This window comes from Phyllobates terribilis, unplaced genomic scaffold, assembly GCF_046119375.1.
Source record: "Phyllobates terribilis strain yellow unplaced genomic scaffold, ASM4611937v1 Scaffold_7__3_contigs__length_470593459, whole genome shotgun sequence".
NCBI classification, from domain to species: Eukaryota; Metazoa; Chordata; class Amphibia; order Anura; family Dendrobatidae; genus Phyllobates; species Phyllobates terribilis.
This window is the reverse complement of record NW_027362767.1, coordinates 403,109,594-403,397,951: the sequence shown is the minus strand read 5'-3', so window position 1 is coordinate 403,397,951 and position 288,358 is coordinate 403,109,594. Positions and strand designations below refer to the sequence as shown.

Below are 288,358 nucleotides of genomic sequence, written 5' to 3'. Positions count from 1 at the left end.
ACATTTTTGGTTACAATAAAGATTTTCTTGTATGTAATTTCACTTTTGTTTTGTGCAAAATCCATACGTGATGGTTAAAAATATAAATGATTTTTGAAATGGGCATAAGAAAACATAAGAATCAGTCATTGGATTTGAAACAATTTTCATAAACCCAAATTTTGCATACTTGTGATAATAAAGGAGAGAGGGCAGCCCTGGCGGGTGCCATTTGCAATAGGGAATCTTTTGGATAGTACACTATTCACTGAATGAGGTCTCCAAGTAAAGGTGCCAATCTGGTTGCCAGAATCTTGGTAAAAAGTTTCAAATCTACATTAAGTAAAGAAATTGGGCGATAAACAATCTTTGCCTTCTTTATGTATTACCATTATGTTAGTGGTTAACGCATCTTTAGGGAGCGGAGTATCTCTGCATTTTCACTTTGAGTTGGAATTGACATTGAAATAATTATATGGAAGAATTATTTCTATTTGAAACAAAGAGAAAACAGAAAATGTTAATCCACGTGAGACCACTAGGTGGAAGCAGCAGTCAACCATATATATATTTTTAATTATTCACACATAATCCATAATCTTGTTTATTTCCTTCCATAACAATTACACATTTAATCTCCCTTCATAATAATAAGTGAAATCATGTGATCTGCGGCCTGATGAAGTACATGCACTAAAGTGTAGACAGGAAGTCAGAATCTAATGTGCTGTGATCTCCAGGATGACATCGTCACCGGCAGCTCTGACTCCTCCCTCCCTCTTCCTCTATGTCTACTTAAATACAGCTAAAGAGATAGATGAAGACAAGCAAAACTTTGAAAACTCTTAACTGTCCATAGCAACCAATCATTGAACAGCTTTCCTTTTGTATTCTCTGGTAAAATGAAAGCTGCACTGTGATTGGTTGCTATGGGCCGCAAACAGTTTTCCGTTAGTTTCCCAAATCTTATCTATTACTTGTGCTTTATATAGTAAGAGCGGTAATATAGTAAGTAAACTAGCCAGAAGCTGCATCAAACGGGATACATGGAGACAGCTATATATACATCAAATAAGAGACACAGAGACTGCTGTAAATACATCACATAGGAGACACTGAGACTGCTGTATATACATCACGTAGGAAACACAGACCCTGCAGTATATGCATCACATAGGAGACACTGAGATTGCTGTATATACATCACATACGAGACACTGAGACTGCTGTATATGCATCACATCGGAGACACTGAGACTGCTGTATATACATCACATAGGATACATTGAGACTGCTGTATATACATCACATACGAGACACTGAGACTGCTGTATATACAGTACAGACCAAAAGTTTGGACACACCTTCTCATTTAAAGATTTTTCTGTATTTTCATGACTTTGAAAATTGTACATTCACACTGAAGGCATCAAAACTATGAATTAACACATGTGGAATTATATACTTAACAAAAAAGTGTGAAACAACTGAAAATATGTCTTATATTCTAGGTTCTTCAAAGTAGCCACCTTTTGCTTTGATGACTGCTTTGCACACTCTTGGCATTCTCTTGACGAGTTTCAAGAGGTAGTCACCGGAAATGGTCTTCCAACAATCTTGAAGGAGTTCCCAGAGATGCCTAGCACTGGTTGGCCCTTTTGCCTTCACTCTGCGGTCCAGCTCACCCCAAACCATCTCGATTGGGTTCAGGTCTGGTGACTGTGGAGGCCAGGTCATCTGGTGTAGCACCCCATCACTCTCTTTCTTGGTCAAATAGCCCTTACACAGCCTGGAGGTTTGTTTGGGGTCATTGTCCTGTTGAAAAATAAATGATGGTCCAACTAAACGCAAACCGGATGGAATAGCATGCCGCTGCAAGATGCTGTGGTAGCCATGCTGGTTCAGTATGCCTTCAATTTTGAATAAATCCCCAACAGTGTCACGAGCAAAGCACCCCCACACCATCACACCTCCTCCTCCATGCTTCACGGTGGGAACCAGGCATGTAGAGTCCATCCGTTCACCCTTTCTGCGTCGCACAAAGACACGGTGGTTGGAACCAAAGTTCTCAAATTTGGACTCATCAGACCAAAGCACAGATTTCCACTAGTCTAATGTCCATTCCTTGTGTTCTTTAGCCCAAACAAGTCTCTTCTGCTTGTTGCCTGTCCTTAGCAGTGGTTTCCTAGCAGCTATTTTACCATGAAGGCCTGCTGCACAAAGTCTCCTCTTAACAGTTGTTGTAGAGATGTGTCTGCTGCTAGAACTCTGTGTGGCATTGACCTGGTCTCTAATCTGAGCTGCTGTTAACCTGCGATTTCTGAGGCTGGTGACTCGGATAAACTTATCCTCAGAAGCAGAGGTGACTCTTGGTCTTCCTTTCCTAGGGCGGTCCTCATGTGAGCCTGTTTCTTTGTAGCGCTTGATGGTTTTTGCAACTGCACTTGGGGACACTTTCAAAGTTTGCCCAATTTTTCGCACTGACTGACCTTCATTTCTTAAAGTAATGATGGGCACTCGTTTTTCTTTACTTAGAATTTGTATTATGGCAAGAAAAAATCAGCTAACAGTCTATTCAGTAGGACTACCAGCTGTGTATCCACCAGACTTCTGCACAACACAACTGATGGTCCCAACCCCATTTATAAGGCAAGAAATCCCACTTATTAAACCTGCAGAAAGGCTGCAGAAACGCTTAAAAAAACGCATGGTAGAAGGCCTGCCATGTTCCCCAATGATAATCCGCATGTGCTGTGCACATGCTGCGGAAATTTCCGCTGCGGATTATCATTGCGGAAAAAAACGCAGCACTACCAATTATTTTGCGGAAGCGCTGCGTTTTCGCCGCCATTGACTTGCATTAGAACGCGCCAATTCCGCAAGACTGCATCTGTACTTGCGTAATTGGCGCGTTCTAATGTGAGGATGGTACCCAGGTGTAGAGGAGAGGAGAGTCTCATCCACACCCAGGTACCATTAAAAAATCTGTAAAAAAAGAATAAAATAAAAAATAAATGTATATTTACCTTCTGGCGGCCCCCGCTGCGCTCCTGCTTGCTTCCCGGCACTTCGCGATGGAATGAAGGACCTGCGCTGATGTCAGAGTCATGTGACGGGTCACGCGATGCTGACGTCGGCAGGTCTTTCAATCCACCGCTGTCGGCAAGGGAGAACGGAGTGTAAAGCAGGACACCGGGGGCCATCGGAGGGTAAGTATACATTTATTTTTTATTTTTACCACTCTCTCGGGTCACAGTATATAAATCCATGCTGTTTGCATGGATTTATATAGTGTGACCTAGTTGTCACAAACACTTTGCAAGTGATGCTAATCGCTTGGAAAGCGCTTGTCAATCCGCATGCGGAAATGTCAGTGAATAACGCTCCATTTCCGCATGTCCCTGGCAGGAAAACGCATGTACAATCCACATGTACAATCCGCATGTACAATCCGCATGTACAATCCACATGTACAATCCGCATGTACAATCCGCATGCGTTTTTTCTGCCAGGGAGATGCAGAAACGCTCAGGAAAAAATCCTGAGCATTTCTGCATCGTGGGCACATAGCCTTACTTAGCACAATCATGCTGACAGGTGCACTTTAAAATCAGTGAGTATGTGGTGCCCATAATACTGGGGCTGTATTTTACCCTATGGGGTGCATTATACTATGTGCAAGCTATTATACACATATATGTATGTGTGTGTGTGAAGGTTTGTGTGGGGTCCATCATATTGTGTGGAGAGGTATGAGGCCATTATACTGCATGGAGAGTTGTGTGGGGGTCACAGTTGGGGGATCATACTGTGTTGGGGTCAGCATACTTTACCCTGGGAGTTGAGGTGGGGTACAGTAGGGTCATTATACTGCGCATGTGGAGGAATTCACCATGGGGGTATCATACTGAGTTTGGGGGGCACGTTTGTTGGCATCATACTTTATGGGGCAATGAAAGAGGAATCTAGGACTTCAGCAGGAGGAAAATTACTAAAGGCTGGAAAGTTGTGAGATCTGCTCTTCTGTGACCCTCGACAATTATTTATCTTTTTTTTTCAGGTGTTGGGGGGGCAATTAGAACTTCTGCTATGGGGCCCCATGATTTCTATGTACGCCCCTGCCAAGAATTACAGGAAACGTCTGACCTCTGTAATTGCAAACAAAGGTTTCGATACCAAATATTAAGTTCTGTTTTTCTATTGTATCAAATACTTATTTCATGCAATAAAATGCAAATTAATTATGTAACAATGATACAATGTGATTTTCTTTTTAGATTCTGTCTGTCACAGGTGAAGTGTACCTACCATAAAAATTACAGACCTCTCCATTCTTTGTAGGTAGGAAAACTTGCAAAATCGTTAGAGTATCAAATACTTATAATACTTATTTTCCCCACTGTGTATAATATAACAGTGCAATACACTAACACTGGCAGAGGGGGAGGACATATACATCCTCATCTGACGATGATATAGCTGGGACTTGTAGTTCAGATGGGCGGGTGACAGGTTGTGCAGACTGCGGAGCCATATCAGCAGCAGAATACTCCATCCTGGAGGTCCCCACCAGTCTATGAAGCTCCCTGTGTCTGCAGTCACTTAGCACAGCCCCTGTGTCCCTCCTCCAGCTCCATGCAAAAGGGGGGAGGGGCAGCTGCAGAGCTCAATATGGCGGAGCCCACAGTCTGACCTAGTCGTGTGTTTTGTACAGGAAGACAGTGACTTGTGATGGCTTCGATCAGAGGACTCCTGAGGAGAGGTGAGCGCTGTCACCGAGTCACCATACTGCCTTAGCCATTGTAGTCACTCAGACTCTTAAAGGGAGAGAGTTGTGATTGTCTGCAGCGGTGCGAGACTTGTTATTATTGACTTTATTGATATAATATCCTAATTAATGCAAACATATAACCATGTGTGATCACATACGTGTCCGCCCCCGACTCTGGGTGCAGACTTGTGGCTCTGCAGACTTTGTTTCCAACCCCTCCTGCTGCACTGAACTTTACTCCAGATACTTTGTTACTCTGACTCTTGATCCAGAGGCGGCTGACGAGGTAAATGCATGGTCTGTATACGACCCCATTAATTCAGTAGGATTGCAAGTTAAAGAATTGTTGGGTGGTCTCCTATCTGTGGCTCTGCAGGGTACGACTGGGGCTGCACAGCGACTTTGGCTACTAAATCAGTCACGCAGCCAAAAATCGCTCTCCGCTGCTTCTACGTCGCAGGGGGTTGCATTGCAAAGTAGCAAATTGCAAAAAGTAATAAAAAGTTGGACTTTTTGCAACTTGCCTTTTTGTGCACCCCCCATTCCCCTGCATTACGCTACAATATAGAATGGGCATGGATCGTGTTCTGGCTGCGTGACCCATATCGTGGCCAAAATCAATGTATAGCCCCAGCCTTAATCTACAGCATCTGGAATTCCCGGGCATCTGAGGAGTCGTAGATTTGTAGCACCTGGAGAGCTGCCATTGTAGGAGGTCGTAGGTCTACATTTTATTGGCGGGCACAAGAGTTGATCTGAATCGACTTCCCACGACCCCATACATCAGCCATGTCAGTAGACTGGAGCTGTGAGAAACGCCTCTTACCTGGCGGCATCCGCGACTTGTTCTTTGATTAGTCAGTCTGGCGAGACGTCATTGATGCAGCGTTAATGCGCACATGACAGCATGGCAGGCTGGCTAATCAAAAGAGGAGCCATAGCTGTCGTCAGGTAAGAGGCTGTTTTCACAGCTCCCATCCATCGGACACAGATTACTGACGTGGATGGACCGGGTCCTACAAATTGATTCGCACCAACTCTAGAGTGATCATACAAGAGTTGGCGTAAGTAAGGGCTAATCGTTGCCAGTGTGCACAGACATATGTCTGCACGGATCGATGGTTCTTGTGGAAAACAAAATCTCAGAATGCCGTATTCTGTTTAGTTTTATGGACCATAGTTGAGCACGCAGCAGAAGATGCCACCTGTCCGCAATAAGAACCAGCACACGGAGCCAAATCCTAACATTTGTTTGTCGGGTGAAATGATCTTTTGTGCTGCACACAAGATCATCATTCTCGGCAGCGCATCGTCCTGTGCAAATATTTAGTTTGGCGGACATTTAATGATGCAAAATCGGGTAATGTAAACGGACCTTAAGTTTACACTGTCTATTAGACAGTATTAGTAAATGTGGTCATTATGTTTCTAGGTAGACATGTTTGGAGGGTTGCAGACTAGTACTTAAAAAAGAACAAAATCTGACATGTGCTCTGCCTCGTAGTCTGTCAATGGTCCGAGGGTGATCCAATGTTTTTTTGGATCCCATTCGGACTGAAAAAACGGCCATGTGTACGAGCCCTAAGGATCAGCCATCAATGTCTAAGCAGAGATCAACTACTTTGTGGCATGTAGTGATGGCAGAGTGTTTTGGGGTTATAATTAATGATGCAAAGTTGGCACCATATGGGGTTTATATTATATGGCAAGATTTCACTTTTTTTCCACCCCGTTAAGATGTTCGGCTAGCACTGGTATTATGTGTGATGATGAGAGGATGACACTAAATTGATTTATGATTAATGTTCAGACATCTACAGGGCAATCTTACGTTTCCCAAATATGTCGTCCGACGCGGCCCTATCCTCCTACAGCTATGAGACCCTGAAAGTCACCACGCCGGCTGATCACATCTACCATGTAGAGATAAACCGCCCGGAGAAGAGGAATGCAATGAACAAGTCTTTCTGGAGGTGTGAAGGTCTAATATTATCGTTATTTCTGCTTTCTGTAGGGCTGATATATTGTAGACACTAGATATCACGTCTCCCCCTCCACCCCCCATTAATACAATAGACATCTATGGCCTAAGTGCAGGACTTGTCCGGCTGCTGCATCCAGGTAAGCACAGGTGTGCGGTCACTTCTACCCTCCCAATCCTGCCTGGATGGTGGCCGCCTATCGAGTTAGAATCCGATTCGGGGGACCCATTCCTTGTGTGGATTGGTAATAACTGTCTATGATGAGAATATCGCTTTGAGTGGCGACCAGACCCATTTTGGTGCCACCTGTCTTGGGGTAGTTAAAGGATCAGGCAGGTAACAATCCAGTCTTGTTTCCAGGGCTGTGGAGTCGGAGTCGGTGCTCATTTTGGTGGAGTCAGAGTCGCTATAAAATGGACCGACTCCGACTCCTAATATATATAATAAATTGGGTACAGTAGTTCAATGCAGAATGTGCTGAATATTTTTTCATAAGAATTTGGGAAAGTTATGAAATGTCCTATAAATGGCTGGTCTATTCCTGATACAAGGCTACATTCACACACAGCGTTTTTGCTGCGTTTTTTGAGGATACGTTTTTCAGCTGCAAAAGCAGATCAGCTTTTTAAAAAACCGCATGACCTGAAAGGTTTTTGAGCTCATAGATAATGTTTTCAATAGCAAAAGCAGATTAGAAAAATGCCGCACAAACTGACATGCTCATTCTTTGTGAGGATCCTCACAAAACGATGTGTCTGAATGTCCTATCTTGAAACCCATTGACTTTGCTGGGATGACCAGAGTCACTGCATTTTACTGCAAAAAACGGATCCGCAAAAACTCTGTGTGTGAACCATGGCCGTAGCCAGCGAGGGGTAGGGGGGGCAGCTGCCCCCCCCTAGAAGCAGGAGCACGCGCCTATCAAAACTCACTTGTTTGCTGCAGTGCTCCCGTCCTGCACCGGCTCCAGACTGCAGGGGGCAGTCTCCCCTCCTCTGTCCTGTCTTCTGCTGTCTTCTCCAGAGAGAGGAGGGGGAGGGGTGCCTGCCCTGCACAGGATCCGATTCCTGGGTCCTGAGCTGGAGAAAGTGAAAGTACTACTGCTCATCTCCGTCACAGGAAGGTAACTAATGCTAATATTGTAGGTGATTATTATGTGCTCTCTGTACAATGTGTGAACTATATGTGTGATATGTGCAATGTACTATTTGCTGTCTGTAGCGGTCATCTGTCTATCACACTCTATCTATCCCTCCATGTATTCATCTATCTATCTATCCATCCCTCTATCTATCCATCCATCCATCCATTTATCCATATCTGTCTATCCATATCTTATCTGTACCAAAAAGAATGAAGCTCTGACTGAGGTAGCAGTTAGGATGAGTGGCCTACAGGAGGACTGCCAGGCGCAAGAGGACTTGGGTCCTGACAGTGCCACTGCTGCCATATCTTCATCCTCATCAGATGAGGAGTTTGACTTTGACAAGTATTTGGATGACACTGAGCAGGCAAAGCGTTGCCGCAAGGAAAAAGATTTCACTCTGTCTCCTGTAGCAAGCAGATTGACCATATTTCATCAAAATGTTTCACTTGCTCTCAAAGAAATAGAAAAATTCAACCGTTCAGCAAAACTGACTGTGCATGAGGCAATTCCTTTATACCCGGAAATTGTTAGAGATGTTGTCCATGTGGTTACGGCTTTGCCTCCAACCAAAGTTAGTGTAGAGAGGTTGTTCTCTAGCCTTAAATTTATTAGGTCAGATTTGAGGTCATCTATGGAGGAGGATCTGATGGAGGCAATTCTATTTCTTAGAACAAATTCATAGACGGCACAAATGTTATTTAGTATGTCTTTGGTGAAAACTGTTTTTTGCCACTTACATAGTTTATTATATTACATAGTGTTGTGTGTGTATATATATATATTACATATTTACAATTTATTACAGTTTTTTGTGTTCTAAAGTTGTATTCCAATAAATATATATTATGTTCTATCTAAATATCTTGATTATTGTATCATAAAAATGATTAAATGTCTGATATTCACATTGTATTACAATAAATTTTTCACTTAAATATAAGCAGTATATGTAGGAGTCGGAGTTGGAGTCGGTGTAAGGGAAATTGAGGAGTCGGAGTCGCAGGTTTGGGTTACCGACTCCACAGACCTGCTTGTTTCCTCTGATGGTAGATGTTGGATGAAATCTCCTCGACCCCCACAGATATGGGACTGAGTACTCTGTATTTCCCTCCATAGGGAGATGGTCCTTTGCTTTCAGGCTCTCGGAGAAGATTCTAATTGCCGGGCAGTTGTCATTTCTGGCTCAGGGAAAATGTTCACATCAGGTCAGTGCGTCATTACACCCAATATGGGGTGAGCCGTAATTCCTACATTATATAACTTCACGATTGAAGGCTTTCTGACCATAATTTTGTGCCATCTTTGATCTGGCGCCATCCCAGTCACCTGCACCATGCCTGACTGGCTGCCATGCTGGGACTGATGGAGACAGCCGAGCCACCATCAGTGCCAAAAAAGTGAGTGGAACAGTGGTCGCACATGCGCACTAACGTTTCGTTCACACCGGGGACTTTGACACTCTCATTCTCACGATCAGTAGCATCTAAAAGCGATCTCGGATCTTTTATACTTCTGACATCAGAGGACTGACATTATCAGATGTCAGGGGGTAACAAGGATCTGACCTTATCGAAAGAACGAGAGTGTCAAAATCCCCTGTGTGAACGAAACATTAGTGCACATGCGCGTCCACCGCTCCATTCACTTTTCAGTGTTTATTTGCTTGGCTCTCTCCGACAGTCCCAGCATGGCCTCCCGTCAGGGATATTCTGGCAAAAGCAACACAATTTACTGACAGCAGTGGTTAGAAACAGCGCCACGTTTGTGATCTTGCGGCTCAGATTGCAACGTTTTGTAGTTTTCTGACGTCTGTGTTAACACTAGTGTTATTATTTCCATTTTTGTGATCTTTTTGGGAAGCATAAAAATAAAATAAAAAAGTGCCCAATTACAGGATCCATTAATTTGAATGGGCTTTATTTTTACTAAAATGTCTGTTTTTCCTTCATTCCTTCTGCCGTCCATTTCTGACATTGCCATAATGGTACTGACCTGGAGAATCATTTCGCCACCATTTAAAAAAAAAAAAATAAATAAATTGGTGTAATTGCATTTTTTTCTCCACCGTTTCACTGCTCTCTTGATTTTTTTTTTTTTCCTTTCCAGTACATTATATGGCAAAGTCAATGGTGTCATTCAAAACCGCAACTTGTCCTGCAAAAAAAAATACAATTGCTCTTATGTCTATAAAATTGTGACACTTGGAAGACATAGAAGAAAAAATGAGAGCACAAAAAGAAAATTGGTCGGGAAGGGGTTAACTGGTCTGTTTGGGTTTATTTCACTACTAAAAACTGATCTGATCAAAAAGGAACAAAAACAGATGGAACTGGATAGAAAACGGAAACCAAAAGTTTCCTTTTTTAAACAGATGCGTTTGACGGATCCTTTTAAAGACGGAAACTTTGGGTTCAGTTTGATAGTTTGCATCCTTTTCTTCTTCTTTTTCTTCTTTTGTACATGTTCTTTTTTCCCTTACTAGATTAGATACAAATTGATGTCAAATGGACATGTGAACGCAGTGTAATGTCGTTTTGGTCACTTCCCTTGTTAGCAAATGTGATAGGACCAACCAAGTCTCAGCCCCCTTTTTCTCCAAGGTTTCCCTGTTTGCTTCTGTTGTATGTATCCCCTTGGATACCCTCCTTTATTTCGTTTTCTCTTCTGCAGGGATCGATCTCATGGACCTGGCAGGTGACTTCATACAGCCACAGGGAGAAGACGCTGCCAGAATTGCCTGGGGTCTTCGTAAGAAGATTACTGAATATCAGAAATCTTTTTCTGTAATCGAGAAGGTTTGTGTTTCCATCTGGACATTAGACGTCTAGGATACTGGATACCTCTTTATGGGGTGGACTCTTGACAGCAATTTTCTTTTGCGGGCTAGCCCTCGATGAATGGATGAGTTTCCGTCAGGTTAGCGTGCTCCTATTTGGGCACTTATGTTAGTTGTGAATCGTGGTCCTCTGAGTGACCGTTATGAAGAATATAAAAGGTTATGGACTCCTTCTTTGACCTATAAGGTGCTGGAAAGTTGGACTCCACACTTGTTGGTCATATGAATTATGTTTCTTCAACCTCCCCAGACTTCTCAATAACATCTTCATCATTTTTATGATTGTCTCCATCCACCTTGGTCATCCTCACCTAGTTTCATCTTCACCTCTGCCCACCATGTGTCCCCCCCACCCATAAGTTTGGTTTTCCCATAATATCCAAAATGATAATCGAATGTCGGAGATCATTTTCCTTCAAAGTGAAGATGAGGTCTGATTAGTTAAGGATGCACTTGATGGGTTTTTTTCTCACCCATTATCTTCTCAAATGATTTCACCAACAGCTAGAAGACATCAGTACATATCAGTACATTTTTCATCCTATTTCTTTATGATCTAGAGTAGAAAGTTGTAATATTTGTTTTTATAGAGACATTAGGTATCATGATGGAGTATGGATGGATATGGATGTGGTTGGAGGATGGATATGAAGGATGATATGGATGAGAATAGATATGGAGGATGGATGAAGGAGATGGATATGGATGGGAACGGAGGATAGATGAGGGGGATGGGTATGGATGAGGATGGAGGATAGATATGGGTGGACAATGGATATGGAGGATGGATGGGTATTGAGGATGAATATGGATGGAGTATGGATATGCAGGATGAATATGGATGGTGGATGGATATGGTATGGATGGGGATGGATGTAGAATCATAGAATATTAGAGTTGGAAGGGACCTCCAGGGTCGTCGTGTCCAACCCCCTGCTCAATGCAGGACTCATTAAATAATCTCAGACAGATGTCTTTCCAGCCTCTGTTTGAGGACGTCCATTGAAGGGGAACTCGCCACCTCTCGGGGCCGCCTGCTCCACTCATTGATTACCCCCACTGTCAAAAAGTTTTTTCTAATATCTAATCTGTATCTTCTCCCTTTCAGTTTCATTCCATTGCTTTTCGTGTTTCCATGTGCAAATGAGAATAAAGCTGATTCCTCTACAGTGTAACATCCCTTCAGATATTTGTAGACAGCTATTAAGTCTCTTCTCAGTCTTCTCATTTGTAATCTAAACTTCCGTCATCCTCTAACTGTTCCTCATAGGACATGGTTTGCAGACCGGTCACCATCCTAGTAGCTCTTCTCTGAACTTGCTCCAGTTTTTCAATATCTTTTTTAAAATGTGGTGCCCAAAACTGGACACAGTATTCCAGATGAGGTCTGACCAAGAAAGAGTAGAGGGGATTATTACGTCACGTGATCTAGTCTGTATGCTTCTGTTAATGCAATCCAGAATTGTTTGCCTTTCTTACTGCTGCATCACACTGTTGACTCATGTTCAGTATGTGATCTCTTAGTATACCCAAGTCTTTTTAACATATGCTGTTGCTTAGCCCTATTCCTCCCATTTAGTATATGCTTTTTCATTTGTATTGCTCAGATGAAGGACTTTGCATTTTTCCCTGTTAAAAACCATTATGTTAGTTACTGCCCACAGCTCCAGTTTTAGATCTTTTTGAATCTTTTCTCTCTCTCTTCTCTAGTATTAGCCAGGGCTGCAGAGTCAGAGTCGTGGAGTCGGTGTCCATTTTGGTGGAGTCAGAGTCGGTATAAAATGGACCGACTCCTAAAATACATAATAAATTGGGTACAGTAGTTCAATGCAGTTTGTGGGGAATATTTTTTTTCAAAAGAATTTGGGATAGTTATGAAATGACCTATAAATGTCTGTCCTATTCCTGATCTAAGGGTCTAGACTTTTAGCTGAGATTATTCTGTGCTACAGTAAATTTATCACTTAAATATGAGCCGTGTATGAGGGAGTCGGTGTCATGGAAACTGAGGAGTCTGAGTCGGCGGTTTTTGCTTACCTACTCCACAGCCCTGGTATTAGCTATCCCTCCTAGCTTTGTGTCATCATGTAACGTAATCAGTTTAGCCTCAATTCCTCCATCTAAATCGTTGAAAAAAATGTTGCACAACACAGGGCCCAGGACTAAGTGAAACACAGAGGGAAAGGGTGCCCAGACTCTAGGGAAAGGGGGAGTGGAGACCTCCTAGTCTTGTGTTGTCAACCTGTCTCAACTACCGTCCCTATATTGGCTCTTCACCAATCGCCGCACGCATGCCTGGCCCTGACTTTCCCTGGCATATGGCTAAGGCTAGGGAAGGGAGGAGATGAGCACTAGTCGATCTCCACTTAACTCTATAGACAAACAGGGGGGATTGCTTAGCTTTAGACGACTCCAGACAAATGCGAACGCGGCCTCAGGCTCCAGAGAGGACGAGGTACTGCTTTTGCTAAAGCCTCACAAGTAGTAATAGTAATGTATATAGCCAGCGCCTCCCTCTCAGGCACACCAGGTATTTATACACACAGGCCAGGGAGCTAATTAGCCAGAGGGAGGAAGCCGCTGGGTCGTAGAGACAGCCAGCCTCTAAGAAGATGTCTGTAATGCCAAACTTAGAGATCTCCTGCAGCCAACTGCAGGGCAACTGTCTGTCACCTCTGAAACACCCATGACACAGAGTCTTGTGGTACCACACTTGAGACATTCTTCCAACTGGATGTGCAACCCTTTATGAGTGCTCTTTGTGTCCGATCAGTAAGCCAGGTATGAATCCACCTAATCTGCCTTGTCCATTCCATAGTTGGTCATTTTTTCAATAATGATGATATGAGATACTTTGTCAAATGCTTTGCTGAAGTCAAGATATACTATATCTACTGCGTTTCCCTGATCCACCCAGTCAGTGATTCTGTCATAGAAGGAAATTAAGTTAATCTGACATGACTTATTAGTTACAAACCCATGCTGACTCTGGTTAATCACTTCATTCTCATAAAGGTGCTTGCATACATGTTGTTTAATAATTTGTTCAAAGATCTTTTTATGGTATAGAAGTAAGGTTCACAGACCTATAGTTCCCAGGTCCACCACCTTCCCCTTTTTGATGATTGGGACAACATTCAGTCTTCTCCAGTCTTCTACGACTTCTCCTGTTCTCCAAGAATTTTCAAAGATGGAGAGTGATTCAATAATTTCCTCTGCTATCTCCTTCAGTACCCTAGGATGTAATTCATCTGGACCTGGAGACTTGAATTCATTTATGTTAGCTAAGTGTTCCCTCACTATCTCTCTGTTTATAGGTAGTGTGGATTCTTCTATTAATTCAATAGTAGAGTGAAGATCAGTGTGGAGGATGGATGAAGGGCATGGGGGATGTATATGGATGGGGATGGAGGATGGATGAGAATGATGGATATGGAAGAGGCTGGGAATGGGTATAGGGCATAAGGATGGATATGGATGAGGACGGGGGATGATATGGAGGATAAATATGGATGGAGCTTGGATTTATATATGGATGGATATGGATGAGAATGGGGGATGGATATGGATGGAAGATGGATATATAGTAAATATGGATGGGGATGCAGGATGGGGTTGGATATGGATGGGGATAGAGATGCAGATGAGTATGGAGAATGGGTGGTGATGGATATCAATGGGGATGGAGGAAGGATGAGGGGGATGGAAATAGATGATGAAGATGGATATGGATGCAGGATGGAGATGTATAGTGAATGAGAATTGATGATGAAGAAAATGCTCATCCTGTGGATAGTCATGATTTGGGTTTGGCCTCTTTACTGACTATATTTTTACCCGCAGTGCACGAAGCCTGTGATTGCAGCAGTCCACAACGGTTGTATTGGAGGAGGTGAGACAACACCCGGATGACATTGTCTATCGTCAGCAGGTGGTTATACACTCCTGTAATGCTGTGTTTCCTATCAGGTGTGGATCTCGTCACTGCCTGTGATATTCGCTACTGTTCCCAAGACGCCTATTTTCAAGTTAAGGTGAGAGTCGTCTGTAGAGAGGTCCCGGTTCTTTTTGGGGTCCCATATTCACTTTAGAAATAAATGGAGACCCCTCCAGTCCCCTTTTTTTATATGACTATTTCTTCCTGCAGGAGGTGGATGTGGGTTTGGCGGCGGATGTGGGAACCCTCCAGCGCCTGCCGAATATCATTGGGAACAGAAGGTATGTAACAGTCGTTATCATCCAATGCAGCAGGTCATGATCATATGACGCGCCCCCTGGGCCGTGTGTGTAGGGGAATACCCGGAGCCGGGCCTCTGTGAGATGCTGGGGGTTGTAGTCTCCGTGGCTGCGACCTGGTCCGTGCCCAGGGCGGTCAAACCAGAGGGGATAGTCTATTCGTTCTGAATGTCCGACTATGCCACCCGTGGATTGCGGTCAGAGTGAACCGTCGCTGCAGTGCAGACCGCTGAGGCTGGTGTTGTGAGCACAGCAGAGGGAAGTATAACTCCCCACGGGCGGAGTATAGCCTCAGGGCAGCAAGTGGGGATGTTGGGAGTGATGGTGCGCGGGAGTAATGACTCAGAGTCTCTGTAATGCAGTTCAGGATCTTTACTCACAGTTCTTTATCCAAGTTACTTCAACTGGTCATAACGTCCCGCGTCGCACTGTGCTCACCAGGTAAGGGGCTCGGCCAACTCCCAGATAACTTTGGAGCGCTTCACAGGACCCCCTTTGTGTGTCCTTCCTCTGGCCTGTCATACCCCACCAGTGACCTCGCTTCTGTCCGGCTGCCTCGGGCCTTGGCGGGTAAACGTTGGCCTCCGTTTCCCTGACCCTATGTGGTGCCTTCCTAGCGGGTGTAGCGAGGGGCTGCGCCACGTGAAATGTCACAGCCTCCAGTTTCTAGCTGAGGGTAGTTCCCCGCCTCCACTAGTTTCGGGGACCGGTCTCCCCCTTTGGCCTGACCCCTCCATGCAGGTAGATTCGGGCGTGTGGTGGCTACCAGCCGGTCCACACCCCTGGGGTCCCTTCGTTCCTTGTTCCTGGAGCCTTCTCCGCTCCTCTTCCTTTCTCTTCCTCTCCAGGCTTGGGCCTCAGTTACTAGGCCCGCCTCTGGAGCAGAGCTCATGCAGAGCCTCTGCTCCCGGTCACTTCTCCTCAGACTCAACACTGATCTAAGATGGTGCTCACCTTTTATACCTCCCTCTAGGTGCACCCAGGAACTACTTCCTCCCTGCTCCTGCACTACAGGGTTCCCCCTTCCTCGGTGTTCCCTCCCCCCACTCCAGCCAGGGACAGGGACTGTCGTGCTCTGCCAGGAGCATATCGGTCGCCCTGCCCCCCGGAAATGTGGTGTAATGCATGCAGGTGTCGGGGTCCTGATCCACACTCCATCCTTACCTGCGAGTGAGATATCGCACACCTGGATGAGATGCAATACCTCTGTAGCAACCGAGCCCTCGGGGTGCCACACATATTTCCCTTATTCAATGATTTCACATTAGGCCTCATACACCCAGCCACAATACAAAGGCAAAATAATGTAATGGACCCATTGTTTTCCTCTATGTGCCTTTTATTTTATGTGGATTAGTGATTTAAGTGTACGTCCATACTGAACACATAACACGCCTGTGCTTACCACTAGGTGGCGCTGCAGAACTATCTGCATAATAGGCATAATACATTACCGTGTATTACAGAAGGGACAATTGTCTGTTTGAGTTCCATAGTGGTACTAAAAAAGTTATAAAAAAAAAAAATCAGATTTAAAAAAAAAATTAAAAAACACTAGAAAAAAAGAGTGCATATAATTAGTATCATCTTAACCATAAACCATAAAACTTAGCACATTATTTATCCTATGTAGTGAAAATCTTAAATAAAACAAAAAAAAGTCATTGCCAGAATCGCTGTTTTTTGCTTATTTAGTTTCCCCAAAAAAATAATAATAAAAAAAAAGTGACTGTAGAAGTACCGCAAAATGGTCAAGTACTCATAAAACTATATAGATATATATACACTGCTCAAAAAAATAAAGGGAACACTCAAATAACACATCCTAGATCTGAATGAATGAAATATTGAAAACTTTGTTTTGTACAAAGTTGAATGTGCTGACAACAAAATCACACAAAAATCATCAATGGAAATCAAATTTATTAACCAATGGAGGCCTGGATTTGGAGTCCCCCCCAAAATTAAAGCGGAAAAACACACTACAGGCTGATCCAACTTTGATGTAATGTCCTTAAAACAAGTCAAAATGAGTCTCAGTATTGTGTGTGGCCTCCACGTGGCTGTATGACCTCCCTACAACGCCTGGGCATGCTCCTGATGAGGTTGCGGATGATCTCCTGTGGGATCTCCTCCCAGACCTGGACTAAAGCATCCGCCAACTCCTGGACAGTCTGTGGTGCAACGTGACGCTGGTGGATGGAGCGAGACATGGAATTTCTCATGCTGTTGTGCAAATGGAATAGACAATAGATAGAAATTATTGGCAATTATCAAGACACCCTCAATAAAGGAGTGGTTCTGCAGGTGGGGACCACAGACCACATCTCAGTACCAATGCTTTCTGGCTGATGTTTTGGTCACTTTTTTTGAATGTTAGTTGTGCTTTCACACTCGTGGTAGCATGAGACGGACTCTACAACCCACAGAAGTTGCTCAGGTAGTACAGCTCATCCAGGATGGCAAATCAATGCGAGCTGTGGCAAGAAGGTTTGCTGTGTCTGTCAGCGTAGTGTCCAGAGGCTGGAGGCGCTACCAGGAGACAGGCCAGTACACCAGGAGACGTGGAGGGGGCCGTAGGAGGGCAACAACCCAGCAGCAGGACCTCTACCTCCGCCTTTGTGCAAGGAGGAACAGGAGGAGCACTGCCAGAGCCCTGCAAAATGACCTCCAGCAGGCCACAAATGTGCATGTGTCTGCACAAACGGTTAGAAACCGACTCCATGAGGGTGGTATTAGGGCCCGACGTCCACAGATGGGGGTTGTGCTCACAGCCCAACACCATGCAGGACGCTTGGCATTTGCCACAGAACACCAGGATTGGCAAAGTCGCCACTGGCGCCCTGTGCTCTTCACAGATGAAAGCAGGTTCTCACTGAGCACATGTGACAGACGTGACAGAGTCTGGAGACGCCGTGGAGAGCGATCTGCTGCCTGCAACATCCTTCAGCATGACCGGTTTGGCAGTGGGTCAGTAATGGGGTGGGGTGGCATTTCTTTGGAGGGTCGCACAGCCCTCCATGTGTACGCCAGAGGTAGCCTGACTGCCATTAGGTACCGAGATGAGATCCTCAGACCCCTTGTGAGACCATATGCTGGTGCAGTTGGCCCTGGGTTCCTCCTAATGCAGGACAATGCCAGACCTCATGTGGCTGGAGTGTGTCAGCAGTTCCTGTAAGATGAAGGCATTGAAGCTATGGACTGGCCCGCCCGTTCCCCAGACCTGAATCCGATTGAGCACATCTGGGACATCATGTCTCGCTCCATCCACCAACGTCACTTTGCACCACAGACTGTCCAGGAGTTGGCGGATGCTTTAGTCCAGGTCTGGGAGGAGATCCCACAGGAGACCATCCGCAACCTCATCAGGAGCATGCCCAGGCATTGTAGGGAGGTCATACAGGTACGTGGAGGCCACACAATACTGAGCCTCATTTTGACTTGTTTTAAGGACATTACATCAAAGTTGGATCAGCCTGTAGTGTGTTTTTCCACTTTAATTTTGGGGGTGACTCCAAATCCAGGCCTCCATTGGTTAATAAATGTGATTTCCATTGATGATTTTTGTGTGATTTTGTTGTCAGCACATTCAACTTTGTACAGAACAAAGTATTCAATGAGAATATTTCATTCATTCAGATCTAGGATGTGTTATTTGAGTGTTCCCTTTATTTTTTTGAGCAGTGTATATATATGTATATGTAATATGGAATTCATGCCGCTCTAATAATAATAATTATGTGTGTGTGTATATGTGTATGTGTGTGTGTATATATATATATATATATATATATATATATATATATCTATCTTTTATTTATTTCTTCAATAAGGTTTTTTTTTGTACAAAAATCACTTAAGCACGTAAAAAAAAGCTATATAAATTTGTACAATCTGCATGATGAATGGGAGATAATAGAAAAGAAAAAAAAAAGCAACGGCATACAATTAAATGGAGATAGCTGTGCGTGCCGTCCATTCTTCATTTATTGTCCCGCGAGGCGGGAATCACATCAGTCCGATTAAATGGAAATACCCCTTTCATACTGTCCTGAATCTGTAAATACTCTTTAACTTGCAATCCATTCATTATTAGTGGACAGTTCTTATTCATTAAACATTCTGCCAGCACTATAGGAACTGGAACTTCCTTTCCCCCCTGACAATTCCTGTAGAGACACAAAGACCCCACTTCCCACTAACCGCTCCCCGCTTCCTGTAATTTTTCTCAATACCTCTGCTGCTAGAGACGGATTGCACTTGACAATGTGCGGTGGACAGAAAGTTCAGTGAATAGGAAATGTCTAGAGGTCGGCATTTGGGACTATGTGGTTGATGATTGTATTTCCATATGCCTACAGTTATGGAGGAATATCTGAGCAGTGTCTTGTATCTGTGTGCGGGGTCCTGGTATTAATCTACATATATTTGGGGAGCGGAATGATTACCAGATTCTCTTCTTCCTCTACAGCTTGGTGAACGAGCTGGCCTTTACCGCTAGGAAGATGATGTCTGACGAAGCCTTGAGCAGCGGACTAGTCAGGTATGTTTCTCTCATAACGGTCCTCCTCCTCCGGTCTGCTTGTTTCCTCTTCCATTGGGAACAAGGCATGTGACAAAACGGATCACCTCTGCGGCCAGTGATTGACTGCAGTGGTCCCAACAACCACGACAGGATGTACAGAGCCGGTCTCTGAGGGTTGCGTCTAAAATGCTGCTCTGTCCTATTCAAGTGGAATAATGTGTCACCCTGGCCTGGATGCCACAAAATGTATTAAAGCTGTGTCTGAGAGCAAGGGGGAGGTTCTCTAGTCAGGGGAACATTAGCATGCAGTACCTCCTGTCTCAGGCCAGTAGGGGGAGCAGGCTGCCCCTATAAAAGCTGGTGCTGGGGGCAGGGTTAGAGAGAACTTGATGGCCTGTCTCAGCATTGAGACTTGTCCCAGAGCAGAGCAGGTACAGACAGTTGCACTGCACCTAAGAGGAAGTGTGGCAGGAGAAGAGCCACAGGCCAGAGACAAGAGGCGAAGAGAGCCTGTCTTGGCAGATAAAAAGGACTTAATCTTACCAGACTTTGGTGTCTGAGGCTGGGAGGATTCTACATCCTCCAGCAGAGAACCAGTCCGCAAGGGACTGTATATTCCTTGGGCTAAGAAGCCTGGAGGCCCTGCCACAACCGAAGGGACCAGTAAAGCCGTACAAGGCTGGGAGCAGAAAGGAACCCACGTCGCAGGCCATACAGGCGAGAATACACGGAAAGCTCGGAAAACGTGGGCTGTTACCCTATAACGAGGAGATAGCCAGAAGGAGCGCAGAAAGCACGGTAGGCCTACACCCTCACCCTGACCAGGGCCAATTTCCCCGTTGCTCTCAGACATCCAGGTCCCCTCCTAGCTGGGACTGTTTATGGGTCAGTTTACCTGTTTCAGTAAAGACCCTGGACTGCAACTTGTTGTCTGTGTGCTCCTTGCTCCTCCAGCACTATCAGCACCGGGACTCTCACTACCATCACTCCCAACATCCACTACACTGCCCTGGGGCCGCACTCTTCCCGTGGGGAGTCACACCATCCCAGCTGCACACCTCATCAGCCCCAGCGGTCTGCCTTGCAGCGGCGGTACCTAATGACCGCAAATCCACGGGTGGCGTAGTCGGACATTATCAGCAGAACATAGCAGACTACCATTGGCCTGACCACCCTGAGCCACGGAACCGGGTCGCCACTACTACCCCCATCGTCTCCCTATTGCCCGGATCCGAGTGCCCCACGGCCCAGGGGGCGAGTCAGCTTTGGCGTAGTCGGCAGGATTTCGTGCCCGCAACCACCGGGTACTGCGTGCCTGAAAAAGACTTTTGTAACTTACCTGTGGCGAAGTTTCCCGCCGTCCGGAGTCGTTTCCCGCCATCAGGAGCCGATTCCCGCCATCAGACGCCATCTTGGACCGTTTCCCGCCGTCTTCTGCCGTCTTCCCGCCATCCGCAGCTGCTTCCCGCCATCGGACGCCATCTTCAGGACGCCGCGCGGGAAGAAGAGGGGCGTGGACGTCAAAACCGCGTGAGATCCGAAGCTCCGCCCCACGCACCGACGCTGCGCAAGCTCCTGGAAGGGAGAGACAGCGACGCTGACGTCATCAGGACGCGACGCCAGGTCCTCGTCCATAGCAGCAGCAGCGGAGCCGCGGCCTACAGAAGAGGATCGTCGGAAGGTAGGCCACGCTTGACTAGGGGGGAGGAAGATGTCGGACACAGAGGCCCCCACTACCACCAACGCAGCTGCAGCAGCGGTTATGCCCTTTTCCTTACCCTACATCCCGGGAGCGGCCTGGCTGCCCAAGTACTCAGGGGAGCCCCATGCCCTAACTGACTTTAAGGAAAGGCTGTACAGTTTGTTCCAGGTTTACCCCCTGACAGAGGAACAGAAGGTCAGCATACTAGCAGGGCAGTTAACTGGCGCAGCCCAAAGGGAGGTAAAATCATGGCCCACTGAGGAGAAAAGGACTGTGAAGGGTATTCTGGCCCGGCTGCGGGGTACCTTTGACACACGTACCTCCGCTGAGATTAAAATGAGGTTCTATGGATGTAAGCAGCGGGCACAGGACAGCATCAGAGACTATGCCCTAAATCTGCAGGAAGCCTTGAGGGCTATTCAACAAACTGACCCTGGCAGTGTGCAGGAAACTGATAAACTGCTAACAGAACAATTCATAGAAGGTCTGCTGTCTAGTGCCCACAGGGCCCAACTGCGCCTCATGTTCTTTCAGAACCCCGACCTGACCTTTGCCCAATTTAAGGACAGGGCCATAAGGGTGCTCCGTGAATCTGCAACCAGTGGCGCTATAAACCCCCGGCGTCCTGCTATCACCTACCACCAGGAGGCGACGCCCTCCTCTATGGACTCCATGGAGGCTGATGCACAGGCCCTGAACCAAGCCCCGTCGAAAGGCCTGCACCACCACGTCCAGGAGCTGACCAGGAGCGTCGCGGCGTTGACCAGGACCGTCCAGGCGTTACAAGTGGACCCGTCAAGACCCATCAAGCTGGCTTCAAGTCCGGAGGATGTCCCGTGGCGTCGACAGAGGAGGATCCCGTCGTTCCGAGGGAGGCCCACAGACCGCTACGCAGAGGATGGACAACCCATTTGCCGCCGATGCAACCAGCCCGGACACCTTTCCAGGTACTGTAATTTAAACGGGTCCAACCTGGGGCAGAGGGCCAACCCCCAGGCATAAGATCACCAGGCCCTTATAATTGGCGTGATAAGTACGTTGGGGGGCGCCCGGTTTTACCCGTGGTGCTGGACGGTATCCCCATGAGCGCCTTGCTGGATACTGGGTCGCAAGTAACCACTATCCCTTATGTACTTTTTAAGCAGTATTGGACTGATGCTGATATCACACGGTATCCAGACAGTAACTTGAGCATCATCGCCAGTAATGGCTTACCCGTGCCGCAGATGGGGTTCAAGGAGATGACCATTAAAATTGGTAAAGTTGAACTACCGGCACAGGGAGTAATTATTGTGGACATTGACCGACGTGAAAGTCACCCTAAAATAACTGTGGGTACTAACGTAATCGAAAATTGTCTTTCAGAGGTAATTGTAATTCTACAACAGGTGGCGGTGAATGCTAGTTCCAGCCAAAAGAGTCCTCAACAAGGAGATAAAAGCCCTGATGAGACGGCAGCAGGTAGAACTGTCTGGTGGTGAGATCGGTAGCGTAAGACTGAGTGACCCATTCCCCATTTCCATGCCTCCCAAAAGTGAAATGATGATCTGGTGTCGGACTGCAATCGGGTTGAGAGGTAGAGACTACCAAGCCATGGTAGAACCCGTGTACTCAGACAGCAGGCCCACCATTTTGACAGCCCGGGGGGTGGTTGATGTCCATCATGGGAGGGTGCCCGTCCGCATTCTCAACATTGGGGAGAGGGAGGTACACTTACCCAGGTACACTACACTCGCCAAACTGTTTGTTGTCGAACACCAAGCTATCAGGGCCGTGGAACCCTTGCCTCCATCTCCACAGGCAGAGGGTAATGGCTCCCAGAAACAAAAGGAGGACTAGTGCAAGAAACTCCACGTGGGTGCTGACTCCACTCCCCTGCACCAAAAACAAGGAGTCTACCGGGTGGTACAGGAGTACGAGAGAGTCTTTAGTAAGCACCCGCTAGACTTCGGCCGAGTAAAAGGGATAGAACACCACATCCCCACAGGGAGCCACCCACCGATAAAAGAAAGACACCGACCTGTACCCCCTGCACATTATCAGAACGCCAAGGGCATGCTAAGGGAGATGAAAGAAGCTGGGGTTATTAGAGATAGCTGTAGCCCCTGGGCAGCCCCCTTGGTTCTGGTGAAAAAGAAAGACGGCACCATGAGAATGTGCGTGGACTATAGACAAATCAACCGTATCACCCACAAAGACGCATATCCGCTGCCTAGAATAGAAGAGTCTTTAGCCGCACTAAAATCAGCTAACTTCTTTTCTACTTTGGACCTTACTAGCGGGTACTGGCAGGTTCCTGTGGCAGAGGCTGACAAGGAGAAGACCGCCTTCACCACCCCGATGGGACTGAGTGAGTTCAACTGTATGCCCTTCGGGCTCTGCAACGCACCAGGGACCTTCCAGAGGCTGATGGAATGCTGTCTAGGGCACCGAAACTTCGAGACTGTCCTCCTTTACCTGGACGACGTGATCGTCTATTCGAAGACCTACGAGGACCACCTAAAGCACCTGGCCGAGGTGTTCGAAGCCCTGGCAGGCTATGGCCTGAAGGTGAAACCATCGAAGTGTCACCTGCTGAAACCAAAGGTCCAGTACCTAGGGCACGTGGTAAGCGCGGAAGGAGTGGCCCCCGACCCTGACAAGGTCACGGCAATCAAGAGCTGGCCAAGCCCCTCGAACATCAAAGAGGTGAGACAGTTCCTCGGGTTGGTAGGCTACTACCGAAGGTTCATCCCCGGGTTCACTAAGATGGCAGCTCCTATGCAGGACCTCCTGATCGGACAGTCTAAGTCCAGGAGTCAAAAGCCACCCTTCAAGTGGGATAAACCGGAAGAGGAGTCCTTCCGCCAACTAAAGATGGCCCTCACAGGGGACGAGATCCTGGCCTACCCTGATTACGGCCAGCCTTTCATTCTCCACACAGATGCCAGTAATGTGGGACTGGGAGCCGTACTGTCCCAAAACCAACAGGGCAGAGAACGGGTGATCGCATACGCCAGTCGGAAGCTGAGGCCCACCGAGAGGAATCCGGAGAATTACAGCTCCTTCAAGCTAGAATTCTTGGCGGTGGTGTGGGCCGTGACGGAACGCTTCAAGCATTACCTGGCCTCCGCAAAGTTCACCGTGTACACGGACAACAACCCGTTGACACACCTGGACAATGCAAGACTGGGTGCCCTGGAACAGCGGTGGATGGCCCGTCTCTCCAACTATGACTTCGTGATCAAGTACCGGGCAGGCAAAACCAACGCCAACGCGGACGCCCTATCAAGGATGCCTCACTTATCTGAAGGTGACGAAGACCCAGAAGAGCTGGAGGAGGTAGAACTCCCCGCGTTTCACCGGTATGGAGCCGCTCAACACTCTCACCGCGTGAAGGAGGAGGATCTAATAACTGTGATGATGAATCCCCTACCTCACCACAGCTGGGCCGAGACCCAAGATAGTGACCCTGCAGTCCGCCTGGTGAAAGATCTGCTGACCGGGAAGACGCCCGCCTAGATCCAGATGCCCCAGAGGAAGCCAAGCAGCTATGGAAGGAGAAGAGCAAGCTGTTCCTCTACGAAGGCAAGTTGTGCAGAAGGATTGTCAACCACCGGACGCACGAGCTGACCTGGCAAGTCGTGGTTCCAAAGCGGGATGCAGCTATGGTCCTGGGGGCTTACCATGACAGAGCGGGGCACTTCGGTTGGAAGAAACTGGAGTTCCTACTAAGAGGAAGGTTCTTTTGGGTCGGCATGAGAGGAGCAGTAGAAAAGTGGTGCAGAGACTGTGGCCCTTGTCACCTGAGGAGGAAGGACCGCACCAGCCAGAAGATACCCTTGAGGGCCATCGTCACCACGCAGCCTCTTGAGCTGGTAGCTCTGGACCATGTCAAATTGGCTCCCAGCCGGTCAGGATACATCTATGCCCTGACAATCGTGGACCACTATTCCCGTTTTCTAGTGGTGGTCCCGGTAAAGGACTTGACAGCCCAAACAGCGGCCAGAGCCTTCCAGCAATACTTCTGCCGTCCACACGGGTATCCGGAACAGGTCCTGACAGACCAGGGTCCAGCGTTCGAGGCTGAAATCTTCCAGGAGTTCTGCAACCTCTATGGCTGTAAGAAGATTCGTACAACGCCTTACCATCCACAAACCAACGGGATGTGTGAGAAGATGAACAATATAGTCATTGATCTCCTGAAGACGTTGCCCCTGGAGGAACGCAGCCTGTGGCCAGAAAAACTGCCGGACCTGATAGACTTATACAATCATATCCCGGTGAACGCTACCAACTGCACCCCGGCTTACCTGATGCGAGCTAGACCAGGTAAGCTGCCCGTAGACCTGAAGATGGGAGTCCTAATACCTGAGGACACCTCCCCGGATGCGGACTGGGATACGGAAAGGCAACTGCAGTACAAGAAGGTACAGGAGAGTGTGGAGAAGAGCCTGGCCCAGGTGAGAGAGAGGCAAGAAAAACTCTTCAATCAACACGCCCCTGCTGGTCCCCTAGAACCTGGTGAGCAAGTCCTAAAGCGAAAAAGAAGGCTACATAAGTTGGACGACCAGTGGGAAAGGGAACCCTACACCGTACTGCAGTCTGACCACGACAACCCAAAGGTGTGCGTAATCACCAAGGACGGAGGAGAAACCACTAGTGTCGTCTCCAGGGACCACCTCAAAAGATGCCCCGAGCAACTCCGTAGTGCAGAAGAGGATCAGAGTGACCTTGAACCCGCAGAGGACAAGGAAGAAATGATCAGCACCGTTCTCGGAGAGTTCCCTCAGTCCTGGACTCGCATAAATGATGCCATAGTGGTACCCGTCCTGCATTTCCTGCAACCGGCACAGCAACAACCAACACCAGTGCCGGAAGGTGAAGAGGAGCAAGCGGTTCCAGAGGCAGAAGAGCCTGTACCAGCAGCCCAGGAGAGTCAACCCTCTGCTGACAGTGAGCCTGCCATGCCTGCGGTAAGCCAAAGGACCCGCAGACAGCTGCCTGCCCTACCTGTACACCCAGCTGGTAGCTGTACCCCTAACGCTAGTGGGGAAAGCCAGGTTGGTCCACCACCAGACAGTGGGTTAAGGAGGTCAACCAGGAGCACAAAGGGGCAGATACCCGCTCGCTGGAGAATATAGAGTGTACTAAAATTGTAAATAACCCTGTTGCCAAATGTTGAATTGTTTGCCAAGTTACATGCATGTTTGGTAATTCTGTGTTTCAGTTTCTTGCAGCTACCGTAAGGACTCACAGGTTATGGACTTTTTATAAACAGGACCTTGTATGGACTGCGTTCGGAGCCTAACCCAGGAATGAACTAAGACTGTAAAGGACTTAGGGTAGGACAGACCCCCACCTGGTTAAGGCTCCCCGTTGTGTTGGTGATATGGACACCCGGTCACAGGCCACACTGACCTTAAGAACTCAATCTGTGCGTCGCTTGTATATTAATGTTTTCATATTGTCTTTGTTTATTGTTTAGTCCCGGAGTACTAAATTTCACTAGGGGGGAATGTGTCACCCTGGCCTGGATGCCACAAAATGTATTAAAGCTGTGTCTGAGAGCAAGGGGGAGGTTCTCTAGTCAGGGGAACATTAGCATGCAATGCCTCCTGTCTCAGGCCAGTACGGGGAGCAGGCTGCCCCTATAAAGCTGGTACTGGGGGCAGGGTTAGAGAGAACTTGATGGCCTGTCTCAGCATTGAGACTTGTCCCAGAGCAGAGCAGGGACAGACAGTTGCACTGCACCTAAAAGGAAGTGTGGCAGGAGAAGAGCCACAGGCCAGAGACAAGAGGCGAAGAGAGCCTGTCTTGGCAGATAAAAAGGACTTAATCTTACCAGACTTTGGTGTCTGAGGCTGGGAGGATTCTACATCCTCCAGCAGAGAACCAGTCCGCGAGGGACTGTATATTCCTTGGGCTAAGAAGCCTGGAGGCCCTGCCACAACCGAAGGGACCAGTAAAGCCGTACAAGGCTGGGAGCAGAAAGGAACCCACGTCGCAGGCCATACAGGCGAGAATACACGGAAAGCTCGGAAAACGTGGGCTGTTACCCTATAACGAGGAGATAGCCAGAAGGAGCGCAGAAAGCACGGTAGGCCTACACCCTCACCCTGACCAGGGCCAATTTCCCCGTTGCTCTCAGACATCCAGGTCCCCTCCTAGCTGGGACTGTTTATGGGTCAGTTTACCTGTTTCAGTAAAGACCCTGGACTGCAACTTGTTGTCGGTGTGCTCCTTGCTCCTCCAGCACTATCAGCACCGGGACTCTCACTACCATCACTCCCAACATCCACTACACTGCCCTGGGGCCGCACTCTTCCCGTGGGGAGTCACACCATCCCAGCTGCACACCTCATCAGCCCCAGCGGTCTGCCTTGCAGCGGCGGTACCTAATGACCGCAAATCCACGGGTGGCGTAGTCGGACATTATCAGCAGAACATAGCAGACTACCATTGGCCTGACCACCCTGAGCCACGGAACCGGGTCGCCACTACTACCCCCATCGTCTCCCTATTGCCCGGATCCGAGTGCCCCACGGCCCAGGGGGCGAGTCAATAACCCATGATTACGTACCATTTACAGCTGATGCTTGTTTTTGGCCTGGTGTCTTGCATAGTATCTGGTATTTGCCTTCCCAATTTTAATACTTTACCACTTTACTATCGCCGTCTCTTTTATGTCTATATATACTTTACACGACTTCATTTATTATCTGTATTATTGCCCTCCATGTTTGCTGGTCGGTGCTCTTGGTATTTATGGCATGTTTGACGCTGCTTATCAGGGAGGTATAGATAGCTCTCATCTATAGTGCCTACGGTTTATTATTGCATATTAATTGCTGTAATACTTGTTCATTGATGTAGCTATTGATTTTCTAGGGTGAGTATGGGGTGTGCACTTATCATGGCTCCAACCATATCTATTGGTACTGTCCATAATTGGATATTTTAACCCTTTTTTAATATTTTTGTCTTTTTTTTTGGTTCTAAAGCTCATAAAATATTATTTGCGTTGTATTTATAGATCTTCCATCCACTCTTTTTCAAAGGACAGCTCCTCTTCATTAGCATTCTGCCAGCACTATTGCTACTGGAACTTCCCTTAATTCTCAGAATGCAATTGTCCAATGGCTTGCTGGCCCTGAATTGAAAACATCCTTCTATGTTATATTCTATGCATTTTTAAGGATAGGAAAGCAGCAACAGTGAAACAAAAGCCTGCCCCCGCTTCCGGCAGAGGTTTTTTTTGCAGGTTTTTTTTCTCTCTGGTTTACCATAAATATCCTGTGAACAAGAGCCATAGAAGAAGGCAGCCATGTTTTTCTAATCTTATAAGGCCTCCTTTTTTCCCCTCTCCTCCAGCCGGGTGTTCCCCGATAAGGCCTCCCTCCTTAGTGCTGCCTTTGACCTGGCTACTGAAATTGCCAGCAAAAGCCCAGTTGCCGTCCAAGGAACTAAAGTGAACTTACTGTATGCTCGAGATCACTCGGTGGAGGAGAGTCTGAATTACATGGTGAGCTGTCGTCTTATTCTGCCGTTCTTTGGTAATCGTGGTCAGGTAACCATGTTCTCTGTCTGTGTCTCAGGCCACCTGGAACATGAGCATGCTGCAGACCCAGGACATCATGACATCTGCTCAGGCCGCTCTGCAGAAGAAGACCCCAAAAGACGTCACATTTTCTAAGCTGTAGGACTCATCTATGTGCTGGGAGCTTGATGCACCTGACTATAGACCACCAGGACATGGAAGAACCAAAGTGTCAGGCACAGATCAACATAAGCAAGGAGAACCATTGGGGACCTGCAGTAATGTAATTGGGGACATTTTGATTAATAATGGGTGAATTATATGATAGCTGTTTATACAATTATCTAATATAAAACCGTAAGCAAACCTACACATTAAAGCCAATAGTTTTCAAATCTGAATGTAAAGAAAGAAGTGCACTTAAAGGGTATGTCCACTTTTGGAAAAATGTTTGCATTGCTCTGATACATATAAAATAAAGTAGGTTTGCAAACAGTGTTCATTAAAAATGTTGTACTGTTATGTGTATACAGCTTCTATGCAGAACAATTTGCCTCCAACTTTACAGGATACAAGTCTGACTTCACGATCAGTTTACAAAGGGTTTGTTTGCAGTCTGATATTTTGGAGACGTATAGATCTGATTCGAAGCTGTGTAGACAGTGCATGATTTCCAATCAAGACTATTTGCAAGTGTTCTTTTTTTTTTTTATTTTCCAAATGCAATGGAGCACAACCCAGACCTTCTTCCCCCACCCACTCATTGAGAAATCCTGTGAGGTGTAAGAGTGATCCTTTTACGGTAGACAGACTGCGCAAGCAGCTCTGCTTAGCAGGTCCCAGGGAAACCCTGGCTTTCACCCTTTTAACACTTATACAGGGGGATCTGAATTTACTACAGGGTCCCCCGGGTGGCCTCCACAGTGTAGCTGCTGACTGGTGGAGCGAGTTGGGAGAGGAGTGTCAACTAGCCATGTCAAAACCAGAGAGGTAACATAAAAGACAAAATCAGGATTCCGAAACAGTCCGTAGGTTGTTGAGGTCAGAACTAGAAGGAGGGAGTCATAGGCAGAATCATAAGGCAATTGGAGTGTTAGATCAGTCCAGGGTCAGCAGTGGGTATGAAATAAGCGGGGTCAGGTCGCAGGGTAACACTGTAATACAAACCAGGGTCAGTATTAACTTATAACTGGTAACTCCCAGCAACAAGCTGGGCGTTTAAGTAGGGTGTGGTACTGCCCCATTAGCCACAGCAGGGAACCGATTACATCAGCTGCACCCATTCTGCTACAACGCCTCCTCCGTCACCAGCGTCGCCTGCAGAGTTAATATGGTGACCATGGTGACAGAAGCTGGCATCTCTGGGGCAGGATCAGGAAAGGAGGTGACAGTAGCCCCCTTTTTAAGAGAAGCTTCCTGACCCTTTGGTCCAGGCTTATCAGGAAACATACAAGTTAAAACCCAGGATGTCTCCTCTTGACCATAACTTCCCCAATGCACCAGGTACTGTGCAGACCCTCTCACCACACAAGAATCTAGAATTCTTTGCACTTCATATTCTAGGCTGCCTTTGACCATCACAGAAGGAGGAGGATCTCTGATGGGGTTAACAGGTATTCGATATATTTTGATCAGATTTTTTGGGAAACATATTAGGTATTTTAAAGAAAGTTTAAGATGGAAAATTATAGTTTTAAGGACCTCAGTTATTTCATATTTACCAATAAATTCAGGACCTTAGCAGAATATGCCTTGAGTTTGATGGTTTTAGTGGATAACCAAACCTTGTCCTCCAAAGCTTGGCCAACTAGGACACCTCTTCCTAGCAGATGAAGTCTAACTACTCTGCCCTCCTCAAGTTCCCAGACTTCAGACCACAAAGGCTTTAAACTATCCACAGATTTATTGGTCTCTGGAGTGTCTGTCTCTGAGTCTGAAAGGGAACCAACATGAGGATGATATCCAAGATTACAGAAAAAAAAACAGAACTTTTGATTGATTCTTGATGTAACAAATTCAGATAACGTGAAATTTTACACCCAGGTAGACTGATGATCTGAGATATAACACAAGATATTGCTAGAATGTTTGATTAATGTGCTCTGCCTGACCATTAGTCTTTGGGTGGTAGGCCGAAGAAAAAAATACTTAAATATTGATCTTATTACAGAACGCCTGTAATGGGTTTACCGTGACAGAGAGGGGCCAGAAGACCTCAGTGTCTTATTTCACGTACTCTTGCACCGTTTAATATGAAGGAGCAGATTTCTATTAGCAATGCAGGGGTTAATCTGTTCAGCTTGGAGTCTCTGAAGCTTCCCATCTTGGATGATTTCAGCGGTTCAGTATTGACCACTCCCCTCTCCTATAAATACTCGCCTATGGCAAACTGGATTGCCAGTGTTAGTTTTTTGCTGCTTGGTGTGGAGTGGAGGTGTTGGTTGTCGGTAGAGGCATTTGGAGTGTTGATCTGTGACTTGCATGGTGTTTTAGCTGTGTGCAAATCCTCATCCTCTTCTATTTGGTTTTCCTTCCTTTTCTCCCTGGTGTTTTTCTCTGTGAGTGCATATTTGTATGATTGGTATTTTCATTTATCCCTGTACGTCCTTCCTTGTTAGTCTGGTTTGTGTATATTCATACACTATTACTTCCTACTTCCCTGGATAGGGGGGGGGACAGTTATAAGGCTGATTCAGGGGTTCAGCAAGGTACGTGGCCCCAGCGTCTTCACCATCAGAAGTAATCCGAGGAGCAGGGATAGCTAGGTTGCCACTAGCGTTAGGGACATGGAAGGAGCCCCTGGCCCCGGGTAATTCGACTACAGAGTTGTGACAACGCCATCCAGAAATTGGAAATTAACTGAGTACCCTGGTCTGAAACAATTTTTACTGGAATACCATGCAGATGGACATGACAGCTACATAGAAATACATGAAGCTGTCATGTTCTGGTAGGGAGAGCTGCCGGTCAGTCCAAGCATTGCATTTCGATCTCCGTCCGATTTATACGGTTGTTTGACTGCGCCCTTAGAGGGGTCCATGTGGAAACCTTTAGTGGACAAGATATACTTTCTATGCCAGGAAAACAATTTTCAGATGTAGCAAACAAAGAATTGTCTCTGAGTCTTGGGAGTACAGTATGTTCAGATTTGAGACTCCTAATCAGGTGAAGAAACCAAGATGTTATCCAGATGGACAAAATGGCTCAGGCATTGCTTAGCCCAAAAAGTATCTCTTTGACCCTCAGGGGTGTTAAATGCTGTCTTCCACTCATCTCTTATACAGATCAGGTTATATGCTCTCCTGACTGAGATCAAGTTTGGTGACCAGTGGTCTCCCAACAGCTGGTTATAGGGATCGGGGATAAATCGCAGAGGATACTGATTATTTACAGTAATTTTGTTAAGTTTTAAGTAGTCGGTACATGGTCTTGGACCCCCATATTTTGACCAACCAAAAAGAAACTGCTCCCACTGGTGACGTGGAAGGTCTGATGAACCCTTTTGCCGACTGTCTGCTTTATAATCTTTCATGACCTGATGTTCTGGACCCAAAGGATTATATTTTTTTTTTCCCTAGGAAGGAGGAAGTTTAGTACCAGATCAATGAGACAATCACACACCCTATGTGGGGATAGTTTATCAGATTCTGTTACAGAAATAAACCTCAGAAAAAAACAGAACAGACTAACTCAATGTCCAAACATGTGAACGAAACCATAAGACCCCCAGACACTATAAGCCGAGCCTCCAGCTATGGGAGGGTTAAGCTGACAACAGTCTAATGTGCACAGGGGCCTTATATACTAAGCAAAGAGATGACGAAACAAATTTCAGGTGATTCAGAGAAGAAATAAGTAAGGGACATGTTGGCTTTTCTCCAGGAGAACAAAAGGATCAACCATTAAGGCCCCGTCACACTTAGCGACGTTACAGTGATCCCGACAACGATACGACCTGTCAGGGATCGTTGCTGCGTCGCTATGTGGTCGCTGGTGAGCTGTCAAACAGGCAGGCTCACCAACGATCAGGGGAGCAGCGACATCGTGGAAAGAATCTTTCCACGATGTCCTGCTCCTGGTTACCAGCCTGCTGAAGCAGGAGCAGGCTGGTAACCATGGTAAACATCGGGTTACTAGGGGCACACGCTCATCTAGTAACCCGTTGTTTATCATGGTTACCACTCTGCTACAGTGAGCAGGAGGTTACCGCTCACTTTAGCAGGCTTGTAACCATAATAAACAGCGGGTTACTAGGTGCGCGTGTGCCCCTAGTAACGCGCTGTTTATCATGGTTACCAGCCTGATCGCTGCTCCCGCTGGTCACGCGCAGCGATGTGTGCTGACCAGCGGGAGGGCAAAGACCAAAAAATGGTCCAGGACATTCTGCAGCGATCAGCGACCTCACAGCAGGGGCCTGATCGCTGCAAAGTGTCACACATAGCGACATCGCTGGTGAGGTCGCTGTTGCGTCACCAAAACCTTGACTCAGCAGCGATCTCGCTAGCGATCTCACTATGTGAGACGGGGGCTTTAGAAATCCCACCGGCCCGGATCTCCCTCTGACATCAACTGTTGGGAAGCCCCCAAACACATAAGACTGTTGTCAAACCCCACGTTCAGCCGGCTTTACTTTGTGCGTGAGGGCATGATGACACTTCAGCTTGATCTGTGTACACTGTTGCAGGCTCAGCAGAGATCCCATCATTAAAGGGCAGGGTTACGATAAAAAAGTAACACCTCTGTAATAAAACTGAAAAGAGATAACACCGGGTCCACCATTGATAAAAGATGCACAAAGGTGCGGAGATCTCAACCACCGTCCTCCCACTCTCTGCGCAGTGACCTGTGCGTGTGATAGACTAAGCTCATAATACTCTCCCATTCACTCGTGTCATCAGCTATTCTCCTTATGCTATAATGCTTGTAAAACTAGAATTGTAGGGTGCCATTGGGTTTCTAGGGCAGCTGAGTGTCGCCTTCGGACTACTACCTCTGGAAGTTTTACACCTGTCAGATGTCACTGTCAGGCGTGACACATTGTAATACGATAGGAACGGCAGTGTATTATAGTGACCAAATTGTAAAGTTCAATCAAAAAATGTAAAAAACTAAAATTAATTAAAAAAAAAAAAAAATCAATAAAGGTTATTTTTTTTAAGAGTAATAAAAAGTAAAAAACATTTTTTGCTAAAAATAAAAAATCTAAATATTGTTTTATTGCTGCTCCATAACCACATGAATTCTATCATTACCACATTATTTCTCATCTCATTCATTTCAAAGAAGCTGAGTTGCAATATCAGACACAACGCCCTGTGTCTAGGGGAAATAATCTGTTATTCTAAGGTTATGTGCACACATTAAGTATATGCTGCAGACATTTCTGCTGCAAATATTGAAGTGTTGGCAAGAAAAGCGCAGAATAAAATAAGTATGTTTTTCCGCATTTTTTATGCATTTTTGACTTTTTTTTTTTTTTTTTGCATACATTTTTTCCCCATTCATTGGAAGAAAGAATTGACATTCGCAGAATTTGAAACTGCTTCAGATCTGCAAGGAAAAAAAGAAGCAGCGTGTGCATGAGACTTCAGGGGACTGGAGTACATTTGCGTCAAATATTGTGACTTTTTAATGAATTGGGTCATAAACATCTGCAAAAATCACATTGATGTAAAATGAGAAAACAAACTAGACAAAAATAATAATAATAATCTTTATTTATATAGCGCCAACATATTCCATAGCGCTTTACAGTTCAGAGGTTCATATACAACAGTCATAAGTAACATAGCTAAAGATAATACAATAATTAAAGCAAAAATAATGACGACCCTGCTCGTAAGAGCTTACAATCTGCAAATAAAAAGGAACTTAAGAAAAAAGGTGCAAATCGTTTGATGAATTTGGAGCAAATCAAAAAGTCACTAATTGGGAGGCGCTCATGCAAAAAAATGGCAAGAATGCAATGATAAATCAGGACCGTTTTTGATGGGTTTTCCCTAGTGAAAGGTGACATGTTTATGAAACTGACAAACAAGTTTGACGGGAAATCCTAGAAGACAAAGTACTGGGCCGCGCCGTCCGATATGTTATCCCCCTCCATAATAATGACATGCCCATTGGGCTGAGTGGAATGATCATGAAAATAGGGGTTTCGAGTGAGATATTTGCTGGCCAACCTATACGCCATTGTATGGATAGATGCATTTGACCGTAGTCCTCCTGGTGGAGATGGTACTATGTGGTACTGTTATCTTTACTAACTGTCTAATGTATACAGCTCAGTTATCGGCATTTTTTATTGTAGGGGATTTTCCGGCCTCTCCCAATTGATAAGGATGGTTAATGATTTCTAGCCCTGCCCAATATAACACAAAGACTTTGTTATAATTGCTTTGCGGTCAGAGGGAAGGGAAACGTCACCTTTGCCTCGTAGGAATCTTCAACATAAGGATTGAGATTAGGATATGATATGTGCAGGGCCTCTAACTAAAGGGTTGGGGAGGAAAAGTGGTTTTGATAAATCCCACTTTGTTATAATTCCATACATTGTTTGACAGGGAACTGTCACAATACAGAGATCATACATTACAAAATAAAACTCTTAGACCTGATGAGGCTGGTGTACTCACGTTAAAAAAAAAAATGTCTACAGTCCAGCTAGAACTCATTATCAGACAGATGAGCTTTCAAAAAGGATTCTATAACCATTCTGACATATCATTTCCAAGCAAGTACATGAGTCTCATTAGGTCTAAGATAATTTCATAACTTATTGAATTTATTGTGACAGATCCCATTTATGAAAGAATTTAAGGTGGCCATACACATTAGATAGGAGTTGGGGTCTTTAAAGTTGTTTAAAGAGGCCATAAATGTTCAGTTACACTAGGACAGTAACGACCAATCTATTGCTAAGAAGTAACGTTTGTTATAGAGGGCCAAAATATCTTTAGATCTTTCACACTATTGTGGTTCACCTGGTGAGGTGGAGTTGCTAAATTGTAGGCCTGGATGAACATCTCGGATTGGAGGCATTGGTGCAGTGAGATACAATGGAACAGGATAACTGGGCGGTACGTAGAACAGCAGAGCTGGATTAGCCAGTTGGCATAGGCGTCGCGTGGAACGGCAGAGTTGAACATGCTGGACAGCACGTAGAACAGTGTGGAGCAGTGGAGCTGGATGGCATGTTGGAGCAGAAAAGCAGTATAAGTAATCAGGTACCTTTGTACAGCAGAGCTAAGTGTGCGGACAGGCACTCTGGAGCAGCCCAGCCATATATGTAGTCAATCAACTTGGTACAGCATAGCAGAGTGCGCAGACAGCACTTTGGAATGGAAGAGCCAAATAGACAGATACTGAGTGTCCAGGCAGGACCTTGGGACAGCAAAAGAAGTTAAGCTGGAGGTACACTTTAAGAAGACTGTTCTAGAACCCAGCAATAGCAGTGCGGGGTTAGTTTTGAGGGTAGTTAGAACATCGTGGTGGTAGCAGTGTGGGCTTTGTACTTGAATACTCGAGGTGTTGTGCTGGGGGCCTTGAAAAGTGATATCAGAAGTGTGTGTGCTGAGTTACCAGGGTAAAACGAAATGCATTAGGACAGAGGGAGCCGACCGCTGGGGAAGGAGGAAGCAGCCCAAAGCTGGAGCCAGGACAGGAAAGTAACATTACCTCCTTCTTCTAGGGCCTTTGAGAAGATGGTTGAAGTGAATTTTTCTGGGCAAAGTAGGAGAATTAATGAACTTTTTAGGGACCCAACATCTTTCTTCAGGATCGTATATTTTCCAGTCAATCAATTAAAGAAGTTTCCCACAAACTCTCTTGCAGTCAAGAATTTGGTTAATTTCAGAGGCCATGTCAGGATCAGAAGCCGATGCTGGAGCAGACTAGATGGTAGAGTAGAATTTATTAAAAACCAATGGAAGAAGTAAAGAAACATGAAAAGCACTGAGAATCTTCAAGGTGGAGGGAAGTTTCAAATTTAAAGTGAATGGGTATATTTGCTCACTTAGAGTATTTATAATGGGCTGATAAACCTTGAACCAGCTATTGGAAGGTAGTCTTTAACTGAATGTTTCTGATGGGAAGCAAAACTTTATCACCAGGAGAAATGTTAGGAGTAGAGATGAGAGAGCATTAAAATGCTCGGATGCTTGTTACTCGAACCAAGCAATTCCTAATGCTTGGATGCTGGTTTCGAGTAACGAGTATAATGGGAGTCGATGGGAAATCAAAGCATTTTTCTGGCAGACCCTACAGGTCTGGGGGCAATGAGAACATAGAAATGGATGGAAAAAGTGCTGAATGTGTAGGGGATTGGCTCTTTTATTGGACTTTCAATACACACTGACTTTAAGGCATCATGCTCCCCTCTGAGTCTTGTATTTGGACTAGTAGCCTCCCCCTGCTGTGGTTAGTATGTGCTGAGAGAGAGAAGAGCCAGGAAGTATATACCTCATGTGTGTCTGAGGTAACAGGGAGAGACTCCTGCAGAGTTCTGATCACAGAGACTATAAAGAAGACACTGTTACTCTATGGAAAGAGAAGATTACGGACTATAGCAAGTTTTGTTGTTTGGGACTGTGTCAAGTAGAAGTGAAATTTATCCTTTTCCTTAATAACGTTTTCCCTGGAGACTGAGGATTTGAGATAACACACAACAGAGCATGTCAGCCATTTCTGTAAGCGTGAAACAAGGTTTGCCTGCCATCTGCAAGAAAGAGATCCCATATACAAGGAAAGGACTCAACTGAATTCATCCGGCTCTTTCACCCGCCATCTGCGCAACCTTGAGTGACTCATCAGCGTGAACTGTTAGGGTTTAGCGTAGTTTTCTGTAGCTAGGACGCTGTAGCAGCCTGGCCCGACTAGCGGAAAGCCAGATAGGGGATTAGCTCAGAGTAGTTTTTGAAAGTTGTTGTATACTGTTTGTTCTGAGCTTTCTTTGCCATAGCTGGAGCATAGTTTGTGACTCGCTCCAGCTATATCTTCCTATGTTCATGTTGATAATATTGTTATTGTAATATTGTTAGTTTCATCTCCCGACATATAATTCCTTTGTACATAATAAAGCCAGAGTTTTGTTTCAGCCTTCTTGTCTGCTGTCCCCTACTTGAATCTGCCTTGTGGTGTTCTTTGGACACCGCTACAAGTGGCGCTGCGAACAGGGTACGGTCGCAGAGATGGAGATGGCTGACAGCAATGTGGCTAATGTGAGTACCGCAGGTAATGGTGGAACCCCTGCAAGGACCCTCCCTATGAGCACGTTGTTTAGTGTTCTGGCCAAATTTGATGGCCAGAATATATCCCTGACAGACAGGGTTACCAGATTGCAGAGTGCTGCCAAGATTTATAATGTCAGCCCAGGACTACAAGTTGAAATCCCTCTGGCCGCCCTGGAGGATGAGGCGCGTAGAAATGTTTTCTTGCAACCGGAAACCACACGTGGCACCTTATAAGAGATGGTGACGTTTCTACGGTGAAACGGCTAGTGTGGGGCACCTCCAGGCAAAATTCTTCTATCGATTGCAGCGAGAAGAGGTGGGAGTCTCCCAATACGCCACAGCGTTGCAAGAAGTACTTGCAGAGATACAAAAGAGCCCAAAGTAAGGAAGATAGCTGTGCCTCCGGAGTGGTGCGTACTCAGTCCGTCACAACTGTCGGGGGCGGAGGGAATGAAGTGACCCTCTTCAGAGTAGTGCAGGACCTGCAGAGTTCCCTGAATATTATGCAAGAAAAACTGACACGAATGGAAAGGAGGATGGGAGCCAGCTCTGCAGCTGAGATCACATACCCGGCCCTAACAGATCCTTATCAGACCTCCCTCAGGCCCCTGAACCTAGACCTCTACACTAGTCTGTTGAACCCTTACGGTCCCCCATCTACAATGTCTGTGGGTTGGCCGTGTTATCAAGGTCCTCAATATCCTCCACCAGCGGTCCCCCGGCCTGAGCCATTCTTCCCGAGGCCCCAACGTCCTTCACAGCTGGATGTCAAGTGCCCCACCCACACGCGGATGAAGAGAGGGACATCAGGTTGCATAGTGCTGGCGATGTGGAAGTGAAAGATATTTCGCTAGAGAGTGTCGGAGTGATTTGCAGGGATATCCAGCGCCACCGTTAAACTTCCAGTTCCTGCAGTAGTAGGGCGTACTGCAGGAGGGGTAGACGGACAAACCACCCAGCACAATTCTGAACATCTGGTTGCAGGCTGTCCCGTCCTGCGAGCTGAGTTTGAAGGAATCCCAGTGGACGGTTTGGTGGATACCGGATCACAGGTGACGACTATGCCCGAGTCATACTTCAATTGCTACTTCCAGGCGATGGCCAAGCCAGAGCTGGAGACATTAATTCGGGTGACGGCGGCTAATCAGCAACCGATCCAAGTCACAGGGGTCGTGTGGATGAACGTGCGGTTATGTGGACAAGATGTGGGACGGAAAGGTATCCCGTTGGTCCCTGAACCATTCAAAGAAGATCACCTCCAATAAAAACCAAATTTATTAGTTCATTTAAAATATTTCATATCGCCAAATAGATGTGGTTTTAAGTTGCAACCATCACAAGCATGGGAGAACAGTTCAGTAGCCAATGCGTTTTGGAAATGAATCCTTACTAGTCATTGCATATTGTAATGACTAAGGATTAATTTACGAAACGCGTCTGCTACTGAACTGTTCTCCCATGCTTCTGATGTTTGCGACTTAAAACCACATCTATTTGGCGATATGAAATATTTTAAATGAACTAATAAATTTGTTTTTTATTGGAGATCGTCTTGCTGGATTTTCCTCTCCTGTTGATTATTGCTCTACGTGACTCCGTGGATCCGTGCATATGGTCTCAAACAGGGTGAGCTGACTTCTTTTTTCTATTTTCATTCAACGAAGATGTACCGATGATAATGGGTATGTATATTCTGCGGGAGTTAGACCAGATCATGTTCACTAATGGGGGCCTGGCTACTGGAAACAGGCCACCCCACATAAGCCCACTCAGAAAGCGTTTCAACTGCTGATCCGCGTTTGTGGGACTCAGAAGAACGTCCCGATACACCAGTCTGTGGGAATTATCCAAGTGCCAGGAAGGGTGTCCCTCAACCTCCCTCCTGGTCAGGAGACCATTCTCCCACTGCCCGTGGGACCTTTCCGCAACCTTGAAGGTATGGAGGTAGCTATTGAACCAGTGGGCTTAGGTGAAATAGACCAGAATCAGGCCACGTTCGCCTGTCATGCTGATGACTTTGGCTGCACGGACGCCATTACTCATGACATACCGATGGGGGACACTCCTCCGATTCGAGAAAGATATGGACAGATACCCCCTAAGCTGTACCAAGAGGTGAAGTCCCTGCTAAAACAGATGTTTGATTCGGGAATGGTGCAGAGTAGTCAGAGCCCATGGGCAGCACGAGTTGTGTCCCGTTCAAGAAGAAGGACGGGACCCTTCTTTTCTGCATGGACTACAGGCGGTTGAACGCGTGCACTGTGCGAAATCCATACCCCCTGCCCCATATCGAAGAGTCTTTGACGGCCCTGGGGAAAGCGAAGTACTTCTATACTCTGGATTTGGCTAGCGGGTACTGGCAAGTACCGGTGGCAGAAAAGGACAAGGCAAAGACAGCGTTCATACTCCCCATGGGACTGTTTGAATTTAATGGGATGCCGTTCGGATTATCCAGCGAGCCGGGGACGATGCAGCGGTTGATGGAGAAGTGTTTGGGTAACCTAAACTTTGAAGCTACTCTGATATACCTGGATGATATCATCGTTTACTCTGCTACTTTTCAGGAGCATCTGGACAGACTTGGGCAGGTGCTCGGATGATTGCAGACCCATGGCCTGAAGATAAAGCCGAAGAAGTGTCATCTTTTCTAGAAAGAGATTGAGTACCTGGGCCACAAGGTGTCTCGGGATGGAGTCTGGCCTTCCCAAGCTAAAGTTGATGCGATACAACTCCCTACGGGAGTTAAAGGCCTTCCTTGGATTGACCAGGTACTACCGGCGGTTCATCAAAGACTATGCGAAAATAGCGGGCCCGCTGCATGAGCTACTGAGAGGGACTGTTGGAGGATCAAGAAACCAGGGCATGCACTGGGAACAGAAACAGGAGGAGGCCTACCAGACACTGAAAGACGCCCTGGCATCAGCCCCCATCATGGCCTACGCAGATTTCTACCGACCGTTCCTCTTATACACGGATGGCAGTCTTCATGGACTAAGAGCAGTCCTCTCGCAGATTCAAGACGGGCATGAAAGAGTCATCGCCTATGCCAGTAGGTCCTTGAGGGATACGGAGCGGAACCCCCATAACTAGAGCTCCTCCCGACTGGAACTCCTCGCCCTAGTATGGGCCATGATGGAGAAATTCGCAGAGTACTTAACGGGAGCAAAGATCCAACTGCGAACGGATAACAACCCATTGGCCCATCTGGACACTGCCAAGCTGGGGGCCATGGAGCAGCGTTGGGTTTCCCATGTTGCGAAATTTGACTTCTCGATTCACTACTGCTCTGCCACGGAGAATACCAACGCTGATGGATTGTCAAGAATAACCTTCGATACTCTGGGAGAAGACCGTGATGAGCACCTAGAAGAAGAGGAGATCCCAGATTTCTGCAAATCCACACCCATTGCGGTAGCGGCACAGTCAAGGGGGGAGGCTCGACCTCTACTCAAGTCACTGGGAAGGACTAACGAAAAAAGGGGTCGGGTCCAAGATGTGGATGCAGGGTTGCAGCAAGTGAAAAGCTGGATAGTCCAAGGAAAATGGCCTGACAAGAAAGAGCTGCCCTAGATCTCGAAACGAAGTCTGTGATATGCCAGTGGGATAGATTGAAAGTTCGAGAACCCGTTCTATACCGCAAGTGGCAACAGCCTGCTAACTTAGAGGCAAAATGGCAAGTAGTAGTCCCTGGAAGAGTAGCACAAAAAATTGCTAAGGAAGCTCATGAGTTTGGAGCTGACTTCGGCCCAGGAAAAATGGCTGCAGCGTTATGTATATTGCCCCCGGCTGGAGAAGAGGGTTGAAGAAGTGTGCCGACAGTGTGAAATGTGTGACCTCACCAAAGCACAGAACTGAGGGCATCCATACAGACCAAGGAGCAGATCACCTCTATGTAGCAGAAATGGTCCTGTGCTATGAGCGCCGACCACTGGAAGAGGGACTCAGATACACCCTGTATTAGACATAAAGGGGGGCCTCATACACGTTATGTTCAAATTGTCATGCAGTGGTACTCCTAGACTCATAAAGCCTATGCACTAAGTGCATAAAGCCTGCCAAAAATTGCAAGCAGGGTTATCCATACACCCTTGAAGGCACCAACTTTAGCGTCTCAATCAAATATTGTGAACAAAGTGTAGTTGTGGTACTCTTACACTCATAAAAGCTCTGCACACAGTGCACAGCCTGCTGAAAATTACAAGCAGGGTCATCCATACACCCTCGAAGGCACCAACTGTAGTGCCTCATTCAAATATTAAAAAAGTGTAGTTGTGCACTCTTAGGCTATGTGCCCATGATGCAGAAATGCTCAGGATTTTTTCCTGAGCATTTCTCCATCTCCCTGGCAGAAAAAAACGCATGCGGATTGTACATGCGTTTTCCTGCCAGGGACATGCGGAAATGGAGCGTTATTCACTGACATTTCCGCATGCGGATTGACAAGCGCTTTCCAAGCGATTAGCATCACTTGGAAAGTGCTTGTGACAACTAGGTCACAGTATATAAATCCATGCAAACAGCATGGATTTATATACTGTGACCCGAGAGAGTGGTTAAAAATAAATGTATACTTACCTTCCGATGGCCCCCGGTGTCCTGCTTTACACTCCGTTCTCCCTTGCCGGCATTGGTGGATTGAAAGAACTGCTGACGTCAGCGTCGTGTGACCCGTCACATGACTCTGACGTCAGCGCAGGTCCTTCAATCCACTGTGAAGTGCTGGGAGGCCGCCGGAAGGTAAATATACATTTATTTTTTATTTTATTATTTTTTTTACAGATTTTTTAATGGTACCTGGGTGTGGATGAGACTCTCCTCTCCTCTACACCCGGGTACCATCCGCACATTAGAACGCGCCAATTACGCAAGTACAGATGTAGTCTTGCTTAATTGGCGCGTTCTAATGCAAGTCAATGGCGGTGAAAACGCAGTGCTTCCGCAAAATTAATGGACATGCTGCGGATTTTTGAGCGCAGCATAAACGCTGCGGAAAAATCCGCAGCATGGGCATTGAAAGTGCGGAATTGAATAGGGGACCATGGCAGAAGGCTTACCATGCGTTTATCATGCGTTTACGCTGCGGAAATTTCCGCACCAAAAACGCATGAAATACGCATCGTGGGCACACAGCCTTACACTCATAAAGACTCTGGACACAGTGCAAAGCCATAAAACAATATATATGGAGGGTCATCCATACATCCCTGAAGGCACCAAATGGAGTGCCTCTTAAAAAAATTAAGAAAGTGTAGTTGTGGCAATTCTACACTCTTAAAACCAGGAAAAAATTATAAGGAGGGTAATACAGTAATCCATAGACCGTTGACGGCAACAACTGGCGGGCATCATTCAAATATTTTGAAAGTGTAGCTGACATACCCCTACACTCATAAAGGCTTTTCACAAAGTGCAAAGCCAGGAGAAAATGATAAGGAGGGTAATACGGTAATCCTCTTCAGGTGTCTGCTTCTTCTTTTCCTTCCTCGGGAGGCTGGGGGGACTGCCTCCACCTGCTTCCTGGAGCCTGATTCCCAGGTGCCTGGCCTGTAAATGGCTTTGGGTAGTGCCGGAGCCCCTGACATGTAGAAATGGGCGACAGCCCCCTGTGTCACCTGCACCATTGCCTGCTCCCGTATAGGAGGTGGGGAACCCCAAGGACCGTCCGATCTCTCGGGGGTGGTAGCCCTGTCTCGAGCTGCCTCAAGGAGTGTCTCCCAGGTCCGATCATCGCCCCTCCATTTTGAGAAACGTGACATTGGTTCCAGCCATCAGCTCTTGCAGCCTTCGAGGCAAGTGTTCCATTTCTACTGCCCACTGGTTGAACAAGATGCGATGACGGGTCCCAAACTCTTTTATGGACACCCCTCCGCTGCCGGTCGTACGTAACGACCTCCCCCCGGGATGCCAACTCTAAGTACTTGCGGCTAGCGGACCCTCTAGCATGTCTCCAGTCCTGGTCCTGGCTTGCCTCCTTCTCTCTTCCAATCAGCCTAGGCCCCGCAGTCCACTCAACAGCTGCTGGATCTTGGCTCTCCTGTCCGCAGTCTTCCAGAATCCCAGAGGTGAAGGCTGTGGCCTGTGTTCAGGCCTTGGTTCTGGGAAAGTGGCCGGTGCAGGACCACAGGCTTCTGTCATCTCCATGGTCGCATCAGCTTGGTCTGGCTCCGATATTCCTCCAGTAACTCCCTTGGGAGTCTCTTGGGATTCTGCCATCTTTGTCCCCTTCTTGCCCACTAAGCATTTTACACTGTATGGATTATTACTTCAATTCAGAAAAATTTTTGAACACTTTTTTTGGAGTGTTGTATACCACTGAAATGTAACACATAACACTCTATGGATGACTATTGAATCCAGAAAATAATTTGTACACTTTTTTGGAGTGTTATATACCACCAAAATGTAACACAAAGCACTCAATACTTTATGGATGACTAATTGAATCGAGGAACATGTTTGAACACTTTTTTGGAATGTTATATATCACTGAAATGTAACACAAAGCAAGTAATACTCTATGGATTACAAACTGAATCCAGAAAAAATTTTGAACGCTTTTTTGGAGTCTTATATACCACCGGAATGTAACACAAAGCAAGTAATACTAATTGAACCCAGAAAAAATTTTGAGCTTAGGAAGCTGGTAGTCTATCGAGGTACTGAGAGTTTTCATGGGGCCAGATGACCGGCTGGTCCCAATCTGGCTTCTTCGAATGTCTCCATGGGTTCCAGGCGACCGGAGGGTCCCACATGGCAACCCCAAACAACATATCCATGGGGCCAGATGACCTCATTGTCTCAGCATGGTTTCCCCAAATGTATCCATGGGTTTTCTGATGGTCAATGAAGCAGATCTATATTTTTCCAGCCAGGGCCATGTACCCTTAGTCTGGAATCCAGTAGAATCCAAATCTGTGTCTCTCTGGATGGAGCCATGCTACCAAGCTACTCTCCTAAAGAGTGTCTCTGATTCTTTGATCATTCTCCTTGCAGCACGATAGAAATCACTTTTTAGACACTGGTCAAAAAAATAAAGGGAACACTCAAATAACACATCCTAGATCTGAATGAATGAAATATTCTCATTGAATACTTTGTTCTGTACAAAGTTGAATGTGCTGACAACAAAATCACACAAAAATCATCAATGGAAATCAAATTGATTAACCAATGGAGGCCTGGATTTGGAGTCACCCCCAAAAGTAAAGTGGAAAAACACAATACAGGCTGATCCAACTTTGATGTAATGTCCTTAAAACAAGTCAAAATGAGGCTCAGTATTGTGTGTGGCCTCCAGGTGCCGGTATGACCTCCCTACAATGCCTGGGCATGCTCCTGATGAGGTTGCGGATGGTTTCCTGTGGAATCTCCTCCAGGTTGGCACATCAATGCGAGCTGCGGCAAGAAGGTTTGCTGTGTCTGTCAGCGTAGTGTCCAGAGGCTGGAGGCACTACCAGGAGACAGGCCAGCACACCAAGAGACATGGAGGGGGCCGTAGGAGGGCAACAACCCAGCAGCAGGACCGCTACCTCCACCTTGGTGCAAGGAGGAACAGGAGTTGTGATGCGCCCTCCCTGAGCGGTGGGGTACCCGGAGCCGGGCCAATGTAGGGTGGCGGTGTGGGATGTCGTCGTGGCCGTGACCCGTTCCGTGCCCAGGGCTGTCACATGAAAATAATAGGCTTCTTTTAGAATGAGTGGTTTGCTCGACTACGCCACCTGTGGTTTCTGGTGAAGGCCACCAGCGCTGCAACAGTCCACTGAGGCTGGTGTTATGGGAAGCTAAGATGAAACGGTTCCCCACAGGCGGAGCGGGTGTTATGAACTGCTACAAACACTAAGGAAAGATAGGAAAACTGTCCCTACAATAGAACTAAGCTGATTCCCTACGATGCAGCGGGGGACCTGTTCCTTGTGAACAGACCCGCCTAAGTCCTCGGCTAGTCTGAACGCAGACCTATAGATAAGGGAGGGGTCCCTACAAGAACTAAAGACTGGGATATAGTTGGACACCTCTTAGCAGAAATTGTAGCAGAGAAAAGACAAACCAACAAACAGAAGTACTAGTGGTCAAAAGACCAAGCAAACTACAGAGTAAGGTACAAGGCACCTGGCTAGCTTAAGAGTAAAAGTAGCACTGAAGTCCAGCAAGGCCAGGAGGGCAGAGCTGGATTAAATAGGCAAAAAGTCATGTGACCAGCAAAATATAAAAAACTAACAGGAGGGTTCTAACAGTACCCCCTCTTCTATGAGGATCCTCCGGATCCTCCAGGCCCAGGTCTATCCGGAAGCCTCCTGTGAAACGCTCCGACAAGTCTAGGAGCAGAGACATCATCAGCCCTTACCCAGGAGTTATCCTCGGGACCGAAACCTTTCCAAGCGACGAGATACTGCAATCTCCCTCTATGCCATCTAGAATTAAGAATGCAAGAAATTTCATATTCACAGTCTTCCTCCACCGGAGGAACAGAGACAGTGGCGTCCCTATCAGAGACATCAGCTTTTTTCAATAAGGAAACATGAAACACCGGATTAATCTTCCAGGAGGTAGGAACCTCCAACCTAACAGCAGATTGGTTAACTACCTGAAGCACCTTAAACGGACCCACAAACTTTGGGCCCAATTTCTTAGAAGGAATCCTCAACCGCAGATTCCTAGAGGACAACCAAACCATGTCACCAACAGTAAACAAAACATCTTGACGTTTCCTGTCAAAGTACCTTTTGGATTTTTTGTTAGCCTCTTGAAGGTTACAACGTACATCAGTGCAAACTCTCTCCAAATCACCAGAAAAATTCTCCTCCTCCGGCACAGCCGATACCAATTTGGAGAATGACCCAAATGACGGATGTCTCCGAGTACAACAAAAAAAAGGAGAAAACCCAGCAGAAGAGGATGTATGATTGTTAAGAGCAAATTCAGCCAGTGGCAGAAACTCAGACCACTCCTCTTGATTGTCTGCCACAAAACAACGCAAAAACTGTTCAACATCCTGGTTTTTCCTTTCTGTCTGTCCATTAGACTCAGGATGCTAACCAGATGAAAATGACAAATGGACTCCCAACCTGTCACAAAAGGCACGCCAAAAACGAGCCACGAACTGAGGTCCCCTATCGGAAACAAAGTCGGTAGGAACGCCATGGAGCCTGACAATTTCTTTAACAAAAGCCTTAGCGAGTGTCTTGGCGCAGGGCAGTTTGATGAAGGGAACCAAGTGACACATCTTGCTAAAACGGTCCACGACCACCCAGATAACAGTGAAACCCTCAGAGGCAGGAAGGTCAGTAATAAAATCCATAGCAAGATGCGTCCAAAGAGCACTAGGAACCTCCAGAGGGCAAAGCAACCCCGCAGCAGGAGCATGTGAAGACTTAGATCTAGCACACCCAGTACATTGACGCACCCACTTAATGACTTCCTTCTGCCACCCAGGCCACCAAAAACTGCGACCTACAAGTCTCTTAGTCTCCAAAATTCCTGGATGACCTGCCAACCGAGACTCATGACACTCCACAAACAAATCTCTCCTAAAGTTCCTAGGCACAAACAACCTCCCATGGGGAGTGTTAGATGGGGCATCCTCCTGGGCTTTCAGAATCCCATCTTCCAAAATCTTCCAATGCTGCTATCACAACACCTTCCTGTAAAATGCTCTCCTCCTCCTCGGTACCAACCATGGGAGAAAAACTGCGAGATAAAGCATCAGCTTTTACATTCTTGGTACCCGGAATGTAAGTAACAGAAAAATTAAACCGCAAAAAAAAAAGTGCCCACCTAGCTTGACGGGCATTCAAGCGCTTGGCAGCATCAAGATAGATCAGATTCTTATGATCAGTAAAAACCTGAATGGGAAATTTAGCACCTTCCAAGAGATGACGCCAATGTTCAAATGCGAGTTTAATCGCCAGCAATTCCCGATTACTGACATCGTAATTAAGTTCGGTCTCAGAAATTTTTTTTGAAAAAAAAAGCACAGGAATGTACTCCATCCTTGTTTTCCTGAGACAAAACAGCACCGACCCCCACCGATGAAGCATCAACCTCGACCAAAAAAGGCTTGGTCTCATCAGGCTGCATAAGGATGGGGGCAGAACTGAACCTCTCCTTGAGATACACAAAATCTTCAATGGCCTCAGTAGTCCACTGGACCGTATTCGCACCTTTCCTGGTGAGATCGGTCAGCGGCTTAACAATTATAGAAAAATTCTTAATGAATTTTCTGTAATAATTGGTGAAACCCAAAAATCTCTGTATTTTTTTCAAACCAATAGGCCTAGGCCATTCCTGAACTGCCTGAACCTTCACCGGGTCCATCTCAAAGCCCTCGCTGGAGATAATGTAGCCCAAAAAACTAATTCTCTGCACAGCGAACTCACATTTCTCCAGCTTACAAAAAGTGAATTGTTGCTTAACAACTGCAATACCTCACGTACGCTCTGCCAATGAGACTCCAGATCCGACGCAAAAATCAAAATGTCATCCAAATACACCACCACATTCTTACCGATCAACGGTCTTAGGATGTCATTAATAAGGTTCTGAAAAAACGCTGGTGCATTGGTAAGACCGAAAGGCATAACCAGATTCTCAAAATGACCCACTGGAGTGTTAAAAGCAGTTTTCCACTCATCACCCTCCTTCATACGTAACAAATTGTATGCCCCCCGGAGATCAATCTTAGAGAACCACTTGGCCCCCATTAACTGGTTGAACAAGTCAGGAATTAATGGCAGTGGGTAAGGATTGCGTACTGTAATTTTATTAATTTCGCGAAAGTCCAGACATGGACGTTAACCGCCGTCCTTTTTTTTTACAAAAAAGAATCCAACAGCCACAGGTGACTTAGAAGGTCTAATGTGACCGGCGGCCAAGCTTGTCTGTATGTATTCCTCCAAGGCCTTTCTCTCAGGAATAGTAAGATTAAATAAGCGACTCTTGGGAAGAGTTGCTTCAGGGACAAACTCAGTAGTACAATCATAGTCCCTATGAGGAGGCAAAACTTGCGACTCCTCCTCAGAAAAAACCTTCCAGAAATCCTGAATAGGTACAGGTAATTCCCCTCTTTCCACAGCAGCAATGCGACCGTTGCAACATCTATCATAACACGTAGGACTCCAAGACTTAATTTCATTGGTAGACCAGTGCAGTACAGGATTGTGCAATTTTAACCAAGGTAACCCCAAAACCACTGGAGCAGGCAAATTATTTAATACCGCCAAATCCAAATTCTCTTGGTGGATACCATTAATGGTGAGGGGAAATTCAAAAACCTTGTGAGTAATACCTTTCAAGGGAGAGCCATCAACAGCAACCACAGAAATAGGAGATGACAAAAGTTTGGATTCTAATTTAAATTTTTCCAAAAGACCCTCATCAATCACATTGAGTGTAGAACCACAATCCACAAATACCCGAAATTCAATCAACTCCTCCTGGAATGAGGTGCTTCCAGAAAGAAATACTCCTTTTGAGTTTAAACTAGCTGTGCGGGCGTAACTGACCTCTTTTTTTTTTTTCTTTGTTCAAATGAAGCACACAGTTCTTAATAAAGTGGTCAGATTTACCGCAATAAAAACACAATCCTTTAGCAAACCTGCGGTCTTTTTCCTGAGAGTGGGGTGACATCCCCCCAATCTCCATCGGTTCTCCACCCTCCGAACAGACCCTCTGAAAACTAGGAGCTGCCATAGCAGTAGATTTCTCTTCATTACTCCTAGCACGCAGTCTCCTGTCCACACGTATGGCTAATTGCATTGCCTCCTGCAAGGTTCCAGGTTTTGGGAAGGCAATCAGCAGATCCTTAACTCTTTCACCTAGACCATCAAGAAACAAACATTTTAATGCTGAGTCATTCCATTCCACTTCAGCCGACCATCTTCTGAAGTATGTACAATAATTTTCCACATCACCTGATCCCTGCTTCAAACGTCTTAATTCAGTTTCCGCAGATGAGACTCGATCAGGATCATCATACAACAACCCCATAGCAGAAAAAAAATCTTCCACAGATCTAAAACATGAATCATTAGGTTGTAGAGAAAAGGCCCATCCTTGTGGTTCTTTGCGCAAAAGTGACATTATAAACCCAATGCGCTGTGATTCATTCCCAGAGGATCTGGGTCTTAAACGAAAATATAATAAACAAGCGTTTTTAAAGGAAAAAAAATCTTGCCGTTTACCATAAAAAAAATCTGGAAGTCCTACCTTCGGTTCGACAAAATGCGCTCCAGGACAGCTACTCACGTGTTGCTGGAGCTCGGCCACCTCCAAAGACAGTCCCTGTAGGCGTTGAGCCAACTCCTGAACCGACACCATGCTGAAATCAGGATTTCTTTCCTTAGAGTGTTTTATTTTTGGGCTGGACTTACTGCTATGAACTGCTACAAACACTAAGGAAAGATAGGAAAACTGTCCCTACAATAGAACTAAGCTGATTCCCTACGATGCAGCGGGGGACCTGTTCCTTGTGAATAGACCCGCCTAAGTCCTCGGCTAGTCTGAACGCAGACCTATAGATAAGGGAGGGGTCCCTACAAGTACTAAGGACTGGGATATAGTTGGACACCTCCTAGCAGAAATTGTAGCAGAGCAAAGACAAACCAACAAACAGAAGTACTAGTGGTCAAAAGACCAAGCAAACTACAGAGTAAGGTACAAGGCACCTGGCTAGCTTAAGAGTAAAAGTAACACTGAAGTCCAGCAAGGCCAGGAGGACGAAGCTGGATTAAATAGGCAAAAAGTCATGTGACCAGCAAAATAGAAAAAACTAACAGGAGGGTTCTAACAGCGGGCCTCAGGGCAGTGTGAGAAGGGATGGTGGGTGCAGTGCCGCGCAGGAAATAACAGGCTGAGGCGGTGTGTGGAGTCATCCGGGTCTTTACTCACTTTAGATGAACTTTCAGCCGCAAAGCTTCTCTCTGCCACACACGGCGCACTGCGGCCACCGGGAAGGGGGTCCAGCACTTCCCAGATAGATCAGGAGCACCTGTCGAGACTCCTCTGGTGTGTGTGTTCCTCTCCTTGGTAAGTTCTCCCACTAAGTCTTCTCCTGACTGTGTGTGGTTCGAACGTGGTATAAGGCCGGGTCCCACTGGATAAACGCAGTGTGAGAGATACAGGTGACGACTCCGCTCCGTCCGTATCCCCCTGGGATCCACTAAGCCTCCGGGCTTTTCTAACTGAGACGTGAAGTAACAAAGTCAGATATCGGGGGCCGGTCACCCCTCTTGCAGCAGGAATCCCTCTGACTAGGCCAGAATAAAGAATACAGGTGGCGACTCCGCTCCGTCCGTATCCCCCTGGGATCCTTTTGCCTGTGGAGCCTATCTCCTCTGCTCCCCTCCAAGGCCTTCTTAGGTCAGGGCCTTGACCGGGTAGAGACAGTGGTTAACTCTGACCCGCTCCTCGCCTCGAGGCCAGAGTACGAGGACCGCGAACCTTCCGCCAGCTACAGCCTCTTGCTGGACCCCTGACAGAAGACCCTCAATCAAAGACCTTGAACTAAAGATGGCCGTAGATTAAATATGAATCAATAAGTGTTTCCTAAAAGTGTGTCCTCCACCCTCACCCACTACATGGTTCCCCCTATCTTTGGTTCCCCCCATCTCCTCTATCCCGGGCCGGGGCAGCACCCTGGTGCATTTAGGCCCCCTACAGGACAGGAGTGGTGTAGTGTTGAGTGGTAAAGTAGGGTCCAGAGAAATGCTCCATCCTTACCTGGAAGAGGAGATACCACACCTTTATCTGAGGTGCAGTACCCCTGTGGCGACTGAACCCTCAGGGGCACTCCAGAGCCCTGCAAAATGACCTCCAGCAGTCCACAAATGTGCATGTGTCTGCGCAAATAGTTAGAAACCGACTCCATGAGGGTGGTATGAGGGCCTGACGTCCACAGATGGGGGTTGTGCTCACAGCCCAACACCGTGCAGGACGCTTGGCATTTGCCACAGAACACCAGGATTGGCAAAGTCGCCACTGGAGCCCTGTGTGCTTCACAGATGAAAGCAGGTTCACACTGAGCACATGTGACAGACGTGACAGAGTCTGGAGACGCCATGGAGAGCGATCTGCAGGCTGCAACATCCTTCAGTATGATCGTTTTGGCAGTGGATCAGTAATGGTGTGGGGTGGCATTCCTTTGGAGGGCCGCACAGCCCTCCATGTGCTCGCCAGAGGTAGCCTGACTGCCATTAGGTACCGAGATGAGATCCTCAGACCCCTTGTGAGACCATATGCTGGTGCGGTTGGCCCTGGGTTCCTCCAAATGCAGGACAATGCCAGACCTCATGTGGCTGGAGTGTGTCAGCAGTTCCTGCAAGATGAAGGCATTGAAGCTATGGACTGGCCCGCCCGTTCCCCAGACCTGAATCCAATTGAGCACATCTGGGACATCATGTCTCGCTCCATCCACCAACGTCACGTTGCACCACAGACTGTCTAGGAGTTGGCGGATGCTTTAGTCCAGGTCTGGGAGGAGATCCCACATGAGACCATCCGCAACCTCATCAGGAGCATGCCCAGGCGTTGTAGGGAGGTCATACCGGCACGTGGAGGCCACACACAATACTGAGACTCATTTTGACTTGTTTTAAGGACATTACATCAAAGTTGGATCAGCCTGTAGTGTGTTTTTCCACTTTAATTTTGGGGGTGACTCCAAATCCAGGCCTCAATTGGTTAATAAATTTGATTTCCATTGATGATTTTTGTGTGATTTTGTTTTCAGCACATTCAACTTTGTACAGAACAAAGTATTCAATGAGAATATTTCATTCATTCAGATCAAGGATGTGTTATTTGAGTGTTCCCTTTATTTTTTTGAGCAGTGTATTTTTCTGTGGCTCAGGTCATCCGTTACAGGTCAGTGGGAAAGGTGCAGGGCTCTGGTCTCATTGTTTGAGCATTTAATCAATTTACATAGTTGGTATCCCCCTGATCTGTAAATCAACAACTAGCTGGCTTAGTACAATATGTAATTGGCATATTAACAAACACTATTGTTTCCAGTCCAAAAGAAATCAACATTCAGGTTTATACAAATACTAGTATGTCCTTTTTGACCAGCCAAAGAAAAACACATACATTCAAAAGTCAACGCAAACACAATAGTGTATTTCTCTTGGCCTAACAAATCTTGATGTCTAGCTAATTAAGATTGGAAGCTGTGTTGTCACATTGCTCCCCCCATCTTAATTAGCCAGACATGATAGGATCCCAATCATCCTACTCCACTTATTGGGGACAGTCCATCAGCATGTCTTTAAGCACAGATACGAATGTAAAGGTCTCACCTTCATGAGAACAAAACTTTGCATCATCCAGTTTCCTCAGAGCATATTCCATGTCTTCCTTGCGAATAAGCTCCACACGTAATTGACGAGAACCGACTTGTATCCATTGCGTCCACACATGCCGTCCTCTGCATCCTGTGGTTCCTGAATTAAATCCGATGAGTGTCAGTGGCCTGGTATTCAATCCGTTGAAGCTGGCACAGCTCCTGTAGTTGCTGTTTCTTGTTGCTACTGTATATCACCACCAGTCTTCCTCCCAAGGCCGGGCTGGTGGGGTTGGACATGGTAGCATCCGAAACCCGCTGTGTATGCCTTACCTATGGTCTGTTGGGTCTGTCTATATGCCTCCCTGGTTGTGGAGCCCTTTGGGCAATGTGTGCTAACACCAGTGCCCTTGCAGCTCCCCCAGATCTGCTGGGTTGAGTAGTATCCCACTGCTGCCAACAAAATGTGAAGACACGTGGTCTTCCGTGGGCATAATATTACTCAGAAAACACAGGGTGAGGGTAAAACAGTGTGGCAATATTTTATTGAACCACCAAACAGACAATAAACATATAGAACAGTTCCAGCAAATGCCCAAGTTGGTGCAAAATTACACAGTCTCACTCTTCCGCTGGCCCACAAGGGAATAGATCAGCTGCGACTTTGGGACTTCCAGGGCTAACTACTTCAACCAGTGGCCCCTCGCTTTTGATGGGCCCCCACAGAGAGGAGGTAGCGGCAAGCTTAGGAAACTGACAGTCCATTGAGATACAAGGCCAGGAGACCTGAGAGTCCCACCCTGGCTTCTCCGAGTGTTTCTGTGGCACCCCAGAGGGTCTGGTTGGCACAGTGGTAGTAATGCCATGTCTGAGAGCAAGCAGGGGATTCCTGGTCAGGAACACAGTACATGCAACACATCCTGGCTCCAGACCAGAAAAGGGAGGATCCTGCCCTTTATAACTGGGTCTGGAGGCGGGGTTAGGGGAGTCCAGAGTTGCAGTTCAGTGTGAGGAGTCGAGTTGTTGACAGGAAGGAGTAAGGGACTGGAGCTGGAGATAGCTCGTCCTGGCCAGTAGACACAGAGAACCGGACTCCGGAGTCCGAGGCTATGGGGATTGCAAACCCAGCAGCAGATACCGCAGGGCGGGAGATTGCAGGTCTCCTGGCCCCATCAGAAGCCCGGAGGCTCAGCAGCACAAAGGGACCAGTATCGCCACAGAGGAGCGAGGAATCCACAAGGCCCGAGTTGCCAGCCATACGGGTGAGCACAGCACGTTACACTCAGAGACGTGGGCTACAACACAGCTATAAGCAGGATAGCCAAAGAGCATAGTAAGAACGGCAGGCCTACAACTCCACCTGGCCAGGAGGACTCTATGCTTGCTCCCAGACTGACCGGACCCTTATTACTAGTCAGTACTCCCGTTGGGGCCTGTATAATTGCCACCAGTAAAAGCTCTGGGACTTTACCACGTTGACTCTGTGCGATTACTGACTGCCTGCACCATAACCACCATCATCTACACACAATGCCCTGAAGCTACACTCTTCCTGTGGGGAGTTACGCTACCTTAGTTGCTATACCACCAGCTTCAGAGGACTGTTCCGCAGTGGCGGTTCCTATTGACCGCATTCCACAGGTGGCGTAGTCGGACATTAACACTTATACCCAAATACTACCCCTTTGGTTTGACCACCTGGGTCACGGACCGGGTCAGAGCCACTGTGATTACAACCCCCAGCATCTACCGGCCCGGCTCCGGGTACCCCACGACTGTATCGCATACCGTTGTGAAGTTTTCCCACCAATTTCCGCTGTTTTCCCGCCATTGTCCGCCATTTCCGGGTCGCCGCGTGGGAAGAAGAGGGGCGTAACCGCTGGGAGCGCGTGAAGCTCAAGCCCCGCCCCACGCACTGACGCAGTTCCAGGTCCTGGAAGGAGCCACAGCGAGCGCTGACGTCAGGCGTGTGCGACGCCAGGTCCTCAACGGAGACCGTCGCCTGCGGAGCTGCGGCCTACGGAGGAAAAGTGAAAGAAGGTGGGCCACGGTTCACTAGGGGGGAAGCAGACACCCAATATGGAGGGAACTTCAACCGCCGGAGTGATGCCGTTCTCCATGCCATATATACCGGGCGCGGCGTGGTTGCCCCAGTACTCAGGAGAGTCACACACCCTGAGTGACTTTAAAGAAAGACTGAGGAGCTTATTTAAAGTGTACCCCCTGTCCGAGGAGCAGAAAGTGAGCATCCTCATAGGCCAGTTGATTGGTGCAGCCCAGAGAGAAGTGAAGTCCTGGTCAACCAGGGACAAAGGGACTGTGAAAGAGATACTGGCCCGCCTAAAGGACACTTTTGACACCCGCACTACAGCTGAGATAAAAATGAAGTTTTACGGGTGTAAACAACAGGTGCAGGACAGTGTACGGGACTATGCTTTAAACCTGCAGGATGCGCTGAGGGCCATCAAACAGGTAGACCCCGACAGTGTGCATGATGAGAACAGACTGTTAACTGAGCAGTTCATTGAAGGGCTCCTGTCTAGCGCTCACCGGACACAGCTGCGCATAATGGCTCTGCAAAATCCTGATCTGGACTTTGCTCAATTTAAGGACAGGGCCATCCGGGTGCTACGAAAACCAGCACCAAGTGGCGCTATATCCCACAGGCGCCCAGCTATCACCTACCACCAGGAGGTGGCTCCCTTTTCCCCAGAGCCTGTAGGAGCTGATGCATAGACTCTGGGCAATGCCCCGTCTACAGACCTGCACCATCAGGTCCAAGAACTGACTAAAAGTGTAGCTGCGCTAACCAAAACTGTGCAGTCCTTGCAGGTGCCATGGCGCCGACAGAAGAGGATTCCACCATCCAGAGGGAGGAACAGCGACCGCTACGACCAGGACGGACAACCCATCTGCCGCCACTGTAACCAGCCAGGACATTATGCAAGGTACTGTAATTTAAATGAGCAAAACCTGGGGCAGAGGGCCAACCCCCAGGAGTAAGACCACCAGGCCCACACAGCTGGCGAGACAAGTATGTGGGGGGCGACCGGCCCTACCTGTCGTACTTGATGGCATCCCAATGAGCGCTTTGCTGGACACTGGATCCCAGGTGACCACTATCCCCTACATTCTTTACAAACGATACTGGACTGATTCGGACATTACCCGCCGTTCAGATGAACATTTAAGCATCTATGCCAGCAATGGTCAGCCCGTACCTCAAGTGGGGTTTAAAGAAATGACCATAAAGGTTGGCAAAGTGGAATTGCCGGCGCAAGGAATGATAATTGTTGACATTGATCGCCGAGAAAGTCATCCCATGATAACCTTAGGCACTAATGTCATTGAAAATTGTCTTTCAGAAATAATTGTCTTGTTACAGCAGGTTGCGGAGACCGCCAGTTCCAGTCAGCAGTGGGTTCTGCAGAGAGAGATCAGAGCCCCGATGAGAAGACAACAGGTAGAACTGTCTGGTGGTGAAATTGGCATGCCCCCAAGAAGTGAAATGCTGATATGGTGCCGGGCAGCAATCGGTCTCAGGGGTAGAGATTACCAGGCCCTGGTAGAGCCTGTCTACTCTGACAGTAGACCCACCATTTTGATTGCCAGGGGGGTGGTTGATGTTCGCCATGGGAGGGTGCCCGTCCGCATCCTGAATATTGGGGAAAAAGAAGTCCATTTGCCCCGGTATGCTACCCTGGCCAAACTATTCACCGTCAGCCACAATTCTATAAAGACAGTGGAACCCTTGCCTCCATCCAAACAGGCGGAGGATAATGGCTCCAAGGGACAGATGGAGGACTGGTGTCAGAAGCTGCATGTGGGCACTGACTCCACCCCTCAACACCAAAAACATGGAGTATACCGGGTGGTCCAGGAGTATGAAAGGGTCTTCAGCAAACACTCACTCGATTTCGGGCAGGTGAAAAGGGGTTCAACACCATATCCCCACGAGAGACCATCCACCCATTAAAGAGCGGTACCGGCCTGTACCCCCTGCACACTACCAAAATGCCAAAGGGATGTTACGAGAGATGAAGGAGGCTGGGGTGATAAGAGACAGTTGTAGCCCCAGGGCAGCTCCATTAGTTCTTGTAAAGAAAAAGGATGGCACAATGAGAATGTGTGTAGACTACAGGCAAATTAACCGCATTACACATAAAGATGCATACCCATTACCCAGGATTGAGGAGTCACTAGCTGCATTAAGATCTGCTAATTATTTCTCTACTTTGGATCTCACTAGTGGGTATTGGCAGGTTCCTGTAGCAGAGGCGGATAAAGAAAAGACCGCATTCACAACGCCAATGGGCCTCAGCGAGTTTAACTGCATGCCATTCGGACTCTGCAACGCCCCAGGAACCTTCCAGCGGTTGATGGAGTGCTGTCTAGGACATAAGAACTTTGAGACAGTCCTGCTGTACCTGGATGACGTCATAGTATACTCCAAGTCCTATGAAGATCACCTGAAGCACCTGGCAGAGGTGTTTGAAGCCCTAGCTGGTTTTGACCTAAAGGTGAAGCCGTCAAAGTGCCACCTGTTGAAGCCCAAGGTACAGTACCTAGGTCATGTGGTAAGCACTGAAGGTGTAGCACCAGACCCTGACAAGGTCACAGTAATCAAGGACTGGCCAAGACCCTCCACTATTAAGGAAGTGCGGCAGTTCCTCGGATTGGTGGGCTATTACCGAAGATTTATCCAAGGCTTCACCAAGATGGCGGCACCCATGCAGGACCTCCTAGTAGGCCAGTCCAGGAAGGCCAAAAACCCGAAGCCTCCATTCAAATAGGATAAGCTGGAAGATGAATCCTTCAGCAGGCTGAAGATGGCTCTCACAGGAGACGAGATCCTGGCCTACCCTGACTATGGACAACCTTTCATACTCCATACGGACGCGAGCAACGTGGGGCTAGGAGCGGTGCTGTCCCAGATACAGCAAGGCAGAGAAAGAGTAATTGCCTATGCCAGCAGGAAGCTCCGGCCCACAGAAAGGAACCCTGATAACTACAGCTCCTTCAAGCTGGAGTTCCTCACCGTAGTCTGGGCTGTGACAGAGCGCTTCAAGCATTATCTCGCCTCCTCCAAATTCACCGTCTTCACGGACAACAACCCGCTGACACACCTGGACACTGCAAAACTTGGTGCCCTGGAACAAAGATGGATGGCCCGACTGTCTAATTATGAATTCACCATCAAGTACCGGGCTGGGCACAAGAATGCAAACGCAGATGCACTGTCTAGGATGCCTAACTTGCCAGATGGGGGAGAAGACCCGAAGGAGCTGGAAGAGATAGAGATCCCCTCTTTCCACCGCCATGGGATAACTCAGTGCTCCCATTGTGTGAAGAACAGGTGCTCTGCCAACAGGGAGGCCACATTTAATCTATTGCCCCACCATTGATGGGCAGAAACAAAAGACAGTGACCCGGCTGTCCGCCTAGGCATAAAGTTGCTGACACGAGCTGACGTGCACCCTGATCCAGATGCTCCTGAGGAGACCAAGCAGCTGTGGAAAGAAAGAGGCAAGCTGTTCATCTATGAAGCGAAGCTGTGTCGAAGAACCATCAACTCCCGGACACATGAGCTGGTCTGGCAGGTGGTAGTCCCGAGGCGGGATGCGTCAATGGTCTTGGAAGCGTACCACGATGGAGCAGGACACTTCGGATGGAAGAAGCTGGAAGTCCTGCTACGTGAACGGTTCTATTGGGCTGGCATGAGGAAAGCAATCGAGAGGTGGTGTCAAGAATGCGGACCATGCAACTTGAGAAGAAAAGACTGTGACAGCCAGAGGGCTCCCCTGCAGCCCATCATCACCAAACAGCCACTCGAACTGGTAGCCTTGGACCACGTGAAGCTAGCCCCAAGCAGGTCAGGCTATGTCTACGCCCTCACCATCGTAGACCACTACTCCCGGTTCCTGGTAGTAGTGCCAGTAAAGGACCAGACGGCTCAGACAGCAGCCAGGGCTTTCCAGCAGCACTTCTGCCGCCCGCATGGTTACCCAGAACGTGTGCTAACTGACCAAGGTCCAGCCTTCGAAGCGGAGGTGTTCCAGGAATTCTGCAACCTGTACGGCTGCAAGAAAATCAGGACAACGCCTTATCACCCCCAGACCAATGGGTTGTGTGAGAAGATGAACCAGGTGGTGATAGATCTGTTGAAGACGTTGCCCCTGGAAGAACGCAGCCTGTGGCCAGAGAAGTTGCCAGACCTGGTGGACCTATACAACCACATCCCAGTGAATTCCACCAACTGCACACCTGCTTACCTGATGCGAGCCAGACCTGGTAAGCTGCCCATCGACCTGGATATGGGAGTCCTAACACCAGAGACCGTCTCACCAGATGCAGATTGGGATACTGAGTGGCAGCAGCAATACCGCAAGGTACAGGAAAGTGTTGAAAGAAGTTTGTCTCAAGCAAGACAAAGACAAGAGAAGACTTACAATCAACACGCGCCTGCTGTCCCCTTGTCACCTGGAGAGCAAGTCCTAAAGAGGAAAAGGCGACTCCACAAGTTGGATGACCAGTGGGAGGAAGAGCCGTACACCATTCTATCCTCCAGCCATGATAACACCAAGGTGTGCCTCATTAGTAAGGATGGAGGGGAAACATCAACAACAGTTTCCAGAGACCACCTGAAGAAATGTCCCGAGCAGCTGCAACATCCTAAAGAAAACCAAGATAGCCCTCAACCCCCGCAGAGGAAGTGGAAGAAATGGTCAGCACAGTACTCGGAGAATTTCCCCGGTCATGGACACAAGTGAACAATGCAATTGTTGTGCCAGTCCTTACCTTTCTCCAACCAGCCCCTCAGGAAGCTGCAGAAGTCCCAGAAGAGTTGGAAGAACAGTTGGCCCCGGAGGCAGAAGTTTCCCCATCAGCAGACCAGGAGAATCTACCCTCTGCTAGTAGCGAACCTGTCGTACCCACGGTGAGCCAAAGAATCCGTAGGAAGTTGCCCAACCTACCAGTGTCACCTCAAAATACTAGTAATGCAGTTCACACTGAACCCACCACACCAGGGGTAGACACAAGGGACCAGGGTAGAGCACTGACAGATAGTGTATTACGTAGATCTACCAGAGCTACAAAAGGTCAGCCCTCTGCCCGTTGGAGGATTTAAAAATGCAAAATTTAAAGTATAAAGGTATTTAAATGGATACTGTATATAGTTACCCGTAAAGGTATACAAGAGACTTAAAAATTTGAAAAGTTTGATATACAGTCATATGAAAAAGTTTGGGCACCCCTATTAATCTTAAGCTTAATGTTTTATAAAAATTGGTGTTTTTGCAACAGCTATTTCAGTTTGATATATGTAATAACTGTTGGACACAGTAATGTTTATGCCTTGAAATGAGGTTTATTGTACTAACAGAAAATGTGCAATCTGCATTTAAACAAAATTTGACAGGTGCATAAGTATGGGCACCCTTATCATTTTCTTGTTTTAAATACTCCTTCCTACTTTTTACTGACTTACTAAAGCACTTTTTTTGGTTTTGTAACCTCATTGAGCTTTGAACTTCATAGCCAGGTGTATGCAATCATGAGAAAAGCTACTTAAAGTGGCCACTTGCAAGTTGTTCTCCTGTTTGAATCTCCTCTGAAGAGTGGCATCATGGGCTCCTCGAAACAACTGTCAAATGATCTGAAAACAAATATTATTCAACATAGTTGTTCAGGGGAAGGATACAAAAAGCTGTCTCAGAGATTTAACCTGTCAGTTTCCACTGTGAGGAACATAGTAAGGAAATGGAAGAACACAGGGACAGTTCTTGTTAAGGCCAGAAGTGGCAGGCCAAGAAAAACATCAGAAAGGCAGAGAAGAAAAATGGTGAGATCAGTCAAGGACAATCCTCAGACCACCTCCAGAGAGCTGTAGCATCAACTTGCTGCAGATGGTGTCACTGTGCATCGGTCAACTATACAACGCACTTTGCACAAGGAGAAGCTGTATGGGAGAGTGATGCGAAAGAAGCCGTTTCTGCAAGCACGCCACAAACAGAGTCGGCTGAGGTATGCAAAAGCACATTTGGAGAAGCCAATTTCTTTTTGGAAGAAGGTCCTGTGGACTGATGAAACCAAGATTGAGTTATTTGGTCATACAAAAAGGCGTTATGCATGGTGGCAAAAAACACAGCATTCCAAGAAAAACACTTGCTACCCACAGTAAAATTTGGTGGAGGTTCCATCATGCTTTGGGGCTGTGTGGTCAATGCCAGCACCGGGAATCTTGTTAAAGTTGAGGGACGCATGGATTCCACTCAGTATCAGCAGATTCTTGACAATAGTGTGAAAGAATCAGTGACAAAGTTGAAGTTACGCAGGGGATGGATCTTTCAGCAAGACAATGATCCAAAACACCGCTCCAAATCTACTCAGGCATTCATGCAGAGGAACAATTACAATGTTATGGAATGGCCATCCCAGTCCCCAGACCTGAATATCATTGAACATCTGTGGGATCATTTGAAGAGGGCTGTCCATGCTCGGCGACCATCAAACTTAACTGAACTGGAATTGTTTTGTAAAGAGGAATGGTCAAAAATACCTTCATCCAGGATCCAGGAACTCATTAAAAGCTACAGGAAGCGACTAGAGGCTGTTATTTTTGCAAAAGGAGGATCTACTAAATATTAATGTCACTTTTCTGGTGAGGTGCCCATACTTATGCACCTGTCAAATTTTGTTTGAATGCAGATTGCACATTTTCTGTTAGTACAATAAACCTCATTTCAAGGCAGAAACATTACTGTGTCCAACAGTTATTACATATATCAAACTGAAATAGCTGTTGCAAAAACACCAATTTTTATAAAACATTAAGCTTAAGATTAATAGGGGTGCCCAAACTTTTTCATATGACTGTATGTGTGTTTTTCCAGTTACCCGAAAGGGATCCAGAGACTTTTAGGTTATGGACAGTGAATAACCAAGAACTTACCCTGTAAATAGTTGCACTTGTTAAAGTGCCCCCCTTTTGTGACAGACCACAGAACAAAAACCCGTGGAGGTGGCTGAAGACGTGGTCCAACATCAGGATCATCAATGCCCTGCAGCCACCCCAGGGCCTCCGTGGAGGGTTTGAGACAAGTCCCTCAAGAAGTACACCTTGTTTCAGTGGGATGGACACTTGGTTACGGACTATACTGTGACCTATAAAGACTGTAATACTTGTAAATATTCCTAATGTACCTTTATTGCTATTGTTATTGTTACCTGTTGTATTCCTTGTAAAATATGCTCAGTCCCGGAGTACTGAAATTAACTAGGGGGGAATGTGGCACCCCAGAGGGTCTGGTTGCCACAGTGGTAGTAATGCCATGTCTGAGAGCAAACAGGGGTTTGCACAGCACATGCGGATTATCATTGGGGAACATGGCAAGCCTTCTACCAAGCGTTTTTTAAGCATTTCTGCAGCGCAATTGCCGCTGCGGAAACGCTTAAAAAATGCATAGTTGGCACACAGCCTCAGAGAAAATCTGAAGATATTGTTCCAAAGACTGAATGATTCAATCTCTATCTATTATTTTGGAAGTGGTAGGCAGAGAAGAAGTCCAATGAGATTTTGAGGATTTTTGCAAAGCATCCTCCAGAACCTGGAAACAAACTGTACACCATCAGGGGTTATAAGAGCGGGAAGGATTTGGATTTGTAAAATCTCTCTGAAGAAAACTTGAGCCTGCTGTCGAATAGATGGAAATCCAGGTAATGGAACAAAATGTAATATCTTGGAAATCTGATCTATCATGACTCAGATGGTAGTGATTTGAAGTATTTTGCCTCAGGAAGGTCAGTAACAAATGCCATAGAAATTTCAGCTCAGGGTTCTTGTGGAATAGGTAGTGGCTACAGAGGACCAAGAGGCACTTGAGAAATTTTGAATTGGTCACATTGATGACAAAATGCCACAAACTCTTCTACATCAAGGTCACCAATAGAAATGATGAATTAGTTCAGCACTTCATTTATTTACAGGGTGACCCAAGAGGAGTAAAGAATGGGCCTAAAATAAGGCCCTCCGGCGAAGTGCTTAAGAGATGAAGGATACTCTCTTTGGTGGAGTATTAGATGAAGAAGAAATAGAAGTAGGTAAAGGAAGGATGACATATGTTATGGGTTTATTTTTCAGGGGTTGGCCTAGGTCCCTTAATTCCAGTGAAGGGAAATCTTAATGCTTTAACATTCCAAGAAATGTTGGACAATTTTAGCTTCCAACTTTGCTGGAATATTTTGGAGAAGACCCTTTTGTGTTTCTTGTGACTGTGCCCCAGTGCACAAAAGCTGGGAGAGTTTTGCGTGGAAGAACTTAAGTCCTTTTCTTTTCCTCATGACTGTGCCGAATACACAAAGTCCATATAGACCTGGTCGGGGGAGTTTGGTGTGGGAGAACATGACCGGCTGCACAGAGTTCGGACTTCAGCCCCATCCAACACCTTCAGGATGAACCAGAATGGAGATTGTGAGACAGGTCCTCCCATCCAACATCAGTGTCTAATCTTATGAATGTTCTCATGTATGAATCGGAAAAAAATTCCCACAGACACGTCCAAAATCTTGTTCAAAGCCTCCCCAGAAAAACAGAAGGTGTTATAGCTGCAAAGTGGGGAAACAACTCCACATTAAAGCTTAGGGATGTAGAATGGGAGGTCATAAAAGCTCATGTAGGTGTACAACCCCTGGCAAAAATTATGGAATCATCGGGCTCGGAGGATGTTCATTCAGTTGTTTAACGTTGTTGAAAAAAGCAGATCACAGACATGGCACGAAACTAAAGTTATTACAAATGGCAACTGTATGGTTTTAGGAAACACTAAAAGAAATCAAGACAAAAAATGTGGTACTCAGTAAGGGTAATTTTTTTCAGACCAAGCAGAGGGAAAAAAATATGGAATCACTCAATTCTGAGGAAAAAAATATGGAATCATGAAAAACAAACACACAAAAGAACACTCCAATACATCTCTAGTATTTTGTTACCCCACCTCTGGCTTTAATAACAGCTTGCAGTCTCTGAGGCATGGACTTAATGAGTGACAAACAGTACTCTTCATCAATCTGGCTCCAACTTTCTCTGATTGCTGTTGCCAGATCAGCTTTGCAGGTTGGAGCCTTGTCATGGACCATTTTCTTCAACTTCCACCAAAGATTTTCAATTGGATTGAGATCCGGACTATTTGCAGGCCATGGCATTGACCTTATGTGTCTTCTTTCAAGGAATGTTTTCACAGTTTTTGCTCTATGGCAGGATGCATTATCATCTTGAAAAATGATGTCATCATCCCCAAACATCCTTTCAATTGATGGGATAAGAAAACTGTCCAAAATATCAATGTAAACTTGGGCATTTATTGAAGCTGTAATGACAGTCATCTCCCCAGTGCCTTTACCTGACATGCAGCCCCATATCATCAATGACTGTGGAAATTTGCATGTTCTCTTCATGCAGTCATCTTTATAAATCTCATTGGAACGGCACCAAACAAAAGTTCCAGCATCATCACCTTGCCCAATGCAGATTCGCGATTCATCACTGAATATGACTTTCATCCAGTCATCCAAAGTCCACGATTGCTTTTCCTTAGCCCATTGTAACCTTGTTTTTTTCTGTTTAGGTGTTAATGATGGCTTTTGTTTAGCTTTTCTGTATGTAAATCCCATTTCCTGTAGGCGGTTTCTTACAATTCGGTCACAGACATTGACTTCAGTTACCTCCCATTCGTTCCTCATTTGTTTTGTTGTGCATTTCCTGTTTTGGAGACATATTGCTTTAAGTTTCCGGTCTTGACGCTTTGATGTCTTCCTTGGTCTACCAGTATGTTTGCCTTTAACAACCTTCCCATGTTGTTTGTATTTGCTCCAGATTTTAGACACAGCTGACTGTGAACAACCAACATCTTTTGCAACATTGCGTGATGATTTACCTTCTTTTAAGAGTTTGATAATCCTCTCCTTTGTTTCAATTGACATCTCTCTTGTTGGAGCCATGATTCATGTCAGTCCACTTGATGCAACAGCTCTCCAAGGTGTGATCACTCCTTTTTAGATGCAGACTAACGAGCAGATCTAATTTGATGCAGGTGTTAGTTTTGGAAATGAAAATTTACAGGGTGATTCCATAAATTTTTCCTCAGAATTGAGTGATTCCATAATTTTTTCCCCTCTGCTTGGTCTGAAAAAAATTACCCATACTGAGTACCACATTTTTTTTCTTGATTTCTTTTAGTGTTTCTTAAAGCCATAAAGTTGCCATTTGAAATGACTTTAGTTTTACGCCATGTCTGTGATCTGCTTTTTTTCAACAACATTAAACAACTGAATGAACATCCTCCGAGCCCGGTGATTCCATAATTTTTGCCAGGGGTTGTAATATGAAGGTTTGCTAATACTTTTATCCATATAGTGTATATTTTTTTTTTTACATAAAAACAGAACAGACTATTTAAGGTGCTATAGGCACAGTGGATAATTCTGCCGAGCCATCCGAGACTGGTCAGAGCATTTATTGGACATTTCCTAAATATTATTACCGTTCTTGCATCGTTTAATAGCTCCATTGGTAAGACAACTGAATAATGTCATCATACTGATATCACTCATGATTAGGATAACAATTTGCATGGAGATTTCACTGCAAAAAAAACTGGAATATATTTCAGAATATTCAGGTGAATTTACAAAGTCAGGATGTATATAGGGAATCCTCTACATTTATGGCCCTTTATCATACATGCACATGAATGTCCCATATCTGTCGTCTGTGCGGATTCAAAACGGTTTTCCTGCGCTGTTGGTGGACTCACATGGATGAACTTTTTTTTTTACTCATATCTGCCATCTGATAGTAGACAGGGCTTCTTCTATGAAGTATGCGATACAATTCAAGGTTCTTCATATTGCACGTAAGCAAGGAGCAAAGGTTAAATATATGAGACAGTTACCATGCCCATATTACGTGTGTGTATATAAGGAAGCTCCTGTGTGAACAGAGCACTTTACATTTCCCTCAGAGGACAACATCAGACATGGCCTTTGTTTCAGCTGCAGGATACCAGCCGGTTTACAACCCGGTAAGTAACAGCTTGGCCTTTTCTTCACATAATTCCCCATATTTTGGGTTATACATCGCAAAGCTTTCAATTTTATGTTGTGCATAATTTTGGAAAATTTCTTCTAAATGCATTATTTACAAAATTTTTGCAATCTGGTCTGATATCCAACTAAAATAAGAAATCCATGTCCACATTTATTTCTGGAATGACGAAACGCATTCTAGTTACGTGGTTTCTTATCATTTTGTGTATACAGCTCCAATGCAGGCTTGTGTGTCTCCATGGTTACAAACTATAAACCAAAATAAACAGGGTTTATCTGGGCCTTAAGGCAATACAGTCATAGTTGGCCCCGGTTTTTCCTCCTCATCTGCCAAGAGCTACAACTTTTTTTTAATTTCTAGTCTATAAAGTTGTTTTTTTGTGGTACGACCTGTCGTTTTTATCCAACCTTTTAATCCTTTTTTTTTTTTTTTTACAAAGTGACAAAAAAACAGCAATTATGGCATTTAAATTTTTTTTTTAAAACTTTATGATATTTTCTTAATTCGGAAATGTTCTTATTTACTTATGTTCTGGGAAAAGGGGGTGATAAGAATTTCTATATATTTTTTTTACTTTTTTTTTTTTTAATTCTTATTTTTTATTGGACCCCCTGGAGGACTTGAACCTGTGATTGCTTGTACAATATACAAAAATAAATATTAAAATGACCTATCTCTTATGAAGCTTGGTCAGAGGCTGTGCTTCATAGGTGTACAAACATGGCATACATCTCCGCCCCAGGAGGAGATTAAATGTGACCCCATTCAGATCTGCATGAGCGCTGTATACAAAAAATGGTCAATTTTATCAATAAAAATTTTAGCCGATTTATTTTCTTTTTTTCTTTTTAACTTAGATGCACTATAAATTTTGCACTGGTTGCAAAAAGTATACATACCCTTTAATATTTATTTGCATAAGGTTGTTGACTAATGTAATTCTAATTTGTCCATTTTTGTTTAGCGCCTTCCTTACAGGCATCAAATTTATGGCGGTCTGCAGGCTGGTATGTCGGTATATGTTCAGGGCATGATCCCTAATCATAATGTTAACAGGTAATCATCTAAATCTAATTAACCATCAAATATTAAAGCAGCCTTTTTTGGGGGGGACCAAAAATGTGTCAAAATATGACTAAAGTATGTGAAGAAACCCTTTGCGCATACTAACAATCTGAATATATTCATCTAGAATTTACTTGACACTTTAAAGGTTAATTAATAATAAGGCAGTTTTATGAAACTTTCTAAAATGAAAAATGGTCATGGTTGCCCATAGCAACCAATCACAGCTCAGCTTTCATTTCTGAACAGCACTATAGGAAATGAAAGCTTTGCTCTGATTGGTTGCTACGGGTAACAAAAATATTTTTTTTATTTCAGACGGTTTCACAAATCTGTATTTAGTTTTATAGGTGCATTGTGGTGCTGACTCCTAACGTGAAGGAAGAAATGACTTACAGTAAATTGGGCATAAATGAAGATTTTGTCAGCAGTTCACACACATTTGGATATATTTATTGCCATTTCATTACGGTTAAAGGAGTATTCTCAAATTTAGAAGTTATGCTCTTTCCATAGGATAGGGGATAACTTGCCGAATGCTGGGGGGTCTGACCACTGTGGCCCCCACCGAACTTGAGAACTAGGGCCCGTCTGAATGGATCATTGTTCGATAATGCATTCATTCTTATGGGAGTGCCGAAGACCACACATAGCACTTCAGAGTTCCAGTTCTCAGAATTGGTGGAGGTCCCAAAGGTTGGACCCCTAGCAATCGGCAAGTTATCCCCCAATCCCACAAATAGGGGATAACTTCCAAACATGAGAATACCACTTTAAATGAAAATACCCCCCAAGTTACCACCCTTTGGTCTCCACATGGACCGTAAAGAAAGAAAGTAGAAAATGGACTGAAGTTATAAAAATAGTATGAGGGCACCAATGATGGTTGGGAGTGTACTGATGTCAAACAGATACTTAAAGGGGCCTTATTTTTATATTTGTTGTCGGGCTTTTCAATCTGTATGCACACCAGTAAGGCACTAACCCATAATTGACAACTTTTTGGTTTGGCTGACCAAGAAGTTATTCAGTGTGGCCCAAAAATTTTTGTGGGTAGCCACATTCTTTTAAAAAACATACTTGAACACTAGGTCTCCATTTGGATCCCCAGGAAACCTCTTAATGTGAGGCATGTGGGGTGTTAAGTGACTCCAACTCCTCCGTCAACCTTATTCGAGGAACCTCCTGGATGTTCAGGTAGAATATGCCAGTAGTTAAAATTCACCAAGGTCCGTTAGTAAGGATGCACAAGGTTCTGACAGGGATTTTATCGGTATAAGTCTACCTAGGAGCTGTAGACACGGGCAACTGCCAGAGCCTACTTTAATTTAGGGGCACGTTTGGACCTGTGTGTATTGCATGTTTGGAGCAGGACCAGGAGCTGAGCCCTCCATAGAGTGCATGGGCCTGCTGTGTTATACAGCAGTCATTCATACTTAATTGTTATGATAGGTGTTAGACCCAATCTTAGCAGTTTAATCCCTTAGATGCCACTCTCAATTATTACAGCGGCATTTAAGGGGTTGGAAATAAGGTGCCAATGGCATTTTCATGGGAACAAGGGGCAAACCATGTTCATAGGAGATGAGTAATTTTGCAATACACTGCACTACTATAGATAGTTCTGCAGTGTAATGCACCATGGATCAATTGACCACAGTGGATGAATAACATTTTTAAAAATCTAATCTATCTATCTAAATATATATATATATATATATATATATATATATATATATAGTACATACAGTACATATACTGTATATACAGTGCAGACCAAAAGTTTGGACACACCTTCTCATTTAAAGATTTTTCTGTATTTTCATGACTATGAAAATTGTACATTCACACTGAAGGCATCAAGACTATGAATTAACACATGTGGAATTATATACTTAACAAAAAAGTGTGAAACAACTGAAAATATGTCTTATATTCTAGGTTCTTCAAAGTAGCCACCTTTTGCTTTGATGACTGCTTTGCACACTCTTGGCATTCTCTTGATATATATATATATATATATATATATATATATATATATATATATATATATATATACAGCATATATCCATATCTATATATACATATATATATGTATATGTAGATATATCTATCTATACAAGAGAGAGAGATATCTATATATAAATATACAATATGATAAATATACAAATTAATAAATTTTGTACCCTTGCCGCCACGGGTGTAACTTTACGAACTAATATAATATTATAATATTCTTCCCATATTGTTGACATCAAAGCAAAAAAACTAAATAATAGCATTGCTAGGGTTTTTTTGGTCATTTTGCCTTACTCCACAAAAAATTAGATCAAAAAGTTGTATAGATCCCAAAAGTATATTAATAAAATATAAATAAAATATAGTTGTAGCTTTTGAAGGGAGAGGAGGAAAAATTGAAAACGAACAGGGGCGCACTGGTACTCTGTTATCCAAGAGCCAACATAGCCCTGGTTGCAAAACAGCTTGCAAAAGTCTACATGCCCTTTAATTATTTTTATTTTTTCCTGCACTTAATATTTTCCTATTTTTCCAACAAAGTAAAGTGAGATTAACCAAGCCATGTGGCCAGAGGACGGGGCTCGGCAGCTTTAGTGGGTAATACGCTGCCGTTTGTAGCAGAAGAGGTGATATCATCCCCATAGGTGACATGCTGTACTCTTATCATCGTGTCATGTTATATTACAATTATTAATGATGTTAGCGTGTGACCCCTTGTGTGACTTCGCGCAGTAGTAAATGACGTTATACATTTACAGGACATTCACCTGATTACAGTAAATAGTTTCCAATTACAGTAAAAAGTTTCCATAACCGTCAGGCACAGTTTCACTCGGAGAAGGCTCTCATGTGCCATTTTATTGCAGGCATTAGCAAACATGTTTTATCTTTGATAAATACCACTGGCCAAAGGTGAAGACTCCCTAAAGCAGAAGCACAGACCTATGTACCCGCCTCATACACGCGCACACTCACCAGATCACGCAAGTTCTCATTGGGCAGAACAAATGGATGTGGCTTTGAAATTCAATATCGCCGACCCTTCTCTCCCCAACATCATTGGTCGAGTGAGAGGAGCCACATACACACGCCATTAAGGTTTCCCCAACCAGGGTGCTGTAAAAACCTCCTCAGGGGTGCGGTGACACTCAGGTTGAGGCCTCGTACACACATTCAGTATTTGGTCAGTTTTTTACATACACGACAAAACCAGGATTGGAACAATCAGAGGAAAAGTATAATAGAAACACGTCACCACTTCTGTATTTATCACCCACTCCTGATTGTGGCTTACAAATACTGATGTAAAATACTGAACAAATACTGCACGTGTGAACGTGGCCTAGTAATGGCGGTGGGATCGTAGTGTACAGTGCTAAGTGGGAGGCCACTCACGGCTCCTGCACCATCGCTGATTTATTCTCCGCGTTTTAAAAATATTCGGCTTTTTGCTTCGCACTCTCACGTCTTCTCTAAGATGTTGCTGGTGGCGCATGGATGTACAGTGTATTTCTTTTCTATATGTTGAGGGGGCAGACTGTATTTTTTATATTCAGGGTGCACAATTTATATTTTTATATTTAAGGAGCACAGAAAATATTTTTTTTTATATTTGGGGCACAGTGTATATTTGTTATATCCAGGGGGCACAGTGTATATTTGTTATATCCTGGGGGCACAGTGTATATTTGTTATATCCAGGTGCACACTGTATATTTGTTATATCCAGGGGCACAGTGTATATTTGTTATATCCTGGGGGCACAGTGTATATTTGTTATATCCAGGGGCACAGTGTATATTTGTTATATCCAGGGGGCACACTGTATATTTGTTATATCCTGGGGGCACAGTATATATTTGTTATATCCAGGGGCACAGTGTATATTTGTTATATCCAGGGGCACAGTGTATATTTGTTATATCCAGGGGCACAGTGTATATTTGTTATATCCTGGGGGCACAGTGTATATTTGTTATATCCTGGGGGCACAGTGTATATTTGTTATATCCAGGGGCACAGTGTATATTTGTTATATCCAGGGGCACAGTGTATATTTGTTATATCCTGGGGGCACAGTGTATATTTGTTATATCCAGGGGCACACTGTATATTTGTTATATCCTGGGGGCACAGTGTATATTTGTTATATCCTGGGGGCACACTGTATATTTGTTATATCCAGGGGGCACAGTGTATATTTGTTATATCCTGGGGGCACACTGTATATTTGTTATATCCTGGGGGCACAGTGTATATTTGTTATATCCAGGGGCACAGTGTATATTTGTTATATCCAGGGGCACAGTGTATATTTGTTATATCCAGGGGCACAGTGTATATTTGTTATATCCTGGGGGCACAGTGTATATTTGTTATATCCAGGGGCACACTGTATATTTGTTATATCCTGGGGGCACAGTGTATATTTGTTATATCCTGGGGGCACACTGTATATTTGTTATATCCAGGGGGCACAGTGTATATTTGTTATATCCTGGGGGCACACTGTATATTTGTTATATCCTGGGGGCACAGTGTATATTTGTTATATCCTGGGGGCACACTGTATATTTGTTAAATCCAGGGGGCACAGTGTATATTTGTTATATTCAGGGGGCACAGTGTATATTTGTTATATCCTGGGGGCACACTGTATATTTGTTATATCCAGGGGCACAGTGTATATTTGTTATATCCAGGGGCACAGTGTATATTTGTTATATTCAGGGGGCACAGTGTATATTTGTTATATCCTGGGGGCACACTGTATATTTGTTATATCCAGGGGCACAGTGTATATTTGTTATATCCAGGGGCACAGTGTATATTTGTTATATCCTGGGGGCACAGTGTATATTTGTTATATCCTGGGGGCACACTGTATATTTGTTATATCCAGGGGCACAGTGTATATTTGTTATATCCTGGAGGCACAGTGTATATTTGTTATATTCAGGGGGCACAGTGTATATTTGTTATATCCAGGGGGCACAGTGTATATTTGTTATATCCAGGGGCACAGTGTATATTTGTTATATCCAGGGGGCACAGTGTATATTTGTTATATCCAGGGGGCACAGTGTATATTTGTTATATTCAGGGGGCACAGTGTATATTTGTTATATCCAGGGGGCACAGTGTATATTTGTTATATCCTGGGGGCACAGTGTATATTTGTTATATTCAGGGGGCACAGTGTATATTTGTTATATCCAGGGGGCACAGTGTATATTTGTTATATTCAGGGGCACAGTGTATATTTGTTATATCCAGGGGGCACAGTGTATATTTGTTATATCCTGGGGGCACAGTGTATATTTGTTATATTCAGGGGGCACAGTGTATATTTGTTATATCCAGGGGGCACAGTGTATATTTGTTATATCCAGGGGGCACAGTGTATATTTGTTATATCCTGGGGGCACAGTGTATATTTGTTATATCCTGGGGGCACAGAGTATATTTGTTATATCCTGGGGGCACACTGTATATTTGTTATATCCAGGGGGCACAGTGTATATTTGTTATATCCTGGGGGAACAGTGTATATTTGTTATATCCTGGGGGCACACTGTATATTTGTTATATTCAGGGGGCACAGCATATATTTTTTATATTCAGGGGCACAGTGTATATTTGTTATATCCAGGGGGCACAGTGTATATTTGTTATATCCTGGGGGCACAGTGTATATTTGTTATATCCAGGGGGCACAGTGTATATTTGTTATATTCAGGGGGCACAGTGTATATTTGTTATATCCTGGGGGCACAGTGTATATTTGTTATATTCAGGGGGCACAGTGTATATTTGTTATATCCAGGGGGCACAGTGTATATTTGTTATATTCAGGGGGCACAGTGTATATTTGTTATATTCAGGGGGCACAGTGTATATTTGTTATATCCTGGGGGCACAGTGTATATTTGTTATATCCTGGGGGCACACTGTATATTTGTTATATTCAGGGGGCACAGCATATATTTTTTATATTCAGGGGCACAGTGTATATTTGTTATATCCAGGGGGCACAGTGTATATTTGTTATATTCAGGGGGCACAGCATATATTTTTTATATTCAGGGGCACAGTGTATATTTGTTATATCCAGGGGGCACAGTGTATATTTGTTATATCCTGGGGGCACAGTGTATATTTGTTATATCCAGGGGGCACAGTGTATATTTGTTATATTCAGGGGGCACAGTGTATATTTGTTATATCCTGGGGGAACAGTGTATATTTGTTATATCCTGGGGGCACAGTGTATATTTGTTATATTCAGGGGGCACAGCGTATATTTTTTATATTCAGGGGCATAGTGTATATTTGTTATATCCAGGGGGCACAATGTATATTTGTTATATTCAGGGGGCACAGCATATATTTTTTATATTCAGGGGCACAGTGTATATTTGTTATATCCAGGGGGCACAGTGTATATTTGTTATATTCAGGGGGCACAGTGTATATTTGTTATATCCTGGGGGCACAGTGTATATTTGTTATATCCAGGGGGCACAGTGTATATTTGTTATATCCAGGGGGCACAGTGTATATTTGTTATATTCAGGGGGCACAGTGTATATTTGTTATATCCAGGGGGCACAGTGTATATTTGTTATATCCTGGGGGCACAGTGTATATTTGTTATATCCAGGGGGCACAGTGTATATTTGTTATATCCAGGGGGCACAGTGTATATTTGTTATATCCAGGGGGCACAGTGTATATTTGTTATATCCAGGGGGCACAGTGTATATTTGTTATATCCAGGGGGCACAGTGTATATTTGTTATATCCTAGGGGCACACTGTATATTTGTTATATCCAGGGGGCACAGTGTATATTTGTTATATCCAGGGGGCACAGTGTATATTTGTTATATCCTGGGGGCACAGTGTATATTTGTTATATCCTGGGGGCACACTGTATATTTGTTATATCCAGGGGGCACAGTGTATATTTGTTATATCCAGGGGGCACAGTGTATATTTGTTATATCCTGGGGGCACACTGTATATTTGTTATATTCAGGGGGCACAGTGTATATTTGTTATATCCTGGGGGCACACTGTATATTTGTTATATCCAGGGGCACAGTGTATATTTGTTATATCCAGGGGCACAGTGTATATTTGTTATATTCAGGGGGCACAGTGTATATTTGTTATATCCTGGGGGCACACTGTATATTTGTTATATCCAGGGGCACAGTGTATATTTGTTATATCCAGGGGCACAGTGTATATTTGTTATATCCTGGGGGCACAGTGTATATTTGTTATATCCTGGGGGCACACTGTATATTTGTTATATCCAGGGGCACAGTGTATATTTGTTATATCCTGGAGGCACAGTGTATATTTGTTATATTCAGGGGGCACAGTGTATATTTGTTATATCCAGGGGGCACAGCGTATATTTGTTATATCCAGGGGCACAGTGTATATTTGTTATATCCAGGGGGCACAGTGTATATTTGTTATATCCAGGGGGCACAGTGTATATTTGTTATATTCAGGGGGCACAGTGTATATTTGTTATATCCAGGGGGCACAGTGTATATTTGTTATATCCTGGGGGCACAGTGTATATTTGTTATATTCAGGGGGCACAGTGTATATTTGTTATATCCAGGGGGCACAGTGTATATTTGTTATATTCAGGGGCACAGTGTATATTTGTTATATCCAGGGGGCACAGTGTATATTTGTTATATCCTGGGGGCACAGTGTATATTTGTTATATTCAGGGGGCACAGTGTATATTTGTTATATCCAGGGGGCACAGTGTATATTTGTTATATCCAGGGGGCACAGTGTATATTTGTTATATCCTGGGGGCACAGTGTATATTTGTTATATCCTGGGGGCACAGAGTATATTTGTTATATCCTGGGGGCACACTGTATATTTGTTATATCCAGGGGGCACAGTGTATATTTGTTATATCCTGGGGGAACAGTGTATATTTGTTATATCCTGGGGGCACACTGTATATTTGTTATATTCAGGGGGCACAGCATATATTTTTTATATTCAGGGGCACAGTGTATATTTGTTATATCCAGGGGGCACAGTGTATATTTGTTATATCCTGGGGGCACAGTGTATATTTGTTATATCCAGGGGGCACAGTGTATATTTGTTATATTCAGGGGGCACAGTGTATATTTGTTATATCCTGGGGGCACAGTGTATATTTGTTATATTCAGGGGGCACAGTGTATATTTGTTATATCCAGGGGGCACAGTGTATATTTGTTATATTCAGGGGGCACAGTGTATATTTGTTATATTCAGGGGGCACAGTGTATATTTGTTATATCCTGGGGGCACAGTGTATATTTGTTATATCCTGGGGGCACACTGTATATTTGTTATATTCAGGGGGCACAGCATATATTTTTTATATTCAGGGGCACAGTGTATATTTGTTATATCCAGGGGGCACAGTGTATATTTGTTATATTCAGGGGGCACAGCATATATTTTTTATATTCAGGGGCACAGTGTATATTTGTTATATCCAGGGGGCACAGTGTATATTTGTTATATCCTGGGGGCACAGTGTATATTTGTTATATCCAGGGGGCACAGTGTATATTTGTTATATTCAGGGGGCACAGTGTATATTTGTTATATCCTGGGGGAACAGTGTATATTTGTTATATCCTGGGGGCACAGTGTATATTTGTTATATTCAGGGGGCACAGCGTATATTTTTTATATTCAGGGGCACAGTGTATATTTGTTATATCCAGGGGGCACAATGTATATTTGTTATATTCAGGGGGCACAGCATATATTTTTTATATTCAGGGGCACAGTGTATATTTGTTATATCCAGGGGGCACAGTGTATATTTGTTATATTCAGGGGGCACAGTGTATATTTGTTATATCCTGGGGGCACAGTGTATATTTGTTATATCCAGGGGGCACAGTGTATATTTGTTATATCCAGGGGGCACAGTGTATATTTGTTATATTCAGGGGGCACAGTGTATATTTGTTATATCCAGGGGGCACAGTGTATATTTGTTATATCCTGGGGGCACAGTGTATATTTGTTATATCCAGGGGGCACAGTGTATATTTGTTATATCCAGGGGGCACAGTGTATATTTGTTATATCCAGGGGGCACAGTGTATATTTGTTATATCCTAGGGGCACACTGTATATTTGTTATATCCAGGGGGCACAGTGTATATTTGTTATATCCAGGGGGCACAGTGTATATTTGTTATATCCTGGGGGCACAGTGTATATTTGTTATATCCTGGGGGCACACTGTATATTTGTTATATCCAGGGGGCACAGTGTATATTTGTTATATCCAGGGGGCACAGTGTATATTTGTTATATCCTGGGGGCACAGTGTATATTTGTTATATCCTGGGGGCACACTGTATATTTGTTATATCCAGGGGGCACAGTGTATATTTGTTATATCCTGGGGGCACAGTGTATATTTGTTATATCCAGGGGGCACAGTGTATATTTGTTATATCCTGGGGGCACAGTGTATATTTGTTATATCCTGGGGGCACACTGTATATTTGTTATATCCAGGGGGCACAGTGTATATTTGTTATATCCTGGGGGAACAGTGTATATTTGTTATATCCTGGGGGCACACTGTATATTTGTTATATTCAGGGGGCACAGCATATATTTTTTATATTCAGGGGCACAGTGTATATTTGTTATATCCAGGGGGCACAGTGTATATTTGTTATATTCAGGGGGCACAGCATATATTTTTTATATTCAGGGGCACAGTGTATATTTGTTATATCCAGGGGGCACAGTGTATATTTGTTATATCCTGGGGGCACAGTGTATATTTGTTATATCCAGGGGGCACAGTGTATATTTGTTATATTCAGGGAGCACAGTGTATATTTGTTATACCCTGGGGGCACAGTGTATATTTGTTATATCCAGGGGGCACAGTGTATATTTGTTATATCCAGGGGGCACAGTGTATATTTGTTATATTCAGGGGGCACAGTGTATATTTGTTATATCCAGGGGGCACAGTGTATATTTGTTATATTCAGGGGGCACAGTGTATATTTGTTATATCCTGGGGGCACAGTGTATATTTGTTATATCCTGGGGGCACACTGTATATTTGTTATATTCAGGGGGCACAGCATATATTTTTTATATTCAGGGGCACAGTGTATATTTGTTATATCCAGGGGGCACAGTGTATATTTGTTATATCCAGGGGGCACAGTGTATATTTGTTATATCCTGGGGGCACAGTGTATATTTGTTATATCCAGGGGGCACAGTGTATATTTGTTATATTCAGGGAGCACAGTGTATATTTGTTATATCCAGGGGGCACAGTGTATATTTGTTATATCCTGGGGGCACAGTGTATATTTGTTATATCCTGGGGGCACAGTGTATATTTGTTATATTCAGGGGGCACAGTGTATATTTGTTATATCCAGGGGGCACAGTGTATATTTGTTATATTCAGGGGGCACAGTGTATATTTGTTATATCCTGGGGGCACAGTGTATATTTGTTATATCCTGGGGGCACACTGTATATTTGTTATATTCAGGGGGCACAGCATATATTTTTTATATTCAGGGGCACAGTGTATATTTGTTATATCCAGGGGGCACAGTGTATATTTGTTATATTCAGGGGGCACAGCATATATTTTTTATATTCAGGGGCACAGTGTATATTTGTTATATCCAGGGGGCACAGTGTATATTTGTTATATCCAGGGGGCACAGTGTATATTTGTTATATTCAGGGGGCACAGTGTATATTTGTTATATCCTGGGGGCACAGTGTATATTTGTTATATCCAGGGGGCACAGTGTATATTTGTTATATCCTGGGGGCACAGTGTATATTTGTTATATCCAGGGGGCACAATGTATATTTGTTATATCCTGGGGGCACAGTGTATATTTGTTATATTCAGGGGGCACAGTGTATATTTGTTATATCCAGGGGGCACAGTGTATATTTGTTATATTCAGGGGGCACAGTGTATATTTGTTATATCCTGGGGGCACACTGTATATTTGTTACATTCAGGGGGCACAGCATATATTTTTTATATTCAGGGGCACAGTGTATATTTGTTATATCCAGGGGGCACAGTGTATATTTGTTATATTCAGGGGGCACAGCATATATTTTTTATATTCAGGGGCACAGTGTATATTTGTTATATCCAGGGGGCACAGTGTATATTTGTTATATCCTGGGGGCACAGTGTATATTTGTTATATCCAGGGGGCACAGTGTATATTTGTTATATTCAGGGGGCACAGTGTATATTTGTTATATCCTGGGGGCACAGTGTATATTTGTTATATCCTGTGGGCACAGTGTATATTTGTTATATTCAGGGGGCACAGTGTATATTTGTTATATCCAGGGGGCACAGTGTATATTTGTTATATTCAGGGGGCACAGTGCATATTTGTTATATTCAGGGGGCATAGTGTATATTTGTTATATCCTGGGGGCACAGTGTATATTTGTTATATTCAGGGGGCACAGTGTATATTTGTTATATCCTGGGGGCACAGCGTATATTTGTTATATTCAGGGGGCACAGCATATATTTTTTATATTCAGGGGCACAGTGTATATTTGTTATATTCAGGGAGCACAGTGTATATTTGTTATATTCAGGGGGCACAGTGTATATTTGTTATATCCAGGGGGCACAGTGTATATTTGTTATATCCTGGGGGCACAGTGTATATTTGTTATATCCAGGGGGCACAGTGTATATTTGTTATATCCTGGGGGCACAGTGTATATTTGTTATATCCAGGGGGCACAGTGTATATTTGTTATATCCAGGGGGCACAGTGTATATTTGTTATATCCTGGGGGCACAGTGTATATTTGTTATATCCTGGGGGCACAGTGTATATTTGTTATATCCAGGGGGCACAGTGTATATTTGTTATATCCAGGGGGCACAGTGTATATTTGTTATATCCTGGGGGCACAGTGTATATTTGTTATATCCTGGGGGCACAGTGTATATTTGTTATATCCTGGGGGCACAGTGTATATTTGTTATATCCTGGGGGCACAGTGTATATTTGTTATATTCAGGGGGCACAGCATATATTTTTTTATATTCAGGGGCACAGTGTATATTTGTTATATCCAGGGGGCACAGTGTATATTTGTTATATTCAGGGGGCACAGCATATATTTTTTATATTCAGGGGCACAGTGTATATTTGTTATATCCAGGGGGCACAGTGTATATTTGTTATATCCTGGGGGCACAGTGTATATTTGTTATATCCAGGGGGCACAGTGTATATTTGTTATATTCAGGGGGCACAGTGTATATTTGTTATATCCAGGGGGCACAGTGTATATTTGTTATATTCAGGGGGCACAGTGTATATTTGTTATATCCAGGGGGCACAGTGTATATTTGTTATATTCAGGGGGCACAGTGTATATTTGTTATATTCAGGGGGCACAGTGTATATTTGTTATATCCTGGGGGCACAGTGTATATTTGTTATATTCAGGGGGCACAGCATATATTTTTTATATTCAGGGGCACAGTGTATATTTGTTATATTCAGGGGGCACAGTGTATATTTGTTATATTCAGGGGGCACAGTGTATATTTGTTATATCCTGGGGGCACAGTGTATATTTGTTATATTCAGGGGGCACAGTGTATATTTGTTATATCCTGGGGGCACAGTTTATATTTGTTATATTCAGGGGGCACAGTGTATATTTGTTATATCCAGGGGGCACAGTGTATATTTGTTATATTCAGGGGGCACAGTGTATATTTGTTATATCTTGGGGGCACAGTGTATATTTGTTATATCCTGGGGGCACAGTGTATATTTGTTATATTCAGGGGGCACAGCATATAATTTTTATATTCAGGGGCACAGTGTATACTTGTTATATCCAGGGGGCACAGTGTATATTTGTTATATTCAGGGGGCACAGTTTATATTTGTTATATCCTGGGGGCACAGTGTATATTTGTTATATTCAGGGGGCACAGTGTATATTTGTTATATCCAGGGGGCACAGTGTATATTTGTTATATTCAGGGGGCACAGTGTATATTTGTTATATTCAGGGGGCACAGTGTATATTTGTTTTATCCTGGGGGCACAGTGTATATTTGTTATATCCAGGGGGCACAGTGTATATTTGTTATATCCTGGGGGCACAGTGTGTATTTGTTATATCCAGGGGGCACAGTGTATATTTGTTATATCCAGGGGGCACAGTGTATATTTGTTATATCCAGGGGGCACGGTGTATATTTGTTATATCCTGGGGGCACAGTGTATATTTGTTATATCCAGGGGGCACAGTGTATATTTGTTATATGAGGGGGCACAGTGTATATTTTTTTATATTCAGGAGTACAGTATATATTTGTTATATCCTGGGGGCACAGAGTATATTTGTTATATCCAGGGGGCACAGTGTATATTTGTTATATCCAGGGGGCACAGTGTATATTTGTTATATCCTGGGGGCACAGTGTATATTTGTTATATCCAGGGGGCACAGTGTATATTTGTTATATTCAGGGGGCACAGTGTATATTTGTTATATTCAGGGGGCACAGTGTATATTTGTTATATCCTGGGGGCACAGTGTATATTTGTTATATTCAGGGGGCACAGTGTATATTTGTTATATCCTGGGGGCACAGCGTATATTTGTTATATTCAGGGGGCACAGCATATATTTTTTATATTCAGGGGCACAGTGTATATTTGTTATATCCAGGGGGCACAGTGTATATTTGTTATATTCAGGGGGCACAGTGTATATTTGTTATATTCAGGGAGCACAGTGTATATTTGTTATATTCAGGGGGCACAGTGTATATTTGTTATATCCAGGGGGCACAGTGTATATTTGTTGTATCCTGGGGGCACAGTGTATATTTGTTATATCCAGGGGGCACAGTGTATATTTGTTATATCCTGGGGGCACAGTGTATATTTGTTATATCCAGGGGGCACAGTGTATATTTGTTATATCCAGGGGGCACAGTGTATATTTGTTATATCCTGGGGGCACAGTGTATATTTGTTATATCCTGGGGGCACAGTGTATATTTGTTATATCCTGGGGGCACACTGTATATTTGTTATATTCAGGGGGCACAGCATATATTTTTTTATATTCAGGGGCACAGTGTATATTTGTTATATCCAGGGGGCACAGTGTATATTTGTTATATTCAGGGGGCACAGCATATATTTTTTATATTCAGGGGCACAGTGTATATTTGTTATATCCAGGGGGCACAGTGTATATTTGTTATATCCTGGGGGCACAGTGTATATTTGTTATATCCAGGGGGCACAGTGTATATTTGTTATATTCAGGGGGCACAGTGTATATTTGTTATATCCTGGGGGCACAGTGTATATTTGTTATATCCAGGGGGCACAGTGTATATTTGTTATATCCTGGGGGCACAGTGTGTATTTGTTATATCCAGGGGGCACAGTGTATATTTGTTATATCCAGGGGGCACAGTGTATATTTGTTATATCCAGGGGGCACAGTGTATATTTGTTATATCTTGGGGGCACAGTGTATATTTGTTATATCCTGGGGGCACAGTGTATATTTGTTATATTCAGGGGGCACAGCATATAATTTTTATATTCAGGGGCACAGTGTATATTTGTTATATCCAGGGGGCACAGTGTATATTTGTTATATTCAGGGGGCACAGTGTATATTTGTTATATCCTGGGGGCACGGTGTATATTTGTTATATTCAGGGGGCACAGTGTATATTTGTTATATCCAGGGGGCACAGTGTATATTTGTTATATTCAGGGGGCACAGTGTATATTTGTTATATCCTGGGCGCACAGTGTATATTTGTTATATCCAGGGGGCACAGTGTATATTTGTTATATCCTGGGGGCACAGTGTGTATTTGTTATATCCAGGGGGCACAGTGTATATTTGTTATATCCAGGGGGCACAGTGTATATTTGTTATATCCAGGGGGCACGGTGTATATTTGTTATATCCTGGGGGCACAGTGTATATTTGTTATATCCAGGGGGCACAGTGTATATTTGTTATATGAGGGGGCACAGTGTATATTTTTTTATATTCAGGAGTACAGTATATATTTGTTATATCCTGGGGGCACAGAGTATATTTGTTATATCCAGGGGGCACAGTGTATATTTGTTATATCCAGGGGGCACAGTGTATATTTGTTATATCCTGGGGGCACAGTGTATATTTGTTATATCCAGGGGGCACAGTGTATATTTGTTATATCCTGGGGGCACAGTGTATATTTGTTATATCCAGGGGGCACAGAGTATATTTGTTATATCCTGGGGGCACAGTGCATATTTGTTATATTCAGGGGGCACAGTGTATATTTGTTATATGAGGGGGCACAGTATTTATTTTTTATATGAGGGGGCACAGTATATATTTTTTATATTCAGGAGTACAGTATATATTTGTTATATCCTGGGGGCACAGAGTATATTTGTTATATCCTGGGGGCACAGTGTATATTTGTTATATTCAGGAGTACAGTATATATTTGTTATATTCAGGAGTACAGTATATATTTGTTATATTCAGGGTCGCAGCATATATTTGTTATATTCAGGGTCGCAGTATATATTTGTTATATTCAGGGTCGCAGTATATATTTTTTAGATTCAGGAGAACAGTATATATTTGTTACATTCAGGGGGCACAGTGTATATTTGTTATATTCCGCGGTACAGTATATATTTGCTTAGGGGTACAGGATATATTTTTATATTTGGGGCACAATGTATATTTTTTATATTCAAGGGGCACAGTGTATATTTTTTAATATGAGGGGGCACAGTGTATTTTTTAAATTCAGGGGGTGCAGCTGCAGAATATGTTTTTTATATTCAGGGGGCACAGTATGATTTTTTTTTATATTCAAGGGTCACAGTATATATTTTTTACTCAAGGACACAATGTATATTTTTAAATACAGGGGGCACTGTGTATTTTTTTAATTTTTTAAAATTATTTTCAGGGGCAGTATTTCCTTAGGGGGCGCAGTATATATTTTTTATATTCAGAGGGCAGAGTATATATATTTTTATATTATGGGGCAGAGTGTGTATTTTTATATTCAGGGGGCACGGTGCATATTTTATAATTCAGGGGCACAGTATATATTTTTTATATTCAGAGAACCGAGTATACATTATTCAAGGGCACAGTGTATATTTTTGATATGAGGGGGTACAGTGTATTTTTTTAATTCACGGGGTGCATCATATGTTTTTTTATATTTAGGGGGCACGGTGCATATTTATATTTCAGGGGCACAGTATATATTTTTTATATTCAGAGAGAAGAGTATACATTATTCAAGGGCACACTGTATATTTTTGTATTCAGGGGCTCAGTATATATTTCTTACTCAAGGGCACAGTGTCTATTTTTAAATTCAGGGGGCACAGTGTCTATTTTATATTTCAGAGGCACGATGTATATTTTTTATTTTCAGTGGGCAGTGTATTTTTATATTAAAGGGGCACCACAGTATTTATTTTTTAGACTCAGACAGAAGAGTACATTTTTTATAGCCAAGGGGCACAATATATAATTTTTATATCTGGTTGGGGCTCAGTGTAATTTTTATATTCAGGGGGGCACATAATATATTTTTTATATTCAGAGGGCACAGTGTATATTTTATATTTCATGGGGCACAGTGTACTTTTTGTATGTTTATGGGGCACCGTGTATTTTTTGTATTCAGGGGTCACAGTGTGTGTTATTTTATATTCAAGGACACTATATTTTTACATTCAGGGGGTACAATGTATATTTTATATTCAGGAGGCACAGCATATATATTTTTTATATCCTGGGGGCACAGTATATATACTTTTTATATCCTGGGGGCACAGTATATATATATTTTATATTCAGGAGGCACAGCATATATATTTTTTATATCCTGGGGGCACAGTATATATACTTTTTATATTCTGGGGGCACAGTATATATACTTTTTATATTCTGGGGGCACAGTATATATATTTTTTATATCCTGGGGGCACAGCATATATATTTTTTATATCCTGGGGGCACAGTATATATATTTTTTATATCCTGGGGGCACAGTATATATATTTTTTATATCCTGGGGGCACAGTATATATATTTTTTGATATCCTGGGAGCACAGTATATATTTTTTATATCCTGAGGGCGCAGTATATATATTTTTTATATTCTGGGGGCACAGTATATATATTTTTTATATCCTGGGGGCACAGTATATATATTTTTTGATATCCTGGGAGCACAGTATATATTTTTTATATCCTGAGGGCGCAGTATATATATTTTTTATATCCTGAGGGCGCAGTATATATATTTTTTATATCCTGGGGGCACAGTATATATATTTTTTATATTCTGGGGGCACAGTATATATATTTTTTATATCCTTGGGGCACAGTATATATATTTTTTATATCCTGGGGGCACAGTATATATATTTTTTATATTCTGGGGGCACCATATATATATTTTTTATATCCTGGGGGCACAGTATATCTATTTTTTATATCCTGGGGGCACAGCAGATATATTTTTTATATCCTTGGGGCACAGTATATATATTTTTTATATCCTGGGGGCACAGTATATATATTTTTTATATTCTGGGGGCACCATATATATATTTTTTATATCCTGGGGGCACAGTATATCTATTTTTTATATCCTGGGGGCACAGTATATCTATTTTTTATATCCTGGGGGCACAGTATATCTATTTTTTATATCCTGGGGGCACAGTATATATATTTTTATATCCTGGGGGCAAATTATATATATTTTTTATATCCTGGGGGCACAGCATATATATTTTTTATATTCTGAGGACACAGTGTATGTTTTTTGGTCATTTATGGAAAATTATTTGGTAGAGTGACCTAGGTTGGTCACTTTATAGTCATTAACACTTGCAGGGCCCTTTAATTCCACATTGTTCTGCACATTTATTTGCGCGCAGATAAAATAATGCAGAAACTTGCTTGGCAGGTAGTACTGGGAGAAGCAGTAGTAGACAAGTGGATGACATTTTTACGAAGATGAACCTACTCTAAAGGCAGAAACTAATAATTTAGAAATTTTTAGTTTAGAAATATATTGGGATTCAGGTCTGTATACACAACATATACAAGAAGGCTGCAGTGTAAAGCATGAGGGATGGACAGAGAAGAGCCGACATAGCAGTTGTATTTCAGATTATTACATACAAAGCAGCTTGGCTGTTGTCGCTGACAATGTGTCCTATTGGATTATCCACTACTGGAAAAATAAAAAGGGAGCAGAATTTTACTGCCAATCTGTCGCACTGAATGGTTTCTGACCTTTGGACCAGCAGAAAGGGCCTGGGCTAGATACTTGGTATGATCTCGGGATGGTACAGTATATGTGAGTCATTGATTAACTTAAAGGATTTTTTTCAGACTGGAAGATAATATATTGATAGGCTCTTCTCCTGCATTGGTTACTGATCAGCCAGAGACCCTGGGATCGGACCTCATCTGATCACACATCGATGATCACTAGGGTTTCCAGACCTTCATAGAACAGATCTGGATGGATCACCAAGATTTTATTCCAGAAAATCCCTTTAAGCACCTGTTAATTACTGTTCAGACCATAAATGTTCACAACCGTGAAAGATAAAGGAGTTTGGGAGAAGAACAAGGTTCTTCATTGATGAAACTCGTCCTACAATGTGATTAATCTACCATTTCAGCTTATTATTTTGGCCGGCTTAACATTGGATCATGCCCTGAGCCGTACCCTACCCGTAACCCTCCTATGTCCTGTCATTCATGGTACAAATAACCATACTTTAATTATAAACACCATATAATGTGATGCCCAAGTAACAGCGCCATCTCCTGGTCAAAGACAGTTATTAATAATAATACTACCATACAGTGCACATATTACCTACCAACATACAGTGACCAAATATTAAATTCTAATACACTGATATACAATAAAACTGATATAGAGGTGTGATGTCAGACCTATGGTGGTGCCACCTTTACCAAAGAGCAGCTGAGGCTCCATATGTCACCTGTAGAATGAGCCCTTAAAGGGGGTGTCCAGCCACTAAAAAGACAAACAAAGTAAAAAAAAAATTCTCAAAATGGTGTTAAAAAATATAGTAATACCTACCTTAATGATCCCCTGCCACTCCTGATCTGGCACTTCTTGGGTCTGCCACTTTCTGCTCTGTGACCACTGCAGCCAATCACTTGTTGTAGCGGTGACGTGTTAGCCAGTGATAGGCTGCAGCGCTCAGATGTGTGATCAGTTTGGAGACCGGTGGGGAACTCAGGAAGCTCCGGAATGGGGAATCAGTTAGGTGTGTATTACTCCTTTCAATATTTTACATAATTCTGAGTGTTTTCAAAACTTTTTAAGTGGCCAGACAACCTTTCTAAGGAACTTACCAATAAGAATCCGCAATATTGGCGATTTCAGAACACTTTAGACCCCCCTTCCAAGGACAACTCAATTCCTCCCAAAAAGCGCTCACTTAAAGGCAAAGTTCATGTAAAGAAGAGAGATGTGACTTTGGTGTCCTTGGCTTCTCCATAGATTCCATGTGAACTTTTCGTGCGGAGGAGACGTTGCTTTCCACTTTAATCCCCGCTTTGATGGGAAGGACAGAGTGATCTTTAACACTTCACAATCCGGCCAATGGGGAAGCGAAGAAAAAAAGAAAGATGGATTCCCCTTTCACAAAGGGAAGCCCTTCGAATTGGTGTTTATGGTCAATGCTGGAGGCTACCAGGTAAGGAAACAAAGTTAAAGGGTTAATCCCATCTGAGCTTTTCATGGCTGAGACTGAAATAACTCCATCCTGTCTCTAACGCCTGGGAACACTGGAGGGTGGCTGAGCCACGCCTTTCCCAAATTCTCATAGAAATGAATGGGAGTTACAGTAACCAAAGCTCCACCATGTGAGGTCAGAGTGAGGACAGAAGTATTCCCATCTCAGCCATGTAAGGCGAAGCTGAGAACAACCCTTGGATGTAAGGCAATAATAACGTTTTTTTATTGCAACCAAATGTGAAAGCGTAGAATGCCGTCGAATTAAAGGGAATGTGTCATCAAAAATGTATCTATTGTTTAAATCAGATTATATGTAAAATATATATTTTTTAAATCTTCGACAATATTTTTTTTATTTATTTTTTATTTATTCCATTTACTCTCGGGCACATGCACATTAGCAGCAATAGACTGAACCAGGCCTTACTTATTTGTGTAAAAGCATTATCGGATCATGTTCTAATTTGGGCAAAAGTCATTATGAAGGAAGAAGGAGGAGGTGAGCTGTGATATCACCTATTATGATTGGTGGATCCTGTGTTATCTACTGTATATAGAGGTGTTATCAGTCATTGTACAGGAGGATGAGGAGGTGAACTGTGATATCACCTATTATGATTGGTGGATCCTGTGTTATCTACTGTATATAGAAGTGTTATCAGTCATTGTACAGGAGGAGGAGGTGAGCTGTGACATCACCTATTATGATTGGTGGATCCTGTGTTATCTACTGTATATAGAGGTGTTATCAGTCATTGTACAGGAGGGGAAGGAGGTGAGCTGTGACATCACCTATTGTGAATGGTGGATCCTGTGATATCCACTGTATATAGAGGTGTTATCAGTCATTGTACAGGAGGAGGAGGAGGTGAGCTGTGACATCACCTATTGTGAATGGTGGATCCTGTGTTATATACTGTATATAGAGGTGTTATCAGTCATTGTACAGGAGGAGGTGAGCTGTGGCATCACCTAATGTGAATGGTGGATCCTGTGTTATCTACTGTATATAGAGGTGTTATCAGTCATTGTATAGGAGGAGGTGAGCTGTGACATCACCTATTGTGAATGGTGGATCCTGTGGCTCCTCTATATACAGTAGATCAGTGGTCCCCAACCTTTTTTGCACCAGGGACCGGCTTGAAGCAAGATCATTTTTCCATGGCCCAGCAAGGAGGGGGTGGGGTGGGCGGGGCTTTGGTCATATGGGGGCGGGGTAATGGAGGGATTTGGAGTTTAGTGCATACTTATCATATAGTGTAGACCAGGTCCCCGCCAGGAGCTATGCCAGGAGCCCCACATAATGTGCTGTGCCAGGAGCCGCATCACTGAGGCCCCATCACGCCCTGCAGCAAAAATAGTTCACTAAGTACCCTATATTTATTATGCAACTTTGCTTTACATTTATATATAATGATGGTAGGGTATGAGATATATTTTTGTCTTTTGTCTTTAGCAGGACAGGGCAGCTGTCCTGACAGCTGCTGTTCAGCTGCATTTACTTCATCCCAGGGGCGGACACAGACTGTAGTGGGCCCCTGTGCAAGAAATTTTTGGGGGCCCCCCCCCGCCCTTCATAAGGCAACAAAGTTATGTAAACATAACCCCCCCATGTGCATCTCTCACCCCCCCATGTGCAGCTCACCCCCGTGCATCTCTCATCCCCCTCCGTGCATCTCTCATCCCCTCCGTGCATCTCTCATCCCCCTCCGTGCATCTCTCATCCCCCCCGTGCATCTCTCATCCCCCCCGTGCATCTCTCACCCCCCCGTGCATCTCTCATCCCCTCCGTGCATCTCTCATCCCCTCCGTGCATCTCTCACCCCCCCATGTGCATCTCTCACCCCCCCGTGCATCTCTCATCCACCCCCCGTGCATCTCTCATCCCCTCCGTGCATCTCTCATCCCCCCCGTGCATCTCTCACCCCCCCGTGCATCTCTCACCCCCCCGTGCATCTCTCATCCCCCCCGTGCATCTCTCATCCCCCCGTGCATCTCTCACCCCCCTCCGTGCATCTCTCATCCACCCCCCGTGCATCTCTCATCCCCTCCGTGCATCTCTCATCCCCCCCGTGCATCTCTCACCCCCCCGTGCATCTCTCATCCACCCCCCGTGCATCTCTCATCCACCCCCCGTGCATCTCTCATCCCCCCCGTGCATCTCTCACCCCCCCGTGCATCTCTCACCCCCCCGTGCATCTCTCATCTCTCCCCTCCCTCCCATGTGCATCTCTCATCTCTCCTCTGCCCCCATGTGCATCTCTCATCTCTCCCCTCCCCCCATGTGCATCTCTCATCTCTCCCCTCCCCCCATGTGCATCTCTCATCTCTCCCCTCCCCCATGTGCATCTCTCATCTCTCCCCTCCCCCCCATGTGGATCTCTCATCTCTCCCCTCCCCCATGTGCATCTCTCATCTCTCCCCTCCCCCCCATGTGGATCTCTCATCTCTCCCCTCCCCCATGTGCATCTCTCATCTCTCCCCTCCCCCCATGTGCATCTCCCATTCCCCCCACTCCTAGTTAATTGTATTTAAAAAAAAATAAAACTTGTTATACTTACCCCCATGCGATCCCTGCAGAATCCTGGCGCTCGTCCAAATCGCTGACACCAGGTTCTCCTGACTTCCGGCCATGTGACGGCGCCGTCACATGACCGGAAGTCAGGGGAATCATGAAGGTGCTGCCGCAGCAGCGCAGCGCTAAGATGTCCCGGACCCGGCGCTTAGCATGCGGCCGGGGGCCCCATGAGGAGAGAGACGCACAAGAGGGGGGCTCCGAGGGGGCTCCTACCGGCCGGGCCCCATACTGGAGTCAGGGCAGTCATGCCCTGATGGCGGCCCTGCTGGAGGCTGGAGGGGCCCCCTCTCCCCGGACCGGCTGAAAAACCCCAACGGCCCGGTCCTGGTCCGCGGACCGGCGGTTGGGGACCACTGCAGTAGATAACACAGGATCCACCATTCACAATAGGTGATATCACAGCTCACCTCTTCCTCTCACACAATGACTGATAGCACCTCTTATACAGTGGATATCAGTTATTGTACAGAAGGAGGAGGTGAGCTGTGACATCACCTATTGTGAATGATGCATCCTGAGTTTTTTACTGTATACAGCGATGTTACTTGTTTCTGTAATCCTATCTGTGATGACAATGAGACTGCTGAAATGTTACAGAAAGTATAGAATAGGAAGTGTGAGTATAATATTATGCCTAGTCGACAGTGTAAAAGTTTCTAGATTCTGTTTTTTTTCTAATATAAATATTGGTATGAAAAATAAAAAATAAAAATGACCAAAATGTGTAAGAAATACATTTAACATGAAAACCTGATTTTAGCAATAGGTCACTTTTTAACGACAAATTCCGTTTGATCTCGGCTGATCCTTCATTGACGATAATGACTATCCGTTCCCTTTTTGTCCAGGTGAATGTAAATGGTACAGCCTTCTACCATTACAAGCACAGGATCCCTCTGCAGAGAGTGGACAGTATTCAGTTGGAAGGAGACGTGACCATCCAGTCCCTGAGCGTTGTCGGTGGAGGGGTGAGTTCAACTTTGGTTGCAGAGGAAGGATCCGTCACCTCTCCTGCCATATTTTATTCCCTATAACATAACAATGCTGAAACATTTTTTTTCTTAGAACACTACATTGTGATTTCCTCCTGGAAAATAATGAACAAACTGACAACTGGGTGTTACCATCAATAATGCAAACTCTGACAATGTCAACACTGAGCGTGTGGGGACAACCCCCATTAATATGGGGAATGGTCAATATGCCCAGATATTGGTGACTAAGCAGGAAATGGAGGGTGGGGGGCATGTGGGAGTTATGATTGTAGCAATTGGTAGGAGAAATATTGGGATAAGAGAATAAACAAGATGGTCATTTTAGAACCGAGCTTCTATTTTATCACATACATTTTCGTTGTAGGGCCCGATGGTGACTCCTAGCTTCCCCGCAGGGGGGGTAAGTATCATGGGATGGAGACCCTAGATAATCTGTTGTGGCATCGGGCAACTGGATAAGTGGCCAACGTAATGTATCTCCTCTCTTTATCTCTTAAGATGATGCCACAGCCCGGATATCCAGCCATGAACCTGCCGGTGAGTTTTGGTTCACCGGATACTCTATCTGTGCCATACCATACAATACCATATAACTTCCATCATCTTAATATGTTTTTCCTCCTTCTCAGGCAATGGGAGGACCCAGCTATAACCCGGTCAGTATACGTGGCTCTTGGGTAACTCACATTACAATGCTAGTAAAATAGGAATGTGTAATTTTTCCGAAGGTTGGCCCAGTTTAGGCAGGACTGCATTAAACCACACTGCCATCTCTCTGAAACATGAAAGAATTTTCCAAGATTGTTTCCAAAAACTCTGGACAACCTTGGCAAATTTGGGACTATTGGCGAAAATAGACTTTTCTCTCCATTGTTTCTCAAGTACAAACCTAAAATATGCCCCTCAGGACATCTTGTACTGATGGAAAATCCTTTGTTTATCCTTAAAGTAAATCTATCATGTTTCACAATGAAGACTGTATGCATAAAATAGATATTTTAGATCTGATGAGGCTGGTGTATTTACTTTGAATATTTTTAACAGAATGGCTGTATAATCCTTACTGAAAGTTTCAATCATTCTCCACCTACCTAGCCTGATTGGCAGCTCCTCAGTGTCCCTCCTCCCTGGTGCTGTTGAATCTCCTCCCACCTAGCCTGATTGACAACGCCTCAGTGTCCCTCCTCCCTGGAGCTGCTGAATCTCCTCCCAGCTAGCCTGATTGACAGCTTCTCAGTGTCCCTCCCCCCTGGTGCTGCTGAATCTCCTCCCACCTAGCCTGATTGACAGCTCCTCGGTGTCCTCCTTCCTGGTGCTGCTGAATCTCCTCCCAGCTAACCTGATTGACAGCTCCTCAGTGTCCTCCTTCCTGGTGCTGCTAAATCTCCTCCCACCTAGCCTGACTGATAACTCTTCAGTGTCTCTCCTCCCTGCTCCTGAATCTCCTACCTAGCCCGATTGACAGCTCCTCAGTGTCCCTCCACCCTGCTGCTGAATCTCCTCCTACCTAGCCTGACTAACAGCTCCTCAGTGTCTCTCCTACCTGCTACTGAATCTCCTCCTACCTAGCCTGACTGACAGCTCCTCAGTGTCCTTCCTCACTGATGCTGCTGAATCTCCTCCCACCTAGCTCTGATTGACAGAGTCTCATTGTCCCACCTTCCTACCACTGCTGAGATCTCACAGTGCGTAGTACAAGTACCAGCTGTCAGACAGGCTGGGTAGCCGAATACTGAATACACTGGACTCTCTCACTCTATAGCTGGACTCCTAAAATGTTCAATTTAATATCAGCATTCTAAAAGCATTCTAACATGGATTTCAAAACTAAGTACACCAGCCTCATCAGATCTCATAGATCGTCTTAATAATGCATACACTTTGCTTTGTGAAATTTTGTGACAGATTTGCTCTATCCACTTACGGGTGCAGCTTTTTTTGGCCCCAGGACAAGTTGTAATTTTTAGTAGCACCATATTGGGGTCATATAGAATATATTAAATGAGGTGGCTTCTACCTAACCGCTTAGCTGCCACAGTGGCTATTGATTGTAGCATCTAAGGGGTTTATTGTCCTGGATCAGAGTTATCTCTGATCCTAAGTGGCAACTGTCAATCACAGCCCATCCAATGGTGATAGTAAGGGTAGAACTACTGTGATTCCGATCGTGTAGCTCTGTGATTTGCATTGGATGACGCCAAGAGGTATTTGAGCACCAGAACTGAGGAACAATGCCGTAGACTATCATTTGGCCATGCTTTTGTCCGCTTACGTCTTGTGTGTTGCCTCCTTCCAGCCAGTTCCTTACCGTGCAAACATCCCCGGAGGAGTGACACCAAAAAGGACCTTTGTGATTAGAGGATTCATGCCAATGGGAAGCCAAAGGTGAGGGAGTGCGGTACTATTAGGTGCCTTATCACATTTTGCCACCATACTAAGCAATTTTCCTCAGTGCAAATATTAATCTCTTCTATTAACCGTCTATATCATCCCTAGAGACAATTTACTACTCTAGGAGGTAATGAGTGGATTAATAATAACATAATTTTGTGCAGGAGGTGATAGAGTTTCTGCCTCTTACTGCATCTGCTGTAAGAGCGCATACAGCGTTCATATTACTTTGCAAATTTGGCAGGAAAGGAGAAAAAAATGGAGTAAAAGTTTGCAATATACAGTGAATGTTAGCCTTAGCATCACTAAGGGGAGCTAATTAATCTGTCTGCAGTAAGCTCCTAAACTCCCTCTAGTGGTGGCTGGAGGTACCAAAAATGTTCCTCTTTAAGTGGAACCAGTTGTATTTTTAAATGGCACCATTTAGATGTAGATATAATGTATTGAAGAATTTTTTATATTTTTTGGGGGGTGGTGTTATGAAAAAAAACAGCATTTCTACCATTGTTTTTTATTTTGCAATGTTCACCATGCAGTATAAATAACATGGTAACTTTATTCTGCAGGCCCACTCATGGTGATCCCATATATATATATATATATATATATATATATATATATATATATATATATAAAAAATACAGTGGGTACGGAAAGTATTCAGACCCCTTTACATTTTTCACTCTTTGTTTCATTGCAGCCATTTGGTAAATTCTAAAAAGTTTTTTTTTCTCATTAAAGTCCACTCTGCACCGTATCTTGACTGGAGAAAAAACAGAAATGTAGAAATTTTTGAAAATTTATTAAAAAAGAAAAACTGAAATATCACATGGTCATAAGTATTCAGACCTTTGGCTCAGTATTGAGTAGAAGCACCTTTTGAGCTAGTACAGCCATGAGTCTTCTTGGGAATGATGCAACAAGTTTTTCACACCTGGATTTGGAGATCCTCTGCCATTCTTCCTTGCAGATCCTCTCCAGTTCCGTCAGGTTGGATGGTGAATGTTGGTGGACAGCCATTTTTAGGTCTCTCCAGAAATGCTCAATTGGGTTTAGGTCAGGGCTCTGGCTAGGCCAGTCAAGAATGGTCACAGAGTTGTTCTGAAGCCACTCCTTTGTTATTTTAGCTGTGTGCTTAGGGTCATTGTCTTGTTGGAAGGTGAACCTTCGGCCAAGTCTGACGTCCAGAGCACTCTGGAAGGGGTTTTCATCCAGGATATCTCTGTACTTGGCCGCATTTATGTTTCCTTCAATTGCAACCAGTCACCCTGTCCCTGCAGCTGAAAATCACCCCCATAGCATGATGCTGCCACCACCATGTTTCACTGTTGGGATTGTATTGGGCAGGTGATGAGCAGTGCCTGGTTTTCTCCACACACATGCCGCTTAGAATTATCACCAAAAAGTTCTATCTTCGTCTCATCTGACGAGAGAATCTTATTTCTCATAGTCTGGGAGTCCTTCATGTGTTTTTGAGCAAACTCTATGCACTTATATGTCTTGCACTGAGGAGAGGCTTCTGTCAGGCCACTCTGCTATAAAGGCCTGACTGGTGGAGGGCTGCAGTGATAGTTGACTTTGTGGAACTTTCTCCCATCTCCCTACTGCATCTCTGGAGCTCAGCCACAATGATCTTGGGGTTCTTCTTTACCTCTCTCACCAAGGCTCTTCTCCCACGATTGCTCAGTTTGGCTGGACGGCCAGGTCTAGGAAGACTTCTGGTGGTCCCAAGCTTCTCCCATTTAAGGATTATGGAGGCCACTGTGCTCTTAGGAACCTTGAGTAATGCAGAAATTCTTTTGTAACCTTGGCCTGATCTGTGCCTTGCCACAATTCTGTCTCTGAGCTCCTTGGGCAGTTCCTTTGAGCTCATGATTCTCATTTGGTCTGACATGCACTGTGAGCTGTGAGGTCTTATATAGACAGGTGTGTGCCTTTCCAAATCAAGTCCTATCAGTTTAATTAAACACATCTAGACTCCAATAAAGGAGTAGAACCAGGTCATGGAGGATCACAAGGAGATGGACAGCATGTGACTTAAATATGAGTGTCTGAGCAAAGGGTCTGAATACTTATGACCAAGTGATATTTCAGTTTTTCTTTTTTAATGAATTTGAAAAAATTTCTACATTTCTGTTTTTTTTTCAGTCAAGATGGGGTGCAGGGTGTACTTTAATGAGAAAAAAAAACTTTTTTAGAATTTACCAAATGGCTGCAATGAAACAAAGAGTGAAAAATGTAAAGGGGTCTGAATACTTTCCGTACCCACTGTATATATAGCTCAGACCAGATTCCAAAATTTAACCAAATGAAGCTAACGCCAAAGCTCGTATTCTGCTGGAGAACTTCCCAGGGCATGTGTCCAACATATAATCTGGTCTTTTCAGGCACGAACTATGGCCAAATGATCAACCCTTTTAGTATGTTTTTGAAGTGGAGAAATGTCATTGTGCCATAATGCCATTGTATCATAGTGCTATAATGCCATGGTGCCACAGCGCCATAGTCTCATAATGCCTTGGTGACATACCTCCATAATACCATAGTGTCCCAGTATATAAATGCCATGCTGCTATAATGCCATGGTGTCATAGCTCCATAATGCCATGGTGTCATAGCTCCATAATGCCATGATGATATAGTGTCATAGCGCCATAATGCCATGATGTCATAATGTCTTGGTGCCATAGTTCCATAATGCCATGGTGCCATAATGCCATAATGTGATGTCATAATGTCTTGGTGCCATAGTGTCATCGTGCCATATTTGCATAATGCCATCATGCCATAGTGTCATAATGCCATGGTGCCATAGTGCCATGGTGCCATAGTGTCATAATGTGATGTCATAATGTCTTGGTGCCATAGTGTCATCGTGCCATATTTGCATAATGCCATGGTGCCATAGTGTCATAATGCCATGGTGCCATAGTGCCTTAATGCCATGGTGCCATACTTCCATAATTCCATGGTTCCATAGTGTCATAATTCCATGGTTCCATTGTGCCATGGTGCCATAGTTCCATAATGCCATGGTGCCATAGTTCCATAATGCCATGGTGCCATAGTTCCATAATGCTATGGTGCCATAGTGTTATAATTCCATGGTTCCATAGTGCCTTAATGCCATAGTGCCATAGTTCCATAATGCTATGGTGCCATAGTGGTATAATTCCATGGTTCCATAGTGCCTTAATGCCATAGTGCCATAGTTCCATACTGCTATGGTGCCATAGTGTTATAATTCCATGGTTCCATAGTGACTTAATGCCATAGTGCCATGGTGCCATAGTTCCATAATGCCTTGGTGCCATAGTGCCTTGGTGTCATAGTGACATAATATCATGGTGCCATAATGCCATGGTGCAGTAGTGAGGTAGTGCCATGGTGTCATAGTGTCATAATGTCATGACGCCATATCCCATACCTATCGCTGCCTTTTTATGGTCTCATTATCGCTCTCTTTCAGGTTCCATATCAATTTCAAAACAATGAATGGTGACGTCGCTTTTCACTTCAACGTTCGCCTTAATGAACGTGCAGTGGTGCGGAACAGCAAGCTTGGGGGCGCCTGGGGCTCTGAAGAGAGGGGCATTTCAAACAACCCCTTTGTGCCAGGGCAGTATTTTGATGTGAGTATCTGTGGAAGGAGCTTGGGGTGGAAGGGTCACAAATGATAGAGCGGCACTCGGTCCATGGTTTTAGCTGGTTTTACATGGTTGGGGACTGTTTTGGCATCTATCAAGTGCCTCATACAGATTATTATGTTCCTACAGATCTCCATCCGCAACGGCAGTGGCCGATTCAAGGTGTTTGTGAACGGACAACCCTTCTGTGACTACGGTCACCGTTTCCAAGCCCTGCAAATGATTACCAGCCTGGAGGTCGAAGGAGACGTGGTGTTATCACTCGTACAGTTTTAGGGAATCTTCAAATGTGAAAAGGAGAAGGACAGGAGAAGTCTGGTCTCCGTATTAGCTGAAAAAAAGTTTAAGGTCAAAGATTTCCAAACTCCATACTTGTGATTAGTATTAATAAAATACTGTTCATTTACAAATAATTACGTCATATTTTAATTAAAATCTGTTCTGAATGGGTCTAGATATACTCGGTGGAGTGGCCATGGTTGGCTTGACATGCAAAAACAAGCAATTTATAATGGTCGCTGTCGTTTCAAAGCAAAAACCTTTTCATGAATCAATAGTAAAATGAAATCTAAAGAACTTTGGAATATATCAGAAAAATATGCTTCTTTATCCACTTATGAACCATTCCCCCCCCTCCCCACCAATCTCCTGAATTGATTATTCACTCTGAAAAACTACTCCTTTCTCAAAAAAATACAGCGCACTTAGATATCAGATTATAGCTGCCTATTGAAGTATGGAGAGGGAAGGAGGGAGAAAAGTGAAAGAGAAAGGCAGAGAGATGTAATAAGACAGTGCTGATGTTTTTCAGTATTTTTTAATTTACTTTAAGCATTTTATTTCACTTTTGTGAAGGATTCACAGCTACACTCCACAGTACTGCTGTATAATGTCCTCCATGATGTTGCTCCTTTAAATGATGTATGACATAGAGACAGGAAAGCGGGAATCCCTCATCCTGAATTGATTATTCACTTTGAAAAACTACTCCTTGCTCGAAAAAATACAGCTCACTGAGGTATCAGATTACAGCTGCTTATTGAAGTCTATGGAGAGGGAAGGAGGGAGGGAAAAGAGTGAAAGAGAAAAGCAGCAATATATAAAGAGACAGTGCTGATGATTTTTACTATTTTTTTTCTTTAAGTATTTTATCTCACTTTGGTGAAGGATTCACAGCTACACTGCTCAGTACTGCTGTATAATGTCCTCCATGATGTTGATGTTTGAAAGATGTACGACATAGAGACAGGAGAGTGGGAATCCCTCCTCCTGAATTGATTATTCACTTTGAAAAACTACTCCTTGCTCAAGAGAAAATACAGCTCACTGAGGTATCAGATTACAGCTGCTTATTGACGTCTATGGAGAGGGAAAGGAGGGAGAAGAGTGAAAGAGAAAGGCAGCGATATATAAAGAGACAGTGCTGATGCTTTTTAGTATTTTTTTTTCTTTAAGTATTTTATCTCACTTTGGTGAAGGATTCACAGCTACACTGCTCAGTACTGCTGTATAATGTCCTCCATGATGTTGCTCCTTTGAAAGGTGTACAACATAGAGACAGGAGAGCAGGAATCCCTCGTGTCTGTGTGTGTAGTATATGGGAGGCATCACAGCAGCTAGTCTGCACCCACTAGCTCAGAGACAACTGAAAATTATAAATGATAAAAATGATAAAAAAATGAAGGATACAAGTCATATGATGACCACAAATGGTGTTATACTTCATGTACAAAAATGATTTGACAGGTATGCTTCAACTCCTTGGGGACTGTCGCTATACATCTACGGCGGCCATGTGCCATCACTATATGGAGCATGCTCAGGTGCTTAGCCAAGTTACATTTCCAGCTAAGTCATAAAGTGGTAGGTCACAAACCTGCACATTGCGGCTGCAGGGTTGAAATTCGAAAGCTGTAAAATTACTTTACTGAGTTCAGGTGCTTATTAGCAAGAACAGGGCAACGCGACAGAGGGAAATGATAACATTTACGGGGTTTCAGAGACGATACTTGTAAACGGGCAACTATTAGAAGTGCTATACGGATGTATACAGCTCAGTCCGTTGTATGTTTATTGTATGGGATTTTCCAGCCCCTCCTTACTGATAAGCTTGATTAATAATGTCAGCCCAGCCCCATATAACACACATTACTTTGTAATAATTGCTTTGTGGTCAAAGGGAAGGAAAATGTGTCACCTGTGCTCCATAGGAAATCTCAAAGTGAGGATTAACATTAGGTCGATGTGTGACATGTGCAGGAGGGTGGGGAATGAAACGCGTTTCCAGCAAATAACGTAACAATTGTCAAAGAGCAACCGTTGGTGTTTCACCTTACACAACCTTCAAAATGTGTCAGAGCTCCCCCACCACAGGTCTGAACGGAGGCATAGTATCAAGCTTCAGGACCTTAATGCAAAATTAGTAACAGGTCCCCCAACTATCATGTGCCTTTATCAATACCGGTGGGGCGGATGGGTATTAGGGCCTGGGAGCGACTGCTACTTCTGCATAATCTATTCTGGTAGGAGACATTTCTCGCTATATTGAAATGTACCATGGTCCCAAATCAACAGACTATTTAAATGGTGGCTGTCTTTTCATCAAAGTTTCCATAAACCAATAGTACACGCAAGTATAAGAAATTTTGTAATATGCTTTTACTATATTTTTTCTCCACGTATGAGACACTTCTTTTCCTCCCTCCTGCCTCCTGAACACAGCATTTACGCTGGAAAAAAAAAGAAGTTAAAAACCATCTTGGTCAAAACAAGATGGACTTTTGGCTCACTCACTGTGTAATATTATAGCTGCCTATTGAAGTCTATGGAGAGTGGAGGAAGAAGGAGAGAGAGGCACACCCACATACACAAACACAGCATGCTGCTGCTCTTTCCAGTAAGTGTTTATCTCACCTCATTTCTGGATGCTCGGCTACACCGCTCAGTACTGCTCTATAATGTCCTCCATGCTGCTTCTTCTGAACACGTGCTACATAGAGACAGGAGAGCAGGAATCCCTCCTGTCTGTGTGCCCTGTGTGTGGGAGACATCATAGCAGCTAGTCTGCACCCACCAGCTCAGAGATAACTGAAAAGTAGAGATAGAGCCTGCCGAAGGGAAAACTGGAGACAAATGCAAATCATATAATGGCCAGAAATAGTGTTATTCCTCATATACACACACTTTAATATGGTATTTAATAAAAATGTGCAAGAGTATAGCATCTTAGAGCTGCACATGACTAGGGTATTGCAAAGTGTCTACGACATCAATAAATGACAACAGAACGCTGAGTGACGATGGAAAATAAATGGCCCCAGCAGCCTTTATTAAACGTAAGAAATATTTGTTTAAAAATAGGAGATCCTGGATGGCCCCCCAACACTGGGCAGTACCGGACACAACACTTCCCAGTCGCACCACTCCAACTTGGGTTGACAAACATCATGTTACTGCCCGAACATTTTCCTGTTCCCCGGGAACCAGCCACACATAATAATGAGGGGTCACCATACCTCCAATGGGACCCCAGTCCCATTATCCAAGGCCATCCTTGACTTCCTTACCTGCAAAACGAACCGGCGTGACCCCTTGCGCCAGAGAGTCCCGCCAATCCTTAACCACTTTTTCCACACCATCCCTTAGGTCCAAGGACTAAAGATCTAACCCCACCTCATTCAAGTGTCCCCCATCCTTCCTGAGGAAATTAGGATCTGCAACCTCCAGTTCTCTTTGTCTCATAACCAGGCCCCCATTCCTGATCACAAAACTAGACACTGTCCTGTTGGCACGCCCCTTGGTTTTGTTAATCTTGTCCACCGAACGAGCATTACGCCATGTGGATCGGGCTACCATCTCCGACCATACAAGGATGACCTTCGGAAATAATTACTGAATGTGAAGCATATCAAATTTAATATATATAATCAGATCCCTGGATGAACTGGTTCCAAGATCGAGATCATTACCTCCAATGTGCAAAACCAGGACATCTGGGGCCCGGTCCAGTCTGGAATAATAATGTAGCTGGGGGAGGACAACCCCCCCATAGAAGCCCCGAGATCCCAATCCAACGTACTCTCACCTGGTTTCTGCTAAGTCCCAGTAATCTACCCTTAGGCCGTGCGTCCTCTCTTAAAGCCCCCCAGTATACGAACGAATGACCCACAATCCATACCAAGCACGTACCTGTGTCTGCAGGAAGGGGGAAGTAAGAAAGAAATTAAAACATGAAACATAACCAACAACTGAAATACTAAATGATTTCTCACATATGCAGACGAACATAAGATTTATATCTGCTCGACTCCCAACAGCCGATCTGCTTGATCACCGTTTCACTTAAACCCACCTCGCTGCCTCCATGGCCGCCCTGATTCTAAATGAGTGAGATGCAAACTCAGCATAATTCAACCCCAATCTGCCTAATTTTTTCCGAAAAAACTTAAAAAATTTAAATTTAGATAGGTCTTACCATCCTCGTGAATAAAAAAGGGGTCCTGCCCCACCCTAGACCCGTGGGCCATATATAACTCTACACGTTTAACAGGGCATCCCGTGGAGCCATGTATCCTAAATAGAACCACTTGTTGTCCTTTTATTATTATTATTTATTTATAGAGCACCATTGATTCCATGGTGCTGTACATGAGAAGGGGTTACATACAAAATACAGATATCACTTACAGTAAACGACCTAACAATGATAGACTGGTACAGAGGGAAGAGGACCCTGCCCTTGTGGACTTATATTCTACAGGATGGTGGGGAAGGAGACAGTAGGGTGGGGGGTTGCAGCAGCTCCGGTGGTGGTTAAGAGTTAGCGGAGTCATTGCAGGTTGTAGGCTTTCTTGAAGAGATGGGTTTTCAGGTTCCGTCTGAAGGATCCGAATGTGGTGGATAATCGGACGTGTTGAGGCACAGAATTCCAGAGGATGGGGGATATTGGGGAGAAATCTTGGAGGCGATTGGGTAAGGAACGAATAAGTGTGGAGGAGAGAAGGAGGTCTTGGGAGGACTGGAGATTACGTGAGGGAATGTATTGGGAGATTAGTTCAGAGATGTATAGATGAGAAAGTTTATGGATGGCTTTGTAGGTCAATGTTAGTAGTTTGAACTGGATACGCTGGGCAATTGGGAGTCAGTGACGCAATTTGCGAAGGGGGGAAGCAGAGGAGTAGCGAGTAGAGAGATGAACTAGTCGCGCAGCAGAGTTAAGGACGGACTGGAGAGGTGTAAGAGTGTTAGCAGGGAGGCCACAGAGGAGGATGTTGCAGTAGTCAAGGCGAGAGATGATGAGGGCATGCACAAGCAATTTAGTAGATTGAGGGTTGAGGAAAGGATGGATTCTGGAAATATTATTGAGCTGGAGGCATACTCATCCTTTTTTGAATGGCGCAAGGTACATAGTTCCCGAAACACGACACATCTCTGCAGTCCAAACTGTGCGGCTGACCAATTCGCTGATCCTGAAAAAGCCAAAAAAGCATGAGAGGAAGCTGCACCAAACAACAATTCCTCAAACTCATTCAAACAAACATCTTTTAAACTACTAAACTGCTTAACAACTCAATAGAAATTGGGCTCCTTTTATCTTGGACTATAAAACATCTCCTATAACCCTTCAAAGCCCGTTGAACCATAAATGCCTGTGAAACATCGTTAATAACCAACATTAAAAACCAGAAGGACAGACCTGACATTTTTTTCGATACCCCAGAACTAGATACCTATCGTGAGAAACAATCCCCGATAAATTAGAGCAACAGTATTAGCAGATTGCCACTCCTACCATCACTACCCAACCTTTCACAAAAACCCAACCATTCTTTCCAAGCCGCTTCGTCACCCGTCCTGGTGGCTTCTCCTACTGAGTGTAACATTAACTCCCAAGCTATCCGAAGGCCAGGCGCCATAGATGATCCAGGCAGAGGGTGGCACACTGCTCCGCGCCAGGAGCCAGTGAACAATATTAGTCCCAGTGAAAATGAGAAATGGAATCAGCTATACAATTTTTTTACACCTGGCACATGCCTAAATGTCAGGTCAGATTGAGAACCGGGAGGGAAAATGCAGACAAACTGTTAATCACCTGTGCGACTGCCAAATTATCGCAGCAAAACTTAACCCTCTTATTACGAAACAGCTCCCCCCAAACCTCAATCGTTACCACAATGCGAAATAGCTCCAACAATGCCATATTATACACCAGGCCCTTTGCTTTCCATTCCTCTGGCCACAAACCTGCAAACCATCTGCCCTGAAAATAGGCACCAAACCATGGGAACCTGGTGCATCGGTAAAGAATTAAAACTCCGAGATGTCAACCCATTCTTCTATCAAAACCGACCTACCACTGTACTGGACCAAAAAAATCTCAAATCTGCTTTGTGACTAGCAGACCGGATAAAATGAGCCGAAATTACGGACACCTGATGTCGCCCCGGACACCTTCTGCAAAACATCCGGCCCATTGGCATGATGCGACATGGAAAATTAAATTTGCCTGGGAGAGATTAGAGCTGCCTCAACCTCACCTTTTTACTCTTTTAGACAAGCCGAACCTCCACCCTCAAATCTCGCCCCTTATCCATAGGTTATCGGCATTCCATAGACATCGAATCCAGTTCTATACCTAAAGAACACATAACTGTCGATGAACCCTCAGTTTTCTGTGGAGCTAAACGAATCCCAAAATTCTTTCCCACCTGTTCAATTTTATGTAGAAGGAGTGAACATATTGTAGAATCAGATGGACCCCGACACAAGAAATAGTCCAGGTTATGCAGCAAGGACTGTTGGCCCAAGTCCTGTCTAATTACTCATTCCACAAATGTACTAAAGGGCTCAAAATACGAACATGAAATAGAACAATCCAATGGCAAACAGCAATATAACCCAAAAGATGAAAGCAACCCAGATGTACCCGTAACATGTGAAAGGTGGCTTCAATATCTGTCTTGGCCATAAGGAAACATATAACATGGAACATACATCTTCGCCGATCCCATCATTTACTGATAAACCTGCTGGGTACGATAGGTGATGTATCAAGCAAAATTTGTTAGGTTCCTTTTTTGGAACTACCCCTAACAGAGAGACCCGCAGGTGAGGCCATGGCTGTTCCTTAAAGGGACCTGGCATGCGTCCTAGGGCCACCTCCTTGTTCAGTTTGTCCGCCAACCACTGATGGTGGTGGCATGCAGGCTTAAGGTTGTAGCTAAACAATTCTGGGAGGCCTTTTCCCCTAACACACTTGCCAAAATAGCAAACGCTTGTAGCCAAAGATATGAGGTATTAACCGATACCACCTTTTCTCTTCCTCCTCTTTCTTACTCTCATCTGGCTTTAAATTTCGCCAAGGGGAGTAAGGAAAAAATGTCCATATACTCGTCCTTCCAAATTTTTTCCTTAGTCTCCTGCTTTAGCTGAGCTTTACATGAGCCCCCAAAGGGCCATCAAAACAAACATTTACCTCTCCTCAGGCTGCATCGTCTTACCTGATTCTGGGGTCGGCAAACCCCGTGGAGGCAACCGTCCTTGACACGGCCGATCATAACATTGCCATCTTGGGAACTGACATACCCAAAGCTAGCATACTAGAAACTAAGGCCTGGGAGGTTGATGCTTCCCCATCTCTCCCCCCCTAACCACGCACTAACCGGCCTCACTACCAGCTGTGGAGAAACTTGGGATATTACACCCCTAAAACCCGCAAAAAATTGCCCATCATACTCCCCAAAACCTTGAACTCTAACCAAACTCCCTGAGTTAACTAAAGCCGGCAAATGCTCCTCTACACTAAATGCATTAGACAAATTATGGGACGAGCCAGACGAGGACAAACATATAGCAGGGTTCTCACAAGGCTGACTCTGAGCGGAAACCGCAACAGCCGTCTCACAGGAACGTAACCATTGTACTGCATCACTGTGCCAGTCGCTTTCTTCATGTTGTCATCTGCCTCCTCGCATGATAAAGGGGGAATCCACTCTGGAACAGTGCAGGGGCATGGTTGCCGTCTTCCTCTGGTGCCTGCCCGCCGCCTGAGGAGTAATCCGAGGAGCAGTGGCTGATGTCCGTAATGAAGACTGCAGGATGCCCACACCCCAGCATCCATTCTAGCGCTGATCCCGGATCCCCCAGCCCACTCTCCGTCACTTCCTGGTGCTGGGCCATGTCATCACCCGGCACCAGAAGACAGGCCGCGGTTGGCCCTGAAGACGTCGCGTGGTGTGGAGTAGTGGCCAGAAGATCCACCCCTCTCACACGCTCTCTCCCCAGTCTGGATTCCCTGAGCCGACATCCTGCCCCGGCAGCGCTTACTCGGTCCGGCGTGGATGCTGCTGGTGGTGGTGATGGGCTCCTCATCCTCCTGGATCGTCGTGGAACTTTCGGACTGAGGCGTTCTGGCAGGCGCCGGACAGGAGGGTGCACTGGATTGCGGAGTGTGCCCATCACTGAGTTCAGCTGCTCCTGCAGCCACTCGCAGCCATGCCTCTCTGCCGATTCTGTCAAGGTCATCACATCTGGATCCATGGCGTTGGTCCTGCAGCACGGTCCTGGATGTTCCCCGGTCCCGAGTCTCGAATGGCAATCGCACCCCCAGGATCCTCTTCTTCTTATAAGGTACCCCAAATACTCCACCCCTGCATAAACTGATTAACCAATCCTGACCCCATCCTACTCATGGGACCTGACCTCTGATTTACTCCTTCTAACTAACCCTCTGGTGTACAGTTAACACTTACCTAGTGTCAGGGGTGTGTCAGGTGTAATAGACAGTCGCTCATGATTTGGCTGTAGAAGGTCACTGTGCTTGGCATTAATCCTTCTTCCTTTTGGACCCAGCGGCTACCTCCCTCCTTCTGCTAATTGACAGGGAATCGCCGGTGATACTTCTTTCTACCTTTGTGCAAGCTTGGAGCACTAGCAGTCGGCTAGCTTCTTCTCTGGTGCCCTTGGAGGGCAGCTGGCGTTTCTCCTCTGGTGTTTGCTCAAGCTAAGTTTATCCGCTTTGTTTGTCTACCTTGTTGTCTTTAGTTTGACGTAGGGCCTGACCAGTGCTCACCCCTCCCCCTTCCTATGTAGGGCCAAGCTCTAGTGACATCCAGGGCTTAGGGTCCTGTTCGGCGATAGGTGTGGAACCTATATAGGGACAGTAGGGTAGGCAGGGTGATATTAGATCAGCCTAAGAGGTCTCCACTCCCCCTTTCCCTAGTGGTTGGGCTTCGTCCCCCTCTTTCCTTCATGTTGCACTTAGTCTTTGCCACACCTTGCGTGACACCTAGCCTGTCATGTCCGGGCCTACACCAGCTGCGCCTGCTCCAGCCCTATCTGGCTAAAAATATATATATTATCATAGAAACCATAAAACTGGGCTATACCTACTTACTGTAAAAGGAAGTGGCTGTGGAGATCAGCCGATTGCTGAAGTTTCGGCATCTCAAATCCCCGGAAATCCACCGATATCACCAAGATGGAATCAGCGCACCATCACCCACGTGCCCTGCTGCATCCATCGCAATGGAAGCACATTTTTGCACAACGGCCATTTACATGAATGAGCGACCAGATTCTGGTTTGGCTTTTATCCTAAGTCATAAAGCAAGGCTTGTTAATGGGTCGATATTGTTTTTTAGAATTGCTACTTTTAATTGGTGATACTAGAGTTCTAGTCCTCTTAATCTCTGAAGAGACAATTTGAATATTTAATTTCCCAATGGAGCATGCATGGCCAATAAGTCTCTTTACACTGGCATGTCACTCTCCACAAGGAGAAACGTTACCCCATAGACCCCATGTATCACCTTGTCATGCTGAATCTTTTGTAGCAAGAGGACCTTTTTCCAGCAGCTCTAATATAGTGAATGGACCTATTGACAATCATATGCCTAATCTGATATCCCACTGTGCGCATGATTCCTTACTCCTTTCCATCAGTTCATGGTTGCCTCTACAATCCAAAATAAAGTTTTACATTTTGGTTCCGATCCACTTCACTATTCTGCAGCCCTGCTCCCTTTTTATTCATCTTCCCTCCAGTTTGCAAATAATTATTTTGCCTCCCGAGATCAGAACTTTCCATTTTGGTTTCCAAGTCTTCTCCCGTGCTGCACTTTGTTTCTTTAAACCAACTATTATTCTACTAAAGTTTTTGCAAAGTTCTGTATGGTACCGATCAACCTCCCATATACCAATCCTTTTAGCAGACTATGATCAGACTTTTGCTTCCATGGAGTACATCACTATGATTCGACCAAAGGTTTTTTATATCAGCACATTGGGGCAGTGAGTCAGGAACGAATGAATAAGACGGAGACCGTGCCCAGATTCCGGGTGTGTATATAAGGAACCCGCTCCTTGCCCACAGCACTTTTACTAGGTGGACAACATCAGACATGGCATTTGTTTCAGCACTTGGCTACCAGCCGGTTTACAACCCGGTAAGTAACGGCTTGGCCCTTTTTGTATTTTTTAAAGAAAAAAAAAAAATTTAGGTCAAAATTTTCTACATTTTTCCTAAACTGAACAGTTATTTTCATTGTCCATTGGGTATAAATGTAAATATGGATAATTTAGACCAAATCCCTCTGAATACAATATGTAAAGTTGTAGGGGGGAGTCGCAGAATATGGGCAATAAAAAAAAAAGTTCATAAATTGATCCATTAGTATAAATTGCACTTTAGCCTAAATGTTATTTACACTTTTGAAAACTTTTTTTTTTAATTATTGCATCCAGTGCATCATATTTAAAAAAAGAAAAAAAGACTCAACAGTTTTGTGTCCACAGCTCCTATGCAGAGCTATGTGTCTCCATGGTTACAGATTACAAACATAACTTTGAAACTTTTGTGTAGCCTGATCCATCATCCATGTGTTTTCTCTGAAGATAAGCTGGTTCCCATTTTGTGTGGAAGTGGCTTAGACCCCTAACCCTATACAGGCTCAATTAAACCGAGCATGCACGAGTGTGGAGAGGGATAGGAGGAACAGCAGTCGGTTAAACACTCGATCAACCCACAGCTATCTGATGTCCATGGCCACCTAGACTGGAGAAACACTAAAAACAAATAATAAAAAAAAAACACATAGGTCCGCATGGGAGCTGTGAACCCAAAACGTCATTATTTCTAAAACAACTGATGCTGTTTGCAAAAGTATACATACCCTTTAATATGTCGTTTTATTGGTTTTCTCAGCTTCATTCTTTTTTTTTTTTGTGTCCATCTTTGTTTAGTCTATTCCTTTCAGGAACCCAATTTATGGCGGTCTGCGGGCTGGCATGTCGGTTTACATCCAGGGCATGATCCCTCATCACGCTAACAGGTAACCAACCCATCATGGAGGACTCTGATTGACAACTAGAATGATTTAATGGCAGATCCCAAAGCGGGGGCATGTATAAGCCATGCAAAGAGGCACAAAAAATGGCCACCAAAGCCTGGTTATAAGTGTGGTACACCCAAGCAACTCTGGAAAAGTTTGGTTTTTGCAATGGGGTGTGGATCAAAGATTTGACATGTTGGATTTGTGTCTACGAGATCCTTCGTTTTACCAAGGATAAGTGCCATTAGATGTCTGCATGAGAGCTGTATACACAAAACGGCAGACAAAATAAGTTGCTTTAATTTGATTTTTTTTATCCATTGGAGGCATTTTATGGGTCTTTTTTCCTTAATATCGTTATTTTGGCGTAAATCAGCAGGATAGGGCGGTAATATTAATTTATTTGTAGCATCGTTATAATATCGTGTGAATGGGGCAATAAGTTTAGTTATGATGTCAGACTCCATTCTGGGACTTTGCTTAGTAAATCGACTCATACATTTATATGACTTTTGGTTGATTGGAGCAGTCTCAGATCAGTTTGGCTTTAGTTCGAGCTCTCAGGCGCCATTTTATTGCAGGTATTAAAACACAATCGTTATCTCCATGTACTCCCGTAAGCAGAAGTGCACACCCTGTGAGTCAAAGCCTTATCCAAAATGACTGAATTTGGCAAACATTGAGTCCAAAGCCTATGACACTTGGTTCCAAAATTGTCTGTTCCGCTTCGCACCCGTCTGTCACAAAGACTTTTCAGGATGAGATACCTTTATTGGATGTGTCTGCTGAGGGGTATTCCAATTTAAAGGGCTTTTCCACCTCTGGAGACATTTTTTTTTTTACTTAAATGCATGTATTTGGGGCTAAAATGTCTTTTTGCAATTTGGTTTCATTCGAAATATTGCACCGTTTTGCTTTTACAGGCTCTTTGTTTCCCTGCACATTTAATGTTGATGTGGTCTGTGGTCATAAATCAGCTGAAATAAGACAGTTAAAAGAGTTACAAACTCTGTCAGAATGAGCTCACTGACAGTTTCTCAGTTAGCTCATTCTGCAGCCACCAATAGACAGTGCAATACAAAAAATATCAGCTTTCCCCCAATGCAAAACCGCTGACTTCATCAGTGTCATAGACCGTGAATGGTGAGGTACAATAAGTACATACATCACCTCCCTCTAGCTGTGGTCTGGGAGCCATGGGACCTCCATTCTAGCAATTAATGGGGGTCCCAATGGTAAACCCTATCAATGTGATGGCTATCACCTGTCCATCCTGCTTAAATTCTTATATATATATATATATATATATATATATATATATATATATATATATATATATATTTGTTCATTTGCTTCTTAAATGCAAACTTAAGCAACTTTCGAAATAGTCTTTATTAAAAGTTTTCTACCGTTTTGCAGAGTGACTACTTTCTTTTATGCAGTGAATTGATTTGTAAAAATGTTATAAAGCTGTCAGAGCTCCTGCAAATACTTCAGACTGCACTCTCTGCTCTCTCCCCTACTTTCTGTTGGAGTTTTACAGATTACAGTAGGGAGAGGAGGAAGTTTTAAATAGATCTGAAGTAGAGAGGGGGGAAAGTATCTAAAGTCTAATGGATGGCAGAGAAAACTGGTTCTAGATAAGGAACAAATCAAATGAAGAGGAAATGTGTGCAGAATAGAAGCTGTGCTGATATCTGAGCAGTGAAGACAGCTGTAACCAGAATGCACACATCCAGCCTATTTTGCTGAGAGAGTCAATCCAACATTAGAAAAATATCTGAAACTTGGGTCAGGCTGTAAACTGCATATCAAGGGGTATGAAAATGAAGGAATAAAGATTGCAGACTGAAACGTAGTGCAATTTTTCTTCAAAAGGTAACCACTAACATATGTAAAAATAGAAATGGTGTCCATAGCCTTTAAGGAGAAGACTAAGAAACCAGAAGACTTATCAGAAAGAGCTGTAATGTTTTGGTCTGTTAACAGGTTCCATGTGAACTTTTCGTGTGGAGGAGACATCGCTTTCCACTTTAACCCCCGCTTTGATGGGAAGGACAAGGTGGTGTTTAACACTTGTCAGGCTGGGTCATGGGGAAGTGAAGAAAAAAGGAAAGATGGATTCCCCTTTCACAAAGGAAAGCACTTCGAATTAGTGTTTTTTGTTAATCCTGGATGCTACCAGGTAAGGAACTAAATGGATTTCGCCTAGTTCTACTAAGACACAATCTCTGATCCAAAATTTACGTGGATGCCTAGGTTTAGAAACATGGACCATGCTAGTCAATAGACACAATCTGATATTGAAGACTAAAGTGAATTCAGCTGCAATACCACCTACAACCTGAAGACAGGGGTGGCACTGTTTTTTTTTTATTTTTTTTATTTTTTTTAAAATAACCAGTCATGTTTTCTAACACTAGACAACTCCTCCAACAATAATGACCATCTCTTTTCTTTCGATCCAGGTGAATGTGAATGGTTCCCCCTTTTATGAGTACCGTCATAGGATTCCTCTGGAGAGCGTGGACTGTGTTCAGGTGGAAGGAGATGTGACCATCCAATCTGTGAGCATTGTCGGAGGAGGAGGAGGTGGTGGGGTGAGTAACACATTGGTGGTACTGATTGCAAAGGATGGAAAGGAAGGCACAAAAAGAGAAAAAAAAGTAGTGAGGACCAGGTTGAGAAAGACAGAAGAACGTAGAAGGAGAGGAATAGATGAAGCCTTCCATGGACAATAGATAACTGTCGGGAGAATGAGTGTTTGGCCAACCATTCACCCGACAACTATCTCTCCTGACTCCTCTGCCGAGCGCTCCTGTGTTCTCTATGAGATAGCCACTGCCAGACTCTTACAAAAGAATTGACGGCCCGAAATTAGAAATGCCGGTTCTTTATCTCTGTTGACATCATCTGTCCGGGAAGAGTTGGAAAGCCCCCATACACATTGGACTTTCATCTGAGAACCAAAAAAGGTTTGGCATCTTGGATCTTAAAATGCCCAATCCTTTGTTTTTGAAGTACATATGCCACCACCAGTGACTTCTTCTACGCTCCACGTTGAAAATATGTGAGAACTCGGTCAAACTTTACAAAACTTTATGACTGTCAGCCAAGAACGTTCTGCTGACTACTATCTAAAACGTTTAGTCAGCCTTAAGAGGAACATACGGGATCTGAACGTGCCCATACACATTAGATAACTGATGGGGAAAGCACACTGAGTTTGGAGAGATATGACGCACCCAGGGGATGGGGAAGACTCGGCGCCCGGGGCCTTGTTGTTAGTTTTGGGGGATGTCGCGGTAGCCGGCTCCCGGGACCGTACCCTAGGGTCACTCTTAAAAAGGAAGAAACTGGGGGAAAGGTGTATGGGAAAGGGGAAATTGTTCGTGACGCCACCCGTGGTGTCTGGTGAGGATCACCAGCACTGCTACAGTCCTCTGAGGCCGGTGGTCAGGCAGCTTAGTTGGTGCGGCTCCCCACAGGTGGAGCGGGGCCTCAGGGCAGCGTAGGAAAAAGGATGCAGGACAGAGGGGACCCAGCCGGGTCGGAAGAAGAATAGGCACACTCACAACAGTTCACTTCAGTACCTTTACTGGTGGTGTTTCAGGCACGATCCAGGGCACTGTAGGGTGAAGGGTGCATTTCAGGACTCTCCCCAGTGAGCGGGTGTGGGGCCTCCTGTTTCTTGCCTTTTTCTGTTACGTTTAAGACGTGCCTGGAGCTAGGCCTAACTTGGTCTCTGTCTTGCACTGGTTGACCTGGTGGTAGGGCCTTCTGTTGGAGATCACACTCCCAGGTCTCTTGGGCCTCAGTGACTCCTGACCCTGGTATGACAGTCAGCTTTTGGTGCTCCTGGGATATATAGTTCGCCAGGGGTTCCGGTTGTTTCTGCTGGGCCTTAGGGATCCGTGCAGACGCGGACCCGGTGTCCGGTAAATGGTTGTGGGGTGAGCTGGTTAAGCTCCTCTGCCCCCAATGTAGCTTGCTTACTCCACTCACCTTCGGCCACGCTCAGGGCCCTCGCTAGGCTTCACACGGGCAGTAGGCCTCGCTACTTTTCACCGCTCTTATGGCGTTGGCACGCCCTAGGCTCATTAACTCGAGCCCTCTGAGTCCGTACTAACCTGACAACCTCTGGCTGCAGCAGACTGACTTTCTCACAGACTTCACTCTCTGTGGACTCCAGACTAGACTGACTGCCTAGCTCCACCTTCCCTTTGTATACCCCTATCGGGCTCCCTCTTCTGGTGTGAGGTGGAAGGTGGAGGTGTGTGTATGCTATGAGGGCCTCTTGTGGAGGAATCCGTCCATGCACCCCTCTGGGATCTGTGGCACTAATGCACAGCAGGGCGCCACAGATACACTGAGCATGGAGTGATGGACGTCACCAGATCTTCTCAATGGTAGACGTCTGGGAACGAAAGATCAGATCTACGAGAGATCATCTTATGCCTGCACTTCATTTCTTTCTCTTCATCAAAGGAGTCTGGAGGAACAGGTTCAGCCACAAGTTTCACAATTTAAGAAGAGGTTATCCAGTATTGGAAAAAGCCTTTAAGGTGCTCAAAATGCACCATGTAAAATTTAAAAAAAAAACAACAAGGTAGTGACTAATGGAGACATGATGGGGATTTATGGATGACAAGGTGTGAAGTTGTTGGAAGATGTATTGACTACAGTAGTAACTACACAGAATAGATAAAAGGACATTAAATACCTGAAATATTACAATATATCTGATATTTTCTCGTAGGGTCCAATGGTGACTCCTTCCTTCCCATCTGCTGGGGTAAGTGTTTTAGCACAGAGACATGAACGTTACACCTAGGAGAGCGCGGTTGTAATGTATCTCCTCTCTTTATCTCTCCAGATGATGCCACAGCCCGGCTATCCATCCATGACCCTGCCGGTGAGTACGCCCTCACCAGGTACTCTCTACTTTTGGCCATGGCATGAAATAATGGAACTTCTATCTTGCTAATGTTTTTACCTCTTATGTTCTCAGGCAATGGGAGGACCCACCTATAACCCGGTCAGTATTCAGGGGTCTTGGGCACATCACTTTCTTTGAGTATGTCCAGACTTGTCTTTCTGTCCTTGAGTTTAGTGACTCCTATCCCCCCAGCAGCTCATGTGTATAGAGGAGTTATCATCAGAAAATCACCTATTGTTTAAATCAGGTTTTTGTGTTACATGTATTAAAACATTTTTGGTGTTGGTTTTTTTTCACAATATGATCTTTATTAAAAACAGAATTGATAATCTTGCAATTTTCACACTGGCCACTGGGGCTTTTTTAGACTTACACTTCTTGTGTTTTCATGAAGAGTTTTCAGCAGATTTCTTATCCTCAGAGTCAGGATTACACAGCTGATAACACAGGGTCCACCATTCACAAGAGGGGATGCCACAGCTCACCTCCTCCTTCTCAAGTACAATGACTGATAACACAGGGTCCACCATTCACAATAGATGAAACCGTTCACATCCTCCTCCTATACAATAATTGATAAAACAAGATCCTCCATTCACAACAGGTGATGTCACAGCTCACCTCCTCCCCCTCCTGTACAATGACTGATAACACCTCTATATACAGTAGATAACACAGGATCCACCATTCACAATAGGTGATGTCACAGCTCACCTCCTTCTCCTCCTGTACAATGACTGATAGCACAGGATCCACCATTCACAATAGGTGACATCACAGCTCCCCTCCTCTTCCTGTACAATGACTGATAACACCTCTATATACAGTAGATAACACAGGATCCACCATTCACAATAGGTGATATCACAGCTCACCTCCTCCTCCTGTACAATGACTGATAACACCTCTATATACAGTAGATAACACAGGATCCACCATTCACAACAGGTGATGTCACAGCTCACCTCCTCCCCCTCCTGTACAATGACTGATAACACCTCTATATACAGTAGATAACACAGGATCCACGATTCACAATAGGTGATGTCACAGCTCACCTCCTCCCCTTCCCTTCACAGTGACCTTTTGCACAGGCTCATTAGATACTTCAATACAAAAGATAGGGTCAAGATCGGACTGCTGCTGCTAATGTACAGTGTTGTTTCTTGAAACAACAGGAAGTTAGAGTAAAAAAAGCCGCAATGTCCAGTGTAAAAATTGCAAGAGTTATATTTTTATTTTTAATACAGATTGTGACATGTTAAAAAAAAACCTTCCACAAAATCTTAAAGACATTTAACACAAAAAACTTCTTTAAACATTTGGTCATTTTCTGATAATTACCTTTCAGGATTTCTGATGAGAATAAGACGTATGGTAGTGAAATCCATGCTACGTGATCTGTTTCAGGACCTCAGCCTCAGAGTTGCAGAATAAGGCCACGGCCCCACTATCAGTATTCGGTCAGTATTTGTTCAGTATTTTTTCTCAGGAGTGGGAGCCAAAACCAAGTGAGGAACAATCAGAGAAAAGGTAGAATAGAAACAAGTCACCAATTCTGCATTTATCACCCACTCCTGGTTTTGTCTCCCACTCCTGGAAAAAATACTGATCGAATACTGATAGTGGGGCTGTGGCCTTATGCTGTAATCTATTATTTGGTGCTTTTGTTCTCTTCTTTCAGCCAGTTCCTTACCGTGCAAACATCCCCGGAGGAGTGACACCGAAGAGGACCTTTGTGATTAGAGGATTCATGCCAATGGGAAGCCAAAGGTGAGGGAGTGCGGTACTATTAGGTGACTAATCGCTCAGTATTATTTACCTACAAAGTAAACAATAAGGATTTATGGGTTCCAGCAATCGGGGTGATTTTTTGTTATCCGGTGACCATTCTTCAAGGCCTAACTAGACTGCCCACTTGTCAAGGTTGTTTTTTTTTCGGAAACTGCGATGCTATGGTATAAAAAAAAGAAATCCCAAAAAGACATTACTTAAAAGAAAATCAATATTAAAATTACTGATAACACATATTACAAATAAAATAATAAAAAAATACTACAACCCCACCCTAGCACTGCTCACAATGCACAGTGACCCCCCCCCCCCCAAACTAGGGCATGCCGTATATCAAATTAACTGTGGGGAAAAAAAACAACCAAACATTTTTTAGGGGTTTTATTTTATCTCTCAGAAATTGTTACAAGGAGTTTAAAAAATATAAATGAATACAATTTTTTACACAGCATAAGGTCAATATTGCTTAAAGGTAAGCCATCATACATATTTTTAAAAAAATTGCAATGTTTTATTTTTTTTCCTCATTTCACAATCTGTATTAAAAATAAAACATAAATCTTGCAATTCTCACCACAGCCACTGAGGCTTTTTTAAACTCTAACTTCCTGTTGTTTCAGGAAACAATACATGTACATAGTCACAATAAACAAACCTCAACACTACCTTATGTATTGAAGCATATAATAAGTACAGTATGTGCAGAGGTCATTGTGAAGGGAGTGGGGAAGAGGTGAGCTTTGACATCACCTATTGTGAATGGTGGATCCTGTGCTATCTACTGTATATAGGGGTGTTATCAGTCATTGCACAGGAGGAGGAGGAGGTGAGCTGTGACATCACCTATTGTGAATGGTGAATCCTGTGTTATCTACTGTATATAGAGGTGTTATCAGTCATTGTACAGGAGGGGGAGGAGGTGAGCTGTGACATCACCTATTGTGAATGGTGGATCCTGTGTTATCTACTGTATATAGAGGTGTTATCAGTCATTGTACAGGAGGGGGAGGAGGTGAGCTGTGACATCACCTATTGTGAATGGTGGATCCTGTGCTATCTACTGTATATAGGGGTGTTATCAGTCATTGCACAGGAGGAGGAGGAGGTGAGCTGTGACATCACCTATTGTGAATGGTGAATCCTGTGTTATCTACTGTATATAGAGGTGTTATCAGTCATTGTACAGGAGGGGGAGGAGGTGAGCTGTGACATCACCTATTGTGAATGGTGGATCCTGTGTTATCTACTGTATATAGAGGTGTTATCAGTCATTGTACAGGAGGGGGAGGAGGTGAGCTGTGACATCACCTATTGTGAATGGTGGATCCTGTGTTATCTACTGTATATAGAGGTGTTATCAGTCATTGTACAGGAGGAGGAGGAGGTGAGCTGTGACATCAACTATTCTGAATGGTGGATCCTGTGTTATCTAATATATATAGGAGGTGTAATCAGTCATTGTACAAGAGGAGGAAGAGGTAAGAAGTGACACCACCTATAGTGAGTTCTTACCTGCCATTATTATCCTATCTCTGATTAAGGAAACTGTTGATAACTCTCCCTGAAAGGAGAGGAGGTACGAGTCTTAAAGTCCCAGTTGCCAGCGTGAACATTGCAAGATTACTATTTCTTTTATAAAGATTGTGATATGAAAAAAAAACATTGCTATTTAAAAAAAAAAAAAAAAAAAACTACATGTAATATAAAAACCTGATTTAAACAATAGGTCATTTTCTGATGATAGCTTCCCTTTAAAGAAACAATTGGTATTTGGTAAAATATATTTATAGATTAAACCGAATGTGTCACAAAAATAATAATAAAAAAAATAGTTTCAGAGCTGATTAATGGCTAAGCATATGTTTGTCATAATCAGAGTTTTTGTGTAGTATAGAGCTCTAAATCCTGATCAATAAAACCATAACATTGTGGTTTTCTGCAGCCACCACTAGGGGGAGCTTAGGAGCTGGCTGTATACTGACGATAGATTGAAATCAATAATAGCACAGTATACACTATGCTCCTAGGCGCCCCCTAGTAGAGGGTGGAGGTAGTCAGAATGCTGTTTTACATCTAGGAGATATTTAATAATTTGTCTCTTTTTGTTTCAGATTCCACATTAATTTTAAGACATCAAGTGGTGATATCGCTTTACATTTCAATGTTCGTCTTAATGAGTTTACAGTGGTGCGGAACAGTAAACTTGGGGGCTCGTGGGGCAGAGAGGAGCGGGAGATGGCAGACAACCCCTTTGTGCCGGGCCAGTATTTTGATGTGAGTATCTGCAGACCATGAATGGAGCTTGGGATTGAAGATGGAGATGCATATATGGTCCATGGTATATAACCTTGGAGGCTGTTCTTGGATGATTTGCTGAATAATGAAGTGCCTCATACTGATTATTATGTCCCTGCAGATCTCTGTCCGCACCGGTAATGGCCGATACAAGGTGTATGTGAACGGACAGCCCTTCTGTGAATACGTTCATAGATTCGCAGCTCTGCAGATGATTGACACCCTGGAGATCGAAGGAGATGTGGTGTTGTCACTCGTACAGTTTTAAGGAATCTCCAAACGTGGAGAGCGAGACAGAAGACGTCTGCTCTTGTGATTAGTATTAATAAATTGCTGATATTTTCAAAGAATGAAGTCATTGGTTAACTAAACTCCATGGTTCACACACCAAGGGGATTGGCAATGTGGTATGCTGGAATCGCTGGAACATGGTTAAAGACAGAAAACATGGCTCAGGGTTAGACTTTGGGCTAAGGTTAGGGATTGATTTAGTGCAAGGCTTAGGGATAGGGCTAGAGTAAAAAAAAATGTTATGAAACAATTGTAAACAAAAAAAAGATAACATTGTAAAACTTTTTTATTTTTTAATTTTTAGCAAAACTCCCCAAAAAATAGGGATTCAAAGCACAAATTATATTTATATCAGTATTTGTCTCAAATTACAATACATGTGATCAGGAGATAAGGGGTTCAATACTGGACTGGTGGAAAGCAGGAAGGAAGTGCTGATGATGCACGAGTTCGGGGGCACAAAATATTTGCTTAATCATTGGTGCTACCCACTGATCCGTCTTGGTGCTGGTGCTATCCACTGATCCGTCTTGGTGCTGGTGCTACCCACTGATCCGTCTTGGTGCTGGTGCTACCCACTGATCCGTCTTGGTGCTGGTGCTACTCACTGATCCGTCTTGGTGCTGGTGCTATCCACTGATCCGTCTTGGTGCTGGTGCTACTCACTGATCCGTCTTGGTGCTGGTGCTACCCACTGATCCGTCTTGGTGCTGGTGCTACCCACTGATCCGTCTTGGTGCTGGTGCTACTCACTGATCCGTCTTGGTGCTGGTGCTATCCACTGATCTGTCTTGGTGCTGGTGCTACCCACTGATCCGTCTTGGTGCTGGTGCTACTCACTGATCCGTCTTGGTGCTGGTGCTACCCACTGATCCGTCTTGGTGCTGGTGCTACCCACTGATCCGTCTTGGTGCTGGTGCTACCCACTGATCCGTCTTGGTGCTGGTGCTACTCACTGATCCATCTTGGTGCTGGTGCTATCCACTGATCCGTCTTGGTGCTGGTGCTACCCACTGATCCGTCTTGGTGCTGGTGCTACTCACTGATCCGTCTTGGTGCTGGTGCTACCCACTGATCCTTCTTGGTGCTGGTGCTACCCACTGATCCTTCTTGGTGCTGGTGCTAACTACTGATCTGTATTGGTGCTGGTGCTACTCACTGATCCATCTTGACATAAAAAAAGGAGGAGTTTCCATTACTAGCTCCAGAGTATAGATCCTTTAGGCTTCCTGCGTCAGGGTAGAAGTGTTACTCCATTATTAAGAAATCAAAGTAACCACACAAGCTGGTAAGGGCCCTTTTCCAGGTGGAGATCAATTGCCGGTAATGATGATCGATGATGATTTAGTAACTTTATCATTGCACCAAGTAAAATGTTCCTTAACATACTCAAGTCGGACAGATACGGTGAAACGTAGGGAAGGAGAAAATTCGTAATTCTCAGCAGTGTCAGCTGCACAGTGCAGAGCTGCGCTCTTCAGCTGCATTCCATGTCTACATCCAGGACATCGCTATTGCTAATAACAGCTGCCGGGTGTGGGACCTCCGCCAATCTGACACTGATGTCCTATCCTAAGGACACCTCATTAACATTATACACGCAGACAATCCCTTTAAATAAGGAACTGAACTTTATTTTTCTACACTTTATTTATTTCACTCACTTACATAGCACCATTCATTTCCACAGCGCTTTATAGACGTCATCGTCACAGTCTAAATCTAAATTCCCTATGAGTAAGTCTTTTGGAGTCTATGTATTTTTTTTTCCTGCATACAAAGGTGTGAAACTTTGCAAATCCCTTTATTAAGGGATTTGTCTTCATTCCTGTAAAAAAAAAAAAATGCAAGTGGCTTCCATCCCCAACTTTTCCCCAGTCTAATTTCCTGCCTTCAGCTGCATTGAAATGAGAACGTACTCATGTGGAGTACAGATGATGGCAGTGATGGGTCACTCAGCGCCTGTATCCTCTGAGTGTTCAGCTTACCAGAACAATCTCCTGCAGCTAGTTATCCCCAGAATTAGACCCAGGAGCTGAGCTGACCCATCACTGCCATCATCTGTACTCCACATGAGTACGTTCTGATATAAATACAGCTAAAGGCAGGAAAATAAACCGGGGAAAAGTCAGGGGTGGAAGCCACTTGCATTTTATTTTATATAGGAATAAAGACAAATCCCTTAATAAAGTGATTTGCAAGGTTTGTTAACTTTCCATGCTGGACAAAAATATTAAAAATAAATAAAAGTATAGTTACTGTTAAGTAACAGCAGCTCTGAAGCACAAACTGCTGCTTTTACAGGTAAACCAACGTGTTGATGAAGAAGGACATCCACAGATGCATCACGTTTTACATTTTGAAGGAAAAATCAAATTTATTTCAAGTTTATTTTTTATACATAATATCATGAAAGGGAAATCCTGGGAAGAGGTAGAAATAAGATGTCTACTATAAAAGCTCTATACACAGCATAAAGCGCTAATAGGCAGTCACTAGGACATTTAATAAATATACTTTACACACCTGCCATATATACAATACATCCAGACATACTATTCATCACAGTCTTCCTCTCTATTTGCTCAGGTCCTTAATTTTGCGAGCCAGTCCTAATGAGCTAAGGCCTGGACTAAAGTGGGCAGACTTTAAAAGAGTTGTCCATTTTATTTTTTAAATACCTTCCAGACCCTTATCAATCCAGGGATTTAAGTAGTCATCTTTCCTGGTCCCTTATCTTCATGATAAAAGTTGTGGGGACGGGCAGCTGGGACCATATCAGGTTCTAGCTGCCTGTCCCCACAACTTTTATTATAAGTCTTTTTCTTTTGAGTCATCTCCAGGTTCCATGTCCTAAAATGACTCCCTCTAAAAGTTTGACAACTCCTTTTGGTCAACAGCATGGCCTCCAGCTTCCCGGACCTCAACTGTAATCTGGAGGAAAACCTGGCAGCAGCTGATTGTTTTTCCTGCACTGCCTCCACAGGAGAAGTGAAGTATTACAAGGCACCTATTGAAATAAATTGTCTTTTTAATGATGTGTTAGATCCTCCTGATAGAGAGACGCTCTTTGCAGCTGTTGGTGTCCCAATTTAGTCTTCTAGGGACATATTCTTCTGAATTAATGTGATTTTTTTTAAGAAGGTCGCGGACACTTGTATCTACATTACACTAAATACAACAAATCTGAAGGTTCCTCAGAAAGTTCTTCAGGTGTCACCCAAGTCTTGTTTTTACGTCGGTGGAGGTCCGTTCACATACGATAGCATCAGAGACCAGGTGAAACGTTTGGAAGGGCAGGTTTGATGACCCCACGGAAACAGAAGAGAAGTAACAAGGATCAGGAGCAAAACTGAAGCAAAGGCCAGACGCTTAATCCAGAAGCAAAGGGAACATGAAGGCCTGTAGGAGGTTTTGTGCAGGCCCAGGCGGTACAATTCATCCCTGAAAAAGATTTTTGGGGGTTAGCAACTGAATACAAAGCTAACAGCAATCATTAGTGTTGCCACTAGGGGGCACTCATTGCGCACTGATTCCAGGTGTTATGTTGATAACCTATTTCCAGTTTAGGTCATCAATATCAGATATGGTCAGACCCGCACAGATCAGGTCCTTACTTTTGCAAAAATAACCCCTACAAAACACCAGGACTGAGCTGCTATACCACAAATAACCTGTGGACAAGAGTGGCGCTGTTCACTAAATAAAGCAGCCATGTTTTTCAAATCCTGTACAACCCCTGTAAATATGCTACTCATAATCGTTACAGTATGAAACCGGAATCAAAGAGATTCGTACCCGTTCTCCATGAGAATAGACACGTCCGGCTTTGTAGGCTTGAGAGTTCCCTTTGTGTCCTACAACATAAAAAGCATACATGAAAGCAAGATCTGGAAAAAAAAACTAGATTGAGGTTGTGATGTCAGACTTTTTTTTCATTGCAGCTTATTATGTAAGTGACAACTATGACATCACTGAGATAGTTTATGACTTGATGATGTCACTGGCTTCTGCCAACTTTTGATTATCAATGCCCCCTGGTGGAAAGGTAGGGAAGTTTTTCATTCATAAGACTACAAATACATGGAAACAATGCAATACAATGATGTAGAATGGTTAAGAACTACACAATTGTCAACTGCAATAAATATGTAATTCTTTTTACCTGGTGTAAATGCCGCTGTTCTCCTGAATCCGGCGCTGTTTTTCTTTTCTTCCTGTGCCTCTCCGTTCCTGAGATATGACCTCCTCTTCCCTGTATAGTAATCTAGGTGTGGTCATGCTAACAGAAAAGAGTTGATGACCACGCCCCCTTTGCTAACAAGACTCAATTTACATACAGGGAAGAGGAGGTCATATCTCAGGGACAGAGAGGCGCAGGAACAAAAGAAAAACAGCGCCGGATTCAGGAGAACAGCGGCATTTACACCAGGTAAATAAATGACATATTTATGACAAGTGACAGGTCCCCTTTAACTCCTTTCCAACTTGTGCCGTACATGTATGGCACAGGTTGTGTCTCTCCCTTTGGCGCGTGCTTCGGCGATGAGCCCGCACCTTTCTGGGGACATGACAGTTCATCTGATCAGCTGTCATGTGCCCTTAACAGCTGCAGGTGGAATCGTGATCCACTCATGGCTGTTAACATGTTAAATGCCGCTGTCAATCTCTGACAGCTGCTTTTAACATGACCACGGCGCAAGGACGTCACTAGTCCCGACCATCGGCGCCCGTGTCACAAGATCGCAGGTCACCGATGGTTTGGCATGACAACCCGGTGTCTGTAGGAAACCCTGCGGTTGTCATTGCCAGGAGGCTATGAGCGCCGCCTAGTGGTCAGCGCTCATAGCAAGTGAGCATTTCTGCTACATACAGGCAATCAGAAAAGTTTATATCACCCCCCTTTTGCCCCATTCAAAATAAAACAATAAAAAAAAATCAAATACCGGTATACACATATTTGGTATCGCCGCGTTCAGAATCGGCCGATCTATCAATATAAAAAAAGAATTAATCCGATCAATAAACGGCGTAATGAGAAAAAAAAGATCAAAACCCCAGAATTATGTTGTTTTTGGTCGCCACAACATTACAATAAAATGCAATACCGGGTGATAAAAACATCGTATCTACCCTAAAATGGTATCAATAAAAACTTCAGCTCGGTGCGCAATAAATAAGCCCTCACCCGGCCCCAGATCCCGAAAAATGGAGACGCTATGGCTCTCAGAAAATAGCGACATATTTTTTTTTTTTTAACAAACTTTGGATTTTTTTTTTCACCACTTAAATAAAAAAGAACCTATACATGTTTGGTGTCTACAAACTCGTAATGACCTGGAGAATCATAATGGCAGGTCAGTTTTAGCATTTAGTGAACATGGTAATAAAAAAACACCTGTGGAATTACATTTTTTTTTTGCAGTTTTACCACATTTGGAATTTTTTTTTCCCATTTTCCAGTACACAATATGGTAAAACCAATGGTTTCGTTCAAAAGTAGAACTCCTCATGCAAATAACAAGACTTCACATGGCCATATTGATGGAAAAATAAAAAAGTTATGGCTCTGGGAAGAAGGGGAGCAAAAAATGAAAGCGCAAAAATGGAAAATGGCCAGGGGATGAAGGGGTTAAGAACAAATATGTTTAAAAAAAAATAAAATGATGAATTAGCTCCATAGTCTGCCTCTTTTCCCTCTGCCGATATCATAAATTACATATCTCCTGGTTATCATGAAGCATGAAATGGCGACCATCCTGGCTGCCAGAGATGGGTAGAGTAAGAGGTCAGCCGTAAAGAAGGTGGTTATCTTATTGCTCTCCACCTCTCTAGGACTGACGTTACTTTTGGAGCTATTATATTGGCCCTACATGCAATCAGCCATTTTCAAAAATTCGGAGCAAGAAGAACTGAAAAGGTTATGACTCATTGGGTCACCTTATGCACAGGATAGCTGATAAATCTATGATATTTTTGGTTTCCACCACTTAGATCCTCACTGATCATGAATATAGCGGTCGGTCCGGTGTATGAATGGAATGGTAGCGCACATTCTTGACCACTGCTCCATTTATTACTACTCCCATAGAAGTAAATAGCCCTTCAGACCTTATTCAGGATTGGTGGTGGTCCCATTATTCGAACTTCCACCGATAATTGTGACTTGTGGGATAATCCCCTATAATATCTGAAATATTTTCTATTATACAAATATGAGAAGAATACCCATGATTTGTATCTTACAAGATTACGCGTCACTCGCTTCTTCTTTCTCTGACGTCTCCTCTGTCCAGAGCAGTTTGTCTGTAACTGGCCGTCAATCACCTCTGTATGAGAAGTCAATGGGCTCAATGGATCAGGGGGTTTTCTTGAAAATCCAAGGAAAGTAAAGTGATCGTCCATCGTACTTCCAGAGTCTGGCTGATCTCCGGGGAAGGAAACTGAAACCCAAGACAAAAGTGAAATTACTCTTCAAGCGGCTGCAATGTTGTTAATGAAAATTAAGTAAGGTATTTTGCGCATTATAAGACGCACCCCAAATTTTGGGGAGGAAAATAGGAAAAAAATATTTTTTAATGAAATGGTGGTGCGTCTTATAATACGCTTTTATGGTAGCTTACCTGATGGTGTTTGGTAGTGTGGGGGCTCCACCAACATTTTAGGAAAGCCCGGAACCCCCGCACTTTCCATGCTTTTGAATGCGGTGAACTCCAGGAAAATGCGCATGCGCTGCCTTCGGTGGTCATTTTCACGGAGTCCACCGCATTCAAAAGCATGGAAAGTGCGGGGGTTCCGGGCTTTCACAAAATGTCGTCAGAGTCCCCGCACTGCTGAACACCCCCTCCTACCAGTCTGTGACCCACAACATCGCCCCACTCCTGACGCCAAAGCCAGAAGCCTCCAGCAGCAGCGACCCTTGGACTCAGCTCCACCGCAGCCTGTAAGCTACATTTGGATTATAAGATGCACCTCCAATCTTCCCCGTCAAATTTTGGGGGAAAAAGTGCATCTTATAATCTGAAAAATAAGGTATTTCTCCCAGAAATGTATTGCAGTTACGCACATTATGTTATACACGCGTTTATTTCCTTTGTGTATATTGGAACAACACAAAAAAAACAGAGAAATAAAGGCAAATCGGAGATAATTTCACACAAAACCCCCAAAATGGGCCGGACAAAATTGTTGGCACCTTCAACTTAATATTTGGTTGCACACCCTTTGGAATAAATAACTGCAATCAATCGCTTCCTATAACCATCAACAAGCTTCTTACACCTCTCAACTGGAATTTTGGGCCACTCTTCTTCTTACAAACAGCTCCAGGTCTCTCATATTTGAAGGGTGCCATCTAATAACAGCAATTTTAAGATCTCTCCACAGGTGATCAATGGGATTTATATCCAGCCTCCTTGCTGCCACTTCAGAACTCTCCAGCGCTTTGTTTTCATCCATTTCTGGGGGCTTCTTGAAGTATGTTTGGGGTCATTGTCCTGCTGGAAGACCCATGACCTTGGACGCAAACTCAGCTTTCTGACACTGGGCACTACATTGCGACCCAAAATCCTTTGGTAATCTTCAGATTTCATGATGCCTTGCACACAGTGAAGGCACCCAGTGCCAGAGGCAGCAAAACAACCCAAAAACATCTTTGAACCTCCACCATATTTGACTGTAGGTACTGTGTTCTTTTCTTTGTAGGCATCAATCTGTTTTCGGTAAACAGTAGAATGATGTGCTTTACCACAAGTCACTTTGCCAAAAGGATTTGGTCTTACTCAGGTACATTTTGGCAAACTGCAATCTAGCATTTTCTCTGTCAGCAGTGGGTCCTCCTGGGTCTCCAGCCATAGCGTTTCATTTCATTCAAATGTCGGCGGATAGATCGCGCTGACACTGATGCTCCCTGAGCCTGCAGAACAGCTTGAATTTCTTTGGAACTTGATTGAGGCTGCTTATCCACCATTCGGATTATCCTGTGTTGCAACCTTTCATCAAGTTTTCTCTCCCATCCACGTCCAGGGAGATTAGCTACAGTGCCATGAGTTGTAAACTTCTTGATTATGTTGCGCACCAAGGACAAAGGAACATCAAGATCTCTGGAGATGGACTTGTAACCTTGAGATTGTTGATGCTGTTCAGCAATTTTGGTTCTCAAGTCCTCAGACAGTTCTCTTCTCCTCTTTCTGTTCTTCATGTCCTCATTCTCTTTGTCCGGACCATTTTAAGGGTTTTGTGTGAAATTATGTCCAATTTGCCTTTTTTTCTAGTTTTTTTTTTTTTGCTTTGTTCCAATATACACAAAGGAAATAAACATGTGTATAACAAAACATGTGTAATTGCAATAATTTTCTTGGGAGACATACTTCATTTTCTGGAATAATTTCAAGGATGCCAACACTTTCGGCCATGACTGTGTGTATATATCTATAAATACATAAATATATACATATATACACACACACCACACAATATATAGGTCTGTAATTTTGTTTTCAATCATTACATAAATACAGATATAATATAAAGTCACGGCTGTCTGAATGAGGAGAAGCTAGGTGCTTGGTGGATAAGCCCCATGATGTCCGACCACAGATCTTCATGCTTGTAGGACACTCACCAGAACACGGGATCATGTCTTGTCCCGTGCCCGTCTCCAGTGGCAGCAGAGAGCTGTGCCGCGCCTATAGGGATAGAATGGTGCACACTATATTTCAGGATTTGTACAAGGTAAGCAAAGCAAATTTGTAAAGTCATTGAATATTTCATGTAGTTGTGGATATGGCAAGGGGTCCAGTTGTCACTATAACATATACAATCCCCATGGCTATGCAACTGTCCTTCCAAAATGATCATGTCAGATATGCTTTCAGGGTTGAAGTAACTCCTTCGTCAGGTTATGAGATTAATGTGACAGTGGTTATTGATTTGGGAAGTGAGATCCCCTATGCATCAAAGGTGTCCAATCTTGTGAAACCAGAGTTTGAGAAAGGGCAGATCTGGACGTCTCAACATCGCTGGCTCCCAGGTCCTGGAAGCGATAACAAGGTAACAAGGTGTCTTTTGATTGATGCCCTATAGGACTTTAAAGAGATGTCATTGTGGTGAAGTAGAAAAAAGGCAGGAAAGAATGGTATGCAGCTGTTAGTGAAGGAGAAGGCTATTCTCCATACTTTCCACTAGAAAGTAGCATGAAATCTAAGACAATTCCAAAAAATATGAAGCATTCTAGCATCAGCAACAATGTGCAAGAATATTGGGCATCATCCTGTATAATTTAGAAGGGACTCGATACCATCTGGAAAGCTATTAATGTCCTACAACCGACTAGAGATAGAGGAACCATGTGCTGAGCTGTAGATTCTGAAGATCTGGACATCAGGAAAGAACATGTCCAAGTCCCCCTTCCAATTAAGTAGGAAGGCAACAAAATGGCATAAATGACTGATTATGTATGTCTCAATGAATCCATGCCAAGGCATAATGTGTGAAAAGCTGATTTGGGGTGAATGGAAGCTGAGAGATGGGGCAAAGAAGAAAACGAAATTATGGAGTTGGTTTGCTCTCGAAAAACCAAAGGGGCATGGACTTACAATGTAGGCGCTCTCGAAGGAGAGCTGAGAATTGGATGGCTTGGAAGTAACCAGGTCTGAACCACCATTGGAAGACAGAATCCTCAAAGATGGAAATGTTGGTGGGGCGTTTCAAAATAAGGGATAGAACTTAGGCACAAAGGTAAAGGCGACTTGTTGGGAAAATCACAGTTGGGAGTGTTATCAGTATGGCGTTGGGAATAAGCCACTGACAAACACATCCGACATCAGCTTATCTCCCCTACGAACAAAAGGTTTGGATGTTGAACTTCCACATGCCAGACCTTTCTTTTCCCCAACATCATCTACTGAGGGAAATTCATGAGGTCTCGATACACATTAAATGGTCAGCCATTCCACCAAAACTGACTTAAGTCTAACGTGTTCACATTAAGGCCCTTTAAGGTCCTAAGAATATGCCAATAAAGAGAAAAAATGGTACTTACTGATGTATATTCCATCTGTACTTGGCCGTGAATCTGTTCTTGACTCCACTCGAAATGACAAGTGTCCCGGAGTGAAGGATGGTCGTTACTGATATCTTCCAAAGTTTCCTTGGTTTCTTGTCTTCTCATGTTGGAATTTGTAATACCGGAATATGAGCTGAGACTGCTCCGAGATCCCTCACTCTTCTGGGGAAGCTTCCAAGGTGCTGAGATAGGAATGGCACTAAAATTATTAATCTGAATCAAAAATAAAAGGGTTATCAGATTAGACGAGTTCATACAAGTGATTATATACCGGAGGTAGCTGTGTAGAAAGACTCTTGGCCATCATGAGAACTAGATCTTCCAACATCACCTAATGGGTCCCACTCCAGGTCAACAGGCAATGCTGAACTGGTTACAGGAACATTAACTGGACCTAATACGTCTCCATCCTCTATGTCTAGATCTAAAAACACATCTGAAGAGCCCGATGATAAATGTTCAATAGCTCCATCCAAGAAGTCATCCTCAAATACCTTCAAGAGAAAATTAAGAATACTGGTAATTGATACCATCTGCTGCAATGCTCCGTATATCCGCCACATCCCTGTCTACCAACTTACCCATGGACTATGTTCTGACTATGATCTAAGTTTAGCATCTTTCATAATCCGAACCTCCCATTTTTAATCTCGGAAATTTCTCTTGTGCTGCATCATTTTTCTGGAATGCACTACCCCAGACAGTCAGGTTAATTCCCAACGTTCACATTTCAGAGGCATCTAAAAATGCATTTTTGCTCTGTACCTGATCCCTTCATTCAATGCTATCCCTCATACTTCTTGTTTTGACATCTGCACTCCATCCCCACTTATAATGGATGCTGACATACCAGTCTGGTGCTCACAAGTCTCTTCTGCAACCGAGAGAGGCGAATGTAGATCTGTTGACAGTATGATCCTAATTCTGTCATCTCCACCTCTAGGTCCGCAGCGTCCAGAGGATCACTATTATCTATTAGCTGGTCTCCTCGCTCCAGAAGACCTTCCACCCTTTTCATGTTGCTCCAAACATCCTCCTGGAAGGCCTAGAAATTAATTATTGACTCAAGCTGTAATATTTATACTGGAATGTGCCGGATATAAGGCACTGTTGAAATGACAAGTTATTCTAGGATTGATGAATTACCAATAATATAAATATTATTAAAAAAACTGAACATTTTTTTAGGCTAAAACCTGTAAATAATGTGAAATGAATTGTTTTATATAGATTTTTTACAATAGTTGTGGTCTGGCAGAAAATACTTTTTTCATTACATTTGAGGGACGGCCATGGGGCCAACTTTGGTGCCATTTTATGGTATCTGAGTTGCAGGGGTTATATGTAAAGAAGCGCAAATTAATTAGCAGGACTCTGGTCCAGCGGTCAGGTCAGTATTCCGGGAGCCCTGCAAACAGCCTCCTACCTGCCGGCATATCCGCCTCCTCTTTTGATTAGCCGGCCTTGCATGTCATTACTGTTGAGTGACCCACACACGATATCGCCGGCTGGCTAATCAGAAAAGGAGCCGAGAATGCCCATAGGTAGCAGACAGTTTGTAGGACTCCTGTCCAGCGGCCATGGAATACAGACCTGGCCGGTGGACCAGGGTCCTCGCAATCGATTCGCTCATCTCTAGTGATATGAAATTAGCAAAAAAAAAAGAATTCGCTTTTTTTGTTAGCGCTGTTGTGATCCCGCTGCCCAAACTGCTCTATTTGATCCTCTACTGTTCCAAAATATAATCTCGTTTGGCCTCAATTTCCCGATCCCTGGCTTGTTTTAAAACACATTTCCGGGTTCTCTAGGTCACTGCACCCTGGCTCTGCCAGATCTGTTACCGGACACTTGCCATATCTCACTATGGTCCCATCACTTTCCCCAGTAGCACATGTGATTCCACCCGATCTCTGCTACCAACCACTGCCAGTTTGATTACTATCAGGAATCCATGTTCCTTATCGTTTAACCCTTCCTGATATGTTTGTAGCGACTTTCCTACTGTCTTGTCCTACAGCAACCAAAACTCCAACCACTCCAAAAAAGGAGTCACTGCACCAGTTTAGGACACCCAAGTCCTGGGATCAACTGAACACTTCAATCCTAACCAAAGTCATAGGATAGGGGGTGGAGGGTGAATTGTGCCATCCGGGTGATTCTTTCCCTGGGCATTGTAGGGATCAGGTACCATCATTTAAATTTTTATTTCATAAATCAATAGTATAATTGAAAATAACCAACTTTGTAATATATTTTATCATAGAAATCTGCTTCTTTCTCCTCCAGGACTGATCTTTCACCCTCAATTACTGGGTAAAATTTGTATTCAGTGAAGTTATATTTTCCCATTGCTGAGATAGGAAATGACAGTTGGTCCCTATGGAGGAGGGAGGAGCTAGAGGAAGACACAGACATTCTGCTGAAACGACAGTAACAGTTCTCCATAGAACTTTATGAGCACCAACTGTCATTTCCTATTTCAGTAATGGCAAAATCTGTATTCGCTAAGGGCACATTTTACTTGTGAATTGAGAATTTTTAGAATAAAGATGCAAATTAGGATGGAAGTTTTTCTACTTATCATACCATCCATCATTATGATAAGGTGGACACATTGAATATTTTTCTGTAACCTTGTACATATACTGACATCCCCATTGCCTTGCTTTCATTACCTTTAGCTGTTGTATTTTTTCTGTGGAGTTGCCCCCATAGATATACTCTACATTGGATAATTCTAGGTCCATCTCCGTCAAACATAGTTTCATCTCATCCTGGTCAGTTTCAAAGTCTTCCCTCTGCTGGACTCTAGTCTATGGGAGGATTATGGAAAATCAGCGGCTGCATCTTCCTAAATTCTTCTGTTGACTTTATTCCTTGCAAAGATTTTGACATACCTTCAATGTCCTGTGCAATGTTTCCGCCTCCCCCTGCAGACTGTGCCAGAGCGCGTTGACCTCCTGCATCCTACTTCGGAGGACACTGGGAAGCAGCGTCTGCTGTGGGGTCTGCGTGAGTCTCCAGTATTGTCTGTTTAGAGACTCCAGGTCTAATAGTTTTTCCCGTATTTCTGTCAGTATAACCTAGGATGATGGAAATATCGGTTATAAACGGTTTATTGGTTAAACTATAGAAAACCAAATTTGGTGCTCATTACCTCGTACTTCCTCAGTGCCAGCTTGGCTTCTTGGTGAAGTGTCTTGTATGGGTTTTCTGGAGATGTAGCCACCTGGGCAGTCTGCAGCCAATCTTCAAAACGAGAGAGCGAGTCTAGAAAGTGTTCACAAAGTAGTCTGTCCTGATCCATGCTAGGTAGAACATGGGGAGAATAGAACATTAATGAAAGAAACCATTGAGATGGAAAATATTGACATGCCCTTCATTACGGTATCCAGTTTTGCCACCCAGCACAGACATGCCTTGCACCCCCTTTCCATGACTCTGGAGCTAATTCCCCACCTTAGAGAGTGGATAGATTCTCTCTACTCATACCAAATGGGATGAGACCACCCTTTGTTCAATTGCCACATTGCCCATATGATATGGACATCCATGACTATGGTGTCACTCACCGAACTTTATTTTCCAGTGACGCATTGCAAATGTCACATTCTTGAGCTTGGTTCTCATCTTCAGAGAATGGAAGATACTTAGGTGTTGTTCCAGAAGAGAAGGCGTGAAGACACATATGGAGCATTTTGGGATGTTTTTCATGTGAATTGGTAGCCACATCATAGTCTGTAGAGTTGGGACACATAGAGTCTTGAGCAGGAGGAGTGTTAGAAGAAGAAAAATTCAGAACTTTACTATTGGCCAAAGAGTCAACAGAGTTGGGAAGAGAGCAGCCGCAAGTGGAGTCCGGAGGCAAATGAGCGCTATAGTATCCATTAATAGTTAGATGGTCAACGGTTAGATCATCATTGTTGGAAACCACATCAATCTGAGGAACAGTCGGAGACTGAAAGCTCTGGATAGACCATGGATTGAGAAGGTCAAAGTTCATGTCGTCGTGGTCAGTGGAAGTAAATTGTCCATATGAGTGGGTTTCAGCGTTCACTTGAGGAGAAGTAACCCCATTGTTGAGAGTGATGATGTTTGACTGATCTAAATAGTTTTGTGATTGCAAAGGATGTGGGCTTTGTTGTGGACTAGGAAAAGGTGCTCCAGAACTATTAACAGTCGAAAGGTCAACACTAGAAGACAGGAGGTAGTCATTATTGACTGGAGAATTTGGAAGATAAGAATGAAGATAAGATGAAGAAATCTCAGGGTGGACGTCAGTGGCCAATTCACAAGTGCAAATGCAGGTAATATGGGCAGTCGAAATAGAGGGGTCAGAAGAGCAATCATCAGAAAGGGATTTGCTATGTTGTTCCTGAATGGATTTGGCATGTTGGTTGGCCGGCTGGAAGTTGAGTGTTGATGTAGAAGACCAGCCATACTCAGATACTATAGAGTTATCAGATATGGATATAGGTAGGAAGTCAATGGGGTCTTCTGTAGGGAGTATATCATAGTGAGAGGAAGAATACAAAGGAGATATAGAGTGGTTGTTAGTTCTAGATGTAGAGGCTCCATTTATTTGAGGTGTATTGGGACATTGAGGGTGTTCAGATAGGGATTTGCAGCTCTGAGGCAATAAAGAAGAATATGTCACTTGTGACATGGAAGTAGATGAACAATGAGTTAGACAGGAACAGTTTTGAGGTGACGTAGAGGGAAATAAGGCAGGTTGTGACATAGAAGAACAATTCATAGAAGAGAAGCCATTCAAAGGTAACCATGGGTTATACTCAATCTGGGATTCAGAACTGTAGGTCATTGTGGAGTAGTTGTGGTCCAGTACGGAAGAACGGTGATCAGGTGAAATGGAGGAACAAGCAATTTGGGATCTGGAAGAAGAGTTCTCACAAGGTGTCAAGAAGGAAGATTCAGTTTGGGAGGGAATGTTTGGTGGTGAGACAGAGGAGGCAAGTTCTGATGAAGAACAATCCTGAGGAGCCATGGAGGAAGAGTTGGAGGATGCCGGAGAGGAGGCGTTAGATTTTATTATTAATGAGACATTCTCATGAGAAGAAATGGAAGTGTAATTTATTACAGGGAAAGAAGTGAGAACAGATAGATTTGAAGATGAGGGGCAACCAGGGTGTGAGAAAGAGGGACAACTCTTCAAGATAATGTCTTCTTCTCTCATGACTCCATAATGTGGGATCTTCCTGTGTGAACAAAAAAAAAAAAAGAGACCGGTTAAGTATAATAACTCTTTATATAAGCACTGATGACACGTCATGAAAACAGACCAGAGGTTTTTTATTGGTGGGGTCAAGTCCTCACCATTCTGTAAACCAAAGGGGCATCAGAGCTCTCCTTTGAGACTGAAGAAGAAGGTCTAGACTTTCTATCGAACCCATCTTTAGGCTCGGAGGAAAACAGAGCTCTACTCTGCATTTCTGCTCTTCCATTAAGGGTCTCAGCGCCTGGACCCCTATCAATCTAAGCTGCTGATAGTTCTCTATGACATATCCAAGTTTAGTAAATGTGCAGTTACAATATATAGAGCAATCACAATATAATATTTCTAAACTCCATCACATATCCTCATTGTTTATAGTATCTCACAAATAAATAGGTCAGTAAATTGCTAGAAGAAGTTTTCACACCTAAAGGAAATATGTGGAAGGTCTTCGTGTGTATCCTGTGGCATTGTGCATTCTGTCTCTGCCACCGAGGAACCTGATCTTGCACCCGTAGCATTTAGGCGAGTCCTCAGCATCTCCGCATGCAATGACTTCCTATGACATTCTGTAAGTTCTGTGCACATGGTCCGTATTTTTTCTGCGCAGATTTTACTCGCAGAAAAAATACGGACATGACCAATTCTTGTGCGTTTCTGCATGCGTATTTGCCTATACAATACATTGGAAAAACGCATGCAAATACGCGTCAAAAATGCATGTAAAAACTGCATGCGTTTTTCTGCCAAGGAGATGCAGAAATGCTCAGGAAAATTTCTGCTTCATTTCTGCATCGTGGGCACTAAGCCTTAAGCGGCACAGTATGGTTATGCTTTTCTAGTCCCGGCTAAGATAATACGTAACACAACGCTCAGCGAGCAACGGGTGCCATTCACACTTGCAGTATTTACAGAGAGCATGGCATTTTGAGCATTCGTGAAAGAGAACATATACTCCCCTTCTTTTTACCCTTTCTCATCCCTTGGTTGAACTTGGACATTTGTCTATTTTTCAACTATGGAACGTAATTCCCCAAAACGTAATTTTTTGCTTTTAAAAAGTAAAAAAGAAAAATTCTCATTCGATTTTATAATGAGTTAAAAACTGTAAACTAAAAATGGGAAAAACTCTATTTTTCCTCCTGTGTGAGAGTTATTTTGTGATACAACATATATATATATATATATATATATATATATATATATATATATATATATATATATATGTGTCGTATATGTGATACATCCCTGTGTAAGTGAGGAGCTTTGTTAAATGATAAGCGGGTGTCTATTGATGAATTAGTATTAATATATCAATTTTTATTTTTTATTTTTCAATTTTTTTAAACTTTTATTTTATTTTTACACAAATAAAATAAATAAATAAAAAGTTTCTGTCTTCACTTATGGATGACTAACAGCTAAGCCCCCAACTCATAGCTGCACGATCTATCGTACAGCCATTTATCCATTTATCATTCCAACTGTTTTGATACTACAAGTCCCAGCTACAGGCAGAGGCCATCTTGAGAGTTGTAGATTCAAGACAAAAATTTCTTACACCAGTCACTCTAAAATAAGATCCAATATTGTCATCACTGTGGACAGTGTCTACATTCAGCTCCATAATAACTCTGTATGCAGTGTGCTCCTGAGCTCCCTCTAGTGGTGGCTGCAGGCAGATAGAATATAGTCACTTTATTGCAGAAGATATCGAGCTGTGTATCAGAAAATCACACCCCCAGCCCCCCCCCCAAAAAAAAAATCATTAAGAAATTTATTAGGACCAACTTATGTCATAATTAAGGTACAAATGTGATGTCCACACCATGTAATCATCTCTAAGAACCACACACTAGGAAAACAAGGCTTATTTTAGGAAAGAGCAATTATCGTATCAGGATCTTATATTTACAAAACATGATTATAATAATTACTGGGATAATTGGGGGTTATATTGTGACTATAGCACATACAAATGCCATGTATAACCCTGGCGCCCTCTACTGGTAGGGCTTATATTATCATGATACCAGTACCACCACATCATGACAGCAACAAGCAAAAAATCCCAAATAATACGGATGAATAGAGAATACCGTGGAGGTATTGTAGCTCCACTAAATGTTTAGTCCTCCACACCTTCTCCATGTATATGTGCCCATGTTATACGTACCCGAATTGTGTAAGTCAGCCCTGCGTACGGGGGAAACACCCAGGGTGGTGGCTGTCATCCATGCAGGAGGCGAGGGATTTCCACGTGGACACGGCGGTGATGCGTTGTGAGCTTTCAGTTAGACTGTGACCAAAGTCCAGAGTAATGTCTCCCTGACACCGCCCCAAAACAAACAACATTACAACCAAACACCGCACTAATCTGCCCGCACCTCCTGCGCTCGCTGACCTATAAATAGTGGACCCGACAGCACATCACACAGAAGGTTACATCCATGGTGTCCTCACACGATGAAGCAGCCGCCAGTTTGGATGGGGGTCGGCATTAGGGATGGAGAAACCGGGCATTTGCCTAGGGTCCCCATTTTCTAAGGTGTCCTCGGGGTCTGGACTCTCAAGAGTCACCTGAGAGTTAAGAATGTAAACGTTCATTGCCCTGGACCACAAGGGCCTTGACCTCTAGGCCTGTCACTAATTTGTCATTGTATCTTGGTATTGTCTGGATACTAGATGGCAGTATAGTGTGAGTACTATATGGCAGTATTATGCAGGTACTACATACTATATCGCAGTATTGTGTAGACCCTATATGGCAGTGCAATTTGGGTACTATATGGCAGTATTATGTATGTGATATATTACACTATTATCTAGGTATTTCATGGTAAAAATTATGTAGGTTCTATATGGCAGTATTATGTAGGTAGTATATGGCAGTATTATGTAGGTGTTATGTGGCAGTATTATGTAGGTAGTATATGGCAGTATTATATAGGCACTTTATGGCAGTATTATGTAGGTAGTATATGGCAGTATTATGTAGGTATTATATGGCAGTATTATGTAGGTAGTATATGGCAGTATTATGTAGGTACTTTATGGCAGTATTATGTAGGTAGTATATGGTAGTATTATGTAGGTATTATATGGCAGTATTATGTAGGTGCTATATGGCAGTATTATGTAGGTAGTATATGGCAGTATTATGTAGGTAGTATATGGCAGTATTATGCAGGTAGTATACGGCAGTATTATGTAGGTACTATATAATACATTGCAGTATTGTGTAGGCACTATATCGCAGTGCTATTTGGGTACCATATGGCAGCATTATGTATGTAATGTATTACACTATTATCTAGGTATTTCATGGCAAACATTATGTAGGTTCTAGATGGCAGTATTATGTAGGTATTATATGACAGTATTATGTAGGTATTATATGGCAGTATTATGTAGGTAGTATATGGCAGTATTATGTAGGTACTATATGGCAGTATTATGTAGGTACTATATGGCAGTATTATGTAGGTACTATATGGCAATATTATTTGGGTTCTATGTAGCAGTGTTATGTAGGCACTATATGACAGTTATGTAGGTACTATATGGCATAATTATGTACTATATTGCAGTATTATTTATCTGTAGTATGGCAGTATTATGTAGGTACTATATGACAGTGTTGTGTAGGTACTATAAGGCAGGGTTATGTGGGTACCATATGGTAGTGTTATGCAGATATTATATACTACATGGCAGTATTGTGTAGGTACTTTATGGCAAGGCTATTTAGATACTATATGGCTGTATTATATAGGTTCTACATGGCAGTATTATGTATGTAATATACTGCAATATTGTGTAGGTACAATTTGGCAGTATTAGGTAGATAGTATGTACTAGTGTTATATATAGGTACTTTATTGCAGTATAATGTCAGTACTGTATGGCAGAATTACGTAGATTCTATATAACAGTGTTATGTAGGCACTATATGGCATTGTTATGTAGATACTATAAGACATTGATATGTAGGTACTATATAGCAGAATTATTTATGTACTATATTGCAGTAATATTTGGATGCTGTATGGCAGTATTATATAGTATTATATTGCAGTACAAAGTAAGTTCTATATGGAATTGTTATTTAGGCACTATATGGCAGTGTTATGTAGGTACTATACGACAGCATTATGTATGTATTATATTGCAGCTATATGTATTATATAACAGTATTATATACTGTAGGTACTATGTGGTAGTGTTATGTCAAATCCCAAACTGTTCTTTACGTATATAAATAGTAAAAGGATGAAATCGGATAATATTGGACCGATAAAAAGTGATGAAGGCAAAATCATAGAGAAAGATGAGGATAAAGCTAATCTATTAAATCATTTTTTTTAGACAACTTTCACAAAGGAAATAGAACTAACAGGAGAAATGAGAAGTGACAAGCTTAATCCTCCACTAAGTATGACTAATCTAACCCAAGCTGGGGTACAGAAACGACAAATCACCAGGACCTGATGGCATACACCCACGGGTACTAAGGGAACTAAGTCATGTGATAGACAGACCGTTATATCTTATATTTAAGGACTCTGTTGAGACTGGGTCTGTACCACTTGATTGGCGACAGGCGAATGTAGTGCCAATATTCAAAAAGGGAGCGAAAAGTGACGCCGGAAACTATCGGCCGGTGAGTCTGACGTCCGTTGTGGGCAAAATTTTTGAAGGCTTCATTAATGAGGCAATCATGGAGCATCTTGATGCTAATAATCTATTAATCCCGAACCAACATGGATTCATGAGGAATCGCTCCTGCCAAACAAACCTGATTGACTTCTACGAGGAGGTTAGCTCTCGAGTAGATCAGGGGGAACCAGTGGATGTCGTGTATCTCGACTTCTCAAAAGCGTTCGATAGCGTGCCACATAATAGGTTGGTATACAAAATGAGAATGATGGGGCTGGGGGAAAATGTTTGCAAGTGGGTAGCTAACTGGCTAAGGGATAGAAGGCAGAGGGTGGTTATAAATGGAATATTCTCAGATTGGGTAAGCGTCACTAGTGGGGTACCACAGGGGTCTGTACTAGGCCCAATGTTATTTAATATCTTTATTAACGACATAGTCAACGGGATAAATAGTAAAATATCAATATTTGCAGATGACACAAAGTTATGTAAAACAATTAATACAAAAGAGGACAGTGCAGACCTACAGAGGGATTTGGATAAGCTGGGTAGGTGGAGCATTAAATGGCAAATGAGGTTTAACGAGGAGAAATGTAAGGTCATACATATGGGAAGGAAAAATGGAAGTCACCAGTACTCACTGAATGGGAAATCATTGGGGAATTCAGAGATGGAGAAGGACTTGGGCATCTTGATTGATAGCAAACTAAATTGGAGTGCCCAAAGTCAGGCGGCTGCTGTAAGGGCAAACAGGGTAATGGAATGTATCAGAAGAGGTATAGCTGCAAAGGATGAGAACATTGTTCTTCCACTGTACAAAGCACTGGTCAGACCACACTTGGAATACTGTGCTCAGTTATGGGCCCCAATATATAGAAAGGATATAAACGAGCTTGAAAAGGTACAAAGGAGGGCAACAAAATTAATAAAGGGAATGGAGGGACTGCAATACCCAGAGAGGTTGGCAAAACTAGGACTATTCAGCCTGGAAAAGAGAAGGTTGAGGGGGACATAATAAATGTGTACAAATATGTTAGGGGACAGTATAGAGATCTTGCCCGGGATTTGTTCAAAAGGAGGGATATTACGGTAACAAGAGGGCATTTACTAAGACTGGAAGAGAAAAGGTTTCAGCACCAGCATAGGAAGGGGTTCTTTACGGTAAGAGCAGTGAGAATATGGAATTCACTGAGTGAGGAGACGGTAATGTCGGATTCACTACACCAGTTCAAGCGGGGACTGGATGCTTTTCTAGATACCAGGCAGATTTCAGCATATACTTAAAAATAGAATAAAATAGTAGGTTGATACAGGGATTTATTCTGACTGCTGGTTTCAGAGTCGGGAGGGAATTTTTCCTCAGGTGAAGATTGGCTAAATCATTTGGGGTTTTTGCCCTCCTCTGGATCAACTTTAGCAACTACAGAACTTACAGGTCGAACTTGATGGACGCAAGTCTTTATTCGGCTTTACTAACTATGTATATGTAACTATGTATGTATGTAGATACTATACTGCAGTATTATGTCGGTACTATATGGCGGTGTTATGTAGGTACTATATGGCAGAATTATTTATGTACTATATTGCAGTATTATTTGAATGTTGTATGGCAGTATTATGTAGGTACCATATTGCAGTTTTATGTATGTAATATATGCTAGTATTATGTAGGTATTTTATGTCAAAATTATGTAGGTATTATATGGCAATATTATATAGATACTATATAGCAGTATTAAGTAGGTCCTATAAGGCAGTGTTATGCAAGTACTAAATGGCAGTATTATGTAGGTACCATATGACAGTGTTATGTATGTACTATATGGCAATATTATGAAGATACTATATGGCAGTATTATGTAGGTACCATATGTCAGTTTTATGTATGTACTATTTGGTAGTATTATGTAGGTACTATATGGCAGTATTAAGTAGGTCCTATAAGGCAGTGTTATGTAAGTACTATATGGCAATATTATGTAGATACTATATGGCAGTATTATGTAGGTACCATATGGCAGTTTTATGCATGTACTATTTGGTAGTATTATGTAGGTACTATATGGCAGTATTAAGTAGGTCCTATAAGGCAGTATTATGTAGGTACTATATGGCAATATTATGTAGATACTATATGGCAGTATTATGTAGGTACCATATGGCAGTATTAAGTAGGTCCTATAAGGCAGCATTATGTAGGTACTATATGGCAGTATTAAGTAGGTCCTATAAGGCAGTGTTATGTAAGTACTATATGGCAATATTATGTAGATACTATGGCAGAAATGTGAATGTAGGTGTGAATAATTTTGATTACAACGGTATGTATCTAGGAAAATGGGAATAACCCATTAACAGAACAGGCAATGAGAACATATCGCGACTAGCTGTGATCACGTGTGGCCTAAGCTGCGCTCCAGTGCAATTTTGCAATGAGACAGGCGATTATCATGGTACAATCCATTCATTATGTCCTATAATCCTATGATGAGAACGCTAATAACTATTATCATAGGAGCCATTATCTTTACAGCTTCATGTTCAGTGCAACGAGGAAAGCTCAAACTCCATCTATAAATGCCCTCAGCGCTCATCGTGTCATGTCCATGGAGTAATCACATATTCAGATACCCTAACCTTTCAGGGTTTTTCCTCTTCCCGGCGCCCCCCTGCACGGCGACACCACTTAGGAGAGCAGGGCCAGGTGCAGTATCCTGTGCAGTCGGGTGGATGGGATCTGCCGCGGTACAGGGAAGAACTGTGATGGGGACGCAGCAGGGGCCCGTTAGCTCACAGGGTCAATGTCAGTCCTTCCACGGAGCTGGATGAGAGCTCGCAGTTTGGGGGACAATTTGTCGTTTTCATTGATATCATTTTGGGGTATATATGACTTTTTAAGCACTATTCTTACTTTTTGGGGGAGGGGGGTTGTAACAAAAAAACCCTATTCTGGCAATCAGTGTACAGGGGGGAAAGTGATGCTTTATTTCTATTGTATCAGTTGTTACAGATGTAAAAAAATAGAAAAATAATGGACTCTGCTTCTGTTTTTACTTGGATTTTTATTGTATTTTATGAAACACTTTTTCTTCTTACACTTTTATTTAAGTAGGCGCCTTGTACATTGCTCATATAACATTCGGCATGTATTATTGCTTGTCAGTGTAAGGGCTCGTTCACATGTCCGTTTTTCTCATATGAGTGCTATCCGTGGTTTTGACGGATAGCACTCGTACCTATGATATTCTATGGGGTTGTGCACATGTACGATTTTTTTCCTCGGGCCGAACGGTCTGGGGAAAATATCGGAGACAAATCTGATGTTAATCTAAGAGTTGGATCGAAATGAGCAATGCAAGTAAATGGGTCCATGAAAGAATCGGACCGCACTCGGGTGCCATCCGAGTGCAGTCCGATTTTCATGGACTGTCAGAAAGGAGAAGGTGGAAAGCTTTTTTTTTCTCTCTAATGGCACTCGTATCAAACACTGGCCCAACTCTGATCCAACATTGATCCAACATTGATCCAACTCTTATCCAACCCTGATCCAACCCTGATCCAACCCTGATCCAATAATTTGATCTTTGAACAAATTATTAAACAACATGTATGTAAGTACATGGATAAGAATGAAGTGATTAACCAGAGTCAGCATGGGTTTGTAACTAACAAGTCATGTCAGACTAACTTAATTTCCTTCTATGACAGAATCACTGACTGGGTGGATCAGGGAAATGCTGTAGATATAGTATATCTTGACTTCAGCAAAGCATTTGACAAAGTATCTCACACCATCCTTATTGAAAAAATGACCAAGTATGCAATGGACCAGGCAACTGTTAGGTGGATTCATAACTGGCTTAGTGATCGGACTCAAAGGGTGGTTGTAAATGGCTTCACATCCAGCTGGATGAATGTCTCAAGTGGGGTACCACAGGGCTCCGTCCTGGGACCTGTATTGTTCAACATCTTTATCAATGATTTAGATGAAGGAATTGAGGGTAAACTGATTAAATTTGCTGATGACACAAAGCTAGGAGGGATAGCTAATACTAGAGAAGAGAGAGAGAGGATTCAAAAAGACCTAAATAAACTGGAGCAATGGGCAGCAACCAACAGAATGGTTTTTAACAGGGAAAAATGCAAAGTACTACATCTGGGCAATAAAAATGAAAAAAGCATATACAAAATGGGAGGAATAGAGCTAAGCAACAGTACATGTGAAAAAGACTTAGGTATACTAATAGATCATAGACTGAACATGAGTCAACAGTGTGATGCAGCAGCAAAAAAGGCAAATACAATTCTGGGATGTATTAACAGAAGCATACAGTCTAGATCACGTGAAGTCATTATCGGTCTTTACTCCTCTTTGGTCAGACCTCATCTGGAATACTGTGTACAGTTTTGGGCACCACATTTTAAAAAAGACATAGACAAACTGGAGCAAGTTCAGAGAAGAGCGACCAGAATGGTGACTGGTCTGCAAACCATGTCCTATGAGGAACGGTTGCAGGATTTGGGAATGTTTAGCTTGCAAAAAAGAAGACTGAGAGGAGACTTAATAGCTGTCTACAAATATGTCAAGGGCTGTCACATTGTAGAAGGATCATCTTTATTCTCATTTGCACAAGGAAAGACTAGAAGCAATGGGATGAAACTAAATGGGAGGAGACACAGATTAGATATTAGAAAAAACTTTTTGACAGTTAGGGTGATTAATGAGTGGAACAGGCTGCCACGAGAGGTGGTGAGTTCCCCTTCAATGGACGTCTTCAAACAGAGGCTGGACAGACATCTGTCTGAGATGATCTAGTGAATCCTGCTTTGAGCAGGGGGTTGGACCAGATGACCCAGGAGGTCCCTTCCAACTTTACCATTCTATGATTCTATGATTCTATGAACCCTGATCCAACCCTGATCCAACCATGATCCAACCATGATCCAACCCTGATCCAACCCTGATCCAACTCTGATCCAACCCTGATCCAACTCTGATCCAACCCTGACCCAACCCTGATGCAACCATGATCCAACCATGATCCAACCATGATCCAACCATGATCAGAATAATCGATCCATTTTTCTGGAAGCCTTTGTAGATCGCCAGCTGGATTTACAACCCAACAAAATGCTGCCGATGGAGTGAAGAGCGAGTCCCCTCTGGTTAAAGTAGAGGGTCCTGGATGTACCCAGACTGTCCCAATTTTCTGGGTACAAAACTGGCAATTTCAGGGCTGTCCCTAATCGAAAGGGGGTGACGTTTATGTAAGCCCCATCTAATAGTGGGTGGTCCCGCTCAGGATGGGGACGTTCCCTGGCGGGCCAGAGGGGTCTTTCCTATAAGAGGCTGCATGGTAGTACTTAACTGTCCCTATGCTACCAACTACAGATGAACAAATCGAGTAATAGGACCACATCAGTTCCTGTAAACCACCTCCTACCTGCCGGCATCCCGAGCTCCTCTTTTTTATTAGCCGATCTGGCACAAGGCCGAGAATGATTATGTGACGTCGCACTGGACCCACAAATCAGAAGAGGGTCCAGCGCTCCCAGCAGGTTGGAGGAATGACGTGAGGAATACCAGGGTCTCATGACTCAGTTCCGCGGCGCTGGTATAGGAAACCGAGGCTAAGACACCAATTTTATTGGATCTTTGGTTGCTAATAATTGTCCTTTCCTCGGTTCAGCCGCTGCTCCTGAGAACTTTCAGAAGAGGCTCCAGACTAACGTTTGTTATTTCACGGGCTGCTGGGAATCGCAGCTTTGTGCCAACGATGCCAAGTAACAGAGATACAACTGCGCCTCTGGGACTGGCAGGAAAACACTGGATTAAGTTATGTAAGCAATGAACCTGCGTGACTCAAACCGTCTGGAAAACCACAAATAATTACCTGCCATTCCCATTACAAATAATAACGTATAGACAATGAGGGAGGAGGGGAGAGACCCATCCTTGAAATCGTCCCACCACTCCCATACAGATAGCACAATGAGGAGGCAGCTTCTAAACACGGAGTGCAGGAATTACCGGGAAGTATCAATACAAGAGCTTTGGAACACAACAGAAGAATCATGGATGGCAGTGATCTTTGTGATCGAACATGGTTGGAATTCTTGCAACCGTTCTGCGTCATTTGCAACTTTGCAAGGAAAAATTAAAGTTGCACTATGTAACCTGAGCAAGTACCACGATCCTCGGGTGACCAAAAGTGGTCACGGAGCAATAGTGGCTGAGACATGGAGATAATTGTGCTAATGTCCGATGTGAAGCCAGTATAGTAACAGCCGGCTCAGGGGGGAGCTTACCATATAAACAAGCTACTATCTCAAGAGTGAGCTTACTATATAAAACAGAAACTGTCTCAAGAGGGAGCTTACTGTATAAACCAGCAACTGTCTCAAGAGGGAGCTTACTGTATAAACCAGCAACTGTCTCAAGAGGGAGCTTACTGTATAAACCAGCAACTGTCTCAAGAGGGAGCTTAGTGTACAAACCAGCAACTGTCTCAAGAGAGAGCTTACCATATAAATCAGAAACTGTCTCAAGAGGGAGCTTACTGTATAAACCAGCAACTGTCTCAAGAGGGAGCTTACCATATAAATCAGAAACTGTCTCAAGAGGGAGCTTACTGTATAAACCAGCAACTGTCTCAAGAGGGAGCTTACTGTATAAACCAGCAACTGTCTATAGAGGGAGCTTACTGCATAAACCAGCAACTGTCTCAAGAGGGAGCTTACTGTATAAACCAGCAACTGTCTCAAGAGGGAGCTTACCATATAAATCAGCAACTGACTCTAGAAGGAGTTTACTATATAAAGCATCAACTGTCTCTAGAGGGAGCTTACTGTATAAACCAAAAAAATGTCTCTACAGGGAGCTTATCGAAAACCTTTTGCAATGATTTCCCCCATAGGCATTCAAAGGCAGCTAGAATCTTTTTTTGTTTAAAGGGTTTAATCATCTATAAACATATATTACTCCTTATTGGAAATCTCAAGTTCCTTGGTGGCCACACCTGTGCTCTTCTAGGTTTGTCCTTTTTGACCATTGCTACCTTGAAACGGAGGACAAAGGACCCTTGTTCTTGTGATCGGAGTGGATCACAGTGGTGGAACCCCCAGTAATCCAATATTTATCACTGATCACCTAGATATGGGGTCAACACCATTACCGATTTATCATATTACAGTATACACAATATTTCTTATTTTGTGTTTTTTGTTCTAGAATTTTTAAGCATGTAAGTCCTGATCCATCAAATAGTTTTCATCAGAATTATGGCTTAAAACTGTTTAAAATGTTAGAAAAATATTAGCGCAACTTGCGTCTTAAATTTTCCAACTTTTATAATTTTTCCACCGCTGAAATGAGACATGGCTGAACGCTAACGGTAAATTCATGATAATTTGGAGTAAGATTGGAAAAAAATTGTGGAAAAACATTTTTCGTTTTACTTGCTAAAAATGTTTTTTCCTTTGACAAAGCTATGTGAGTTGTTGTTTTTTTTATTGCGGGGTGAACTGTAGTTTTTATTGGTAAAATTTTGGGATACATACGACATTTAGACCATTTTTTTTTTTGCATTTTATTCAGGGGAAGTGTAGTAACCGGAAAAACTGAATTTCTGGTATTTCAATTATATTTCCTTTTTTTTTTTACTTTTATGGCTTAATTAATTTTATATTTTGATAGACAAAACTTTTACAGACTATTTTCTTTTTTTTTTTTACATGTTTTTGTTTTTACGAATCTTAAAAAACATTTCTTTTTGTTAATTTTGAACTTGAACCTGCGATCATTTGATTGCTTGTCCCATATACTGCAATGGTTTAGGGATTGGAGGTTGAAAGTGATAAGCTCACAGGCTGATCACAACCATTCAAATGCCGCTGTCAAAGATTGACAATGGCATCCAAATGATTGAACAGCCGTGATCGGAGCTAGCTCTGGTCGCTGCTGATAGAAGTAGGTGTCGGCTGTATAACACAGCTGGCACCTGCTCTATGTGAAGCAGGTTCAACTCCTGCGCCTGCTCCGTACACTTACACCAGACAGTTTTGATACATGAGAATGGCACGAGGAAACTTCTCCTGCAATTTGACAACCTGTAGTTAAAGGGACACTCTGGACAAAACACAGTACATATATATAATTATATACTTAACAAAAAAGTGTGAAACAACTGAAAATATGTCTTATATTCTAGGTTCTTCAAAGTAGCCACCTTTTGCTTTGATGACTGCTTTGCACACTCTTGGCATTCTCTTGATGAGCTTCAAGAGGTAGTCACCGGAAATGGTCTTCACTTCACAGGTGTGCCCTGTCAGGTTTAATAAGTGGGATTTCTTGCCTTATAAATGGGGTTGGGACCATCAGTTGTGTTGTGCAGAAGTCTGGTGGATACACAGCTGATAGTCCTACTGAATAGACTGTTAGAATTTGTATTATGGCAAGAAAAAAGCAGCGAAGAAAAACGAGTGGCCATCATTACTTTAAGAAATGAAGGTCAGTCAGTCGGAAAAATTGGGCAAACTTTGAATGTGTCCCCAAGTGCAGTTGCAAAAACCATCAAGCGCTACAAAGAAACTGGCTCACATGAGGACCGCCCCAGGAAAGGAAGACCAAGAGTCACCTCTGCTTCTGAGGCTAAGTTTATCCGAGTCACCAGCCTCAGAAATCGCAGGTTAACAGCAGCTCAGATTAGAGACCAGGTCAATGCCACACAGAGTTCTAGCAGCAGACACATCTCTTCAACAACTGTTAAGAGGAGACTTTGTGCAGCAGGCCTTCATGGTAAAATAGCTGCTAGGAAACCACTGCTAAGGACAGGCAACAAGCAGAAGAGACTTGTTTGGGCTAAAGAACACAAGGAATGGACATTAGACCAGTGGAAATCTGTGCTTTGGTCTGATGAGTCCAAATTTGAGATCTTTGGCTCCAACCACTGTGTCTTTGTGTGGCTAAGAAAACGTGAACGGATGGACTCTACATGCCTGGTTCCCACCGTGAAGCATGGAGGAGGAGGTGTGATGGTGTGGGGGTGCTTTGCTGGTGACACTGTTGTGGATTTATTCAAAATTTAAGGCATACTGAACTGGCATGGCTACCACAGCATCTTGCAGCGGCATGCTATTCCATCCGGTTTGCGTTTAGTTGGACCATCATTTATTTTTCAACAGGACAATGACCCCAAACAAACCTCCAGGCTGTGTAAGGGCTATTTGACCAAGAAGGAAAGTGATGGGGTGCTACGCCAGATGACCTGACCTCCACAGTCACCAGACCTGAACCCAATCGAGATGGTTTGGGGTGAGCTGGACCGCAGAGTGAAGGCAAAAGGGCCAACAAGTGCTAAGCATCTCTGGGAACTCCTTCAAGATTGTTGGAAGACCATTTCCGGTGACTGCCTCTTGAAGCTCATCAAGAGAATGCCAAGAGTGTGCAAAGCTGTCATCAAAGCAAAAGGTGGCTACTTTGAAGAACCTAGAATATAAGACATATTTTCAGTTGTTTCACACTTTTTTGTTAAGTATATAATTCCACATGTGTTAATTCATAGTTTTGATGTCTTCAGTGTGAATGTACAATTTTCATAGTCATGAAAATACAGAAAAATCTTTAAATGAGAAGGTGTGTCCAAACTTTTGGTCTGTACTATATATATATATATATAAAGTATATCAAAAGGCAGCACTCCAAAAATTCTCAAGGCTTGAGAAAGGTTCTGTGAACCGAAACGTTGCTTTTTGGGCTCATTAAAGTCCATTTTTTCTAAAGAATTTTTGGTGTGCTGCCTTTTGATATACTTTCTATTGATATGCAACAGTTTGGACAGACTGTTTGGAGGCCTGGCACCCACTAGTGAGTAATGATTAAATGGTGCTGTCTTTAATATATATGTTTTATGTATACAGTGGTGGCCAAAAGTATTGGCACCCCTGCAATTCTGTCAGATAATACTCAGTTTCTTCCTGAAAATGATTGCAATCACAAATTCTTTGGTATTATTATCTTCATTTAATTTGGCTTCAATGAAAAAACACAAAAAGAATTGTCCTAAAGCCAAACTGGATATAATTCCACACCAAACCGAAAAAAGGGGGTGGACAAAAGTATTGGCACTGTTTGAAAAATCATGTGATGCTTCTCTAATTGGTGTAATTAACAGCACCTGTAACTTACCTGTGGCCCCTAACAGGTGTTGGCAATAACTAAATCACACTTGCAGCCAGTTAACATGGATTAAAGCTGACTCAACCTCTGCCCTGTGTCCTTGTGTGACCACATTGAGCATGGAGAAAAGAAAGAAGATCAAAGAACTGTCTGAGGACTTGAGAAACCAAATTGTGAGGAAGCATGAGCAATCTCAAGGCTACAAGTCCATCTCCAAAGACCTGAATGTTCCTGTGTCTTCCGTGCGCAGTGTCATCAAGAAGTGTAAAGCCCATGGCACTGTGGCTAACCTCCCTAGATGTGGACGGAAAAGAAAAATTGACGAGAGATTTCAACGCAAGATTGTGCGGATGGTGGATAAAGAACCTCGACTAACATCCAAACAAGTTCAAGCTGCCCTGCAGTCCGAGGATACAACAGTGTCAACCCGTACTATCCGTCGGCGTCTGAATGAAAAGGGACTGTATGGTAGGATACCCAGGAAGACCCCACTTCTTACCCCGAGACATAAAAAAGTCAGGCTGGAGTTTGACAGAACTTACCTGAGAAAGCCTAAAACGTTTTGGAAGAATGTTCTCTGGTCAGATGAGACAAAAGTAGAGCTTTTTGGGAAAAAGCATCAACATAGAGTGTACAGGAAAAAAAAGAGGCATTCAAAGAAAAGAACACGGTCCCTACAGTCAAACATGGCGGAGGTTCCCTGATGTTTTGGGGTTGCTTTGCTGCCTCTGGCACTGGACTGCTTGACCGTGTGCATGGCATTATGAAGTTTGAAGACTACCAACAAATTTTGCAGCATAATGTAGGGCCCAGTGTGAGAAAGCTGGGTCTCCCTCAGAGGTCATGGGTCTTCCAGCAGGACAATGACCCAAAACACACTTCCAAAAGCACTATAAAATGGTTTGAGAGAAAGCACTGGAGACTTCTAAGGTGGCCAGCAATGAGTCCAGACCTGAATCCCATAGAACACCTGTGGAGAGATCTCAAAATGGCAGTTTGGAGAAGGCACCCTTCAAATATCAGGGACCTGGAGCAGTTTGCCAAAGAAGAATGGTCTACAATTCCAGCAGAGCATTGTAAGAAACTCATTGATGGTTACCGGAAGCGGTTGTTCGCAGTTATTTTGGCTAAAGGTTGTGCAACCAAGTATTAGGCTGAGGGTGCCAATACTTTTGTCCGGCCCTTTTTTGGAGTTTTGTGTGAAATGATCAATGATTTGATTTTTGCTTCATTCTCTTTTGTGTTTTTTCCTTGCAAGCAAATTAAATGAAGATAATAATACCAAAGAATTTGTGATTGCAATCATTTTCAGGAGGAAACTGAGTATTATCTGACAGAATTGCAGGGGTGCCAATACTTTTTGCCACCACTGTGTATATATATATACATACATACATACATACATACATATATATATATATATATACACACACACTTGTGGATATGTAGCAGAGCATATTCAGAGTTGTAGTACAGCCGGCGAGATGCACTTTCTTCCCATAAATACATTTAATAGCTGTCTCTAGGAGTGGCGGGTAATAAGCGAGGCGGCCATGTGTGTGCGTTCCCCTCTTTAGACGCTAATGGAGGCGATGACACTTTTACCTTCTTTCATGTGCGCAGGTTTACGAGGATTTGGCACCTGCTAATTATGTTTACAAGGTGAAAATCGCAGGAGACGATATCCAGGTCAGTGTTAATGATTACTGGCGGACATGACAATGTCAGATCTTTGCTAATATTATTATTATAGGATCATATTACATATTATAGGATAGAATATTATTAATATTATAGGATCTTGGAGATGGGAATACCCTTTTAACTAGACATAACCTACTTTATTTTGTTTAGTAACGTTTTGTACATCCATTTTTCTTGGTGTATTTCAAATCCCCATAGTAGATCAAAACAGCGCCAGAAAAAAAATTAAGTATAAAATGTCCCACCCCCAAGGCACCTCAAAGCTCATTTGCATATAATTTCAAACTGTTTTTTCTCTCCAAGGGCACATCGCATTAAGGCCATAAAGGTGTGTAAGAACATAGTGGAGTGCACATGTCCGAGACGTCTGGCTTGGTGCCCTGGATCTCCGGACGCGCGTCAGAGCTCCAATCTGAAACATACTGGTGTCCACATGACATTGATACATTTGGATCCTATGCTAAACCAGGGAGCCATAAACCCCACTACTCTCCGTCCTCTAGACCTACAAGACGCCAGTGTTCCGGTGCAGGAAGCCCGATGATGTTATGGCATCGTGCCCCTGTGCCACCCCGCTCGGTGTGCAGGGGGAAAAATTTAGTGACTTGAAACTTTAGTTTATTGCGAAGGTAAAATTATTACTATTGGATGGGGCACTCAGGGGCATCAGTATTTTGAAAGGGGGCCCTCAGGGGGGAATTATTTGTTCTATGGGGGACTCAGATAATTATAATTAGGCTAGGGGTGCAATAATTGATTTGCCCTGGTGCTGGCAATCAACACTACACCTCTGTGTTTAGTGGCACTAAATGGCCTGATGGTTTCCTTTAATGTAAAATCTGTAACAAAAATAAATAAAAATACCTTGGAAAATACCACTGCTTTTATGACTTTTTTTTTTAAAAACATTTTTGTAAAAATCCTAAATATAACTGTGTCCAGAAGGGCGTTACAGGGCGCCTTCTAGTAAAGAAAAAGTTCTCTGGAAGTGACTGATCATTTCCTAGTTTCTACGTGATACGGGATAAGCCGCTTTTTGCATAGTCGTACAAAAAAAAACACAATAGTCCATTGTTATCTGTGGTGTAGATTTCCAGCCTGGTGGTCAGACTCTGCTCTCTATATACCCAAGGACTCGCTCTAATGACAGCAAGACTGACAACAAATATACCATTACGTGGTTATACAGTATTTGGACCCGTCACTTGCCATAAATATGTATTTTTTTACCTGGTATAAACGCCGCTGTTCTCCTGAATCCGGTGATGTTTTTCTTTTGTTCCTGCTCCTCTCCGTTCCTGAGATACGGCCCCTTCTTCCCTGCATATGAATCTAGTCTTTATAGCCAAGTGGGTTTGGTCCTCAACACTTCTGTGGGTGTTTTCTTGGTTACCACACCCACTTGACTAAGAAGACAAAAATTATACACAGGAAAGAAAGGGCCATATCTCAGGAACGGAGAGGCGCAGGAAGAAAAGAAAAACATCGCCGGATTCAGGAGAACAGCGGCATTTACACCAGGTAACAAAATTACATATGTATGGTAAGTGACAAATCGTCTTTAAAGGGAAAGTACCATTAAAGGGTTACGCCACACATAACTGATGTTCTACATTACACCAAGGCGGTACTCGGAGATCCGAATAAAACACCATAAGGTACATAATACGGTATTACTTTTCCTCCAAAGTGTTCAGGCTTATTATTTTTGCAGATTTCGCACAGAAAAGTGCCAGATTATGACAATAGCGCTAATACTCGTGCGGCTTCACTGGCACATCCACTGCAGAAATCCGAGCGTAAACCTGTGATTTATGTTACGGATTCTTTGAAAAATATACATAAAATCCTGACGGTGTGAACACAGTGCAATAATGGGTTATTATCCAGTCCAACATGCCCAATCATTTCTTCTTCCGAAGTTGGGAGGTCGATAGTCTGGCAAATCCTATAAGGATATGGGAATTGTAAGATCTGCATTGATGCCACTATCGGGGCCAAAATATCTCCACAAGAACATGAGCGCTGCCATGTAAGTCGGTCCAGCCTGCTGATTTGGGTAAGGCTGGCCGACTATGCTATGTGTATAAAGGTCTCCAGACAGTTGTCGGCAAGAAGGATGGGGCTGTTTGAGTCCAACATGCCCAATCTTTAGTTCTCAAGGGAGTTGTTGCCTCTCATTGAGAACCCATGCATGCTCCGATAAAGTGAGCGTGCATGTGATTGGAGGGGGCAGCTCACAGCTATTGAATGGAAGGTGCAGATCAGTGTAAAGGACAACAAGGGTGACAGCTACCTAATGGGTATGGCTGCCGGCAGCTAATTGGCTTTTGTACACACGGGGCACACCCGTGTCCTGATTATGTACTTACAGCGGGACAATGCTATGAACACAAGCCCGACATGTAATGGATAAACAGATCCTGCGACTTCTGCAGAGCATTGCACAACCCTGCGCTGAATAAACATGCTGCGGGCCCGGGCCGGGCATCTGGTGTGATATCGGGCCAAAAACAGCGAGTAAATATAATTTGGTCTGGGCGGCTGCAGACAGGGCAGATAGGACTGCCGGGGTCTGCACGGTGATCCATTACCAGCACCGGGGTGGAAGACGCGGTCGCGCTCTGTAGTTGTACGTCATGACGGGCGTCGCTCGCACCTAAACAATTAGGGCTGCCATCAGTCATCGCCCGTCTCCTGACAGAGGATCAGTCGCTGCAGGTCGGGAGTTTGCAAAATAGGGTGAAAAGTGCATTGAGCGCCGCTGATCTCGGGATTTAGGTGATCATCACTTCTCGTGTAACATCAAGTCATGGAAATAACATCAATACACAGGGAGGAAAGAAAATTACAGAGGAGATAAGCGTCAGACGCTGGTTTGGCCGCTTATCTCAGGCGGAAAAATGGTATTGGATGGGTTAAAAAAATATATCGCTGCCATATACTGGACGCTGCCTGTGCCCCAGTATAGATTTTACCAGCAGGAGATAAAAGGCTGCTGAGAAGACAGGTAAAGCTGATTTCCAGGAGGAACAAAAGAGGATCAGCTGAAAAAAAAAATCCAAATAGGTGACAAATATTTTAGCCAAGATCAGCAGAGTTATAGGAGCAGAACAACAAAAATGATGGCTCAGTCCCATGACGGGCCCCGGCAGACCCCCATAACTATGGTTTCTATCGTGGTGACCCTCGTTACTTCTCCCAATTAGCTGCCTGGTTTCGGGGGCCGGGAAAGGGTTTCGGCTCATGTTAGAATAAGCCCTTTGTATGCAAATGCCATCTATACACAACCCCCAGCAGGTGCACCATGCTTTACCCTGCAGCTATCTCCGCCGTCCTACTAATCTGCCATCTTCCATCAGCACCAGGAGGATGTGTGATGACATCTTGTAGTGTCCGACCTCCGGCCCTGGACTAGAGCTTATCACTCTCTCCTGGAGATCTGCGCTATACAGTAAATGTTCAGAGAATTACATGGGACTGCAGGTGAATCTACCGAGTCATCCTCAGAGAGTTACATGGGACTGCAGGTGAATCTACCGAGTCATCTTCAGAGAGTTACATGGGACTGCAGGTGAATCTACCGAGTCATCTTCAGAGAGTTACATGGGACTGCAGATGAATCTACCAAGTCATCTTACTTCCGAACGTTACATAGGACGGCAGATGTATCTACCTAGTCATTTTACTGCAAACAGTTACATAGGACTGCAGGTAAATTCAACTACTTACCTTAATTCAAAGCGTTACATAGGACTCAAAGTAAACCAACCGAGTGATTTTACTACAAATATTACATGGGACTTCAAATAAATCAAATGAGTCATCTTACTACAGAGAATTACATAGGACTGCAGGTACATTTATTGAGTTACTTTACTTCAAAGCCATTACATAGGACTGCTGGCTAATCTACTGCGTTATCATATTGTATTGAGTTACATAGGACTGCAGATAATGCTACCAAGTCATCTAACTTCAGAGCGTTACATAGGACTGCAGTTAAATCTATTGAATTATCTTATTGTAGTGAGTTACATAGGACTTCAGGTAAATCTACTGAGTTGTCTTACTACAGTGAGTTACATAGACTGCAGGTAATCCTGTCTAGTCATGTTAGTTCAGCGTGTTACATGGGACTGCAGGTAAATATACTGAATTATTTTATTGTATTGACATACATAGAACTGCAAGTAATCCTGCCTAGTCATCTTACCTCACTGCGTTACATAGGACTGCAGGTTATCCTACCTAGTTATTTAATTTCCAGGCATTACATAGTACTGCAGGTAAATCTACTGAATTATATTATTGTAGTGAGTTACATAGGACTGCAAGTAATCCTGCCTAGTCATCTTACTTCAGAGAATTACATAGGACTGTGGACAAATCTACTGAATTATCTCATTGTAGTGAGTTACATAGGACTGCAGCTAATCCTACCAAGTTGTCAAACTTCAGAGCATTACATAGGACTGCAGGTAAATCTATTGCATTATTTTATTGTAGTGGGTTACATAGGACTGCAGATAATCCTGCCTAGTCATTTTACATTAGGACTGCAGGCAAATCTACTGACTTCTGTTCCTACAGTTAGATATAAATATGAACCAACGAAGCGTCTCCACGCTCGGCTCTGCTACATCTGCTGCCTTCTGCGTGCAGATCAGTGACGTGGGCAGATGTAGCAGAGCTGTGCTGTTTTCTTCTTGCATCGCTTGCCCATGATAATTCTTGTGACCTGCAGTCCTATGTAAATCCAGTCCATATTGTTAGATCACATTCAGTTGTTCCAAAAGACAAACTCAGCTCTGCTACGTATGGCCGGAGTCTGATGAGTGCGGAGCAGGTACCGTACGGCGTATATGGGATCCGTTCCCTACCTTACAGCCCTGCGTCTTGTGGGGATCCTCGGCCAGGGATGCTTTCGGAGGATGGGCTCGCTGACATTTCTGGTGCTGTCGAACTCCTGGGGAGGGACGGCTGTAGACACACCCCGGGGGGACGTATACGCAGAGTCAGGTTACCTGGCCCAGGTGAAGAGGAGGCTCCGTCATGCAAACATGGTATTTAACCCATTGGGGCCAGAAACCGAACAGGATGGGGATCCATATATATGTACTTACAGCGTCCACAGGGGCCGGTGCAGACGGAGGGTCCGGATCGCTCGGGTCTGCTATAAATTGGCGCTTTGTGCGAAACGGCCGTTGATAGGAGGCGGCTGATAAAGACACGGACACAGATGACGAGCCACAGATACCAGAAAACAAGGGGCAGATAAAGAACAAAACCACGTACACAGGTCTGTAAGCCGATCCCATAGGAGGAAGTGAAAAACCCACACAAAACATCAAGAAAACACAATACCCGCTCTGACAACAAAAGTTTTGCTTAAAGGGGTACTCCACAATTTTTTTTTAATACATGTATTTTGGGCTAAAAAAAAATGTTGCAATTCGGTTTCAATTTTGGCTTTTGTTTTCTGCATAATTATCTTTGGTGAAGTCCGTGGTCATAAATCAGCTGAGAAGAGCTCAGAAAAAAACATATAAAGAATTAGGCACGCCATCAGAATAAGCTCAATGACAGATTCTCAGTTAGCTCCGCAATATAACTCTCCTGGTCAGTACGATTACAAAGATGCCAAACTTGTATAGCTTGTAGTGACTTTAAAAAAAAAAACTGAACTTTTGAAAAAAAAATTTTTGGTTTGGGTCACCATTTTCTGAGATACATAACACGTTATTTTTCTGTAACTTGAGATATGTTTGATCGCTTTTCATTGTGGGTGAAATCCGCCAAATTTTTTTTTTTTTTCTCTTTATGCTTGCATTACCATTTAGGTTACATTTTTCTGAAATTTTACAGATGTTGCGATACCGAAAATGCTTATTTTTTCTATTTCTTTATTTTGAACTGGGAAAAGGGGAAGAGTAAAAGTTTTTTTATATATATATATATTGTTAAACTTTTTTATTTTTTTTCCCCTTAGGAGACTTTAACCTATGATCGTTGGAGTATACAGTGCTCTCCGTTGAAGCCTAGTCACGGGCTGAGCTTCAAGGAAGAAAAAAGATGGGTCTCCAATAGTCCAACAGCTGCCAATGGCATCTCACAATTGAGTTGCAAGGGGACAACGATGGGCGCAGCAACCAGTCCATTTAATTTGACAGCGGCATCTAAATGGTTAAACAGCAGTAGGTGGTGTCGCTGCTGTTAATGGCGCATGTTGGCTGTATGACACAGCTGGCACATGTAGGCTGAGCTCTTGAGTCTGCTCCAAACAATGCTGCCCAACGTACTATTGCATTGGGGAGGATTAATATCAGGTGGCAGATATGAGTCCGGTTTTAAGGGTGGAAAATCTGCAATGAATTAAAGGTTGTAATATCCTATCAATATTTTTTTGGGATGGCGGTGGGTGTGAGAACTATACCTTTTGATAAATGTAAAACAAAAATCCTAAAAGTCTGTAATTTCTTCTCTCCCACTGGAGATAAGCGGTATCAAATGGGCCTGGCCGACGCTTATCTTTCCCATCCCATTGGAGCAGCGTGTCTGAACCTTTAGACCGTCACTTGCTCATGACTCCACGTCTAATGGAGGCTAAAGACATATTCAATAAAAAAGGACAATTTGTCATTTAAAGGGATCATGTATACAAAATGTTCCGCAGTGGGGTCGGATGCCACTTTTATGATATGTAGTGTATCTAAAATTCTGTTTCACATCACAGTGATTAAAGGGCTTGTCCACCTTTTGGGGACATTTTTCTTTTAATTAAATGCATGTATTTGGGGCTAAAAATTTATTTTTGTAATTGGGTTTCATTAAATATTTTGGACCGTTTGTTTTTTACAGGCTTTTTGTTTCCCAGCACCATCTACTTTGATGTGGTCTATGGTCATAAATCAGCTGAGAGGAGCTCAGAAAAAGACAGATAACAGAGTTACAGTCTCAACCAAATGGAAGATCAAATTGAGCTCACTGACAGATTCTCATTTAACCCATTCTTTAGCCGGCAACAGACAAGGCATCACACAGGTAATAGAAGGCAAACGGTGCAAAATTTTTAATAAAACCCAATTATAAAAATGATCTTTAACCAAAAATACATGCATTTAAATAAAAAAAGGTCACAAAAGCATACAAGGGAGCGTAAAAAATGTGGCTAGAGATGCACTTAACTATGGGCAAAAATCCTCAGCTGACAGCACTGGCTTCTATGAGCAGCTCTGAGGTCTCATGTAGGGGTTAATTTCAGACTAATAATCCACTGGGTCATAAATGCAAATATAAATGGAAAATAACAGAAAGGAAACTGGTAGGAGACGGATTAATCAGCGGCCTTGTACTATGGTTCTGCGCTATTGATCTGACTGCTCCTGCTAAAGGCTCATCTTTTATGACTTTATCACCTAAAGCGCAAGAGCAACCTGCGACCTCAGCCCCTGCCGCCGGGTGTAAGAGGGGCGCAGGATCCGGGGACATTAAAGTCCTCGCAGCGCCACTGATAGGGCTGTAACTGGAAATGCTTCAAGAAAGCTGGAGCATTGTTCCTTAGATTTCTGCTGAAGTAATCGATGGGAGGAGGAGGGACCTCTATTACACCTCCTGGAAATGTGGGTGTAAATGGACAACAGCAAATCACCATTCTCCAATACGGGCAGCTCTGACTGGACAGAAACGCTATGTGAAAAGCCAATGTCAACACCGTTATTCATGGCAACCATATTCTTTATTATTAAACCATTTGTCAGAAATATGCACATATATATATATAGAGAGAGGAGAGAAAAGGAAAGGAGAGAAATAGAAAAAAGGAAATACAAAGAGAGAGAGAAACAGAGAGAGAGAGAGAGCAAAAGAGAGGAAAAGAAAGAAAGGAGAGAAAGAAGGAAGGAAAGATATATAGAGAAAAAAAGACAATAATAGAAAGAAAGAAAGAAAAAAAGGGAGAGCAGGGGAGAGAGGGAAAGAAAGAGGGAAAAAGAAAGAAGGAAGGAAAGAAATATATATAGAGAAAAAGGACAATAATAGAAAGAAAAAAGGGAGAGCAAGGGAGAGAGGGAAAGAAAGAGGGAAAAAGAAAGAAAGGACTAAAGAAGGAAGGAAAGAAATATATAGAAAAAGGACAGTAATAGAAAGAAAAAGAGAGAGAGCAAGGGAGAGAGGGAAAGAAAGAGAGGGAGAAAGAAAGACAAACAGGGAGAAAAGGAAAGGAGAGAAATAAAGAGAAAGAAATAGAAAGAAGAGAAGAGAGAAAAGGAGAAAAAGAAAGAGAGAGAGAGAAAGAAAAGAGAAATAGAGAGCAAAGAAGAGAGGAAAAGAAAGAAAGGAGAAAAAGAAGGAAGGGAAGTAATAGAGAGAAAGAAAAAGAGAGAAAGAAAGAAAGAGAGGGAGAAAGAGAAAGAATGAGACAAATACAAAAAAGATAAAGATAAATAAAAGAGAAAGAGAGAGAAAAGAGAGAAAGAGAGAGGGAAAGGGAGAGAAAAACAGAGAAAAAAAGAAAGAAAAATGAGAAAGTCAAAGAGAATGAGAGCGAAAATAGAGAAAAAGAGGAGAGAAAGAGAAAGGCAGAGAAAGACGGAGAAAGAAAAAAGAGAACAAAATACAGAAAGAACGAGAAAAAAGAGAGAGAGAAAAAAGACAGGAAGTAGAGAAAAACAGAGAAAGAGAAAAAAAGGAGAGATAGAAAGAAAAAGGCAAAGAATGAGAGAGAGAGAGCGAAAGAAACAAAAAAAGAAAGAAAAAAAAGAGAGAAAGACAAAGTTATAGAAAGAGAGAAAACAAAGCGTGAAAGAAAGAGAGAGGGAGAGAGAGATCAGAGTCGGGGTCCGGTCCCTGCAAATACTAAAGCGCCTGCTCCTAACAATAGATGGACTGTATGTAGCAGAGGGGAGTGTGTGGCGCAGGGCCTTGTCCTCCAGTCTGGGCCACGGTCTGGTAATTAATAAATTGAATAATTAGAGTCTGAGGAGGGTCGGTGATGTCGCTGTTCGGGCCTGTGCAGTGGTCGTTATCCAGCTTTCCCGGACTTCTGAACAGCACATATAACGATCTCTGGCGGCTCGGCCTGTAGCTCGTGTCCTTCTTACTTCCTCTTCCCTAAAAACATTGCGGCTTTCAGCACTTTGGGGACGAGTCTGACGGTCAGTGAGACCCGCGTCCTCCGGGCCAGCGTCTCCTCCGCCCGGGCCGTGCACTGGCCCAGATTGGCCACTTTGAGGTCCAGCTTGTCCTGTGTCACCGGGCGGATCCCATGGAGGTAAGATTTATACAGGTCCTCGCGCAAAATAAAAAGACTCCGCGGCTCCAGCAACAGAGAGAGAAGACGGCGCTGCTCTTCTGTCCTGGGGACCTGGAATATACAGAGGACCTCACCCGATCTTTTCACATCATGATCTTAATAACAATTATTAAAGTAATGTAACAATAAACAACATTATTAAACTTATAACTTTCTCACTGACCACTTGGGTTTTTTGTTTTTTTTTTACTCCTATTTCCTGGAAGAGTTTTCAGCAGTCTCGTTATCATCAGAGGCAGAATGACAGCTGATAACACAGGATCCACCAATCACAACAGGCGATATCATACATGGGTCAATAATGGGGAATTAGCATTTTTTTCTTCAAACATTAATTCAGCTGATTATCGGCCCATGGAAAAACTTCTTAAGGGTCCGTCAATCCATATGGATATTAGATTGTCAGAAGATCTCTGTCTAATCCTGCCAATAAGATAGCCTCTTCCTTAAAGGAAAAAAAGAGAGGGGTCGCTCACTGGTCTATTCGGGTGCTCTGAAGAAAAAAGTAATCTCAATTGCAAAAAGAACTTCGGCACTCCATACATGAAAATATAAGAAATATTGTATCTGGACTAATGTCACTTTGAAAAATGAAGGTTTTTTGCGCATAATTTGGCCAATTTATGTGTGCCCATCAACCACGACAAGGTCACCTTCGTATGATGGGAAACTACGCTACACTACCACTGGATATGCCACTCTTGGGCTGTAAGCCTGTATGGACAATATGTCTCTGCTTGGGCTTTTAACCTACAATGTATGGGCTGGTAGAGCTAGTTAAAACCACCTGTGACTGAATGGGAGGGACACATGGTCAGAAAAAAGGCTGTCAAACTTCTAATAGTGTGAACACGTACCTGCTGCAAAGCTCCAGGAGCGGGATCCCAAAAATGATTAATAGAAAAAAATAGAATAGACCAGTGAGCGACCCCTCTCTTTTTTTCTATTAATCATTTTTGGGATCCCGCTCCTGGAGCATTGCAGCAGGTACGTGTTCACACTATTAGAAGTTTGACAGCCTTTTTTCTGACCATGTGTCCCTCCCATTCAGTCACAGGTGGTTTTAACTAGCTCTACCAGCCCATACATTGTAGGTTAAAAGCCCAAGCAGAGACATATTGTCCATACAGGCTTACAGCCCAAGAGTGGCATATCCAGTGGTAGTGTAGCGTAGTTTCCCATCATACGAAGGTGACCTTGTCGTGGTTGATGGGCACACATAAATTGGCCAAATTACGCGCAAAAAACCTTCATTTTTCAAAGTGACATTAGTCCAGATACAATATTTCTTATATTTTCATGTATGGAGTGCCGAAGTTCTTCCTTAAAGGAAGCTGCCCCAGCTCCTCGCGTTTCTCCTCATGTGGCGCCCCTGAGGATGCAGTCGCCACAGAGGTACTGCACCTCAGTTCGAGGTGTGGTATCTCCTCTTCCAGGTAAGGATGGAGCACTTCTCAGGACCCTACTTCACCATTCAACACTACACCACTCCTGTCCTGTAGGGGGCCTAAATGCACCAGGGTGCTGCCCCGGCCCGGGATAGAGGAGATGGGGGGAACCAAAGATAGGGGGAACCATGTAGTGGGTGAGGGTGGAGGACACACTTTTAGGAAACACTTATTCTTTCATATTTAATTTATGGCCATCTTAGGTTCAAGGTCTTTGATTGTGATCTTCATCTGTGATTGTGGTCTTCGTCTCTGATTGTGGTTACCCGCCAGAGGTTAGCCTAAGGAAGCAGCCTACTGAAGATACACGGTCCTCATTCTCTGGCCTTGAGACGAGGAGCGGGTCAGAGTTAACCACTGTCTCTACCCGGTCAAGGTCCTGACCTAGGAAGGCCTGGAGGGGAGCGGAGGAGACAAGCTCCACAGGCAAAAGGATCCCAGGGGGATACGGACGGAGCGGCATATGCCACCTGTATTTCTTTACTCTGGCCTAGTCAGAGGGACTCCTGCTGCAAGAGGGGTGACCGGCCCCCGATATCTGACTTTGTTACTTCAAGTCTCAGTCGGAAAAGCCCGGAGGCTTAGTGGATCCCAGGGGGATACGGACGGAGCGGAGTCGCCACCTGTATCTCTCACACTGCGTTTATCCAGTGGGACCCGGCCTTACGCCACGTTCGTACCACACACAGTCAGGAGGAGACTTAGTGGGAGAACTTACCAAGGAGAGGAACACACACCAGAGGGGTCTCGACAGGTGCTCCTGATCTATCTGGGAAGTGCTGGACCCCCTTCCTGGTGGCCGCAGTACGCCGTGAGGAGCAGAGGGAAGCTTTGCGGCTAAAGTTCATCTGAATGTGAGTAAAGACCTGGATGACTTCACACCCCGCTTCAGCCTGTTATTTCCTGCGCGGCACTGCACCCACCATCCTTCCTCACACTGCCCTGAGGCCTGCTCCGCCTGTGGGGAGCCGTCCCATCTTAGCTGCCTGTAACACCGGCCTCAGTGGACTGAAGCAGCGCTGGTGCTCATCACCGGAAACCGTAGGTGGCGTCGTCGAAAAATACCACTCAACCCTGAAAGCCCATTAAAGATCTTTTATGTGACCGCCCTGGGCATGGACCGGGTCCAGGCCACGACTGCCTCCCCCCCGCTACCCCTACACCGACCCAGCTCTGAGTAACCCCATTTCTTAGGGAGGGCCTCACATGAAAACAAAAAGATGGGGCATGCTGAAATCCAACATGCCCAATCACCTTTTTTTTTCAGCTGACTTGAGGAGAGAGTTGGAACACCCACCATTCACAATAGATGGTCGGCCGGTCGTAATAAACAAGTGAGGTTCGGCTAGAAGCCTTAAAGGGATACACACTCAATTCCACATGCACAATTGACAGGTACATGCATTGCGGCAGGTATTAGCACCGGCCTCGCTCATCTCGCACTGTAGAAGTGAATGGAGCTGGAATAACTCCTTTAAGACCTAAAGGATCAGACGAAGTGGATCATTTACCTGATTTTCCTCTTCAGATCCCGATCCGCTGATAGGAAGATAGAAGTCGAGGAGAGTATGAGAGCCCAGGCTGATGGTGGTGACCGTAGGGTAGTACAGGGGCCCGTCCTCGTGTGGCTGGAAGGTGAGCACAGAGCGGTGAACATGGATACAGCTTGTGTAATAACTCCTATATACTCAGTGTATACCACACTCACCATGATCCCCTCCCCAGGATTGTATTCGTTCACCAGCACGTGATTTGCACGACTCCCTCCAAACACCTCCAAAGACGAAATCTTATCAGTATAAGTCTGCAGCCAAGGTGGAAGCTTTTCGGGCACCATGCCCCGTGGGTGAGGGAGACCCCCTGTACCAAGCAGACATAAAAAAGTTACCGATACAGGTCCCCCCTAATATTTGGGCAATTCTAAGTTAGTTTTATACACAATTTGGAGCCTTTTTTACTGTAATTATCAGTCCAGAATTCTTTTTAATACATCTTTATAGTGCTTTGAGCTTCTTTTTTTTACTGTTACAAAGCTCCAAACACACTGCACTGTTATAGAAATAAATGATACAATTCTGGCCACCACTAGAGGGAGCTCTCAGCACACTGATTACTTATAAAACTCCATAATGTAACTGTATACAGTATGATCCCTCTAGTGGTGGCTGCTTGGAACAGCATTAATATATTACTCTATGACCAAGTGGCTGCTGCCTTCACCATTCACTTCTATGGGAGTTACGAAGATGGAAATAACCCTTTAATTAGAATAATAATATTTTTTTCTGCCATAAAGTGAGACTCGGTTCCTATGGAATAAGGGTGGAGAGCGAACCAGACAAGTAAAGACCTATAGGATAAATACCACTGATAAAGATCCAATCAATAACATATTTTTTTATCTTTATTTTGGCAATTATGTGATTTTATATGATAATTAATTAAATGTGTGGCTGCCAAACCGAGCTCTGCTCAAAGCATCTACTTTCATCTCCTACAAATGTTTGGGCTGTGCCCGGCGCTGGAGGGCACGGTTCGACAAGCAGGGGCTGGATATGCCACACATGGCAGTAATACTGTACCCCGAGCCAACAATCTACAATCTTGGTGCTCTGACACATCAGTGAGTTACAGTCCTGCTCATCGTTATTGGCACCTATGAAGTTTAAGTACATAATGTGGAACATCTCCTGAAAAAAATTAATCAAGTGAAACAGTTTTTTGGATAGAGAACTCATGTTAAATACAAAAGAGCAAATGATAAACAATAATTTATACCATGCCCATGTGATATGAATTAGCCAATGAATGATGACTTCAGTGTTTTAAAAAGCCACATGGTAGGCCCTGTTCCTTTGTCACAATGGTGAAGACAAAGGAGCTGTCTGAGGACATCAGGACTGCTATAATTAGTAAACACAAAACTTCCAAAGGGTATAAGAGCATCTGCAAAGACCTTGGTATCCCAGTTTCAACAGTGCACAACGTTATTAAGAAGTTTACTAAGCATAAAACCGTCAAGAACCTCCCTGGAGGTGGAGGAAAAAGGAAAATTGTCTTCGAAGGTTGGTGCAAATGGTGGAAAAAACACCACGACAATCATCAAAAGACCTGAACAGTCTGGGGTCATGGTTTCAACAAGTACCATACACTGCACACTAAACCAAGCAGAGCTTTATGGGCAAAGGCCAAGGAAGAAACCATTGCTGAAGAAAAGACATAAAAAGGAACGACTGATCTTTGCCAAAGAGTACATTGACAAACCACAATCCTTCTGGAGAAAATGTTCTGTGGGCAGATCTATTTTTGTTTAAAAATAGAGCTTTTTGCCAATGCAAAGCAACAGTTTGTTTACAGATGGCGCAATGAAGCTTATAAAGGAAAAGAACACCTTACCAACAGTTAAGCATGGTGGAGGAACCATAATGCTGTGGGGTTGCTTTGTTGCGTCTGGTACTGGAGGCCTTGACCGGATCACAGGAATCATGAAATCAGAGAATTATCAAGATATTTTAGAACGAAATGTCCTACCCAGAAAACTCGGATTGAGTAGAAGATCATGGGTCCTTCAGTAAGACAATGACCCAAAGCACACATCCAAAAGTATACAGGAATGGTTGAAAAAGAAAAAATGGACTGTTTTAAAATGGCCAGCAATGAGCCCTGACCTCAATACCATTGAAAATCTTTGGGGTGAGCAGAAATCTGCTATTGGGAAAAAGCACCCTGCAAACATTCAAGAGCTTGAACAAACTGCAAAGGAAGCGAGGGAGAAAATTCCAGCTGAGAAGTGTAAGAAGCTTATAGATGGCTACAAGAAACGTTTGGAGTCTGTCAGCAATGCCAAAGGGTGCGCAACCAAGTATTAATTAGGGGTGCCTTTATTGCTGCACATGCTGTTTATTCTGTTTTTTCTTTGAAATTGCAACATGGAAGTGGAAAAACAATGTTTTATTGTTGTATTAATTTGGACCACTAATTGGAAAAATCCTGAGGAAATAACTTTGGTACATTTCCATTTATTTCTGAAGATATTGTACAGTCTATGAAAAAATGAAGGGGTGCCAATAATGGTGAGCAGCACTGTAGTGTATGTTCTGTCTGGATACTCAATGGAGTCCAAGAATAGAAAAACATGGCTGCTTTCTTCCAGGTAGTCTGTGATATTGCATATCAGCCTCTTTTTTACTATAATAGAGCTGAGCTGCAATACCAGACACAACCCATAGTAGGGGTGGCGCTGTTTAGGGAAGAAAGCAGCCATGATTTCTAACTGAAAGCAAACAAGTCTTCTGCATTTATATATAAATTTATGCTGCTAAGCATCAGTCGGCCTTCTCAGGTTATGGGATTCTTGGTCTTATATAAGTCATCAATATCGGATCACGGAGGCCCCCCTCCCCACTCACTATCCGTTGTTAGCAGGCCCCATAAGGGTCAGAAGAAAACCTTATATAGGGCAGGAACAGCAAAGGGTGAAATTAATGGAAGCTGCAGTACCAGGAGTGGCCACTACACAGTGGGTGGAGCTGTAATGCTTTAGTTCTGTTTACATACAGGTGCAGGAGCTGCAAACAGCGGATTGTGGGGAGTTTCGTGTGTAGGACCCAGCAGTGATCTGATATTGACAACTTATCCTAAGGGTGCTGTCAGATGGGAGTATAAATTGGAACAAGATTGGAACGCAGTGCACGGACTGGCCGGCGGCTCTATCAGCCAAAGTGTGACAGCTTCATGTATTTCTCTGCAGATCTCACGCTTGGGTCGGGAGAGTCGCCGGCAGCAAAGCTGCAGCTTCCTGATGATCACATGATCAGAGGACCTGCAGCTTACTGGTGATCACATGATCGGAGGACCTGCAGCTTCCTGGCGACTAAAGGATCGGAGGATCTGCAGCTTCCTAGCGATCAAATGATCGGAGGACCTGCACTTTCCTGGTAGTCACATGATCGGAGGACCTGCAGCTTCGTGAGGATCACATGATCGGAGAACCTGCAGCTTCGTGGTGATCACAGCATCACAGGATCTGCAGCTTCCTGGTGATCACATGATCAGATGACCTGCAGCTTCCTGGCGACAAAAAGATAGGAGGATCTGCAGCTTCCTGGTGATCACCAGATCGGAGGACCTGAAGCTTCCTGGTAAGCACTTGATCAGATGACCTACAGCTTCCTGGCGACTAAAAGATCGGAGGATCTGCAGCTTCCTGGTGATCACCGTATCAGATGACCTGCAGCTTCCTGGTGATCACATGATCGGAGGACCTGCAGCTTCCTGGTGACTAAAGGATCGGAGGATCTACAGCTTCCTGGCGATCAACTGATCGGAGGACCTGCAGCTTCCTGGTGATCACAGGATCGGAGGACCAGAAGCTTCCTGGTAATCACATGATCAGATGACCTGCAGCTTCCTGGTGATCACAGGTTCGGAGGACCTGCAGCTTCCTGGTGACCACAGCTTCAGAGGACCAGCAGCTTCCTGTTGATCACATGACCAGATGACCGGCAGCTTCCTGGTGATCACATGATCGGAGGACCTGCAGCTTCCTGGTGACTAAAGGATCGGAGCACCTGCAGCTTCCTGGCGACTAAAGGATCGGGGGATCTGCAGCTTCCTGGCGACTAAAGGATAGGAGGATTTGCTGCTTCCTGGCGATCACGTGATAGGAGTACCTGCAGCTTCCTGGTGATCACAGGATCGGAGGACCAGAAGCTTCCTGGTAATCACATGATCGGATGACCTGCAGCTTCCTGGTGATCACAGGTTCGGATGACCTGCAGCTTCCTGGTGATCACAGATTCGGAGGACCTGCAGCTTCCTGATGATCACAGATTCGGAGAACCTGCAGCTTCCGGGTGATCACATGATCAGATGACCTGCAGCTTACTGGTGAACACATGATCGGAGGACCTGCAGCTTCCTGGTGATCACAGGATCGCAGGACCTGCAGCTTCCTGGTGATCACAGGATTTCAGGACCTGCAGCTTCCTGGTGATCACAGGATCAGATGACATGCAGCTTCCTAGCGATCACATGATCGGAAGACCTGCAGCTTCCTGGCGACTAAAGGATCGGAGGATCTGCAGCTTCCTGGTAATCACTTGATCAGATGACCTGCAGCTTCCTGGTCATCACATGATAGGAGGACCTGCAGCTTCCTGACGACTAAAGGATCGGAGGATCTGCAGCTTCCTGGTGATCACATGACCTGCAGATTCCTGATGATCACATGATAGGAGAATCTGCAGCTTCCTGATGATCACATGATCGGAGGACCTGCAGCTTCCTGGTGATCACATGATCGGAAGACCTGCAGCTTCCTGGCGTTATGATCAGAGGATCTGCAGCTTCCTGGCGATTACAGGATTGGAGGACCTGCAGCTTCCTGGCGATCACAGGATCGGAGGACCAACAGCTTCCTGGTGATCACATGATTGGAGGACCAGCAGCTTCCTGGCGACTAAAGGATCGAAAGATTTGCAGCTTCCTGGCGATCACATGATCGGAGGACCTGCAGCTTCCCTGGTGATCACATGATCAGAGGACCTGCAGCTTCCTGAGGATCACATGATCGAAGGATCTGTAGCTTCCTGGTGATCACATGATCGGAGGACCTGCAGCTTCCTGGCGCTATGATGGAAGCACCTGCAGCTTCCTGGTGATCACATGATCAGATGACCTGCAGCTTCCTGATGATCACAAGATCGGATGAACTGCGCTTCCTGAGGATCACAGATCATATGATCGGAGAATCTGCAGATTCCTGATAATCACATGATCGGAGGACCTGCAGCTTCCTGGAGTTATGATCAGAGAACCTGCAGCTTCCTGGCGATTACATGATCGGAGAACTTGCAGCTTCCTGGTGATCACATGATCTGAGGACCTGCAGCTTCCTGGCAAACACAGGATCGGAGGACCTGAAGCTTCCTGGCGATCATATGATCAGAGGATCTGCAGCTTCCTGGCGATCACATGATCGGAGGACCTGCAGCTTCCTGGTGATCACATGATCAGAGGACCTGCAGATTCCTGGTAATCACTTGATCAGATGATCTGCAGCTTCCTGGTGATCACAGGATCGCAGGACATGCAGCTTCCTGGTGATGACATGATCAGATGACCTGCAGCTTCCTGGTGATCACAGGTTCGGAGGACCTGCAGCTTCCTGGTGACCTGCAGCTTACTGGCGATCACATGATCGGAGGACCGGAAGCTTCTTGGCGATCACATTATCGGAGGACCTGCAGCTTCCTGGTGATCACAGGATCGCAGGACCTGCAGCTTCCTGGTGATCACAGGATCAGATGACCTGCAGCTTCCTGGCGATCACATGATCAGATGACCTGCAGCTTCCTGGCGATCACATGATCGGAGGACCAGCAGCTTCCTGGCGACTAAAGGATCGGAGGATCTGCAGCTTCCTGGCGATCACATGATCGGAGGACCTGCAGCTTCCTGGTAATCACATGATCGGAGGACCTACAGCTTCATGAGGATCACATGATTGGAGGACCTGCAGCTTCCTGTTGATCACATGATCGGAGGACCTGCAGCTTCCTGGTGATCACATGATCGGAGGACCTGCAGCTTCCTGGCGTTATGATCAGAGGACCTGCAGCTTCCTGGCGATCACAGTATCGGAGGACCTGCAGCTTCCTGGCGATCACATGAACAGAGGACCTGCAGCTTCCTGGCGATCACAGTATCGGAGGACCTGCAGCTTCCTGGCGATCACAGTATCGGAGGACGTGCAGCTTCCTGGCGATCACAGTATCGGAGGACCTGCAGCTTCCTGGCGATCACAGGATCAGAGTACCAGCAGCTTCCTGGCGATCACATGATCGGAGGACCTGCAGCTTCCTGGCGATCACAAGATCGGAGGACCTGCAGCTTGCTGGCGATCACATGATCAGAGGACCTGCAGCTTCCTGGTGATCACAGGATCGGAGGACCTGCAGCTTCCTGGTCGATCACATGATCGGAGGACCGGCAGCTTCCTGGTGATCACATGATCGGAAGACCTGCAGCTTCCTGGCGATCACATGATCGGAGGACCTGCAGCTTCCTGGCGATCATATGATCGGAGGACCTGCAGCTTCCTGGCGATCATATGATCGGAGGACCTGCAGCTTCCTGGCGATCACATGATCGGAGGACCTGCAGCTTCCTGGCGATCATATGATCGGAGGACCTGCAGCTTCCTGGCGATCATATGATCGGAGGACCTGCAGCTTCCTGGCGATCACATGATCGGAGGACCTGCAGATTCCTGGTAATTACCTGATCAGATGACCTGCAGCTTCCTGGTGATCACAGGATCGGAGGACCTGCAGCTTCCTGGTGATCACATGATCAGATGACCTGCAGCTTACTGGCGATCACATGATAGAAGGACCTGCAGCTTCTAGGCGATCACAGGATCGGAGGACCTACAGCTTCCTGGTGATCACATGATCAGAGGACCTGCAGCTTCCTGGTGATCTCAGGTTCGGAGGACCTGCATTTTCCTGGTGATCACATGATCAGATGACCTGCAGCTTCCTGGCAAACACAGGATCAGAGGACCTGCAGCTTCCTCGCGACTAAAGGATCGTAGGATCTGTAGTTTCCTGGTGATCACAGGATCGCAGGACCTGCAGCTTCCTGGTGATCACAGGATCAGATGACGTGCAGCTTCCTGGAGATCACATGATCGGAGGACCTGCAGCTTCCTGGTAATCACATGATCGGAGGACCTACAGCTTCATGAGGATCACATGATCGGAGGACCTGCAGCTTCCTGTTGATCACATGATCGGAGGACCTGCAGCTTCCTGGTGATCACATGATCGGAGGACCTGCAGCTTCCTGGCGTTATGATCAGAGGACCTGCAGCTTCCTGGTGATCACAGGATCGGAGGACCTGCAGCTTCCTGGAGATCACATGATCGGAGGACCTGCAGCTTCCTGGTGATCACAGGATCGGAGGACCAGAAGCTTCCTGGTAATTACATGATCAGATGACCTGCAGCTTCCTGGTGATCACAGGTTCAGAGGACCAGCAGCTTCCTGGTGATCACATGATCAGATGACCTGCAGCTTACTGACGATCAAATGATCGGAGGACCTGCAGCTTCCTGGTGTTCACAGGATCAGATGACCTGCAGCTTCCTGGCGATCACATGATCAGATGACGTGCAGCTTCCTGGCGATCACATGACCGGAGGTCCTGCAGCTTCCTGGCGACTAAAGCAGGGTTCCCCAACTCCAGTCCTCAAGGCCCACCAACAGGTCATGTTTTCAGGATTTCCTTAGTATTGCACAGGTGATAATTCCATCATCAGCACAGGCAATAGTTACATCACCTGTGCAATACTAAGGAAATCCTGAAAACATGACCTGTTGGTGGGCCTTGAGGACTGGAGTTGGGGAACCCTGGACTAAAGGATCGGAGGATCTGCAGCTTCCTGGTAATCACTTGATCAGATGACCTGCAGCTTCCTGGTGATTACGTGATCGAAAGACCTGCAGCTTCCTGGCGACTAAAGGATCGGAGCATCTGCAGCTTCCTGGCGATCACCTGATAGGAGAATCTGCAGCTCCCTGATGATCACATGATCGGAGGACCTACAGCTTCCTGGCGTTATGATAGAAAACCTGCAGCTTACTGGCGATCACATGATAGAAGAACTTGCAGCTTCCTGGTGATCACATGATCTGAGGACCTGCAGCTTCCTGGCAAACACAGGATCGGAGGACCTGCAGCTTCCTGGCGATCACATGATCGGAGGACCTGCAGCTTCCTGGCAATCACATGATCGGAGGACCTGCAGCTTCCTGGTAATTACTTGATCAGATGACATGCAGCTTCCTGGTGATCACAGGATCGGAGGACCTGCAGCTTCATGGTGATCACATGTTCAGAGGAACTGCAGCTTCCTGGTGATCACAGGTTCGGAGGACCTGCAGCTTTCTGGCGATTACATGATCAGATGACCTGCAGCTTACTGGCGATCACATGATCGAAGGACCTGCAGCTTCTAGGCGATCACAGATTCGGAGGAACTGCAGCTTCCTGGTGATCACATGATCAGAGGACCTGCAGCTTCCTGGTGATCACAGGTTCGGAGGACCTGCAGCATCCTGGTGATCACATGATCAGATGACCTGCAGCTTCCTGGCAAACACAGGATCGGAGGACCTGCAGCTTCCACGCGACTAAAGGATCGTAGGATCTACAGCTTCCAGGTGATCAAAGGATCGCAGGACCTGCAGCTTCCTGGTGACCACAGGATCAGATGACGTGCAGCTTCCTGGAAATCAAATGATCAGAGGACCTGCAGCTTCCTGGCGATCACAGGATCGCAGGACCTGCAGCTTCCTGTCGATCACATGATCAGATGACGTGCAGCTTCCTGGCGATCACATGATCGGAGGACCTGAAGCTTCCTGGCGACTAAAGGATCGGAGTATCTGCAGTTTTCTGGTAATCACTTGATCAGATGACCTGCAGCTTCCTGGTGATCACATGATCGGAGGACCTGCAGTTTCCTGGCGACTAAAGGATCGGAGGATCTGCAGCTTCCTGGCGATCACCTGATCGGAGGAACTGCAGCTTCCTGGTGATCACATGATCAGATGACCTGATTCCTGATGATCACATGATCGGAGGAATTGCAGCTTCCTGGTGATCACATGATCGGATGAACTGCAGCTTCCTGAGGATCACAGATCACATGATCGGAAAATCTGCAGCTTCCTGATTATCACATGATCTGAGGACCTGCAGCTTCCTGGTGATCACATGATCGGAGGACCTGCAGCTTCCTGGCGTTATGATCAGAGGACCTGCAGCTTCCTGGCGATCACAGGATCAGAGGACCTGCAGCTTCCTGGCGATCACAGGATCAGAGGACCTGCAGCTTCCTGGCGATCACATGATCGGAGGACCTGTAGCTTCCAGGCGATCACATGATCGGAGGACCTGTAGCTTCCTGGCGATCACATGATCGGAGGACCTGCAGCTTCCTGGCGATCACATGATCAGAGGACCTGCAGCTTCCTGGCGATCACAGGATGGGAGGACCTGCAGCTTCCTGGCGATCACATGATCGCAGGACCGGCAGCTTCCTGGCGATCACATGATCGGAGGACCTGCAGCTTCCTGGCGATCACATGATCGGAGGACCTGCAGCTTCCTGGCGATCACATGATCGGAGGACCTGCAGCTTCCTGGTAATCACTTGATCGGAGGACTTGCAGCTTCCTGGTGATCACAGGATCGCAGGACCTGCAGCTTCCTGGTGATCACAGGATCAGATGACCAGCAGCTTCCTGGCGATCAAATGATCAGATGACGTGCAGCTTCGTGGCGATCACATGATCGGAGGACCTGCAGCTTCCTGGCGATCACATGATCGGAGGACCTGCAGCTTCCTGGCGATCACATGATCAGAGGACCTGCAGCTTCCTGGCGATCACACTATCGGAGGACCTGCAGCTTCCTGGCGATCACAGTATCGGAGGACCTGCAGCTTCCTGGCGATCACAGGATCAGAGTACCAGCAGCTTCGTGGCGATCACATGATCGGAGGACCTGCAACTTCCTGGCGATCACATGATCGGAGGACCTGCAGCTTCCTGGCGATCACATGATCGGAGGACCTGCAGCTTGCTGGCGATCACATGATCAGAGGACCTGCAGCTTCCTGGTGATCAGAGGATCGGAGGACCTGCAGCTTCCTGGTCGATCACATGATCGGAGGACCGGCAGCTTCCTGGCGATCACATGATCGGAAGACCTGCAGCTTCCTGGCGATCACATGATCGGAGGACCTGCAGCTTCCTGGCGATCACATGATCGGAGGACCTGCAGCTTCCTGGTGATCAGAGGATCGGAGGACCTGCAGCTTCCTGGTCGATCACATGATTGGAGGACCGGCAGCTTCCTGGCGATCACATGATCGGAGGACCTGCAGCTTCCTGGCGATCATATGATCGGAGGACCTGCAGCTTCCTGGCGATCACATGATCGGAGGACCTGCAGATTCCTGGTAATTACCTGATCAGATGACCTGCAGCTTCCTGGTGATCACAGGATCGGAGGACCTGCAGCTTCCTGGTGATCACATGATCGGATGACCTGCAGCTTACTGGCGATCACATGATCAGAGGACCTGCAGCTTCCTGGTGATCTCAGGTTCGGAGGACCTGCAGTTTCCTGGTAATCACATGATCAGATGACCTGCAGCTTCCTGGCAAACACAGGATCGGAGGACCTGCAGCTTCCTCGCGACTAAAGGATCGTAGGATCTGTAGTTTCCTGGTGATCACAGGATCGCAGGACCTGCAGCTTCCTGGTGATCACAGGATCAGATGACGTGCAGCTTCCTGGAGATCACATGACCGGAGGACCTGAAGCTTCCTGGCGACTAAAGGATCGGAGGATCTGCAGCTTCCTGGCGATCACCTGATCGGAGGAACTGCAGCTTCCTGGTGATCACATGATCAGATGACCTGCAGATTCCTGATGATCACATGTTCGGAGGACCTGCAGCTTCCTGGTGATCACATGATCGGATGAACTGCAGCTTCCTGAGGATCACACATCACATGATCGGAAAATCTGCAGCTTCCTGATGATCACATGATCTGAGGACCTGCAGCTTCCTGGCGATCACAGGATCGGAGGACCTGCAGCTTCTTGGCGACTAAAGGATGGGAGGATCTGCAGCTTCCTGGCAATCACATGATCGGAGGAACTGCAGATTCCTGGTGGTCACATGATCGGAGGACCTGCAGCTTCCTGGCGTTATGATCAGAGGACCTGCAGCTTCCTGGCGATCACAGGATAGGAGGACCTGCAGCTTCCTGGCAATCACATGATCGGAGGACCTGCAGCTTCCTGGCAATCACATGATCGGAGGACCTGCAGCTTCCTGGCGATCACATGATCGGAGGACCTGCAGCTTCCTGGCGATCACATGATCGGAGGACCTGCAGCTTCCTGGTAATCACTTGATCGGAGGACTTGTAGCTTCCTGGTGATCACAGGATCGCAGGACCTGCAGCTTCCTGGTGATCACAGGATCAGATGACCAGCAGCTTCCTGGCGATCAAATGATCAGATGACGTGCAGCTTCGTGGCGATCACATGATCGGAGGACCTGCAGCTTCCTGGCGAATGAACGATCGGAGGATCGGCAGCTTCCTGGTAATTGCTTGATCAGATGACCTGCAGCTTCCTGGTGATCACATGATCAGAGGACCTGCAGCTTCCTGGCGACTAAATGATCGGAGGATCAGCAGCTTTCTGGCGATCACCTGATCGGATGAACTGCACCTTCCTGAGGATCACAGATCACATGATCAGAGAATCTGCAGCTTCCTGATGATCACATGATCTGAGGATCTGCAGCTTCCTGGCGACTAAAGGAACGGAGGATCTGCAGCTTCCTGGCAATCACATGATCGGAGGAACTGCAGGTTCCTGGTGATCACATGATCAGATGACCGGCAGATTCCTGATGATCACATGATCGGAGGACCTGCAGATTCCTGGCGTTATGATCAGAGGACCTGGAGCTTCCTGGCGATCACAGGATCAGAGGACCTGCAGCTTCCTTGCGATCACATGATCGGAGGACCTGCAGCTTCCTGGCGATCACAGTATCGGAGGACCTGCAGCTTCCTGGTGATCACATGATCGGAGGAACTGCAGGTTCCTGGTGATCACATGATCAGATGACCTACAGATTCCTGATGCTCACATGATCAGAGGACCTGCAGCTTCCTGGCGATCACAGGATCAGAGGACCTGCGGCTTCCTGGCGATCACATGATCGGAGGACCTGCAGGTTCCTAGCGATCAAACGATCGGAGGACCTGCAGCTTCCTGGCGATCACAGTATCGGAGGACCTGCAGCTTCCTGGTGATCACATGATCGGAGGAACTGCAGGTTCCTGGTGATCACATGATCAGATGACCTACAGATTCCTGATGCTCACATGATCAGAGGACCTGCAGCTTCCTGGCGATCACAGGATCAGAGGACCTGCGGCTTCCTGGCGATCACATGATCGGAGGACCTGCAGGTTCCTAGCGATCAAACGATCGGAGGACCTGCAGCTTCCTGGCGATCACATGATCGGAGGACCTGCAGCTTCCTGGCGATCACATGATCGGAGGACCTGCAGCTTCCTGGCGATCACATCATCGGAAGACCTGCAGCTTCCTGGCGATCATATGATCGGAGGACCTGCAGCTTCCTGGCGATCACATGATCAGAGGACCTGCAGATTCCTGGCGATCACAGTATCGGAGGACCTGCAGCTTCCTGGCGATCACATGATCAGAGGACCTGCAGCTTCCTGGCGATCACAGTATCGGAGGACCTGATGCTTCCTGGCGATCACAGTATCGGAGGACGTGCAGCTTCCTGGCGATCACAGTATCGGAGGACCTGCAGCTTCCTGGCGATCACAGGATCAGAGTACCAGCAGCTTCCTGGCGATCACAGGATCAGAGTACCAGCAGCTTCCTGGCGATCACATGATCGGAAGACCTGCAGCTTCCTGGCGATCACAAGATCGGAGGAACTGCAGCTTCCTGGCGATCACATGATCGGAGGACCTGCAGCTTGCTGGCGATCATATGATCAGAGGACCTGCAGATTCCTGGTGATCACAGGATCGGAGGACCTGCAGCTTCCTGGTCGATCACATGATCGGAGGACCGGCAGCTTCCTGGCGATCACATGATCGGAAGACCTGCAGCTTCCTGGCGATCACATGATCGGAGGACCTGCAGCTTCCTGGCGATCACATGATCGGAGGACCTGCAGCTTCCTGGTGATCACATGATCGGAGGACCTGCAGCTTCCTGGCGATCACATGATCGGAGGACAGGCAGCTTCCTGGCGATCATATGATCGGAGGACCTGCAGCTTCCTGGCGATCACATGATCGGAGGACCTGCAGATTCCTGGTAATTACCTGATCAGATGACCTGCAGCTTCCTGGTGATCACAGGTTCGGAGGACCTGCAGTTTCCTGGTGATCACATGATCAGATGACCTGCAGCTTCCTGGCAAACACAGGATCGGAGGACCTGCAGCTTCCTCGCGACTAAAGGATCGTAGGATCTGTAGTTTCCTGGTGATCACAGGATCGCAGGACCTGCAGCTTCCTGGTGATCACAGGATCAGATGACATGCAGCTTCCTGGAGATCACATGATCGGAGGACCTGAAGCTTCCTGGCGACTAAAGGATCGGAGGATCTGCAGCTTTCTGGTAATCACTTGATCAGATGACCTGCAGCTTCCTGGTGATCACATGATCGGAGGACCTGCAGTTTCCTGACGACTAAAGGATCGGAGGATCTGCAGCTTCCTGGCGATCACCTGATCGGAGGAACTGCAGCTTCCTGGTGATCACATGATCAGATGACCTGCAGATTCCTGATGATCACATGTTCGGAGGACCTGCAGCTTCCTGGTGATCACATGATCGGATGAACTGCAGCTTCCTGAGGATCACAGATCACATGATTGGAAAATCTGCAGCTTCCTGATGATCACATGATCTGAGGACCTGCAGCGTCCTGGCGATCACAGGATCGGAGGACCTGCAGCTTCTTGGCGACTAAAGGACGGGAGGATCTGCAGCTTCCTGGCAATCACATGATCGGAGGAACTGCAGATTCCGGGTGATCACATGATCGGAGGACCTGCAGCTTCCTGGCGATCAAAGGATCAGAGTACCAGCAGCTTCCTGGCGATCACATGATCGGAAGACCTGCAGCTTCCTGGCGATCACAAGATCGGAGGAACTGCAGCTTCCTGGCGATCACATGAACGGAGGACCTGCAGCTTCCTAGCGATCACATGATCAGAGGACCTGCAACTTTGTGCCGATCACATGATTGGAGGACCTGCAGCTTCCTGGTGATCACAGGATGGGAGGACCTGCAGCTTCCTGGCGATCACATGATCGGAGGACCTGCAGCTTCCTGGCGATCACATGATCGGAGGACCTGCAGCTTCCTGGTGATCACATGATCGGAGGACCTGCAGCTTCCTGGCGATCACATGATCGGAGGACCTGCAGCTTCCTGGCGATCACATGATCGGAGGACCTGCAGCTTCCTGGTAATCACTTGATCGGAGGACTTGCAGCTTCCTGGTGATGACAGTATCGCAGGACCTGCAGCTTTCTGGTGATCACAGGATCAGATGACCAGCAGCTTCCTGGCGATCAAATGATCAGATGACATGCAGCTTCCTGGCGATCACATGATCGGAGGACCTGCAGCTTCCTGGCGACTAAAGGATCGAAGGATCGGCAGCTTCCTGGTAATCGCTTGATCAGATGACCTGCAGCTTCCTGGTGATCACATGATCAGAGGACCTGCAGCTTCCTGGCGACTAAAGGATCGGAGGATCAGCAGCTTTCTGGCGATCACCTGATCGGATAAACTGCAGCTTCCTGAGGATCACAGATCACATGATCGGAGAATCTGCAGCTTCCTGATGATCACATGATCTGAGGACCTGCAGCTTCCTGGCGAACACACGATCGGAGGACTGGCAGCTTCCTGGAGATCACATGATCGGAGGACCTGCAGCTTCCTGGCGACTAAAGGATCGGAGGATCTGCAGCTTCCAGGCAATCACATGATCGGAGGAACTGCAGGTTACTGGTGATCACATGATCAGAGGACCTGCAGATTCATGATGATCACATGATCGGAGGACCTGCAGCTACCTGGCGTTATGATCAGAGGACCTGAAGCTTCCTGGCGATCACAGGACCGGAGGACCTGCAGCTTCCTGGCGATCACATGATCGGAGGACCTGCAGCTTCCTGGCGATCACATGATCAGAGGATCTGCAGCTTCCTGGCGATCACATGATCGGAGGACCTGCAGCTTCCTGGTGATCACAGGATCGGAGGACCTGCAGCTTCCTGGCGATCACATGATCGGAGGAACTGCAGCTTCCTGGCGATCACATGATCGGAGGACCTGCAGCTTCCTGGCGATCACATGATCGGAGGACCTGCAGCTTCCTGGCGATCACATGATCGGAGGACCTGCAGCTTCCTGGCGATCACATGATCGGAGGACCTGCAGCTTCCTGGCGATCACATGATCGGAGGACCTGCAACTTCCTGGTAATCACTTGATCGGAGGACTTGAAGCTTCCTGGTGATCACAGGACCTGCAGCTTCCTGGTGATCACAAGATCAGAGGACCTGCAGCTTCCTGGCGATCAAATGATCAGATGACGTGCAGCTTCCTGGCGATCACATGATCGGAGGACCTGCAACTTCCTGGTAATCACTTGATCGGAGGACTTGCAGCTTCCTGGTGATCACAGGACCTGCAGCTTCCTGGTGATCACAGGATCAGAGGACCTGCAGCTTCCTGGCGACTAAAGGATAGGAGGATCGGCAGCTTCTTGGTAATCGCTTGATCAGATGACCTGCAGCTTCCTGGTGTTCACATGATCAGAGGACCTGCAGCTTCCTGGCGACTAAAGGATCGGAGGATCAGCAGCTTTCTGGCGATTACCTGATCGGAGGAACTGTAGCTTCCTGGCGATCACATGATCAGAGGTTCTGCACCTTCCTGGCGATCACATGATCGGAGGACCTGCAGCTTCCTGGCGTTATGATCAGAGGATCTGCAGCTTCCTGGCGATCACAGGATTGGAGGACCTGCAGCTTCCTGGTTATCACATGATCGGAGGACCTGCAGCTTCCTGGCGATTAAAGGATCGAAAGATTTGCAGCTTCCTGGCGATCACATGATCGGAGGACCTGCAGCTTCCCTGGTGATCACATGATCAGAGTACCTGCAGCTTCCTGAGGATCACATGATCGGAGGATCTGTAGCTTCCTGGTGATCACATGATCGGAGGACCTGCAGCTTCCTGGCGCTATGATGGAAGCACCTGCAGCTTCCTGGTGATCACATGATCGGATGAACTGCAGCTTCCTGAGGATCCAAGATCATATGATCGGAGAATCTGCAGCTTCCTGATGATCACATGATCGGAGGACCTGCAGCTTTCTGGCGTTATGATCAGAGAACCTGCAGCTTCCTGGCGATCACATGATAGGAGAACTTGCAGCTTCCTGGTGATCACATGATCTGAGGGCCTGCAGCTTCCTGGCGATCATATGATCAGAGGATCAGCAGCTTCCTGGCGATCACATGATCGGAGGACCTGCAGCTTCCTGGCGATCACATGATCACAGGACCTGCAGTTTCCTGGTGATCACAGGATCGCAGGACCTGCAGCTACCTGGTGATCACAGGATCAGATGACCTGCAGCTTCCTGGCGATCACATGATTATATGACCTGCAGCTTCCTAGCGATCACATGATCGGAGGACCAGCAGCTTCCTGGCGACTAAAGGATCGGGGGATCGGCAGCTTCCTGGTAATCACTTGATCAGATGACCTGCAGCTTCCTGGCGATCACATGATAGGAGAACTTGCAGCTTCCTGGTGATCACATGATCTGAGGACCTGCAGCTTCCTGGCGATCATATGATCAGAGGATCTGCAGCTTCCTGGCGATCACATGATCGGAGGACCTGCAGCTTCCTGGCGATCACATGATCACAGGACCTGCAGTTTCCTGGTAATCACATGATCGGAGGACCTGCAGCTTCCTGGTAATCACATGATCGGAGGACCTGCAGCTTCATGAGGAGCACATGATCGGAGGACCTGCAGCTTCCTGTTGATAACAGGATCGGAGGACCAGCAGCTTCCTGGTGATCAAAGGATGTGCAGCTTCCTGGTGATCACATGATCAGATGACCTGCAGCTTCCTGGTGATCACTTGATCGGAGGACCGGCAGCTTCCTGGTGATCACAGGATCGGAGGCCCAGAAGCTTCCTGGTAATCACTTGATCGGAGGACTTGCAGCTTCCTGGTGATCACAGGATCGCAGGACCTGCAGAATCCTGGTGATCACAGGATCAGATGACCAGCAGCTTCCTGGCGATCAAATGATCAGATGACGTGCAGCTTCCTAGCGATCACATGATCGGAGGACCTGCAGCTTCCTGGCGACTAAAGGATCGGAGGATCAGCAGCTTCCTGGTAATCGCTTGATCAGATGACCTGCAGCTTCCTGGTGATCACATGATCAGAGGACCTGCAGCTTCCTGGCGATCACATGATCGGAGGAACTGCAGCTTCCTGGCGATCACATGATCAGAGGTTCTGCACCTTCCTGGCGATCACATGATCGGAGGACCTGCAGCTTCCTGGTGATCACATGATCGGAGGACCTGCAGCTTCCTGGTGATCACAGGATCGCAGGACCTGCAGATTCCTGGTGATCACAGGATCAGATGACCAGCAGCTTCCTGGCGATCAAATGATCAGATGAAATGCAGCTTCCTAGCGATCACATGATCGGAGGACCTGCAGCTTCCTGGAGACTAAAGGATCGGAGGATCGGCAGCTTCCTGGTAATCGCTTGATCAGACGACCTGCAGCTTCCTGGTGATCACATGATCCGAGGACCTGCAGCTTCCTGGCGACTAAAGGATCGGAGGATCAGCAACTTTCTGGCGATCACCTGATCGGATGAACTGCAGCTTCTTGAGGATCACAGATCACATGATCGGAGAATCTGCAGCTTCCTGATTATCACATGATCTGAGGACCTGCAGCTTCCTGGCGATCACAGGATCGGAGGACCTGCAGCTTCCTGGTGATCACATGATCGGAGGACCTGCAGCTTCCTGGCGACTAAAGGATCGGAGGATCTGCAGCTTCCTGGCAATCACATGATCGGAGGAACTGCAGGTTACTGGTGATCACATGATCAGATTACCAGCAGATTCCTGATTATCACATGATCGGAGGACCTGCAGCTTCCTGGTGATCACATGATCGGAGGACCTGCAGCTTCCTGGCGTTATGATCAGAGGACCTGCAGCTTCCTGGCGATCACAGTATCGGAGGACCTGCAGCTTCCTGGCAATCACATGATCGGAGGACCTGCAGCTTCCTGGCAATCACATGATCGGAGGACCTGCAGCTTCCTGGAGATCACATGATCGGAGGACCTGCAGCTTCCTGGTGATAACATGATCGGAGGAACTTCAGCTTCCTGGCAATCACATGATCGGAGAACCTGCAGCTTCCTGGTAATCACTTGATCGGAGGACTTGCAGCTTCCTGGTGATCACAGGATCGCAGGACCTGCAGCTTCCTGGTGATCACAGGATCAGATGACCTGCAGCTTCCTGGCGATCAAATGATCAAATGACGTGCAGCTTCCTGGCGATCACATGATCGGAGGACCTGCAGCTTCCTGGCGACTAAAGGATCGGAGGATCGGCAGCTTCCTGGTAATCGCTTGATCAGATGACCTGCAGCTTCCTGGTGATCACATGATCAGAGGATCAGCAGCTTTCTGGCGATCACCTGATCGGAGGAACTGCACCTTCCTGGCGATCACATGATCAGAGGATCTGCACCTTCCTTGTGATCACATGATTGGAGGACCTTCAGCTTCCTGGCGACTAAAGGATTGGAGGATCAGTAGCTTTCTGGCGCTATGATGGAAGGACCTGCAGCTTCCTGGTGATCACATGATCAGATGACCTGCTGCTTCTTGATGATCACATGATCAGAGGATCTGTAGCTTCCTGGTGATCACATGATCGGATGAACTGCAGCTTCCTGAGGATCACAGATCACATGATCGGAGAATCTGCAGCTTCCTGATGATCACATGATCGTAGGACCTGCAGCTTCCTGGTGATCACATGATCAGATGACCTGCAGCTTCCTGGTGATCACAGGTTCGGAGGAGCTGCAGCTTTTTGGCGATCACATGATCGGAGGACCTGCAGCTTTCTGGCGATCACAAGATCCCAGGACCTGCAGCTTCCTGGTAATCACAGGATCAGCTGACCTGCAGCTTCCTGGCGATCACATGATCAGATGACGTGTAGCTTCCTGGCGATCACATGATCGGAGGACCTGCAGCTTCCTGGCGACTAAAGGATCGGAGGACCTGCAGCTTCCTGGTGATCACATGATCGGAGGACCTGCAGCTTCCTGGCGACTAAAGGATCGGAGGACCTGCAGCTTCCTGGAGATCACATGATCGGAGGACCTGCAGCTTCCTTGTGATTACATGATCGGAGGACCTGCAGCTTCCTGGCGATCACATGATCGGAGGATCAGCAGCTTCCTGGTGATCACCGGATCGGAGGACCTGAAGCTTCCTGGTAATCACTTGATCAGATGACCTGCAGCTTCCTGACGATCACATGATCGGAGGATCTGCAGCTTCCTAGTGATCACCGGATCGGAGGACCTGAAGCTTCCTGGTAATCACTTGATCAGATGACCTAAAGCTTCCTGGTGATCACATGATCGGAGGACCTGCCTCTTCCTGGTGACTAAAGGATTGGAGGATCTGCAGCTTTCTGGCGATCACATGATCGGAGGACCTGGAGCTTCCTGGTAATCAGTTGATCAGATGACCTGCAGCTTCCTGGTGATCATAGGATCACAAGACCTGCAGCTTCCTGGTGATCACAGGATCAGATGACCTGCATCTTCCTGGCGATCACATGATCAGATGACGTGCAGATTCCTAGCGATCACATGATCGGAGGACTTGCAGCTTCCTGGTGACTATAGGAATGGAGGATCTGCAGCTCCCTGGTAATCACTTGATCAGAGGACCTGCAGCTTCCTGGTGATCACATGATCGGAGGACCTGCAGCTTCCTGACGACTAAAGGATCGGAGGACCTGCAGCTTCCTGGCGACTAAAGGATCGGAGGACCTGCAGCTTCCTGGTGATCACATGATCGGAGGACCTGCAGCTTCCTGGCGACTAAAGGATCGGAGGATCTGCAGCTTCCTGGCGATCACATGATCGGAGGACCTGCAGCATCCTTGTGATTACATGATCGGAGGACCTGCAGCTTCCTGAGGATCACATGATCGGAGGACCTGCAGCTTCCTGGTGATCACATGATCAGATGACCTGCAGCTTCCTGGCGATCACATGATCAGAGGACCTGCAGCTTCCTAGTGATCACCGGATCGGAGGACCTGAAGTTTCCTGGTAATCACTTGATCAGATGACCTGCAGCTTCCTGGTGATCACATGATCGGAGGACCTGCATCTTCCTGGTGACTAAAGGATCGGAGGATCTGCAGCTTCCTGGCGATCACTTGATCGGAGGACCTGCAGCTTCCTGGCGACTAAAGGATCAGAGGATCCGCAGCTTCCTGGCGATCACATGATCGGAGGACCTGCAGCTTCCTGGCGATCACATGATCGGAGGACCTGCAGCTTCCTGGCGATCACATGATCGGAGGACCTGCAGCTTCCTGGCGATCACATGATCGGAGGATCTGCAGCTTCCTGGTAATCACTTGATCAGATGACCTGCAGCTTCCTGGTGATCATAGGATCACAGGACCTGCAGCTTCCTGGTGATCACAGGATCAGATGACCTGCATCTTCCTGGCGATCACATGATCGGATGACGTGCAGCTTCCTGGCGATCACATGATCGGAGGACCTGCAGCTTCCTGGTGACTAAAGGAACGGAGGATCTGCAGCTTCCTGGTAATCACTTGATCAGAGGATCTGCAGCTTCCTGGCGATCACCTGATCGGAGGAACTGCAGCTTCCTGGCGATCACATGATCGGAGGACCTGCATCTTCCTGGCAACTAAATGATCGGAAGATCTGCAGCTTCCTGGCGACTAAAGGATCGGAGGATCGCAGCTTCCTGGCGATCACACGATCAGAGGACCTGCAGCTTCTTGGCGATCACATGATCTGAGGACCTGCAGCTTCCTGGTGATCACAGGATCGGAGGACCTGCAGCTTCCTGTTGATCACAGGATCGCAGGACCTGCAGCTTCCTGGTGATCACAGGATCAGATGACCTGCAGCTTCCTGGCGATCACATGATAGGAGGACCTGCAGCTTCCTGGCAATCACATGATCAGTGAACCTGCAGCTTCCTGGTGATCACATGTTAAGTGGACCTGCATCTTTCTGGTGATCACATGATAGGAGGACCAGCAGCTTCCTGGCGATCATATGATCGGAGGACCTGCAGCTTCCTGGCGATCACATGACTGGAGATTCTGTGAATTCCGGGAATGGTATATCTGGAGCGCATCGGCTGCCATGTATACAGCCATCTGTGTGTCAGTGGCCCCTTCTGTATTGGGGGCTCCGTGCACCTGCTGAGACATCAGGAGAGAAGTGCAGCAATCCACAGCTAGCTAAGGCCCCTGTAGGAGCGATTCCCACTCACCCCAGTTCTGCAGCTTCCTCCCTGACAGCTGCGTCCATTTTGGCTTCGGAGCATTGTAAACCTGGAAAAAAGACAGGAACAGTGAGATCTGCTGCTAATTCAGTGTCCTCAGAGCAGGCACACGCTGACCGCCCCCCCGCGGATCTGCACTGTGTAGATAACCCAAACTCTCTGCCCTTATTGTCCTCTATGCAAAGTTTGACTAATTTCCATAAACTTTGTGACACTGTACCTGGCGCAGCAGATACTCCTCCTCCTCCGCAGTGATGTACTCTGGGATGTAATAAGCAGCACGAGGAGCCTGGGAGGAGAAAATAGACACTATTACAGGTTTTCAGGATTTTGTTTTCCCGGATGGACCCTCAATATCAGATTGGCGGTGGTCCGACTCCTAGGACCCCAACCAATCAGCTGATCGAGGGGGCTGCGGTGCAACAGCGCCATACAGTGTATAGTGGCTGGGAATGGTACTGCAAGCTCTCTCTCCCATACAAAAGAATAGATCTCGCAGCACCATTCATTGCTATTAGGTCCCATTCACACGTTGCATATTTGGTGCGAATTTACATGCAAAAAAAATCTGCGACATAGCAGAACCAATCTCATGCACAGGTTACTGAAAACTTCTGTGCTACAATTGACCTTAAAGGGGTTGTTCACTATCTGGAGCTCTTTAAATTCATACTACTGATACATACATGGGACATAATGCTGTATATCCTTTAATGCTGTATATTGATGTATATATGCACGGGTACCTTGTCTATAAAGAAGCTTTCCAGGTCGGCTGCAGAGATGTTGGCCGCCATTTCCGCAGCCTGTAGAGGAGAATTAGTAGACGAGTTACAGATGGGGTATATATATATATATATATATACAGAGAGAGCTAAAGACAATGAAAAAGCAGAAGAAAAGGCTGAGCTGGATGGATCCTGTAACTCAGCCTGAAAACCTGTCCAGTGGGATCATCACCTGCTCCATTGTCAGAAGTGATATCACTAGGGTGGATTACAGACGGGTGCGTGCGGCTCACCAGGCAGCTGCTCTGAGAATGTGTCATTTTCTGTTTCCTAAAAGGGTTGTTCTAAGCTGTATCTTATAGGATTAGTAATAACTTGCCAATCACTGGGGGTCTGAACTGAGTGGTGGTCGAGCATGTGCATCTCCGCTCCATTCACTCTCTATCAGAATGAATTCACGATACGCTGCAATACTATAGTATTACAGTGTACTACATAGGCGATTATGTTATCACAGGTTCAAGTCTCCTAAAGGAACCCAATTGCGTATGTAAAAAAAACATGAAAAATATTTTTCAAAAGTATACCCCCCCAAATAAATAAAAAATATATATACTGTATGTGTATATATATTTATTTTTTTAATTACTTAATGTGTCAGTGTGTGTGGTGGGGGGTTATATTTTTGATAATTATTAAAAATAAATAAATAGCCTGACTGCCATTAGGTACCGAGATGAGATCCTCAGACCCCTTGTGAGACCATATGCTGGTGCGGTCGGCCCTGGGTTCCTCCTAATGCAGGACAATGCCAGACCTCATGTGGCTGGAGTGTGTCAGCAGTTCCTGCAAGATGAACGCATTGAAGCTATGGACTGTCCCGCCCGTTCCCCAGACCTGAATCCGATTGAGCACATCTGGGACATCATGTCTCGCTCCATCCACCAACGTCACGTTGCACCACAGACTGTCCAGGAGTTGGCGGATGCTTTAGTCCAGGTCTGGGAGGAGATCCCACAGGAGACCATCCGCAACCTCATCAGGAGCATGCCCAGGGGTTGTAGGGAGGTCATACAGGCACGTGGAGGCCACACACAATACTGAGTCTCATCAGGAGCATTCCCAGGCGTTGTAGGGAGGTCATACAGGCACGTGGAGGCCACACACAATACTGAGCCTCATCAGGAGCATGCCCAGGCGTTGTAGGGAGGTCATACAGGCACGTGGAGGCCACACAATACTGAGCCTCATTTTGACTTGTTTTAAGGACATTACATCAAAGTTGGATCAGCCTGTAGTGTGTTTTTCCACTTTAATTTTGGGGGTGACTCCAAATCCAGGCCTCCATTGGTTAATAAATGTGATTTCCATTGATGATTTTTGTGTGATTTTGTTGTCAGCACATTCAACTTTGTACAGAACAAAGTATTCAATGAGAATATTTCATTCATTCAGATCTAGGATGTGTTATTTGAGTGTTCCCTTTATTTTTTGAGCAGTGTATATATATTTTTCTTATTTATTCTTATTTTGTGGGAGGTTGTATTTTTTTTTATACTTTCAACGTTTTTGTCCATATATAGGTAAAAAAAAATATTGAAGATATTTCTCAAAAATATAACCCCCCCCCACACCAAAAAATAATACAAAACATATATTGTTCATTTTCAAAGTCTCTTTACACACACACACACGGAAAAAAAAGTGGAAAATATTTTTCAAACATATAACCCCTACATCAAAAAATACAAATATAAAATCATAATACATATATGATTAAATGAAAAAAATATATATCTATATTAAAAACAATACATATACAGTACAGACCAAAAGTTTGGACACACCTTCTCATTTAAAGATTTTTCTGTATTTTCATGACTTTGAAAATTGGACATTCGCACTGAAGGCATCAAAACTATGAATTAACACATGTGGAATTATATACTTAACAAAAAAGTGTGAAACAATTGAAAATATGTCTTATATTCTAGGTTCTTCAAAGTAGCCACCTTTTGCTTTGATGACTGCTTTGCACACTCTTGGCATTCTCTTGATGAGCTTCAAGAGGTAGTCACCGGAAGTGGTTTTCACTTCACAGGTGTGCCCTGTCAGGTTTAGTAAAGTGGGATTTCTTGCCTTATAAATGGGGTTGGAACTATCAGTTGTGTTGTGCAGAAGTCAAGTGGATACACAGCTGATAGTCCTACTGAATAGACTATTAGAATTTGTATTATGGCAAGAAAAAAGCAGCTAAGTAAAGAAAAACAAGTGGCCATCATTACTTTAAGAAATGAAGGTCAGTCAGTCCAAAAAATTGGGAAAACTTTGAAAATGTCCCCAAGTGCAGTTGCAAAAACTATCAAGCGCTACAAAGAAACTGGCTCACATGAGGACCGCCCCAGGAAAGGAAGACCAAGAGTCACCTCTGCTTCTGAGGATAAGTTTATCCGAGTCACCAGCCTCTGAAATCGCAGGTTAACAGCAGCTCAGATTAGAGACCAGGTCAATGCCACACAGAGTTCTAGCAGCAGAAACATCTCTACAACAACTGTTAAGAGGAGACTTTGTGCAGCGGGCCTTCATGGTAAAATAGCTGCTAGGAAACCACTGCTAAGGACAGGCAACAAGCAGAAGAGACTTGTTTGGGCTAAAGAACGCAAGGAATGGACATTAGACCAGTGGAAATCTGTGCTTTGGTCTGATGAGTCCAAATTTGAGATCTTTGGTTCCAACCACCGTGTCTTTGTGCGACGCAGAAAAGGTGAACGGATGGACTCTACATGCCTGGTTCCCACCGTGAAGCATGGAGGAGGTGTGATGGTGTGGGGGTGCTTTGCTGGTGACACTGTTGGGGATTTATTCAAAATTGAAGGTATACTGAACCAGCATGGCTACCACAGCATCTTGCAGCGGCATGCTATTCCATCCGGTTTGCGTTTAGTTGGACCATCATTTATTTTTCAACAGGACAATGACCCCAAACACACCTCCAGGCTGTGTAAGGGCTATTTGACCAAGAGGGAGAGTGATGGGGTGGTATACCAAATGACCTGGCCTCCACAGTCACCAGACCTGAACCCAATCAAGATGGTTTGGGGTGAGCTGGACCGCAGAGTGAAGGCAAAAGGGCCAACAAGTGCTAAGCATCTCTGGGAACTCCTTCAAGATTGTTGGAAGACTATTTCCGGTGACTACCTCTTGAAGCTCATCAAGAGAATGCCAAGAGTGTGCCAAGCAGTCATCAAAGCAAAAGGTGGCTACTTTGAAGAAGCTAGAATATAAGACATATTTTCAGTTGTTTCACACTTTTTTGTTAAGTATATAATTCCACATGTGTTAATTCATAGTTTTGATGCCTTCAGTGTGAATGTACAATTTTCAAAGTCATGAAAATACAGAAAAATCGTTAAATGAGAAGGTGTGTCCAAACTTTCGGTCTGTACTGTATATGTAAATAAATTACATTAAAAATAAATAATTTAAAAATATATATATCATTTTTAATCATTTATTTTTAATGTAATCATTCATTTATATACACACACACACGCAAATAGGGGGTTAAATTGCCTCTTCTTTTCCCCGTCTCTGAAAAATTTGGACAGCACTTTTTTTTTTTTGTAAACAAAGTCTTGATTTTTTTTACCACTAATTTAATTAAAAAAAACTATATAAACTATATAAAATCTATATAAAGGGTAAAAAAAAAGTAATGACACCCAGCAGAAGGGGGAGATGAAAAAAACAAAACAAAACCGCTGCAACATGAAAACGGAGATTGTGGCACCAAAGGGTTAAAAATATGAAATGAGATAATTTGCCATTTTAAATAAACTTGTAGGAGACCAGAGGGCTCCTATCTGTGGTAAAACTACAACTCCCAGCGTGCTCTAACAGAAGCAGAAATCAGAGGGATGCTGGGAGTTGTAGTTTTGCAATAGCTAATGAGCCACGGATTAGAAACCCACTGCAATAAAGCATAAAAAGAAATAAAGAGTAATTGTATCAGTCTCCCCGACACTAACAGACACATACTCCCGCATCCTCCTAAAAATGTGAATGCATTACCTTTCCCACAATCCTTTTCGTTTATTCACTTCCGGGGAGGAGTAGGTGTCTGTGAGTGACAACGGATTCAGCCAATCAGGAATGAAAATGGAATTCTCCTGTCTGAGCCAATGAAATTGCAGGTGAGTGTAAGGGGCGGGACTATGCTATTCCTCGGCAATCTTCGGTATTAGTCGGGAGTCCTCGGTTTTTATTCCCCCCAGTGCGCTGTAGGTATCCATGTGGCCGCGTACAGTTAGAGCTGAACTTGCCAGACGCTGTATTTCTCGCTATTACTCTCTGTTATCAGTCTGAGATTATAGCCCCCCTCTTTTTTTAACCCTTTCCTTCCTTTTCCTCCCCTTCTTCCAAAAGCCATAACTTTTTTCCTTTTTCCAGTCCACATTGCTGTATGACTCCTCGTGGGTTGTGTTTTTTTTTTTGCAGGACGCGTCGTAGTTTTGTATGTCACCGATAATAAAGTGGAAAGCGGGGGAAAAAAACCTAAGTGGTGAAAAAACGCAATTACGACGGTTTCCGAACGTAGTAAAAAAAAAAAAAGTGTTTATTGTCGCCGTATTCTGGCGAAAAACAGCAACTCTGGACTTTCCATTTTTTTTTCCTTTTTTCAATTAAAAAAAAATCTTATATTCTGATAGATTGGACTTTTACAGAAGCGGCGATACCAAATCTGCTTATATTTATGATATTTTTATATGGGGAAATAATTCAAAGTTTATTTTATTTTCAGATTTTAAATATTTTTTTTATTACTTATTTTTTGTATTACTTTTCACTTTATTTTTTAGTCGAAGCCGTGATCATTTCATCTCCCTGTACAATATACTGAAGTGTTATTGGATGTAGTTCATATCAATCTACTATGAAAGCTCATCCCATAGTTGGCCTTTACAGGAGAACCAAAATGGCGGCGATAGGGACTTTCAGGCATGGCATCCCATTGGCACCACTCAGTCGCAACAACGGGTGCCCAAATGGACACCCCACCAGTTTACACCACTTCAAGAAAACCTCTCAGGTCAAAAGGGTCCAGTTTTTCCTTTTATTTTATTCCCCCTTATTCTCATTTATTTTCCCCAAGCCAAAAGCGTCAATTTTTTTCCCTTATTTTATTCCACTGCCCCCTGAGTATTTAGTTGTTGTTTTTTTTTTTAAAATCCTCCATACGGTTCCCGAGATATGGGCCTTTTTATTTAGTGTTAATTTTTATGGTCTTTACAAGGGGGCGTGACTTGCAGGATCCTCAGGGGCGTGTCTTTAGGCTGAGCCGCATAATTACCCTGTAAGCCACGCCCCTTTGTAAAGACCATAAAAATTAACACTGAATAAAAAGGCCCATATCTCCAGAACCATATGGCAGATATAAAAAAAGCAGAAAAACAAAATACTCCGGGGGGCAGTGGGAATAAAACTGGAAACTTTTGACTTGGTGACGGGTCTTCTTGCTGCTGTTAAGATGCAGGTGCTGGCTGTATAACCAAGCCGGCATCTGCCCAGATCGAGCATATAGTAGTCAGATGGAATAATCCCAGTAATGTTGCTTCATCTTTATCTTGTCAGAATCTTGTGGCTAAATCTCCAGGGTTGATTCATTTATTTCTGATTGCTTGTATAGCACCAACATATTCCACAGCGCAGTACAGAGGTTTTCCCTACCCCAACTAATCTAATTTCTCAATTTTACCCACGCACGAGGATCCGTTTCATAGTACAGAATTAATGCCCCCAAATCCTCATTTGCATTTTTTTGGTTTATTTCTCGTCTTGATTTTAGCGTTCTCAGATTTTGTAAATTTTCTGTATTCGTGCTTTTTTTTTAGTAAGAAGTTACCGGATCCCTTCTGTAAAATATCACACAAAAAAAAAAAGAAAAAATTCCGCTGGAGCACATTTGCGCACGGATTTTGCAACATGAGTGTCAGATGATGAATTTTCTGAAAACATTTGGATAATAAAAAAAAAACGCGCCTCCGTTGAACAAACCGCAAAAATGACAAGGACTGAAAAAAATAGTGTAAAAGAAAAGCGCAAAAATGAATTTGGCATAAAAACATAAAAATGCACAAAAAACAAACGTTTATTTTATAAAAAAAAACAAACACAAGAGGAATAATGTATTTGGGCCAAAAAATTGAAACATGTCCTGACCAGTTGTCACCTCCCTTCTCCCGCCCCCGAGGATTGAAAATCCCATATATTCCCCCCTATGTCGCCATTACGAAGTAACTTGCATGGGTGTATCAGGTTTGACAGACAGTCATTCTGGATCCGGCTGTAGAAGGTCCCTGCTGTAACATACCTGGCGGCGTCCTTGCATAGTGGTCCATCTCCCACTGTGCAGGAGCGCGCACTTGATCTCCTGTCCAGAATGTCTCTCTGGCTTCCCTCCATGCTGTCTGTTTGTGTCTGTCTCTGCTGCTTAAGGGCGGCGCCCGATCACTTCCTGCTCTTTGTACCTGCTGTGGGTCACGCCCCTTGTGCGTCCTCAGCCTATTGCTGTCTGACACTTGGTATATAGCTCAGCAGCTCCCTTCTATCCCTGCCTGAGCATAGTGTTTTCCTTCAGTGTGTGCTTGCACTCTGAAGGTGCCAGGTCCCGTCTTTGTTCCTTGTCTGCCTTTCCTGGAGGCTGTATTTCCAGGCCTGTCTGAACTTAGTCCTGTATGTCTCCTGCTTTGCGGTATCAGCTCCCGTGTCTGAACCAAGTCCTGTATGTCTCCTGCTTTGCGGTATCAGCTCCCGTGTCTGAACTGTGTCCTGTATGTCTCCTGCTTTGCGGTGTTAGTTCCCGTGTCTGAACTAGTCCTGTATGTCTCCTGCTTTTCGGTATTAGTTCCCGTGTCTGAACTGAGTCCTTTCTGTGTATCTTGTTTGTCCTGTCTGAACACGCTCCTAGCCTGTTCCTCCCGCCTTCTAGGGGCCGATTACCTAGACCCGCTCCTGTATTTTGTCTGTCCTGTCTGAACACGCTCCTAGCCTGTTCCTCCCGCCTTCTAGGGGCCGATTACCTAGACCCGCTCCTGTATTTTGTCTGTCCTGTCTGAACACGCTCCTAGCCTGTTCCTCCCGCCTTCTAGGGGCCGATTGCCTAGACCCGCTCCTGTATTTTGTCTGTCCTGTCTGAACACGCTCCTTGCCTGTTCGTCCTGCCTCTCTGGGGGCAGTATTCCCAGACCCGCTCCTGTATCCCGCTGCAGTGTCGGTCCCCTCCGTACACTCAGTTCCAGTCTGAACTCTCTCCTATCCTTTACCTGTTTTTCCTCTATGTCCGTTCCCTTCCTTTTTCTGCAGAGTCTGAACTTGTACCTAACTCCTGCCTGTTGTCTCTGTACTCCCGTTTGTGAGTTTGTGGTCCACTCGCTACTTCACTGCAAGTACCCTGTGGGTGTCTGGCTCTCTTTCCCTTCCTGTCTGTTCCGTGTGTACAGAGTCCTGTCCTGCCCTGCTTCTGCCCGCTGCTCCGGCAGTCCTGTCCTGCCCTGCTTCTGCCCGCTGCTCCGGCAGTCCTGTCCTGCCCTGCTTCTGCCCGCTGCTCCGGCAGTCCTGTCCTGCCCTGCTTCTGCCCGCTGCTCCGGCAGTCCTGTCCTGCCCTGCTTCTGCCCGCTGCTCCGGCAGTCCTGTCCTGCCCTGCTTCTGCCCGCTGCTCCGGCAGTCCTGTCCTGCCCTGCTTCTGCCCGCTGCTCCAGCAGTCCTGTCCTGCCCTGCTTCTGCCCGCTGCTCCGGCAGTCCTGTCCTGCCCTGCCTGTACCCCTCTGCCTGTAATGTTCCTGAGTCCCAGTGTGTACTGGGCCCTATCCCGCCTGTGTTCCTACCTGCTAGTGCCTCCCTGTCTGCACTCTAGCTGTGCTTGCCTGTACCCCCCTGCCTGCTTACCCGCCTGCCTGCATACCAGTCGTGCCTGCCTATACCCACCAGTCTGTGTGCCAGCCTACCAGTCTTTTCCTGTATTCCCCTGTGTGGGTCAACAGCCGTGTCCGGGGTCTGTCCTGGAGTAGCACCTGGTCCCTCTGCTCGGTTCCTCCTTGGTGCACTGGCGTCGTATGCCGTCGTGCGACCCTGGTCGGATCGGGTGAATACTTAGTCACGCCCCTCCAGGCATTCACTCTCCGGCACGGTCCAGTGGAATCACTACCAATCACACGCACACGCCGCTTAGCCCGGGCGTGTGCATAACAGCATGCTCAGGCCATGGTTCCCGTTGAGCCCCACGGCCTTCGCCCTCTGAGAAGTTTTCCAGCGAATATATGCATTAAAATAAATAAATAAATTTTTTTTTTCTCTTAGCTGAGTTCCAGGTGAAATTACGCACCGTCCAGATGGATCTATCAGCTCTCGTTCCTGCGGATCCGCCACGTTACTATGGGGATCCAAGACAGTGTCGTGCATTTGTGGAGCAATGCATGCTACACTTTAAGGCCTACCCTCTCTATTTTCCTTCCGATTGGGCTAAAGTGGCCTTTATGATGTCTTACCTGGCGGGTGATGCCTTGGAATGGATCAACCCCCTATATGAAACACAGGATCCGATCCTCCGGGACCTAATGGCCTTCCTGGTGGCCTTTCTAATGGTCTTCGATGATCCTAACCCGGAGGCTCCTGCTGAAGCTTCACTTCCCAATATCCCGGAGCAGCCCCAATGGGTAATGTGTGTGGGTAGCGCAATAGTCCTCCAGCCCAATGAGACTACTGCCCACCCAGAATCCTCACAGGGTGACTACGCTTTCCGGAATACTTCTCTCAACCTCAAGAGGCAGTCCAGACGTGCTAGACTTAGAGGCAAGCCGTCACGCCAGGGTCTGTCCTCCCTGAGACCTCCTGACCCCAACCTTGAAGTCCCTACTGAAGCTTCATCTCCCTGTATCCCGGAGAAACCCCAATGGGTAATGTGCGTGGGTAGTGCACCAGTTCTCCTGCCCGAGGAGACTTCTGCCCATCCAGACTCCACACAGGAGAACTTCCTGCACCCAGCATCAGTTGCTTCTCTCTCTTTAACCGGTGTGCATGTCCAAGGATGCTCCAAAGCTGTGGTTACCTCAGAGTCTGTGCACCTCTACTACCTGGCGGAGGATCCCCTGTTGCCTCCAGAATCCTCCGGGATACCTCTCGATGACAAATGGAGAGAGACTTCTCTACACCCGGTACTCAATACTTTGTCCGCTTCGTCCTGTGAGCCTGACAATGGGTACCCTAAAGTGGTAGTTACCCCCGAGTCTCTACACCCCTCCGACCAGGCGGAGGATCTCCAGTTGTCTCCTGAACCCTTCGGGGTGCTACCTGGTAGCGAAAGGACAGAGACTCTCCTATACTCTGTACCTGATACCTCGCTCGCTTCGTCCAGTGAGTCCAACCTAGTGTACTCCGAAGCAGAGGTTACTCCCGAGTCTCTACACCCCTCCGACCAGGCGGAGGACCTCCAGTTGTGTTCAGAACCCTTTGGGGTGCCACCTGGTGGTGAAAGGACAGAGACTCTCCTATACTCTGTACCTGATACCTCGCTCGCTTCGTCCAGTGAGTCCAACCTAGTGTACTCCGAAGCAGAGGTTACTCCCGAGTCTCTACACCCCTCCGACCAGGCGGAGGACCTCCAGTTGTGTTCAGAACCCTTCGGGGTGCCACCTGGTGGTGAATGGACAGAGACTTTCCTATACTCGGTACCCGATACCTCGCCTGCTTCCTCCAGTGAGTCCAACCTAGTGTACTCCGAAGCAGAGGTTACTCCCGAGTCTCTACACCCCTCCGACCAGGCGGAGGACCTCCAGTTGTGTTCAGAACCCTTCGGGGTGCCACCTGGTGGTGAATGGACAGAGACTTTCCTATACTCGGTACCCGATACCTCGCCTGCTTCCTCCAGTGAGTCCGACCTAGTGTACTCTGAAGCAGTTGTTTTCTCTGAGCCTCTGCACTCTTCTGACCCGGCGGAGGACCTCCAGTTGTTTCCTGAATCCTCCGGGGTACCACCAGATAACAAAGAGACAGTGACTTTTCCTCATTATGTACCTGATAACCCGTCTATTTTTTCCTGTGAGCTTGACAAGATGTACCTCGAAGCAGAGATTACCCTCAAGTCTCTGTCCCCCTCCAACCCAGTGAACGACTGGTCCTCGAATTCCCTGCGGAAGATTCTGGCAGGCCTGAAGAAGAGGGGGCGTAAGGGGGGAGGTACTGTAACATACCTGGCGGCGTCCTTGCATAGTGGTCCATCTCCCACTGTGCAGGAGCGCGCACTTGATCTCCTGTCCAGAATGTCTCTCTGGCTTCCCTCCATGCTGTCTGTTTGTGTCTGTCTCTGCTGCTTAAGGGCGGCGCCCGATCACTTCCTGCTCTTTGTACCTGCTGTGGGTCACGCCCCTTGTGCGTCCTCAGCCTATTGCTGTCTGACACTTGGTATATAGCTCAGCAGCTCCCTTCTATCCCTGCCTGAGCATAGTGTTTTCCTTCAGTGTGTGCTTGCACTCTGAAGGTGCCAGGTCCCGTCTTTGTTCCTTGTCTGCCTTTCCTGGAGGCTGTATTTCCAGGCCTGTCTGAACTTAGTCCTGTATGTCTCCTGCTTTGCGGTATCAGCTCCCGTGTCTGAACCAAGTCCTGTATGTCTCCTGCTTTGCGGTATCAGCTCCCGTGTCTGAACTGTGTCCTGTATGTCTCCTGCTTTGCGGTGTTAGTTCCCGTGTCTGAACTAGTCCTGTATGTCTCCTGCTTTTCGGTATTAGTTCCCGTGTCTGAACTGAGTCCTTTCTGTGTATCTTGTTTGTCCTGTCTGAACACGCTCCTAGCCTGTTCCTCCCGCCTTCTAGGGGCCGATTACCTAGACCCGCTCCTGTATTTTGTCTGTCCTGTCTGAACACGCTCCTAGCCTGTTCCTCCCGCCTTCTAGGGGCCGATTACCTAGACCCGCTCCTGTATTTTGTCTGTCCTGTCTGAACACGCTCCTAGCCTGTTCCTCCCGCCTTCTAGGGGCCGATTACCTAGACCCGCTCCTGTATTTTGTCTGTCCTGTCTGAACACGCTCCTTGCCTGTTCGTCCTGCCTCTCTGGGGGCAGTATTCCCAGACCCGCTCCTGTATCCCGCTGCAGTGTCGGTCCCCTCCGTACACTCAGTTCCAGTCTGAACTCTCTCCTATCCTTTACCTGTTTTTCCTCTATGTCCGTTCCCTTCCTTTTTCTGCAGAGTCTGAACTTGTACCTAACTCCTGCCTGTTGTCTCTGTACTCCCGTTTGTGAGTTTGTGGTCCACTCGCTACTTCACTGCAAGTACCCTGTGGGTGTCTGGCTCTCTTTCCCTTCCTGTCTGTTCCGTGTGTACAGAGTCCTGTCCTGCCCTGCTTCTGCCCGCTGCTCCGGCAGTCCTGTCCTGCCCTGCTTCTGCCCGCTGCTCCGGCAGTCCTGTCCTGCCCTGCTTCTGCCCGCTGCTCCGGCAGTCCTGTCCTGCCCTGCTTCTGCCCGCTGCTCCGGCAGTCCTGTCCTGCCCGCTGCTCCGGCAGTCCTGTCCTGCCCTGCTTCTGCCCGCTGCTCCGGCAGTCCTGTCCTGCCCTGCTTCTGCCCGCTGCTCCAGCAGTCCTGTCCTGCCCTGCTTCTGCCCGCTGCTCCGGCAGTCCTGTCCTGCCCTGCCTGTACCCCTCTGCCTGTAATGTTCCTGAGTCCCAGTGTGTACTGGGCCCTATCCTGCCTGTGTTCCTACCTGCTAGTGCCTCCCTGTCTGCACTCTAGCTGTGCTTGCCTGTACCCCCCTGCCTGCTTACCCGCCTGCCTGCATACCAGTCGTGCCTGCCTATACCCACCAGTCTGTGTGCCAGCCTACCAGTCTTTTCCTGTATTCCCCTGTGTGGGTCAACAGCCGTGTCCGGGGTCTGTCCTGGAGTAGCACCTGGTCCCTCTGCTCGGTTCCTCCTTGGTGCACTGGCGTCGTATGCCGTCGTGCGACCCTGGTCGGATCGGGTGAATACTTAGTCACGCCCCTCCAGGCATTCACTCTCCGGCACGGTCCAGTGGAATCACTACCAATCACACGCACACGCCGCTTAGCCCGGGCGTGTGCATAACACCTGCGCTTGGCTTTGCAGACTCCTTCTTGATCATCCTTCTCTCACTAGGACCCAGCAGTGATATCCACCTTCTGCTGCTAATTAACACACCCTTGCTTTATATTTAAAAACCCTCAGTGTCTCCAGAGAGTTGCCAGTGATATAACTATTTTCATATTTTTCTCTGTTCAGGCCTGGAGTTCTAGCAGTCGGCTAGTTTCTTCTTGGAGTTCCTTGGTGGATTGTTGTCGTCTTCTCTCTGTTGTCTTCTCAAAGCTAAGTGTATTCCCTTGTCTGTTTCCCTTGTTTGTCTTTAGTAGCAGTGGGGGCTGACTAGTGCTCACCCCTTCCCCTCCCTACCTATGGCCTAGCTCTAGGGTCAATCAGGGACTAGGTATCCTGCTCGGCGATAGGTGCAGAACCTATTTAGGGACGATAGGGGAGTCAGGGTGTTGTTAGATCTCCCTAGGGGTCTCCACTCCCCCTTTCCCTAGCTGTTGGGCTTCCCCCTTTTCCCATCGTCATACGCTGGGTCCTTCCCATACCTAGCATGACAGTAACATAAAGACTCATCACAAGGCTCAGTAGTTAAATCAGTTTATTATCTGACGTACATCCATGTGTCCCGTATACAGGGTTAGTAAGAGCACGAGTTACAGGCAGATCACAAGATTTTACGCAGGGTTACAGTAAGGGGCCCCAGTACATGTTTCAAAGGTGGGGTCCGCTATATGAGAGAATTAGTGATGTCCCCCACCCCCTGGGGGTCATATAATAAAACACATCCTCACAAAGGTGTCCTATATACCTGCACATATATCTGTATATAGGTAGCCTGTAAATATATCTATACAGATCACTGCTACTGTGAATGTGTTGTGTGTATCAGTCCAGATATGTAATGTGTGTCTGTATATGCTGCCATCTGTATATGCGCTCTATAGGTTGTGTATGATCCCCTCCGATTCGCCCAGTGAGCCCTCGGGTGGGGTTGTGCTAGCTAATATTTAGCACGATGCACAGAGATACTTACTACTCACAGCACACAGAATACCCCATGCTACTATGTACAGAGGAGGGGGCTGCATGCAGTGACCAGTTATACAGGACGGGAGCGACAAATCCAGTGGGCAACGTCTTGATCACATGCCACGTGGGATATACAACACTGACCCAATAACCCTCCGGCTTTCGGATGAATTGGAACAAGACACTGGAGGATGATGGGAAGAAATCGGATATAGGATGATGAGAAGAACCGACAAAGAGATAAGAAAACACGGCAATCAAAGACACAGAAGGCGTAACGAGTGGTGAAGAAGAGGCAACAACCAAAGACAAGAAGCTAGGAAACATTCAACATGTCGAAGCCTAGAGGCCTCCATACACGTTAAAGTTATCCAACTCTGGTACATGGAGGCCAGCCAATTCTTCCCTGCCAGATCCTAGTGGTATCTAGCCGTGGCTTACTCCCCTCCAATGATTGAAAATGCACGCTCATCCAAATCGAGCATGCATGGGTATGATGGTAGTCAGAGTTGATACCAATCGATTGGCAGGAGCAGGATCCAGTAGTTTGTGGCCGTTGTAGGAGATCGCTGTGAATCGACTCCTACATCCCGGCATACACGGCTCATCTTTTCATTACGTGATATCTCGCCAGGCCTACTAATTATAAGAAAAGCCGTGGGAGCTGTCCAGGAAGAGGTGGTTCTCAGGGCTCCCGTACAGCGGCCACAGATTACTGATGTGGTCAATGGACCAGGATCTGAGAATCCATTCGTACCAACGCTAGCGGTAGTTTTCTGAACAAGGTTGTGGGCATCTCAGGACTGGGAGGATTATAGATCTGGGCTGGGCTAAGCAATTTAAAGTACCCATATAAAGTGGACTAAAGTTGACAAAAATGGATGATTCCAACCATAAAGAAGCTTTGTCGGGTGGAATTTAACGATGAATAATCTTTTTAGCCAACTGGTAACACACCATTATCTTTTGGAATGAGGTTGGGATACAAGAACAGAATACCAACTACAATTGACCATTTTTTAAAATTTTTGTTCTACCATCAACCAATTTCTGTCTAATGTCTATGGCCACCTCGGGTCATGATGGATTAGGGCAAAGTATAGAAGGTAACGGCAAATGTAATTGAAGGACACTGAAGCAGGACTAGAAGGTACAGTTTCAACATGGAGTGATTGATGGGATGTGTGAGTAAATCGCACCCTAAGAAGAAGACAATCCTTTGACGAGAAAAATTGGACAATGTCTTCCAACCATCAGTAGTTAAATAAATTAAGGCATCATAAAAGTACCGACATACTATAGATATCAAGGGACTACAGGACTGGAGCCAATGGGAAAGAGTGAGACACTACTAATTATGGTGGCTCTTTATAATTATCACAAATTTCAATTAGAGAGTTTAGTAATGGAAGACTATTTACATTACATGACAAAATAATGTTCAATGTCACCTGATTTCTTCCATCATCCATGGAGAGACCGATTGGTGTCTTTACAATAGGACACATTGACAAGGTGTGTGGTGACTTTGGAAAGTCTAGAGCAGTGTTTCCCAAACTCCATTTTCACGGCCCCCCACAGGTCATGTTTTCAGGATCTTCTTAGTATTGCACAGGTGAGAGAATTCCTGATGCCTTGATGATACTTCAATCACCTCTGTAATACTAAGGAGACCCTGAAAACATGACCTGTGGGGGGCCGTGAGGATGGGGTTTGGGAAACACTGGTCTAGAGACACAGTGGTGTATACAGAAGATACTATAGAAAATGGATACGGTGGAGCTCGGGCATGCTATATACATACATCAAATCAAATTTTTTAGGTTTAGCTTTACATTACATTCACTGTTTACAACCAAGTAACCATCAATATCATACAATTGATCTTTATCAAGTACTGTGTCATGACTATGTGGAATGGATTTCCAACCATGACTATATCACTTTAATTATGAAGACATGGTGGACCATTGTTGTCATCACTCACCAGTCGTAGTCATGGGCTGAGATTTGGTTAAGCCTTGTTAGATCTTGATGGGTCAACAAGTTTCATCCACTTTCACAGCGATATCATACAATGGTCTTATGTAATGTGTGATGACCACATAGAATGGATTTCCAACCACGACCACATCACTATCTTTAATTATGAAGACCTGGTGAACCATCATTGGCTTCTGTGACATTACTATTAATAGTCAGGGGCTGTGACTGGTACTTGAGATTTGGCCAAGCCTTGTATGACCTTGATGGGTTAGTGAGGTCCAACCATTTAACTAGCAATATCATACAATCGGTCTTGATCAAGTCCTGGGTGATGACTATATGGAATAGATTTTAGACCATGACTAAATCAATATAGAGATGACTTTAGTTATGAAGACATGGTACACCATTTTTCATCTCAAATACATTACCAATTCCTAGTTATGGGTTGCAACTAGTACTAGAGATTTTGCAAGGCCTTGTGTAATCTTGATGGGTAAGCAAGGTCCAATAACATACCCAGGTATGTCATACATGGTGTTGATGAAGTACTGTGTTATGGCTACGTGGAACGGATTTCCAACCATGGCCACATCATTATTTTTAGTCATGAAGACATGGTGGACCATCGTTGGCTTCATTGGCAGTAACAGTTCCTAGTCATGGGTTTCATCTAGTCCAAGAACTTTGACCAAGCCTTGTATGATCTCGATAAAACACTTTCCCAGCGATATCACACAATGGTCTCGCTCTAGGACTGTGTGATGACTATTTTGATTGGATTTCTGACCACAACTATATCAATATACAGATGAGTTTAGTTTTGAAAATATTGAAAACCATCTTTGGCCTCAGTGACATTACCAATTCTTAGTAATGGGTTGCAACTAGTACTAGAGATTTGTCCAAGACTTGTGTGATCTTGATGGGTAAGCAAGGTCCAACCACTGACCCAGCGATATCATAAAATGGTCTTTATCAAGTTTTGTGTGATGACTATGTGGAATGGATCTTCAAATCATGATCATATCACTATCTTTAGTTATAAGAACATAGTAGACCATCGTTGGCTTCAGGGACATTAGCAGTGTCCAGTCATGGGTTACAACTAGTTCTAAAGGTTTGGACAAGCCTTGATGGATCAGAGAAGTCCAAGCACTTACCCAGTGATATCACACAACGGACTTGCTCCAGAACTGTGTGATGACTACATGAAATGGATTTCCGACCACAACTAAATCACTTTATAGATGACTTTAGTTGCGAAGACATGGAAGACCATTGTTGGCCTCAGTGAAATTTGGCCAAACCTTGTGTGATCTTGATGGGTCAATGATCACGAATGAACAAATTATAAGAAGTGACTATTAGTTTTTACAGATTAAAGGCCTATGAACTATTCTTGTATGTCTACTATAAGTTTAATAGAAAATGAATGGCAGCTAGAGAAAAGCTTGGATAGTATTGTAGGTTCCTGCACTTGGTGTCCAGTTGAAGGTTCTGTTAAGGGAAGGAAGCAAGTAAAAACCTTCACCCTACAAAGCAAGAACATCCTTACCCCCTCCTCCGGCATTTATTTTTGCACTGAATGAGACAGTGACACACAGAGGGGCCCCTGTTTTCAGAGGAACATTAGACAAGGCACTGGGGAGTCAAGGGATGCAGACACAGACAGAAGGAGACGGAAGTCTGTGGCTCCAAATGACAGGGCTTAGAAGATGCAGGGCTGATTGGGAGGAAGGGTTAAGATTGCATCTCAGCCCGAAGCAGCCAGGGAAACCAACAGCAAAACAGCAACCTGAAGGAGAACAGAAAGGACAGTGAGTGCAGTGCAGAAAGAAAGCGAGCGCCACTGCAAAGACACCACGAACGAGATGTGCAGAGCAGATTAATGCATACAACTGAAAAGAAAGAAAAAGCTTAAAGGGGTTCTCCTGCTTCAGCACCTCCAGAAGATTAGACTGATGAGGTCTACAATTTGCAACCTAGTGATTGGACCCTCGTGGTGCAAAAATCATTGGTTACACAGCACCAATCCAACCAATGAAATCAATAACATATAACATGGCTTATCAGGGCATTCTCCAATGCTTCATTAGATGTCCCAAAATTGGCTTTAAAGGGGGATGTCCACTTTGGAAAATCCTGTTTTGAAACAAGGGTTCTCTTACAATATGTGGATCACATGGTGTCTCGCTTCTGACACTTCAGCGATCAGCGCTAAACTGTTATAGAACCTGGGATTCAATTATCCTGCAGTGCCTCCGCTGGAGAAACTAAGTATTATGCCGTGTGCCCACAATGTGTTTTTTAAGCGTTTCCGCAGCGGCAAAAACTATGCAGAAACGCTTAAAAAATGCATGGTAGAAGGTCTGCCATGTTCCCCAATGATGATCCGCATGTGCTGTGCGGATTATCATTGCGGAAAAAACGCAGCACTACCAATTATTTTGCGGAAGTTTTGCGTTTTCGCCGCCATTGACTTGCATTGGAACGCATGGAATCCGCATCACTGCATCTGTACATGCGGAATCCATGCGCTTCAATGTGCGGATGGTACCCGGGTCTAGAGGACAGGAGACTCTCCTCCGGACCCGGGTACCATAGAAAACTGTAAAAAAAAGAATAAAATAAAAAATAAATGTTATACTTACCTTCTGGCGGCCCCCCGGTGTGCTCGTCCTCTCATGCCGGCAGATTGCGATGTACTGGAGGACCTGCGCTGACGTCATAGTCATGTGACAGGTCACGTGACGCTGACGTCGGCAGGTCCTTCAGTGTACCGCTCCTGGCATGAGAGGACGAGAGTGAAGCATGACTCCGGGGGGCCATCAGAAGGTAAGTATAGATTTTTTATTTTTAACCATTCTTTGGGGTCACAGTATATAAATCCATGCCGGTTGCATGGATTTATATAGTGTGACCAAGTTGACAAGCACTTTCCAAGTGATGCTAAAATCGCTTGGAAAGCGCTTGACACCCGCATGCGGAAATGCAAGTGAAGAAAGCTTCACATCCGCATGTACAATCCGCATGTACAATCCGCATGCGTTTTTTTCTGCCAGGGAGATGCAGAAACGCTCAGGAAAAATCCGGAGCATTTCTGCATCGTGGGCACATAGCCTAACACAGTTCCCCATTAACAATGGGCTGAAGTGCGGGGTCCTCCAGAGCAAAAGATGTTTTTTGAAGCTTCACTCCTATTCAATATTAACGGGTTATTCCCAACATTTAAAGTTCTCACCTATCTACAGGATAAGTGACAACTAGAAGATTGGTCGGGGTCCGAACACTGGAACATCCACTGACTCCAACAATCCCATAGAGAATGAATAGAGCAGCGCCGAGTGGAGGCGTCACCACCATTCAGTTTCCACTTGGCATTTGTAGCTCCATTCTCAGGATCGATGGGGGCCTTAGCGGTTGAGAATACCCCTTGGTTCTTATATCCTTCTCCACTCAACAGCTCACCAATATGTCTATATTACAGCAGCAGGTGAAAAAACGGGTGCCAAGAAGTGTCCATCCCAACCGCCAATGTAACCTACCGCGCATGCGCTAGTAATGTCCAGGACTTGTGAGCGCAAGAGTTTCATCGGCGGTTGCATGGTCGCTTGTTTTATAAAATTCCATGAGTCTGAACAGACTATAGTCACAGGAGTCTGGATATTTACTGGTTTAACTTATCAGCTAGAACCGGAGGACCCCTTTAACTAGAGAGTAGATTTACAGCATTTGATTAAAAAAATCAATGCAAAGCAAAAAAAGAAAAAAACAAAAAAAAAACAAAGAAGAATGAATATAGCACAGATAGACAACGCAAATGGATGGAAATAGTAAGTGCAGAGCAGATAATGCATACAGAGACAGACTACAATCCAGGGAGGGGGCTAGTACTAACGAATCGTGGAAGGTCATGTGGACTAAAACACTAGTGGAAATGAGAACAGTGGTGTTGCCAATGGTAATCAATTTATAGGTATTATTCTGGAAATAAAAGCTGATTGATTGTTATGGGCAACACCGAAGCTCTTGTTTGCACTGCCATTCACATAACACACAATACAAGAAATGCATGGATATAGTATATATATAGTGAGTACAATGCATAGTGACTGAATAAAGTATACAGATACAGTGTAGGCTGTGAATTTTGTGCAGACACATAAGAATATTATTTCCTCTGCTGACTATGACCTGTTTATACATGTCTACAGCTCCCATTGACTTCAATACTAGCTGTATAAATCCATATGTTATTATCTCCCCCTAGTGGTGGCTATATGCAACATGAATTCCATAATTTATCATATCAGAAAAGTAGAGCTACCACAAAACCTAAATTAGAAAATGAATGTACAGAGCTGAGTCTGTAAAACCATGAAAAGGCCGCTCTGCTCTGTACTTTTGTAGCCATTTCATAGGTTACCAGACTCAATCGCCTGATTGGAGGAGATGCCAGAAGTCATATCCCCACTCATTTGATATTAATGACTTATCCTAAGAATAAGTCATCAACATTAAAGTTCAGGAAAACCCCTTTAAGAAAGGTGAAATCCATTTGATGGGGGTTCCCAATTGGGCCTATTCTGAATTTTGCTATGAGAACCCTATGATTTTGACGTTTGCCACTTTCAGATACTATTTAGGTGCAAATTTATTAAAATTGTCTAAAAGGAGCAGCTTTCCTTTTCTCCGAATCGTTAAAGTGTACCCGTCGTTTTCATTTTTATTTCGGAAATGAATAATTCGCATGGAAATAATCAACTAGGTAATACAGTATATCTGATTAGAGAAATCTGCTTCTTTCTCCATCCGTAAAATCTGTGTTCAGTGCCGACAGATTTTCAAATGACTGAGATAAGAGATGACAGTTGTTGCTCATAAAGTTCTATGGAGGGGGAGGAGCTAGAGGAAGACACAGACATTCCGCTGAAACGACAGTTGAACTTTAAATAAATAAATGCTGAGCTCTGATTGGTTGATATTGTCAACAGACAGTTTTTCTTTTAGACAGGTCCCCAACTACCCAATGGCAACTGCTTATTTCTGGGAAATCTAAGGAGCAAGCCCTCTCGAAAAGAAGAGGTGTGCAGCGCTCATCAGTGACCCCACACATTGAACAGAGCTCGCAGTGCGACTCCATTCAGTGTTTACATCTGTCCGCCACCAGAGTTAATAATAGCTAACTGATGGGGGTTCTGGATGCCGGACCCCCACCAATCTAATACGGATGACCTATCCTATGGATGCTATCATAAGTATCATGTGACAGAGAACCCCTTTAAGTTGCTATTAAAGGGGTTGGCCTGTAAATAACATATATCACCTATCCACAGGATAGGTTTTAAATGTATGATCTCTGGGGGACTGAGACCAATCATGAGAACTGGGGGTCCCAAAGCTTCCTGTGTGAATGGAACTCTGAGTGTTTATCATGCAAATTCACTGTCATTCGACACATAGGGCTTAAAGGAGTTGTCCACCTTTTGGAACATTTTTTTTTTACTTAAATGCTTGTAATTTGGGCTAAAAAATATTTTTGCAATTGGGTTTCATAAAAAATTGTCATCGTTTGTCTCCTATTCTTCTATAGCCTCTGTATTGTACTGTCTATTACTAGCTGTAGAATGAGTTAGCTGAGAATCCGTCAGTGAACCCGCTAAGATAGGGAGTTTGTAACTCTGTTATCTGTCTTTTTCTGAGCTCTGCTCAGCTGATTTATGACCGCAAACCACATCAAAGTTTAATGTGCGGAGAAATAAAGATTATGTAAAAGTGCAACATTTTTAATGAAACCCAATTGCTAAAATAATTTTTAGCCCCAAAAAATGTATAAATAAATTCACAAAAATGGACGACCCCTTTAAGCTTCAGACCCCCGATATCATACATTTATAATCTATCCTGTAGGTAGGTGATAAATGTTGTTTATGGAACAACCCCTTTACATTTTCTTCTAGCTGCCACTATTCTCTTAAAAAAGATGAACAAAATATAGTAACAATCAATCCAGATCTGAAAACAGCAAATCAGTTCAGCCAATAGGATTTGCTCGTCTCTAACTCAGTGTTTCTGTCTTGAAAAGATTACTTTGGATGAAATAAAACTTTTGCATATGTTATTTCCTATCATGTTTTTGACACAAAATTGAGCTGTTTCTAAAACTAATGAGAAAGAAACATTTACTTAATTATAACAGTGCTACTCTCACAAGTGGTGGTAGCTGGCATTCAACTGAAAAGGATCTGAGAGAAGCACTGTATGGAGAGATCTGGCAATCTGTAAGATTCTCCTGTTTGCCATGATTTTTATTAAATCAATAAGTGTGACTGGCATGAGAGAGATTGTATAGGATGCCGGCATCCAACTAAAAAGGACATGAGGGAGGAGCACTGTGAGCACAGATCTAATACTCTGTAAGACCCTCTTCTTTATAATCCTCCTTATTAAATCGGTAAGTGTGACTGTTACGAGATGTTGTATAGCAATGCTGGAATCCATCTAAAAAGGACCTGAGGAAGGAGCAAAGCCGGCAGAAATCTGACAATTTGTAAGACTCTCTTCTTTATAATCCTCCTTATTAAATCTGTAAGTGTGACTGCTGTGAGAGGTTGTATAGGATTCAGGCATCCAACTAAAAAGGACATAAGGGAGGAGCATTGATGTAACACTCTGCAAGTCTCTCTTCTTTATAATCCTCCTTACTAACTCTGTCACAAGATGTTGTAAAAGAAGATGGCATCCAACTAAAAAGAACCTGAGGAAGGAGCATCGTGGTCAGAGATCTGACAATCTGTAAGACTCTTCTATACAAAGCTCCTTATTAAATTGGTAAAGTCTGACTGTCATGAGAGGTTGTATAGGATGCCGGCATCCAACTAAAAAGGACATGAGGGAGGAGCACAGATCTAACAGTCTGTCTACTCTTACAATGCTCCTCCTTCAAGTCCTTTTCAGTTGTATTCCAGCCCACTATATAATTATATGCCAGTGTATAGACTCTCAGTGCATAAGAATGTGGGTGGCTGAGACTGCGGTTGTCACATCCGTCACTGCTGCATTTTATATAATATTAGTGCACAGATTTGTTGTACAATTGACAGTTACAAGCAAAGCTCTAGAGCTGGCTGATATAAGATGACACGAGCGTTATATAGAGGTCTCTGCTGTGGGGCATCAGACCCGGGTCACAGATACATTGCTAGGTGTATGTACGTCCTACGGGCAGCAGTGATACCTGGAGAGAGAATTTTCCGATGCAAGTTCTTTCGGTGTCCGCACTGTGTTGAAGTTGCGTTTTGGTTGTGACACTGGAGATAACAAGAAATCAGGTGAAATGCAATCCATGAAATATTCTCCTATACACATTCACACAGCAGTGACCGCCTGCAAGGTCTGCTAATGCTCATATCATGCTCCCAACTTATCCTACCTCATTGGTGCCAATTTTCTTTCATCCCTGCTGTAATGCAAATTTGTCATCAGAAAATGACCCGTGTTTAATTTTTTTAATGTTTTTTTCTATCACTTTATTAAAACAAAAATAAAAGAATAGCTTTCCCACTTGCCACTAGACCTAATACTAGACTCTTCCTGTTCTTCACGTGGATATCAGCAACAATAGACTGACTCTGACCCCTAATTGTTTGTGTAAATGTATAAACTGTGTATGCTCCAATCTCATAAAAGTTCATTGTGAAGAGAGGGGGAGGAAGTGAGCTGTAACATCACCTATTGTGAATGGTGGATCCTGTGTTATCTACTGTATATAGAGGTGTTATCAGTCATTGTACAGGAGGAGGAGGTGAGCTGTGACATCACCTATTGTGAATGGTGGATCCTGTGTTATCTACTGTATATAAAGGTGTTATCAGTCATTGTACAGGAGGAGGAGGAGGCGAGCTGTGACATCACCTATTGTGAATGGTGGATCCTGTGTTATCTACCGTATATAGATGAGTTATCAGTCATTGTACAAGAGGAGGTGAGCTGTGACATCACCTATTGTGAATGGTGGATCCTGTGCTATCTACTGTATATAGATGTGTTATTAGTCATTGTGCAGGAGGAGGTGAGCTGTGACATCACTTATTGTGAATGGTGGATCCTGTGTTATCTACTGTATATAGAGGTGTTATCAGTCATTGTACAGGAGGAGGAGGTGAGCTGTGCCATCACCTATTATAAATGGTGGATCCTGTGTTATCTGCTGTGTATAGAGGTGGAATCAGTCATTGTACAGGAGGAGGAGGTGAGCTGTGATATCACCTATTGTGAATGGTGGATCCTGTGTTATCTACTGTATATAGAGGTGTTATCAGTCATTGTACAGGAGGAGGAGGTGAGCTGTGACATCACCTATTGTGAATGGTGGAACCTGTGTTATCTACTGTATATAGAGGTGTTATCAGTCATTGTACAGGAGGAGGAGGTGAGCTGTAACATCACTTATTGTGAATGGTGGATCCTGTGCTATCTACTGTATATAGAGGTGTTATCAGTCATTGTACCAGAGGAGGTGAGCTGTGACATCACCTATTGTGAATGGTGGATCCTGTATTATCTACTGTATATAGAGGTTTTATCAGTCATTGTACCAGAGGAGGTGAGCTGTGACATCACGTATTGTGAATGGTGGATCCTGTGTTATCTACTGTATATAGAGGTGTTATCAGTCATTGTACCAGAGGAGGTGAGCTGTGACATCACCTATTGTGAATGGTGCATCCTGTGTTATCTACTGTATATAGAGGTGTTATTAGTCATTGTACAGGAGGAGGAGGAGATGAGCTGTGCCATCACCTATTGTAAATGGTGGATCCTGTGTTATCTGCTGTGTATAGAGGTGGAATCAGTCATTGTTCAGGAGGAGGAGGTGAGCTGTGATATCACCTATTGTGAATGGTGGATCCTGTGTTATCTACTGTATATAGAGGTGTTATCAGTCATTGTACAGGAGGAGGAGGTGAGCTGTAACATCACCTATTGTGAATGGTGGATCTTGTGTTATCTACTGTATATAGAGGTGTTATCAGTCATTGTATAGGAGGAGGAGGTGAGCTGTGACATCACCTATTGTGAATGGTGGATCCCGTGTTATCTACTGTATATAGAGGTGTTATCAGTCATTGTACAGGAGGAGGAGGTGAGCTGTGATATCACCTATTGTGAATGGTGGATCCTGTGTTATCTACTGTATATAGAGGTGTTATCAGTCATTGTATAGGAGGAGGTGAGCTGTGACATCACCTATTGTGAATGGTGGATCCTGTGTTATCTAGTGTATATAGAGATGTTATTGTTAGAACTCTCCTGTTAGTTTTTTTTTTGTTTGCTGGTCACATGACCATTTTTGCCTATTTAATCCGGCTCCGCCCTCCTGGTCTTGCTGGACTTCATTGTATTTACTACTCTTAAGCTAGCTTGGTGCTCTGTTGCCGTTCTCTGTTAGTTTTGCTAGGTCTTCTGACCTCTATGCTTTTTGTTGTGTTTGTCTTTGACTGCTACTATTTCTGCTAGGAGGTGTCCAACTTATCCCAGTCCCTAGTTCTTGTAGGGATCCCTCCCTCACATCTATAGGTCTTCGTTCAGACTAGCCGAGGACTTTAGCGGGTCTGATCGCAGGATCAGGTTCCCCGTTACATCGTAGGGATCTAGTTTAGTTCTATTGTAGGGACAGTTCTCCTGTCTTTCCTTAGTCCCTGTAGCAGATCATAACAGTAAGTCCAGCCCTAAAAGAAAAAAAAAATTTTTCTCTAAGGAAAGACCTCCAGTTTTCCATCATGGTCTCGGTTCAAGATTTGGCTCAACGCTTGCAGGGACTCTCTCTGGAGGTGGCCAAGCTCCAACAACACGTGAGTAGCTGTTCTGGAGCACATTTTGTGGAACCAAAGGTACGTCTGCCTGATTTATTTTTTGGCGAACAACAAGATTTTTTTTCTTTTAAAAATGCTTGTTTATTGTATTTTCGTTTGAGACCCGGATCCTCTGGTGATGAATCACAGCGCATAGGGTTCATAATGTCACTTTTGCGCAAAGATCCTCAGGGATGGGCCTTCTCTCTCCAACCTAGTGATCCGTGCTTTAGATCAGTGGATAGTTTTTTTTCTGCTTTGGGTTTGTTGTATGATGATCCTGATCGTGTCTCATCTGCTGAGTCTGAATTGAGACGTTTGAGGCAGGGATCAGGTAATGTGGAAAAATATTGTTCTCACTTCCGTTGGTGGTCTGCCCAGGTGGGGTGGAACGATTCAGCTTTGAAAAGCTTGTTTCTTGCAGGGCTAGGTGAAAGGGTTAAGGATTTACTGATTGCTTATCCCACACCTGGAAACTTGCAGGAGGCTATGCAATTAGCTATACGGGTGGACAGGAGACTGCGTGCAAGGGTTAATGAGAGCAAATCCTCTGCTATGTCAGCTCCGAGTCTTGAGAGGTTCTGTGCTGACAATGGAGAGCCGATGGAGATTGGAGCGATGACACCCCGCTCTCAGGAAAAAGATCGCAGGCTTTCTGAAGGCTTGTGCTTCTATTGCGGAAATTCTGGTCATTTTATTAAGAACTGTGTGCTTCGTTTGAAGAAAGAAAAAAAAATGGTCAGTTATGCCTGTATTGCCTGTTTAAATTCTAAGGGAGTATTCCTATCTGCCACTACCGCTGCTCAGGATGAATTAATTGAATTTCGGGTATTTGTGGATTGTGGTTCTACTCTGAATGTGATTGATGGGGGATTCTTGGAAAAACTTAGATTAGAACCTAAAACTTTGTCATCCCCTATTGCTGTGGTTTCTGTCGATGGCTCTCCCTTGAAGAGTGTTACTCATAAGGTCTGTGAATTTCCCCTCACTATTAATGGTATTCACCAAGAAAATTTGGATTTGGTGGTATTGGATAATTTGACTTCTCCAGTAATATTGGGGTTACCCTGGTTAAAATTGCACAATCCTGTACTGGATTGGTCTACCAATGAAATTAAGTCCTGGAGCCCTAAGTGTTATGACAAGTGTTGTAACGGACGTATTGCTGCTGTGGATAGAGGGGAATTGCCTGTACCTATTCAGGATTTTTGGAGAGTTTTTTCTGAGGAGGAGTCGCAGGTTTTGCCTCCCCATAGAGACTATGATTGTACCATTGAATTTGTCCCTGGAGCGACTCTTCCTAAAAGTCGTTTCTTTAATCTTACTATTCCTGAGAGAAAGGCTTTGGAGGAATACATACAGACAAGCTTGGCCGCCGGTCACATTAGGCCTTCCAAGTCTCCTGTGGCTGTTGGATTTTTTTTTGTAAAAAAAAAAGATGGCGGTTTACGTCCTTGTCTGGACTTTCGTGAGATTAATAAAATTACTGTGCGCAATCCTTACCCACTGCCATTGATTCCTGATTTATTTAACCAGTTAGTGGGGGCCAAGTGGTTCTCTAAAATTGATCTCCGGGGGGCATACAATTTGTTGCGCATGAAGGAGGGTGATGAATGGAAGACTGCTTTTAACACTCCTGTGGGTCATTTTGAGAATCTGGTTATGCCTTTTGGTCTTACCAATGCTCCAGCATTTTTTCAGAATCTTATTAATGACATCCTTAGACCTTTGATCGGCAAAAATGTGGTTCTGTATTTGGATGACATTCTGATTTATTCGCCGGATCTGGAGTCTCATTGGCGGAGCGTGCGTGAGGTATTACAGTTATTAATGGACAATTCGCTTTTTGCTAAGCTGGAGAAATGTGAGTTCGCTGTACAGAGAATTAGTTTTTTGGGCTACATTATCTCCAGTGAAGGTTTTGAGATGGATCCGGTTAAAGTTCAAGCTGTGCAGTAATGGCCTAGGCCTATTGGTTTGAAATCGATACAGAGGTTTTTGGGTTTCGCCAATTATTACAGAAAATTCATAAAAAACATTTCTATTATTGTCAAACCGCTGACCGATCTCACCAGGAAAGGTGCTAATGCGGTTCAGTGGTCTTCTGAGGCCATTGAAGCTTTTGTGTATCTCAAGGAGAGGTTCACCTCTGCTCCCATCCTTATGCAGCCTGATGTGACTAGGCCGTTTTTGGTTGAGGTTGATGCTTCTTCGGTGGGGGTCGGTGCGGTGTTGTCTCAGGAAAACAAGGATGGAGTACATCCCTGTGCCTTTTTTTCAAAAAAATTTTCTGAGACTGAACTTAATTACGATATTGGTAATCGGGAATTACTGGCTATTAAACTCACATTTGAACACTGGCGTCATCTCTTGGAAGGTGCTGAATTTCCCATTCAGGTTTTCACTGATCATAAAAATCTGATCTATCTTGATGCTGCCAAGCGCTTGAATGCCCGTCAGGCTAGGTGGGCACTTTTTTTCTCGCGGTTTAATTTTTCCATTACTTACATCCCGGGTACCAAGAATGTTAAAGCGGATGCTTTGTCTCGCAGCTTTTCTCCCATGGTCGGTGTTGAGGAGGAGGAGAGCATTTTACAAGAAGGTGTTGTGATAGCTGCTTTGGACTCCTTATTGGAGGATGAGATTCTTAAAGCTCAGGAGAATGCCCCATCTAACACTCCTCATGGGAGGTTGTTTGTGCCTAGGACCTTTAGGAGAGATTTGTTTGTTGAGTGTCATGAGTCTCGGTTGGCAGGTCATCCAGGAATTTCTGAGACCAAGAGACTTGTGGGTCGCAGTTTTTGGTGGCCTGGATGGCAGAAGGAAGTCATTAAGTGGGTGCGCCAATGTACTGTGTGTGCTAGATCCAAGTCTTCGCATGCTCCTGCTGCGGGGTTGCTTTGCCCTCTGGAGGTTCCTAGTGCACCTTGGACACATCTGGCTATGGACTTTATTACTGACCTTCCCCCCTCTGAAGGTTTCACGGTCATCTGGGTGGTCGTGGACCGTTTTAGCAAGATGTGTCACTTGGTTCCCTTCATCAAACTGCCTTGCGCTAAGACACTCGCTAAGGCCTTTGTCAAGGAAATTGTCAGACTACATGGTGTTCCTACTGACATTGTTTCTGATAGGGGACCTCAGTTCGTGGCTCATTTTTGGCGTGCCTTTTGTGACAGGTTGGGAGTTCATTTGTCGTTTTCATCCGGATATCATCCTGAGTCTAATGGCCAGACAGAAAGGAAGAACCAGGATGTTGAGCAGTTCTTGCGTTGTTTTGTGGCAGACAATCAAGAGGGGTGGTCTGAGTTTCTGCCACTTGCTGAATTTGCTCTTAACAACCATACATCCTCTTCTGCTGGGTGTTCGCCTTTTTTTTGTTGTTCTGGGAGACATCCGTCTTTTGGGTCATTCTCCAAATTGGTTTCGGCTGTGCCTGAGGAGGAGAGTTTTTCCGGTGATTTGGAGAGAGTTTGGACGGATGTGCGTGGTAATCTTCAGGAGGCTAACAAAAAATCTAAGAGGTACTTTGATAGGAAACGGCAAGAGGTTTTGTTTGCTGTTGGTGACATGGTTTGGTTGTCCTCTAAGAATCTGCGATTGAGGATTCCTTCTAAAAAATTGGGTCCCAAGTTCGTAGGGCCCTTTAAGGTGCTTCAGATAGTTAACCAATCTGCTGTTAGGTTGGAGGTTCCTACGTCCTGGAAGATTAACCCGGTGTTTCATGTTTCTCTGTTGAAAAAAGCTGATGTGTCTGATGGTGACGCCTCTGCCACTGTTCCTCCGGTGGTGGAGGACGGGGAATATGAAATTTCCCGCATCCTAAATTCTAGACGGTATAGAGGGAGTTTGCAGTATCTCGTCGCTTGGAAGGGTTTCGGACCTGAGGATAACTCATGGGTGAGGGCGGATGATGTTTCTGCTTCCAGACTTGTCAGAGCGTTTCACAGGAGGTTTCCTGGTAAGCCTGGGCCTAGGGGATCCGGAGGATCCTCTTAGAAGAGGGGGTACTGTTAGAACTCTCCTGTTAGTTTTTTTTTAGTTTGCTGGTCACATGACCATTTTTGCCTATTTAATCCAGCTCCGCCCTCCTGGTCTTGCTGGACTTCATTGTATTTACTACTCTTGAGCTAGCTTGGTGCTCTGTTGCCGTTCTCTGTTAGTTTTGCTAGGTCTTCTGACCTCTATGCTTTTTGTTGTGTGTTTGTCTTTGACTGCTACTATTTCTGCTAGGAGGTGTCCAACTTATCCCAGTCCCTAGTTCTTGTAGGGATCCCTCCCTCACATCTATAGGTCTTCGTTCAGACTAGCCGAGGACTTTAGCGGGTCTGATCGCAGAATCAGGTTCCCCGTTACATCGTAGGGATCTAGTTTAGTTCTATTGTAGGGACAGTTCTCCTGTCTTTCCTTAGTCCCTGTAGCAGATCATAACAGTTATCAATCATTGTACAGGAGGAGGAGATGAGCTGTGGCATCACCTATTGTGAATTGTGGATCCTGTGTTACCTACTGTATATAGAGGTGTTAACGCCCATTGTACAGGAGGAGGATGAGGTGAGCTGTGATATCATCAAGCAGCTAAAAAGTCATCTGTGCAGAGCAGGTAGTAGAAGTCTGATATTAGGCCTGGTGGCCAGCATGAAAATTTCTATATTGGTGACTTTTTCATATAGATAATGATATGGAAAATTGAAAAACAAAAAAAATCAAACATTTAAAAAAAAATACATTTAACGTAAAAACTTGATTTTAACAATAGGTAATTTTCTGCTGACACAGTCCCAAAAGGATTTATCTTATGTAGAGACTAGGCATCAGGGAAACTTTCTATGAGCCGTGAGAGCCACCCCTGTAATCGTATCCCTCATCTACAGCCTTTTACTGTTGTGCACTACAGCTCCCTCCTGTGACTGATGGGAGTGGTAGTTTGTTATCTGCTGGATTGCTAAGGGTTGGAGATCAATGTCCTATGTGGTAGTATATGTGACAGTGACTCTCGTTCACTTTAAATAGTTGGCCATTTCTGTCGAAATTTTCGGAACTGGCCAACATTCATCTAATATCTATAACCATTTTTAAAAGTACAAAGCAAGATTTGATCTTTTTTTCCAATTTGGACTCCACCAAAACTATCTACTAGAGCCGATCAAAAAGATTCAAAGGACCTTGGTTCGGCGGCCACGTTGGTAGTCCGTGGCCACCAGCTAGAGTCCTGCGAACCTCCACCTACTTGCCAGAATCCCCACTGCTTCTGCTGATTTCTACGCCCCATTGCGGCACAGATGATGTCACCCCACACCGGGTTTACTACTCCGAAGAGGCACCGGGGAAGCCGGCAGCTGGAAGGAGGAACACAGGGCTCTGCTCGCAGGGCCAAGGACTCCCGACGTGGCCACTGGACAAGGGTCTTGTGAATTTTTGCTACAGTCCCTGATGTTATAGTGAAATCTTCATTGAATCAGTGGGAGCATAAACCTATTTTGCAATCAGCACCCGCAAGGACCCATCCTCGTATACCTACTAGTAACTTGATGAACCTTTTTCACACCATTGTTCTCCGTCTGAGGCTCTTTGGGTCCACCAATCCTACAAAAGATATCCGGATATTTAGATCATCACGCTAAAGCCTTTCTGCAAAGTATGTGGGCGCCTTACACTAAACTCACCTCTGAACCCTGGAGGGTGGAGCAAAAACGCCATGTTTTGGGGAGCAGGTAAAATATCGGACCCCGAATACTGAACCATCATGTTTTCCAGTTGGCTTTTCCAACTCAACTCCGAACCAGTATCCTGATTGAGAAGGAGAGATCATCATACACTGGAAACCTTGCTCCCCGCCACTTTTTACTTGCTAAATAATAGACCTTACCTGGCGCAAAGTCTGTCTTGCCATAGAAGCGTACCACTCCCTGCTTTTGTGCAGCCACGAGCACCTGGTCCCCCAGGTCAATGTTGAGCCCCTCTTTGTCTAAGCTGCCCACGCTGATGGACTTCTTTTGTATTGCTGGGTGGAGACAACATACATGGCATCATTACAGTAGTAGTGGACCTTAGTGTAGCCAGGCCAGCCAACCTGCGGATCACTTCCAATGCATACACACCTTTTTTCTCTTTTTTCCCTTTGCCGGTAACTCTGGAGAAGTCCATTCGTGGGGTCTTAGGTGTGGAGGTGACAGAGGATGGTGCTTGATCTGGAGCTTTACTGATTTTGGACACTGAAGCAAAAAGCCCTAAGAAGCAAAGAGAGTATAAAATAAGTGCAGGCATGAAAGGAATTAAATGGGGAGTGGTATTACTGTATGTAAAGTCATATAAATCTATGTACTGTGTGATAAAGCGACTTGCTCGGCTCTCACAGAGGCAGACACAGGTCACACACCTCGGGTTAACTTCCTGCTGGTTTATTATACGGCATAAGCTCCAGAATGGTTCCACAAAAATAAATAAGTCCTCTCAGGGATAACAGGAAAACAAAAGATAAAGTATAGCACAGTCCATAAGTAAGCAGGGTTTTGTCCGCTCTGGGTAACACAGTGAAGTCCCACCAAACACAGGTCCTTCGGTGGAGCCCTCTGGCTTCACCACACACAGCCTGGAGACTTCACTCTCCAGCCACACCCTGAGGGGAGGTAGGGTGAATGACTTCCCTCCCATCTCTATGTCATTCACACCAAACCACTCCCTTCAAAATGGTGATTAAACCCTCCAACATATAACATGCTGGAGAAAAGTTGTAGTTCAGTTCACTAGGGCTAACAGCCGTAGAGAAACATACCTCCCCTCACACACTTCACCAGTGACTCCGTCACAACTGATATCATATATAGTGGAAATAATTAAATCCAGCAATATAACAATATAACTTTAGGAAAATGTGCAGTGTCCAAGTAATGTAAAAAAGGAGCAATCAGCTCACCTGTCCAGGTGCATGGCAAAATACTCCACTAATAGCCACAGTCCAAACGATAGGCCGCACTCACATCTTCTTAAAAGAATTGCTTTTTTATCCAGTAGCATAAAAGGCGCAAAAATGATTGAACTCAACAGCACATAAATTAAAAAGGCAGAAAAGAAATATCTGCTGCGCTCCCAGGCAACATGTTTCACACCTACATGGTCCTTTATCAAGCATGACTGGGAGCGCAGCAGATATTTCTTTTCTGCCTGTTTAATTTTTGTGCTATTGTGTTCAACCATTTTTTGTGCCATTTTTTATACTACTCGATCAATAAATCAATTCTTTTAAGAAGATGCGAGTGCCGGCTATCGTTTGGACTGTTAGTGTCCAAGTAATGTTCCCTCCTCGGTTGGCAAATGTGATGTTTAGTACTCACCATGTTTGGGGGGACAGATGAAGTAGCGGATGCCCCCCACACTGCCGTCATTCTTTCCATCTGGCTCGTCCAGCTCCACTCCCACCCACTGACCACTGGCAAATTCAGTTGTGCCACAGAAACGCAGTGTGCCAGCCTGTAAATAAAAGCACGCAATGTTAGGAAATCACATGAAGGGGGGGTCCCCGATCCCTGACATGAGGGCCACATGTAAGAGGATGGGAATTTGCTTTTTCTCTATCGCCCTTAGACTATAATTGATAGAGTAGCAATGGTGCAGTGGTCATCTTTTAAGGTATCACCTTGGACTCCCACAATCACCAGAATGGAGAACTTGAGCCCAGGAGGAGTTGACTGGAGCAGCAAGTTGTGGATATGCTAAGCCGCTCCAATTTGAACAGCGGCACAGATACCCAGGCTTGGCACTATGCTGCGCTCGGCTATCTTCAGAGCCACAGACTTGCACGTGCTTCTTGCAACTACTCCTGGGCCACAGTTGTGCAAGCAGCGAAAACGGGTCCCATCATGACGTCTTAAATGGAGCAGAGGTGCCCACGCTCGACATCCGCTCCATTCTTTGTCTATTGGACTGCCGGAGAAAGCTGAGTACAGTCCCATAGACAATAAAATGTGGAAGCTGCTCCACTCAAGATAGGTCAAAGCCCTGTGTTCGGGATCCCAATAGTTGGACCCTCTGTGAATAATACATTTTCCCATATCCTATGGATTTTTCTGGGAATACCCCCTTAAATCGGAAACCCTGTTTAAGTTTCTTCCTATATGCATCCGCCATGGACTGCCGATCATGGTTTATGGGATTTCCATCATTCTCCCATAAACATAAGATAGTTGGTGCGTAGAAAAGACAATTTGTATGGAGAGAGGGAGATAAGCGTCTGTCGGACAACTGCAGTGCCACTTATCTCAGCAAAACAATAAGATCCAAGCCCGCTGATCACTGTTCTTGTACCTTTTCTAGGTCCAGCAGTACCCGGTCACCAAGCCTCAGCCCAATAGATGCCAGCATCAGGTTACCGGGGATGTTGTCGTAGTTGGGCAGCGTGACTTTGGGCAGGTTGCAGGTCAGGGGCACGGCATCCAGAAGCAGCTGTTTCAGTTCCTTTGCAATCATGGCTGACTCGGCCTTGTCTAGTCCCATATCCATAGGGTCGGGAACCACATCAGCTGGGACCTGGCTTTTACTGTTCTGTGAAGGGGAAGGAAAAATGAAAAATACAATTACAATAATAGTAATGGGGCACGGAGGACATGGTTTAGATTAAAGTAACAGCCAAAATGGCCAACGTTGATACTGTAGATGCAGAAGTTGATTATAGTAACTGTTCCTAAATGTACGTGCATACGTTTATCAATACTTTTTGGTTTGCTTAAATGGAGACACACGTACGTCACTGCATTGCCTCTCCGGGAGCCGCCATATGGAGCTACTCTTCTTTGGCTATTTTGGAAATCCCTCATGCTCCATCCAGACTGGTGACAGTAACATAAGGTGACACTAAGCAGATGAGGCATTACGTACCCTGACCGAGGGGTTGGCGCCATGTTCCAGGAGACATTTGACAGCCCCCAGGCACAGATTAGAGGCGGCAATGTGCAGAGCGGTGCCATGGTTGAAATCGCTGCAGGTGGAGTTGAGCACTGACAGGTGAAGAGGAGAGAGGGCTCAGGTATTAAGCAGCAGTGATCAAGCCTGGATGTGTTTTTTTTTTCCACATTTTTTTGTTCTCACCTTTAGGCTTGGATGCTTTCAGTAAGATACGTAACAGTTCTGGAACGTCGAAGTAGGCCGCATAGTGCAGGGCGTTCATGTTGGTCCAGCGGCTTCGCAGGGTCACGTCCGCTCCCAGCTGGAGAAGCTGATTGGTCAGTCGTACGGCGGCCGCAGGGTCTCCTGAGTAAATGAACACACCTGGTGTGAAAAGTTTTGCCGCTCGGCCAAACTTACAGCCATATGTCACCTATAACAGTCATAAGACATGTCCTTCATAGTGGCGCCATTGGCCCGAATGATCTTACGGCTTTCACACTGTGGGCACCCAACACCCGAGCCACTGGATGATGTGGTAACACTGACTAATGGGTGTGTAGTCACTATTCACACGTCACCAATGTGGGTTTGCATCAGCAATGGGTTGAAACTTGTAGCAATCAGCTCAAAAGCATAATCACCGTCCTCCTTTCAAGTGCTTGTCTTTGGTTCCCCCATCCTATCCATCTGTAGTTGGACCTCCTCAATACCATGTGCTCAATGGTCTTACTTGCCGAGGGGAAAAAGGAGAGACCTCTCGGACTCCAAGAAGGGTTGGCAAATCTACCAGTCATTGGGGAGCCTCCTGATAAGTGGGACCCCCTGAAGGCTTTCCTTTGGGTAGGGTTGGGATTACCTGTGCATCCCCAGTAGTAATGCCCCTGCAGCTAGATGTGACTGGTAATATGGCCACAGTGTCCGGCGTGTTGTAGTCAGTTTGCATTACTCACGCATGACCAATACATACCTACACCATGGGCTCCAGCTTTACACGCATAGTGTAACAACGTCATGTCTGTTAGTCCATCCCTATCATTCACATGGCAGCCCCTTTTCAAGATCTGTAAGGGCGAAAAAAAAAACATATTGAGGTATAAGGAAACCAACAATGTAACCCTTTGTCCATATAACTCCGAGCGTTCATGTAATCTTTATGGGGAGAGTTGAGTAAGACTCATCCAGCAGTGATTTATCTGCCTGCAAAACACAAGGGTCGAGCGAATAAAATGAAAACCCCTGATTCTTATCAGTCGGGAACACTCCATACACATAAGATGGTCTTCCGATCCTGGAGAAATCGACATATCCAATGTGTATGGCGGTCTTAACTGCACCCCAATATTTTATAAGAAAGAATCAGAAGATTCGAGACGGTCACCAATGGTGGCGGTGGGACCTACAGTCATGGCCAAAAGTATTGAGAATGAGACAAATAGTAATTTTTCCAAAGTTTACTGCTTCATTTTTTGTAATGGCAATTTGCATATACTCCTGAATGTCAAAGAGTGATCAGCTTAACAGCAATTACTGTACTTTCAAAGTCTATATTTGCCCAGAAAATGAACTTTAACCCCCAAAACACATTTCAACATCATTGCAGTCCTGCCTTAAAAGGAGCAGCTAACATCGTTTTAGTGATTGATCCATTAACACAGGTGTGGGTGTTGATGAGGACAGGGCTGGCGATCAATCAGTCATGATTAAGTAAGAATGACATCACTGGACACTTTAAAAGGAGGCTGGTTCTTGGTATCATTGTTTCTCTTCAGTTAACCATGGTTATCTCTAAAGAAACACGTGCAGCCATCATTGCACTGCACAAAAATGGCCTAACAGGGAAGAGTATCGCAGCTACAAAGATTGCACCTCAGTCAACAATCTATCGCATCATCAAGAACTTCAAGGAGAGAGCTTCCATTGTTGTCAAAAAGGCTCCAGGGCGCCCAAGAAAGACCAGCAAGCGCCAGGACCGTATCTTAAAACTGTTTCAGCTGTGGGATCGGACTACCAGCAGTGCCGAGCTTGCTCAGGAATGGCAGCAGGCTGGTGTGAGTGCTTCTGCACGCACTGTGAGGCGGAGACTCTTTGAGCAAGGGCTGGTTTCAAGAAGGGCAGCAAAGAAGCCACTTCTCTCAGGAAAAAACATCAGGGACCGACTGAAATTCTGCAAAAGGTACAGGGAGTGGACTGCTGAGGACTGGGGCAAAGTCATTTTCTCTGATGAATCCCCTTTTCGATTGTTTGGGCCATCTGGAAAACAGCTTATTCAGAGAAGAAGAGGTGAGCGCTACCACCAGTCTTGTCTCATGCCAACTGTAAAGCATCCTGAAACCATTCATGTGTGGGGTTGCTTCTCAGCCAAGGGAATCGGCTCACTCAGTCTTGCCTAAAAACACAGCCATGAATAAAGAATGGTACCAGAATGTCCTCCAAGAGCAACTTCTCCCAACCGTCCAAGAGCAGTTTGGCGCCCAACAATGCCTTTTCCAGCATGATGGAGCACCTTGCCATAAAGCAAAGGTGATAACTAAATGGCTCATGGAACAAAACATAGAGATTTTGGGTCCATGGCCTGGAAACTCCCCAGATCTTAATCCCATTGAGAACTTGTGGTCAATCATCAAGAGACGGGCGGACAAACAAAAACCAACAAATTCTGGCAAAATGCAAGCATTGATTATGCAAGAATGGACTGCTATCAGTCAGGATTTGGTCCAAAAGTTGATTGAGAGCATGCCAGGGAGAATTACAGAGGTCTTGAAGAAGAAGGGGCAACACTGCAAATATTGACTTGCTGCATTAACTCATTCTAACTGTCAATATAACCTATTGGTACTCATAATATGATTGCAATTATATTTCTGTATGTGATATAAACATCAGACAAACACTAATAAAAACCAGAGGCCAGCAGATCATGTGAAAATATAATTTTGGTGTCATTCTCAAAACTTTTGGCCATGACTGTAGTGCTCCAGCTTCACACAAGGAAAGGTTTCCAAACCCCATGGGTAACATTGAGCGATAACGTTGTTTCTTGTCCTCACTTTCAAGTTCTATTTCAAAGTTTTAGCAATAAGAGTCTTTGCGATGGATCCAAGAAGTCGTATGTGAACTCTGGACACAATAATGGTGATTACTGAAATCGGAAACGGTATCTCATTTTTCTTTTGGCAGGATACTGACAGATACTTATACGTTTTCCAAACCATTCTAATATTTTATTGTTCCAGTACATCCAAAATAAAAAAAAGAGTAGAAAAATACACTTTTCGTGTATACAGCAACTATATAGACATAGGCATGTGTAGCCTTAGTTATAGACCACAAACAACCATGTGTAGTCTGATACTGCAGTCATAAGTTACCTCGCTCCATCTGGGTAGACATACCGCCACATTACATTACGGAAATCATTGCACTCATATTCTGTTCTTGCTCCGGGGTCCTCTTTTGTTGTATCAAAGATAGTTAATATGAATATTTGCTCCGGTAAAGTGACCTTTACATGACATGACTCCAGGATCTGACTACAGAAAGGCTTGTATTATGTAACTATGGTGTTAGAGTTATTATATTTGGGCTCATATTCATATGCGAAAAAAACGGACGAGTGCAATCCGTTAAAAAATCGGATTGCACTCTGACCAATGAATCTATGAGGCACATCTCATCTGCCATTTTTTTATCAGCTGAAATCGGACTGAGAAAAAAATTGCAGCATGCTGCGTATTGCCGGGTATCTCGGACGAGACCCACCAATGCAAGTCAATGGGTGCGAGAAAAAAAAAAGGACGCCATACGGACCATCCGTATGCCATCCGTTTTTACGGATACGTTACCATTCTGTAGCATAGAACACTGTAAATGATTGTAGAATAATAGTTGCAGAGAAAAAAAACACATTGCATACGGATGGCATAAGGATGCTAGGTGTGAATCGCATTGTCCTCTCATGAAAATCGCATGGCACTTGCATGACACTCGTCTGATTTTTCGGTCCAGATATCTGAACGTTTTTTTTTTCACACATATGGGTATGAACCCTTAATCTGATAATCTGTAATGCTTGATTCACCCCCGCAGCTGTGCAGACAAGCTGGCAAAGGTGTCGACAGTACTCCAAGAGACAGAGGCTTTTTCACCTTCTGAGAAACAATGATTCTTGCTTATTTTCAGAAATGTACTATTGCATGTGTAACAGTACACCAAGAGATCATGACTTTTTGACCTTCTGAGAATAATGGCCCCAATTCATCAAAGTGTTTTTACGCCACAAATCTAGGGTAAAACACTTTGAAAAGTCGAAAGTTTTGCAACTTTTGGCGTTTACCTCTTAATTGAATCATGAGCGTCTGACTCTGACATGCCCTCTAATTAAGACTGGTGTGAACAACACTTCTCTTAATGAATCGGGGCCAATGATTCCAGTTTATTTACCAGAATTTACTATTGTATGGGTGACAGTACTCCAAGAGGCCGTGACTTTTGTTCTTCTGAGAAATAATGACTCTTGTTTCTTAACTAGAATTTATTGCATGGGTGACAGTACCCCAAGAGACAGTGACTTTGGCGTATTCACTAGAATTTACTATCACTTTGTATCACTTTGTAAACCTGCCCAAGATTTGAACCTCTTGGTATAAATAAATGCTGATTCTAGGACTTCCCTCAAAGCAATATTCACCTGACACTTAAGTGCATTGTTTGTGTGCAAGCCCAGCGGCACCCACTGAACTTGATCTGAAGAGTTGACCCTTTGTAGAGTAAAGTTTGGCTACTAATGGAAACACCTTGAGTTTAAAAGGAGATGCAGATGTAGAAGATTTTTTAAGGCTGACTTACAATGAAGTTGCTTCATTTTTCATTTTAGATGCCTTGGAGCAAAGTAAATGTAATGCACATAAAACAGACCCGTATGGTCACCTTCTAAAGTATATTTTATAACAGAACTATATGACACTGGTGGAAACCCATGGCACATGTGACAATATTCCTGGCATGCTAGGACGTATGATGGGTGAAGAGGATCTCTGCTTTCATGGCACCATAGGGTGATGTCCAACGTTCTCTATAATCACAACGAACTTACCTCACTGCCAATAACGTCTATCTTGTGCTGGACCTGGGGCACCCACTGGCGGATGATGGCAAAGAGTTCAGGAATACTAGTTTGGGGGTCAAACAATATTTCCTGGCACGCAGGGTCATTGGGATCGAAGAATGTGAAAGCTGTGGTACAAAATGCGGATAAGAAAGAAAAATTCAGTGAACGCCACTAAAAATATACTAAAACCAGTGTTGGGTATGGGAAGGTATCAGTAGTTACCATAATCCTTAGGAAGAGGAGCCGGGGCTGAGGAGTGAACCACTGGTCTTTTCCGTTTCTCCAGAATAGGACTCTGGAAATCGATGGGGCGCTGGCTCTCCTCCGGCGCACAATCTAAAGGGTCCTCTCTGGTCATAATTCTGTGGGAACCAGTAGGATTGAAATGAATAAAACAAAAGGAAGACCATTAATAATGTCCCCAGGAACGATCACTGACTACATGATGACTTCAGTAGGTGCTCACTTGAGTTGATTGAGAAAAACCTTTATTACTGTGTCGTCAGTCTTAAAAGTAATCCGAGTCTATAGAAGAATTACCGGTATCATCGTCTACTGTGGTATTTGTGTGACAGGACTATATGGCTCCGGTGTGGATCTCATGGCACGTGTGACAATGTGAGTGGTGAGGAGGTTCTCTGTATTGCTGTCACTATGGGGTGAGAGACATCCTGAACCCACTGGAGTCACTTAGCCGTCACTGCTATTTGGGACTGTAGCAGTCAAAGTTGCAGGGGATTTGTGTCTGTTATTATTATGAGGGTCCTAATAATGGGATCCTGCAGTGGTTAATATTGTGCAGGTCCTGTGACTGTCGCTGTTATACAGATCCCGTGGCTGTCACTGTTATACAGATCCTGTGGCTGTCGCTGATATAGAGATCCTGTGGCTGTCACTGTTATACAGATCCCGTGGCTGTCACTGTTATACAGATCCTGTGGCTGTCACTGTTATACAGATCCCGTGGCTGTCACTGTTATACAGATCCTGTGGCTGTCGCTGTTATACAGATCCTGTGGCTGTCACTGTTATACAGATCCCGTGGCTGTCACTGTTATACAGATCTTGTGGCTGTCACTGTTATACAGATCCCGTGGCTGTCACTGTTATACAGATCCCGTGGCTGTCACTGTTATACAGATCTTGTGGCTGTCACTGTTATACAGATCCCGTGGCTGTCACTGTTATACAGATCCCGTGGCTGTCACTGTTATACAGATCCCGTGGCTGTCACTGTTATACAGATCTTGTGGCTGTCACTGTTATACATATCCCGTGGCTGTCACTGTTATACAGATCCCGTGGCTGTCACTGTTATACAGATCTTGTGGCTGTCACTGTTATACAGATCCTGAAGCTGTCACTGTTATACAGATCCCGTGGCTGTCACTGTTATACAGATCCCGTGGCTGTCACTGTTATACAGATCCCGTGGCTGTCACTGTTATACAGATCTTGTGGCTGTCACTGTTATACAGATCCTGAAGCTGTCACTGTTATACAGATCCCGTGGCTGTCACTGTTATACAGATCTTGTGGCTGTCACTGATATACATATCCCGTGGCTGTCACTGTTATACAGATCCCGTGGCTGTCACTGTTATACAGATCCTGTGGCTGTCGCTGATATACAGATCCTGTGGCTGTCACTGTTATACAGATCCCGTGGTTGTCACTGTTATACAGATCCTGTGGCTGTCGCTGATATACAGATCCCGTGGCTGTCACTGTTATACAGATCCTGTGGCTGTCGCTGATATACAGATCCTGTGGCTGTCACTGTTATACAGATCCCGTGGTTGTCACTGTTATACAGATCCCGTGGTTGTCACTGTTATACAGATCCCGTGGCTGTCACTGTTATACAGATCCTGAAGCTGTCACTGTTATACAGATCCCGTGGCTGTCACTGTTATACAGATCCCGTGGCTGTCACTGTTATACAGATCTTGTGGCTGTCACTGTTATACATATCCCGTGGCTGTCACTGTTATACAGATCCCGTGGCTGTCACTGTTATACAGATCTTGTGGCTGTCACTGTTATACAGATCCTGAAGCTGTCACTGTTATACAGATCCCGTGGCTGTCACTGTTATACAGATCTTGTGGCTGTCACTGTTATACATATCCCGTGGCTGTCACTGTTATACAGATCCCGTGGCTGTCACTGTTATACAGATCCTGTGGCTGTCGCTGATATACAGATCCTGTGGCTGTCACTGTTATACAGATCCCGTGGTTGTCACTGTTATACAGATCCCGTGGCTGTCGCTGATATACAGATCCCGTGGCTGTCACTGTTATACAGATCCTGTGGCTGTCGCTGATATACAGATCCTGTGGCTGTCACTGTTATACAGATCCCGTGGTTGTCACTGTTATACAGATCCCGTGGTTGTCACTGTTATACAGATCCCGTGGCTGTCACTGTTATACAGATCCTGAAGCTGTCACTGTTATACAGATCCCGTGGCTGTCACTGTTATACAGATCCCGTGGCTGTCACTGTTATACAGATCTTGTGGCTGTCACTGTTATACAGATCCCGTGACTGTCACTGTTATACAGATCCCGTGGCTGTCACTGTTATACAGATCTTGTGGCTGTCACTGTTATACAGATCCTGAAGCTGTCACTGTTATACAGATCCCGTGGCTGTCACTGTTATACAGATCCCGTGGCTGTCACTGTTATACAGATCTTGTGGCTGTCACTGTTATACATATCCCGTGGCTGTCACTGTTATACAGATCCCGTGGCTGTCACTGTTATACAGATCCTGTGGCTGTCACTGTTATACAGATCCCGTGGTTGTCACTGTTATACAGATCCTGTGGCTGTCGCTGTTATACAGATCCTGTGGCTGTCACTGTTATACAGATCCCGTGGCTGTCACTGTTATACAGATCTTGTGGCTGTCACTGTTATACAGATCCCGTGGCTGTCACTGTTATACAGATCCCGTGGCTGTCACTGTTATACAGATCTTGTGGCTGTCACTGTTATACAGATCCTGAAGCTGTCACTGTTATACAGATCCCGTGGCTGTCACTGTTATACAGATCTTGTGGCTGTCACTGTTATACAGATCCTGAAGCTGTCACTGTTATACAGATCCCGTGGCTGTCACTGTTATACAGATCCCGTGGCTGTCACTGTTATACAGATCTTGTGGCTGTCACTGTTATACATATCCCGTGGCTGTCACTGTTATACAGATCTTGTGGCTGTCACTGTTATACAGATCCCGTGGCTGTCACTGTTATACAGATCCTGTGGCTGTCACTGTTATACAGATCCTGTGGCAGTCGCTGTTATACAGATCCCGTGGCTGTCACTGTTATACAGATCCTGTGGCTGTCACATAGATCCCGTGGCTGTCACTGTTATACAGATCCTGTGGCTGTCACTGTTATACAGATCTTGTGGCTGTCACTGTTATACAGATCCCGTGGCTGTCACTGTTATACAGATCCCATGGCTGTCACTGTTATACAGATCTTGTGGCTGTCACTGTTATACATATCCCGTGGCTGTCACTGTTATACAGATCCCGTGGCTGTCACTGTTATACAGATCCTGTGGCTGTCGCTGATATACAGATCCTGTGGCTGTCACTGTTATACAGATCCCGTGGTTGTCACTGTTATACAGATCCTGTGGCTGTCGCTGATATACAGATCCCGTGGCTGTCACTGTTATACAGATCCTGTGGCTGTCGCTGATATACAGATCCTGTGGCTGTCACTGTTATACAGATCCCGTGGTTGTCACTGTTATACAGATCCCGTGGTTGTCACTGTTATACAGATCCCGTGGCTGTCACTGTTATACAGATCCTGAAGCTGTCACTGTTATACAGATCCCGTGGCTGTCACTGTTATACAGATCCCGTGGCTGTCACTGTTATACAGATCTTGTGGCTGTCACTGTTATACATATCCCGTGGCTGTCACTGTTATACAGATCCCGTGGCTGTCACTGTTATACAGATCTTGTGGCTGTCACTGTTATACAGATCCTGAAGCTGTCACTGTTATACAGATCCCGTGGCTGTCACTGTTATACAGATCTTGTGGCTGTCACTGTTATACATATCCCGTGGCTGTCACTGTTATACAGATCCCGTGGCTGTCACTGTTATACAGATCCTGTGGCTGTCGCTGATATACAGATCCTGTGGCTGTCACTGTTATACAGATCCCGTGGTTGTCACTGTTATACAGATCCCGTGGCTGTCGCTGATATACAGATCCCGTGGCTGTCACTGTTATACAGATCCTGTGGCTGTCGCTGATATACAGATCCTGTGGCTGTCACTGTTATACAGATCCCGTGGTTGTCACTGTTATACAGATCCCGTGGTTGTCACTGTTATACAGATCCCGTGGCTGTCACTGTTATACAGATCCTGAAGCTGTCACTGTTATACAGATCCCGTGGCTGTCACTGTTATACAGATCCCGTGGCTGTCACTGTTATACAGATCTTGTGGCTGTCACTGTTATACAGATCCCGTGACTGTCACTGTTATACAGATCCCGTGGCTGTCACTGTTATACAGATCTTGTGGCTGTCACTGTTATACAGATCCTGAAGCTGTCACTGTTATACAGATCCCGTGGCTGTCACTGTTATACAGATCCCGTGGCTGTCACTGTTATACAGATCTTGTGGCTGTCACTGTTATACATATCCCGTGGCTGTCACTGTTATACAGATCTTGTGGCTGTCACTGTTATACAGATCCCGTGGCTGTCACTGTTATACAGATCCTGTGGCTGTCACTGTTATACAGATCCTGTGGCAGTCGCTGTTATACAGATCCCGTGGCTGTCACTGTTATACAGATCCTGTGGCTGTCACATAGATCCCGTGGCTGTCACTGTTATACAGATCCTGTGGCTGTCACTGTTATACAGATCTTGTGGCTGTCACTGTTATACAGATCCCGTGGCTGTCACTGTTATACAGATCCCATGGCTGTCACTGTTATACAGATCTTGTGGCTGTCACTGTTATACATATCCCGTGGCTGTCACTGTTATACAGATCCCGTGGCTGTCACTGTTATACAGATCCTGTGGCTGTCGCTGATATACAGATCCTGTGGCTGTCACTGTTATACAGATCCCGTGGTTGTCACTGTTATACAGATCCTGTGGCTGTCGCTGATATACAGATCCCGTGGCTGTCACTGTTATACAGATCCTGTGGCTGTCGCTGATATACAGATCCTGTGGCTGTCACTGTTATACAGATCCCGTGGTTGTCACTGTTATACAGATCCCGTGGTTGTCACTGTTATACAGATCCCGTGGCTGTCACTGTTATACAGATCCTGAAGCTGTCACTGTTATACAGATCCCGTGGCTGTCACTGTTATACAGATCCCGTGGCTGTCACTGTTATACAGATCTTGTGGCTGTCACTGTTATACATATCCCGTGGCTGTCACTGTTATACAGATCCCGTGGCTGTCACTGTTATACAGATCTTGTGGCTGTCACTGTTATACAGATCCTGTGGCTGTCACTGTTATACAGATCTTGTGGCTGTCACTGTTATACAGATCCCGTGGCTGTCACTGTTATACAGATCCCATGGCTGTCACTGTTATACAGATCTTGTGGCTGTCACTGTTATACAGATCCTGAAGCTGTCACTGTTATACAGATCCCGTGGCTGTCACTGTTATACAGATCCCGTGGCTGTCACTGTTATACAGATCTTGTGGCTGTCACTGTTATACATATCCCGTGGCTGTCACTGTTATACAGATCCCGTGGCTGTCACTGTTATACAGATCTTGTGGCTGTCACTGTTATACAGATCCTGAAGCTCTCACTGTTATACAGATCCCGTGGCTGTCACTGTTATACAGATCCCGTGGCTGTCACTGTTATACAGATCCTGTGGCTGTCGCTGATATACAGATCCTGTGGCTGTCACTGTTATACAGATCCCGTGGTTGTCACTGTTATACAGATCCTGTGGCTGTCGCTGATATACAGATCCCGTGGCTGTCACTGTTATACAGATCCTGTGGCTGTCGCTGATATACAGATCCTGTGGCTGTCACTGTTATACAGATCCCGTGGTTGTCACTGTTATACAGATCCCGTGGTTGTCACTGTTATACAGATCCCGTGGCTGTCACTGTTATACAGATCCTGAAGCTGTCACTGTTATACAGATCCCGTGGCTGTCACTGTTATACAGATCCCGTGGCTGTCACTGTTATACAGATCTTGTGGCTGTCACTGTTATACATATCCCGTGGCTGTCACTGTTATACAGATCCCGTGGCTGTCACTGTTATACAGATCTTGTGGCTGTCACTGTTATACAGATCCTGAAGCTGTCACTGTTATACAGATCCCGTGGCTGTCACTGTTATACAGATCTTGTGGCTGTCACTGTTATACATATCCCGTGGCTGTCACTGTTATACAGATCCCGTGGCTGTCACTGTTATACAGATCCTGTGGCTGTCGCTGATATACAGATCCTGTGGCTGTCACTGTTATACAGATCCCGTGGTTGTCACTGTTATACAGATCCCGTGGCTGTCGCTGATATACAGATCCCGTGGCTGTCACTGTTATACAGATCCTGTGGCTGTCGCTGATATACAGATCCTGTGGCTGTCACTGTTATACAGATCCCGTGGTTGTCACTGTTATACAGATCCCGTGGTTGTCACTGTTATACAGATCCCGTGGCTGTCACTGTTATACAGATCCTGAAGCTGTCACTGTTATACAGATCCCGTGGCTGTCACTGTTATACAGATCCCGTGGCTGTCACTGTTATACAGATCTTGTGGCTGTCACTGTTATACAGATCCCGTGACTGTCACTGTTATACAGATCCCGTGGCTGTCACTGTTATACAGATCTTGTGGCTGTCACTGTTATACAGATCCTGAAGCTGTCACTGTTATACAGATCCCGTGGCTGTCACTGTTATACAGATCCCGTGGCTGTCACTGTTATACAGATCTTGTGGCTGTCACTGTTATACATATCCCGTGGCTGTCACTGTTATACAGATCTTGTGGCTGTCACTGTTATACAGATCCCGTGGCTGTCACTGTTATACAGATCCTGTGGCTGTCACTGTTATACAGATCCTGTGGCAGTCGCTGTTATACAGATCCCGTGGCTGTCACTGTTATACAGATCCTGTGGCTGTCACATAGATCCCGTGGCTGTCACTGTTATACAGATCCTGTGGCTGTCACTGTTATACAGATCTTGTGGCTGTCACTGTTATACAGATCCCGTGGCTGTCACTGTTATACAGATCCCATGGCTGTCACTGTTATACAGATCTTGTGGCTGTCACTGTTATACATATCCCGTGGCTGTCACTGTTATACAGATCCCGTGGCTGTCACTGTTATACAGATCCTGTGGCTGTCGCTGATATACAGATCCTGTGGCTGTCACTGTTATACAGATCCCGTGGTTGTCACTGTTATACAGATCCTGTGGCTGTCGCTGATATACAGATCCCGTGGCTGTCACTGTTATACAGATCCTGTGGCTGTCGCTGATATACAGATCCTGTGGCTGTCACTGTTATACAGATCCCGTGGTTGTCACTGTTATACAGATCCCGTGGTTGTCACTGTTATACAGATCCCGTGGCTGTCACTGTTATACAGATCCTGAAGCTGTCACTGTTATACAGATCCCGTGGCTGTCACTGTTATACAGATCCCGTGGCTGTCACTGTTATACAGATCTTGTGGCTGTCACTGTTATACATATCCCGTGGCTGTCACTGTTATACAGATCCCGTGGCTGTCACTGTTATACAGATCTTGTGGCTGTCACTGTTATACAGATCCTGTGGCTGTCACTGTTATACAGATCTTGTGGCTGTCACTGTTATACAGATCCCGTGGCTGTCACTGTTATACAGATCCCATGGCTGTCACTGTTATACAGATCTTGTGGCTGTCACTGTTATACAGATCCTGAAGCTGTCACTGTTATACAGATCCCGTGGCTGTCACTGTTATACAGATCCCGTGGCTGTCACTGTTATACAGATCTTGTGGCTGTCACTGTTATACATATCCCGTGGCTGTCACTGTTATACAGATCCCGTGGCTGTCACTGTTATACAGATCTTGTGGCTGTCACTGTTATACAGATCCTGAAGCTCTCACTGTTATACAGATCCCGTGGCTGTCACTGTTATACAGATCCCGTGGCTGTCACTGTTATACAGATCCCGTGGCTGTCACTGTTATACAGATCCCGTGGCTGTCACTGTTATACAGATCCTGTGGCAGTCGCTGTTATACAGATCCCTTGGCTGTCACTGTTATACAGATCCTGTGGCTGTCACATAGATCCCGTGGCTGTCACTGTTATACAGATCCTGTGGCTGTCACTGTTATACAGATCTTGTGGCTGTCACTGTTATACAGATCCCGTGGCTGTCACTGTTATACAGATCCTGTGGCTGTCACTGTTATACAGATCCCGTGGCTGTCACTGTTATACAGATCCTGTGGCTGTCACTGTTATACAGATCCTGTGGCTGTCGCTGTTATACAGATCCCGTGGCTGTCGCTGTTATACAGATCCCGTGGCTGTCGCTGTTATACAGATCCTGTGGCTGTCACTGTTATACAGATCCTGTGGCTGTCGCTGTTATACAGATCCCGTGGCTGTCACTTTTATACAGATCCTGTGGCTGTCACATAGATCCCGTGGCTGTCACTGTTATACAGATCCTGTGGCTGTCACTGTTATACAGATCCCGTGGCTGTCACTTATACAGATCCTGTGGCTGTCACTGTTATATAGATCTTGTGGCTCTCACTGTTATACAGATCCCGTGGCTGTCACTGTCATACGGATCCCGTGGCTGTCACTGTTATACAGATCCTGTGGCTGTCACTGTTATACAGATCCTGTGGTTGTCACTGTTATACAGATCCCGTGGCTGTCACTGTTATACAGATCCTGTGGCTGTCACACAGATCCCGTGGCTGTCACTGTTATACAGATCCCGTGGCTGTCACTGTTATACAGATCCCGTGGCTGTCACTGTTATACAGATCCTGTGGCTGTCACTGTTATACAGATCCTGTGGCTGTCGCTGTTATACAGATCCCGTGGCTGTCACTGTTATACAGATCCTGTGGCTATCACATAGATCCCGTGGCTGTCACTGTTATACAGATCCTGTGGCTGTCACTGTTACACAGATCCTGTGGCTGCCACTGTTATACAGATCCTGTGGCTGTCACACAGATCCCGTGGCTGTCACTGTTATACAGATCCCGTGGCTATCACTGTTATACAGATCCTGTGGCTGTCACTGTTATATAGATCTTGTGGCTGTCACTGTTATACGGATCCCGTGGCTGTCACTGTTATACGGATCCCATGGCTGTCACTGTTATACAGATCCCGTGGCTGTCACTGTTATACAGATCCTGTGGCTCTCACTGTTATACAGATCCTGTGGCTGTCACTGTTATACAGATCCCGTGGCTGTCACTGTTATACGGATCCCGTGGCTGTCACTGTTATACAGATCCCGTGGCTGTCACTGTTATACAGATCCTGTGGCTCTCACTGTTATATAGATCTTGTGGCTGTCACTGTTATACAGATCCTGTGGCTGTCACTGTTATACAGATCCCGTGGCTGTCACTGTTATACAGATCCCGTGGCTGTCACTGTTATATAGATCCTGTGGCTGTCACTGTTATACAGATCCTGTGGCTGTCACTGTTATATAGATCTTGTGGCTGTCACTGTTATACAGATCCCGTGGCTGTCACTGTTATACAGATCCCGTGGCTGTCACTGTTATGCAGATCCTGTGGCTCTCACTGTTATACAGATCCTGTGGCTGTCACTGTTATATAGATCTTGCGGCTGTCACTGTTATACAGATCCTGTGGCTGTCACTGTTATACAGATCCCGTGGCTGTCACTGTTATGGAGATCCTGTGGCTGTCACTGTTATACAGATCCTGTGACTGTCACTGTTATACCGATCACGTGGCTCTCACTGTTATACAGATCCTGTGGCTGTCACTGTTATATAGATCTAGTGGCTGTCACTGTTATACGGATCCTGTGGTTGTCACTGTTATACAGATCCTGGGGCTGTCACTGTTATACAGATCCCATGGCTCTCACTGGATCTGTTGTACAGATCCCGTGGCTGTCACTGTTATATAGATCTTGTGGCTGTCACTGTTATACAGATCCCGTGGCTGTCACTGTTATACAGATCCCGTGGCTGTCACTGTTATACAGATCCTGTGGCTGTCACTGTTATACAGATCCTGTGGCTGTCACTGTTATACAGATCCTGTGACTGTCACTGTTATACCGATCACGTGGCTGTCACTGTTATACAGATCCTGTGGCTGTCACTGTTATACAGATCCTGTGGCTGTCACTGTTATACAGATCCTGTGACTGTCGCTGTTATACCGATCACGTGGCTCTCACTGTTATACAGATCCTGTGGCTGTCACTGTTATACAGATCCTGTGGCTGTTACTGTTATACAGATCCTGTGACTGTCACTATTATACAGATCCCATGGCTGTCGCTGTTATACAGATCACGTGGCTCTCACTGTTATACAGATCCTGTGGCTGTCACTGTTATACAGATCCTGTGGCTGTCACTGTTATATAGATCTTGTGGCTGTCACTGTTATACAGATCCTGTGACTGTCGCTTTTATACCGATTACGTGGCTGTCACTGTTATACAGATCCCGTGGCTGTCACTGTTATACAGATCCCGTGGCTGCCACTGTTATACAGATCCTGTGACTGTCACTGTTATACAGATCCCGTGGCTGTCACTGTTATACAGATCCCATGGCTCTCACTGGATCTGTTGTACAGATCCCATGGCTGTCACTGTTATACAGATCTTGTGGCTGTCACTGTTATACAGATCCCGTGGCTGTCACTGTTATATAGATCTTGTGGCTGTCACTGTTATACAGATCATGTGGCTGTCACTGTTATACAGATCCCGTGGCTGTCACTGTTATACAGATCTTGTGGCTGTCACTGTTATACAGATCCCGTGGTTGTCACTGTTATATAGATCCCGTGGCTGTCACTGTTATACAGATCCTGTGGCTGTCACTGTTATACAGATCCTGTGGCTGTCACTGTTATATAGATCCCATGGCTCTCACTGGATCTGTTATACAGATCCCATGGCTGTCACTGTTATACAGATCCTGTGGCTGTCACTGTTATACGGATCCCATGGCTCTCACTGGATCTGTTATACAGATCCCGTGGCAGTCACTGTTATATAGATCTTGTGGCTGTCACTGTTATACAGATCCCGTGGCTGTCACTGTTATACAGATCCCGTGGCAGTCACTGTTATACAGATCCCGTGGCAGCCACTGTTATATAGATCTTGTGGCTGTCACTGTTATACAGATCCCGTGGCTGTCACTGTTATATAGATCTTGTGGCTGTCACTGTTATACAGATCCCGTGGCTGTCACTGTTATACAGATCCCGTGGCTGTCACTGTTATACAGATCCTGTATAATCTATGTGATATTTTCCTTATAGTATGATGAGGGGGTGTCAGTTTTCTGAATTGCCAGCAGTTACATTTTGGGGCATGGGACCTTTTGGAGGGACTTTGTCCATTTTACACTTATCTTTCTCCATGTCCAATCTTGCGTGCAGATGTGGTGCGCATGCGCTCGGTCTCTCCCATGCTGTGGTCGCGCTCGGCTATCAATATGCCGTCGGCGCACCGCAGGGAATGGTATTCACCCATACTTCCGGTTGCGCGCCGACGTCATGACGGCCGGGGCGCACACACAGGGATGGTGACAGCCGTAGCTCATGCGCCATTCGGCATCTGCTGCGCGGTGGCCATATTGGTTAGTCACATGATAACACATGTAACTCGTGGTGGGCGTATTTAAAGGTCCTGGATGCAATACTACACATGCCTCTCGAAAAAGCCAAGAGTTACTGGCGAAACGTGCGTCGAGGTTCTTCCTTGCATGTGTCCTGTCCCTGTGCGGTTCCTCTTATTTGTTGGGCTCCTCTATACTGGGTGAGTGAGATATAATGCAGTATGTGGTCAGAGTGGGCATAATTACTCAGTACCATTAACTTTTAGCTATCTGTATAATATACCTACCCCTCTGTCCCTGCACGAGTACTCCTTATGACTAGTGTTGAGCATTCCGATACTGAAATATCGGGTATCGACTGATATTCGCGGTATCGGAGTTCCGATACTAAGTTCCGATACTTTTAGAATATCGAATACCGGAATCGGAAGTTCCCATAATGCCTGTGCTCTGCAGTGTCTCTGAAGGATGACAAGCTGGATGGCAGCACTCAGCTTATTGTACTTGTCATTTAGTGTTAAAGGATTTATTAAAAAAAATAATAGTGTTTTTTTGCACCGTCTCTTTAAAAGAGTCGGCCGACAATTTAGAATAGAAAGAATAGAGCATCACACATAGATTAGATACATAGAAACATGTCAGTCACATATATAAGAAGTACAGTGATAGTGTTGATTACTGTACTTGTCATTTAGTGTTAAAATAAAGGATTTATTAAAAAAAAAATTGGCGTGGGGTTCCCCGTAATTTTAGGCTCTAGCGGAGGTTAAGCAGACGGCTGGGGCAGATTTTTGAAGCCTGGGAAGGGGGTAATACCCACGGAGCTTCCCAGGCTACTAATATCAGCCCCCAGCTGAATACCTAGCCTTTACGAGCTATTAAAATGGGGGACCCCAAGAACAATAACGTGGGGTCCCCCCTATTTTAATAGCTAGCAAAGGCTAGGCAGACAGCTGGAGGCTGATATTAATAGCCCAGGAAGGGTGCCATGAATATTGGCCCCCTCCCAGGCTAGAAACACCAGCCATCAGCCGCGCCAGAAATGGCGCATCCATAGGATGCGCCAATTCTGGCACTTAGCCTCGCTCTTCCCACAGCCCTGTAGCGGTGGCAGTGGGGTAATAGGGCTGGGGTTGATGTCAGCTTATAATGACAGCTGACATCAAGCCCAGGTTAGTAATGGAGAGGCGTCTATAAGACACCTTCATTACTAACCCCATAGTCAAAGTTAAAAAAAACCCACAAACACCCAGAATAAAGTCCTTTAATTGAAATAAACACACAATTCTTTATTGTTCTAAATTAAACCATACTTACCGTCACGCCCATTCCAGCTGAAGCCAATGTCTTCTGCAATAAAAGCAAAATAATAAACCAACATCATCCTTACCTTTCCATGGTTCCCACGATGGCTCCAGCTCTGCTACATTGACATGACAGGCTGGATTGCAGCCGAAAGCTTGCGCTCCTCAGTGTCTGGCTTTGACGGCATAAAGATGAGCCGAGGTCATGTCCGATGAACTCAGCTCACCTCATGCACATCACTGACAGCGTGGGAAAATTCTCCTGCGCTTGCAGTGAGCGTGAGAGAATTCTCCTGCTGAAGCGCTGAGCGCAGGAGAATTTTCCCACGCTGTCAGTGACGTGCATGAGGTGAGCTCATGTCCAATGAACTCAGCTCACCTCATGCACGTCACTGACAGCGTGGGAGAATTCTCCTGCGCTCAGCACTTGAGCAGGAGAATTCTCCCACGCTGGGATGGCATTGAGATGACAGGTTGGATCGCAGCTTGCAACATACCTGGTGGCATCCTTGCATAGTGGTCCATCTCCCACTGTGCAAGAACGCGCACTTGATCTCCTGTCCAGTCTGCTAGCCTGGCTTCCCTCCATGCTGTTTGCTTGCCTCTGTTTCTGCTGCTTAAGGGTGGCGCCCGATCACTTCCTGTTTCTTGTACCTACTGCGGGCACACCCCTTGTGCGTTCTCAGCCTATTGCTGTCTGTCATCTGGTATTTGACCCAGCTCCTCCCAAGAAACCCTTCCTGAGCATTGTGTTTCATTCAGGGTGCTCTTGCACTCTGAATGTGCCAGGTCCCTTTCTGTGTTTGCTTGCCTGCCTTTCCTGGAGGCTGTATTTCCAGGCCTGTCTGAACACGCTCCTAGCCTGTTCCTTCCGCCTTCTAGGGGCTGCATACCTAGACCCGCTCCTGTATCTCGTCTGTCCTGTCTGAACACGCTCCTAGCCTGTTCCTTCCGCCTTCTAGGGGCTGCATACGTAGACCCGCTCCTGTATCTCGTCTGTCCTGTCTGAACACGCTCCTAGCCTGTTCCTTCCGCCTTCTAGGGGCTGCATACCTAGACCCGCTCCTGTATCTTGCTACTGTGTCTGTTCTTGTCTGAATACTCTTCTAGCCTGTTTCCTGTTTTTCTCTATGTCCGTACCTTTCCTTTTTCTGCAGAGTCCGAACTCATACCTAACTCCTGTTCGTTGTCACTGTACTTCCGTTTGTGAGTTTGTGGTCCACTCGCTACTTCACTGCAAGTACCCTGTGGGTGTCTGGTTCTGCCTTTCCCTTCCTGTCTGTTCCGTGTGAACAGAGCCCTGTCCCCTCTGCCCTGCCTCGCTCTCCGCTCCTGCGGTTCTCGCCCCGCTCTGACCCTTTGCTCGCTGCTCCGGCAGTCTCGCTCTGCTCTGACCCTTTGCTCGCTGCTCCGGCAGTCTCACTCTTCTCTGACCCTTTGCTCGCTGCTCCGGCAGTCTCGCTCTGCTCTGACCCTTTGCTCGCTGCTCCGGCAGTCTCGCTCTGCTCTGACCCTCTGCTCGCTGCTCCGGCAGTCTCGCTCTGCTCTGACCCTTTGCTCGCTGCTCCGGCAGTCTCGCTCTGCTCTGACTCTTTGTTCGCTGCTCCGGCAGTCTCGCTCTGCTCTGACCCTCTGCTCGCTGCTCCGGCAGTCTCACTCTGCTCTGACCCTTTGCTCGCTGCTCCAGCAGTCTCGCTCTGCTCTGACTCTTGCTCACCGCTCCAGGCGGCCTCGTCCTGCTCTACTCTTGCTCACTGCTCCAGGCGGCCTCGTCCTGCTCTACTCTTGCTCACCGCTCCAGGCGGCCTCGTCCTGCTCTACTGTTGCTCATCGCTCCAGGCGGCCTCGTCCTGCTCTACTCTTGCTCACCGCTCCAGACGGCCTCGTCCTGCTCTACTCTTGCTCACCGCTCCAGGCGGCCTCGTCCTGCTCTACTCTTGCTCACCGCTCCAGGCGGCCTCATCCTGCTCTACTCTTGCTCACCGCTCCAGACGGCCTCGTCCTGCTCTTCTCTCGCTCACCGCTCTAGGCGGTCTCGTCTTGCCCTGCTCTCGCTCACCACTCTGGGCGGCCTCACTCTGCTGTGTTTGTCCACCACATCTGTGGTTCTGTTCCTGAGTCCCAGTGTGTACTGGGTCCTATCCCGCCTGTGTTCCAACCTGCTAGTGCCTCTCTGTCTGCACTCTAGCCATGCTTGCCTGTACCCCCCTGCCTGCATACCCGCCAGCCTGCATACCAGTCGTGCCTGCCTATACCCACCAGTCTGTGTGCCAGCCTAACCTGTCTGTTCCTGTATTCCCCGGTGTGGGTCAACAGGCGTGTCCGGGATCTGTCCTGGAGTAGCACCTGGTCCCTCTGCTCGGTTCCTCCTTGGTGCACTGGCGTCGTATGCCTGGTCGGATCGGGTGAATACTTAGTTACGCCCCTCCAGGCATTCACTCTCCGGCACGGTCCAGTGGAATTACTACATATACACGCACACGCCGCTCAGCCCGGGCGTGTGCATTACACAGCTGAACGCTGCCATCCAGCTTGTCATTCTTCAGAGACACTGCAGAGCGCAAGCATGCCTGCGCTCTGCAGTGTCTATGAAGGATGGCATGCTGGATGGCAGTGCTCAGCTGCGATCCAGCCTGTCATCTCAATGCCATCCTAGCGTGGGAGAATTCTCCTGCTGAAGCGCTGAGCGCAGAAGAATTTTCCCACGCTGTCAGTGACGAGCATGAGGTGAGCGGAGTTCATTGGACATGACCTCGGCTCATCTGGATGCCGTCACAGCGAGACACTGAAGAGCGCAAGCATGCCTGCGCTTCTCAGTGTCTGCAGCATGGCAAGCTGGATGGCAGCTTTCGGCTGCGATCCAGCCTGTCATGTCAATGTAGCAGAGCTGGAGCCGTCCTGGGAACCATGGAAAGATAAGGATGAGGTTGCTTTATTATTTTACTTTTATTGCAGAAGACATAGGCTTCAGCTGGAATGGGCGTGACGGTAAGTATGGTTTAATTTAGAACAATAAAGAACTGTGTGTTTATTTCAATTAAAGGACTTTATTCTGGGTGTTTGTGTTTTTTTTTTAACTTTGACTATGGGGTTAGTAATGGGGGTGTCTTATAGACGCCTCTCCATTACTAACCTGGGCTTGATGTCAGCTGGCATTATAAGCTGACATCAACCCCAGCCCTATTACCCCACTGCCACCGCTACAGGGCAGTGGAAAGAGCGAGGCTAAGTGCCAGAATTGGCACATCCTATGGGTGCGCCATTTCTGGGACGGCTGACGGCTGGTGTTTCTAGCCTGGGAGGGGGCCAATATTCAGCCCCCAGCTGTCTGCCTAGCCTTTGCTAGCTATTAAAATAGGGGGGACCCCACGTCATTTTTTGGGGGGTCTCCCATTTTAATAGCTAGTAAAGGCTAGGTATTCAGCTGGGGGCTGATATTAGTAGCCTGGGAAGCTCCGTGGGTATTACCCCCTTCCCAGGCTTCAAACATCTGCCCCAGCCGTCTGCTTAACCTCCGCTAGAGACTAAAATTACCGGGAACCCCACGCCAATTTTTTTTAAATAAATCCTTTATTTTAACACTAAATGACAAGTACAGTAATCAACACTATCACTGTACTTCTTATATATGTGACTGACATGTTTCTATATATCTAATCTATGTGTGATGCTCTATTCTTTCTATTCTAAATTGTCGGGCACCGATGCTGAATTGCCGGCCGGCTTTTTTAAAGAGAAAACACTATTATTTTTTTAAATAAATCCTTTAACACTAAATGACAAGTACAGTAACCAACACTGTCACTGTACTTCATATATATGTGACTGACATGTTTCTATCTATCTAATCTATGTGTGATGCTCTATTCTTTCTCTTCTAAATTGTCGGGTACTGGTGTATGCCGCTGCTGAATTGCTGGCTTTTCATGTAATACATTCTACATTATTCTTAGTTGTTTTCCTTCATGTAGAATTAACCTACAAGGAAAGAAAGGGTTTATTTTCATTCCGATATTTGTGTCCCATTGACTTGCATTGGTTTCCAGTATCGGAATCGGCGATATCCGATATTTTTTGGGTATCGGTCCGATCCAATCTGATCCGATATTCCCCAGTAGCTCAACACTACTTATGACCCTTGAGAATATCCCTCTATAGAGGTCTGCATGTAATAACATAAGAACAAGGGACTATTTTTCCACATGTACTAGTCTGTATTTAAATCTTAAATTGCCTAGAGCCTTTAGGAGAGATTTGTTTGTGGAGTGTCATGAGTCTCGGTTGGCAGGTCATCCAGGAATTTCGGAGACTAAGAGACTTATCAGTCGCAGTTTTTGGTGGCCTGGATGGCAGAAGGAAGTCATCAAGTGGGTGCGTCAATGTACTGTGTGTGCTAGGTCAAAGGCTTCACATACTCCTGCTGCGGGGTTGCTTTGCCCTCTGGAGGTTCCTAGTGCACCTTGGACGCATCTCACAATGGATTTTATTACTGATCTTCCTGTGTCCGAGGGTTTTACTGTCATCTGGGTGGTCGTGGACCGTTTTAGTAAGATGTGTCATTTGGTTCCATTCATTAAGTTGCCCTGCGCCAAGACACTCGCTAAGGCGTTTGTTAAGGAGATTGTCAAGGTCCATGGCGTTCCCACGGATATTGTTTCTGATAGAGGACCTCAGTTTGTGGCTCGCTTTTGGCGTGCTTTATGTGACAGGTTGGGAGTCCATTTGTCATTTTCGTCTGGTTATCATCCTGAGTCTAATGGACAGACTGAAAGAGAACCAGGATGTTGAACAGTTTTTGCGTTGTTTTGTGGCGGACAATCAAGAGGGGTGGTCTGAGTTTCTGCCTCTCGCAGAATTTGCTCTTAACAATCATACATCCTCCACTGCTGGGTGTTCTCCTTTTTTTTGTTGTACTGGGAGACATCCGTCTTTTGGTTCATTCTCCACATTGGGGTCGTTGGTGCCGGAGGAGGAGAATTTTTCTGGTGATTTGGAGAGAGTTTGGACTAATGTACGTTGTAACCTTCAAGTGGCTAACAAGAAGTCCAAGAAGTATTTTGACAGGAAACGTATTTACGTGTTTACTGTGGGTGACATGGTTTGGTTATCCTCAAAGAACCTGCGGTTGAGGATTCCCTCTAAAAAACTGGGTCCTAAGTTTGTGGGTCCATTTAAAGTGCTTCAGGTTGTTAACCCGTCTGCTGTTAGGTTGTATGTCCCTACTTCCTGGAAGATTAATCCTGTGTTTCATGTTTCCTTGTTGAAAAAGGCTGATGTATCGGATAGGGATGCCACTGTCACAGTTCCTGCTGTGGTGGAAGACGGCGAATATGAAATTTCTCGTATCTTGAATTCTAGATGGTATAGAGGGAGATTACAGTATCTTGTTTCCTGGAAGGGTTTCGGTCCCGAAGACAACTCCTGGGTAAGGACGGATGATGTCTCTGCTCCTAGGCTTGTTAAAGCTTTCCACAAGAGGTTTCCGGATAGGCCTGGGCCTGGAGGATCCGGAGGATCATCATAAAAGAGGGGGTACTGTTAGAACCCTCCTGTTAGTTTTTTCCATCTTGTGTTTTGCGGTCAAGTGACCATCTGCCTTTATATTCCAGCTCCACCCTTTTGGCTGTGCTGTACTTCAGTGTTTGACTGTTTCTCTAGCCTGGAGCTTCTGTGCCTTTCTCTGTCAGTTCGTTGGGTCCTTCTGGGACCTCTAGTACTTTTTTGTCTGTTTATCTTTTTGTGTTCTGCAACAACTTCTCTGTTTAGGAGGTGTCCCATTTTTGTCCCAGTCCTTAGTTCTTTTAGGGACCCCTCCCCTTATGCTATAGGTCTTCGTTCAGACTAGCCGAGGACTAAGGTGGGTCTGTTCGCTAGGAACAGGCAGCCCGCTACATCGTAGGGATTCAGCTTAGTCTTACTGTAGGGACAGTTTTCCCTTATCTTTCCTTAGTACATGTTGCAGATCATAACAGGCTGGATGTGAGGTTTGTGTGTGTTTGAGGTGCTGCTGTGTTCACATCTAACATATCATCAGAGTTCTAGTACTTTACTAATTTCCTCTCCATGTGCTTTCCTCCTTGTTTATAGCCTGTTTTCTCTGCCCTCCCTGAGACTGTACATTCTGTCCTCTTCATATGGTTTAGTGTACAACAGCTAGATGAAGACCATTGTTCTGTTACGTCCTGTGAATATTTTTTATTTAATTATTTATTAGCCTTGGCAAAGTTCTGATTTTTTGTACTACACTCCATTACCTTATTTTGCTTCCTCTTCTCCCAAACACTGTGCTGAAAGTGCAGTTTTAACTGCTTTGAACCTCAGCCCTAGCAGATACTCAAAGCACTATATACAAATACTCTCCCTTTCTAAGGGGAGAAGGGAGCAGAAGAGCTGACACGGGAAGAGTGTTGAGTAGGGATTCCTGCTAGAGCTACAATTCAAAGCAAATACTAAAATTGCACAAACAAGGCAGTGAAAACAGCACTTTCAGCATGGAGTATGGGAGAAAAGGAACAAATTAAACTAATGACATATATTAGAAAGATTCATAACTTTGCAAAGGATAATCAATAATTAAATCAAAAGAAAAAGTTTAATTACTCTTCAACATTCCTGTATGTCTCCATTCAGAAGACAGAGCTCAAACAGAGTGTACTTTTGGCCTACGTCTAGTCATTATGCATCTGCATACTGTGTCATTAAAAATGTGGCATTATTTGCCTTTTATAGCCTTTTTGCTGCACTTTTTTTTACTACTGGCTGCAGAATGAGTTAACTGAGAATCGGTCAGTGAGCTTGTTCTGACAGGAGGGTTTTTTTAAGTCGGTATCTGTTTTTTTCTGAACTCCTCTTGTGGTTATTTATTATGACCCCAGACCACATCAAAAAGTGAACTGAACACTGATGATGTTAGCTAAGAGGAGCTCAGAAAAAGACAGATAACAGCGTTACAAACTGTTTATCAGAATGAGCTCACTAACGAACCCTCAGTTAACTCACTAATATGCAGGCAAACAAAAGGACAGCCTCTGTCTTTTTCTGAACTCCCCTGTGCTGACGTATTATGACCTGAGACTGAGTCAAAGGTGAAACGAACATTGATGTTGTCATAACTTAGTTAAGAGGTCAGAAAAAGGCAGATAAATTTCCCATCACAATGAAGCTCACTAATGGAAGCTCAGTTAACTTATTCTTCAGCCAGACCTCATCAAAGCTAAGCTGAACTTTGATGTGGTTATAGATCAGCTTAAATGGAGCAGTACAGATAAAAGTGTTACAAACTTCACATAATTGGCTCGCTAACAGATCCTCAGTTAACTCATTCTGCAGCCTGCAATGTGCAATAAAAGCCAAACCGTGCAAAATTTTTAATGAAACCCAATTGCAAAAATCCTTTTAATAAGCCCAAAATATATGCTCTTAAGTAAGGACCCCAGGTCAGATGATTATCAGGACTATAACACAAGCATATATTACAGACCGGCACTGTAATAATAAAATAATCATACAATTCAAATGGCCCATTTAATAAACGTCTCGGGTTTACAATTGTGCAGCTATAATGTGACCACAAGACGCTGATTGTATCGCACACAATGCTCCCGTCTATAGCCACAGAGAGGTGGGACGGAGCCGGGCTCGCAGCCAGGGACCATCACGGACTGTTCTCAGGATGCTAGATTATTCCATGGGAAGGAAGGCCATGTCTGAACATGTCCGCAGGCATCGAGCCAGGGCTCATAGGGGAGGGCCGGGACAGAGCCTGGGCTCAGCAGCCACAAAGAGAAAAGGGTCGCACAGCTACAAAATAGGAAAATCAGAGCTAAGAAACAAGCCAACACAAAGGAGCGGGAAAGCAAGAATGTGCGAAAGAGAGAATATGCGAAAGAGAGAATATGAGAAAGAGACAATACGGGAAAGAGAGAATACGGGAAAGAGAGAATACGGGAAAGAGAGAATACGGGAAAGAGAGAATACGGGAAAGAGAGAATACGGGAAAGAGAGAATATACGAAAGAGAGAATATGCGAAAGAGAGAATATGCGAAAGAGAGAATATGCGAAAGAGAGAATATGCGAAAGAGAGAATATGCGAAAGAGAGAATATGCGAAAGAGAGAATATGCGAAAGAGAGAATACGGGAAAGAGAGAATACGGGAAAGTGAGAATATACGAAAGAGAGAATATGCGAAAGAGAGAATATGCGAAAGAGAGAATATGCGAAAGAGAGAATATGCGAAAGAGAGAATATGCGAAAGAGAGAATATGCGAAAGAGAGAATATGCGAAAGAGAGAATATGCGAAAGAGAGAATACGGGAAAGAGAGAATACGGGAAAGAGAGAATACGGGAAAGAGAGAATACGGGAAAGTGAGAATATACGAAAGAGAGAATACGGGAAAGAGAGAATACGGGAATGAGAGAATACGGGAAAGAGAGAATACGGGAAAGTGAGAATACGGGAAAGTGAGAATATACGAAAGAGAGAATATACGAAAGAGAGAATATGCGAAAGAGAGAATACGGGAATGAGAGAATACGGGAAAGAGAGAATATGCGAAAGAGAGAATATGCGAAAGAGAGAATATGCGAAAGAGAGAATACGGGAAAGAGAGAATACGGGAAAGAGAGAATACGGGAAAGAGAGAATACGGGAAAGAGAGAATACGGGAAAGTGAGAATATACGAAAGAGAGAATATGCGAAAGAGAGAATATGCGAAAGAGAGAATACGCGAAAGAGAGAATACGGGAAAGAGAGAATACGGGAAAGTGAGAATATACGAAAGAGAGAATATGCGAAAGAGAGAATATGCGAAAGAGAGAATATGCGAAAGAGAGAATATGCGAAAGAGAGAATATGCGAAAGAGAGAATACGGGAAAGAGAGAATACGGGAAAGAGAGAATACGGGAAAGAGAGAATACGGGAAAGTGAGAATATACGAAAGAGAGAATACGGGAAAGAGAGAATACGGGAATGAGAGAATACGGGAAAGAGAGAATACGGGAAAGTGAGAATACGGGAAAGTGAGAATATACGAAAGAGAGAATATACGAAAGAGAGAATATGCGAAAGAGAGAATACGGGAAAGAGAGAATACGGGAAAGAGAGAATACGGGAAAGAGAGAATACGGGAAAGAGAGAATACGGGAAAGAGAGAATACGGGAAAGAGAGAATACGGGAAAGAGAGAATACGGGAAAGTGAGAATATGCGAAAGAGAGAATATGCGAAAGAGAGAATATGCGAAAGAGAATACGGGAATGAGAGAATACGGGAATGAGAGAATACGGGAATGAGAGAATACGCGAAAGAGAGAATACGGGAAAGTGAGAATACGGGAAAGTGAGAATACGGGAAAGTGAGAATACGGGAAAGTGAGAATACGGGAAAGTGAGAATATGCGAAAGAGAGAATACGGGAAAGAGAGAATACGGGAAAGTGAGAATATACGAAAGAGAGAATGTGCGAAAGAGAGAATATGAGAAAGAGAGAATATGCGAAAGAGAGAATACGAGAAAGAGAGAATACGGGAATGAGAGAATATGCGAAAGAGAATACGGGAAAGTGAGAATACGGGAAAGTGAGAATACGGGAAAGAGAGAATACGGGAAAGAGAGAATACGGGAAAGAGAGAATACGGGAAAGAGAGAATACGGGAATGAGAGAATACGGGAAAGAGAGAATATGCGAAAGAGAGAATATGCGAAAGAGAGAATATGCGAAAGAGAGAATATGCGAAAGAGAGAATACGCGAAAGAGAGAATACGGGAAAGAGAGAATACGGGAAAGAGAGAATACGGGAAAGTGAGAATATACGAAAGTGAGAATATACGAAAGTGAGAATATGCGAAAGTGAGAATATGCGAAAGAGAGAATACGAGAAAGAGAGAATATGCGAAAGAGAGAATATGCAAAAGAGAGAATACGGGAAAGAGAGAATACGGGAAAGTGAGAATATACGAAAGTGAGAATATACGAAAGTGAGAATATGCGAAAGTGAGAATATGCGAAAGAGAGAATACGAGAAAGAGAGAATACGAGAAAGAGAGAATACGGGAAAGAGAGAATACGGGAAAGAGAGAATACGGGAAAGTGAGAATATACGAAAGAGAGAATATACGAAAGAGAGAATATGCGAAAGAGAGAATATGCGAAAGAGAGAATATGCGAAAGAGAGAATACGAGAAAGAGAGAATACGGGAAAGAGAGAATACGAGAAAGTGAGAATATACGAAAGAGAGAATATGCGAAAGAGAGAATATGCGAAAGAGAGAATATGAGAAAGAGAGAATATGAGAAAGAGAGAATACGGGAAAGAGAGAATACGGGAAAGTGAGAATATACGAAAGCGAGAATATGCGAAAGCGAGAATACGGGAAAGAGAGAATGCGGGAAAGAGAGAATACGGGAAAGAGAGAATACGGGAAAGAGAGAATACGGGAAAGAGAGAATACGGGAAAGAGAGAATATACGAAAGCGAGAATATGCGAAAGCGAGAATACGGGAATGAGAGAATACGGGAAAGTGAGAATATACGAAAGAGAGAATATGCGAAAGAGAGAATATGCGAAAGCGAGAATACGGGAAAGAGAGAATACGGGAAAGAGAGAATACGGGAACGAGAGAAAATGGGAAAGTGAGAATATACAAAAGAGAGAATATGCGAAAGAGAGAATATGTGATAGCGAGAATATGCAAAAGCTTTATGATCAGAATGATGGAAACGGAGAAGAAGCAGAGAAAGGATTTGGGAAGAGGCGAGACCAACAGGGATATTGAAAAAAAAACAAGTAGCCAGGGACCAGCCTTAAAGGGGAAGGGTAGTTATATAGGATGAGACGAGGACGGCTGTGCATCGGCCATGGAGGAGAGGACAGGAGAATAAAGGGGAGACAAACAGAAAAAACAAGAGTAAGAGATGGAGGCAAATAAGAGGAGGAGAGGAGTGATGGCTTCCTGTACATGGCTGGAGGGGGAGGGTTTGGATGGGAAGTAATTTGGAAAGTGCTAGTCATTAAATCATAGTGACTACTGCTGACTATTGACCGTGCACTGTATCACCGATCCATAGAACTGTCTTCACCTACCACCACGTATTACCGCCACATACCTACATAACTACACCGTGTGCAGTATATATGGTCAGTATATATGGTCAGTCTCACCAGGCCTTGCTCTGGCAGGTGTGTGGTCACTCTCACTAGGTCGAAAGCGAGAATATGCGAAAGAGAGAATATGTGAAAGAGAGAATATGCGAAAGAGAGAATATGCGAAAGAGAGAATATGCGAAAGAGAGAATATGCGAAAGAATATGCGAAAGCGAGAATATGCGAAAGTGAGAATATGCGAAAGAGAGAATATGCGAAAGAGAGAATATGCGAAAGAGAGAATATGCGATAGAGAGAATATGCGAAAGAGAGAATATGCGAAAGAGAGAATATGCGAAAGAGAGAATATGCGAAAGCGAGAATATGCGAAAGCGAGAATATGCGAAAGCGAGAATATGCGATAGAGAGAATATGCGAAAGCGAGAATATGCGAAAGCGAGAATATGCGAAAGCGAGAATATGCGAAAGAGAGAATATGCGAAAGAGAGAATATGCGAAAGAGGGAATATGCGAAAGAGGGAATATGCGAAAGAGAGAATATGCGAAAGAGAGACCACACACCTGCCAGGTCTTGCTCTGACAGGTGCATAGTCAGACTCACCAGCTCTTGCTCTGGCAGGTGTATAGTCAGACTCACCAGGTCTTGCTCTGGCAGGTGTGTGGTCAGTCTCACCAGGCCTTGCTCTGGCAGGTGTGTGGTCACTCTCACCTACCACCACGTATTACCGCCACATACCTACATAACTACACCGTGTGCAGTATATATGGTCAGTATATATGGTCAGTCTCACCAGGCCTTGCTCTGGCAGGTGTGTGGTCACTCTCACTAGGTCGAAAGCGAGAATATGCGAAAGAGAGAATATGCGAAAGAGAGAATATGTGAAAGCGAGAATATGCGAAAGAGAGAATATGCGAAAGAGAGAATATGCGATAGAGAGAATATGCGATAGAGAGAATATGCGAAAGAGAGAATATGCGAAAGCGAGAATATGCGAAAGCGAGAATATGCGAAAGCGAGAATATGCGAAAGAGAGAATATGCGAAAGAGAGAATATGCGAAAGCGAGAATATGCGAAAGAGAGAATATGCGAAAGAGAGAATATGTGAAAGCGAGAATATGCGAAAGAGAGAATATGCGAAAGAGAGAATATGCGATAGAGAGAATATGCGATAGAGAGAATATGCGAAAGCGAGAATATGCGAAAGCGAGAATATGCGAAAGCGAGAATATGCGAAAGCGAGAATATGCGAAAGAGAGAATATGCGAAAGAGAGACCACACACCTGCCAGGTCTTGCTCTGACAGGTGCATAGTCAGACTCACCAGGCCTTGCTCTGGCAGGTGTGTGGTCAGTCTCACCAGGCCTTGCTCTGGTAGATGTGTGGTCAGTCTCACCAGGCCTTGCTCTGGTAGATGTGTGGTCACTCTCACCAGGTCTTGCTCTGGCAGGTGTGTGGTCAGTCTCACCAGGTCTTGCTCTGGCAGGTGTGTGGTCAGTCTCACCAGGTCTTGCTCTGGCAGGTGTGTGGTCAGTCTCACCAGGTCTTGCTCTGGCAGGTGTATGGTCAGTCTCACCAGGTCTTGCTCTGGCAGGTGTGTGGTCAGTCTCACCAGGTCTTGCTCTGGCAGGTGTATAGTCAGACTCACCAGGCCTTGCTCTGGCAGGTCTATGGTCAGTCTCACCAGGTCTTGTCTGGCAGGTGTATAGTCAGACTCACCAGGCCTTGCTCTGGCAGGTGTATGGTCAGTCTCACCAGGCCTTGCTCTGGCAGGTGTATGGTCAGTCTCACCAGGTCTTGCTCTGGCAGGTGTATAGTCAGACTTACCAGGCCTTGCTCTGGCAGGTGTATGGTCAGTCTCACCAGGCCTTGCTCTGGCAGGTGTAGGGTCAGTCTCACCAGGTCTTGCTCTGGCAGGTGTATGGTCAGTCTCACCAGGCCTTGCTCTGGCAGGTGTGTGGTCAGTCTCACCAGGCCTTGCTTTGGCATGTGTATAGTCAGACTCACCAGGCCTTGCTCTGGCAGGTGTGTGGTCACTCTCACCTGGCCTTGCTCTGGCAGGTGTATGGTCAGTCTCACCAGGTCTTGCTCTGGCAGGTGTGTGGTCAGTCTCACCAGGCCTTGCTCTGGCAGGTGTGTGGTCAGTCTCACCAGGCCTTGCTCTGGCAGGTGTGTGGTCAGTCTCACCAGGTCTTGCTCTGGCAGATGTGTGGTCACTCTCACCAGGCCTTGCTCTGGCAGGTGTATGATCAATCTCACCAGGTCTTGCTCTGGCAGGTGTGTGGTCAGTCTCACCAGGTCTTGCTCTGGCAGGTGTGTGGTCAGTCTCACCAGGCCTTGCTCTGGCAGGTGTGTGGTCAGTCTCACCAGGCCTTGCTCTGGCAGGTGTGTGGTCACTCTCACCAGGCCTTGCTTTGGCATGTGTATAGTCAGACTCACCAGGCCTTGCTTTGGCAGGTGTGTGGTCACTCTCACCAGGTCTTGCTCTGGCAGGTGTATGGTCAGTCTCACCAGGTCTTGCTCTGGCAGGTGTGTGGTCAGTCTCACCAGGTCTTGCTCTGGCAGGTGTGTGGTCAGTCTCACCAGGTCTTGCTCTGGCAGGTGTATGGTCAGTCTCACCAGGTCTTGCTCTGGCAGGTGTGTGGTCAGTCTCACCAGGTCTTGCTCTGGCAGGTGTATAGTTAGACTCACCAGGCCTTGCTCTGGCAGTGGCTGCTGTCCTTGGTCCTGATGCACCTGGTGCTGGTGCTGATGGTCACTGCTGGATCAGGTGTCTGGTGCTCCTGATGCCGACTCTTGAATCCTCTGGATTTGGGGGGATTATTCTCCTGATGCTGCTGCTTCTAAGATGCTTTTTTCTATCATTCCTGCGTCACAGGGATGCTGGGGAGCTGTGCAGATAATGAGGGAGGAGAGAAGGGAGGAGGAGAGAGCTGGGAAGGCAGCAGACAGGGGAGGAGGAGGAGGAGGCAGGCGCAGCTTCTGGACAAAACACAACAGGCACAGTAAGCAATGGAGGCAGTCACATAAAGACCTGGAAACACAAGCAATACATCCCTATGGGAAAACAAGGAGACACAGACAGAGAGGTGAAAAATACAGAATGCAATAAAGGAAAACATAGGGGATAGATAAACAAGTAATAATGCTTAGTGGCTTATACAAGGACAGCAAAATACCGACAAAGGAGAGATGGCAGGTACATGTGTGATAAGGGGCAAGAAACACCATTGGCGGTCATATGCCCACATGCAGGGTCCCCCATACATCTGCCCCCTGTTCCCTATCAGAGGTCATGCTCACAGAAATATCTCAACAGCTTTGAAAATGTCCTTTGTATTATGTCCATCATCAGTTACATCCCTATAACTGCAGCCATCAGCCTTCATAACCCAGGGGCAACTGCAAAGGGCAGGTGGGTTTTATAGGGGATGTACACTATGGAGACCCCTCCACGAACGCTGCAGCCAAGGGTTATACTGGGATATGAGCGGAGAGTGGTCGTCCTCCCCGTCACTGATGTCTGAGGAAACAAGTATCCCCCAAGGGGGCTAACTGTGGGAGGTGCAGAGGTGGCAGGGGTGATGGCCACTCTGCTACATACAAAGTACAGTTTTCTGTAACCCCTATACTGTGCCATCATTGCTTATTCTCTCAATATTTTATCATTACTGTGTGAAGTATTACGGTCTATTCTACCTGAGACATTAGTGTTTATTATCCCTGTACTGTGACATCACTGTGTGTATTATCCCTATATTGTGACATTACTGTGTGTATTATCCCTGTACTGTGACATCACTGTGTGTATTATCCCTATATTGTGACATTACTGTGTGTATTATCCCTGTACTGTGACATCACTGTGTGTATTATCCCTGTACTGTGACATCACTGTGTGTATTATCCCTATATTGTGACATGACTGTGTATATAATCCCTGTACTGTGACATCACTGTGTGTATTATCTCTGTACTTTGACATCAATGTGTTTATTATCCATGTACTGCGACATCACTGTGCGTATTATCTCTGTACTGTGACATCACTGTGTGTATCATCCCTGTACTGTGACATCACAGTGTGTTTATTATCCCTGTACTGCGACATCACTGTGTGTATTATCTCTGTACTGTGACATCACTGTGTGTATCATCCCTGTACTGTGACATCACAGTGTGTTTATTATCCCTGTACTGTGACATCACTGTGTGTATTATCTCTGTACTGTGACATCACTGTGTGTATTATCTCTGTACTGTGACATCACTGTGTATATTATCCCTGTACTGTGACATCACTGTGTGTATTATCTCTGTACTGCAACATCACTGTGTGTATTATCCCTGTACTGCGACATCACTGTGTATATTATCCCTGTACTGTGACATCACTGTGTGTATTATCCCTGTACTGCGACATCACTGTGTGAATTATCTCTGTACTGTGACATCACTGTGTGTATTATCTCTGTACTGTGACATCACTGTGTGTATTATCCCTGTACTGTGACATCACTGTGTGTATTATCCCTGTACTGTGACATCACTGTGTGTATTATCTCTGTACTGTGACATCACTGTGTGTATTATCTCTGTACTGTGACATCACTGTGTATATTATCCCTATACTGTGACATCACTGTGTGTATTATCTCTGTACTTTGACATCACTGTTTATTATCTCTGTACTGTGACATCACTAATTATTATCTCTGTACTGTGACATCACTGTGTGTATTATCCCTGTACTGTGACATCACTGTGTTTATTATCCCTGTACTGTGACATCACTGTGTTTATTATCCCTGTACTGTGACATCACTGTGTGTATAATCCCTGTACTGTGACATCACTGTGTGTATTATCCCTGTACTGTGACATCACTGTGTGTATTATCCCTATACTGTGACATCACTGTGTGTATTATCTCTGTACTTTGACATCGCTGTTTATTATCTCTGTACTGTGACATCACTAATTATTATCTCTGTACTGTGACATCACTGTGTGTATTATCACTGTACTGCAACATCACTGTGTGTATTATCTCTGTACTGTGACATCACTGTGTGTATTATCTCTGTACTGTGACATCACTGTGTGTATTATCCCTGTACTGTGACATCACTGTGTTTATTATCACTGTACTATGACATCACTGTATGTATTATCCCTGTACTGTGACATCACTGTGTTTATTATCCCTGTACTGTGACATCACTGTGTGTATTATCTCTGTACTGTGACATCACTGTGTGTATTATCCCTGTACTGTGACATCACTGTGTGTATTATCTCTGTACTATGACATCACTGTGTGTATTATCCCTGTACTGCGACATCACTGTGTTTATTATCCCTGTACTGCGACATCACTGTGTGTATTATCTCTGTACTGTGACATCACTGTGTGTATTATCCCTGTCCTGTGACATCACTGTGTGTATTATCTCTGTACTGTGACAACACTGTGTTTTATCCCTGTACTGCGAAATCACTGTGTGTTTTATCCCTGTACTATGACATCCCTGTGTTAATTATCCCTGAACTGTAACATCACTGTGTTTATTATCCCTGTGCTGCGACATCACTGTGTGTATGATCTCTGTGCTGTGACATCACTGTGTTTATTATCCCTGTACTGTGACATCACTGTGTTTATTATCCCTGTACTCTGACATCACTGTGTGTATAATCCCTGTACTGTGACATCACTGTGTGTATTATCCCTGTACTGTGACATCACTGTGTGTAGAATCCATGTACTGTGACATCACTGTGTGTATTATCCCTGTACTGTGACATCACTGTGTGTATTATCCCTGTACTGTGACATCACGGTGTTTATTATCCCTGTACTGTGACATTACTGTGTGTATTATCTCTGTACTGTGACATCACTGTGTGTATTATCCGTGTACTGTGACATCACTGTGTTTATTATCCCTGTACTGTGACATCACTGTGTGCATTATTTCTGTACTGTGACATCACTGTGTGCATTATCCCTGTACTGCGACATCACTGTGTGTATTATCTCTGTACTGTGACATCACTGTGTATATTATCCCTATACTGCGACATCACTGTGTGTATTATCCCTGTACTGTGACATCACTGTGTGTATTATCTCTATACTGTGACATCATTGTGTGTATTATCTCTGTACTGTGACATCACTGTGTGTATTATCTCTGTACTGTGACATCACTGTGTTTATTATCCCTGTACTGCAACATCACTGTGTGTATTATCTCTGTACTGTGACATCACTGTGTGTATTATCACTGTACTGTGACATCACTGTGTGTAATATTTCTGTACTGTGACATCACTGTGTGTAATATTTCTGTACTGTGACATCACTGTGTGTATTATCCCTGTACTGTGACATCACTGTGTTTATTATCCCTGTGCTGTGACATCACTGTGTATTATCCCTGTACTGTGACATCACGGTGTTTATTATCCTTGTACTGTGACATTACTGTGTGTATTATCTCTGTACTGTGACATCACTGTGTGTATTATCCCTGTACTGTGACATCATTGTGTTTATTATCCCTGTACTGCGACATCACTTTGTGTATTATCTCTGTCCTGTGACATCATTGTGTTTATTATCTCTGTACTGTGACATCACTGTGTATTATCCCTGTACTGTGACATTACTGTGTGTATTATCCCTGTACTGTGACATCACTGTGTGTATTATCACTGTACTGTGACATCACTATGTTTATTATCCCTGTACTGTGACATCACTGTGTTTATTATCCCTGTACTGTGACATTACTATGTGTGTCATCCCTGTACTGCGACATCACTGTGTGTATTATCCCTGTACTCTGACATCACTGTGTTTTTTATCCCTGTACTGTGACATCACTCTGTATTATCCCTGTATTGTGACATCACGGTGTTTATTATCCCTGTACTGTGACATCACTGTGTGTACTATCTCTGTACTGTGACAACACTCTGTGTATTAAACCTGTACTGTGACATCACTGTGTATTATCCCTGTACTGTGACATCACGGTGTTTATTATCCCTGTACTGTGACATCACTGTGTGTATTATCTCTGTACTGTGACATCACTGTTTGTATTATCTCTGTACTGCGACATCACTGTGTGTATTATCTCTGTACTGTGATATCACTGTGTATATTATCCCTGTACTGCGACAACACTGTGTGTATTATACCTGTACTGTGACATCACTGTGTGTATTATCTCTATACTGTGACATCACTGTGTGTATTATCTCTGTACTGTGACATCACTGTGTGTATTATCTCTGTACTGTAACATCACTGTGTGTATTATACCTGTACTGTGACATCACTGTGTGTATTATCCCTGTACTGCGACATCACTGTGTTTATTATCTCTGTACTGTGACATCATTGTCTTTATTATCTCTTTACTGTGACATCACTGTGTGTATTATCCCTGTACTGTGACATTACTGTGTGTATTATCACTGTACTGTGACATCACTATGTTCATTATCCCTGTACTGTGACATCACTGTGTTTATTATCCCTGTGCTGTGACATTACTGTGTGTGTAATCCCTGTACTGCGACATCACTGTGTGTATTATCCCTGTACTGTGACATTACTGTGTGTATTATCCCTGTACTGTCAAATCACTGTGTGTATTATCACTGTACTGTGGCATCACTGTGTTTGTTATCCCTGTACTGTGACATCACTGTGTGTATTATCTCTGTACTGTGACATCACTGTTTGTATTATCTCTGTACTGTGACATCATTGTGTGTATTATCTCTGTACTGTGACATCACTGGGTTTATTAATTCTGTACTGTGACATCATTGTATGTATTATCCCTGTACTGTGACATCACTGTATTTATTATCTCTGTACTGTGACATCACTGTATGTATTATCCCTGTACTGTGACATCACTGTGTCTATTATCCCTGTACTGTGACATCACGGTGTTTATTATCCCTCTACTGTGACATCAATGTGTGTATTATCTCTGTACTGTGACATCACTGTGTATTATCCCTGTACTGTGACATCACTGTGTGTAATATCTCTGTACTGTGACATCACTGTGTGTATTATTTCTGTACTTGGACATCACTGTGTATTATCTCTGTACTGTGACATCACTGTGTATTATTTCTGTACTGTGACATCACTCTGTGTATTATCCCTGTACTGTGACGTCACTGTGTGTATTATCTCTGTACTGTGACATCACTGTGTATTATCTCTGTACTGTGACATCACTGTGTGTATTATTTCTGTACTGTGGCATCACTGTGTGTATTTTCTCTGTACTGTGACATCATTGTGTGTATTATCCCTGTACTGTGACATCATTGTGTGTATTATCGCTGCACTGTGACATCACTGTGTGTATTATCTCTGTACTGTGACATCACTGTATTTATTAACCCTGTGCTGTGACATCACTGTCTCTTATCCCGGTACTGTGACATCGCTGTGTGTATTATCCCTGTACTGTGACATCACTGTGTCTATTATCTCTGTACTGTGACATCACTGTTTATTATCCCTGTACTGTGACATCACTGTTTATTATCCCTGTACTGTGACATCACTATCTGTATTATTTCTGTACTGTGACATCACTGTGTGTATTATCTTTGTACTGTGACATCACTGTGTATATTATCCCTGTACTGTGACATTGCTATGTTTATTATCTCTGTACTGTGACATCACTGTGTGTATTATCTCTGTACTGTGACATGACTGTTTATCATCCCTGTACTGTGACATCACTGTGTTTATTATCCCTGTACTGTGACAACACTGTGTGTATTATTTCTGTACTGTGATATCACTGTGTTTATTATCTCTGTACTGTGACATCACTGTGTATTATCTCTGTACTGTGACATCACTGTGTGTATTATCTCTGTACTGTGACATCATTGTGTGTATTATCTCTGCACTGTGACATCACTGTGTGTATTATCTCTGTACTGTGACATCACTGTGTATTATCTCTGTACTGTGACATCACTGTGTGTATTATTTCTGTACTGTGACATCACTCTGTGTATTATCCCTGTACTGTGACGTCACTGTGTGTATTATCTCTGTACTGTGACATCACTGTGTATTATCTCTGTACTGTGACATCACTGTGTGTATTATTTCTGTACTGTGACATCATTGTGTGTATTATCCCTGTACTGTGAGATCATTGTGTGTATTATCTCTGCACTGTGACATCACTGTGTGTATTATCCCTGTACTGTGACATCACTGTATTTATTAACCCTGTGCTGTCACATCACTGTCTATTATCCCGGTACTGTGACATCGCTGTCTGTATTATCCCTGTACTGTGACATCACTGTGTCTATTATCTCTGTACTGTGACATCACTGTTTATTATCCCTGTACTGTGACATCACTGTTATTATCCCTGTACTGTGACATCACTATCTGTATTATTTCTGTACTGTGACATCACTGTGTGTATTATCTTTGTACTGTGACATCACTGTGTCTATTATCCCTGTACTGTGACATCACTATGTTTATTATCTCTGTACTGTGACATCACTGTGTGTATTATCCCTATACTGTGACATCACTGTGTGTATTATCTCTGTACTGTGACATCACTGTTTATTATCCCTGTACTGTGACATCACTGTGTTTATTATCCCTGTACTGTGACAACACTGTGTGTATTATTTCTGTACTGTGATATCACTGTGTTTATTATCTCTGTACTGTGACATCACTGTGTGTATTATTTCTGTACTGTGACATCACTGTGTGTATTATCTCTGTACTGTGACATCATTGTGTGTATTATCCCTGTACTGTGACATCATTGTGTGTATTATCGCTGCACTGTGACATCACTGTGTGTATTATCTCTGTACTGTGACATCACTGTATTTATTAACCCTGTGCTGTGACATCACTGTCTCTTATCCCGGTACTGTGACATCGCTGTGTGTATTATCCCTGTACTGTGACATCACTGTGTCTATTATCTCTGTACTGTGACATCACTGTTTATTATCCCTGTACTGTGACATCACTGTTTATTATCCCTGTACTGTGACATCACTATCTGTATTATTTCTGTACTGTGACATCACTGTGTGTATTATCTTTGTACTGTGACATCACTGTGTATATTATCCCTGTACTGTGACATTGCTATGTTTATTATCTCTGTACTGTGACATCACTGTGTGTATTATCTCTGTACTGTGACATGACTGTTTATCATCCCTGTACTGTGACATCACTGTGTTTATTATCCCTGTACTGTGACAACACTGTGTGTATTATTTCTGTACTGTGATATCACTGTGTTTATTATCTCTGTACTGTGACATCACTGTGTATTATCTCTGTACTGTGACATCACTGTGTGTATTATCTCTGTACTGTGACATCATTGTGTGTATTATCTCTGCACTGTGACATCACTGTGTGTATTATCTCTGTACTGTGACATCACTGTGTATTATCTCTGTACTGTGACATCACTGTGTGTATTATTTCTGTACTGTGACATCACTCTGTGTATTATCCCTGTACTGTGACGTCACTGTGTGTATTATCTCTGTACTGTGACATCACTGTGTATTATCTCTGTACTGTGACATCACTGTGTGTATTATTTCTGTACTGTGACATCATTGTGTGTATTATCCCTGTACTGTGAGATCATTGTGTGTATTATCTCTGCACTGTGACATCACTGTGTGTATTATCCCTGTACTGTGACATCACTGTATTTTTTAACCCTGTGCTGTCACATCACTGTCTATTATCCCGGTACTGTGACATCGCTGTCTGTATTATCCCTGTACTGTGACATCACTGTGTCTATTATCTCTGTACTGTGACATCACTGTTTATTATCCCTGTACTGTGACATCACTGTTATTATCCCTGTACTGTGACATCACTATCTGTATTATTTCTGTACTGTGACATCACTGTGTGTATTATCTTTGTACTGTGACATCACTGTGTCTATTATCCCTGTACTGTGACATCACTATGTTTATTATCTCTGTACTGTGACATCACTGTGTGTATTATCCCTATACTGTGACATCACTGTATGTATTATCTCTGTACTGTGACATCACTGTTTATTATCCCTGTACTGTGACATCACTGTGTTTATTATCCCTGTACTGTGACAACACTGTGTGTATTATTTCTGTACTGTGATATCACTGTGTTTATTATCTCTGTACTGTGACATCACTGTGTGTATTATTTCTGTACTGTGACATCACTGTGTGTATTATCTCTGTACTGTGACATCATTGTGTGTATTATCCCTGTACTGTGACATCATTGTGTGTATTATCGCTGCACTGTGACATCACTGTGTGTATTATCTCTGTACTGTGACATCACTGTATTTATTAACCCTGTGCTGTGACATCACTGTCTCTTATCCCGGTACTGTGACATCGCTGTGTGTATTATCCCTGTACTGTGACATCACTGTGTCTATTATCTCTGTACTGTGACATCACTGTTTATTATCCCTGTACTGTGACATCACTGTTTATTATCCCTGTACTGTGACATCACTATCTGTATTATTTCTGTACTGTGACATCACTGTGTGTATTATCTTTGTACTGTGACATCACTGTGTATATTATCCCTGTACTGTGACATTGCTATGTTTATTATCTCTGTACTGTGACATCACTGTGTGTATTATCTCTGTACTGTGACATGACTGTTTATCATCCCTGTACTGTGACATCACTGTGTTTATTATCCCTGTACTGTGACAACACTGTGTGTATTATTTCTGTACTGTGATATCACTGTGTTTATTATCTCTGTACTGTGACATCACTGTGTATTATCTCTGTACTGTGACATCACTGTGTGTATTATCTCTGTACTGTGACATCATTGTGTGTATTATCTCTGCACTGTGACATCACTGTGTGTATTATCTCTGTACTGTGACATCACTGTGTATTATCTCTGTACTGTGACATCACTGTGTGTATTATTTCTGTACTGTGACATCACTCTGTGTATTATCCCTGTACTGTGACGTCACTGTGTGTATTATCTCTGTACTGTGACATCACTGTGTATTATCTCTGTACTGTGACATCACTGTGTGTATTATTTCTGTACTGTGACATCATTGTGTGTATTATCCCTGTACTGTGAGATCATTGTGTGTATTATCTCTGCACTGTGACATCACTGTGTGTATTATCCCTGTACTGTGACATCACTGTATTTATTAACCCTGTGCTGTCACATCACTGTCTATTATCCCGGTACTGTGACATCGCTGTCTGTATTATCCCTGTACTGTGACATCACTGTGTCTATTATCTCTGTACTGTGACATCACTGTTTATTATCCCTGTACTGTGACATCACTGTTATTATCCCTGTACTGTGACATCACTATCTGTATTATTTCTGTACTGTGACATCACTGTGTGTATTATCTTTGTACTGTGACATCACTGTGTCTATTATCCCTGTACTGTGACATCACTATGTTTATTATCTCTGTACTGTGACATCACTGTGTGTATTATCCCTATACTGTGACATCACTGTGTGTATTATCTCTGTACTGTGACATCACTGTTTATTATCCCTGTACTGTGACATCACTGTGTTTATTATCCCTGTACTGTGACAACACTGTGTGTATTATTTCTGTACTGTGATATCACTGTGTTTATTATCTCTGTACTGTGACATCACTGTGTGTATTATTTCTGTACTGTGACATCACTGTGTGTATTATCTCTGTACTGTGACATCATTGTGTGTATTATCCCTGTACTGTGACATCATTGTGTGTATTATCTCTGCACTGTGACATCACTGTGTGTATTATCTCTGTACTCTGACATCACTGTATTTATTAACCCTGTGCTGTGACATCACCGTGTATTATCCCGGTACTGTGACATCGCTGTGTGTATTATCCCTGTACTGTGACATCACTGTGTCTATTATCTCTGTACTGTGACATCACTGTTTATTATCCCTGTACTGTGACATCACTGTTTATTATCCCTGTACTGTGACATCACTATCTGTATTATTTCTGTACTGTGACATCACTGTGTGTATTATCTTTGTACTGTGACATCGGTGTGTATATTATCCCTGTATTGTGACATCGCTATGTTTATTATCTCTGTACTGTGACATCACTGTGTGTATTATCCCTATACTGTGACATCACTGTGTGTATTATCTCTGTACTTTGACATCACTGTTTATTATCCCTGTACTGTGACATCACTGTGTTTATTATCTCTGTACTGTGATATCACTGTGTTTATTATCTCTGTACTGTGACATCACTGTGTATATTTTCCCTGTACTTTGACATCACTGTGTGTATTATTTTTGCACTGTGATATCACTGTGTGTATTATCTCTGTACTGCGACATCACTGTGTTTATTATCCCTGTACTGTGACATCACTGTTTATTACCGCTGTACTGTGACATCACTGTGTGTATTATTCCTGTACTGTGACATCAGTATGTGTATTATCCCTGTACTGTGACATTACTGTGTCTATTGCCTATATACTGTGACATCACTATGTGTATTATCCCTGTACTGTGACATCACTGTTTATTACCTCTGGACTGTGACATCACTGTATTATCGCTGTACTGTGACATTACCGTGTGTATTATCACCGTACTGTGACATCACTGTGTGTATTATCCCTGTACTGTAACATCACTGTGTGTATTACCACTATACTTTGACATCACTGTGTGTAATATTTCTGTAATGTGACATCACTGTGTGTATTATCTCTGTACTGTGACATCACTGTGTATTATACCTGTACTGTGAGAACGCTGTGTGTATTATCTCTGTACTGTGACATCACTGTGTGTATTATCCCTGTACTGTCACATCACTGTGTGCATTATCTCTGTACTGTGATATCTTTGTTTATTATCCCTGTACTGTGACATCACTGTGTATTATCCCTGTACTGTGACATCGCTGTGTGTATTATTTCTGTACTGTGACATCACTGTGTGTATTATCCCTCTACTGACATCACTGTGTGTATTATCCCTGTACTGTGACATCACTGTGTGTATTATCCCTGTACTGTGAGATCACTGTGTTTATTATCCCTGTACTGTAACATTACTATGTGTGTCATCCATGTAATGCGACATTACTGTGTGTATTATCCCTGTACTGTGACATCACTGTGTTTATTATCCCTGTACTGTGACACCACTGTGTATTATCCCTGTATTGCGATATCACGGTGTTTATTATCCCTGTACTGAGACATCACTGTGTATTATTCCTGTACTGTGACATCACGGTGTTTTTTATCCCTGTACTGTGACATCACTGTGTGTATTAACTCTGTACTGTGACATCGCTGTGTGTATTATCTCTGTTCTGCGACATCACTGTGTGTATTATCCCTGTTCTGTGATATCACTGTGTATATTTTCCCTGTACTGCGACATCACTGTGTGTATTAAACCTGTACTGTGACATCACTGTGTGTATTATCTCTATACTGTGACATCACTGTATGTATTATCTCTGTACTGTGACATCACTGTGTGTATTATCTCTGTACTGTGACATCACTGTGTGTATTATCTCTGTACTGTGATATCACTGTGTGTATTATCTTTGTGCTGTAACATGACTGTTTTTATTATTCCGGTACTGCGACATCACTGTGTGTATTATCTCTGTCCTGTGACATCATTGTGTTTATTATCTCTGTACTGTGACATCACTGTGTGTATTATTCCTGTATTGTGACATCACTGTTTTTATTAGCCCTGTACTGTGACATCAATGTGTGTATTTTCTCTGTACTGTGACATCACTGTGTTTATTATCCCTGTACTGTGACATCACTGTGTGTATTATCCCTGTACTGTGACATCACTGTGTTTATTATAGCTGTACTGTGACGTCACTGTGTAATATCCCTTTGCTGTGACATCACTGTGTGCATTATCCCTGTACTGTGACATCACTGTGTGTAATATCTCTGTACTGTGACATCATTGTTTATTATCCCTGTACTGTGACATCACTGTGTGTATTATCCCTGTGCTGTGACATCGCTGTGTGTATTATCTCTGTACTCTGACATCACTGTGTGTATTATCCCTGCACTGTGACATCACTGTGTGTATTATCCCTGTACTGTGACATCACTGTGGGTATTATCCCTGGTACTGTGACATCACTGTGTGTATAATCCTTGTACTGTGACATCACTGTGTGTATTATTTCTGTACTGTGACATCACTGTGTATTATCCTGGTACTGTGACATCGCTGGGTGTATTATCCCTGTTCTGTGACATCACTGTGTGTATTATCTCTGTACTGTGACATCACTGCGTGTATTATCCCTGTACTGTGACATCACTGTGTTTATTATTCCTGTACTGTGACTTCACTGTGTGTATTATCCCTGTACTGTGACATCACTGTGTGTATTATCCCTTTACTGTGACATCACTGTGTCTATTATCCCTGTACTGTGACATCACTGTTTATTATCCTTGTACGGTGACAACACTGTTTATTATCCCTGTACAGTGACATCACTGTGTGTATTAACTCTGTACTGTGACATCACTGTGTGTATTAACTCTGTACTGTGACATCACTGTGTGTATTATCTCTGTACTGTGACATCACTGTGTGTATTTTCCCTGTACTGCGACATCACTGTGTGTATTTTCTCTGTACTGTGACATCACTGTGTGTATTATCCCTGTACTGTGACATCACTGTGTTTATTATCCCTGTACTGTGACATCACTGTGTATTATCCCTGTACTGTGACATCACTGTGTGTATTATCTCTGTACTGTGACATCACTGTGTCTATTATCCCTGCACTGTGACATCACTGTGTGTGTTATCTCTGTACTGTGACATCACTGTGTTTATTATCCCTGTACTGTGACATCACTGTGTGTATTGTCCTTGTACTGTGAGATCACTGTGTTTATTATCCCTGTACTGTGACATTACTGTGTGTGTCATCCCTGTACTGCGACATTACTGTGTGTATTATCCCTGTACTGTGACATCACTGTGTGTATTATCTCTGTACTGTGACATCACTGTGTTTATTATCCCTGCACTTTGACATCACTGTGGTTATCATCCCTGTACTGTGACGTCACTGTGTGTTTCACCTCTGCACTGCGATATCACTGTGTGTATTATCCCTGTATTGTGAAATGATTGTTTATTATCCCTGTACTGTGACATCACTGTGTGTATTACCTCTGTATTGTGACATCACTGTGTGTATTCTTTCTGTACTGTGACATTACTGTGTGTATTATCCCTGTACTATGACATCACTGTGTATTATCTCTGTACAGTGACATCACTGTGTATTATCTCTGTACTGTGACATCATTGTTTATAATCCTTGTACTGTGACATCGCTGTGTGTATTATCCCTGTAATGTGACATCACTGTGTTTATTATCCCTGTACTGTGACATCAGTGTGTGTATTTTCCCTGTACTGTGACATTATTGTGTTTATTATCCCTGTACTGTGAAATCACTGTTTATTATCCCTGTACTGTGACATCACTGTGTGTATTATCCCTGTACAGTGACATCACTGTGTGTATTATCCCTGTACTGTGACTTCACTGTGTTTATTATCCCTGTACTGTGACATCACTGTGTTTATTATCTCTGTACTGTGACATCACTGTGTTTAATATCCCTGTACTGTGACATCACTGTGTGTATTATCTCTGTTTTGCGACATTACTGTGCGTTATCTCTATACTGTGACATCACTGTGTGTATTGTCTCTGTACTGTGACATCACTGTGTGCATTATCTCTGTACTGTGACATCACTGTGTATTATCCCTGTACTGTGACATCACTGTGTGTATTATCTCTGTACTGTGACATCATTGTTTATTATCTCTTTACTGTGACATCACTGAGTGTATTATCCCTGTACTGTGACATCACTGTGTGTATTATCTCTGTACTGTGATATCACTGATTATTATCTCTGTACTTTGATATCACTGTTTATTATCCCTGTACTTTGACATCACTGTGTATTATCTGTATTTTGATATCACTGTTTATTATCCCTGTACTGTGACATCACTGTGTTTATTATCCCTGCACTGTGACATCACTGTGTGTATTACCACTGTAGTGCGACATCACTGTGTGTATTATCTCTGTACTGCGACATCACTGTGTGTATTATCTCTGTACTGTGACATCACTGTGTGTATTATCTCTGTACTGTGACATCACTGTGCGTATTATCACTGTACTGTGACATCACTGTTTATTGTCCGTGTACTGTGACATAACTGTGTGTATCATCCCTGTACTGCAACATCACTGTGTGTATTATCTCTGTAATGTGACATCACTGTGTGTATTATCCCTGTACTGTGACATCACTGTGTGTATTATCCCTGTACTGTGACATCACTGTGTATTATCCCTGTACTGTGACATCACTGTGTATTATCCCTGTACTGTGACATCACTGTGTGTATTATCTATGTACTGTGACATCACTGTGTGTATTATCTCTGTACTGTGACATTACTGTGTTTATTATCCCTACACTGTGACATCACTGTGTGTATCATCCCTGTACTGTGACATCACTGTGTTTATTACCCCTCTAATGTTATATCACTGTGTATTATCCCTGTACTGTGACATCATTGTGTGTATTATCTCTGTACTGTGACATCACTGTGTTTATTATCCCTGTACTGTGACATCACTGTGTTTATTATCCCTGTACTGTGACATCACTGTGTGTATTATCTCTGCACTGCGATATCACTGTGTGTATTATCCCTATATTGTGAAATCACTATGTTTATTACCCCTGTACTGTGACATCACTGTGTATATTCTTTCTGTACTGTGACATTACTGTGTTTATTATCTGTGTACTGTGACATCACTGTGTATATTATCCCTGTCCTGTGACATCACTGTGTGTATTATCCCTGTACTGTGACATCACTGTGTGTATTATCTCTGTACTGTGACTTCACTGTGTGTATTATCTCTTTACTGTGACATCACTGTGTGTATTATCCCTTTACTGTGACATTACTTTGTGTATTATCCCTGTACTGTGACATCACTGTGTATTATCACTGTAGTGTGACATCACTGTGTGTATTATCTCTGTACTGCGACATCACTGTGTGTATTATCTCTGTACTGCGACATCACTGTGTGAATTATCTCTGTACTGTGACATCGCTGTGTTTATTATCCCTGCACTGTGACATCACTGTGTGTATCATCCCTGTACTGTGACTTCACTGTGTCTATCATCTCTGCTCTGCGATATAACTGTGTTTATTATCCCTGTACTGTGACATCACTGTGTGTATTATCTCTGTTCTGTGACATCACTGTGTGTATTATTTCTGTACTGTGACATCACTGTTTGTATTATCTCTGTACTGTGACAACACTGTGTATATTATCCCTGTACTGTGACATCACTGTGTGTATTATCCCTGTACTGTGACATCACTGTGTGTATTATCTCTGCACTGTGACATCACTGTGTGTATCATCTCTGCACTGTAACATCACTGTATTTATTATCCCTGTACTGTGACATCACTGTGTGTATTAACCCTGTACTGTGACATCACTGTGTGTATTATCCCTGTACTGTGACATCATTGTGTCTATTTTCTCTGTACTGTGACATCACTGTATGTATTATCCCTGTTCTGTGACATCACTGTGTGTATTATCTCTGTACTGTGACATCACTGTGTTTATTTTTTCTGTACTGTGACATCACTGTGTATACTTTCCCTGTACTGTGGCATCACTGTGTGTATTATCTCTGTACTGTGACATCACTGTGTTTATTATCCCTGTACTGTGACATCACTGTTTTTTATCTCTGTACTGTGACATCACAGTGTGTATTATCTCTGTACTGTGACTTCACTGTGTATTATCCCTGCACTGTGACATCACTGTGTGTTTTATTCCTGTACTGTGACATCACTGTGTGTATTATTTCTGTACTGTGACATCACTGTGTGTATTATCTTTGTACTGTGACATCACTGTATATATTATCCCTGTACTGTGACATCGCTATGTTTATTATCTCTGTACTGTGACATCACTGTGTGTATTATCCCTGTACTGTGACATCACTGTGTGTATTATCTCTGTACTGTGACATCACTGTTTATTATCCCTGTACTGTGACATCACTGTTTATTATCCCTGTACTGTGACATCACTGTTTATTATCCCTGTACTGTCGCATCACTGTGTGTATTATTTCTGTACTATGACATCAGAGTGTGTATTATCTCTGTACTGTGACATCACTGTGTATACTTTCCCTGTACTGTGACATCACTGTGTGAATTATCTCTGTACTGTGACATCACTGTGTTTATTATCCCTGTACTGTGACATCACTGTTTTTTACCTCTGTACTGTGACATCACAGTGTGTATTATCTCTGTAATGTGACATCACTGTGTATTATACCTGTACTGTGACATCACTGTGTGTATTATTTCTGTACTGTGACATCACTGTGTGTATTATCTTTGTACTGTGACATCACTGTATATATTATCCCTGTACTGTAACATCGCTATATTTATTATCTCTGTACTGTGACATCACTGTGTGTATTATCTCTGTACTGTGACATCACTGTTTATTATCCCTGTACTGTGACATCACTGTGTTTATTATCCCTGTACTCTGACATCACTGTGTGTATTATCTCTGTACGGTGACATCACTGTGTGTATTATCCCTGTACTGTGACATCATTGTGTGCACTATCTCTGTACTGTGACATCACTGTGTGTATTATGTCTGCACTGTGATATCACTTTGTGTATTATCTCTGTACTGTAACATCACTGGGTTTATTATCCCTGTACTGTGACATCACTGTGTGTATTGTCCCTGTACTGTGACATCACTGTGTGTATTATCTCTGTACTGTGACATCACTGTGTTTATTATCCCTGTACTGTGACATCATTGTGTGTATTATCTCTGTACTGTGACATCACTGTATGTAATATCCCTGTACTGTGACATCACTGTGTGTATTATCTCTGTACTGTGACATCACTGTGTGTATTATGTCTATACTGTGACATCACTGTGTGTATTATCTCTAACTGTGACATCACTCTATGTATTATCCCTGTACTGTGACATCACTGTGTGTATCATCTCTGTACTGTGACATCACTGTGTGTATCATCCCTGTACTGCGACATAACTGTGTGTGTTATCTCTGTACTGTGACAACACTGTGTGTATTATCTCGGTACTGTGACATCACTGTGTGTATCATCCCTGTACTGCGACATAACTGTGTGTATTATCTCTGTACTGTGACATCACTGTGTGTATTATCCCTGTACTTTGACATCACTGTGTTTATTATCCCTGTACTGTGATATCACTGTGTATTATCCCTGTACTGTGATCTCTTTGTGTGTATTATCTCTGTACTGTGACATCACTGTGTTTATTATCCCTGCACTGTGACATCACTGTGGGTATCATCTCTGCACTGCGATATCACTGTGTATTATCCCTGTATTGTGAAATCGCAATGTTTATTACCCCTGTACTGTGACATCACTGTGTGTATTCTTTCTGTACTGTGACATTACTGTGTGTATTATCTGTGTACTGTGACATCACTGTGTATATTATACCTGTACTGTGACATCACTGTGTGTATTATCCCTGTACTGTGACATCACTGTGTGTATTATATCTGCACTGTGACATCATTGTGTGTTTTATCTCTGCTCTGTAATATCACTGTGTTTAATATCCCTGTACTGTGACATCACTGTGTGTATTATCCCTGTACTGTGAAATCACTGTGTGTATTATCTCTGTACTGTGACATCACTGTGTTTATTATCCCTGTACTGTGACATCACTGTGTGTATTATCCCTGTACTGTGACATCACTGTGTTTATTATCCCTGTACTGTGACTTCACTGTGTGTATTATCTCTTTACTGTGACATCACTGTGTGTATTATCCCTTTACTGTGACATCACTGTGTGTATTATCCCTGTACTGTGACATCACTGTTTATTATCCCTGTACTGTGACATCACTGTTTATTATCCCTGTACGGTGACATCACTGTTTATTATCCCTGTACGGTGACATCACGGTGTGTACTATCCCTGTACTGTGACATCACTGTGTTTATTATCCCTGTACTGTGACATCACTGTGTATTATCACTGTAGTGTGACATCACTGTGTGTATTATTTCTGTACTGCGACATCACTGTGTGTATTATCTCTGTTCTGCGACATCACTGTGTGTATTATCTCTGTACTGCGACATCACTGTGTGTATTATCTCTGTACTGTGACATCACTGTGTGTATTATCACTGTACTGTGACATCACTGTGTTTATCGTCCCTGTACTGTGACATCACTGTGTGTATCGTCCCTGTACTGCGACAACACTGTGTGTATTATCTCTGTACTGTGACATCACTGTGTGTATTATCCCTGTACAGTGACATCGCTGTGTGTATTATCCCTGTACTGTGACATCACTGTGTATTATCTCTGTGCTGTGACATCACTGTTCATTATCCCTGTACTGTGACAGCACTGTGTATTATCCCTGTACTGTGACAGCACTGTGTGTATTATCTCTGTACTGTGACATCCCTGTGTATTATCCCTGTACTGTGACATCACTGTGTGTATTATCCCTGCACTGTGACATCACTGTGTGTATTATCCCTGTACAGTGACATCGCTGTGTGTATTATCCCTGTACTGTGACATCACTGTGTATTATCTCTGTGCTGTGACATCACTGTGTATTATCTCTGTACTGTGACATCATTCCTTATTATCCCTGTACTGTGACATCGCTGTGTATTATCACTGTACTGTGACATCACTGTGTGTATTATTCCTGTACTGTGACATCATTGTGTTTATTACCCCTGTACTGTGACATCACTGTTTATTATCTCTGTACTGTGACATAACTGTGTGTATTATCACTGTCCTGTGACATCACTGTGTTTATTATCCCTGTACTGTGACATCACTGTGTGTGTCATCGCTGTACTACGACATCACTGTGTGTATTATCTCTGTACTGTGACATCACTGTGTGTATTATCCCTGTACTGTGACATCACTGTGTTTATTATCCCTGTTCTGTGACATCACTGTGTATTATCCCTGTACTGTGACATCAGTGTGTGTATTTTCTCTGTACTGTGACATCACTGTGTGTATTATCTCTGTACAGTGACATCACTGTTTATTATCCCTGTACTGTGACATCACTGTTTTTATTATCCCTGTACTGCGACATCATTGTGTGTATTTTCTCTGTACTGTGACATCATTGTGTGTATCATCCCTGTACTGTGACATCACTGTTCATTATCTCTGTACTGTGACATCACTGTGTTTATTATCCCTGTACTGTGACTTCACTGTGTGTATTATCTCTTTACTGTGACATCACTGTGTGTATTATCCCTTTACTGTGACATCACTGTGTGTATTATCCCTGTACTGTGACATCACTGTTTATTATCCCTGTACTGTGACATCACTGTTTATTATCCCTGTACGGTGACATCACTGTTTATTATCCCTGTACGGTGACATCACGGTGTGTACTATCCCTGTACGGTGACATCACTGTGTTTATTATCCCTGTACTGTGACATCACTCTGTATTATCACTGTAGTGTGACATCACTGTGTGTATTATTTCTGTACTGCGACATCACTGTGTGTATTATCTCTGTTCTGCGACATCACTGTGTGTATTATCTCTGTACTGCGACATCACTGTGTGTATTATCTCTGTACTGTGACATCACTGTGTGTATTATCACTGTACTGTGACATCACTGTGTTTATCGTCCCTGTACTGTGACATCACTGTGTGTATCGTCCCTGTACTGCGACAACACTGTGTGTATTATCTCTGTACTGTGACATCACTGTGTGTATTATCCCTGTACAGTGACATCGCTGTGTGTATTATCCCTGTACTGTGACATCACTGTGTATTATCTCTGTGCTGTGACATCACTGTTCATTATCCCTGTACTGTGACATCACTGTGTATTATCCCTGTACTGTGACAGCACTGTGTGTATTATCTCTGTACTGTGACATCCCTGTGTATTATCCCTGTACTGTGACATCACTGTGTGTATTATCCCTGCACTGTGACATCACTGTGTGTATTATCCCTGTACAGTGACATCGCTGTGTGTATTATTCCTGTACTGTGACATCACTGTGTATTATCTCTGTGCTGTGACATCACTGTGTATTATCTCTGTACTGTGACATCATTCCTTATTATCCCTGTACTGTGACATCGCTGTGTATTATCACTGTACTGTGACATCACTGTGTGTATTATTCCTGTACTGTGACATCATTGTGTTTATTTCCCCTGTACTGTGACATCACTGTTTATTATCTCTGTACTGTGACATGACTGTGTGTATTATCCCTGTACTGTGACATCACTGTGTGTGTCATCGCTGTACTACGACATCACTGTGTGTATTATCTCTGTACTGTGACATCACTGTGTGTATTATCCCTGTACTGTGACATCACTGTGTTTATTATCCCTGTTCTGTGACATCACTGTGTATTATCCCTGTACTGTGATATCACTGTGTGTATTTTCTCTGTACTGTGACATCACTGTGTGTATTATCTCTGTACAGTGACATCACTGTTTATTATCCCTGTACTGTGACATCATTGTGTGTATTTTCTCTGTACTGTGACATCATTGTGTGTATCATCCCTGTACTGTGACATCACTGTTCATTATCTCTGTACTGTGACATCACTGTGTTTATTATCCCTGTACTGTGACATCACTGTGTGTATCATCCCTGTACTGTGACATCACTGTGTGTATCATCTCTGCACTGAGACATCACTGTGTGAATTATCCCTGTACTGTGACATCACGGTGTTTATTATCCCTGTACTGTGACATCACTGTGTGTATTATCTCTATACTGTGACATCACTGTGTGTATTATTTCTGTACTGTGACATCACTGTGTGTATTATCTCTGTACTGTGACATCACTGTGTATATTGTCCTTGTACTGTGACATCACTGTGTGTATTACCCCTGTACTGTGACATCACTGTGTGTATTATCTTGTGCACTGTGACATCACTGTGTGTATTATCTCTGCACTGTAACATCACTGTGTGTATTATCCCTGTACTGTGACATCACTGTGTGTATTATCTCTGTACTGTGAATCACTGTGTGTATTTTCCCTGTACTGTGACATCATTGTGTGTATTATTTCTGTACTGTGACATCACTGTATGTATTATCTCTGTACTGTGACATCACTGTGTGTATTATCTCTGCACTGTGACATCACTGTGTATACTATCTCTGCACTGTAACATCACTGTGTTTATTATCCCTGTACTGTGACATCACTGTGTGTATTATCCCTGTACTGTGATATCACTGTATGTATTATTTCTGTACTGTGACATCACTGTGTGTATTATTTCTGTACTGTGACATCACTGTGTATTATCTCTGTACTGTGACATCACTGTATGTATTATCCCTGTCCTGTGACATCACTTTGTGTATTATCTCTGTACTGTGATATCACTGTGTGTATTATCTCTGTACTGTGACATCACTGTGAATATAATCCCTGTACTGTGACATCACTGTGTGTATTACCTCTGTACTGTGACATCACTGTGTGTATTATTTCTGTACTGTGACATCAGTGTGTATTATCCTTGTACTGTGATATCACTGTTTATTATCCCTGTACGGTGACATCACTGTGTTTATATTCCCTGTACTGTAACATCGCTATGTTTATTATCTCTGTACTGTGAGATGACTGTGTGTATTATCTTTGTACTGTGACATCACTGTGTGTATTTTCCCTGTACTGTGACATCATTGTGTGTATTATTTCTGTACTATGACATCACTGTATGTATTATCTCTGTACTGTGACATCACTGTGTTTATTGTCCCTGTACTGTGACATCACTGTGTGTATTATCTCTGTACTGTGACATCACTGTGTGTATTATCTCAGTACTGTGACATCACTGTGTGTATTATCTCTGCACTGTGACATCACTGTGTATTATCCCTGTACTGTGACATCACTGTGTGTATTATCTCTGTCCTGTGACATCACTGAGTGTATTATTTCTGTACTGTGACATCACTGTGTATTATCTCTGTACTATGACATCACTGTTTATTATCCCTGCACTGTGACATCACTGTTTATTATCTCTGCACTGTGACATCACTGTGTGTATTTTCTCTGTACTGTGACATCGCTGTGTTTATTAACCCTGCACTGTGACATCACTGTGTGTATTATCTCTATACTGTGACATCACTGTGTGTATTATTTCTGTACTGTGACATCACTGTGTATATTATCCTTGTACTGTGACATCACTGTGTGTATTATCCCTGTACTGTGACATCACTGTTTGTATTATCTCTGCACTGTGACATCACTGTGTGTATTATCTCTGCACTGCAACATCACTGTGTTTATTATCCCTGTATTGTGACATCACTTTGTGTATTATCCCTGTACTGTGACATCACTGTGTGTATTATCTCTGTACTGTGACATCACTGTGTGTATTTTCCCTGTACTGATATCATTGTGCGTATTATTTCTGTACTGTGACATCACTGTATGTATTATCTCTGTACTGTGACATCACTGTGTGTATTATCTCTGCACTGTGACATCACTGGGTGTATTATCTCTGCACTGTAACATCACTGTGTTTATTATCCCTGTACTGTGACATCACTGTGTGTATTATCCCTGTACTGTGATATCACTGTGTGTATTATCTCTGTACTGTGACATCACTGTGTGTATTATCCCTGTACTGTGACATCATTGTGTGTATTATCTCTGTACTGTGACATCACTGTATGTATTATCCCTGTACTGTGACATCATTGTGTGTATTATCTCTGTACTGTGACATCACTGTGTGTATTATTTCTGTACTGTGACATCACTGTATATTATCTCTGTACTGTGACATCACTGTGTGTATTATCTCTGTACTGTGACATCACTGTATGTATTTTCCCTGTACTGTGACATCACTGTGTATTATCTGTGTACTGTGACATCACTGTGTGTATTATCTCTGTACTGTGACATCACTTTGTTATTATCCCTTTACTGTGACATCACTGTGTGTATTATCTCTGTACTGTGACATCACTATGTATATTATCTCTGTACTGTGACATCACTGTGTGTATTATTTCTGTACTGTGACATCACTGTGTATTATCCTTGTACTGTGACATCACTGTTTATTCTCCCTGTACTGTGACATCACTGTGTTTATTATTCCTGTACTGTGACATCACTGTGTATATTATCCCTATACTGTGACATCGTTTTGTGTATTATCCCTGTACTGTGACATCACTGTGTGTATTATTTCTGTACTGTGACATCACTGTGTGTATTATCTCTGTACTGTGACATCACTGTGTATATTATCCCTATACTGTGACATCGTTTTGTTTATTATCTCTGTACTGTGACATCAGTGTGTGTATTATCCCTGTACTGTGGCATCACTGTGTTTATTATCCCTGTACTGTGACATCACTGTGTTTATTATCCCTGTACTGTGACAACACTGTGTGTATTTTTTCTGTACTGTGACATCACTGTGTATTATCTCTGTACTGTGACATCACTGTGTATATTTTCCCTGTACTGTGACATCACTGTGTGTATTATCTCTGCACTTTGACATCACTGTGTGTATTATCTCTGGACTGTGACATCACTGTGTTTATTATCCCTGTACTGTGACATCACTGTGTATTATCTCTGTACTGTGACATCATTCTGTATTATCCCTGTACTGTGACATCACTGGGTGTATTATTCCTGTACTGTGACATCACTGTGTGTATTATCCCTGTACTGTGACATTACTGTGTTTATGACCTCTGTACTGTGACATCACTGTGTGTATTATCCCTGTACTGTGAAAACACTGTTTATTACCTCTGTACTGTGAAATCACTGTATTATATCAGTACTGTGACATTACTGTGTGTATTATCACTGTACTGTGACATCACTGTGTGTATTATCCCTGTACTGTGACATCACTGTGTGTATTATCTCTGTACTGTGACATCACTGTGTGTATTATCTCAGTACTGTGACATCACTGTGTGTATTATCTCTGCACTGTGACATCACTGTGTATTATCCCTGTACTGTGACATCACTGTGTGTATTATTTCTGTATTGTGACATCACTGTGTATTACCTCTGTACTGTGACATTACTATGTGTATTATCTCTGTACTGTGACATCACTGTGTATTATCCCTGTACTGTGACATCAGTGTGTGTATTATTCCTGTACTGTGACATCACTGGGTGTATTATTCCTGTACTGTGACATCACTGTGTGTATTATCCCTGTACTGTGAAAACAATGTTTATTACCTCTGTACTGTGACATCACTGTATTATCTCAGTACTGTGACATTACTGTGTGTTATCACTGTACTGTGACATCACTGTGTGTATTATCCCTGTACTGTGACATCACTATATGTATTATCTCTGTACTGTGACATCACTGTGTGTATTATCTCTGCACTGTGACATCACTGTGTATTATCCCTATTCTGTGACATCACTGTGTATATTATTTCTGTACTGTGACATCACTGTTTATTATCCCTGTACTGTGACATCACTGTGTGTATTATCTCTGTACTGTGACATCACTGTGTGTATTATCTCTGTACTGTGATATCACTGTGTATATTATCCCTGTACTGTGACATCACTGTGTGTATTATCTCTGCACTGTGACATCATTGTGTGTATTATCTCTGTACTGTGACATCACTGTGTTTATTTACCCTGTACTGTGACATCACTGTGTATTATCTCTATACTGTGACATCACTGTATTATTTCTGTACTGTGACATCACTGTGTGTATTATCTCTGCACTGTAACATCACTGTGTGTATTATCTCTGCACTGTAACATCACTGTGTTTATTATCCCTGTACTGTGACATCACTGTGTGTATTATCCCTGTACTGTGACATCACTGTGTATTATCTCTGTACTGTGACATCACTGTGTGTATTATCTCTGTACTGTGACATCACTGTATTATCCCTGTACTGTGACAACACTGTGTATTATCTCTGTACTGTGACACCACTGTGTATTTTCCCTGTGCTGTGATATCATTGTATTATTTCTGTACTGTAACATCACTGTATGTATTATCTCTGTACTGTGACATCACTGTGTGTATTATCCTTGTACTGTGATATCACTGTGTGTATTATCCCTGTACTGTGACATCATTGTGTGTATTATCTCTGTACTGTGACATCACTGTATGTATTATCGTTGTACTGTGACATCATTGTGTGTATTATCTCTGTACTGTGACATCACTGTGTATATTATCCCTATACTGTGACATCACTGTGTTTATTATTCCTGTACTGTGACATCACTGTGTGTATTATTTCTGTACTGTGACATCACTGTGTGTATTATCTCTGTACTGTGACATCACTGTGTATATTATCCCTATACTGTGACATCGCTTTGTTTATTATCTCTGTACTGTGACATCAGTGTGTGTATTATCCCTGTACTGTGACATCACTGTGTGTATTATCTCTGTACTGTGACATCACTGTTTATTCTCCCTATACTATGACATCACTGTGTTTATTATCCCTGTTCTGTGACAACACTGTGTGTATTTTTTCTGTACTGTGACATCACTGTGTATTATCTCTGTACTTTGACATCACTGTGTATATTTTCCCTATACTTTAACATCACTGTTTATTACCTCTGTACTGTGACATCACTATGTGTATTATCTCTGTACTGTGATATCACTGTGTATTATCCCTGTACTGTGACATCACTGTGTGTATTATTCCTGTACTGTGACATCACTGGGTGTATTATTCCTGTACTGTGACATCACTGTGTGTATTATCCCCGTACTGTGACATTACTGTATTTATGACCTCTGTACTGTGACATCACTGTGTGTATTATCCCTGTACTGTGAAAACACTGTTTATTACCTCTGTACTGTGAAATCACTGTATTATCTCAGTACTGTGACATTACTGTGTGTATTATCACTGTACTGTGACATCACTGTGTGTATTATCCCTGTACTGTGACATCACTGTGTTTATTACCTCTGTACGGTGACATCACTGGGTTTATTATCCCTGTACTGTGACATCACTGTGTGTATTATCCCTGTACTGTGACATCACTTTGTGTATTATCACTGTACTGTGACATCACTGTTTGTAATATTTCTGTACTGTGACATCACTGTGTTTATTAACACTGTACTGTGAGATCGCTGTGTGTATTATCTCTGTGCTGTGACATCACTGTTTATTATCCCTGTACTGTGACATCACTGTGTATTACCCTATACTGTGACTTCACTCTGTGTATTATCCCTGTACTGACATCACTGTGTGTATTATCCCCGTATTGTGACATCACTGTGTGTATTATCTCTGTACTTTGACATCACTGTGTGTATTATCTCTGTACTGTGACATCACTTTGTTATTATCCCTTTACTGTGACATCACTGTGTGTATTATCTCTGTACTGTGACATCACTATGTATATTATCTCTGTACTGTGACATCACTGTGTATTATCCTTGTACTGTGATATCACTGTTTATTCTCCCTGTACTGTGACATCACTGTGTATATTATCCCTATACTGTGACATCGTTTTGTGTATTATCCCTGTACTGTGACATCACTGTGTGTATTATTTCTGTACTGTGACATCACTGTGTGTATTATCTCTGTACTGTGACATCACTGTGTATATTATTCCTATACTGTGACATCGTTTTGTTTATTATCTCTGTACTGTGACATCAGTGTGTGTATTATCCCTGTACTGTGGCATCACTGTGTTTATTATCCCTGTACTGTGACATCACTGTGTTTATTATCCCTGTACTGTGACAACACTGTGTGTATTTTTTCTGTACTGTGACATCACTGTGTATTATCTCTGTACTGTGACATCACTGTGTATATTTTCCCTGTACTGTGACATCACTGTGTGTATTATCTCTGCACTGTGACATCACTGTGTATTATCCCTGTACTGTGACATCACTGTGTGTATTATCTCTGTATTGTGACATCACTGTGTATTACCTCTGTACTGTGACATTACTATGTGTATAATCTCTGTACTGTGACATCACTGTGTATTATCCCTGTACTGTGACATCAGTGTGTGTATTATTCCTGTACTGTGACATCACTGGGTGTATTATTCCTGTACTGTGACATCACTGTGTGTATTATCCCTGTACTGTGAAAACAATGTTTATTACCTCTGTACTGTGACATCACTGTATTATCTCAGTACTGTGACATTACTGTGTGTTATCACTGTACTGTGACATCACTGTGTGTATTATCCCTGTACTGTGACATCACTATGTGTATTATCTCTGTACTGTAACATCACTGTGTGTATTATCTCTGCACTGTAACATCACTGTGTATTATCCCTATTCTGTGACATCACTGTGTATATTATTTCTGTACTGTGACATCACTGTTTATTATCCCTGTACTGTGACATCACTGTGTGTATTATCTCTGTACTGTGACATCACTGTGTGTATTATCTCTGTACTGTGATATCACTGTGAATATTATCCCTGTACTGTGACATCACTGTGTGTATTATCTCTGCACTGTGACATCATTGTGTGTATTATCTCTGTACTGTGACATCACTGTGTTTATTTACCCTGTACTGTGACATCACTGTGTATTATCTCTATACTGTGACATCACTGTATTATTTCTGTACTTTGACATCACTGTGTGTATTATCTCTGTACTGTGACATCACTGTGTATATTATCCTTGTACTGTAACATCACTGTGTGTATTATCCCTGTACTGTGACATCACTGTGTGTATTATCTCTGCACTGTGACATCACTGTGTGTATTATCTCTGCACGGTAACATCACTGTGTTTATTATCCCTGTACTGTGACATCACTGTGTGTATTATCCCTGTACTGTGACATCACTGTGTATTATCTCTGTACTGTGACATCACTGTGTGTATTGTCCCTGTACTGTGACATCACTGTGTGTATTATCTCCGTACTGTGACATCACTGTATTATCCCTGTACTGTGACATCACTGTGTATTATCTCTGTACTGTGACATCACTGTGTATTTTCCCTGTGCTGTGATATCATTGTATTATTTCTGTACTGTAACATCACTGTATGTATTATCTCTGTACTGTGACATCACTGTGTGTATTATCCCTGTACTGTGACATCACTGTGTGTATTATCTCTGTACTGTGACATCACTGTATGTATTATCGTTGTACTGTGACATCACTGTGTTTATTATTCCTGTACTGTGACATCACTGTGTGTATTATTTCTGTACTGTGACATCACTGTGTGTATTATCTCTGTACTGTGACATCACTGTGTATATTATCCCTATACTGTGACATCGCTTTGTTTATTATCTCTGTACTGTGACATCAGTGTGTGTATTATCCCTGTACTGTGACATCACTGTGTGTATTATCTCTGTACTGTGACATCACTGTTTATTCTCCCTATACTATGACATCACTGTGTTTATTATCCCTGTTCTGTGACAACACTGTGTGTATTTTTTCTGTACTGTGACATCACTGTGTATTATCTCTGTACTGTGACATCACTGTGTATATTTTCCCTATACTTTAACATCACTGTTTATTACCTCTGTACTGTGACATCACTATGTGTATTATCTCTGTACTGTGATATCACTGTGTATTATCCCTGTACTGTGACATCACTGTGTGTATTATTCCTGTACTGTGACATCACTGGGTGTATTATTCCTGTACTGTGACATCACTGGGTGTATTATCCCCGTACTGTGACATTACTGTATTTATGACCTCTGTACTGTGACATCACTGTGTGTATTATCCCTGTACTGTGAAAACACTGTTTATTACCTCTGTACTGTGAAATCACTGTATTATCTCAGTACTGTGACATTACTGTGTGTATTATCACTGTACTGTGACATCACTGTGTGTATTATCCCTGTACTGTGACATCACTGTGTTTATTACCTCTGTACGGTGACATCACTGGGTTTATTATCCCTGTACTGTGACATCACTGTTTGTAATATTTCTGTACTGTGACATCACTGTGTTTATTAACACTGTACTGTGAGATCGCTGTGTGTATTATCTCTGTGCTGTGACATCACTGTTTATTATCCCTGTACTGTGACATCACTGTGTATTACCCTATACTGTGACTTCACTCTATGTATTATCCCTGTACTGACATCACTGTGTGTATTATCCCCGTATTGTGACATCACTGTGTGTATTATCTCTGTACTTTGACATCACTGTGTGTATTATTTCTGTACTGTGACATCACTATGTATTATCTCTGTACTGTGACATCACTGTGTATTATCCCTGCATTGTGACATCACTGTGTGCATTATTTCTGTACTGTGACATCGCTGTGTATTATTTCTGTACTGTGACATCACTGTTTATTATCCCTGCATTGTGACATCACTGTGTTTATTATCCCTGTACTGTGACATCACTGTGTGTTATCCCTGTACTGTGACATCACTGTGTGTATTATCTCTGTACTGTGACATCACTGTGTGTATTATCTCAGTACTGTGACATCACTGTGTGTATTATCTCTGCACTGTGATATCACTGTGTATTATCCCTGTACTGTGACATCACTGTGTGTATTATCTCTGTATTGTGACATCACTGTGTATTACCTCTGTACTGTGACATTACTATGTGTATTATCTCTGTACTGTGACATCACTGTGTATTATCCCTGTACTGTGACATCAGTGTGTGTATTATTCCTGTACTGTGACATCACTGGGTGTATTATTCCTGTACTGTGACATCACTGGGTGTATTATCCCTGTACTGTGAAAACACTGTTTATTACCTCTGTACTGTGACATCACTGTATTATCTCAGTACTGTGACATTACTGTGTGTTATCACTGTACTGTGACATCACTGTGTGTATTATCCCTGTACTGTGACATCACTATGTGTATTATCTCTGTACTGTGACATCACTGTGTGTATTATCTCTGCACTGTGACATCACTGTGTATTATCCCTATTCTGTGACATCACTGTGTATATTATTTCTGTACTGTGACATCACTGTGTATTATCTCTGTACTGTGACATCACTGTTTATTATCCCTGTACTGTGACATCACTGTGTGTATTATCTCTGTACTGTGACATCACTGTGTGTATTATCTCTGTACTGTGAAATCACTGTGTATATTATCCCTGTACTGTGACATCACTGTGTGTATTATCTCTGCACTGTGACATCATTGTGTGTATTATCTCTGTACTGTGACATCACTGTGTTTATTTACCCTGTACTGTGACATCACTGTGTATTATCTCTATACTGTGACATCACTATATTATTTCTGTACTTTGACATCACTGTGTGTATTATCTCTGTACTGTGACATCACTGTGTATATTATCCTTGTACTGTAACGTCACTGTGTGTATTATCCCTGTACTGTGACATCACTGTGTGTATTATCTCTGCACTGTGACATCACTGTGTGTATTATCTCTGCACTGTAACATCACTGTGTTTATTATCCCTGTACTGTGACATCACTGTGTGTATTATCCCTGTACTGTGACATCACTGTGTATTATCCCTGTACTGTGACATCACTGTGTGTACTTTCCCTGTACTGTGATATCATTGTGTGTATTATTTCTGTACTGTAACATCACTGTATGTATTATCTCTGTACTGTGACATCACTGTGTGTATTTTCCCTGTACTGTGACATCACTGTGTGTATTATCTCTGTACTGTGACATCACTGTATTATCCCTGTACTGTGACATCACTGTGTATTATCTCTGTACTGTGACATCACTGTGTATTTTCCCTGTGCTGTGATATAATTGTATTATTTCTGTACTGTAACATCACTGTATGTATTATCTCTGTACTGTGACATCACTGTGTGTATTATCCCTGTACTGTGACATCATTGTGTGTATTATCTCTGTACTGTGACATCACTGTATGTATTATCGTTGTACTGTGACATCATTGTGTGTATTATCTCTGTACTGTGACATCACTGTGTATATTATCCCTATACTGTGACATCACTGTGTTTATTATTCCTGTACTGTGACATCACTGTGTGTATTATTTCTGTACTGTGACATCACTGTGTGTATTATCTCTGTACTGTGACATCACTGTGTATATTATCCCTATACTGTGACATCGCTTTGTTTATTATCTCTGTACTGTGACATCAGTGTGTGTATTATCCTTGTACTGTGACATCACTGTGTGTATTATCTCTGTACTGTGACATCACTGTTTATTCTCCCTGTACTATGACATCACTGTGTTTATTATCCCTGTTCTGTGACAACACTGTGTGTATTTTTTCTGTACTGTGACATCACTGTGTATTATCTCTGTACTGTGACATCACTGTGTATATTTTCCCTATACTTTAACATCACTGTTTATTACCTCTGTACTGTGACATCACTATGTGTATTATCTCTGTACTGTGACATCACTGTGTATTATCCCTGTACTGTGACATCACTGGGTGTATTATTCCTGTACTGTGACATCACTGGGTGTATTATTCCTGTACTGTGACATCACTGTGTGTATTATCCCTGTACTGTGACATTACTGTATTTATGACCTCTGTACTGTGACATCACTGTGTGTATTATCCCTGTACTGTGAAAACACTGTTTATTACCTCTGTACTGTGAAATCACTGTATTATCTCAGTACTGTGACATTACTGTGTGTATTATCACTGTACGGTGACATCACTGGGTTTATTATCACTGTACTGTGACATCACTGTTTGTAATATTTCTGTACTGTGACATCACTGTGTTTATTAACACTGTACTGTGAGATCGCTGTGTGTATTATCTCTGTGCTGTGACATCACTGTTTATTATCCCTGTACTGTGACATCACTGTGTATTAACCTATACTGTGACTTCACTCTGTGTATTATCCCTGTACTGACATCACTGTGTGTATTATCCCCGTATTGTGACATCACTGTGTGTATTATCTCTGTACTTTGACATCACTGTGTGTATTTTTTCTGTACTGTGACATCACTATGTATTATCTCTGTACTGTGACATCACTGTTTATTATCCCTGTACTGTGAAATCACTGTGTGTATTATCTCTGTACTGTGACATCACTGTGGGTATTATTTCTGTACTGTGACATCACTGTGTATTATCCCTGCATTGTGACATCACTGTGTGCATTATTTCTGTACTGTGACATCGCTGTGTATTATTTCTGTACTGTGACATCACTGTATATTATCCCTGCATTGTGACATCACTGTGTTTATTATCCCTGTACTGTGACATCACTGTGTGTTATCCCTGTACTGTGACATCACTGTGTATTATCTCTGTATTGTGACATCACTGTGTGTATTATCTGTGTACTGTGACATCACTGTGTTTATTATCCCTGTACTGTGACATCACTGTGTGTATCATCCCTGTACTGCGACATCACTGTGTGCATCATCTCTGTACTGCAACATCACTGTGTGTTTTATCCCTGTACTGTCACATCACTGTGTTTATTATCCCTGTACTGTGACATCACTGTGTGTATTATTTCTGTACTGTGACATCACTGTGTATATTGTCCCTTTACTGTGACATCACTGTGTGTATTATCCCTGTACTGTGACATCACTATGTGTATTATCACAGTACTGTGACATCACTGTGTGTATTATCCCTGTACTGTGACATCTCTTTGTGTATTATCACTGTTTGTAATATTTCTGTACTGTGACATTACTGTGTGTATTATCTCTTTACTGTGACATGACGGTGTATTATCCCTGTACTGTGAGATCGCTGTGTGTATTATCTCTGTACTGTGACATCACTGTGTGTATTATCCCTGTACTGACATCACTGTGTGTATTATCCCTGTACTGTGACATCACTGTGTGTATTATCTCTGTACTTTGACATCACTGTGTGTATTATTTCTGTACTGTGACATCACTGTGTATTATCTCTGTACTGTGACATCACTGTTTATTATCCCTGTACTGTGAAATCTCTGTGTGTATTATCTCTGTACTGTGACATCAGTGTGTATTATTTCTGTACTGTGACATCACTGTGTTTTATTTCTGTACTGTGACATCACTGTTTATTATCCCTGTACTGTGACATCACTATTTTTATTATCCCATCTCTGTACTGCGACATCACTGTGTGTATTATCTCTGTATTGTGACATCACTGTGTGTATTATCTGTGTACTGTGACATCACTGAGTTTATTATCCCTGTACTGTGACATCACTGTTTATTATCCCTGTACTGTGACATCACTGTGTGTATCATCCCTGTACTGCGACATCACTGTGTGTATCATCTCTGTACTGTGACATCACTGTGTGTATTATTTCTGTACTGTGACATCACTGTGTATTATCTCTGTACTGTGACATCACTGTGTATATTGTACCATTACTGTGACATCACTGTGTGTATTATCCCTGTACTGTGACATCACTATGTGTATTATCTCTGCACTGTAACATCACTGTGTTTATTATCCCTGTACTGTGACATCACTGTGTGTGTTATCCCTGTACTGTGACATCACTGTGTTTATTATCCCTGTACTGTGACATCACTGTGTGTATTATCCCTGTACTGTGATATCACTGTGTGTATTATCTCTGTACTGTGACATCACTGTGTGTATTATCCCTGTACTGTGACATCATTGTGTGTATTATCTCTGTACTGTGACATCACTGTATGTATTATCCCTGTACTGTGACATCATTGTGTGTATTATCTCTGTACTGTGACATCACTGTGTGTATTATTTCTGTACTGTGACATCACTGTATATTATCTCTGTACTGTGACATCACTGTGTGTATTATCTCTGTACTGTGACATCACTGTATGTATTTTCCCTGTACTGTGACATCACTGTGTGTATTATCTGTGTACTGTGACATCACTGTGTGTATTATCTCTGTACTGTGACATCACTTTGTTATTATCCCTTTACTGTGACATCACTGTGTGTATTATCTCTGTACTGTGACATCACTATGTATATTATCTCTGTACTGTGACATCACTGTGTGTATTATTTCTGTACTGTGACATCACTGTGTATTATCCTTGTACTGTGATATCACTGTTTATTCTCCCTGTACTGTGACATCACTGTGTGTATTATTCCTGTACTGTGACATCACTGGGTGTATTATTCCTGTACTGTGACATCACTGTGTGTATTATCCCTGTACTGTGACATTACTGTGTTTATGACCTCTGTACTGTGACATCACTGTGTGTATTATCCCTGTACTGTGAAAACACTGTTTATTACCTCTGTACTGTGAAATCACTGTATTATATCAGTACTGTGACATTACTGTGTGTATTATCACTGTACTGTGACATCACTGTGTGTATTATCCCTGTACTGTGACATCACTGTGTGTATTATCTCTGTACTGTGACATCACTGTGTGTATTATCTCAGTACTGTGACATCACTGTGTGTATTATCTCTGCACTGTGACATCACTGTGTATTATCCCTGTACTGTGACATCACTGTGTGTATTATCTATGTGTTGTGACATCACTGTGTATTACCTCTGTACTGTGACATTACTATGTGTATTATCTCTGTACTGTGACATCACTGTATTATCCCTGTACTGTGACATCAGTGTGTGTATTATTCCTGTACTGTGACATCACTGGGTGTATTATTCCTGTACTGTGACATCACTGGGTGTATTATCCCTGTACTGTGAAAACACTGTTTATTACCTCTGTACTGTGACATCACTGTATTATCTCAGTACTGTGACATTACTGTGTGTATTATCCCTGTACTGTGACATCACTATGTGTATTATCTCTGTACTGTGACATCACTGTGTGTATTATCTCTGCACTGTGACATCACTGTGTATTATCCCTATTCTGTGACATCACTGTGTATATTATTTCTGTACTGTGACATCACTGTGTATTATCTCTGTACTGTGACATCACTGTTTATTATCCCTGTACTGTGACATCACTGTGTGTATTATCTCTGTACTGTGACATCACTGTGTGTATTATCTCTGTACTGTGAAATCACTGTGTATATTATCCCTGTACTGTGAGATCACTGTGTATATTATCCCTGTACTGTGACATCACTGTGTGTATTATCTCTGCACTGTGACATCATTGTGTGTATTATCTCTGTACTGTGACATCACTGTGTTTATTTACCCTGTACTGTGACATCACTGTGTATTATCTCTATACTGTGACATCACTGTATTATTTCTGTACTTTGACATCACTGTGTGTATTATCTCTGTACTGTGACATCACTGTGTATATTATCCTTGTACTGTAACATCACTGTGTGTATTATCCCTGTACTGCGACATCACTGTGTGTATTATCTCTGCACTGTGACATCACTGTGTATTATCTCTGCACTGTAACATCACTGTGTTTATTATCCCTGTACTGGGACATCACTGTGTGTATTATCCCTGTACTGTGACATCACTGTGTATTATCTCTGTACTGTGACATCACTGTGTGTACTTTCCTTGTACTGTGATATCATTGTGTGTATTATTTCTGTACTGTAACATCACTGTATGTATTATCTCTGTACTGTGACATCACTGTGTGTATTATCTCTGTACTGTGACTTCACTGTGTGTATTGTCCCTGTACTGTGACATCACTGTGTGTATTATCTCTGTACTGTGACATCACTGTATTATCCCTGTACTGTGACATCACTGTGTATTATCTCTGTACTGTGATATCACTGTGTATTTTCCCTGTGCTGTGATATCATTGTATTATTTCTGTACTGTAACATCACTGTATGTATTATCTCTGTACTGTGACATCACTGTGTGTATTATCCCTGTACTGTGACATCATTGTGTGTATTATCTCTGTACTGTGACATCACTGTATGTATTATCGTTGTACTGTGACATCATTGTGTGTATTATCTCTGTACTGTGACATCACTGTGTATATTATCCCTATACTGTGACATCACTGTGTTTATTATTCCTGTACTGTGACATCACTGTGTGTATTATTTCTGTACTGTGACATCACTGTGTGTATTATCTCTGTACTGTGACATCACTGTGTATATTATCCCTATACTGTGACATCGCTTTGTTTATTATCTCTGTACTGTGACATCAGTGTGTGTATTAGCTCTGTACTGTGACATCACTGTTTATTCTCCCTGTACTATGACATCACTGTGTTTATTATCCCTGTTCTGTGACAACACTGTGTGTATTTTTTCTGTACTGTGACATCACTGTGTATTATCTCTGTACTGTGACATCACTGTGTATATTTTCCCTATACTTTAACATCACTGTTTATTACCTCTGTACTGTGACATCACTATGTGTATTATCTCTGTACTGTGACATCACTGTGTATTATCCCTGTACTGTGACATCACTGTGTGTATTATTCCTGTACTGTGACATCACTGGGTGTATTATTCCTGTACTGTGACATCACTGTGTGTATTATCCCTGTACTGTGAAAACACTGTTTATTACCTCTGTACTGTGAAATCACTGTATTATCTCAGTACTGTGACATTACTGTGTGTATTATCACTGTACTGTGACATCACTGTGTGTATTATCCCTGTACTGTGACATCACTGTGTTTATTACCTCTGTACGGTGACATCACTGGGTTTATTATCCCTGTACTGTGACATCACTGTTTGTATTATCACTGTACTGTGAAATCACTGTGTATTATCCCTGTACTGTGACTTCACTTTGTGTATTATCACTGTACTGTGACATCACTGTTTGTAATATTTCTGTACTGTGACATCACTGTGTTTATTAACACTGTACTGTGAGATCGCTGTGTGTATTATCTCTGTGCTGTGACATCACTGTTTATTATCCCTGTATTGTGACATCACTGTGTATTACCCTATACTGTGACTTCACTCTGTGTATTATCCCTGTACTGACATCACTGTGTGTATTATCCCCGTATTGTGACATCACTGTGTTTATTATCCCTGTACTGTGACATCACTGTGTGTATCATCCCTGTACTGCGACATCACTGTGTGCATCATCTCTGTACTGCAACATCACTGTGTGTTTTATCCCTGTACTGTCACATCACTGTGTTTATTATCCCTGTACTGTGACATCACTGTGTGTATTATTTCTGTACTGTGACATCACTGTGTATATTGTCCCTTTACTGTGACATCACTGTGTGTATTATCCCTGTACTGTGACATCACTATGTGTATTATCACAGTACTGTGAAATCACTGTGTGTATTATCCCTGTACTGTGACATTTCTTTGTGTATTATCACTGTTTGTAATATTTCTGTACTGTGACATTACTGTGTGTATTATCTC

At 44.2% G+C, this 288,358-nt stretch overlaps 6 protein-coding genes across 7 annotated transcripts; 3 read left to right on the top strand and 3 right to left on the bottom strand.

The window, feature by feature from the left end:
- Positions 1 to 4,584: 4,584 nt before the first annotated feature.
- Positions 4,585 to 29,206, top strand: LOC141155045 (delta(3,5)-Delta(2,4)-dienoyl-CoA isomerase, mitochondrial-like). 2 transcript variants are annotated; one of them, XM_073641663.1, is made up of 10 exons: positions 4,585 to 4,741; positions 6,561 to 6,723; positions 8,996 to 9,084; positions 10,550 to 10,674; positions 14,559 to 14,607; positions 14,685 to 14,749; positions 14,863 to 14,933; positions 19,423 to 19,494; positions 28,532 to 28,682; positions 28,756 to 29,206. In XM_073641663.1, exons 1-10 carry the CDS (start codon positions 4,711 to 4,713, stop codon positions 28,858 to 28,860), a joined length of 921 nt encoding a protein of 306 aa, XP_073497764.1. In that variant the 5' UTR covers positions 4,585 to 4,710; the 3' UTR covers positions 28,861 to 29,206. The 2 variants fall into 2 exon arrangements, with proteins under 2 accessions (XP_073497764.1, XP_073497765.1); XM_073641664.1 differs by lacking the exon at positions 4,585 to 4,741 and adding an exon at positions 4,884 to 5,036.
- A 36,913-nt stretch (positions 29,207 to 66,119) lies between these two features.
- On the top strand, positions 66,120 to 97,346 carry LOC141155044 (galectin-4-like). Its single transcript, XM_073641662.1, has 10 exons — positions 66,120 to 66,277; positions 67,268 to 67,359; positions 87,086 to 87,281; positions 90,749 to 90,868; positions 91,260 to 91,295; positions 91,394 to 91,432; positions 91,525 to 91,551; positions 93,192 to 93,280; positions 96,756 to 96,918; positions 97,063 to 97,346. The coding sequence occupies exons 1-10, from the start codon at positions 66,233 to 66,235 to the stop codon at positions 97,207 to 97,209; spliced, it is 954 nt and encodes a 317-aa protein (XP_073497763.1). The 5' UTR covers positions 66,120 to 66,232; the 3' UTR covers positions 97,210 to 97,346.
- Positions 97,347 to 107,223: 9,877 nt separating this feature from the next.
- LOC141155042 (galectin-4-like) lies at positions 107,224 to 117,641 on the top strand. Its single transcript, XM_073641661.1, has 10 exons — positions 107,224 to 107,378; positions 108,175 to 108,263; positions 110,253 to 110,448; positions 110,732 to 110,863; positions 113,023 to 113,058; positions 113,140 to 113,178; positions 113,275 to 113,301; positions 114,887 to 114,975; positions 117,108 to 117,270; positions 117,413 to 117,641. The coding sequence occupies exons 1-10, from the start codon at positions 107,334 to 107,336 to the stop codon at positions 117,557 to 117,559; spliced, it is 963 nt and encodes a 320-aa protein (XP_073497762.1). The 5' UTR covers positions 107,224 to 107,333; the 3' UTR covers positions 117,560 to 117,641.
- Positions 117,642 to 119,779: 2,138 nt separating this feature from the next.
- Positions 119,780 to 154,445, bottom strand: LOC141155039 (uncharacterized). The gene is made up of 12 exons (XM_073641656.1): positions 154,308 to 154,445; positions 131,221 to 132,864; positions 130,806 to 130,956; positions 130,546 to 130,731; positions 130,324 to 130,461; positions 128,499 to 128,693; positions 127,920 to 128,142; positions 127,625 to 127,830; positions 126,206 to 126,269; positions 123,829 to 124,025; positions 121,381 to 121,439; positions 119,780 to 121,026 (listed from the first exon to the last, which is right to left on the bottom strand). The coding sequence occupies exons 2-12, from the start codon at positions 132,840 to 132,842 to the stop codon at positions 120,816 to 120,818; spliced, it is 3,252 nt and encodes a 1,083-aa protein (XP_073497757.1). The 5' UTR covers positions 132,843 to 132,864; positions 154,308 to 154,445; the 3' UTR covers positions 119,780 to 120,815.
- A 2,695-nt stretch (positions 154,446 to 157,140) lies between these two features.
- Positions 157,141 to 188,368, bottom strand: ALKBH6 (alkB homolog 6). Its single transcript, XM_073641668.1, has 7 exons — positions 188,312 to 188,368; positions 184,259 to 184,318; positions 183,733 to 183,801; positions 183,501 to 183,561; positions 161,894 to 162,045; positions 161,697 to 161,813; positions 157,141 to 158,788 (listed from the first exon to the last, which is right to left on the bottom strand). The coding sequence occupies exons 2-7, from the start codon at positions 184,307 to 184,309 to the stop codon at positions 158,522 to 158,524; spliced, it is 717 nt and encodes a 238-aa protein (XP_073497769.1). The 5' UTR covers positions 184,310 to 184,318; positions 188,312 to 188,368; the 3' UTR covers positions 157,141 to 158,521.
- An 8,544-nt stretch (positions 188,369 to 196,912) lies between these two features.
- On the bottom strand, positions 196,913 to 250,437 carry CLIP3 (CAP-Gly domain containing linker protein 3). Its single transcript, XM_073641655.1, has 14 exons — positions 250,189 to 250,437; positions 223,411 to 223,550; positions 223,174 to 223,313; positions 219,049 to 219,142; positions 218,283 to 218,444; positions 218,073 to 218,191; positions 217,503 to 217,739; positions 216,533 to 216,668; positions 215,300 to 215,428; positions 215,068 to 215,202; positions 214,865 to 214,988; positions 214,720 to 214,784; positions 206,585 to 206,657; positions 196,913 to 201,142 (listed from the first exon to the last, which is right to left on the bottom strand). Exons 2-14 carry the CDS (start codon positions 223,544 to 223,546, stop codon positions 201,088 to 201,090), a joined length of 1,605 nt encoding a protein of 534 aa, XP_073497756.1. The 5' UTR covers positions 223,547 to 223,550; positions 250,189 to 250,437; the 3' UTR covers positions 196,913 to 201,087.
- Positions 250,438 to 288,358: the final 37,921 nt, after the last annotated feature.

Coding starts and splice junctions, on each gene's coding strand:
- LOC141155045 (XM_073641663.1), top strand. CDS start 4,711: ATGGCTTCGATCAGAGGACTCCTGAGGAGAG. Junction 14,750..14,862: donor ACGCCTATTTTCAAGTTAAG/GTGAGAGTCGTC, acceptor TTCTTCCTGCAG/GAGGTGGATGTGGGTTTGGC. Junction 14,934..19,422: donor AATATCATTGGGAACAGAAG/GTATGTAACAGT, acceptor CTTCCTCTACAG/CTTGGTGAACGAGCTGGCCT.
- LOC141155044 (XM_073641662.1), top strand. CDS start 66,233: ATGGCCTTTGTTTCAGCTGCAGGATACCAGCCGGTTTACAACCCG. Junction 67,360..87,085: donor CCTAATCATAATGTTAACAG/GTAATCATCTAA, acceptor GCTTCTCCATAG/ATTCCATGTGAACTTTTCGT. Junction 87,282..90,748: donor TCAATGCTGGAGGCTACCAG/GTAAGGAAACAA, acceptor CTTTTTGTCCAG/GTGAATGTAAATGGTACAGC.
- LOC141155042 (XM_073641661.1), top strand. CDS start 107,334: ATGGCATTTGTTTCAGCACTTGGCTACCAGCCGGTTTACAACCCG. Junction 110,864..113,022: donor GAGGAGGAGGAGGTGGTGGG/GTGAGTAACACA, acceptor ATTTTCTCGTAG/GGTCCAATGGTGACTCCTTC. Junction 113,179..113,274: donor ATCCATCCATGACCCTGCCG/GTGAGTACGCCC, acceptor TTATGTTCTCAG/GCAATGGGAGGACCCACCTA.
- LOC141155039 (XM_073641656.1), bottom strand. CDS start 132,842: ATGAGAGAAGAAGACATTATCTTGAAGAGTTGTCCCTCTTTCTCACAC. Junction 130,957..131,220: donor TCACTGGAAAATAAAGTTCG/GTGAGTGACACC, acceptor TGTTCTACCTAG/CATGGATCAGGACAGACTAC. Junction 127,831..127,919: donor TTTCTACACAGCTACCTCCG/GTATATAATCAC, acceptor TTCCTATCTCAG/CACCTTGGAAGCTTCCCCAG.
- ALKBH6 (XM_073641668.1), bottom strand. CDS start 184,309: ATGGCGGCCAACATCTCTGCAGCCGACCTGGAAAGCTTCTTTATAGAC. Junction 183,562..183,732: donor AGGAGTATCTGCTGCGCCAG/GTACAGTGTCAC, acceptor TCTTTTTTCCAG/GTTTACAATGCTCCGAAGCC. Junction 158,789..161,696: donor GATCTGAAGAGGAAAATCAG/GTAAATGATCCA, acceptor TGTATATTCCAG/GTCCCCAGGACAGAAGAGCA.
- CLIP3 (XM_073641655.1), bottom strand. CDS start 223,546: ATGACCAGAGAGGACCCTTTAGATTGTGCGCCGGAGGAGAGCCAGCGC. Junction 218,192..218,282: donor GAAAGCATCCAAGCCTAAAG/GTGAGAACAAAA, acceptor TTCACCTGTCAG/TGCTCAACTCCACCTGCAGC. Junction 215,203..215,299: donor AGGGAAAAAAGAGAAAAAAG/GTGTGTATGCAT, acceptor GTCTCCACCCAG/CAATACAAAAGAAGTCCATC.